This window comes from Ctenopharyngodon idella, chromosome 21 (assembly GCF_019924925.1).
Source record: "Ctenopharyngodon idella isolate HZGC_01 chromosome 21, HZGC01, whole genome shotgun sequence".
In the NCBI taxonomy this organism is placed as follows: Eukaryota; Metazoa; Chordata; class Actinopteri; order Cypriniformes; family Xenocyprididae; genus Ctenopharyngodon; species Ctenopharyngodon idella.
Genome location: NC_067240.1, coordinates 10294834 through 10583191, shown reverse-complemented (window position 1 = coordinate 10583191; position 288358 = coordinate 10294834). Strand labels below are relative to the sequence as shown.

General features: G+C 38.2%; 1 protein-coding gene across 1 annotated transcript; it reads left to right on the top strand.

Moving 5' to 3' along the window:
- Positions 1 to 52564: 52564 nt before the first annotated feature.
- unc5da (unc-5 netrin receptor Da) lies at positions 52565 to 283478 on the top strand. Its single transcript, XM_051878075.1, has 17 exons — positions 52565 to 53068; positions 208245 to 208445; positions 228611 to 228754; positions 229896 to 229999; positions 238003 to 238183; positions 242356 to 242523; positions 243933 to 244097; positions 246738 to 246773; positions 248998 to 249186; positions 256083 to 256487; positions 257853 to 257937; positions 267815 to 267986; positions 270447 to 270674; positions 274691 to 274840; positions 277362 to 277526; positions 277740 to 277918; positions 282033 to 283478. Exons 1-17 carry the CDS (start codon positions 52978 to 52980, stop codon positions 282271 to 282273), a joined length of 2904 nt encoding a protein of 967 aa, XP_051734035.1. The 5' UTR covers positions 52565 to 52977; the 3' UTR covers positions 282274 to 283478.
- The last annotated feature ends 4880 nt before the right edge of the window (positions 283479 to 288358 follow it).

Below are 288358 nucleotides of genomic sequence, written 5' to 3'. Positions count from 1 at the left end.
TTTGTTGGGGAATTGGACTACCCTGTTTGCGCTGTATGTTTTTGATTCACTTCGTTTGTTTAGGAATTGGACAACATATCATAGATTGAGGTGCGCTTGCTGATGAATAGTGTTTCAGAAAACAGTTTCAGATTACCATCAGAAGAATCATGTGTGAGAACCATTAAATGAACCAAACACAATTTGGTTCTGCTGTTTTTTATCGTTTTTTCCCCCTGGTTTTTTTTTTGTTTTGTTTTTTTTTTGTTCCCAACTGTGCCAGGGCTGGGCTGTGGTGCAATTTTCAGTAGATCAGAGGTCTGCAGGGCACAATAATCCAAGTTAAAGTCATTCTCCAATTTAAAGTTGATGAGCTAGGGGTTGAGAGCATGATCTAAAGTACACCGTTGACCCACAGCAGTTTTCATTAATCAGAATGAGACCTTTCCAGCCAGGGGGATTTTTAAAGTCTTTTTGCTAAAAGACTTTAATAGGTCTTATTTTATAACTGCCCAAGGCCATTTAAGTCTGTATTATCTAAATTAATTATCCTGATATAGTCAGATAGCTTAAACTGTAGCTGAAAAGCAGTTCCATTAAATCTCATTGTGCACTGCGAGCCCATATTGTACCTCCTTCAGTGGGATGGGGCTTACAGTGCTGACAGAACGCGCTGCTGATGATCCATCACTGTTGTCTGAGAGGAAGATACTGAGATGACGGATGGCAGCAGTTAGAAGCAGCAGGCCTGAGCTGTGATTGATTGACTGCGTGACTGCTAGTTGAGTTGGTAGTACCTGTTTGCACATCCAGAGCTACTGTATGCTAACACTTTGGTAAGATTTTAAATGAATACAAGGCATACTCCAATTTCAGAGCATATGCCTGCAATAAAATTGGTTTACACAATTTTTTTAAGGTAGAAGTCATGGTAGCCCTATGAAGTGGTTGAAGCTCTCTGTGAATGAGTTCCCAGGGTATAACATTGTTTGTTTGTTTGTTTTTTAATTTTAACAAACACAATTCTGATTAAAACCTAATCTTTGGAAATGCTTCAGTCTGAATGTTCAAATTGCATATGAAAAATGGATATTTTGAATGAGAACAAGCAAATCATAGCCTTCTGATATTCAGACTTGCATCAGGATGTCATTAGAGTGTGATATTACTTTAATTTTAACTTTGTTCAATAAACAATTTCTTTGATATTAACTTTTTGTTTAATAAACAAAAAGATTTACATTTTGGACACAATAGTTTGTTCTTTGATTTCACTTGAAGTACTGTATATATGGGGCCTTTAAAGGGTACCTATTATGCCCCTTTTCACAAGATGTAATATAAGTCTCTGGTGTCCCCAAAATGTGTCTTTGAAGTTTCAGCTCAAAATACCCCACAGATCATTTATTATACCTTGTCAAATTTGCCCCTATTTAGGTGTGAGCAAAAACATGCCGTTTTTGTGTGTGCAAATGAGCTGCTTCTCCCTGCCTGCTTTCCAAAAGAGGGCGGAGCTTTATAAGCTCACACAACAACAAAGCTGGGGAATCTCACGCAGCCAAAATGATGATTATCAGTAACGGTGTTCAGCCTTGTCAACAGCCATTGTTCAAACCAGAGTCGGACGCTGATGGAGAGACTCAGGAAGAAGTTACAACATATAAAATGCAACTGGATGTTTCTGAATGGATAGTGGATAAATTTATGTAGTTGCTGTGGAGTTGATACAACTCATTGACCAGCATGTGCCGTCATGTTAATCCTTTGTGCAAAACCCGTATGGACGCCCACTATAAATAGCGTACCTGTTTGCCAAACAGAGCCATACACCCCAGGCTAACATTTATGACTGCTATCAAATGCTGTGAATGGTCTAATATTTTTTCCAAAATATTGCTTGGACAGAAACGCTTCTTTTTTAGCAATCGGGCATGCCAGGCTTATCTTGCAGGCTATCCAAGCTAACGAGACTCTAATAGTGTACTCATCTGCACATCAAACAACAGAACAGGTAGCATGCTTTGCTCGAACTTTTGCCATGGCCTTAGAAGTGGTACACTGTTTTCGCTTGCAAAAAAATTTAAAATAAATAAATAAGTTCTCGACTCGATTATAGCACTTAAACACGGAAAAAGTCAGATTTTCATGATATGTCCCCTTTAACCATTCTGGCTCTGAGGAACACAGTTTCATTCTAAATGAATGAGCATTTTTGAAAGAATCGGTTGAATGATTCAATGACTCATTTATAAAGATAGCCACTATTTTTTTTTCTCCTGAATAAATCAGCGTGTTTAACAAGTCAGTTGAGCGATTGATTCATTCATTCGTTTCACATGAATCGTTTCAATGAATGATTCAATGACTCATAAAGACAATAATTTGGCACCACCTACTGGTATAATAATATAACCTGCAGAAAGTCACTGAAAAATCCCCACCACTACAGATATTTGTGCAGTTATACAAAATCATTCAGTTTTCATATACCTTTTCAGAATAATTTGAATAACATTTGCAGAAAATCAATAATGGTCATAATGCTAAGCCTAGATATGACAGATGCATGAAATTGTAGCTATTATGGAGCTCATGAATGGCACACTGTGACTATACTAAACTGGGTTTAAACCTCCAGTCAGCACATATTCTCATCTGTAAGTCAGTGTGGCATATCTTTGTAGCTGTGAGGATCCATCAGCTCAGTGCTGGCAGCATTTAAGCAGGGGAATCATCACTATTGTCTTAGACAGTGATGGATGCAGCCATGATGAATTGGAGTATTGGAGTAATAAGCTGATTTAGGAATGATCTGAGAATGACAGAGCATTTTTCTAAAGCTGTAGCCACAAATCTCCAGTGCAATAAATGGCGCTCTGAATTTGATTAATCAGCAAAGTCTTTCTCGTAGTCTTGATTAATACCATACTGATAGCTTTTAAAATACATATATCTCTTTAGAGGTATATGAGGCTCTATTCTCTAACCGAGATGCATTAGTTGAATAGCTCTAATTGGTCAGTTAATTCATTTTATCAAGTTGTTATAATGAGCCTAATTAACACAGCTTATTATACAGACATCCATTATCTGCTGCAAAGGCTGCTTCATAACGATGCGCATCACATTTTCCTGGAACTGGTTATTTCTAGTCATGAATGTTAATGTCACTTTTTCACATTCACGCTTCTGAATCGCCCTTGCTGGTGCACATCGCCTGTGTGAAACCACCCAGAGTCTACAGGCACAGAGAGTTTGTGTATTGTTGGCATCTATGAATTAGTCAATGCTTAATGGCAGGGCTACAGTGTAAGAGAACATCCATCAATCTACGTCAAACATATATCTCCCTCGGTAGGTTCTCTGTCATGGCCAATTTGTTGTAAAACTGTTATAAATGGGGAAATATAATCCTTGTTCTTGCTCAGTTGCAGAGGATGTGCGTTGTTGCTAAACACAGCTCATCCTTTCAGTCAACAAAGAGAGACTTAATATTAAGCTTGTTAGCTTTCCAGTGTTGTTTCGTTTTGTTTGTTAAAGATTTTACCTTAACAAATTCACAATGGATTTTAGTTTAATGTAGAGTTAAGGGATTTTAAAAGCTGTCTTAGAATTTTGTTAACTGTCACTTAAAAACTATGTTAATTTTTTAGTTTTTAGACATGGCAATATGCAAACATTATTATTATTATTATTATTATTATTATTATTATCATTGTGAATTACCTTAGAGTACAATGTAAATTACCTATTTTGAGTCAAATTACACAAATATAATACCATTTAGATAACATGTTGTCACAAAAAGTCAAGATATATTATTATTCAATATATATATATATATATATATATATATATTTTTTTTTTTTCCCATGGCCAAGACTTCAAGGTATGTGTCTATACAGAATTAATTTTCAAAAATAAACTTATACCTTTAGAAATTAATGTGACAGTATGTATATAGCTTGACCTCCCCCATTTCCTCCATCATGCTAATCAAGTAAGCTAGTCATGCTTCTTTCCCTTCCTTATGTTTTTTTTTTTTTAAATTATATTTACCCATCAGACATCTGTGCATGGTGACTTAGCCCTGTTGCATTACATTTGTCAGCTGGCACACTTCAATTAGGACTGTTTAGTGTCTCTCTAGTGCACTACTGAATGGTGTTTCGCTGGATGTTTGACATTGATTGCCATTTGAAGCTGTTATATCAGCAGAGCTCTGATTAGATTTCAAACTGAAAAGTGTTTCAGTCCACGTTGAGTCCATGACAATGTAGGTCATGTAGCCTTGTGGTTAGCGATCTGAAGAGGTTACTAAAAGGTTATAGGTTCAAATCCCACAAAGGCGTTCATTGAATAAAAGGGCAGTGTAATGATCACCACTGCGTCATTGAGCAAGCCACTTAACCCCAGGTTGCTCCAAAGGGACTGTTCATCTAAGAAGTGTACTTTTAGTGGCTTTGGATAAAAGCATTAACTTGTAAAAAGCATAAGTCGTCCTCTAATGAAAACAAGCTTTTCCAAGGAAATGGAAGTGGATTCTGGCCAGAACCCTGGGGCCAGTTGCATGTACTGTACGTATGTTATGACTTAGCCTTGTTGCTGTGCCAGTGGGCACAAGATACAACTTGAGCTTTACTGGATATTTGTGTGTTCGAGGATTATGGATGGAATAAAATGGCAGATTGACAGAGCACAACATTAAACAAAGATAAATAATATTAGAACTTAAGCCGAGTGCACACTGTGCGATTTATAATAGTCCTTTATGATCGTTGCTTGTCTGACTGTACGAACATGATCCTCATGTCACACTGTGGGATCTCAGCTGTCATTTATGTCAGACTGTAGGACAGTCAAGACGCGTTAAAAACAGACGCGCGCTTGAAAACTTGTCCAGAGTTTTATATCATCAACCCACACACATTTGGTGACAGTGAGCTGCATTACAGGTGGGGCTAACAAAGAATCTCTAGCATTAATTTTGATCACGGAGACAATTTGACGTTTGCCGTAGGATAAGTCACACTGCAGGACTGTGTGCCAGATCTTCTGACATGCCAGAATTTCGTCGAAGGTAAAATTTGATCGCAAAAGTCATTAATCGGCTGTCGGTGAACATGTCAAACTAGCAATCAAAGACTACAGATTTTTGCCTAGGATTATAGGAATCTTTTAGGATTCTCAAAATTTGTCTCAGATGACCAAATCGTGGACAAAATGGCACGGTGTGCACCCGCCTTTACATGTTTAAAGGGTTCATGAACTGCGTTGTTTTATTGTTTTATAATGTTTCCAGGGGTGTACTTATATTGTAGTATTATATTGTTAGTATGCTTTTTACATCAAAATTTGTCATAATTTAGAAATAAAAGGCATTTTTGCTACCCTGATTTTAGCCATCTTATTTGAACGCTCTGTTTTAAGGGACATGCTGTGATTGGCTAACATCTTTCCATTTGAAATAGACAACTTATTACTCTCTCTTATAGCATGTTTTTACTATTACAGCTCTCAAGGTTAACTAATCGTGAAAAGTGATGAATTACATTTAGGTCTATGGCATTATATTTAGATCGTGGCATGAAAGGTTGCAGTGAAGAACAGCTGATCACAGACATGTTGTGAGCGCATGAAAGCAGCGATCTCGTCATTGCAACTCAATTTCTGCACACTAACAAACGCTTTCATCGTCACTAACAGTGCAAACGCTGTATAACTAAGAGATCCGTTGAATAAAACAGGAGTTTTGGTGCGTGTCCAGAACTCAGTCACTGATAAACTCGTACTGTTTGATTGACAGCTCCAGCGATTGCAAAGGGAGCGTTCTTTGATCGCTTTCTTTATATAATCACAGTTTAAATAACAGATTATTTTCATCCTACTAAGAGAAACAACGTGAAGTTGAACGTTTAGTCACTGGTTTGATTTACTGACACATAGACAAAGAACATCTGACTGCATGAATCATTACATATCAGATCAGGCATTAGAACAGTAGGAGTAACTCAGTTACTTACATGTTGTTGCATTACTGTCATAAAAGTCTGTTTGCAAAGCCTGCGCCGAAATGCGATTGATTTACCAAAGAATCCACAGTAAAATACTGAATAGAAATAAATAAAGCTCAACTGAGACAATGTAAAAATGTAAAAATTACAACCTATTCAATCCCACTAAAAAACAAAGTGACACATAAGTGTACACACCCTTTTATAATTGGGTATGTGGCTGTGTTGAGAATGAACTAACCACCAAGCTCTTGTAAAATAGTACAGCACAAACTCTCTCTCACACACACACGGGACCACACTGTCTATGATTTAATTGAGTTAATGTAAGATATTTTTTGAATGTAGCTGCTAATAATAATGCATACTAACAAGCTAAACATTGCTTGTTGGGTGTTGCATCATGGTTGCATCCATGGCATTTTATTTGGATATTTTATTAAAACAACTTAGATTCTTGGTAGCAGGCCTTCAACTTAAGCACATGCTCTACACTTCACCACAATGGTAAAAACACCAACATAACAGAAACTCTTTTACCAAGATAATAGATCATTAAACAGTAACTCCCCATTTTATCATCTTGTTTAAACAAATGCATAAAATAACTTTATTTCATCATTTACTCTCCCTATCCAGCAATAGCATGATAAGGAAGTGGAAATCCTGTTCCTAGTTTCTATAATGCAACTTCGACAACTAATATCAACTTGAATGGCTTGAGTAAAGTGGTCAAACTTGATGTAATTAAGTTGTGATAACACATTTGAAAGAATTGTTGGATTAACTTATTTTGGGAACACTTTATTTCGATGTTCCTCTATAGATATTTTACTAACTATAAGTTACTTTGCAAATACATGTCAACTAGCAGTCATTAGAGTATTAGACTGCCTTCTTAATAGTTACTTAACTTTGCAACTACATGTCAACTTATTCTACTTGGTTATTCAACCCAAACCCTAACAGCTAAACCTAACCTAACAGTCTACTAACAGTCTAGTCTACTACTACTCTATTGAGAGTTAGTTGACATGTTTGCAAAGTTACTTAGTTAGTAGAATGTCTAAAATGGTTAAAAATAAAGTGTAGTCATTTTATTTAAGTAAACTGAACAAGCGGCAAAATTCATTTTCGACCTACTTGATTGAAACATGTTCTTTCAAAATGAAAACAGTAAACAACAAAGTAACCGCTTCAAGTCGGTTAAACATGGTTCAATCATGTTTGAATGAGAAACCTAATACAATGGTGATGGTGTTAAATGAATTGTTTAAATAAAGTGAACAGTATCAAAAAATCATTTTTTGAGTGTAGTTCTCACACTGACTTTTTGTTCCATGTTTTCAGTGCCTACAAAATGACCTCAAAATCAACACATTGTCATTGCATCTCATGGATCAGAATAATTGCATTATGTACTACTGCAGTTTGTGTTGCTACTGTATTTGTTGCTATTTTATTTCAGAGAGAAAAAAAATCAATCGAGTATTTTACCCTGGGGTGCTAAATAGCCCTGTTGTACCCCTGCTGAGTCTACTGGCAAATTTGATTCGAAAGGAACTGATATCAGCTCTGTCCCATTAAGAACATTTGCATTAGAAGGTTTACTTCAAAAAGAGCATGACATCAAATAAACTTCTTTAAAGCATTACACTTGTCAAGGAAAAGTCTATTATCTAAGCCAAGGAATATTTTTTCAGAACATTATAAAAATGTGCATTTGGTTTCTCTGCAGTTTTCAAGATAATTTCCAATTCTGATTCTTTTTCATAAAAGCTGAAATGTATAAAAAAAAAAAAAAAAAATAGGCGGAAGACTGCGTAACTTTCCATATTTGCCAATGGCAACAAAAAGTTATTATTTTATTCAGAGATGAAATAACATGTCATCAAAATGCCATCCGAGTTCTGCCGTGCAGTATGTGTAAATAGAATTATGTTATATTATCATCTATATGAAAAAAAGAAATGCTATCGGTTCAGTATGGATATTTTTACCTCTTTCTCTGCATTAAATGAATCTGGTAGTGGAGAACTGACAGTCGCTGAATTGCCAATCAAACCTGTGCTGTTTCATGTCACCAATCTTTTATGAAGTCATATTATGCATGCATGAGAGAGTGAGTCAGGGAAAAAGAAAGAGAGAGAGAGGGGGCAAGATATTCCAGGGAAATGATACCTCTGTCAGTGTTGATTATACTCTCCTGACAGAGTGCAGAGTCCTTCTCTGCGTCCTTCCATCCCTTGCGCTGTCACAGGGACATTATTGGTTTTAACGGTTAGTTAATTCAACAGTAGCCATCAGTTAAAGTTATGTAAAGTTGTGTATGTGTGAGTGTTCATGCTACAGCTCTCGGTTTGAGCTTCATTAGAGATGGTAACTGATAGACTCACTGACAGACTCACCTCTGTCAGTGGATGCCTAAATGAACAAGCTTTTACATCAGTTAAATATGTGCGTGGGCAAGTGTAAGTGTGGATGTTTTTCACATGCATTAAACTGAAATTATAAAAATTATGTTTCTTGCATAAACTGATGTAGGTTACTCTTTTTTTAATATACTGTTCATTTTGTGCAACTCCTTAATTATGAAATAAAATTTCATGCCTAGCCTTGGCATTACGAAAGTTTCACCATCATATTTTCCAACAGATGTTATTTAAATCATTCTAAAAATGTGTGTGAAAACAAACAAGCTTTTACATATAAAAATGTGAGTGGGCAAGTGTGTGTTTCACTTTTTATGATCAAGTCATCACTACATTTTATTCTAATTGAAAAAAGTTTAACTTCGTAGTATTTATTAAAAATGTAATTACTTACAGAGTTGTGCACTATTAAGAACAGAATTAAGAAAGACTTTTAAATGTTCAGTTCCTTAATTTGATTTTGTGAATGTAGAATCTGAATTTAAATTAGAACGTATAAGGAAGTTGAATCAAAATGTATTGAAATTCAAAGAAATGTATATAAATGTCAAAAATATTAAAAAAACAAAAAAAAAACAAAAAACAAAAAAAAAGGTTATAAGCCTTTCAGCCCGAGAGATAGAATGGATGAATGGATGAACAGATGAAGAGATAGATAGATAGATAGATAGATAGATAGATAGATAGATAGATAGATAGATAGATAGATAGATAGAAGTGTGTTGAATTTACTTGATTTAATAGTGTACATCGGTCCCACATAAATTAATTAAGTTACACAAATATAATTTGTTAATGTAGCTTCAACATGATGAAATTAAGTAATTTTGAAGTAACACAATTAAGTAGTCTCAAAGAGAAAATTCAAAATGAAAATTTGGCAGGTTCACTGACATCATCCATCCATCCATCCATCCATCCATCCATCCAGTTCTTTTTCAATTCAACTTCATTTATTCGTTATGTAACTGAATCATTAGACTGTAGGTAGTCAACATTAGCTAACAATAGTGCACACACTAGCATGTTAAATATTAACTTTCAGCACAAAGCAGAAATTAAATGTGGAGTATCAGTACACAGCCAAAGCAAATGCTCCACTCTTCTAACACAATAACCCAGTGAAATTTAAAACATTCTAATGATTCCAATATAAGTGAACACTAAACACTATTAAACACTATCAAGCGTCCCCTGTTTTCATTTTACTGCAAAATACATAAAATGACATCTAATTTTTTAAACATTTTCTCTCTTGATCCAGCCATATGCAATACATGCTGGGAACTAACAAGCACTGCCCAGTTTCAGTTAATGCAACAAAATTCATTCATGTAATCCCAACACAAACGGATTAAATAAACTTCAATATTAGATATATTTAAGTGGATTGAACAAAAATTTTCAGTGTAAAACAAGGGATAGATAGATAGATAGATAGATAGATAGATAGATAGATAGATAGATAGATGGATAGATGGATAGATGGATGGATGGATGGATGGATATTTTAACATCCATGTCATGCTTATTGTTTTACTTTTCCTTTGGTTTTTCAGTTGTTGTTTTTTTCTCAAGTATTAGTTAGCCCCGACGCCCCCACCCTCACTCCCGGTTCTGACCAGCTGCTAATTGCTGTGGCTTCTGGCTAACATTGAACTGCAGATGAAGTCTAAAAGGCTAAGCAGATAATTAGCCAAGTTTAATTGGCACAAAAGACAGACCAGTGCTTACTCATACACAAGGTCAGTGGGTGATTATTTGCGGATGGATGACACACATTAGCAAAGGCAGCTTTTACCATTAGCCATCAGATTGCGTGTGCTACCTTATGGTATATCAGACATTTCCATTTTAGCTGTAAAGGTGAACTTGGTTGGTTTTCTTTGAGGAAAACATGTTGAGAAATATATTAATCATTGCACTCATTGAACCGCTCTTTGCCATCTGCACACCTGTGAACTTAGATAAGATATTTCCTTTCCCTGACATTTACCATACCAAACCACATGGCATGAGATTTCCATAAATGTTGGAATAAATGTTACGATCAACCTTATAGACAAGAGGATTGCAGTTCTTAAGGTCTTACTAAAATAGAAATGTAAAGTTCACATTTGGAACATAGTAAGCAGTTGTTTTTGTAGCTACTTAATTTGAATGCACTTAATTTGGCTATTAAAGGGTCACCCAAAAATGAAATTTCTGTCATTAAGTACTCACCCTCATGTCGTCCCAAACCCTTAAGACCTTTGTTCATCTTCGAAACACAAATTAAGATATTTTTGATGAAATCTGAGGGTTTCTGAAGCACACAAAGGCAGCAACGTCATTGCACCTTTTGAGGTCCAGAAAGGTATTAAAGACATTGTTAAAATAGTCCATGTGACTACAGTGGTTCAACCTTAATGTTGTGAAGCGACAAGAATACTTTTTGTGTGCAAAAACAAAACAAAAATAACTACTTTATTTAACAAAATTGAGGTGTTGTCATATGCAGTTGACGTAGTGAACTCAGTTCAGTGCTTCCGTGTTTACGTCCGAACGCCGGCTCTTAAATCTTGCTGTTAAATCATTTTGTTTTGACTTTGTTAGGGAGATTCAATTAAAAATTAAATCAAAAAGAAGTACACATTGGACTTGAATGACACATCACCATGTGTCCACTTTCTTCTGCAGTTTTCATAGCTGTAAAGTTCTTTCTTTGTTCTCATTTTGCAGGAACGGAAATGAAATTGAACCCTGCCACAGAGCTGCGGTCAGTCTGTTCCAGTTAGCCTGACCAGTGCCCAGAGCCCAAGGTCCATCTGCAGTGCATGACAGGCTCTTAATTAAAGTGTCATTTGAAAGCAGAGGAACAATGGGCAGGCAGTGATCAGGTCATTCTGAGCGTTAATAGGAATTAAGACCAGAGAAAGGCTCAAGGACACATGATGAGGAGAAATGGACATTACCAGTCATGTATGCGCAAAAAAAAGAGAGAGTGAAAGAGAGGGCAGGGAAGGACAGGAGATTGGAATGGAAAGGGGAGGAGAGATGGGACAAGAGATGAGATGGGGAGAGAGAGGGTATTGAGAAAGGTGAACTGTTAGAGATTCATGCACATAGAATCCTTTTGTGTGGAGGAAGTCTGTTTTGAAATGTTGTAATGAGAAATTTGACCTGAGAAAACGTGGATGAATATGAAAAGATGAGGAAAAAGCACAAACATTTCTTTCTTTCTTTCTTTCTTTCTTTCTTTCTTTCTTTCTTTCTTTCTGGTGGGTTCTTCTCCTTTAATAATAAGCGACTGAAATGTACATGACCTTTCCGATCAAAGCGTAACACTGTATCTCTCTGTCCTGCCCTTTATCTTTTACTCTCTAACTGATTCCCCACCCGCTGTCTCTCATGCACACACACACACATCAGCAACATTAATCAAGCCTTTGCCCTTAGCTAGTCTGCTCTGCAGGTGCGTTAGAAGAATGTTTCACCAATAGCTATTTGACATTAATAGTCTTGTATGTTTCCTGCAGGATGAGAGCGATGGATGGAAGGATGAAGGGAGAGGGGGGAGAAGAACGAGAGAGGAAAAATATAGAATATGTGAAATGGTGGAAAATGCCTGGCTGATTAGATGCACATGGATGTCTCCAGGGCAGCAGGCTCTGTGATGTGCCTAAGGTGGAAGCTCTCATAGCCGGCCTGACACTCTTCAGCCAGTAGACAGGACCCTCAGGCCGTGAACAGCAGGGCACTTCAGATCTTCAGAAGAGGTGGATGGAGATTGCTGGAATGTGGCTGAAAGGAGAGAGTTAGTGGGAGAAAGAGATACATGGCTTCATTTAAAGAGGACAGAGCACAGTGAACATTATTCATGGGATTGACAGTCTATAATTGTGCTCTAGCAGCTGACGTTAATATTGTGGAGTCCAAAAGTAGTAATTTTATTAGGTTTTGTAGTTTTTAATTTCAGTCAGAATTTTAAATTACAGATTATGCACTTTAAAAATGAATTAATTACCCTTACTTAATTTAAGTGAAGAAAAGAAGGTAGGGTACACTGTAAAAAAAAAATATTTTCATGATTTGTTATCACAACATTTTTTCTTTTGTCAAATCAACTCACTAATTAATGTGGATCAGATAACATAATATTTTCAGTTTCTGTTGATTAAATCAATCGCCATTGTATTAACTTTTTAATTTCAATGAACTCAAAATTTTAAGGCAACCAGTTAACTTTTTTTAAGTCAAACCAACATTTTTTTTTTTTTTTACAGTGTAGGCATATTGTTTTATAAACACTTTTTGTTATACTGGTTGAAACTCTCTTCACATCCTGATAGAAATCAATAATAGAAGTGGTCTAAATATTAAAACGTAGATACAGTATATCTTCTGTGGATGTCTCAGGACCAGAAAAAATGTTCGTTCAATCATTGCATTTGGTCCGAATGGACACTGAGCCCTACAAACAAACAGCAGCCACTTTTTACAGTTCCTCCTGAAACAAAACAACAAGCTTATGCTGCTTTCACGCCATGTCGTAACCGTAATTACAAGATGGCAACCCGTAACATTGTACCCAGATTTTTGCTTTTCTATGTCAACACTATCAACGGCGAAATGAATCTGCAGCAGTCAGTAAGAGCTCTGTAAGTTGTCTACATTCATTATTATTGTAATGTTATGTGCTAGCCTTTGAGACATTAGGTAATTTTTAGGCCATCTCTCGTGTCGTTTTGCAGAATTTGCTGTACGCATTCATGTGTTTTAAAGGAGGTGTGTCTTTGGGGAGCAAACTGAAGGGAGGGTGTGATCTCATGCTTTCAAAGCTCTTTGAAATTGCCTACCCTACCTTTAATTTATTTCATTCAAATTAAATCAGTTTAGTTAGATCAACACAATTTAGTTTGATTAAGTCAAATTAATTTACAGTTGAATGTTTAACTTAACTTTATCAATTTTACTGGTCTTTTTTATGTTGGTCCAACTTTTTTTTTTTTTTATTATAATTATTATTAATTTTCTGTCCTAAAGCAGGCCAATATTTTTCCATACAATGAAAGCGGATGGGGACTGGGACTGTCAAGCTCCAGAAAATACATAACACTGTAGCACATAAAACATCATAAAAGTAATCCATCAACTCATACACTATTTTAAAAGTCTTCTGAAGCCATACAAGTAACAGACTGAAAGTTAAGTTGTTTTTCACTGAAAAACTTGCTTTACATCCTTGGTCACCATTCACATTTATTGCAGGGAAAATAGCAGCTTGGACATCCTACCATTAATGACTCCTTTTGTGTTCCACAAAAGAAAGGCAATCATACAGACAATTTTGAACCACCATTTAAATTTACATGTGAATATTATCTCTCTCATTAGTAGTATTAGTACTATAGAATAATGCATTCATAATATTTATAAACCCAGATGACCACCAGATGCCTCTTATAGTGACATTTATTTCACAGTTGGCTGGTTGATGGCAAATGTTATCAGTGTTCAGCTTCTGAAATGCATGTGTGATGGACTCTGATGTGGTTTGGATGTTTGTGTTTGTGTGTGTTTTGAGGTTTACTCTATCTGCTCAGTGCCAGGTGTACCACACACACACACACACACACACACACACACACACACACACACCAGGGCTCTGCAGTCGTCTAGCGGGAGGAGGCACATTTTTTTTGTGGATGTATGTGTGTGTTCATTTTTTTGTGTTGCTTATGCTGCCTTTTCCCCTAAACCCATAAAAAAACATCACTTGATATTCACTATCTGAATCCAACAAGGGTCTTTACAGTCATTCTTCTGCATAGACCTTGAAACACACTCACATACCCACATACATTTCTTAGAAAACCTGGCAAACAACACAGTATATTGATGATCACCTGTTTGACTATTCTTTTTGAAATATATGTACTGTAGTGTTGTTGAATATCTTACAAGAACCTGTGTGAGTGTGTATATATCAAAAAGAATATATATATGTGTGTGTATTTTTGTAGTGTTAGCCACATACTACAGCTATAGCCATTATGACTTATAATTTATGTACCCAATTCACAGTTGGCTCTTATTTTTAAACTCTTTTCTTGTCCCTTCAAATTTAGTAGACATTCCCTGCTGAACATGTGGATATGCTTTTATTAATTGAGTTTCACGGCTCAAGAATGTGCTCAACCAAGCAGAAGGACCAGCTACTATAATGTAATGTCTGTCCCTGAAACTGTTGTAATTTCAGCTCAAGGGAGTGTGTGTTGGCGCTCACACAAGGTGTCTGGGGGTTACTAGTGTTTGGAAAAGCACAGAAGGCGTAGATTCTAGTAGTTCATATTAAGACGATCACATCTTCCATTTCATGCCGACTTTAATGATTTAATGATGAAAATTAAAAGAGAAAGATGATTGAAGAATAGCAGAAAAAAAAAAAATGAATGCACCACCAAAAATTACATTTCTGTCATTAATTACTCACCCTTATGTTGTTCCAAACCCATAAAACCTTCATTCATCTTTAGAACACAAATTAAAATATTTTAAAAGCAATCCAAGAGGTTTCTGCGCAAAGCAACACAAAAATAATGACTTTATCATTTTATAACATTAGGGTTGAACCACTGTAGTCACATGGACTATTTTAGCGATGTCTTTACTACTTTTCTGGGCCTTGAAAGGTACAATGACATTGCTGCCTATGTGTGGTTCAGAAACCTCTTGGATTTTATCAAAAATATCTTAATTTTTGTTCCGAAGAAGAACGAAGGTCTTACAGGTTTGGAACGACATGATGGTGAGTAATTAAAAGGTTAGTTCAGCCAAAAACGAAAATTCTGTCATTAATTACTCACCCTCATGTCGTTCCACACCCGTAAGACCTTCGTTCATCTTCGGAACACAAATTAAGATGTTTTTGATAAAATCCAACGAGAAGCAATGAGAATACTTTTTGTGCTCAAAAAAACAAAACAAAATAATGATTTTATTCAACAATATCTAGTGATGGGTGATTTCAAAACATTGCTTCATGAAGCTTCGGAGCTTTACGAATCTTTTGTTTCGAATCAGTGGTTTGGAGCATGTATCAAACTGCCAAAGTCACATGATTTTAGTAAACGAGGCTTCGTTACATCATAAGTGTTTCGAAATTTCAATGGTTCACCACTGGGGGGCATGACTTTGGCAGTTTGATACATGCTCCGAACCACTGATTCAAAACAAAAGATTCGTAAGCTTCATGAAGCAGTGTGTTGAAATCGCCCATCACTAGATATCGTTGAATAAAGTCGTTATTTTGTTTTTTTTGGCACACAAAAAGTATACTCGTTGCTTCATAACATTAAGGTTGAACTACTGTACTCACATGAACTGTTTTAAATATGTCTTTAGTACCTTTCTGGGCATCTGAAGTTTAATCTTGCTGTCAATCGCGGCCTCACTGAGCCATTGGATTTTATCAAAAATATCTTAATTTGTGTTCTGAAGATGAACGAATATCTTACAGGTGTGGAACGACATGAGGGTGAGTAATTAATGACAGAAATTTCATTTTTGGGTGAACTAACCCCTTAATTACAGAATTTTTATTTTTGAGTGAACTAATCCTTTAAAGTCGGCATGAAATGGAAGTATTTTCTTCCCTATTATGACTTGATTTGTATTTCAGGAATTGATTGGATAAGAAGTTGGGCTTTGTTAACTATATGGACACAGATCTGAATAGAGTGGTGCAGGGATGATATATATATATATATATATAGTAGTCAACATTTGAAGTTAATCAAAAAAAGTTCATTAAAGTTGTTTTAGGACAACTTTGATGAAAGGTTTCAAATGTTGACTACTGTACATATACACAGTATAAAACCGATCAATTTACTGGAAAATTCAACATATCTGACACAAAATGGCAACTGCAAATCCATATTTCACTGCCTGAAAGACTGAATGAAGAAAATCATGTGACAGTTGTCTTTATTTTCGTAATTTGCTTTGATTTGCAATTATCTATATGTGGTGCTGCACTCGCTGGGGCTCAGCAAATATGACAATGGTTTCCATTCATTTCATTTGACATTTGATTTCTTCTGCACCGTAAATGAAAAGCGACAATTCAGAGTCTTGCACAGCATGAGCCCAGTGATCCGGGTTGGTGGACATGTTTGTTGTCTTGTACCGGGCCTGTGGTTAAGATAGAGGTTTGATTTTCACAAGTTTATTTTGTGTGTGTTGAAGACATGTCCCTGTCAATGTACAGTTTTGAGTTTGAAAGAAGAGAGAGAGAGTTTCGGGATACTTTAGAAGGCAAATGAATAAAACATGCACCAGCGCTGTATGCAGCACAGCATTTGATTGCTTCGAGCCACAATGTCTATGTTAAAGTGTGTGTGAGTGCGCAAATGTATGCAGATTTCAGCCTCCCCACCCCACCACCCTTCCATTCTCCCTTGTAATCATGTTATCAGGGCAGAAGAAAGGATTGCAGGAGAGTAATAAAGAGAATCAGTGAGTTATCTGGACCGCTGGCTGCAAACCTAAATGTGTGTGATTTATTCTCAGTGAGGAGTATGGAGCTCTGCTTACCTTTATCTGCAGTCCCAGTTATTTATTTATTTGTTTTAGAAGCGATTTACTTTTATTTCTTGTACTTAAAGTGTTAGTTTACTTAAAAGGAATATTTTGCAATATTTATTTACTCATCCTCATGTTGTTCCAGTCCTATATGGATTTCTGAGGGAGGGGGCTTGTTCTTAAGGGGGCATCTTCCCCCATGTTAACCTAATAGTTGATTTTTGGATATTTAATTGTGCTCATGCTCACTTCCAGTATTTTTACATTTGGATTACCTTTGCCGTCATCTAATGCTCACTCAAAGTTATTCTCTGAAAACACTAATAATGTAATGGCTCCATTAAACATCATTTTAGCACATTTTAATTGATTTTAGCAAATCAAAATGAATATTCATTTTCCATACTGAATATTATAATGTTGCGATATCTAAATTCACTTATAGTAGCATTTTCCTTTTTCCTTTTACAACTTTTCCTTTTTTTTTCCTAATGGAAAGAGTGGTCCTATTCTGCAAAATATCCCTTTATGTTCATTGGAAAAACAAAGAATGGAATGATGGAATGGGTTTGGAATGTCATGAACAGGAAGCTGGCTTCTGCCACATTTGATTAAAAATGATTAATATTTAGTTGTAATAATGAGATATTAAGTCATTCTTAAGAATTTATGAGAAAACTTCTCATAAAAATGACTCAACAGTGGGATCACCATCATAGTGAGTGGGATCACCATCATATCAAGGGTAAAAATAGCCATACACGATGATGGCAATTAAAGCAGTCGTGTGTGTAGATACAAAAATCTTATATATATGGTATATAATAGTATCACTAAACAGTGATCAATTTAGCCATCAGCATCCAATCAATAAGAAATCAGTCACTCGCCACACCTCGCACTGACATATATGACAGTTTTATAGTGTTTTATTGCATGTCAGGGGGGTGCTTTCCTGTTAGGGAAATGTTTTTTATGATAGGTTAAAGACGAGAAGGGTTTAATGGGAGTAATTAGCGAAGCTATAATTGGCTTTACCTTCTGGTTGACAGTTAAAGCCCCTTTCTGCCTCCCCCGTGTGAAGTATAATCCTTCATGTGTTCAAGGTAGCAGTCAGACCCTCGCTACATAGTGCTTATTGATTTCAAATAGTGTCATGAAAGTGCCTGTCAAGAGTGTCGATATGGGAAAAACTCCCAATTCGTCCTTCAGTGTGACCTGTGTGTTTGTTTGTGTGCGTTTGAGCCTAGTCTTTCATCTCAATTTCGCGAACAGACAGTAATTTCAAAAACTGTTCTCGGTGACCAGACAGCGTGTTCAAATCACTCTACCAATACAAAGAGGGTGAGTGAGATCGGGACGGTTAATAAATGAGACAGAAAGAGGGAGAGAGAGAACGAGAAAGAGAGTTTGATGGATCAAGTGTCCTCTGTTAAAATGTAGCGACCCCACCTGCCAACTCTACCGTTCGGAGTGATCCATCACCACACACATCAGCGAAACCCTCCTCTTATCGGCAATACTCTGTCTCTTTTTCTCTTTCTTTCATCACCCACTTACAAACCTTCACTCCATCCCTTAAGCTTAGAGATAGGAGAGGGAGACACTATTACTAACTGTCGGCAGGTACTTGTTTCCCAGGAGACGGGAAAGTGAACACGGAAATGGTCGTAGTGTGGATGTTAGGCCAGAGGGTCATTGGCTGCAATGTTATTCTCGTTTATCTGGATAAAGTGTCCTTCTTTTCATTTCTTCTTTTATTTCACTCTCGCTTTGTCTTCTTTTCCATGGGGATGCCAGATTGGACAAGTCTAGTATCAAGGAAAATGTGGTGTATTTGTCCATCAGTCCTCTGTCCACAAGAAATGGAAGGATACTGTAGAGATTTGGTTAAAAGTCGACATGAAATTGAAAAGGATCCTGTTTATTTTCTTAATGCATGTTCTTTGTCTTATTTCTATCAGTTTGAACAGTCTAATCAATTTCATACAATGTTAAAAATGTTTGTAATTTTAACTGAAAACTGAAAATGCTACAATAAAAGCTTGATAATCTGTAAGATAACTAACCATATAAATTAAATTTTACTGTATAATACTATGAAAATTATAAAATAACTTTATAATTACAATAGCATCACAATTTTTAACGTAATTATTTTCTCCTTATTTGTGTTACTATTGATCTACATTGTTGTTTGTTATTTGATATATATATATATAATTTTTGTAAACACTGTTCACTGTCTACAAATGTTAATTTACCTGTGCAAGTTTTTCTTGTGCAAGATTTTTTTTATTTATTTATTTTTTAATCCTTGTTCTACATTTCATTTTCTCTCAATACCCTGTCTGACTTGGAAATGCACCATATTGTGCAAGTAAAATGCAGACGCTGTTTCATGTTAACTTTAAACCAAATAGAAGACAGTGGCGAATATTCCCATCTGGACATAAAAAAGCAAGAGCTATTCTCAACCTGTTTATCTGTTGAAGCTGTATTTCTTCTCTATACCCTCTGCTTGTATGGGTCTGTGTAGAAAAGGATGACACACAATCTCATGTAATTTGGAAAGAGCAGAATGCAACAGATTTCCCAAGATTCGGTGTAATTCTTTCCCTGGGTAGTTTATCTGTCAAAGAAATACTGGAATGTTTCCTTTAGACCATGACTTTAATTTTTTTTTTTTTTTTTTTTTTTAGTTAACGTGGTGAGACTATGCAATGTGGTTGAATTTATCTAATCTAGTGCATAAAAGTCTCTTTCTCAGTACAATACACTTTTTCTCTTCAGTCTCAAACCATTCCAAGTGAGGGAAAGGGGTAGAAAGGTACAGAGGCCTCCCATGAGAGCTAACCAACTACTAAACAGAGGTCACATATAGTATGTCTTGTCTCAGATATGTGTGTATGAGGCATTACAGCTTCCTAGCAAATAATGATCTACCCTTTAGTATTACAATTCACTCCATCAGATTTTCTGAGAAAATCCCCGACTCTAAGCATCCTGGATCAAGACAGCATAACCAACTCCTCTGAGATACTGAATAAAAATGTAATGCAAGTGCTTTCCCTCACTTCTTTTTCAGTGTCCATGCTGATCATACATTGCATTGTACATTGTATATACAGTGGGTACTGAAAGTATTCAGACCCCCTTAAATTTTTCACTCTTTGTTATATTGCAGCCATTTGCTAAAATCATTTAAGTTCATTTTTTTTTCCTCATTAATGTACACACAGCACCCCATATTGACAGAAAAACACAGAATTGTTGACATTTTTGAAGATTTATTAAAAAAGAATAACTGAAATATCACATGGTCCTAAGTATTCAGACCCTTTGCTGTGACACTTATATATTTAACTCAGGTGCTGTCCATTTCTTCTGATCATCCTTGAGATGGTTCTACACCTTCATTTGAGTCCAGCTGTGTTTGATTATACTGATTGGACTTGACTAGGAAAGCCACACACCTGTCTATATAAGACCTTTCAGCTCACAGTGCATGTCAGAGCAAATGAGAATCATGAGGTCAAAGGAACTGCCTGAAGAGCTCAGAGACAGAATTGTGGCAAGGCACAGATCTGGCCAAGGTTACAAAAAAATTTCTGCTGCACTTAAGGTTCCTAAGAGCACAGTGGCCTCCATAATCCTTAAATGGAAGACGTTTAGGACGACCAGAACCCTTCCTAGAGCTGGCCGTCCGGCCAAACTGAGCTATCGGGGGAGAAGAGCCTTGGTGAGAGAAGTAAAGAAGAACCCAAAGATCACTGTGGCTGAGCTCCAGAGATGCAGTCGGGAGATGGGAGAAAGTTGTAGAAAGTCAACCATCACTGCAGTCCTCCACCAGTCGGGGCTTTATGGCAGAGTGGCCCGACGGAAGCCTTTCCTCAGTGCAAGACACATGAAAAAACACCTGAAGGACTACAAGATGGTGAGAAATAAGATTCTCTGGTCTGATGAGACCAAGATAGAACTTTTTGGCCTTAATTCTAAGCGGTATGTGTGGAGAAAACCAGGCACTGCTCATCACCTGTCCAATACAGTCCCAACAGTGAAGCATGGTGGTGGCAGCATCATGCTGTGGGGGTGTTTTTCAGCTGCAGGGACAGGACGACTGGTTGCAATCGAGGAAAAGAGGAATGCGGCCAAGTACAGGGATATCCTGGACGAAAACCTTCTCCAGAGTGCTCAGGACCTCAGACTGGGCCGAAGGTTTACCTTCCAACAAGACAATGACCCTAAGCACACAGCTAAAATAACGAAGGAGTGGCTTCACAACAACTCCGTGACTGTTCTTGAATGGCCCAGCCAGAGCCCTGACTTAAACCCAATTGAGCATCTCTGGAGAGACCTAAAAATGGCTGTCCACCAACGTTTACCATCCAACCTGACAGAACTGGAGAGGATCTGCAAGGAGGAATGGCAGAGGATCCCCAAATCCAGGTGTGAAAAACTTGTTGCATCTTTCCCAAAAAGACTCATGGCTGTATTAGATCAAAAGGGTGCTTCTACTAAATACTGAGCAGAGGGTCTGAATACTTAGGACCATGTGATATTTCAGTTTTTCTTTTTTAATAAATCTGCAAAAATGTCAACAATTCTGTGTTTTTCTGTCAATATGGGGTGCTGTGTGTACATTAATGAGGAAAAAAAATGAACTTAAATGATTTTAGCAAATGGCTGCAATATAACAAAGAGTGAATAATTTAAGGGGGTCTGAATACTTTCCGTACCCACTGTATATATATATATATATATATATATATATATACAGTTCTTTCTGGTTCTCAAATCTGATTGGGTGAGAGCCGTGTGATATTTCAGTGATAACAGCATAACAGCACTCTTATCTTTTCACCGTTTGTATCACTCTGCTTGAAGCGACCGTGACTGTCATGGCAGCCGAGCGAACCCACCATGTTTTTTACAAATACTACACTTCTTGTACCACAAACTGTAGTTTTAAGAGTTTTTAGACGAGAATGTAGTTGTTTAGACCTGAAATATGTGACTCACTTTTAATCATAGTGCCTATTTTACAGTTTGTTTAGATGTTTTCAGAGATGCGAGCTCCAGGCTGTCAGCGGCCGCTCAGTGCTCGTGTACCCACTGAGAACAGCTTCATCTCGGCCAGTGCTTCGGGGATTTGCCGCTGTCTCTTATAGTGGTTAAACATGAGATATAATTCATTTTGGGTACTTAAAATGGGCAATCTTTGGTCTTATTAATCTATTACTTGTTCCTGAGCAAATCGAATTGGGCAATGTTAAATTTAATAATGTAATATTAAGGATATATTTAACTCACATCCTGTAGAGCACTGCTTTTGTACGTTTGACTGAATTGTACACATTTATTTCATATTGTCCTATTGTTGTTAATTTAAATGTTGTTCAATATATATTTTATAGAAATAATATGTTGTATTTGCTATTGAGAAAGGATCCATAAGTGCGTAATATGGATTGAGTGAAAGTTACATTAATACGCACAAAGTTACAAAACTTTACGAATGAATGAGTCAGTGAGCGCACAAGACTTTTAAATTGAAAGAGATTTTTTGGAAACAAAGGACGTTGTTTTAGCGCTGTTATGGAAAATTAAATAAAATTACATTTTAGAAGCGGAGGCTTGGTCAAATTGTCAACTTCAGATTTGAATCTGTCACACTTGTAGTCATGTGATATGGCAGTATATCAGCACACTATGATTACCTATGATCTTGTGTCTATTGCTGAATCACAGCCGTGCTGATACACAGCCATATTGCATGGCTACGAGTGTGATATGGCTCATATATATCCCCGAAAGGGATTAAACTCAATCTAGCCTTAAGTCAAATGGAGGGAATTTAACCAAAGAACTTACCAGGCTGCCCCGGTCTCCATTACTGACTCTCTCATTGTTTAACAGTGTTATTAAGGCTGGCAGGAGGGGGGCGATAATGAGTTTCCATAAGGCAGGAAAGCTTTAAAATAGGTATTTGGAAGTCAAATGTATGGACGACTCATACAGAGTGAAGATTGGATCACTCCCCAAGTAGATCTGACTCCATTTCCATTGTCATATTTGGTTTCGTTGTCTCAGCGGCGGTTCTTCATCTCTGCCTGCTGGCTCTATGAAAATGAGCCAAGCCTATTACTGAGATAGACTGAAATTATTGGAAATGTCTCAGTATTGTATTTTAAGTGATTAGTTGACAAAGGTCAAATAAGGACTTGAAAAGTCCATAATGACAGGAAGTTGGGATGAATGTTGTACTTTTGGCACATTGTCATGGCATAAGTTTCTCAATATGGTTGAGACTGAAGATATTCTCTTTTCAGTCGTATTTAAAAACAAATTTACTCTGTCTTGAGATTTATATCTTAACTACAATGACCTTAAACAAATGTCTGGTTTGTTTCTTTTTGCAATATCATTTTGGTGCCGCTATTGCCACAAAAATTACACACTTTACCTTTAAAAAAATAATACAGGTCAATTTAAAACTACATTCAGGCTCTAGTTATGATTAAAAACATACCTTTTCCATTTTGGCTTAATTTGAATTTTAAATTGACCCTTGGAATGAGGGTGACAAAATGACCCTTAATACAATGCAGAGGAAAATTGTAAGATGCTTGCATTTTTTAAATGATGTAGGAATGAAGAGAACATTAAACCCAATTAGTCAATGACTTGTCCTCTGATTGCGCCATTATTGTAATGAAGGCAAAAATCGTAATATGGCTGTAATTCACCTTTTTACTGCCCACTGAGAAAGCTAGTATCAAGAGTCTTTAGGGTGAAATGTTAAAGTGATCGTAATACCTTAATCACACCTCTTTGTTTTCTCTCCTCCAGGTTTTACTGCCACTTGTTCTTTATAATAATAATAATAATAATAATAATAATAGAGTTTCACTGAGGACTTTTGGACTCAGAAACGACTGAGATTCAATGATATTTTCAGACTTTGTGGGTGTGATAATAATGATGATGATGATGATATAATAATAATGCATTTTATTTATAATATTTTTTCTTACACCCACATGCTGCTAGATAAGGGTTAGACTAAGAAAATAAAGTTAAAAGGTATGAGCAAAATATAGTGACAAACTTTTGTATCTGAAGAACTTCAAACTTTCAAAACACCATAGCAATTGGTGGCATAGTAAACTTTTTAGCATAGAGGACTACTTTTTTTAATAGTTGGATTATGTCTTGCTGTTTTTAAAATGGCACATACAGTTAAAAATACATTTTAAATTGACGAGACCTTTGCACCGTTAATCTGCACTGTTTTTGAAAGCATAAACACTTTATGTGTGTCTTCTAATCCTCTCTATACTGCCCTGAACTGAAAGTCACCATTGCTGACGCAAATCTAACCTCAAGCTACCACTGATAATTTACACTACTTTCAGCTCCGGTTTAACCCTAAGAGGTTATATCTAGTTTTTATTGAATGTCCCGTTGATATGGGATATGGTTAATCATAGTTTAGAGTTTAGGGGTGGCACCTGGGGCAGACAATCAAATTTTAGGGTGGCTAGGGATGTTTTCCTATAATACAGATAATCCAGCCGTCTCGTTCTCTCCATTTATTTTTTCACACTCCCTGAATCTCAGTGGAAACCCAACAGAAAGATTTGTGCAAAATCCCTTGAGTACACCAGTACACGCGTATGCACACTCATAGCAGCAGTTGATGGAGGTCAGGGGTTACTGTAGATGCAGTTCTATTGGTTTTTGAGTATGGGTGTGCGCAAGTACATGAGGACAGAGACCAATCGACAGTGAAAAATGGTCCCTATGAGCTATTCTCTGGAGTCTTATTACCTTTGTGTGTGCTGTGACTAAGAGAGGTTAGAGTGAGGTATGGTGAACAGTTATGGAGCTCTTTGCCTCACGCCAACCTTTTTAAGTTTGCCCCAGTGTGGCGAAAAAGAATCTGAACATAACGGCATTAAAACAGTTCAGTGAAGATAAATCTATTGAGAAGTTACAGGGTGGCAGCTTGGCAGCCTATATTGGTTAAACCCATTTAGCCAAGCCACAAAACACAGACTGGGGGAAAAAAGATAAAATCTTGTAGCAAAAAGAGTTGATACAAGGAAGAAAAATTGCCAATTTTTAGCTGGATTTACACTGTAATTATGCAATATTATAAAACGGTTAGTTCCTGTCCTTGATTCTGATTGGTCAATAGCTGTGTTTTATTCAAGATAAAACATGGCTATGACCGCTTTACCCAACGGTCCTGTGTATCACTACACAACACCCTTAGCAACCACTCTTAGCAACGTAAACTGTTTGTTCTCAGTTGATATTGTTCATTGAAGCTTACTGTAATATTTAGAAGAATATTGTGAGAAAAAGATCGAGTGAGCGAGCTTATTACCTGCATTCAGATTTAGCATTTTCCTTCAGGTCAGTCCTATGTTCATAATAAAAAATCTGTTTAAATGTCCGATGTATTATCATGTCCTTTTAACAGTTAAGGGGTTCTGACAGCGCTAGTCAAAGCATTTGTCAGTTGCGTCTTGTTCCATGTTCAGTCTTTTCAATGAAAAACGTCTTCGCTACTGACTGACACACTCATAAAGACAGTCTTTGCCGCCATCTAGTGGTGTAATAATGTAACTTCTGTTGCTGTTCACGGTCAAGGACTATTTTTTTCTGGCGGAAGGAAGGCTTTAGTGAAAGTTTACTTCATGAAAGTTGCATTGATACATATTTTTGGCTTTAATATTTGTATTGTGTGGAAACCGTTTTATAAAAGTAATAAAGTACTCAAGGCTAGTATCGTATCGTGAATAAGTCATGGGTGACTCCGCTTTGCGTCATGCCTAACAACGCCCTTCAGCCGTGACTTATTCACGATACAGCACAGCCTCTCGTACCTTATTGCTTACATATTTTCCAGTTTATGGGACCTTTTTAGTAAGACAAGCAAATTACTTGAAACTACATAAAAACCCATGTTAGACCAACTGAATTCCTCCAAATGTTGTCCCAAGTAGTCAAACGTATTTGTCTGAGTAAAGAACTTCAAATTGAACAATATTTCTGAAATTTTAATGGTTTGTGAGTTCCCAGCATGCATTGTTGCATACATAAATTATGCAGTGTTTGCTGATTTTTTTTTTTGTTGTTATCGTATATTTGTTGTTATGTTAAAAGCTCATCTTTTTACTTTTGTTGATTGTCACTGTTCTTGAGGCCTGTGTGTCCAGTGTTGAGGTATATTTCTAAAATTATATTTCAGATGTTTGTGTAATAAAGTGATTGCACCTTCAGAAACAGATAGCATAGTTCATCTCTCATATTAAGTGTCCTAAAAGGCTATATATATATATATATATATATATATATATATATAGTTATAATAGCTGGGAGTTGGGAGAATCAGAAAATCTAAATGCATCAGGTTTCATTGAGTTTTCTAAATTTTTACTTGGTATAGTAGAATGCTGAATTTGCATATGTGTATTTTATTGGCTGAAATGACTGTCTTAGAAGTTCCTCTTGGAGTCAGTTGTCAAGTGAAGTTGCATGTGTGCATTCATGAATAACAATGTGCATCTCTGACCTGCACAACTTCGCGCAGGTATGAATAAAGAGAACAGCTCTCCCTCTCTACCACATTTCCTTGAGGTGGTATTTATTCATAAATCTCTTTCTAGCAGTTATATTGCAGTATTATTGCTTAAGAGCATGAGGATCAAATCCTTGAGGAGGGAAAAAAGCTTTAAGTTGTTATCCAACCATATTGCTTATTATTGTTTTGTTTGAATACTGTCCTTTTATTGGCTGACACGTCTTCTGCTTCAGCACCCTTCCTATTTCTTTTGTTTGCTAATGCTGTGCTTTGTATCCTGAACGAGCTTGTGAGATACATAAAAATGTATTTTTTTTTAAATGAAAACATAAAATTACAGATTTAGTATAACAATTGCATGTGGCTCATCCAGTGAGAATTTATGCATTTTATAAAAGATCTGTTATTAGAAACATAGGCTTATATGTTTATCTAGCATGATGTAACATGGCATATCAGTAGTGCTTATGCTGAAAAAACACAGCCTAATCAAGCCTAATGCCCGGAACACACCAAGCCGACGCAGACGAACTGGGTCCAAAGTTGCCCTAACACACCAAACTGACGCTCGACACCCGACGGCCAAATAGCACGTCCGTTCTGCACCTGCGTAAGAAGAAATGCCTTTCTGTACCAGAAGGTGGCAGTAGCTGAACAGCCAATCAGAATGATCAGATGGCCTGACTGACTGACGGGCTCAACATGTCGAATCGGCCGAAAAAAAAAAAGCCGACGAGGACCAACTTCAGTCGATGGTGTGGAACACACTGAGAAAACTTAGTCGGCCGACAAACAAAAATTGCCAGACGACCGACCGTCGGCTAGGTGTGTTCCGGGCTTAAGGTGGTTAGCTGGTCTCCCTGCTGAACACCAACTTGGTCAGTCTGGGAAACCAGCTACCAGCAGAAACATGGCATGTCCACCTGAATAGACTATTTGGAATAACAAATACATCGTCAAAGGGTGATGCATGGGGAACCAGAGCTCCAAAAGTGTAGTTTGTTTACTAATTGGAAAAATACAGGTTTTGAAAACAGTCATTCTTTCCCATGACATATTTTACATGGTGCACAAACCTTTAATCTTTAAAAGTAATTCACAGAACGTCACAAATCACCTTTTCTGAAGGCACTAGCCATCATACAAATCTCTAACAATCATATCGCTGTTATATGTTGACATAAGTGCATGTGCGCTGTCACCACATTGACACCCATGTCACAGAGGTTTCTATGTTGCTGTGATAAGGCTTGACATATCCCCATAGCGGTATGACAGCGACACAGCCGCATATGTTGGGGAGGCTGTGAGACACTTTGACAGTCTGTGATTCTGAGAGGCAGTGGTTTGTTTGCAGCATATGGCTGAACCTCAGCTCAGTGCCACACCCTCTCAGACCAGTTCTGCTCCTGCCTCATTTTTTTGACATGTGCTGTGGGTCAAATCTGATTCTCCAGATGGGCAGCATGTCTTTGGGTTTGTTTCTGACCTTCATGCATGTGTTGAGGTTGCCTTACATGGTGTTTTCTTATTGCATATTCTGAGAAACAAATCTAATTAGTTCTATCATGACAACTCTATGGTAATAGAGATTAGCATGGTAATGGATATGGCAATGTTAATGTACTTGGTCTTGGCGGAATAGATCTGCTGTGCTGCGGCTGCAGAGCAAGTACCGAGACTTGCTACTGCTAATACATTCACAGACATTGCTGTGAGCATGTAAGACATGCCCCATAGCAAACCCCCATAAACCCCATTGCAAATCTATACAGGTGGAGTTGGGGAAGGTGGAGGGTTTCTAAAAGCACGCTGCAGACTGCTAACAGCAACACTACCAGTATTTGTTTGAATGTTGAGCCGCAGCTCATTGGCCACTGATGCAACTGCAACCAATCAGCTGTGCTGTAATGTGTAGTGATCGATACCAAATAAGTTATCAACCTGTGCCATATAGAGTTTCATGGCAGAACTAGGTAATTATTTTTTAATTTAATTTAAAATTAATTTTTTATTGAAATAAACGTACCAAAAAACATTTAAATAAAAATTTCATTAAACACCAGTAAAGCAGTTAGAGTATAGTTAACTTGTAAATTAAAGCTTTTTTTTTTTTTTTTTACAATTTGATAAGGAACAATCTTAAAGGACAGAAAAAAACATACAGTATCTTCCCTGGCTTACTGTCTTCACTGCACTATAGTCTAATCAAGTTAAAGAGAGGCAGTGACAGAAAGGAAAGCAAAAGGCTAAGCGATTGAATCACAAGAGATAGATGGAAATATATAAAGGAAGGGATGGAGGAGAGGAGAGAGGCAGGGTGAGAGAAGAACACAACTCATTTTACTTTGAGGGAATGTAATCTATCTGTCCCTTGTTTACCTGTGTGATTTCAGTCTCTCAGGCCCCCTTATTTCGTTCAGGCTCGTATTGTCTTTTATTAATCTATTGCGTTGGCACAGCAAGATATTGGTTTGAGATGATGATGTTATTATATCGTGGTGTTTGTGTGTGCGTGTTTAAGTTAGTGAGAGAACGTGTGCGCTACGTCTTCATATGTAAGATACGCAATGGACCACATGATTTACTTCAATTGCATTTGCATTATGCATGCATCAAACACTGTTACCAGGAAATATGTATGCATGCACTCTGAGGGCTTTCATGAATGTCAAAGGCCTTGTTCTTCAAGCAAGCATACATATTGCCTTGTGAGACGCATCACTGCAGTCAAAAGATTTTGCATTTACTTTGACTGATTACAGTACTTAAGTTATCCACTGGTGACTACTGACTCAAAAGGCCAATTTTTACTGCTGAGTGTTGACTTGAATATCAGAGTACAATGTGGTATTAACACTATGGGCCACATAAGGGTGAGGGTGGCACAGGCTTACCCACAGTAATGGCGGGTCTACCCAATGATAATGAGAAAAATGAACCAAAATAAATAGCATTTTGTTGCACACAAACTAAGCTCACACAGTAAAATCCCCAGAGTTAAATCAACTCTGCTCAGAGTACATATGGTCCCTCTCTAAATAGTGTTAAAGTAACACTGAAGCAGAGTTAAAGTTAATCAGATAATTAAGCAATTACTTAAGTGATGATTGAACATTAATGATGAACACCTGCTCTTAACAAGCAGAATCACTGAAGAAAAGAGAAACACAAGAACTACAACTGACTTCAGTCACAGACATAGATGAAATCAACTGAAGATAAAAGACATTAAATCTCTCAAGATCTGATTAAAAGATCTGATTCACTTATTACTAACCAGATTGACTTTATTTCTGTCAGACGTCTAAAGAAGTTCTTATTGAGAATTAACAGCGGTTTAGATGTTGGTGTTTTATTGGTCAAAAAATTATGCCACCATCATGGTGGTCAGGGTTTGTTTTAGTTGGGCTCTTATTACTTTTATATCCATAAAATAGTTTGTGTTTGAGCAATTGCAATAGTGTTACACAACAAACACTTATACATTGCTGAAAAAAAAGACTGGAGACGCAGATCTGTTTGATTTTCCTGCTTGAAAGCTCTTTCAAATGAACATCACAAAGAAGGCTTTTTATCTTTGGCTTCTTGATTGAGATTTGGCTATTGCAACAAAAAAATTTAATTAAACGTTAAAATCAATGTTAAAAATGAGCAACTCTTATCGCTCAGGCTTTTACATGAAAACATAGCATACAATCCTCAACAGTGGTGACAATAATTATTCATACTGCAGTGCATGATAGGAGTTTTGTCCTATGGCGATACCCAGCATGCATTGCAGCGTGAAGCATTTTTTTTTATCACCATTGTTGAGAATCATATGCTGATTCTTGATGTCTGTGTGTGTCTAGGTGATGCAGTATTTCAAAATTTTTTATGCATTACATGGTTTTAAAACTATTCAATGTATCTGTTTGTTGAAACATTTTCTTATCATGCTGTAGTTTCACAGGGTTGGCAATGTCAAACCAGAATGTATAAATGACAAAACATCATATAACAACAGCTAATATCTCGTCACTGTAAAAAACTGACCTCACTGCTTTTCAACAACATATGCACCATTGCAGATAAACATCTAAAACAGAAAGTCAAGGGTCAAGAGCCCAACTTAAGCAAATGCTAATCTCCCTGATGGTGGCTTTGTTTCTTTTCTTTTCTTTTTCTTGACCAATAAAACAATTCTGTAGATGTGTGAAAATAAAGTCAATCTGGTTAGTAATAAGTGAAGCTGGTAATGCTGTTTGTGGAGTCGTTTAATCTTCAGAGATCGTGAAATCTTCAGAGATTTCACGATTTTTATCTTCAGTTGATTTCATCTAAGGCTGTGACTGAAGTCAGTTGTAGTTCTTGTTTCTCTTCGATTCTTGTTAACAGCAGGTGTTCATCACTAATGTACAATCATCACTTAAGTAATTGCTTAATTATCTGATTAACTGTAACTCTGCTTCAGTGTTATTTTAGCACTATTTAGAGAGGGACCAAATGTACTCTGAACAGAGTTGATTTAACTCTGGGGATTTTGCTGTGCAAGTACTGTACATGTATTGACTATGATTTATGTTTACTTGTAGCTAGTTTTAGTTAGAGAGTAAAAAATAATAATAATAATGTTAAAAAGGAGAACTCTGATATGATTGAACATCATATTATGATTTGAAATGGTCTTTCCATAAATTTTGTGGCTTTTTAAAACGTTTTTGAAAGAGGTCTCATGCTTAGCAAGGCTGAAATAAGAATAATATTGTGAGATATTATTAAAATATATTATTAAATAACTGTTTTCTTTAATATATTTTACTGTGTAATTTATTATTGTTTTCAGTGTCACGTGATCCTTTACAAATCATTCTTTAATGCTGATTTGGTGCTCAACATCATTTCTTATTATCACATGCTGCTCAGGATTGTTTAGTGAATAGAAAGTTCGAAAGAACAATTTGTTTGAAATATTATTTATTTATTTTTTTTGGTAATTATGTTGTTACTGTCAATTTTGATCAATTTAATGCATCCTTGCTAAATGTCTTTCCTAAAAATAAAATCATACTGATCCTGAATGGTGTATATAATATAATATAATATAATATAATATAATATAATATAATATAATATAATATAATATAATATAATATAATATAATATAATAGTCATGGTTCTGTTTAGTTAGTTTTATTTTCATGGACTTTTAGTTTGTTATTTTCAGTCTCCTGTGTTCCTTTGTTCAGCTTGCTGCCACTCTTTAGTTGTCATGGAGATTTATTTAATCAACACAGGTGTTAATCATCATTACCCTCATTTACTTTGTATTTAAGTTGCTGTCTTTTCAGTTCCCAGTTAGATGGTGTATTTTGTTTGCCTGTCTGCTTGGATTACCTTTTTGTAGATTATTAAAGACTTTTGAAACTTTATCATCATCCTCTTGTTCTTCCTTCAACATTGTGTGACAGATGATCGACCTAAACAGTAAGAAAATGGATTGTGCAGCAGCATTTTCTGCCCTCGCCCATGAAGGGCTTTCTTTTGTTGAATATTCTTTTTGATTCACCCATCTAGCTGTACAGACTGCTTTTGATAATGAGACGTTGAGTCTCTATATTGGATCGGGGCTAACTACCATTGCCCAGTAGACCTCCCAGACATCAGAGGATACACATGGAGGGAGGCAACCCTTAGGTTTCTGGAGAGTGTCTACCCCCAGAGAGCTTCAGTGGTCTCACAGCAAGACCCAGAGCCCAGCCCACCATCACCCTTGATCGCAGAGAATTTACAAGAGCCCCCCACAGACGGAGAGCGACCGCCCGCCGTAATGAGTGAGCCAGAAGAGGAAAAGACAGCGCCGACCATCGCCCCGGAGCCCCAGAGTGAGTCTGACCAGGGGTGTGAGCCCACAACAGCAGCAGCAGAGGGAATACTGGTGGTTTTGGACACCGAGGACTGGCTGATTGATCTGGACATGGAGGTACTGCCTCCCACCCTGAATTGATTGTTTCTCCGTCATTACCGCTGGTTGAAGCCAGCATTGTAGCTGTTTCATCAACCTGTATGGACTATGCGCCCTTCGATCCATCGGCCTTGTCTCCGCCGGTCGTCCCCCTAAATTTTGTCAGCCAAATCACCACCTGGCCATTCCTGTCTGTGCGTTCTCTTATTAAATTTTTTTTGACAATCAGCTATATAACTGTCAGGTGTGGCTGTAGTAAGTGCACAATGCAGGAAATTCAGAGAAATTGTCTTTAATCATAAATCCAGAAACTCAGGAGGACACAACAATGTTAAAACATTTATCTGTGTTTATCTGTGGGCTCCCCCTGCCCTGACAGCAACATAGTGTCGGCCCAGATCCAGCCCACATCTGGTCCAGGTGTAATCCACATATTCCAGATGTGGGCCGGATCTGGGCCACACTATGTTGCTGTCTGGGTGGGCTTTACTCTTTTAGACTGTGATTATCCAGTACATGCAGCACATTATTGCTTAAATGAAGCAATAATGAAGCATCTCTCATCAAGATGATGATGAGATTTATTTATTTATTTATTTTTGCAAACATGAGGAAAAACAGGTGTTACTACAATTCTGGCCATATCTCTAAGTAAGGCAAAGCTAACGCAGTACTTTCATCCCAAGTTTCAATTAAAAGCAAGGTTTAGACACTGCAATGTTTTAACTGTGTGTGTGTGTGTGTGTGTGTGTGTGTGTAAGTTGTTAACACCAGTACCATATGTGGAAACTAACCAAATATTTTAAAACATAAGTAAAACCAATGTTCTTGATATGAGACACTCCTGAAGTGAGATTCACTGATTGGATACTAAATAAAACACATACCGTATCTGAAACAAAATTAATATTTTAACACTTTTCTTTAGTTTCCTTTGAGATGTTTTGGTTTGGAGTAAAAACTATGAGCTTAATATTAAAACTTCCATCCAACTGGCTTAAATGTTACATTTCTAGACTGACCTGGTTGCATTCATTCCAATCAGCATCATTATGCCAGAGGGAATGTTTTCCATAAAGAGGAACAGTTCTTCTAAGGAGCAACATGTATAGTGCTAATACAAATGTAAATCAAAAGAAGTCTGCAAAAATTTCAGTCTGTCCTTATAAATGGACAGAAATAATGAAACATCTGACTGTCAAACAAAAGTGCATTTTTGTTACGCTTGATATAGGTTGTCAGAGTGGATGTAAATGTAATAATCACACAGTGTCAAGAGGAATCTTGAGTTTTACAAGGAAAAAAAATACCTTTGATAAAATATAGTAGGCAAACCTTTTAAAGAGACTAAATCAAATGCTTTAAGATCTCTTAAATCCCTGGTTTTTCAAATGTATTCCCATGAGGTTTTTAAAATGGGTCGAATTTTAAAATATTACCATCCACAAGAGAATTCTGTAACATATTTGGGACTTTTATCATGGTCTTGTTTGAATTTTTTGTATTTTGTTTTGAAATGGTCTTATTCATTGTTCTTGTTCCATGCTTTGCCTTCAGCATCTACATGTACCTGTGGTTATGTGGTGAGTCTTGCTTATGGTATTGTAGTCTGTTGTTTGGCGAAATAAGTCTTTGGGTTTTCACTCTTTTTATATGAACTTTAAAGTAAAAAGCTAGCCCCAACCACTGATGACATTAATGGTGAGTGGATCACAAAAAATCTTGGAGCAGCAATATATTCATTATTTGCAAGATAAGCTGCCCTTTGCACAGAAAAAAAAAAAAACAGCCTTTTCAGACATGCATGTCACTGATGAGGCCCCGTTTACACTAGTGCGTTTTTGTTTTAAAACGCATACGTTTTGTTATGGTTACGCCTGTCCTTTACGCTACGCCGCCATTTTCGACCCTCGGAAATGGAGACTTTTGAAAATGCTGCAGACCCCGTTTTAGTTTGAAAATGCCAGGGTTGTGTTTCAGTATAAACGGACCAAAACTGAGACTTTTGAAAACAATAGCATGGCTTTTTGTTGGTTTGTGCAATTTCAATTTCAGTTTCACTAGTTTTTGCAGCATTCAGTTGAAGGCAACACCCAAGCTGAGGAATTAGTCACATGACATTTATGCTTCAGGTGTTTGCCTCAGAAAACCCTTGTTGTGCCACTTCAGCTGAACAAGTGGCATTGAGATGAATGGGGAACCTCTATCTCCAGGTATAGACCTCCTTGGCAACACCTCTAAAGGCAAGTATTCAAAATCAATCAACGGATAGTGTAATTTTGCTGGCGATGTTTCTCAGCTGCTGGTGTATGTTTTACAGTAAACAAATGAGGTGTTGTACAGTATATGCCATTGTTTGAGGCTAGGTGTTAAGAGCTTTTCTTGTGCTCCTTAACTTGAGAGCCACATACTTCATGTGTCAGACAGAGACAGAAATGAGCGCTGGTAGTAGCTCTGCTGTTGAATGAGAATGCTGGTTATTTGCTTTCAGGTTCCAAGAGAAATGCAAAAAAAGGTGGATCTTGGAAACCACAACAGCTGGAAGTGAATCATCACAGCCTGACTTCAAAGCAAGATCTTCTGTTTAAAAAAAGCTGTCTTATACCCCATAGGCAGAACAAAAAGGCTTCAAGAATGACTACAAGGACCACATATTCATCCTGTAAGACGATGGAAAGTGTGTGTGTGCATGTGAATGCATAAACTCCATTATTTGTCAAAACCATCAGCTTTTTGAAAGTACTGATGACAGTGATTTGTTTATATAATGTTGTTCCTTATGAGCTTCCTGAACTTTGCAAAGTTCAGCAATTGAATGCGTCCTACTTCTGTTACACTGTCATATTTGCAAGATTTCTAAGATTTTGACAATGTATTGTATTGCCAGTCCTCTTAGATTTTGTGTCACGAAACAAAAATGAGGCTCACCATGGGGTGGACCCTCTTTCCAGCACAAATAATCTGAGCTTTGCATTGTACTGCTATCCTTTTTACAAACCCACATGCAAGAAAAACAAAACAACCAAGGCAATTCATTGATCAATTCATCAAAAAAAAAAATGAGAAACAACATGTGTATGTCAATCAAAGGGAAGACACGGGGAGGAGTTGAAAGCTTCACAATGCTCTAGGGTGTGTAATGCATTTTAAACCTCACCTTTGAAAATATCAAACATAGATTTGACAAGCAAGGCTTATAGTTCAAGTGCAGAAACACACAGAAAAGCTGTCAAAATGATCTGTTGATGTGTCAAAAGTGTTTCACATGAGTACTTTTGTAAACATTAAACCACATGCAAAACTGACATGGGTTACCTATATATATATATATATATATATATACCCCCCCCCCCCCATCTGTGTTCTAAAACCATGTTATTGATCTTATTGTGAATGAATCATCCATGTGTTTTACTAAAAAATATCTTAATACCTTGAATTTTTAATTAAAATGTCATAATTAAAGTATATTACAATGAATTTATCTAAATTAAAAAGGTTTAGGCAGTCAAAAATATGGAACTGTTGCTTTAAATGCCAGGGTGTGAGCATGTATAGCTTTTAGCAAACAAACACGGTGTGCTGATGTAAATACTTGTACATGTAGACACTTCAATGCTAAGTAGACATAAACTTTCAGCACATTTTCCTCTCACTTTCTCCTATTGCTCCTCTTGGATAACCTTTCAGTTAAAGGTCTATAAGTGTCCAGTTATCTGTAATGTTTCTTACTCATTATTGGATTTAGGCTGTCATAACATTCCCTATCTCTGAGCTGTTCCCTCTTCCTCAGAGTAGGAGAGAGTGAGGATTGAACCATTGCTTAAATGTTTCTATTGTGTCTTCAGCATAATTGCTTTGTGTTTACAAGGACACAACGGTCAGAGATAACCCACCATGGCCTGTATGTGTGTGCGCGCAAGTGCGTCGCTGCCTCAATATAATGGATTTGGCCTTTCCCTCTGTCTTACCTTGTACTTTCATGTATACAACTTCACACGTATTAGAGGACAACACAGAGAGAGGATTTTATCAGCACAGCTCCAGAAACCTCTCTAATCTCAACCTGTGTCCATATCTTTATTTCCATTCCTGGCTTTACGATTGTGTATCCTCTCTATTCCAGTGTGTCTTCAACATCTGCAGTGCCACGTTCGCGCTATCTGCCTCTGCTTTGGATAACTCATTGATTCCTTTTGCTTTATTTATAAAGGATTAATTTCAGGGGTGGTGTACATTTTATTGCGATCATTACTAAGGACATTGGCGGCGGCTCAGCGGTCTGGTTAGTGCTTTTTAATGAAGTCAAAAGAGCCGGCGCAGAAACACAAATGAATAGCGGTTATAGACTCAATGTCAACTCTAGACATATAATGCTAGCTCAAACCGCACGGCCAAAAATAGAATCAATATGAAGCTCTATCTATAAATGAATCATACATCCTGCCTTACTGTATTAAATGAGTGCAGGTTTATAAAGAGGAGCAAGCTTTACAGTATCTTATTTTAACTGAGATGGCATACTATTTTTACTGTTATATGCTGTTGAGATTGACTTTACTGTAAAGTCTTGGCACGTGAAAATTCATTGCGTTTACTCATGTTTAATGCCTTGGGTCTCCATGTTATGTTTTAGAGGGAGGAATTTTAAAGCATTTTGGCATCAAAGTCACCTCGGTTCACTTGGTGGCCATCTTGGTAAATCACTCAGGGCAGCTATTTTCTGTGTAGGTCATTTAAGTACAGCTCCTGTCTGCTTGAATGGGGAAAGACAAAGTCAGTAACATATGTCAGGACAGCAATAAAATCAGACAACAGTGGAATCATAAATTTGACTTATTGTAGCGCAATAATGCTAAAAACACTATTTTATGACCCACTTTTGGGTCACAACCCACCAGTTGAGGAACACTGTTTTAGATTAAAGGGTTAGTTCACCCAAAAATGAAAATAATGTCATTTATTACTCACCCCCATGTCGTTCTACACCCTTAAGACCTTAGTTCATCTTCGGAACACAAATTAAGATATTTGATGAAATCCGATGGCTCAGTGAGGCCTCTATTGCCAGCAATGTCACCGAACCTCTCAAGATCCAGAAAGGTACTAAAGACATATTTAAAACAGTTCATGTGAGTACAGTCACACATGTACCAGATGTGGGCCGGATCTGTGCTGGCACTATGTTGTTGTCAGGGGTGGTTCTACCTTAATATTATAAAGCGACAAGAATACTTTTTGTGCCCCAAAATTACAAAATAACGACTTTTCAATAATATCTAGTGATGGGCAATTTCAAAACACTGCTTCATGAAGCTTTGAAGCTTTACAAATCTTTTGTTTCAAATCATTGGTTTGGAGCACCAAAGTCACGTGATATCAGTAATCAAGGCTTCGTTTACGCAATCCAAACCACGGATTCGAAACAAAAGATTCTTACGGGTGTAGAACGACATGAGGGTGAGTAATAAATTACATAATTTTCAGTGTTGGGTAAACTAACCCAAAAACGGCAGGACTTCCTTTTGATGGCAGGACTTCCATATCTCCTGCCGCTATCTACAGTATATGAACATTACGACTTTTTTTTGTTTTAATTTTTTAATATAAGACTCGTCTTCTGGTATCAAAATGAAATTTTGTTATTGGTAAGTTTTCATAAATCAGATACAGTACTTTGCACATATTGTAGGCTACTTGATGTTAATTTACACAGTTTAGGGGTGCATTGTAGATTTCTAAACTATACTTCTATGTAAAATTCCCATATTTATGTTAAATTAAATTTGAGCACAAAAAAATTGTTGCAGACAGAAACAAAATGTTACTCCCTGGTCTCTTCTATAAATATTCTTAATTTTCTCAGGTGATTTTAAACTGCTTATGTTATGTTTCCTCTTTTTTGTGTGTTTCTTTAATGACCTACTGTAAGTCTAAATTCAGTGTACTAGCTTGGTTTAACAGGGCATAATTAGACACGGGTGGGAGTAGCGGGATTGGTCAAATTTAGTTTGAAACAGGTGATAATGCTATGCAAGTCAACTGGCTATGCAGACATGAAATCTGCAACTCACAATGGAAGAAAACAACCAGAATAGGAAAGTCTATAAAGAGAGACAGTATTTAATAAATTACTAGCATACTGTTTCTTGTATCTTTATTGTCTTTGTCTGTCTTTCAATCTCTCTCTCTCTCTTTCACTCCCTCTTTTAAATCATGAGGCACTCAGATGATTGATGTGGATGAGGGGAGTTGTGATTGTTTGTGTTGAGATGTCACAGCGTGGTGACACTGATGTCTTTTTCTGTAGCCGTGGGCCAGCGTTAACGAGACATGTCTCAGAATTCAATTCAACAGACATTTCTCTGGCCATCATTGCTCACCCTCTGGTGTTTATATTTGGCTTTATCATATGATTTATAGCAATCAAAATATCATAATAATACAAATGTCAATAATGGTGGTTGTTTTATGTGCTAAAAGTAATTATGTGGCGAGAAAGGGAATGATTTCTTGAGGGAATTTTGAGAGTTGAAATGCTGTGAATTGGACAATTTAAGTAACAAGCAGTGATTATAATTTGTGGGTGAATATGCAAGGTTTCACAAAGGTTTCTATTCATAGTTGTCACTTGATATCACACACTTATAGGAACGTCCACCAGGAGGGCAAATCAAGGCTTTTCTCCATTGCCCGCCAGTGATTTTTACCAAGTTTGTACAAAGTACTTGTGAAGTAAGACAGTAATATTAAAAGACCAAATTCAATATACACCTTATTGATGATGCATACTATGTACAGGCAAGCAGATGAACCCAGAATATAAAGGAACATACAGTTTCTATTTAAGAGTTTTCCCATAGAAAACCATTATAAAGGAAACACTTAACCATTGAGCGTGTTGCGTTCATATTCTGGGCTCATGCTCAGCTGTATGCAGTCGGCATCATCAATCTCACTGTTTTTAGTGACTAAAATACTGCAGAAGATGCTGGATATGGATCATGGGTGCCTAAAAATTGCATTTTATTCACATTTTGTTTTTTGTCTTTTGAGACGGGAAAATTGACAGGCCTGTAATGCAGTTCTGTGGATGTTTTGCCAGCTCTGTGCCAGTCGGAAACTTTTTTTTTTTTTTTTTATGATTGTAAGTGCAGTTCAAGGGGTCAAGGTTTGACTAGTAAATCAACACTGATAAATTGTATGAATAAATTTGTCCAACTTCTTTGTCCAACTTCTTAATATTTAAAACAAGTTAATTAAAGTCCCTGTAAAGTCATTTTAAAGTATGTGTTCTGAGTTTGTCACACCGCAGAAAAATGTGTTATTAACCACCCAGCCAAATTTAAATGATTAAAAAAATCAGCAAGTAAATGAAATAAGTTATCAAAATCTCGGAAAAATTAGCAGTATTCTCTGCTCTCAAACGCTGGGGGCGTGTCCGCTGTCGGTCTCCAGTGCGTCATCAAACCCTCGTTTTAGCTCCGCCCAAAAAATCCTGAACAGAGAATTGGTGAAAAACTGTTTAACATTCTAACTTCAAAATTCAGCACTACACAATTCACAGTCTTTGTAATGTGTTTCAGCAATACATTTGTAACCTTTATAACGTGTTTAGAAACAATTCTCAGAATTGACTTTACAGGGACTTTAAACATCTTAAAGGGTTAGTTCACCAAAAAATGAAAATAATGTCATTTATTACTCAAACATAAAAATATTATTAACCCAAAAATAACAAAATAGTGACTTTATTCAACAATATCTAGTAAAGGGCGATTTCAAAACACTGCTTCTTGAAGCTTCGAAGCTTAACGAATCATTTGTTTTGAATCAGTGGTTCAGAGCACGTATCAAACTGCCAGAGTCACGTGAACTATTGAAGTTTTAAAACTCTTATGACGTAACGAAGCCTCGTTTACTAAAATCATGGGATGATTTTACTAAAGTCATTATTTCATTATTTTTGGCACGCAAAAAGTATTCTCGTCTCTTAATAATATTAAGGTTGAACCACTCTAGTCACGTGAACTGTTTTAAATACATCCTTAGTAGCTTTATGGGCATTGAAAAAGAGATTGTTATTTCTGGTGATGCAGGCCTGAGCCATCGGAACTGTTATTATTATTATTATTATTATTATTATTATTAAAATTAGACAACAGGAACAAAATTGTAGTTTTGAAGAACTGGATTCTTAAGAATGTTTTATTAGTGTTATTTTACTAACATAACCTTTTACAGTGCCTAATTTCTTTTTGGATTTTGTAAAAGTCTAAAATGGAACTGCTGCTTCAGCCAAGTAATTGCCTTTGAAATGAAAGGGAATGTTAACGGATGGCTTTCTTCAGGTACTGTAGACCTTTTTACTAGCAATGTTAAAATAAGAGCTTCACCACAGTCCTTATTGTAAATACATACAGCTTTATGTAAAGCACTTTGAATTAGCATTGTGTATGAAATGCGCTATACAAATAAAATTGCCTTGCCTTGCCTTATTGGTAGTTAATGTTTTTCTCGACTTCACTGTGTTAAAGTGCATTTTGTGTTCTTTTTCTTTGTTTTTGTAGTGTGTGACTGATGAAAGAAAAACCACAGTGCTCACAGCACTGCAGAAGCAGGTGATTGAGTCCACCTCAGTTTGGTGCAGACATATCCATCCCTCTAATAGGTCTTATTCAGTGTTCGGTCCTGCGGGAGACAAACAGGGAAACAAGCCTCGTCCGAGACCTCCAGTCATCTTCACAGGTCCTGTATCCTCTTTCTCCCTCAGCTCTCTGTGGACCTCACTTAGTCCTGGTGGAGGAGTTTATATGAGCTGCCAATTTAATTCTAAAATGTTTTTCCCTTGGTCAAGAAGGAACGGAGCAAATGAAGAGTATGAAGAAAGAAAACAAGACAAACAAGAGTAAGGAAATGAAAGAAGAGGTAAAGGGTTTGCTTTTGGCCTCTCTGTGATTGCGAAAGCAACAGATTGCTGTTTTCAGCAAATGTGAAGAGAAATCACATAATCAGATTTTTAAGAGTGCCGACAGCTGAGATAATTGCAGATTTAATGTGGGCTGAGATGAAAGTCTGGGCCGAAGCCCCTCTAAATAGGGTCTAGCAACATTTCTATGAAGGCATATTTAATTTGACGTATATGAAAATGAAGCTGTGCGAGATAGGCATAGTTTATTGTATCAATGTCAATTTCATTTTTGTTCGGTCTGGATATTCATTTTGATTTTGTTGTGAATAGACCCTTCATCAGCAATTCATTTTGATGTTTTTTCAGTGTGCTTCCTTAAACTACATTTTGGCCAAAATCTAAGGCACTATGTCATGTTTCCTCCACAGATAAAGCAATCCCAAATTGCACTGTGAACACTTTCATCCAAGATGTTCAATTAAGTCAAAGGAATTAGTAAAAAACATGTCTATTTAATTAGAAATGTGCTCTTTTACCCAATGTTTTGGGGGGCTAGTTATTTTTGGGCTTATTAACATATCATTAGTTTAGCAATATAATGTCAGACTCTACTGCATTAATCACATTTTATTTTGTGTACCGGCCCAGTGCAGTATTGTGGTCCTGTGAGGCCGCTGAGTAGAGTACGTGGCAAACCTATAGGTATAAAGTGTTAAGGATGATTTTAAGGAATTTGGAAACAATATTTGGTAAGCTGACACAATCTTCATTCAAACATTTTTCCTGCTATAATTTTTGCTATAAGTCTTGTCAGCTCGGGCCATATGCTCTTCCGCCCACGTAAGTCGTTTTGTGTGTGGAGCGTGGTGTTCAGATTCTGGCTCTTCGGTCTAGTTTGGTTTCAGTTCTGTGTCGGGGTTCAGACATTCATCCTCAATGTATTTGTCTTCTGTTGTGAGCACATGGGATGAGCATTCACTCATTCTCCGTGCATTCTTGCCTCGTTGTGTGAGTGTGCAATTTCGAGTTTGCTTGGGCTGTACACTCTTCTGTCTGCGTGTGTTGTGTTCTGTGTAGCACACGGTTTGTGTTTATAATCAGGCATGTGCTTGCTTGTCTTGTTCTGTGTAGCATGCGGTGTGTGTTTTTCATTGCTTTGTTTGGGTACATATGGTCAGTGTTGGGGAAAGTTACTTTTAAAAATAATGCATTACAATACTGTGTTACTCCCTAAAAAAGTAACTAATTGTGTTACTTAGTTACTTTTTATGAAAAGTAATGCTTTACATTACTTTTGCGTTACTTTTTTCTCACCTGGGCTGGGCTTGTTTGTTTGTTTGTTTTTAATAACAACAACAACAACAACAACAAAGTTCTATTTTTGGCAAATGTCAAGGCCCTTTCACACCAAAAGTGAAATGAATAAGCCTCAGGCTGAAGGAAAAGCATATTTACGCCCATACAGTAGAGGGCGCAGCTCAAACAAACCTTACAGCTGTGCTGCCATTCTGGATTAAAGAAGAATAGGATACAGGAGAAGGAAGTTCAACACTCTTATTTCTAAATCTAATCTAAAGAAATTTTTGCTTATTGGTATAGTTGAATTAGGTCAGCAACAAATACATTGGTTAATAAAGTGAGTTTAAATACATAAAGTATATTTGTGTAATTTAATATAGTTAATTATTACAGGTTTGCGTAAAATTCTGAGATTGCATTTCACTGTTTGAGGAATACTGAATGTTTCCTTGCAAGTGAGATGAGTAAATGCATGTTCACATTTAGTCTAGAACTACTAACTATAACTATCATGTTTACACAGCGCACACAACACCTCTACACTTTATTTCTCTCAACATGGAGACAGAAGAGCTGTCAGTCAATAAATGTGAAAAAGGAACTTGCATTACATATTTAAAAAAGTAACTTAGATATTTTGTTGTAAATTGAAAAAGTAATGCGTTAATTTACTAGTTACTTGAAAAAAGTAATCTGATTACGTAACTCAAGTTACTTGTAATGCGTTACCCCAACACTGCATATGTCTTGTGATTGTGTTCACTGGCCATGTGCTGTTGTTATGTCATGATTTGTGTGAGCACATGGCTTGTCATGTTTGTTTCTATGTGCCATGTGCTATCCTGTCTATTGTCTTACCTGTATATTGGTTTATTTACCTCACCCTCCTTATTTCCTCTCCTATTTGTGTTTTCGATCCTGTGGCAGTTCGACATATACCCTCTCATACCTCTCGTGTCCTGCACTGGCTGGTCCTGTCTAGTCCAGTTGCCGGCCCTGTTTTCCCTCATGGGGTAGTTTTTGTTTTGTTTGCCTTGCCTCATCTCTTCACAAGACCATGATACCAGGAAACTGGCCACAGTGGTCTATAATAAAGCCCTTTTTTGTGACATTACTTTTTACCTCTAAAACATTATTGTTGCATAAAACAATATTACAAAACTTAGATTTGTTATTTTGAAAGACTGCATACTTCAGGACCCCCTTCCTCAACTCTAACTAACCTTGCTCCCTGTCTCTCAGCCTTTGAGGAGAACAAGAACAAGCTCTCCTTCAGTGCTTAATTAGAATAGGGTGGACATTGTGTGCTCACAAGAAAGAAAAAAAAAAAAAATGAAGGACAGCTAGTTTGTTTAAGTGTGTCACTCTGAGTACTTTTAGATATTTTCTCTCAATGAAATGATTAAAAGAGCAGAAGGACAAGAGTTTTCTGCGCTCTCAAATAACTGAACAGAAGGCTTGAGGGAATACAAAGGTCTGGGTCTTTCTCTTGTTCGTGGTGTCCTCTAAATCTGTGGCTCTCAACTGGTTTTGCTTCAGGACCCATATTTGAACATCAAGGTACCAAAGTAGTTTACTGTATAAAATTGATTTTCTTATGCTTTCAGTAGCCAATAATTCACCACATATTCATCCTCATTGCAAGTTAATCCATATTTGCTGTAGTATGGGTTGTATTTTATTTTACCTTAAGATTTTTTTTCACAGTATGTCCATGTTATTTGGCTATAGTTCAGCTAGCTTCTACCAAGTCAGGGGTGTCCAATCCTGATTTTGGAGAGCCAATGTCCTGTAGAGTTTAACTCCAATTCTAATTAAACACACCTGAACCAGCTAGGTCTTCAGAATTACTAGAAACCCTGAGGCAAGTGTGTTTTTGACAGGTTGGAGCCAAAATCAGCATGATATTGGCCCTCAGGAGCAGGAATGGACACCGCTGCACTAAGTGTCAGGTGAATTTGCACCAAAAAATCACTCAGGTTTAATTGGAAGCACATCAATATCATAAGATATATGAAGCGTTTTCTTCTTCCTTTCAAATGCCATTTGCTAACCTTCAGTTAGTTTTAAACTATTTAAAGCATTTTAAAAACGATTTTAAATAAATATTTCACCCAAAAATAGCCATTCTGCCATTTACTCTACCTTAAAATTGTATGATTTTGTTTGCAATACATTCAATATCTTCTTTGTGTTCCACGTAAAGAAGAAAATAATACATCTCGAATGAGAGTGAATAAATTACAAACAATTTAATTTTTATATGAACTGTCCTTTTAAGATTATAAATAGTTTAAAGTTTTAAAATTATCAGTTCAACTAATTAGGTTTTACAGTGTCTTTGACAAGAGTAATGTAATAGTATTCAGTCATTTGACACAAGTCTTTGAATAGGTGTATCAGATAAAGATGAATCAATTTGCTCGCTTTCATCAGCTCAGGGTTTATCAGAAAAGTGCTTTAATATAAATATAAATATTTGAGGCTCTTTTATAAATATTTGAGGCTCATTTATACAGTTTATGCCCTCTGTTTCAATTGATGGCATGTGTTCACATGAATTACGGTAGGTTTTATACATTGTTTTTGAAGATTACTTTGCATCTTCCTTTGACGAGTTTGAATTTAGTTTTGTGACACACAGCATGAATATTCATATCAATCTGAATACCTGAGGATGTAATTAAAGCCTTCTTTCTATAGCAACAGAATCAGTTCAGTGTAAATTTGAAGTTTCAATACAAACCCTCTAGTTAATGCAACAGGGTGTTAATTTTAACACCGACCTACTGTAAATTATAAGTTTAAAATGAAAAGGAGTGATGCACAGAGATTTGAGTGTAAGAGAAGGCAAACAAAGTATTGAAAACTGCAGACAAGTGAAACTTTCTTTTGTTCTCAACACTTAATTTTAAGCTCACCTTATAGATGCAAACCTTCCACATCCTCATATTTAGACTACTTTAGTGGCTTCTTGAGTCTATTATACATCGATCCTTGGAAATTCTACAGTATGCGACCTCCCAAATGCACACAAAAGGCAAGTGAATGCAAATTTCGTTTTTCTTTAATTAGAGTACAAGGCCTGAGGCGCAGGGCCTATCACAAGGCACAGAGTGAATTATCAAAGCTTTACATTACCTGGGGACAGGGCCTTAATTGTGGTACGTCCAAACACCTTGGTTAGAACATATCCTAGAGAAAGACGGGAAAAAAAAGGAATGGAACACCATTCAAAGGAATAGCCTTTGACCAAATCTTTCAGACTAACTCAGAGGCCAAGCTTTGAGTCTGAAAATAGAGGAGGAAAAACAAGAAACACACCCTGACCCATACTGACACATTCAGAGTGGTGAAAAATCAAAGAATCTGTTTCAAATTGCTCATTAGACTGCCGTCGCTGTTAAACGTCACCCTCTCCAAGACCAGTCAACTGAATCTTTTAAAATGAATTCAGCTGTAATAAAGAATACATGAAGTACATCAAAACAGAGGCCCTGCTTTCTGCTGTGTCCCTCCAAGAAACAAAAAAAGCATGATTGTTCTCTGAACTTTTTTTTTTTTCCTGGGCACAAGCTGATGATGGCATATGATGATGTATGATGCTAAACTGTGGCTGGTTTCAAAGTCACAATGTTTTAAAACTTCAGGCATTTTTCACCTGTCACTGTACAGAAAAAAAGAAAGATTGCAGCTCTTATGCTGTAGAACTTTTTCTTCAGTGTTTACTATCTGACATAATTAAGTTTATTTATTTTATCAGGGCTATGCAAATATGTATAAAGTTATAACAGTTTTGGTCATTGTTACATTTTACATCTTTATGCGTTTCATCAAGGCAATTTATAATATATAGTTTTATTTTATATACGGTAACACTTCATTTTAGTGTCCTTGTTACATGTTACATGTAATTACTATAAATTGTGCATAATTCCATGCAACTAAACCACATCCTAATCCAAAACCTTAAGTAAGTACATGTAATTAATTACTATTACTCGGTACGTAAAGGGTTAGTTCACCCAAAAAATGAAAATTCTGTCATCATTTACTCACCCTCATGTTGTTCCAAACCCGTAAGACTTTCGTTCATCTTCGAAAAAGAAGATATTTTAAATGAAATCGGAGAGATTTCTGTCTCTCCACTGACAGCTACGCAACTACCACTTTGACTCTTCAAAACATTCAATTTTAGTCCAAATTCAAAACAATTTGGACTAAAATCACTCAATTCATATTGATTAGTTTTTATCTCATGATCTCTTTATGAACTTTATGAAGCATCAAAGTGGTAGTTGCATGAACTGTCAATGGAGGGACAGAAATCTCTCAGATTTCATTTAAAATACCTTCCTTTATGTTTTGAAGATGAACTAAAGTTTTACGGGTTTGGAACGACATTAGGGTCAGTAATTTTTGGGTGAACTAACCCTTTAAATATACAATTACACAGACACTTTAAAATGAAGTGTAATCTACTATTATAAATCAATTTTGTCTTTTTTTTTCTTTCTTTTTTTTCTGTACCATTTCCTTTAGGATAAGCAGCAGGCTGTACTCTCACAAAAAAAGTGCCTTTTTAGGTTGATTTCTCCACTAATGGTAATTTAATGGGTATCATACAGTATGAGTCATGCAGCCATCATATCATGTGCCATAAAGATGATATGTTCATGTTAGTTGTAGAGTTGATCACCTCCTGGTTTTTCTTCTTCTTGTTTTTTTTTTCTTTTCTTTTTTTTTTTTCTTTCTAAATGATAGACCTCAGCAGCTCTCACTCTTGCGCCTTCACTCTCCTCAGGCCCTTTACAGATTTTCCCCACGTCTGTGGGCAGAAATAGGCGTTTATCTCAACGGGGTGCATGCATTAAGGAGAGCTAAACAGCTTTGACATGCCTGTGTCACTGACTTTCAAACTGCTTTCTGGGGTCGCACTGCATGTGTAAAGTGATTTTTCTTTTTCTTACAAGACCAAATGTATTGTTTGCAATTGTATGTGCATATTTTATAAATGCCGACAGAAGACATTAACAAATGTGTTCCCCCATGCCGATTACTGTAACAGCATGCAGCGCACCACAGTGAGCTTGTGGTGAAAATGAGTGAAAGAATAGGACAAGAATCAAAGAGTTGAAGAGTTAAAACAAAAGATAGATTACAGTAGCAGCATGAGTGGGTTCAAAATAACATTTAATAGACCAAAAAAATAAATAAATAAAATAAAATTTGCTACTGCAAATCATATCAGAAACAGGTGAATTTGGTTCTGTTTTGTACTGGGCAGTGTGAGAGAGTGTCTCTAATGAGAGGTTTTTTTCTCATAATTTAAATAATTGGCTTTTATATAGTCATTATACTATAAGAAAATTAATAAAATATTATCTGTAAAATATTCTGTTTTGTAAAAAAAAAAAAAAAAAATATATATATATATATTTCATAAACACTATTAGAAAACAAATTTGTTTTACTTCTTACTGTTAAAAACAGTAAGACAACCAGTCTAGAAAGCAGCATGAAACAGTAATATCAAAATATGTAAATAAAGTAATATTTATTTATTGCGCATATTTCCTCTTCCAGGGTTTGACTAGAGGAAAGTGTAATGATGTGAAATGAAATGTGTGTATATACACTGTAGAAAAATTGCCAGGAATTTACAGGATTAAAGAGTATTTTTTATTTATTTATTTATTTATTTTTTTTTTTTGCTGGGTCATTTTCTTATGGATTACTGTTAATCAACAGCAAAATGTTGCTGACATCACAGTAAGTTACTGCTCTTGTTTTACTGGGAATTATAAAGTTGTCTTTAACCATGCCACTGTAAGAAATTATATTGTTTAGTACTGTAATAGTTTTGAAGTCATCGTTATGGTGATTAGTGTTCCATTTGATTGGGATCTTGGACCTTGAATAATCATATTCAAATTTCTGTTCTAACCAATTCAGAAGTTTGACAAATGAAACATTTGTTAAAACAATGACAAGCTAGAATTTAAAATAAGCTAATTGGCTGATTTTAAGTTAGTCAAACTATACTATGATTAGCATTATTTCAGCATAAAGATTTACCAATAATTATTTCAAATTAATAATTGTTTGTGGATGGATATTTCACAGTAGTAAAACAGCTGCTGAGATTTATCTTTGAAAGGTGTGACATCATCATGCAACACAAGATTTTTTTATACTCAACATACAAAACACAACAATGGTGACTCAACAAATAATAATAATAAAAAAGATCAATTCTGAACATTACGAAATAAACAACTCAAACTGCTAAAAGTGAACAAAAAATATTTTCAGCAGGACAGATAAAACCATCAAGAATCAAGAAACTCAGCATCTATTCATGCCGCACTGCATGCTGGGTGCCTTCATAGTACATACTATGCACTGTAGAAATACAGCATGATATTGTTTGTTTACAGTAATTTTTTGAGAGTGCAGTTAGATACAAAAGAAGTCCTACTATGGAATAACTGTGAAAGTCATAACCAGGAATGTACTGTAATTTCAAACTAAAAATTTTAACAGTGTATATACAGTATATTATTATTATTATTATCTATTTACTTATTTTTATATATCTTTATATATTTTTTTTGTATGTAAGGTACCAGAATGCCATTCCAATCCAATTTAACCCCTGGAAATTAAACCTGAAAGCACAGTAACACTAGACAGCCCATAATAGAGTGCCTGCTCTTGATTTTTGCTTTTCACTATCTCATTTTTAGAGGACAGCTAATGGACCATACAAATATTCAGTCTCATTCCCCCTGATGGAGTCCTCTGTAGACACTGCCTATTAAAAGGACAACTGTGACTTTTGTCTCTTGTCCTGAGGGAAAGGGGCCATGGTGTTGCTTTTATAGAGCTTTGAGATATTTAAAGCATCATCATGTCTGTTGCGCAAAGCCTGTTAAACATTTAACCCCATCAGACAAGGTCAAACACACAAGCACACACACATGCGCACAGAGTAATCAGGCCACAGTGGGACAAATTACATATTAACAAGGGCTTTAGGTCTATTGTGTTTATGTTTTTTTTCTCAGTGGGTGCTATTAGAGGAGCTAGAAGTATGTGTGAGATGTGAGAGCGTGTGACGGGTGGGAACAGCCATTCACCGTAAAATGCAGCACTGAGGTGGTGTTTCTGTCTTTTTCTTTAAGTTGTCTCTCCCAATGTACTGTAATCTCAACTTGGGGTCCCATCGTGGCCCTCTAGTCTACATCACTATGAATATCATGCTCTTAATTTGTTGCTGTATAAGTCATGTTTAATCAGCATCATTACTGGATTCTAACCATCTATTCCAGTCTTGTAACAAGAAAGCGGATACTTATTGAACAGAGAATGGTATTATGCCATTGAAATACTGTGTTAATCTTCTGAATTGGCTCACAAAATGACACTACGGGTGTTCAAATATGTCCTGTGGTGGTTAAATCGAGCTGTAAAAGATTTTAGATTTTTTTGACAGCCATCACAGTCCAGTCTCTAAGTGAGTGCAGGAATTCCATTGGGAAAAGTCTTCCAGCCAGTTTAGAAGAGAGGATCAGCTGCACTCTTATAATTAGATGTCAACTTTATATTTGGGGTCTAAATAATTATGGATGAAAGTGTGACAAGATCAAAATAAAATCTGAGCACACTAAATTATCACTGGAAAGAAAATCCTCCGAGATTAGGGTTTATGGTCGGGACATTTGCAATTGTGTGTGTAAAATTGCATGTTGGAGATATTTGTGTATGCTTTTTTTCTCTACATGTAAATTGTACAGTGCTATCGCACATGGGTCACACATTTCAGTGACCATGTTACACATATTATATGGTGGGGGGGTGGGGGGATATAGTCAGGGCTGTAAACCAACATAGACAATGAGGAGAAACAATTAGAAGGTCATTTAATGGGTTTTTCAGTTATTTATTTGGTCCCTCCAGTCGTGAATTTTCATTTACAGCCCATAGTAATAAAAATAGCCTAACAATGTGTGATTACAAGCAGCTTATAATTCCTTTTATTTATATTAATATAATTAAAGTGATTGTGGTTAATTATATTCACAGTAACATGATCAGTGTAATATAAAGTGACCTCAAACTGTAATAGCCTTTCAGTAATCAACGGCCATATTATCAAGTCATGCATTATTTATTTATTTATTTATTTGTACAACAGAAAACTCAAATTTAAGATCATATGTTTATCTTTCTCAATGATCACTTGAAATTGGTTTCTCTCAGTCTGCGGGAAACATAAAATGAAAATATAAATAAAAATAATTCCGATATGTGCATGGAAAATGACGTACGCATATTTCAATGCCCATTTTGTGCGTACTCAACATTTATACATCAGGCCCCTGGAGTCTACTGATTACAGAACGCTTTGAGCAGGAACAGGATATCGCTGAGTCTGCTCCACCTAAACATGTAATCCACACCTGTTTTTGTTCTGTATGACACATAGCTTGACAATTTGGCTCAGCCTATTCAGTGCTGATCCTTCCTATACGCAAGGTGCGTAGAAAAAAAACAAAACATATTTTTTTAGTGCTCTCAAATTGATTAATTGTGAGCATGTCACATAAAAGTTTGTAAATATATAATATGTATATGTGTGTATGTGTACACAGACACACACACACACACACACACACACACACACACACACTCACTTACACACACACATCTATCTATCTATCTATCTATCTATCTATCTATCTATCTATCTATCTATCTATATATGCACCAATATATCGGCCAATAAAAGCAAATTTTCACACTATCAGCTATTGGCCAATAATTTAAAAACAGTCAGTAGTCAGGGCCGATATATGCTGTCAATCAGAAGAGCGCAGGAAAATTCACTGAATTTGTGCTTTGTGCAAAGAAAATGCTAAGAAGTAGTAGTGTTATTTAATATTAATATATTTAATATTAATTTGAGTAATGTGTTTGTTTATAACTGATACCAGTTACTCTGAAACAAGTTGATGAAATGCAGAGAATAAAGTTTTTATTTGCATCCTTTCAAAATATAATAATTAAAAATATAATGATTAATTATTAGTTATAATGAAATTATAATTAATTTAAATGAAGTTATAAAAGGCAGAACCCCCAAACTATCGCTATCGGTTTCGGTATCGGCAGATATCACTCTGAATAATTGGTTATCGTATCGGTGGAGAAATTTAGTATCGGTGCATCTCTTATATATATATATATATATATATATATATATTTGACTGCATGTGCAAATATAAATGCAGATTATACTTTAGCAGAGTGATTTTTTTATAATGCTCAATGATTTATATCATCATGCAGTGCGGCAGATAATGACATGCATCTTGACATATGGCTGTATGGCTTCCAAAATAAGCTGTCTGTGCGGAGGAGAAAAAAAGAAAATGCACCAAGAGCGAAAAAGGTATGTATTTTTTAAACAATTTAATTTTTTATTTACTCTTGACAAACCAATAAATTAATTTCGACAAGGGCCCCTTCACAAAGTTTTGCTTAAGGCCCCCAGAAGTGTAGGACCGGCACTGAGGCTATCTGAAACATTTTTCATTGGTGGAGACAAAATATATAACCTGGGTAATTATTGTCTGACATGTAAATGACTATAGATATCAATTACTTGTTTATAGACTTGAGTACGACAACACTCTCGCTCACGTGTCTAGTCATGCTTAATTAAACATCCATTCTTCTTCCACACAGATTACGCACGAGAGACGCGCCGCCACTGCTCCAGTGTGCAGCGTTGCTCTCATCTCAGTGGCCCCCAGGAGCCCGACACGATCTGTGATGAAATCAGTGTAACACAACCAGCTGTTCATATGTCATCTCGAATTTACCCGACATCTGACATGTATGCTCATGTATCATCTCTTACTCAGGCACATCTGGTCACTTCGCAGCGCATCCGAGCAGCAGGGTGAAGGACAGCCGCTGCGCTCCCTCCGCCCTCAATCACCCTCCGCTATTGGCCAGCGCGCACCGGCTTCATTATTCCAGTCTCACGGATGCGCGAGACACTCACTCAGCGCGCGGATGAGAGAGACTCACGCAGAACTTCGGGTTTATCGCTACGGGAGGGACCTGTTACTGAAGCCACGGGAACGCACGTCACATGCATGAGAGCGGCACATGCGAGCGGCTCCCCGGTTTAGTTGGGGACGCAGGAGAGAAGCGCAGTGATGATGGGACGCTTTGGGAAGAAGGGACGATACTCTTGCTTTGGCTTCCTCGCGGTCCTGGTTCTCCTGCTGCCCTATGCGATGGCTAGAGGTAAGAGAACTCAACTGTTTACGAAAGCCTAACGATATACTTTTATAGCCCCGCATTTAGCTGTCCTGGAGAGTTCGTGGACTCTGAAGCATCGTTGTATGAATACATCTGCACTGTGTGATAATGACTGTATATTAGGGTTTTTTAATGCAAGGCACGACTGTTCCAGTTTCAAATAGGCTTTAGAATGAATAATGTGTAATAGATGCTAATTTACGTAAAACTACCTACACGCATGTAAAAGTAATGCGCTTCAGTCTCATCACTGTGCCAAACGCTTGAATAGGCATAAGCGACTGTAAAATCAAGTGCCGAAGCAGAGGGAAATTTGCGCGCGATGCATTTTGTAAATGTATGTAAAAATATTAAATGATATCAGCAGTCTGGAAACCTTCTCATAATTTCGGTTTGAATGAAGCTTGTTTATTGGAGTGCGAATACCAAGCGTGCGTGCCATTAGATGCGCAGCGCAACAGGCATGAAAGGTGCCTTTCCATCTGATTCTGCGCGCTTGTTCTTCACCAGTCCTGTTCTTGATTGAAAAGCGCTTAACACTTTAATTAACAGCTTACATATTATTGCTTAAATTACAAGCTGCTTAAGTGCGTACTTAAGTACGCTGCAGTTTAAATAGTTTTACTGTAAAATATTATAGAACTAAAAAGGCGTTTTGTTACGTTTTATGTTGTTTAGGTCATAGTTATTGCATTATTTTAGTGTCATATGATGTGTTACTTTGATGCTGTTTTATGTGAGTAACACTGTGCGCTGTCTATGTGTTTATTAGATATGTTTCATGAAAAGTATAATTTTACTCATGTGATATTTTAGCTCTATATGGACTGTAAAATATACCATAAGAGCACCAAAATGCCTATAACGTTGTCACTGTATTTTTTAAATGTACCATTTACATTTTAGTCTGAATGAAAATCACATTGGTGTCCTAGCTATAGATTTCCTTTTTAAATGATAAATACTGTTTGGTACTTTTATCGAAGATTAATGTTGCATGTTTTTTGAAGTGAAAGCAGAAGCAAGGCAGCAATTATCTTATGTTAAGAGTCATTGATGCTTAGTGAAGAGGTGGACAGGGCACTGAGACACAGTACAATAACTATCATTAAGATGTTCAACCAGGATTGATTAATTGGATGTTTATAAACAAGTGTCCAATTAGCATTTCATTAATTGCCAGTGTTTTTTTTTTTTTTTTTTTTTTTTTTTTTACCCTTCCGAATAAAGAGATCCTACACGTGGCATCTGAAATTTCAAGTGATACACTTAAAAGAAAGCTGGTGCTATGGATTGGACAATTTGAGGTTGATGGTCTTATCAGTCAGGAGTGCTGTTATTACCTGAGGCACCCCTAAGGGCCACTTCTGAGATCCGTTTTGTGTATCTGTTCATATAGGCTGGCTGAGAAATTGTCTTAGCTGTTTTCTCTCAGGGTTTATTCCTATGAAACTGCAATTATGTAGTTCATACATCATCCATTTATATCCTGGTTTGTTTGATATGCGATAAGATGTGGTGCATTTAAAGTATTAAATCCTAAAGATAAGGCTTTTCAAGTGTTGCAATTTGATCAATGCAGAATGTTCTTTCTCACTGTGTATCTTAAAGTCGTCTGATGTTTGCTATCTGACCTCCTGATTTTATCGTCCCTTATGATAAACTATTTGCAAGTCTATTAGCAAATTAGCCCTCAGGATTTGATCCTCCTTCTTTCCTTAAACTATGGAAATCAGCTTGAACTGGTCTAACATTCATAATTAATGAGTTCTCCTCACCAGCATTGCATAAGATATATCCGTTCCTCTCGGAGATATCGCTTTGTTGGTTCATTGAGGGAATTCATTAATATGCAAATGAAATCGTGTCATTAAAATATCCAATCATCTGTCATGTTCACTTACACGGCCTCAAGCGCTCACATCATCTATTGTTTCACATCCGCGCTCAGAAATGCGTAGTACCTGTCAGAAAGAAGCTGTTATTGAAAACCATAAACAAACCCAAACTATTACAGCGTTTGCCACATTGCCTGTGGTCAGAGCGTTAAATGTCATTTTCCTTTAATGTATTGTGGTTGTTTTTTTTTTTTTAATAAAGTTGATGTGAGACACAGAACGGAAATGTAGCCCTGGGCGGCAATAGATGGAGATGTAACTGTGCCCGATTCAGTGATAGAGGCGCATATGGTAATGAGTTCGAGTAGCTTTTGAAGTCTCCAGAGAGGTTCTCTGATGGCATGAGTTATGAATAAAGGCAGCGTGTACATAAGCAATGTTTAATTTATTGTCCCGTATCATTAGGCAGACTCTCAAAATATGCTTTTTGACATCTGTGCACATATGAAGGTGAACCGTGATTCGAATCTGCAACGTTGATTCTTTTGTTTGCTTTTTGTGTGTCGGTGAGAGTTTGCACATCAACCACATGATTGACTACGAGCAATAGAACATTACCCGGGATATCTGTTAACGTTGATGCATTGCCGTGTCCACAAGTATCTTGTACTGTAACAGCAAGGCATACATTTCCCAGAATGCATCATTGATGTCCCCGGAGAAATGTTCTGAGCCTGTCATGTTGTGAGAGCTTGTCATGAACCTGGTTGGTGGAGAGTATTTATGAGAGCGAGCGAGTGGAAAGGGCCAGGTCTGCTCATCCTCAGGGACTTGGAATGGAGCTGGATCAGAAGATGCTTGTTAGGATGATGGAATCCTCTTGTCGTTTGTCATAGGTGTAAGATGGAACGCCAACCCTTTCCCGGTAGCTTGGGATTTTCAATACAAGGATAAGAAGCTTGTGCCGTGTTTATGCATATGTGTGAACAGGTGTTTGTGTAATTTCCCTCAGAGGTTTGCGATTTGCTGTATAGTCCGTATATGCAGCATTTGCCGGTAAACCCCAACAAAGGTCATGTTTAATCTTTCAAACACTCATAAATTTGTCAAAAGGAGGGAGGATCTTCGTAACCACATACATTTTCAATAACAAGAGGGCAGCGGGGGTAGATCCTGGGGGAGGCTGAGTTTGGAGATTTTGTGTTCGCTTGCATCATTTCCTTGTGAGTGCTTGGGGGTGGCATTAGATGTTTTATTTTTGGTGATGTTTATCCTACACTCTATACTGTCAGACAATGCAGGTGTATTTGAATGTGGGTCCTTAAACAAGTCGTTGTCAGCACAATGGGAGTTTCATCATTTTAGATACAAAGTCCAAAATAAACCCTCACAAAGTGACAAATATGAGTAAAGATTGGCCGTTAAATTTAACCACAACATGGTTTGTCAAATTGTAAAAAAGGTAGTTTGGCTGGCATTGACGTAAGTGATGTGAACACTTAAAATCGAACACATTGAAACTATATAGAAAGCATCTTGTGTTTCTTCTAACAGCTTTTACTTCAGCTGAACATTTTCCATCTGATGTTTATATCGGATGCCTAAAGGTTTTTTTCTTCAGGACTCCATGTGGTGACACATATGTGGAATATTCCTCACATTAATCCACCAAAACGGAAATATGAGGAACAAAGTAATGATGTACTGATAATGATCTTCATGCTTTTAGATCCATTGCAGTTTCAAAGAGAGACAGAGACTTGCTCATCTTAGGTGACACAATGTCCTGCACTGCTTGCAGGGCCGGCGGAAGCGCTGGGCAAACTGGGCAATTGCCCAGGGCGCCAGACCACTAGAGAGCGCCACACCATGACAAGCACGATCAACAATGTCTTCACCGGGAGTTTGATTGACAGGTGATCTAACCAATCATAATGCAGAATCCGCCGTTATGTCAGACAAAGCAGTCAGGGGAGATATACTGCCTTCACGTGAAATATCGGAAATTTGATAATTCCCACTTCTGAAGTCGTGATTACATGCTCATCACATTCAAGTTTCGAAATGAGAGGCCGTTCATGTGCAATTTTTACCTAGGAAACTCGTATTTACAATAATTCCAAGAGCATGTGAAGGCAGCATTAGTAGATTAATGTTGATGGACTTAAACTTGAAAAATGGTGTGTACTGACGTCTTTCTACGGTTGAAACAACATTCCTTCTGATGTTCATTCATGTTTATTTGATGCTATAAATTAACTAGTAGGAAGAGATGATCGGTTCTTGAACTGAGGCACTACAGCAATCTCTCAGTGTCACTGAGAGATTTAAAAATTAAAAAATTTGAAATTTGAGACTTTGTTTCTTATCAAAAAAAAACCCTGCACTGTCTGTCGATGCATTGTCAGTGTCCTCTTTGCTCCACAATATATTTTTCATTCTGTGAGAACATGATGTGTGGCGTGAGAGTGGCATGACTTGTTGGACATAGCAACAGCAACTAAAGGGCGCGGGTCTTTGTGAACGGTCAAATTGAGCACCAAATTGGATTACTCCGAAATAACTGAAGAGTTCGCAGCAGCCAAAGCAAGAAACGTCCTCTTTTAAATGGTGAATCAACTGTAGTAATTCATTACACCTGTCTTAAGTCAACAATAGGGGTCAATATGATAAATTGGCATTTTTTTCTCTTAAAAATTTGAATGTCGGGGGCGGCATATTCCTATTTTGGCCAGAGCGCTGGATTGTCTTCCCCCGGCCCTGACTGTTTGTCACTAATACTGAAGGAAAAACGGCCAAATAATGGCATTATTTAACAACAACAACAACAACAACAAAACATTATGGCTAAATGGTAATTTTGGACCCTGGATACTTACCAATAACACCATTACCCTCTTGGGTTGTGGGAGGCTGATGGGCCAAAATAGCAAATGTCCTGTGAAAGCATAAAACGTGGCCATCTCAAAAACATTACTTTGCCTTGCTGTTTCATTTAGCCATATGGATATTTGTAGAGGTCTGAAAGTATTGCTACTCAGTTTTCCTGGCACCATAGTTCCTTTTCCCAAGTGTCCTTGTTTGCTGTTTCTCCATCTTCATTTGTGTCTCCTCAGAGTGCTTTTGAGAGAGTGCTGAATGAAGAGACTTTGAGATTGCCGTCCTTCCTCCACTGACCCTGGGTTTCACCTCAAACGCATAACTCACACCATTAACCGTGAACTCTTGAGAATGAGTGCTTTCCTTTCTCTTCCTCTGCCCTAACTCTATATACCTTTTCAGCATGCGCACAGACCTCTCCAAGTACTGTAAATGTTCCGGACTATCCTCCGCATAATATTTTCTCCTGAGTGCTCCCTACTTCCTGTTCCTGTAGTGGCCTTTCTATTTTTTATTTTTTCTCCAAATGAAGAAGAACCTTGAACTGTCTGTCAGGAAGGATTAAGTGCAGAACCAATAGACAGTTGGTTAGAGTGTAAAATGACGTTGCAGAAGGAACAAGAAGAGGAAATATGATTTAAAATATCACCCGGTACTTTAAAAACATCTTTTGTGTTCTGCTGCATTCTGACCCAACTAAAATCTTGCTGATTCATGTTTTTACAGTTGGCAATGCAATAATGACAAATTAACAGGCGCTCACACAAACACACGCGCACTGTAATGACTGTTTGATGGATAACATCAACCTCTATGCAGTAATCACACAAATGTAAACTAGTTTAATGTATTCTCCCCTCATTACCCCACTGTGACAGATGTCTGCTATTGGTCATTGTTTTTGAAAAATGATCCGACAAGTCTCTTTGATGTAAATCGATACCGCTCCCAAATATGAATATTTCATGTTTTAATAATCAATTGCAACATTGACAGAGATGTAAGAGGTTGTCTGTAATAAAATATAATGCAATTTAATCTCAGAGGTTGCATTGGCTGCGCTGAGTTCTGATTGGCCCGTGGGTAGGATTGATCACAGTGAGACACGCACTGACATGAGCAAGCAAAACTAGTTGAACGAGATTGTCCCTTTTTTCATTTGTGCATGAATCTTATGTATTGTCTTTGAAATGTGAAACTATATATATATATATATATATATATATGGCATTTTTACTGAAGCTTACAGTGGGTGAACATGGGGTATATCCATTACTTTAATGCTTTAAAAATGCCCTTCCTGACTGACAAGAGCAGTTTAGAGTAGAATGGATTTCCATGCTAGTGCTGGTTAAATGCAGGTTTATATTGGTTAGCTGCTGGTTTTTGCTATTAGATGCTGCTTTTTGCTGGTTAAATGCTGCTTTGCATTTGTAAGGAGCTGGTTGAATGTTGGTTAATTTTGGTTAAATGTTTGTTTATCTGAGGGACCTTGGCAGTCAGAAGCACCGGTAAGAATATTTTTCTCAAACATTTCACACTCTCATGTCAAACATGAATACACCCATAAATACGATTCTACTCATAAGAGTCTGCAAGATGTGGTTATTGTGCACAAGTCCTTGGTATATATGTGCAGTGAATCTGCCCACTGTTCTTGACAGAAAGCCTCCAGGTACTTTAAGTTCTTTGGTTTTCCCAGTGTGCTCTGCATATTTAAGCTCTCATCCACACTAGCTCAGTGATATTGAGGTCCAGCTTTGCCACTCAGGACAAATAAGGCTCATACACAATGTCACATCACAAAAAGAGGCAACAAATTATTAAAAATGTAAAATTTTTAACAGGATAATTGTTCTATTGACTTGTTGAACATGTTTAATATCAGTTACAGTATGTAGATTCTTCAGCACAGTGCAAAACAAACAAACAAACAAAAAAACAATGCTAAATAATGCACAATATTTTGCAGCACAACTACTTATGAACACAACTGTACCATCATGATCTAATATTCGCATATAATCTTGAATTTCATTAAAACTATAGCCGTCTTTTAAGTAATGAATGTGTCACTATATAATATGATTCTATCTTCTTTCTCATTTCATACACATGTTCCTGAGGCCACTCATAGGATGTGTTCTGTGTACCATGACCAATGGAGGAGCACCACGTTCTTATGTGCATGTATTTTTCACTCTCTCTCTCTCTCTCTCTCTCTCTCTCTCTCTCTCTCACTCACACATACACACATACACACACATACACACACACGCACACAGGCCATGTACAGTGAAGGGCTCGCTGCGTCTGCATGTTGATGTATGGTCAGCAGTGTCGGTGTAAAAATCTGCTGGTGCTTCACGCCTCTGTGACTCACTGCCTGTAAAAGAGCCGGAGAGCCGCACAAACCAGGTGTTTTGTGAAAAACACTCACACTCACAGCACAGAGCAAGCCAGAAACAGGCATTTTCTCTCTCACACACTGTTTTTCCTCTCAATGAAAAGTAGTTAATTTTCTTTACAGCCCTTTTAACTTCTGTGTGGGTTTAAAATATCGTCCGCATTAGATTTCGGGTTGCCTCCCACTGTGGAATGGCAAATGTTCCTCGGAAGCGTATTGTCTTCTCTAACTCATTTGAGAATAGTAGGGAAAAAATGCTTTTCTCTCCTTCTTTTTTGGAAATTTGCTCGGACTTCGGCAGCCCATTAAGAAATATCCTCTTATGTTACACTTTTCAGTATAATTGAATGAGCTGTTTGCTGGGCAGGAAATAGACTAGCTGGGAAGTACAATATATTGGTTGTTTTTATTTATTTATTTTAATTTATTACTGCCAGATGATATATTGACATTGGTGACTGGATTTTTAATTCTGCATTCCCCTGTTTTTAGATAGAGGATTACCTTTGCCATCATCTAATGATTTTAAAGTTAATCTTTTAATGTTAAACATTGTTAAATGTAATCTTTAGGGAATCTCACAATAAATATATAAATTTTCATATTGTACATTATAATGTTATGATCAATTTTAGTTTTTGGTGTTGTATTTTATTTAAACAAATTAGTGTACAATTTTATATCGACCATTAGGGCTGGGACAATATATCGATGCATCGCGATTCGTGAATCGATTCTGATATTTTCCAAATGCATCGCAAATCGAAATTCAAATTCTGAGCTTAGTTTTTAACAGCAGATGGCGCTCTAGGCTATTTTTTAACCACATGCTCAGATGCTCATGAAGAAGAGTGCTTGTGCATTCGGCTGAGTCTGAGAATGTATTTGCACCTCAGTATGCTTTTATAACGCGAGATTAATGTAAACAGCCCTCTGCAAACACCCTTGTAATTCGCTTTAACCTTTTCAAATTTTATGAATGATTATTTTATAGAAGGTTCAAGTGGTGTGTGTAAGGAATTGGAAGGAAGCAGAGTACGGCTGTTGCTAAAGTACGCAGTGCCATCTGCTATTGAAAACTAAGCTCAATTAGAGAGAAAATCGCGATACATACGGAAAATATCAGAATCGATCCAGAATCATTTCTCGATTTGCGATTCATCGATGTATTGTCTCAGCCCTATTGACCACTTATTTAAATTAAACATTTAAAAAAAAAAAAATAATGCTTGATTTTTACATTTAATAAAGAACTAAATGTATTGATTTTTAAAAACTAAATTAGAAAATTGACATGACTTTTGTATGTAGATATATATTTTACTAAACTAATTTCTTACTACTGTCTCACTGGCTGCTCGCATTAGATTTTAGCTTTTTTCTGTATAAAACATTACCATAGTTGTCGTTTTGTTCTGTCAAGTGTTTCTGTGCTACATCTAAAAACTGTGCGGTGATCCAATGCTGCATTAAAGTCTGTCCTGTTTTCTGTCAGTTTTGATTTCTGTGTCACTTTTTGTCAAACAACCCTTTATAGGTGTATAGTAAATGTTGTTGTGTTCCCCCAAACACAGTAGTGAAACTGTCAATGAGCCTCAGTAGTTCTGAGACTCCTGAGCTTTAGCACCTTTAGCAGTTAGCGATTAGCACAGCTTCCTACGGTGCAGAGAGTCCCCTGAATGCTGCACACCTAGTGTGTGATTCAACAGGGCTAAGTGGTTGACATCAAATATACTTGTTCCTGCACCTTACTTTCGCTCTATTCCTCTCTGATACTATACGTACACACACTCTTTCTCTCTCTCTCTCTCTCGAGGTCTCACTTTCTTTCCTCCCATCCATCTCTCTACACACATATTATACTTTAATATTCCACTTTCTAAGACTTTCTGTCTTCACATTTCTGTCTTGCCCTTTCTTCACAAATCTCGACTGTTTCTCACACACTTGTGACCTGTGGGAGAGACAATCCTGGCGAATAAAAAAGAAATACTTCATGGTTACACATCGAGACACCGGATGGCTGCAGTATGATAATCTGGCTTTAACAAATGAAAATGACGATGCTGAGACAGTGTGGCTCACTGTGGCCGATGCGCCCGAGGTCAGCGCAGTCTTTTATTTTCCAATTAGCGAAAGAGAGGTGAGACGAAGCCTGCCAGGGTCTCTCTCGTCGAGAAAATGTGCGGGTCCCCGCTATAGCTGTTCCTTCCGCTCTCTCATATAATTCCATTCCGTTCTGCGATTTACATGCAAATGAGAGCAAATTACTATTCATTCAGAAGTGAAATTGGGAATGTGCATGCTAATGCTAAGAGACCACCATCATAATCTTTGTTCCCCGTGTTACCTGACTGCACACGCGTCAACGGGATATGAGTGTTTTCCTGCAATGCCAAGAAATTGAAAACTTTTAAAATGCCACTTTAACTAAAAAAAATGACAATAACATACAATGACAGAAATTATAGGTACAGGATGACATTGGAAGAAAAAAATCCACTCTCTCCACTAATCGTTACCCACAATTCCTCGTATCTCTCTCTCTCTCTCTCCCATTCTGCAACACATTGGGTAATTCAGCTCAAGAATGACACAAGTGATTGCAATCTCACCATCCATGAAACAACATGAATGCTGCCTAATCATGCTTCATGTGTATAGCAAGTGTGTTATGTGTGTGGTTCAGATTTATTGTATCCATTCATATAAGTACTCTAAGGAATTTGGTGATGATCACTGTGTTGAGTGCACTTCTATAGCATCGTTTGGACAGTGCAGGTCAAAGGTCATTACACAAACCAATGTTTATGCAGTGAGCTTTGGAGCCTCACTGTGGGTCTATGCTTGGATGTATATTATTAAGGCAGCCAGGGGAAGGAAAAATGCAACAAAACACAATAAAGGCTGTCATTTTGTCTCATGTTTGGAGGCGGATACCTGGTTTTTGGGAACGCGATTGTGTGAGACAGTTCTGGGAGGTAATCATTCCCAACTATTTTGATGACAGGCTCAGGCATTTCACAATAACCAAACCAACATTTGAGATGCTGTGCAAAAATTGGTCTGTTGGTTAGTCCAGTTATCCAATAACATCCTCTGTTGAGGCAAAGTCGTGTGAGTTTTTTGTTGAGCATCATGAAATTTATTCGGTAAAATTGCAGCGTAGTTGATGGATTGTTCTTATTGGATATTGGATAAAAAAGTTATCTACCTCAATTGAGCGAGAGAAAGAAAAAATAATAAAAAATATATAAAATGAAACAATATATTTTTAATAAAATATATTTCATAAGGTATAAATATAAAAATTATTATTTTGCACTATTTCTGTCACCAATTTTGTCACAGTATTTGTCACCAAAAAAAAAGATGAATGCAAAATAGAAACATTTTTTGTTCTGTATACATATGACTGTTGTCTCACGTCTTGTTTTTCAGCATCTTACGCCATGAGCGTTGGGTTTTTAGGATGTTGTGTTAAGTAAGTAAAAGTGGTTTATTTTTATGTTTTTATTTTTTTAAATATATAGTATAAAATCCCCCTCTTTATGCCAGCAGTCTGCTCTTTGAGTGGTGTGCCCAGGCTACCTGGCTGTATCACCGCAATGCTCAACATGCATATTTTATAAGAGTTTTTACTACTGAGTGATGAGGTTGCCTTCCATGTCAAATAGCCATCGGTAGTAGCTCACTCTGTTCTGCACAGCTGTCAGATTGGTAAGAGGTCTAAGTCAGTGTGAGCACAATAGGGAGAGAGGGTTTCATCAGTAGCATGCTTCAAAGGAAGCCGAATGCAGGAAGAGACCTTCGTGTTTAGCTTACTCTTTAAATTTCTAAACAGCACACCTGCATCACTCGAGGCCATTTTGACCTTGGATGATCTGTTAAAGTTTGAAATGTGTTTGAAACTTGTCATGCTCACAGTCTGTCTGTATGCGGACAGAGATTGCATTTGTTTTAACCTTTCATGATCACCGTTGTTTCCATGCATGTATATGAAGTTTTATTTATTTAAATAGATTAATGATTCTAGAGTATTCTTCACAATTCTTAAAGGGGTCGTGAACTGATAATCACATTTTCCTTGAGCTTTTAACATATAAGAGGTCATCATACTATAAGAATATCCTGTAAGTTTCAGAACTGAAAACTTCCTTGTTAGTTCAAAACAGCTTTTATTGTAACCAAGCCCAGGTTCGTTGTGAAATGTGCCTCTTTATTATGTAATAGTGCAAAGATGTTGGCCAATCACAGCAGTGGGTGTTTACACTGAAGTCTTACAGCAGACACGTCCCTTAAAACAGAGCGTTCAAATCAGAGGACTAAAATCAGGGTAAGAAAAATGCCTTTTATTTCTAAATTATGACATATTTTGATGTACAAATCCTACTGACATTATAAGTGCACCCCAGGAAACATTATAAAACAATAAAACAATACAGTTCATGACCCTTTTAAGAAAAAAGGGTGGTGATCTTGCAATAAACAGTGCAATATGGAATATAGTTTACACCAGACATTAGCAAAAGATATTGATATTTCTATTAAAATGTTTGTATTTTAAATTAGTGCTCTTTCAGTCATGAATGTCATGAATGTTAATGAAAAATACCTTTATACTTTTTACTTTTATTCTAAGGATTTTTCAAGGTTAAACACAGAACAAATGCTTGGACTACACACACACACACACACAAAGAAATAATAATAATAAATACTTAGTCCAGTATACAAGAGTGCAATAGTAGTGCAAATAATAGAGCAATAGTAAAAAGTTGCATGACAGTCAAGGTCCTCAGAAGGGATGTGCAGCTTTAACCTCAAAAAAGTCAGTAGGGGCTGGCTGAGCAGCTAACTTGTCCAAATATCCAAGAAATGAACCCCAGACCGCGGAAAAGTGAAATAATCTTTTGAGGGATTCAGTGGCTCAGTCATATTACTCATATGTGATACACTCATTGGCCAATGCATACTGGTGTGTTGATAAAACCTACATAGTCACCAAATAAATTAATGAATGGACCTGAATGAATCATTTTGGTGAATGAAATAATAATAATAATAAAAAAAGAAAGAAACAATCACTGGATCAAAACTCCCACTGGCTGTTGATACACCTCCAGATTTGTAGTGGTTTTGTAATCTTAGTAATAAACCATCTTAGTCCCTTTTTGTCCTCCAACCCTCTTCCGGATCTTAATTCCCAGAGTCAGAATCGAAGACCAGTTATTTTCTGGGATGAACTTCTCAATCTTATTCGTAAATTGAAGTTGTCAACATCTTCGAACAGTACCGCACTTGTTATGCAGAATGATGTTTCGAGAATCTTCACAAAACATGCAATTGAATCTGTAAGTTCTTGCAGTGCATCTGCTGTTCTCTGTGTCATCCCTTTGTCTCGCTCTTCTCGCTTTTTCTCTCAGACACTTCATCCAAAACAACCACACTGATTGTGATCTTTATAAAAGAAAGCAAAGGACATAAAAATGAAGAGAAAGAGAAAAAGGGATAGAGCAAGTGAGAGTGAGTTGAAAGTAATAGACTGGAAGAATCGATTGCGGGGAGCTACAGCAGAAGACATTAGAGGAGAATCATGCTCACCAGTACTCTTCCCCCTGGCTTCTTTTTGTTGTTTTCTTCTAGTTTGGAGACCTCTCTCTTTTCTGTCTCCCTTTCTTTTCCCTTGTCTCTTTCACACATCCTTCCTTTTCTTCATTTCCTAAAGTCGGCTTGCATCAGGGACCAATTAAATGCAGCCGTACGTCTCTCAGCTCTGAGCCTTTGCTGCACACTTCCTGTCCAAACTGAATCTATAATCGGGCTATAATTTGACTGTGTGGACTCCAGTCTAATCTAGTCCCCCAATAAGCATCTTCACCAGCACCCATTAATTCAGAACAACCTAATGATGCTCCTCGCAGTCATACGATTTACTGAACACAATGAGCTCTACTGATTTTGTTTATTCCACCAGCACACCATGTCTCCCCTTGTCATGACAAAAAGCAATCAATTGCATCTATTAAAAGGTTTATTTATAGAGATGTTTAGGGAGATGTTCCAAGGAATGTGTGAACAGGATGTGGGTAGAGATTTGACTAGAGATAGAAAACCTAGATGCTACATTAGCAACTTTTGCTAATTATCATGATATATCAGCAGATCTGCCATATTGGAAAGATCAAGACCTGCTTATAAACACATGCTAGAGAATTGACATTTTTATTTGAGGCTTCTGTTATTTGTTTTAAATCAGTGTATTGACTGAAATATATTTAAATGTATATTTGATAAATTTGCACACAAAAACGTATACATGCAAGCATGTGTATCTCTCTCTCTCTCTCTCTCTCTCTCTATATATATATATAATTAAAAATGAATGTATCATAATGTCTGTTTTTTAAACATATTTATTTTAAACTTATTTAAAAATAAATTTTAAAGGTGCACTATGTAACTTTTTTGTTCAGCATAAACAAAATGTATATAATGGGGCAAGTACATCATGAATTCATCTACTAAACCATGTTTTTGTCTTATCCCGAATCACTAGCGGGATGACAACTGCTGCGGAGTAGACCAGTATCATTCACATTCCAGCTACAGTGTTCTTCCACAAGATGCATACAGTTTTGTTTATTAATCACTAGAGTGCCAAAAGTTACATAGTGTACCTAATTAAATAATTAATAATTTATTTTTTCATTGTTTTCTATGTAGGCAATAGAAGTCAGTAGGGATGACGTAAATTTGTAGGCCAACCCGGAAGTTAGCATCACACCGGTTCCCTCGACAAGAACCCAGTAGGATTTTTTCCATAGGCTTTTTGGATTATATTTTGGATAAAAAAAAGCTCTGTGATCAACAAAAGTTTATGATACTTACAAATTGTGTAATGAATTTTGATGCCTACATACAATCGCCAGAATTAAAAAGCTAACGCTGCATTCACACAGGGCGTCAGCGTTAACGCTTGACTGAGGGCGTGTCTGAAGCTTGTGTTGACGCGACCGTTATAGTGATAACAACCAATCACATTACTTTCCGGTGTTGCATGAACACAATTGGCTAACGACTGCTCTAGGGTGTTTGCGATCTGATTGGCTGACGCCTGCTTTGGCGCTTGAAAAGTTGAGAAATCTTCAACTTCTGCCGCAAGCAATGCGAATGAAGCGACGTGACGGATGCGACGTATAACGTCACCCATTAAAAGTAAATGAGAAGCGTTAACTCTGACACCCCGTGTGAATGTAGCATAACGGTATGCTATAAACTACACCACGTTCTCACAACCTCAATGTCACCACCACTAACCTTACAACAACTCTTTCAGTTTTTATCTAAAAAAACATTTTAACTGAAAGTTTGAGTTAGAAGAGTTAGTCATAGTATATAACGTGAAAGTGTCTTGATCTTGTGATCACTGTAGTCCTTGTTTCAGGCATTTAACCAAAAACCCATTCATATGTTTCTGTCTTGACAACTCTCAGAGAGACTGGTATGGTAATAGAGATTAGCATGGCAATGTTAATGTATTTGGTCTTGGTGGAAGAGATATGCTACGCTGCTGCTGCTGCAGAGCAAGTACAGAGATTTGCTACTGCCAGTACATTCACAGACATTGCTGTGAGCATGTAAGACATGCTGCTGCTGCTGCACATGTAACATATATGAATTAACCCCAGTAGCAGATCTATTCAGGTAGGGCTGGGGAAGGTGGAGGGTTTCTAAAAGCGTGGTATTTGTTTGAATGTTTAGCCGCAGCTCACTGGCAGAACAATAGATAGTAACAATAGTAGCAGATAATGATGTGATTGCTAACAAATGAGTTAAGAACCTATCAGCCTGCGCCATTTAGAGTTTCATGCCAGAACTAGGTATATATATATATATATATATATATATTATGGTTTGATCTGTAGCAGTGAGCCATGAATTAAGCTGAAATGAGAGTAGAATTCCTTTTACTGTTGTGCTTTTCAACAAGGTCTTCAACCCTAGATTGCTGTAGTGGAATTTTCCTTGCAATTAGTGTACAGTAAGTCAGTTTAGATAAAGCGTGTTTAAATGACAAGTACCTGTGTTGTGAACGAGTGTTCATTATGTAACAGAGCCCCATATTTCACTGCATCTTCTGGAATATCGGTTGCAGGAGGTGTAGAAATGCTTTTGGTAAGTAATGTTTTGGAAATTGTCTTGACACATATGATCCAAGTCTGCGTAGACGAGTTTTGACAACGCTAGAGCACCCTGACTTTGAACCTTCTCATAAAACTCATAACTTTACCTGTTTGTGCACCTCTTTATCTATTTCCCAAGGGTTCTTCTGTGTTTCACTCCATCATATGGCATTTTCAAAGAGAGATGCGCTTGTAAGAGTGTCTGTGTGAAAACATGCACACACATATACACTGATATGAATACACAAATACACCCACACACGTGCCTTCTCCATCTCTCTGCTCATTTGATCGCTGCAGATTTTAAATTGGTGTCACTCTGCTCTCGCGCTCTCAGCTCCATTTAAGGAGAGAATGATGGGTATGCGAGTAGAGTGTGTGTGTCTGTATGTATGTGCGTGCCCTATCCGTCCTGCTCTTCTTCGCCTCTCTTAATTCCACATTACGTTAATGGCGTCTTTTTCTTGCTCAGTAGCGCAGGGCAATCCTGGGAAGAGAGGAGGCCAGCTAATGAAAAGGTAATGACATGCCGTCCACTGTCATAATGGCCAATTATCTCCCTCTCAGATTCCGGCAACACATAGAGTGCTGAGTTCCCACTGTCTGTCTCACCCTGTAGATACTTTAATGAGCACTTAACGTCCCTCTTTTTCTCATTTTGCTCATCATTCAAGTGTTTTCGTCCAGTATTGTCATAGCTAGATCTTTGGAGCGTTGTGTGTATGAGTGTGCGTTTACCTGTTTGCTTGTGTACCTGCGTGCTTGTGAACCCGCTTTAGGATGAGTTACGAGTGGTGGATGAGGTACACAGATTGCACTTGAGCTAAAGTACCAATGTGTCATTTGAACATAAGATGGATTTGAGCTCAGTCTGACATTATTATGAGTCGTCAGTAAGCCAGTGACTGTCAATCAGGGATATTTAAGAGGACATTAAAATTAGCTTATTACACGGTTCTCTGGAATACTTGATTCTGATTGGTTAAAGGGATAGTATTATATTATATTGAAAATTACCTCAGAGGACTTAAGTATAAGTATAAAAAGACTTATATATCTTTATAAATGTACTTATAAACAGTTAAAATACTTTGTTATTGTCTCCCATTGGGAGCTACACAAACCCTAGTAATAGCTTATCCTGCAGATATACACACAAGTAAATATTAGCATTTTCCCAAACACACCACACTTAGAATGCCTCCAGGTTTGTGCATAGTTGCTCATAAATTTAGATTCTGAGAAGTGAAAAACAGAGAGCAGATAAAGATTGCTGCTCTCAATCACACTGCATGTGTCTCCTTGAATGTATATGTATATGTGTGTGTGTGAGTTAAGGAGAATGAATGTTTACACATGGCCCTGCTGGTAAACTGCTGTTTTTATGGCGTTTTGCTCTCGGTGCAGGCGCAGTCAAACCTAGCCCTCCGGCTGCTGCTCTGTTATTACACTGCGGCGGCTGCCGTCGCATCTTCATAGACCTCAGCGCACAGCCGAGAATTCAGCTTAACCACATCAGGCTATTAAAACACACCTATAACTGACTAATAGTGGCCATTACAAGTATCCTTTGGACGTGTAAAATAATAGCATCTATAAATCAGCTCTTACTGTGACATTCCATGCTTGTGGCGGGCAATCTGGGGAAAGAAGCTAAGAGAAAGAGAAAAGAAGAATAATCGCTGGCCTCTGTATAAGCACTTGCAATTTTGCCCATGTTTGATTACTTTACACAATGCAATACTTCTAGGCATAATAATCCTTAATCAGGTTCATTACAGAGCGATGACCGTAGTGTCTGTGATCCCCTTGTGTGATGGGAACAGCACATATGAATCTGTCCATGCGGTCTGTGAGATTTTAAATGAAGCTTCCTCAGCTGCAGAGAAGTCGATACTGCCCATAGCTTGTCTTATTCCGCATCACCCCGATGCAATTTACAAAGTCAATTTAAATGTCAGAGGCACACAGCATGGCCAAAACCGCTCTGGTAATGTCATTAGGATCGAGTGAGTTACCGCAGTGCATCTCTGTAGTATGAAAGGTGAGGGACATGACCCCGCTCCAGGTGTCTGCTAAGGCTGCATTGCATCGTTTCCCTTCGGCTGGCAGGTTTTTTTTAGCTTGGGAGGAGAGATTGGGAAGTTGTCTGAGAGAAGATTGCCCAGGCTCAAGTTAGATTGGGTTTGATGGCCTCTGACATAATGTGGAACATTGTAAAGTGGACATGTTCCTGTAATTGCTTGAGAAGTGCCAGAAATTCAAGACCGACTGCTATAATGCCAAACCAAGATAGTTTGGTTGTATCATTAATGGCAGTAGAATTAAAGGATTAGTTCACTTTAAAAGGAAAATTACCCCAAGCTTTACTCACCCTCAAGCCATCCAAGGTATGACTTTCTTCTTTCTGATGAACACAATCGGAGTTATGTTAATAAATATCCTGACGCATCCAAGCTTTATAATGGCAGTGAACGGGAAACAACGAGTATGAAGCTCAAGAAAGTGCATCCATCCATCATAAACGTACTCCACGTGGCTCCGGGGGGTTAATAAAGGCCTTCTGAAGCGAAACGATGCGTTTGTGTAAGAAAAATATCCAAGTTTAACAAGTTATGATGTAAAATATCTAGCTTCCGCCAGACTTTCCAGCGTTTTTCGTAAGGTGAATGAGGAAGGTAGGACGTAGCGTAAGCGTTTTGAACTGCAAGAGTTTTACATTTTCTCCGTAAGTTGAATACGGAAGGCGGTCTGGTGGAAGCTAGATATTTTACTCCATAACTATTTAAATATGGATATTTTTCTTACACAAATGCATTGCTTTGCTACAGAAGGCCTTTATTAACCCCCCAGAGCTGTGTGGAGTACATTTTGCTCTGGATGGATGCACTTTCTTGAGCTTCATACTCATTGTTTCAAGCTTGGATGCGTCAGGATATTTATTAATATAACTTTGATTGTGTTCATCAGAAAGAAGAAAGTCATATTCACCTAGGATGGCTTGAGGGTGAGTAAAGCTTGGGGTAATTTTCATTTTAAAGTGAACTAGTCCTTTAAATTGGCCACAACACAGGAAGTTGAACTAGCATTTATCTGTCTGTTTATCTGTCTATTGCTGTGTTCAAAATCGCCCCCTATACCCTCATTCACTATTCTCTACATTACTCCACTAATATAGTCCACTTGAAGGAGTGAATGAAATGAGTGAGTGAATTCGGACACTGGGTGCACCGGAAGGGCTGCCGATTTCGCATAGTTTGTGCTGCTGTTTAATAATCTTTTGAAATGTAGCAAACTGGCAGCTCCAGTAGTAATGAATATTTATGTTGAACTAGCATGTTCAAACCTTTTAAACGATTTAATGATTAATTAAAAAGGAATTTATACCTGTATGATAATGCTGAACCAGCGCGGTTTGGAAAATGAATGGATGATTGATTCAGTTCATCTCATGGCGAGACGCGGGAATTCATTCAGCGTGCAACTCTTACACTGCATTATGGGTATTCTCTAGCCGTTGAGCGTGCATCGGTTGTATACTCGTTATTGTGGTGCATTGTGGGATTGAATGAGTGCACTCAACATCGTCCACTATGGTTTCGGACACCACTACAAATGGCTGTCCCCTCAAATAGTGCCCTATTTAAGGGTATAGGGGGCGATTTCGGACACAGCCTATCATTCTGTCTGTTGTTCTCTTGTTCTATCATTCTATCTATTGTTCTGTAGTTCTCTGTTGTTCCTCTGTCGGCCTGTTTGGCATATAAACTTCAAGACTTTTAAAACTTTTTACACTTTAAACGTTATGGTTTTGTTATATGATTTTCTTTGAATTTGGATTCTAATTGAATCTAATTGTACATTCAAATTATTAAGTAAAATTCTGAAATCTGTTTACTATTTCAAATTAAATTAAATTCAAATTCAGGAATTGATTTGGATTTTAAAAGGCATTCTCAATTTAATTCTTAATGGCCTATTTTCATCCCAGCCCCCATGAATTTAAGCAACGACTCTCATTACTAGAACATGAGAGAACTGAATCTGCAAAAAGTCTATAGATTGCGTACAGTAGAAGTTTTCTTGAAAAACTTTCGGGAGCATCTAAAACAAGCTTTGATTCGCCCCAACATACCTTGATTTACTCCACTACTTCTCACTCTCTCTTTTCATCTCTTCCCTCTGACGGTTTCTGTCTTTTTCTCTCCATGCTTACTCATCCTCTACTGGTAGCTCTGCATTAACCTCTCTATAGTGTTTCTGGAATGAGGGTTGGGAGCTGGGGAAGTGCCATAGCTCCCCAGGTTTCTGTGGTATTCTGCCCTGAATACTCAACTCCTATACTCAGAGACGAAGCCTTCGTATGTTGAAGAGACCTTTGATCTTCTAGGGTCTCTCCCCAGGTAGATTGCTTGCCGTGTCAGACCTCTTGAAGTTTTGGAGGGGGTTATTATGAGAAGAAAGCCAAATATAAGATGGGACCAGAATGCTTTACAGTTTAAGACTTTGCTCAAACTTGTTCAATCCCTGTCCTCTCAAAGTTCCTCCTTACATGTTGGGCTAAGGATCCAGGGACTAACTAGAGTGCTGTGGCTCAGTAGTTAAAGATTTGAAGAGATTGATTCCTCTTCCTGTCATTCCATTTCAAATTCCAATTCAATTTCCTCTGTGGCCGATTAATTTCAAATTCACACTTATGAATTGAAAGTGAGCCTCTTGCCTTCAGAATGACATTGAGCAATAACAATCTCCAGTGCTCTGTGACTACTCCTCTCCCTCCCGTAGATCATCCATTACTTAGGATTCGCTATCCCCCTGCCTTCATCCTTAATGAACCTCTTTTGTTCTGTAAGGGTTTTTTTGGATGGTTTGTTCAGCCCTAAAATTGTTTGGATTTTTAGTACCCAAAACAGACCTATTTAAATGTAATGGGAAAAGAGGCCGTTAGCTGTTCCTCACGATATACACTGATGAAACAGTAATTAGTTAGGGTCTGATTAAAGGCTGATTAGTGCCGAAGGGGTGGTGAGCAGCTCTTGTGTTGAGGGCTTTAAGGTCTTTGGGTGAGGCCTTTGGTAATTGATGCTGTCTTTGTAGTGTAATACTTTAATCTGTGTCAGCTTGTTTCTCGCTCTCATCAGGGTGTGTTTTAGCCTGTTAGCGCTCACAGATCTCACAGGCTGCCGCCTCGGAAATGGATCTCACAAGCTGTGCATCATTCATATTTCTTACATGTCAGAGTGGTTATATCCACAGCCCCTGGGTGAGGAACATGCCACAGCAACAGGACCATTAGGCTACTGGTTTGAAGCCTTTAGCTTGCTGGCTTTGGGTTATAAATATTTAAAGAGAAAAAGCGGCCGGGAATGAAATTAATGCAGTGTCAAAAATGTAGATACAGGTAGAAATTTAAAATCCCATTTGGCTTTTTTGTCCGTAGGCTATCCTTAACAGATTCAAGAAGGTGACTTGCTTGAAAATTGACTTTGTTGACTTTGACTTTGTTCACCTTTGATAAATCTGGACAAGACACGTGAGATTTGTTTCTACGTTGTATTTTCAAGACCTTTATCCAAAGGTTAGTTTAACACCATGTTGTACCTCAGGCAGTTCTCAAAAGCTTGCCTCAAGCATCTTTGGGAGAACTTGACGTTCTTAGGAGGATTTTAGCTTACATCTGGATACGTTCTATTTAGCACTTTTTCCATCTCCAAATGCACCTTTCCGCCCTTTCATTTATTATTGATTGGAATAACCTTCTCTGAGGTGATGTAGTGTATTTATGGAGTTTACTAGCACATGTGTTTCATAAAATTCAGCTTCTGTTAAAATATGCTTTGTAAGCTCAAGCTAAAAGACAGCCAAACTTCAGACAGATAAGAACCATACAATAACATAAGGGGAATGTTGTGTTTGTATGCATTAGTATGTCTATACTAGGGTCAACGTGATTTTGCCAAGTAAGACATGTTCCTGGATCAACATATTTTGTTGATCCTGGAACAACATTCCTACCCGAAAATTTAGTCCTAACCTTTTCCCAACCCCTAAACCTAACCCTACCCATAACTTATCCCTAAAATCATAGGGAAATGATAGTTGAATAACACTGTTGTGGAAGCACCTAACCCAGGTTGTAAGCCTAAACTTGACATAAATGGTAAACTTGTCCCTTAAATCTGATTAGTTGATTGGATAAATAAGATAAATAAAAATAAATAAATAAAAACTAAAACTTGAACTAAAAAAACAAAAAACAAAAACAAAGATGATCCTGATGATCCAGGAACATGTTGCACTTGGTGAAATCACCCTTTACTAGCAAGTGTGCTAACGTTGCACCACAACTCGGAACTTCAGGTAAGCTTGGTTGATTATGATGTCTTTTCCTCTAGACCAGTGTTACTCATTGCGCGGCTCGCCAAGCTTTAATATGTGGCTCGTGTGGCAAATAATACGGTGATATGACCTAACGTGAAAATGAGCGGGGCAGCCAGAAATCTGCCCCAATGGCTCTCTATTAGAACGCGCTGCAGTTCCATTTTTAGAGCTAGGGAGGGCTCCACACACCCTCCGAGAGACCGGCTTAGTATCGTGAATACATGCCTGCTGAATCCATGCGCTACATTTTAACATATCCTGCTCACTTTACAACTTAAAATAGTATAGAAAATCCGAAAAAATCTCAGCCATGAACACTATAAAGATGAAACAGAGAAAACAGGATTGCAAACAACAAGCTACAAATACAACATGAAGAAAGTCAAGGAAATGCATGCTTCCGCTCATCCAAGCATTAAGGTAATCCTGCTTTTTTGTCATTAAGGGAAATCATCTTGTCTCAATTACAAATTTGACTGGTAAATGATAAAGAATTATGTTTTTTCCACCTTTTGTATTTATTGCATTGCATATTATATGTTCAGGGATGACAGAGATTGATAAGCAGATATGCTATTTATAAACGTGACAAAATACTATAGTAATTTATAGTAAATGCTATAGTGTTTTTGAACCATACTATAGTAAAGTACTTGAATTAATTTTTTGTGGTAATTCTATAGTTGCTGTGGTAATATAACAACTATAGTATATAAACAAATTACTTTACCCAACACTGTATTAAGTTTTCTACAACTATAGGGTATATTACTCTACAATACACTACAGTTTACTGTAGTAAAAACTAAAGTATACAACAGTATTTATTACAATTTATTACAGTTTACTACAGTTAATACTACAGTATGCTATAGGATTCATTAACAAAGCGTTGTAAATACTATAATATACAGGATACTACAATTTACTATAGTATGGTTCAAAAACACTGTAGTATTTTTTCATGTACTGGATGTAACTTTTGATACTTTGCAGTAAAAGTGGCTCTCATATTGACTTTGTCCTATCAGTGTGGCTCTCATGAAAAAAATAGTGAAGACAACTGCTCTAGACCAATCCCGAATTTTGTTCCCTGATCTAATGTAGAGTCTTTATTTGCGTCAGTTCTCCTTGCTCACAGTTTGGTTTTAGGGAAGAAAGTGACGAACATGCTGTTTGACAGCTCAGTTTTGTAACCTTTAAGAACGGCCTAAGAATAAATGTCCTGATAAACACTTTGTGATGGCTCACTGCTTGTTTTACCTTGAAATCCAGGCAGCCCTGCAGCATAGAAAGGTCAGCATCCTTCCATGTGGTGCTAATTACCCAGCTTATTGGCAGACAGGGGTCTCTGTCTCTCTGAACTCTTCAAGACCAGGGGATCCGACCGTGATGCTATGTGTTGGGTCTACCATGCTATCTTTGTTCTTAACTTGTTTGAACACAGCAAGTGAATGTGCCCTAATGGGTAAAGGTGCTACTAAAGTTAACTTTTGCCAGGCTTGCACTGCTCCCTGTCTCCAAAATTCTGCCCTGCAAAAACTTGTCAGCAATCCCAGTGTAATTTTGTGTGTGTATCTATGTTTTATTTAAAACTATTCCCACACTTGACAGTGTGTGTGTTTCACTGCTGATAGATTATCATATGTGCTGCATCACTATTTCTCAGTCGAACACACTCTGTCGTTCTTGTGGTCAATCCCTGAACCACCATATTGATTTTCATCAGCTGTTTGGCCCTCCAGTGTCAGGTACGGGGCTGAGATGTTGTTATTTTTATGTGGAGATCGATGGTCTCTCATCATACACAAGCTTCTATTTATTTTGCTACTCTAATCTGTCTATTTTGCCTCATACAGACTCAGTCCTGGTTAAAGAATATAGAATGGATTATGTTTTTTTGTATTATTTTTCCTTGTATTCCCTTCTCTGCTCCCCCTCATTACAGGTCCACTCATATGTGCCAAGATTGGCATGAATTGTAATGAATCTGGCCTGATGTTTCACTGTCCATTAGTGCAAACATGGGAGAAGGGCTATCTTACTGTCTTCTGGTTTGAGTAAACTCTTACTTTCTTAATGCATGTTCTTGGTCTTATGATAAGAGCAATCTATAGTTTTACATTTATATAGTATATGTTGATTTTGCTTTGTTAAACCTTGTGCTAATCTCTTGTTTGTTAACTAATATAATAACCAATTTGTATTTTAATGGGTTGTATGTGATAATTTCTTGTGCATGAACTTATCTAAAGACAATTCCTATGCCAAGACTGGAGGAAGATGAGGAGGAGGGATAGGAAAACAACATCACATATGAGCGTTGGGTGGAGGTTATGAAGGTTAAAGCCGAAATGTCAGTGCGTGATCTACTCTTGGTGTTTATCGCTTATCTCTCCTGAGGACGTCCCACCACGTGCCTCACCAGACCTCCACCCTCAGCACACCCACCAGCTTTCTTCTCACACCATCTTTCCATTTTACTCTTCGTCTTTTCTTGTGGATAAGGAACAAGCATTGCCTGGAGGCCTGCGTCTCTTTCTGACTTTCACTTCCTTGGTTCGGTACCCTTCCATTCGTCTCTCTCTCTCTCTCTCGTGCACATGTGCTTTCTCTTTTGTTTCCCTGCAGGTTTCTCTTCCTCTCCTTCATTCTTCTCCGCCTGCACATGGGCCAGAGAGCAGCTTTGTTTATTTCTTTTACCCACGTCCACCACCCAGCAGCCAATTCGTTCTGTTTTGAAGTCACCGGGATCAGAGAAGGTGGGATGAAAAGAAGGAAGTAAGGAAAGAAGGTAGATATGAAAGAAAAAAGACAGGAGGGAAAAAATAATTATCGTTTTCTTGCAAATGTTGTTTACATATACTAATTAGTTTATCATATAATGATTTTTTTTTAACAGACTTACAGCCCTAGATCTCTTATATATATATATATATATATATATATATATATATAGGTATCCACCTTATTTTGTAATGTAAAAGTGTCTAATGAACCTTTAAGTCTTCACTGTAAACTCTAATTCTCAAAATACTTCATTTGAGTAGGACAAACTTAAATTAAACAAATTAGTTACATCAAATTAACTTTTATGAGTATTTAGCACTTTCTTTTTCTTTCAGGTTCACAGAACTTACATATTTTATGTAAACTGAACTGTTTCATTGTTTTGAGTTTTATGAACTCATTTCTTTTAATTTAGACAAACTTAAGTTTAACTGAAACTGGGCTGGGATTTCTATTTCCCAGCATGCTTTGCCCATGGCACTCAAAAGGGAGAATAAATGCTAAAATTAAGTGTTATATAATTGTGCAAGATAAATGTTAAGTGGGAGATTTAGTAGCGATTAATGTTTTGTTATTCTAAATTTGAATAGTTTCTGTTAAAGGGTTAGTTCACCCAAAAATGAAAATAATGTCATTTATTACTCACCCTCATGCCGTTCTACACCCGTAAGGCCTTCATTCATCTTCGGAACACAAATTAAGATATTTTTGTTGAAATCCGATGGCTCAGTGAGGCCTGCATTCACAGCAATGACATTTCCTCTCTCAAGATCCATAAAGGTACTAAAAACATATTTGTTTTTTTGATGCACAAAAAGTATCCTCGTCGCTTTATAATATTAAGGTAGAACCACTGAACTCGCATGAACTGTTTTAAATATGTTTTTAATACCTTTATGGATCTTGAGAGAGGAAATGTCATTGCTTTGAATGCAGGCTCACTGAGCCATCGGATTTAATCAAAAATATCTTAATTTGTGTTCCAAAGATGAATGAAGGCCTTACGGGTGTAGAACAACATGAGGGTGAGTAATAAATGACATTATTTTTATTTTTGGGTGAACTAACCCTTTAATGTGGGTTTTTGGAGAGTTAACATCATGGTGACAAGTGGTGTATGCGGCTTGGTTTGAAAGTTTCATATTGCTGTAATCATTCAGCAAGTGCTATACCATGCTATTGTTAACATCTTAGCAAATTAGCAAGTTAGCATTTTCTGAATTAGCTTGTTATAGCTAGCTAAGTTTATGCTAATAAAAATGTTTACGTTGAGATTACATGATTATTTTAAGTTGAATGTATGTATTAGTGTACTTAAATATTTCAAGTTAAACAATTAAAATGTATGAGTACAAAATAAAAATCTGCCAGTTCTGCTTACTTAAACTTTGAATTTCATGTAACTGATTTCCTTAGATTTTTTGAGTTTTGCCAACTTATTCAGGTTTACAGTGTTGCACATTCAAAGAAAATAGCTTACTTCCGTATTGCAAAATAAAGTGGATACTACCGAACAAATATGTTCTAATTGGCCATTTTTGCATCATTTGGGACAGCTGTTTCTCATTCAGTTTGGACAGACAAATGGAAAACGTGGTAACACTTTTTTTAGATTTCATGCATATTTTATTTGTTAATTAATGTTCAGCTGTTCTTTTAATAGTCAACTTATTTTCAGATCATCAGCCATCAAAGCTCGGTAAACACTGCAAGTGTCATGATGGTCACAGACATGGAGATGTAGCTTTAATTTCACCTAACTGAAAATCCTCAAAGATCATGTCATTTCAAATTTGAATGAGATGACACACAAGACAGTGGGTGATAGCAAGTTGGTGAGTTATTTACTTACTTTTTAATGAGTCTTCTTATTAACACAATTATGTAATCATATAAACCATTTTGCGGATGTGGAATGTGCACAAAAAAATGAGAGGCATGATTTATCACATGTTCACTGCAATAGTCAATCATAGCATGATCTCTCACCTGACATTTCGTCATTCATTCTCATTCTCAGTCTCTCAGTCCCAAGCATTCTATCTGACACCCAAAGGAAATTAAACGCTGAGACTCAACTGGCTCACAAGGCTTGATTCATATATAATTTTTTCTGCTTTCATTTTACCAAATCTATGAATATTCATTCAAATTCATGATCATTAAAATTCTGCATGTACGTATGCTCTCTTGACATCTTAAATGGTGTTGGTTGAAAAATTGATCAATTATGTTTTCCATCACAGACCCGAAGTGTCTGAACAGAAGAAAAAGAAAATGGAAAAAAGGGTGTTTATTTTTTTATTTCACTTTTATTTTAAATTCACTTTTATGGACAAATATTAGACAGCCATGGCAGCAGAGCTCCATACAGTAGATGCAGCATTTAACTTCTAAAGTACAGTGTAGAATTTACGCCTCATGAAACAGAATTGTAAAAATAATATTTCTGGTTTTCCTTCCATTTTTGGAATATTGGCAGCTCCATAGGGCCACAGTGTTTACAGTTTTTGGGACAGTCAGCCTACGAATGGCTTACTTGCAGCTGTCTCTGCACAGTAGGCCATAAAAAGTATTTTAACATTGAAAAAGTGACACACACATCACCTTAAAACATTCCCTGATCTTACTGAACCAAGTTTGTTAGGGCTCAGGAGATCATGAAAATCTGCTTCTGTCTTTGGGTCTTTTTTAGGCTTTTCTTAACATGAAAACTCTGCATTTTTTTGTTACATACTGTACATAACTCCACAGCTAAATTTTAGGCTGATGCTCAGCAACTTTACTCTGTACTTTATGTCTAGCTCAGATGTAACTGAAATTCCCTGTCTGCACAGTTTTTACTCAGCCAATCACTGTCTGCTGGAGGCATTTCAGCTTATAATGACAAGAAGCAAAGGAATCGAAAACAATTATTGAAAGAAGAACAGCAACAAGGGCTGCTGCCGGCGAGGACGCTATAACTGATGCCGCTATATGGCATCATCTGTCCCGTAACTGAGCTATCTAACTGCATTAGAGAAAGTGCAGATTACCACAATCAGGGTTGTGATAATAGCAGAATGGCCATGATGTTTATACTGTATGATGATTGTAATCGGGGTGCATGATGATGCGGTTTACCAAGGAATTGGACATAAATTTTATGCAATCAAACCACATCAAAGCAACAATTGCAAGAGATAAATACCCTCCCTCTGTGTGTCAGTGTTGCTCAGTGTGTGCCTCTAACATTGCAGCCTGTTCCTGCCATCTCAGATTGGATGTCATTATTGGATTGAATGAAGGGGTTTTCAAGGGGACATATATTACCATCTTTACCAATGCACCTAAATAACCTACACTTATCATTTACAATATAATGTAAATGGTAAGTGTAGCTTGTTAGGTGCGTTAGTAAAGATGGTAATTTAAGATTGGATTACTTTGGTGGAATGCAAATTCCTTATTATGGATTTTATATGTGGGTGAGGAGACTTGATTAATTGTGGTATTTTTTCCATGTTGTTTTTTATAATTAATTGCACTAAATTAATGTGTTTAATTTACATCCCTAATTAGAAAAATGCAAAATAAGAACATTTTCAGTAGTGTTCTCAGACTAGACCCCACTGTATTTTCAAAAGAAGCAGTACCCATTGCTCTGTGACACATTTATACCTTAAACTCACAATTTTCCTCACTTGCTCTTTTTCACACCTTCTTAAACATTCTTCCCTCTAACTCACTTTTTCTTTTGTACACATACATCCCCCACTCATGGATTTGGTTCTTTTTTGATGACACATTGGAGTTTCTTGTTTCTTTTCTTTGATTAATCACAGTTCTGCCTTTTTTCTCTCTGTCTGTTTGTTTGGCGTATATCTACAATTTGCTTTGTCATTCTGTCATTTATCCACAGTTTTCTTGGTTTGTCATTTCAGTGCATAGGATGCTAAGGATCTGTATGGCTCCTTAACTCACTGGTTGAGGACATTTTCGACAAACATGCAGATTTTTTTATTTTTTTTTACTCTCAGCCCTCCTCTGTCCTGTCTAAAAAATATTTTGTGTAACTGTCCCTTTAGCACAGACCTGCTCTGAGTCAAAGAGAAAGTGATAAATCATTTGTGAAGTAATGTTTGCGTGTTATAGGCTATTCTCTGAGGACACCATCAGGCAGAAAACATGGAGCGACATATGTGCGCCTGAGTCTTCACCAGCAGTGAGCATGTCCTTAAGTCCTTTGCTGAGTAAAGCATTAATGCATTTATTTATTTATTCATGCATTTATTCATTTACACACTCTGTTAGTCTATACGCATTTACTTTGACCATTGCAAATGAGAATAGTTTACAGAAAAGTGGAAATAAATATTCAGTTTCTGTATTCTATCCTGTTCTACCCTTTCCTATTCTATGATTTATTTTTATACATCAGTTGTTACTTCACGCCATGTTTGAATTACTGTAATTATGCATTTCTGACTTGTAAAAAGCGTTCACAAACTTGTAAAGTTCCGACTTGTACCACCTGTCGAAACACTTGTCTACAGCTTCAGTAAAATGTAGTTCATTTAATATTTCTGTTTAACAATTCCTGAAATTCTTGGAATTGTTAATATCTGAGATTAATCTGAAAATAACCCAAAAAAACCAATGTATCTAGCATAGATATATTACATGTCTAATGTCCTGATAAACAAGATAAATAAACTTTTAAGTTTATAAATTTGCAAAATGACCGTTCAAATGTGGTTATGGCAGTTGGTTGCTCAAATTACAGAGATTCATTTTGCCGTTAATAGTCTTGCCAAAGAAATGCGTAATTTGAGTCAGAGAGCTCTGAGAATGTCCGGTTTTTCATCTGTTAATTATTGTAATTATGTGATGCCTTGAACACATGTTTAGTTCCAGTCCTTAAATTTGATTGGCTGAGGATGTTGATCACTCTGCTTGACTGTGTTCAGACAAGAGTATGTGAGCAGTACAGAGTGGAAATTAAAGTCACAATGAAATCAAAATGGACAATTCCTATTTTTTTTTATGGAATATTGCAATATATTAGGATTTATCTTATTTATTTATTTATTTTTTTAATTCATGTGTCCTTGTAATCTTTTATCAAAATTAGGGTGGGAAAACCTGTCACTCAAATGAGATCACAACAATAGTCTTGCATAGCCAGGCCTTCAGACTGACGGCAAAGGTCTGGACTCAATAGTAGCTTTCATTGGACCATCCAAGGACCATCCAGAGGCCATCTGACTGACATGTAGAGCAACCAATCACGGTTTGTTTTGTTCCGCGTCATGTTTAGGGGTGTGAAAATTGAACGTCGATGTCCCTACAATAACAGACCGGTGTGTAAAACTCTTGGACGTATTTTAAAGAGTCTATTCTGTGAACTTTGCATACTTTTGAAATTCCAGCATTTAGTTGATCCTGATAAGCGCTCATTGTCACAGTTGTAAACATGACGGCATTATTCTTCCATGAGGGGGTTTGGTGTCACAGCATCTTTGTTTCCAGGTGGACCAAACTGTTTAGGTTATGAAAACTTATTAAAGGTGGACTCAGTAGAATTTCAAAAACACTGTTTGGAAGTTAGTCGGCCGACACCAACAACAAACGTCTAACCAATCAGCATTAGGTCGTATGACGGTCGAGGAGACAGAACAAGCAAGAGGAAGATTTGAAAATAAGAAAAAAAACTGCGGAACGAGAGATGGGACACAATACAAAAGCTCAAAAGAATATCACTGGAATGAAGGTTTATGACTGGGCAAGCGCTTTAGGACCCACGTTTATATTAGAAAAGCTTTCCAGCACTGGAGAGAGCTAAGTGGGAAGGCCTGAAAACAGATGTGGAGGCTGCTTTGATTCCTTTTCATGTAAGTAACACTGGGTTTTGATTGTCTGGAGCTGCTGTGCTGTTGGCGACTAACAACGACCACTTGTTTGTATTTACTTTTGTGTACTGTACATTCATTTTTTGTGCTTCCTTGTCGTTCGTTCATCAACTGCGCTTTATTTTTCGTGAAGCATTTTGTTGCGTGTCAGCTGTGATAAACAGACATCCACTCTCGCATTGCGTGTGCAATAGTGACCAGATAGTGAGAGGGGTGGGTTTGTTTGTCCAACAGAGTTTTTCAAAATCTACTTACCACACCTTTAATAAAGTAATATGAAGAAACACCCTTGGAATGGACCAAGAAATTACACAACTCACCTTATATCTTTCCGTTTTAGTAGTCTCAGTTAGACTCGTTTGTTATCTACGTTTGTTTCCTTCCACCCCACCTCAGTGATCTTTGTGATGAGGACAGTATTGAACCTTATTGATCCTGATGGATCAGCTTTGATGGATGGAGGCCATTCTAATAGCCATAGTGGTCTCTAACCACAGGTGGTGTAAGGCTTCAATAGATAAGGTTGTGATTGCTATTGTAGTCTTTACAAATGTGCATGCACTTGAGTGAAGTGACTGAATAGTTATGAATGAATGTTTGGTAGTTAAAATGTACATTCCTAGTATCTTGAATTCAGTGTTCATAATATTAACTTGGAGTTATCAATATTTTGATTACCCCTTCCTAGATTTACATAGAAGAGCTTAGGTTTGTAGTAGATTGGAGATTTGTTTCATAAGTTTTGATGAAAACAAAATTGTATTCATTGCATTGATGTTTAATTAAGTCACTGGCAGTAAGTAAGTGCTCAGAGATCTGGAGAATTAAACAATGAGCCGTGTTGCATCAGTATACAGTTTCCAGCTGGTGTTGATCCAGGTTTACCTGTAATCTTTATAAAAAGAGCCATGTTTGGAAACCTTCACCATGATTTAATGGCTTATTTTATAGTAAATAGGGCTCATATGCTCATCTAAGCTCTGCACTGCAGCCATTCCAATTTTCCAGATCTAAAGTAACTTAAGGCGATACATTTACTTGCGCAGATGAAAGATTTTTATCTATCGATCACCGCTTTTCATCTTTGTTTGTAAAGCAATGTCAATAATCCACTCTCCTTGGATCATTATTACATCATTATAGCTCTGGAGTTGATGTTTACCTCCAAAAAAATCATAAAATATCTTCAAGGCATTGCTTGCGTTTAATTGTATGTCAAGTCTTTTGAACTTCAAGGTGCCTTTGGGGGTCTCTCACATAAATCATATCACACGGAAAGTTGACTTAAGGTGGGTCTATGAATCACAGTTTCGAGAGGATAGCTTCTGGCCCTCAGGGAAACCAAACTTTTAAAAGTGCATTTAACTTTAGAGGACTTTCCAGAGGCTTGGTTCCATGTTTGCCATCTGTTAATGCATCAGAACAGGACAGTATTGTTTATTGATTGAGCCGTCTAATTGTTAGCAGTATCTAAATGAGGTGCGAGCGGGCATGTGCGCCTGTGCATGTCTCTCTCTCGCTGTCTCTCCTGGGTTTAGTCTGTCTTGAGTTGACACGTCTACATATGACAGCGCAAAACTCAAGAGACTTCGCTGTTCAATTATTGATGAATATTTTGTCCTTTTTCTTCCACTTCCACTTGTTCAGTCTTTCTGTTGTTTTTCTTGTCTCCTTAGCTACAGTATCAGGGAGGAAAAAATAATAAAAGGACTCTGAGCTATTGTGTCCTTTTCAAGAAAGACAGCCATGATTTTCTCCTTTTTTTTCTCATCTTTGTCTTTATGTCCTAATACATTTGGTTTTTCTCATTTTCATCTTCTCTTTGGAGAAACATGTCAACTACAGCAACCATCTTTGGTTCACCTCGCATTTAAGCTGATGTTGCATTTCTTTTCTGATACACTTGTCTTGTGCAAACACACACATTGTTTTTTTCCCCCTTTCTCTTGAGTATTGTGAAGTGGAACAGATGGGGTTTAAAACTAATTGTCATTTACATTTAATTCACAGTGCACATTGTTACATAAAAGGATCCAGTTACATCCTGTTATTCTGCCTGAAACTGCCAGTCATCATGTTTTTCCTGTTTACTCTCTTGTTTCCTAGCCTACCACAATCTAATATAGAAAAAAAAGAAAAAAAGAAAAAAAAAAAAAAAAAAAAAAAACATCGTGGCACTAGCAAAAGTCAGTTGCATTTTTCTGTGACGCTCATCTGCTATAGTGTTGTAGGTGGTTGTCAGGGATTGACATCCATCCATCCATAATAATGTTAAAACTTTTTTGCCCTTTCTTTTTTCTAAATACTGGGCAGAAATTGTGACAATCACTTATTTTATTCCATCCATCCATCCATCCATAATAATGTTAAAACTTATCAATTTTGCCGTTTCTTTTTTCTAAATACTGGGCAGAAATTGTGACATTAATCACTTATTTTATTCCATCCATCCATCCATCCATCCATAATGATGTTAAAACTTATCAATTTTGCCGTTTCTTTTTTCTAAATATTGGGCAGAAATTGTGACATTAATCACTTATTTTATTCCATCCATCCATCCATCCATCCATAATAATGTTAAAACTTATCAATTTTGCTGTTTCTTTTTTCTAAATACTGGGCAGAAATTGTTACATTAATCAGTTATTTTATTCTATTGACCTCCGTCCATCCATCCATCCATCCATCCATCCATCCATCCATCCATCATAATGTTAAAACTTAGCAATTTTGCCAATTCTTTTTCTAAATACTGGGAAGAAATTGTGACATTAATCAATTATTTTATTCCATCCATCCATCCATCCATCCATTCATCCATCCATCAAAACTTATCAATTTTGCCATTTCCTTTTTCTAAATACTGGGCAGAAATTGTGACATTAATCAATTATTTTATTCTATTGACTGCCATAGTTTTATATTTGTCTTCAGGTTTATACAACTAAAAACATAGTGTCGACTTAATACAAGACAAATATTTTAGATAATATTTTAGATTTAAAAATCATCATATTTGTGTATCCAAGTTTGAAAACCCTTAAACTATGTAATTTATCTGCCATTCTCTCTTCATTTCTCTCTCAAATTTAATTGAACACTGTTCTCAATATCCCATAATACTGAATCTGGGTTTTCACTTTCATCCATCTCACTCCCTCTTGTTCTCTCTCTCTCTATGAAATCAGGAGTCCCTGCAATGAGGATCATTAGTTTGCTCTAAAGAGGAAGTGTCATTGTTTCCCCAACATGGTTTATCAATTATTCACACGTGATTAATAGAGCCTGAAAAGTGTTGCACAAATATATCAATGTGACTCGCTTCAGGGATTAGCAACAAACAATGCGAATCGTTTTGAGGATTAGGAAAAAGAAAAATAATTGCTGCGTGTGTGACTTCGAAATAAGTTGTTAATCTTGTATCACCACCTTCATAGAGATGCTAGCACATTTTAAAAAGTGTGCTGCAAAAGATTTAAATAAACACTCCCCTCGCTGGGCTTTGAAGATGCCACATGAAAGGAGCCACGACCACGGAGGCTTATTCCAAGAGCAAAGACCACTGTGCTCACAAAACAACTCGGGCTGCATAAAATACTGAAAAATCGCAACTTGTCATTTTCTCTCTCTGCAGGCCCGGGCGATTGTGGCGGGTGCCTGCTCTGAATACAAGCAAAGAGGAAATTAAAGATGGTCTTAAGATAAGAGGGGCGACTGATAGTCTTAATGTTATTAGTATTGCTGGAAGCACTCACGGAAAAGCCTGCTGGGTATCGTGCGGTCGCACCGATGACACTGTGGGTTTCTAAGTAGTTGTAGGTGTGATGGTTTGAACAACTAGAATTTTTGCATTCACGATATAGCGTGATTTCTCATACCATACCTTATTTAAGGACTGGGAATAGGTTTATCAGTTTTTTGTTTTTTTTTTTCTTTTTTTCATTGTGTTGCTGTACTAAAGGCCTGATCTTCAAGTAGAAGGAACTGGATGAAATATTCTGAATGATATCAGTCAACAATTCTGACTTTTGATGAACTGAGCCAAAAAATGTCAAAAACAAATACAAGTGTAGAGAGTGTGACTCGGGTCCAAAGGCCTTAATAATAATAAAAAACTAAGATATGACATCCAAAGTATGTAAGATAAGTAAGTAAGTAAAACTAGATCTCTTTTATTGAATCCAAAAGGTTTTAATTATATTTTGCTACATATAAAGGTATTTTAAAGACTGTGAAGTGTCAAAAGGTTATTCGGTTTAACCGTCCAAAGGCCAATACAGCCATTTCATTTGTGATTAAAATATCTTAAAATGTAATAAATTTGTTATGATGATTTTGTGCATGATTTTATAACATCAAATATCATGCAAAATGGTATTAAAATTATGTGTAGAAGTCGTTGCTTTGTTATGAGAAAGAATGTCTGGAAAAATTAATTTAATTGATGTCATTTGGAGTAACCAATATAAAGGGACCATTTTGGATCAAATCATGCCATCAATATCATGTGACAGGATGTGACATCATTCAGACACCTGCAAAGGACCACATGGTCATGAAGCAAAGTAACTAACTCTCTCTTAACTATTTGAAAAATTCATGTTTTCACTTTTCTCATGCGCACGTCCCGAAACATTAGGTCATTTGGTACAACCGCTATAAAACAGGGAAAATGTTGTAATATTTTAAAAACTTGTACTAAATATAAAATGTTTGATTGTTCTTTTTGCTAGCTCAGCCTGTTAGCATTGTTTGAAAATATCATCATTCGGTATAACCAAAAGTGTCATGCGGTAAAATTGAAATTTCGGTTAAACAGAATGACTTTTTTGGTGACAAATTTTGTCCATCTTGTAAAAAAAAAAATGACAAAAGCAGTGTTAGTTGATTAACACTTCTCACTTCTCATTGTTAACACTTAATAAAACTTAAAAATTAATTATATCTCCATTATGTTTTTTTTTTATTTATTTTTTTACACTTTTAAAAACCTTATTCGTCAATGACCAAGTCAGACTTGGTGTGTCTCAGTCAATCACACGTGAGATGATATGTAAAACTATGCCTAATGAGACTTTAACATAAAGCATACAATTTTTTTTTCATCAGTGTGAATGTTAAAATATAGACTAAAAAAAAATCTTAAAAAATGAAATAAAAATCATTGCAGTTGGATGTGTCCTACATACATATGAAGTTAATATATTTTTATGTTTTTTTCCCATGCGTTTTTGTGGCAAAAACTCAAATTTGAAGAATTGCAAACAGTTGTACCATTTCTTTAGTAGTCAGATCGGTCACTTCAGCCCCAGAAACATCAGTTTCCTCTCAGTGCTGGAACTTCCATTCACTGCAGTAAATGCCACCAAGTCTATGGAGGAGTGCTGGTCTTTATGTCCCTCTCTTCCTGTCCCTGTGTGTAAATCAGAAGAGCTCCTCTGTCTGCTTAAAAGCAGCTGCGCTCTAGTTCAATTCATTAGTGCTGCTCTGTTGCCTTTTACACCTTCAGACTGCGCTGACACAGCCATAGATCAGGGCAAGGAGAGAGAGGGAGGCCGACTCAGAACAGGAGACGCCTTAGAATTGATCATACCTGTCTTCCAACTTCTGCAGGAGTGAGTGGCAAAATGTAAGGTGGGAAAGAGTAGAGAGGACAAGAGAGGAAATAAAGGGACAGTCTTGAAAAGTAAAAGGGAAGGGGCCAGTCAGAGAAAAGCAGTGAGGCTATGGGTGATTTATCCTTTCTCCCTGACAAAAGTGCTGTGAAGGTCGTAAACTGTTCTCTGGCACGCAGCCTTCAGCCCGCTGTGTGGCACAGTAGCTGTCTACAGTTTTCCTCAGTGCTTTAGTTCATATATTGCGTTTGTTTACCAGGCTATTCTTTTGTTTTCCATGTTTATCCGAAAAAATTAATTCAACAGCAGAATAATAACATTAATTTAACATAACAACAACAACAACAACAACAGTGTTTTTGTTATTTCCTACGTAAAGTCTTACTGAAGCAGAAATGCTGGGAAACGTCACTGTAGCAACTTTTATCCGTGCAAAATTGTGGTGACATTCTTAGTTTAGAGGATTCAGTCAAATTATCACATATTTGGGTCAATATAACTCTGTTTTATTGTATGTATTTCATAAATGTACACGAGTAATTATAATTTTATAACAGATTTTACAGTATTTTTATTATTTTTGACCACAGAAGTTGGTAATGTGACAGGGATTTTTTTTTTTTTTTTTTTTTTTAAATGTGTTGCAACAGATTTGTTACAAAGCTGGTTGTTGTCTCTACTTTTCAGCCCTATTTTTCCTCCATTTCCCGTTTTCACACAATACAATATAATGGCTGTATTTTTTTTATTTTTTACTATTGTGCTTTCCAAATTCTGCTATCCTGTCCACTGCCGTAGTTTTGACCTGTGATCTGAAAGCACAAGTCGCTATTCACTGTGTCGTTTTCTTCTCTTTTGATGTTATTTCTGGTTTCATCCCTCTCCCAGGGGCTCATGTCACATGAGAAAGGGACTAGAGGAGGAGAAAGAGAGAAAGAGCGATTTACAAGGGTGTAAGAGATGGAGTATTTGAGTTTTTGTTTGCTATTTTGGGAGAAGCCACCAAACAGGGTTTTTACTATGGCAACTGACAAGGGACAAACTCGGCTTTTTAAAAAGGCTCATGCTTTATTCAGACTGGTGTTTTTGTTGTTCCACTGTCAGTCATTCATAGGCACAAAGCATGTGTGTGTTTTTGGATAGAATCATCTGCATATCTTGACACAAGCGATGCCACCCGGGGCAAAAGGAAATAAATAATAATAATAATAAAAAAACAGCCCATATCTGTGCATTTGCAGTGGCAAAACCGTGGCTTCAGTGAAAGGTGTGCGCAAAATGTGAGGTAAAGCTTTCAATGGATGTTCCAAGATTTCACAATCATGTTTGATTTTAATTGTGTGCTATCAATAGATTTGATTGGCTGTTTTTTGTATGCACTTCCCACTGCTCCCCACACTTTTTTTGTTTTTACATCTCGCCTCGTATTTCTCAACAGAACGAGAGTAATTTGGAGAATTTAGAAGTCACAAGCAGCTTGTAGCATGATACTTGCTTACTCACCTATTTTTCCTCTTCTATTTTTGTATTCAGCCACCTGTATTATTGAAAGCAGGTGCATTTTACCTGCTCTAAATACATACTGTTATTCTTAGTGTTGTGCTCAAAGTACAAAACAAATTCCTTAAAGAATCGCAGTTACTCTATGTCCTTAAGTTTTGCTGGAGAGTGATGATTCATTGTTAATGAATGCATAAATATACATAAATATAATGTATATATATATATGTGTGTGTGTGTGTGTGTGTGTGTGCATATATATATATATATATATATATATATATATATATTAGTTGACATTTGATACCCACCATATACTATTTTTTACTGTTATTCAATATTCAGAGGAAAATAATTCTTGTAATATTTATTGTAATATTTTTGTTACTGTTTTAGAAGGAAAAAGGTTTCCTCTATGTAGAAACATTTCAGATATAATCAAAAGCTTGTTTTGGTATTGTGGCTTTGGGGTCAAGCAGATCAAATCACAATCATTTCAGTACAGTATGTTATGTGTCCCCTTTTTGAGTTTCATCCTTGAGATTAGATCTTGGTTTTAACATTTTGCCATGCTGAATTGCTGGATGAAATTTAATTCTGAATTTCATCAAGGCTCCGCTCTTCTGTTTTGCAAAACATCCCACCCAGCCTTTATGGAATTTACTGTCAGAACTGATTAAAAAACGCTGAACTCATTCTTAGACTTTAGTGAAACATGCTTTTCATCTCCTGTTTGTACGTTTTCTAATATCCGCACTGATGTTAGTGGTCCTCATTTCTTCTCACTTGTGAGGACACAAGTGGTTTCACGTTCTGTCTCAAAGGAACATGCTTTGAATCTTGAGTTCCTTATGTAGATCTACAGAGAGAAAGGCTAATCCTGGGAGAGACTAAATGAAAACAATTCTCTAGTGAAATCTTTCCATTAGGATTAAACTTAGAGGTGATGTGTGTTAAAATTAAGGCTACCAATTGAACAATTCAATGTTAATGTGATACATTATTTACAACAATGATGAATTAATCTTGTTCCTTGACTCGTAAATTCCATAATAAGAAGGAAACAAGCAACTTTCTATACCATTCAAAAGTTTGGGGTTGGTAAGATTGTTTTGGTTTTTGAGATGCTCACCAAGGCCGCTTTTTTGTTCAGAAATACAGTAAAAACATTACATTTGCAAAATAATTGGAGGAGGGGGGGTTGCTATTTCAATGCTATATCATACACCGATCAGGCATAACATTATGATCACCTTCCTAATATTGTGTTGGTCCCCTTTTGCTCCCAAAACAGCCCTGACCAGTCGAGGCATGGACTCCACTGTGTATTCTGACACCTTTCTATCAGAACTAACTTGAGCAATTTGAGCTACAGCTCATCTGTTGGATCGGACCACATGGGCCAGCCTTCGCTCTCCACGTGCATCAACGAGCCTTGGCCGCCCATGACCCTGTCGCCGGTTCACCACTGTTCCTTCCTTGGACCACTTTTGATAGATGCTGACCACTGCAGACCAGGAACACCCCACAAGAGCTGCAGTTTTGGAGATGCTCTAACCCAGTCATCTAGCCATCACAATTTGGCACTTGTCAAACTCGCTCAAATCCTTACACTTGCCCATTTTTCCTGCTTCTAACACATCAACTTTGAGGACAAAATGTTCACTTGCTGTCTAACAATTGCAGAAAAAAATAACATTATGATGTCAAGACATCAATTTCAATAGTACATTGAGTTTAATTTATCGACACAGAGCTCATGTTTAATGTGATAGTTTCATACTTACATCTACTATAATACAATACATTTTTAGTCCTGAGATTTTTCATGTAAGTAAATAAATACATAGATCTGCAATTAATGCTTGTGTGTCCTAAGGACACACAAGGTTCTGGATTTGAATTTGCCCTCGTACAGATTTTTTTCCCTTATTAAAACCAAAGATGTTAATCAGTTATTGCATGTCAAGAGCGGGGACTCATTTAAGCGCATTTTGTTTTGTGATTTCACCAGAATGAATAGAGAGTCTCCACAACGTGATAGATTAGCACGTCTGTGTGAAGCCACAAGAGAACACCTTTCGCCACTGATAACAGCGACAACGAAAGCTCAACATGATTTCAAAAACAACACATTGTGGTGCCAGAACGGTTCTTATTTAACAAACAAACAAAATGAATACTCTGCTAGTCAACTGGAGATGTTTCATTTGTATTAGGTACATCTGTGCCACAAGATCTTCCAAAAAATGGTGGGGACAATATCGACCCTGGCTTTCTAATATGCTGATTTGGTGCTCAAGAAACATTTTTTATCGGTGTTGGTGTATAGTTCATAATAAAAGTAAATATATAATTAACCACAAAACACAAAAAGTGACACATCATCCTCTCTTTTGCACCTCAGTAACTGTTTTTTGTCTTTAGGTTGTGTAGCAGAGTGACAGTCATTTAACATTTTACAGCTTTACCCCATGAAGACATTTTAAGGCTTTGTTTATAGAAATATAAAATTCCCACCAGAATAAAGTTTTCCTGTGAAGCTGCCAAATTGCATATTACATGTGCCTTTCAAACCTTTAATAGACATTTAAAATTGGCACTATTTTGACAGTAGGTGATGTTTACCACACCTTTTTTTCAGCATCCTGTCAGCAGTTGTCTTTGTTTCTTCAGTCTTTTACTCCTTTGCGTTCCAGCCAAGCTCAAACTAATAATTGCTTCTTCATTAGATAAACTCTCTTTTTTCCTCGCTCTCACTGTACTTTAAGTTTGTCAGTAGTTACTGCAGTACTGGGAGTAGCCTTATGCAATAAAATGCAATTATGTTTATATTTAGCCGCGTCTTGTCTCTGCTGGCTTTTCACAGTTTATTGGCTTGATGACTATTTTATAAGCATGACCCCTGTAGGCAGGTTATGCTCCTGGTTGTCATGGACACCGACAGCGATCTGGTGATAGTGAAGAAGGAATAGTAATAACTCCAGAAGGCGCTGAGGTTAAAGACAAGAACATACGCCCACCAGATTTTCTATGACACTGTAGAGAGCAAGTCACAACAAACTTTCGTTTTTAAACTTTCTGACTCTGCGTTTTGCCCTCCGGCAGCATATGGGAGAAATATTCTGCTTGTTATGTATGAGACACAAGGCCATGTGTTTTAATGGTTTAAAGCAATTTATTTGCTTTTCTGTGTGAGTGGTTTGGATTATACTGAATAAAAACAATGTTTTTTTGTGAAATGTTGCAGCCCACTTCACATTATTACAGACAAGAACTGCAATTAAGACAGTGGGACGTATTCATGAAACACAAGCAGAACAGATTTCTGTAAATTGTACATAAAACCGTCCTAACGGAAATGGTTGCATTCAATTCATTGGGAGAATTTACATAAGAATAGATTCATAAACGTTTTACATAAATTCATTCATGTTTCATGAATAAATCCCAATGAGTTAGTTGGTAGGATGCTTATTGAAAGGAACAATTATGGTAGTGAAACACTATTGTAATCTATTGTAAGATTTTGATGGATTAATTGGGCTTGAATGACAATATTTTTTTCTCATTTGATTCATCAGTCCTAAATGGACAAAAAGATTGTGAACTAGGTTCATTATGTGGTGAATGGCATCAGTTATCAGCAATGATGGGAACTATTGAGAATTTGTCTTTTAACTTTTCTTGCTCATTTTTGTACAAATTAAGAAAAAAAAACACATGAAAGAATTTGATCACAAAAAGTTGGTGGATTAGATTTTTGGTACAAAGTGGGGTATGGATTATATCTGAGGTGGTAACCATAGCAACAATAAACCTCAATAGTACATTAACAAAACTGTTATTATGTATGACTTTATTACAGCTGTAAATACATTATAGTTTAAAAGTTATTAAGATTGTTTTTTTAATGCTTTTATTAAGCAAGGACATATTAAAAAGGGGAGACATATCAAGGACATATCAAAAGTGCCAGTAAAAACCTTGTTATTGTTACGAACTGCTCTGAGACTTGGGTTGAAGATCCAAACGCAGCTTTATTGAGGGTAATCCACAATCGTAATCCATATAACATGCATAGGGTCAAAACCACAGGGCAAACAATCCAGCTAATAACAGAGTCCAAGAAACAGGCAAACCGGGACATCCAGGGAGACAAGCACAAGATCAAAACCATGCCACAGAAAACCAGAAATAATGCTCAGAAATGCAGTGTAACACATACAAGACTTCGCAATGAGTGAGTGAAAACACAGAGCTTATAAAGGCAAACACAAACGAGTTAATAACACTTCAGATAGCGGGTGTAACAGTAATGTTACAAAAAAATTATATTCAAAATAAACACAGTTTATGTATAATAAGAAATGTTTCTTCAGCAGCAAATCATCACGTGACACTGAATACTGGAGTAATGGCTGCTAAAAATGTATTTTGCTATAATATATATGTATATATATATATATATATATATATATATAACAGGAATAAATTATATTTTAAAATATATTCAAATAGAAATAGAGTTATTTTGAATTGTAATAATATTTTGCAATATTACTTTTTTTATTGAATTTTTGTTAGAAGAAATGCAGCACTGGTGAGCAGACACTTCTTTTAACATTAAAAATTCTTACCGACCCCAAACTTTTGAACATTAGTTCAAATGGCTAATTTAATCAATTTTGGTTGTGCCAAACAGAATGAGCCCAGACAATTACCTGCATATAAAAATAAATAAATAAATAAAGTAGAGTAGAAATCTCGTTCCAGGACCAGGGCCCTTAGGGAAGACCCTTATAGGCCCACCTGGCCTCTGGCCCCCCTCTACACAGTCCCCCTTCTCAATCTATGTATTTTGTGTGAAGGGGGCCCAGAGGCCAGGAGGGCCTATAAGGGTCTTCCCTAAGGGCCCCAGTCCTGGAACGAGATTTCTACCCCCCCTCCACCCTACTCACCCAACCCACCCACAACCCACCGCTGACTCGTCACCCCGGAATAATGCAATGACCAGTACAGGGAACCCAGTTTACCTTGAGACACCATTCATTGTACTGTGGATAATCCTTTTATATATATATATATATATATATATATATATATATATATATATCCCCTAATAGGGCAATGTATCCTGGGAGATACAACTCATAAAATCCAAACTACATCAAATATTTCAAAAATTCCTTTGGATATGTTTTACTTAAGTCCAGATGATATAAAAAGTGACAATTTTTTTTTTAATGAATTGTGCTTTTAGCACTATGACAAACAATATGACACTTGAGTCCCCAGTGAAAAATCCCAGTTCGTCTTATCTGTGAATGTTCTTAAACAGTTAAAATTGCTCAAATAGTGTTTGGAAACTGAAGTCTCAAGGCTCAAAATCAATTAACTTGTGTTCTGATTACAGAATACTCAAGTAAATTAAATTAGACTCATTAAGGAGATCAACCTCTGATTCTGGATAAATACAACAATCAGATTCTGAGTACTTCAGAATTAACTGCCTTTATTTTTGGATAATTACAACAATAAGCACAAGTTTTAATTGTTGCTCATTATATGTATCATAATTGCTTTTGTATTTTCTCCCAGAATTTCATATTCTCCTTACATTTCAGCTACCAGCTCAGGAAAAACTTTGAGTGTATTTTTGTGCTGTCAGGTTTTCTTTATATTTCGATACGAACCAAACCTGTAAACATTTTGTCAAAACATGAACTGGCTTCCCATTCCTTTAAAATTATCTTTTATTCTTGGCACTAGGCTTGTGTTTTCGAATAACTAGGTGTAGAGAAGCACATCCTCCAGTGTGCTGAGCTAGATATATGCTACTGCACTTTATTAGCATTGAAAGTGTTTTCCTACCGAAATGTGTCCAAACTCTCATTCCCGGTGCTCCTAGTACCCAATTTCTTCAGGAGTGTGGTATACGTGTACATGAGGGCTGGAGATGGTTGTACGATGGAGGTGTGAGAGAGTGAAGAGAAGAAAATGTCTCTCTTCCCTAATAGGGGAATTTATTAGTGTGAATCTCCGGGTCTCCTTTAAAGGCCCTCTGAAATTGAAGTGTCAGCTCTGAAGTCGAGCACATCAAATGCCCCTCGCAGCAAAATGTCTGTGTGTGATACGTGAATGTGTGTGTGTGTATTTGTGAAATTGTCAGCTCTGAAGTCAAGTTCATCAAACGTTCAAACTTGCTGAGTGACTTCACGTCTGTCTGAGCAGAGCAGACACAGAGCTCCAAAGGGTAATTACATTTCACCTTTACTACACGTGTGTGTGTGTGTGTGTGTGTGTGTGTGTGTGTGTGTGTGTGTCTTTGGGCCCTGTGCTTCCTCGTATTACGAGGTGCCCACACTGAAAATGAAGATTAAAAAAAAAAAAAAATTCAAAAATCAATCAATCAATCAATCTATTAATAAATCTTTGTATGTATGCATCTGTGTGCTTGTGCACACAACTGTGATGTTGGCGATGACACACATGATTTTGACAAAATTAGATTCCTCCAAACAACTGCATATCGATTATTTATAAATGCTTTATTTTATTCAAGCAATTTCAGCTTTGAAAAAACATTGAGTTAAAAGCCATTCAGTGAAGACAACCTCATCTGTGTGAGTCAAATTATCACATCAGCCAAAGATCTGACATAAGGGATCAGTTATAGTTCAGTTACACGCTGCTAAGATGCCGACATGGTGACTGATATATCTGTTTACCCAGCTTTACACTGGAGGATCCCTTTGTTTTCCTGTCAAGGTCAAGGGTAATTCTCTTAAGGATCGCTCTGTGCCGTGGCCTTTGCATGTAATGGAGAACTAGATCATAATTTGTGTCCAGAAGGAGAGAGAGCGAGAGCGATCGAGGACGAAGAAGTGACCTTCAGTCCAGGCCTCTGTGGTCTGTCTGAAAGTGTGCCAGCAATAATCAGAGACTATTTTTGACTCTCTATCATGTAGATAAAATGGGTCACTGTGAGCTGGCCAGGCCTAGGAAGAACACACACACACACACACACACACACACACGTGCGCTAATCTCCTAAATCAAACTCGCCCTATGTGGGTTCTTCACTGATGTACGATGCACCAGGGATGGTGCAACCATATGCTCTTAATATTTCGCTGACATCAAGTTACAGAAGTAGGATGGATGGATGGATAAATTGATAGGTGGATGAATAGGCCAAGGGAAGGCTATTTCTTCAAGCAGCTCAGATAATCTTGATGGACCTCGATCTCATCCCCATGGGAGCTATGTTCTCCGCTCATCTTTAGTGCCTAGCTGTCCTTGTCTCAGTCCTGTCCCTCCATTGGGCCTGTAAATCGCATGTTCCTGTGGTTGTGCTTTGAGGAGATTGTGCTTTAATAATAAATGAAATAAAAGCTGTTTCTTAATGTTTTATGAATGATGTCCTCCCTAGGCACTGCTTAATGAGATGTATTCCAAAACAAGAGCATTCTCGTTCCGAAAACCATACATTTTTTCACTTTGTGACAAAAAAAAATATATCTTCGTTTTAACTTTGGCTTGACCGATTTACTGCACCACTTAATGTAGTTCCAAACGTTGGTTCGGGAGGAGCCTAAACATTCAGTCTTGTAAATCATCATTATGGATGTATATAAGCAGCAGTCACTGCATCATCCCAGCGACAATTCTTCCAGCATCCCTCCTCCTCCCCATCTCCTCCTCTATTTCTCTTATTCTCCCTCTGCACAGTTATAGGGGGCGATTTCAAAACACTGCTTCATGAAGCTTCGAAGCTACGAACCATTGACATTTCTAAACACTTATGACGTAACGAAGCCTCGTTTACTGAAATCATGTGACTTTGGCAGTTTGAGTTTGTTTGGTACAAGCTCTGAACCACTGATTCGAAACAAAAGATTCATAAAGCTTCAAAGCTTCATGAGGCAGTGTTTTGAAATCGGCCATAATGTCTCAGGTTATGACTATGGGAACGCCCCCTTCGGGACGCAGTGCGAGTTCCCTCGAAAGGGAACGTCTCAGGTTATGACTATAACCATAGTTCCCTGAGAGAGGGAACTCGCACTGCGTCCCGAAGGGTGTGTTCCCATAGCGCCCCCTTCGGGATGCAGTGCGAGTTCCCTCGAAAGGGTAATAGATATTGATGAATAAAGTCATTATTTTGGCACACAGAAAGTATTCTCGTCACTTCATAATATTAAGGTTGAACCACTGTAGTCACATGAACTGTTTTAAATATATCTTTAATACCTTTCTGGGCGTTTGAAAGTCTAAATTAACTTGCTCTCAATGCAGGCCTCACGAGTCATTAGATTTTATCAAAAACATCTTAATTTGTGTTCCGAAGATGAACGAAGGTCTTACGGGTGTGGAACGACATGAGGGTGAGTAATTAATGACAGAATTTTCATTTTTGGGTGAACTGACACTTTAAGACTGAATAGGCAGGTGAACTCGTGAGTTGGCATTCAATCACCAGTTTAGGAAATCAAGTATGGTAAAGCTCTTCTCTTCTCTTCTCTTCTCTTCTCTTCTCTTCTCTTCTCTTCTCTTCTCTTCTCTTCTCTTCTCTTCTCTTCTCTTCTCTTCTCTTCTCTTCTCTTCTCTTCTCTTCTCTTCTCTTCTCTTCTCTTCTCCTGTTTATGAGTTAATTTAGCATGCCATATTCATGAGCAGAGTGGCACAAAACCGTGAATGGCTGGTGCCACGTCTGGTTTGTGCAGATAAACACTGCGTCGCTGGGTGCACACTATAGTCCCGTATTTATTCAGCTTTCCTGCTCCCTTTTCGATTCACAAAATCGGGGTGTGAAATACGTGGGTCCGGGCCAGGATGTGTTGCCTGCTCCACGGACCTTAGAAAACCTCCCGTGTGGACCATTCTCAGAGAGAATGATATTATTCTGCCGGCCAAAGCATCCACAGAATATTGCTTTTCTTATAAAATGGCCACGGTGGCTTTGCATGAGGTTGATCTTGAGCACAACACAGGGAATACTGCTTAGAGCCAGTGGCCTAAATATTCCGCCTCAGAGATTTAGACTCATCATATAGACTATGTATATGTATATATGTATAAATAGCATATATATGTATACATATATATGCTATGTATACATGTATATATAGCACCAAATCAGCATAATATAATTATTTCTGATGATATTTCACTAAATTTACTGTATTTTGATCAAATAAATGCAGCCTTGGTGAGCATAAAAGACTTCTTTCACTTTCTGTGAATCGTTTCTTTATCAAATGGATTGTGTTTAGAATAAATCATATTGCAGCCTATGTCTGGCATGAGACCGACATCATCCTGGTCTTATTAAAAAAAGAGCCTTTTTGTAGAACCCCCTTTCTCTTTTCCACCAGATGGGTGGCAACCTGTCTATTTGCTCCTCTTTATTGCCTTCTCTCTCTTTTCTCTCCTCCACGCTCTTTGTGAGGAAACGGGAACGTTTATGAGGTCCCGCTATTGAGTGTGTACTCATAAAACCCAGGGTTATGTTTTAGCCGGCCTGCCCTCTAGGCCTTGATTTTGCAAAGCAGAAGCTGTTCTGATGTGAACTCACTCTGGAGAAGTGGCTATTGTTCTGCTGCTTGGCACTGCGCAGAGGAGCATTTTTATTCCTCTGAAGCTGCCTTTTAATAGCTTAAGAGACTAAATTGCTTTTTCAGGTATGTTTTATTTAAGTATCTGTCTGTATTATCTCAGATATACCTTAGCAGAAATAAAAATGGACACAAATGAGACAATTGTAGAGATCCTGTATGAGTGTAGAGCTATAATGTTAATGTGGGTGCCATAACTTAGGTAATTTGGCTTTTAAAGACCATAACCACTTATGCAGAAATAGGGGTAGTTAAATTTTGTACTTGAAGAATCGATCATTGAAAAACATACCCACACCCCACCCACCACCCCCCATCCCCATCCCCATCTCCATCCCCATCCCCATCCCCCTCCCTATCTTACAGACATTAATAATTATTCATATTAGTTCATATAAGATTCAGTTAGTTGACTATTTGACCGTTTGCTTTTTCAACTGTCTTTAAGTGAACTTTTGGTCACGGCTCTTTTTTCCCTAAAGATGCAGCTGTTGGTTTTGGAAACTCTACCTGTCAGTAAAAGACATTCTGTAACTGACCTTAGGTCTAAGTGATCTGATTGGCTCCCTTGTGGTTGTGAGGGGGATAAACTTGCACCATTTTTCACACCATTTCACTTAGCTTTGCAAAGTTTGTGAACACTGAACAAGCAATAGTTTTATGTGTGCTACTTTTTTTTTTTTTTTTTTTTTTTGTGGTATTCATAAGCAGATGTTTTTTGGTCCTTGGCTGTGTTTCTCTCCCTCTTTCTTTGTCTCTCATTCTGCCTTTTCTTTTGAAATGTTCCATTATCCGTACCCCCTACCTGCCCTTCCTGACTTCTGCACTTTCTGTCTTAAGGCAAAATCCCAAGACAATAACAGACACATAAATAAATTAGACTTATCTCCAGCAGTGCTCCTGCACCATCTTCATCACACAGCTTTGAAATGTGTGTGTGTGATCATCAGTCTAAGACCCATATTGCAGTGGTTTGAGAAGGAGGAGAAAGATTCTCTCTTTCCTTCTTATTTTTTGTCTTTCTTACTCCAGCCAGTTCAGTCCTGCTCATTGGGATCTTTCCTGTCCACCTTTTTCCTACATCCCATTTAAAAAAAAAAAAAAAGAAGAAAAAAGAAAAAAGGGTACAATGCAGTGACATAACATCTACTCACGCTTCAACCATCAAACATTAAATGGAAACTTAAAAGTGTAAAAGCATTAACAAATTACAACAGTTCATGAATAACCCTGAAAGCTTGATTCTTTCTGCAGCAATATTACGGCCGGGTTAAATATCATCTATATTATGTAGCATACGTTGTCTTTACATCATTTTGACAGATAACAAATATTGTATTTACCTGCTTTAGAAAGGTTCCAGTACACACTGCTAACAGGGATTATAAGTGAAAGGGGGCGACAATTCCATTTTAAAGCATCCGTGTGAAAACAAACCTGGAAAGAGACAAGAGGATTTGGGAAAAAAACTAGAGATTCTTGGTGCATTCCAGTGAATCATTCATGGGATATATCGTAAAGTAACGCTGCCTTCACATGCTGTCGGAAATTTGATAATTCCCACTTTTGAAGTCGTGATTACGAGCTTATCGCATTCAAGATTCAAAAAGGGGAGGGCGTTCGTGTGCAATTTTTACCTAGGAAACTCGTATTTACGATAATTCCGAGAGCATGTGAAGGCAGCATTAATCGTGAGAGCAGACCACAAATGTGCAGTACATGTTGTCTTTTTTCATACTGTTACAGTGGAATACAAAGAAAGAAAAAAATAATCAGGAGAACACAGCAGACTAAAAAGAGCTCTTGCCACAGATATTCGTGTCATACCATTTCACATTAAAACACCAAGCATTACGTTATTCTTCTGACGTCTGAAAATAAAACATGAAGGAAAACTGACAGCTCGTTCAGTCAAACTGACAGATAAGGATTAGGCCTATTTGTAGAGCAACCTTATTATTTGAGATGATTTGTTTAAATCCTTTCCCCCCAGTTTCACAGACAAGGCTTAAGCTAGTCCCAGACTAAAAAGCATGTTTGAGCTGTTTTAACTGAAAGCAACTTGCACTGTCATATCTTAAAATATGTCAGAGCCTTTGTTTTGTCTCAAGATGCACACCAGTAATGTTTTTTTGTTTATAAAAGCTACTTAAATACTCTAATTGAAATAAGGCCTAATCCTTGCTTAGCCTAATGGTGCGTTCAAGTCCTCCTTGGAAGTTCGTATTTAAGAGGAGGGAAGTTGTGTTTACAATGGCAGGTGCGTTTAAGCCACTTTCATCAGAATAAGATGGCAATGTACCAAGAACAAAGAATGAGCATCAGGTGTGTTTTTAGTTAATTTATGAAGCCACTTTATTGTTACATATTATATTGTTATATTATAATGCTACCATATTTTGTGCAGGCAATTAGCTTACTTCATTGTAAATATAAAAGCCAGACAATGTCACTGCTAAACACCTATAATATTGTGGTATTCCGCCATGATTCTCATTCACACACCCCCAACTCGTACAGATTGAGATTTAAAGAAAATCCCGAACTTCTCATTCGACATTGTGGTGGCGTTCATGTGCATTCAGCTCGTAAATACGATCTTTCCGACAAGACTGTGAAAACGGGCCTTTGAGTGGAAGTTCCCAATCCGGAAGTGCCTCCCATAATTCAAAACGCAGTAAGGGTACGTTTACGTGACAACAGAAAAGTTTTTTCTTCGTATAAATACAACGCTATCAAAATGATCCCCGTTCACACAGATCCGCAAAAACGACTAAAAATGCTGTATTACACATGCCAGATCAGTGGCGATGCAACTTTGTAAAGAAAGATTATGCACCTGTGCACATATGCATTCTTTTACAGAGCACTCATGCCAAAACGCGTATTGCACGGTATCATTTTCAAAAACTTTAAAACCCGTTTTCAAATGTTTTGCATTTGCAAACGCTGTTGGTGTGTAAATGAACAGCCAAATGCATAAAAATTGTTCTGTTTTTAGTTTATAAACGGCCCCTGAAAACGTTATCATCTCTGTGTAAACTGCAAAAATGCAAATCTGTGAAAACGGTAATGGCATGCACATGTGTATTACGTGTTTAGTCTATCCACCTTATTTTGCGTCGCAGAAGTAAAGTGTTTTCTTTGAATGTGCAAGACTTCTGATTTATTAGCTGCTAGTTCGAGAAGAACATCAAAGTGCAGTAAACTGTAAAACAGGGGTCGGATATTAAGTTTGGCATCGGGCCAAAAAAAAATTTCGCCAGAACATAGTCAAAGGATAATTTAAGAAATTAGGCTAATTGATGAAAACTGCAACTAGAATTGCCTGTGACAGACTGTTACAGTGTCTTTTGTAACTGGTAGTGTGCTGTTACTCTGTGTTAAATCCATTAGGACAGTCATTAACAAAAAGCCACATTTGTGTGGCGGTGTCCGGGTTTTACACTGGATAAAATAATAAAGCAGAGTAGTGACACGTAACCTGGCAAGTATCTTCATTCACCAACTTGCAAAACAGACCGCCTTGCTAAAACACACATATGTGGGTGATGCGGAATGGATCAAAATAACTCAAAAAAAAAAAAAAGGACTTGAATAAGCCCATTAATGGCATGTTTGAGTCATGTTCATAACGAACTATGTTTTATTTCCATATTGTGAATAATAAATGAGTATCATTTTAATTTGCTTGTTACACAACGGAGCCTAACTTATTGTAATAATTATTCGACGTAGCCTACTTTTACACTCAGAATTATCCCTTGGCATCCTCACGTACTAACTCCATTTTTTTTAATTGTTTGCGTGCTGGAGGTACGCTATTATGCAGAGTGATGTTAACATTTAAGCTAGCTGGTGAGAGAAAATGGCAGTATCAAAGAGTCCAAAGAGGAAAGTTGACAGCGAAAATAGGGCATATATACAAAGAAGAATGGAAAGACAACTATGCGTTCATCCTACCTGGTTTTGTGGATGCAAAGCCGGTGTGTCTTATCTGCAACGAAGTTGTCGCTGTTTGCAAAGAATATAATATTATAGGCCGTTAACATGTCGCGCCTAAAAACGCGTGGAAAGCACGGCCGCGCCTCTTTTTTCCCAAAGCGCTTCCGCTCCCGTGCCATCTGTCGTTGCTATGCAACCATGAACTGATCACTGCAGTAAAAAAATAAGGTGGATAGGCATGCGCGTTTGGTGCGAGACGAGTGCTCTGTAAAAGAATGCGTATGTGCGCAGGCGCGTAGTCTTTCTTTACAAAGTGACACCGCCAACTACTTGTCTAGCATGCAGCGTTTTTAGTCATTTTCGCGGATCCGTATGAACAGTCAGGGATAGTTTTGATAACGTTGTCATCTGTACAAAAGTACATCGTTGTCATGTAAATGTACCCTGAGATCTTCAGGAAAAAGTTGGGAAAAATTCCAAATCCGCTCCATCACACCTGACTTTAATTTCTAATGCACTCAAAGAGCTTGATTAGCCGGTTCAGGTGTATTTGATTAGACTTGGAGCTAATCTCTGCAGGAAATAGAACTGAGCTCCCCTGCTCTAATGCTGCCTTCAAGGGACATCAGAATGATCGTATTTACGAGATGAGCACACATGAATGTCACAGCACTGTTGTAATTACCAGTTGGAAACTTTGGATTTACTTCGATTTTCGGGCTTTAGCATATCATGGAACTGACCTCGCAAGGGAGTCTCAAAAGAAGTTTATCCTGGTACATTTTTTCTTGATATGAAAAATTGGGTAGATTTAGCAATATAGCGGGTGTATGATGTATATTACAATGTTATGATGAACTATATGCCTTTCTCCACTGACGTTCTGAGTTGTTCAAAGCGTTACTGATTCTTAGAAGGCAGCTGTCTGACTTGTGAATGTGAACATAGTTTGTGTAACATTGGCAATACATTATTAGCTGTTTGATAACGTAGTCAAGCAAAACGCTAATTATATTAATTTTCGTTATGTGTCCAACGTTGTAAAAAGCAATACCATTGTGCAGCGTTTATCTCAGTAAGTTGACCGAGTGGATCTCGTCTGAGCTTGTGCGATTGAGTGGAGGCGGAGGACTTGAATGTGTAGTTACATTCAAGCTATTTTAAGGCATTAAATGTTTAAATATGCAATTTTGGCGATCAAAGATGAGTTTTAAGGGATAAAATTATTGACTACAGGGGGACTTTAAAGAAATACTCTGTACAATTTAATTTGTTTGCATTTTGTGTAGATAATAGCTGTAAAGCTTGCCAGAAAAATATTACACATTGGTCCCATTGAAGTTGCAACATAAACAGGCTAAATATTGTGGCAAAACATGAATGATAAAGTGCATAAATTGTCTTTTCAGTCAAAAAAAGAAAATTCATAAATCATAAATGGCCCTGTGAACATCACATCTTTCTCCATTTGTCCAAATTAAACAACGCTCACCCACTGGTACAATGGAAAAAGAGCATTTGCTGTTATTTGTTTACCTGAAGACAGCAGTAGATAACTTGTAAATTACGCACCTTATGTGCATCCATCATTTCAATTTGTTGTACATGTGCTAAAAGCTTCCCATCTTTGTCACTTGGTTATAAAAGCTCGTAATTTAAACATGCAAGTAGGAACCGCACAGGAGACAGCAGAAGACTGAATCCCAAATTGCACACAATCCATCCTAAATTGTATGCAAGATTAGGATTAGTGTGTCCCAAACCATATAGTGCATGGAAAATAGTATGTCAAAGGTGCTCAGATGGTATATTACTTCCTGTGGATTTTCAAAATAGGCATCTGTGCATGTGTTTTTGGTTTGATATTACCTACGATTCTTTTCAGCCCTTATTTAAGAAGATTGGTTTGCAATGCTTCTCTGATGCAATATCAAGACACAGTTTTCATCATATATTTCAGTACTGTTATACAAGTTTGTATTTGTATAGAATATACTTGTGAATTGCATGTTTACCTCATAACACTCTCATATGTGAAGCTAAAAGCACTTTTTATAAGTTACTATGCATAATAGTGTCTGCAAAATGCCTTAAATGTTGATGTACTTCATTTTTAAAATATATACTTTACTTTTCATGCTCACGCTTGCGGATTTTACACAAAGAAAAACACTCATGTCAAAACCTTATGTATAGTCAGGATACATTATGTAATCTGATGCGCTTTAGTAATGCTGCATGAAAGATTCATTTTTCTTTAGAGAACTGCATTATGAAAGACTCTCAAGATATTTGCTGTCACACATATATTGATGTGGTTTTTGTGTAAACATAAAACGTTCAGTGGTTGAAAATATAGAAGAGATGTCAGGTTTGCTAACTTCTTGCTGTTTGGTGATTGTATAAAGAGTTGCACAAGCTCTATTCCCTCAGAAAGTCTTATAGTATATGTCGGATATATGTATATGATTTCTGTCTTGACTTTAGCCTCCATAACCACTGAATCTTGAAGCTATCTCTAGTACACAATTGTAAAGACACAATGTCTAGTTCTCGGATCTATGAAGCGTACTATATTTTAGGATCCATTTGTTTTGTAGACGTGAGCACAGTAATTGAATGTGAAGGTGATCATTGTATTTCAATAAGCAATTTAGGTAATGTTTAAAAAAATCCCAAAATAGGTCACTCAATTTTGGTTTTCTATCTTAAGGTAGGCCAAACCCTGTTTCCTGTCTCTCTGGGGCAAATTGACAAAAACCGTTATACTGCTTTTGCATGTGGTAGTTCAGAACTGTCTTATTCACTAACCACCCACAATCCAATTTAACTGTAGTGATTGGTATTCACGTCACCGATGACGTTGTGATTTTTGGATCACTTAAGGTGTCGTTATGATTACATCAGATGACCACTTCCCCCCTCTCTTAGTTCCGGGCACCAGGCAAGGTCGTTACCTTGGCAGTATGAGAACACAACAGGGGGTTGTTCAATCATTTAGAATTGATGTAAACTGGAGGGAGTTGGTCAGCTGATTTATCTAAAAGATTGGTTATATCATTAACTTGTAGAGCCTCTTACTGTATTATCAGCACGAAGAAGACACAAGAGTAATAAAATACATTTTATTAACAAAACATAAACAAGAATAACTAACACAACTACTAAATGAAAACCATAAATGATAAAGGAATAAACTGCATAAGATGGAAGGCAATTAAGTTTGCTGTGGCTATGGCAGAGTTATATTATCTTATGGAAAGATAAATTGTTGTAACTTAATAAGGTTAAGAACCTTTTTATGCTTCAAACAAATAAATAAAATATTAGTTGTTAATAGCTAGCATATATTAGCTCTAATGTAACTTAGATAATCGTATACTGATAATATACTGTTTGTTCACCCCAAAATGAAAATTCTGCCATTATTTACTCACCCTCATGTCGTTCCACACCCGTAAGACCTTTCGGAGTGCGTATCAAACTGCCAAAGTCACATGACGCATTGACATTTCGAAACACTTATGACGTAACGAAGCCTCGTTTACTGAAATCACATGACTTTGGCAATTTGATACATGCTCCAAACCACTGATTCAAAACAAAAGATTCGTAAAGCTTCAAAGCTTCATGTAGCAGATTTTGAAATCGCCCATCACTAGATATTGTTGAATAAAGTCGTTATTTTGTTTTTTTTTCGCGCATAAAAAGTATTCTCGTCACTTCATAACATTAAGGTTGAACCACTGTAGTCACATGAACTGTTTTAAATATGTCTTTAGTAGCTTTCTGAGCATTTGAAAGTGTTAATTATCTTGCTGTCAATGGAGACCTTACTGAGCCATCGGATATTATCAAAAATATCTTAATTTGCATTCCGCAGATGAACGAAGGTCTTACGGGTGTGGAACGACATGAGGTTGAGTAATTAATGACAGAATTTTCATTTTTGGGTGAACTAACCCTTTAAGTGATATTTACATTCCACATAGTCGAGTGAGCAGTCTACACTGTCTTTACACTGGTGGAGGTCCTGAGGAATTTTTATGGCAGTCGCAGGCCAAAACCGTAGTAACTAGTTTCTAGATGGGTAGAAAACTGCATGTAGACCAATGAGAAGTCCTGTTTTTCCCAACATCTGTTTGGTACAAGAGGTCGTCGTCTTGCCCTCTAAGAGGTGTCTGGCTGTTGTCCTAGCATCTTTATCTGATGGTGTTGGACAGTTTGTTTGTGTTAGTCTACCAAGACCCAATCAAAATATAGCAAACTTCCACTGTTACGGACAGAAAGGGGGCCGACCACACTGTAAAAAAATCCCCGTAAAATTTACGGTAATAAACCGGCAGCTGTGGTTGCCAGACCTTTACTATAAAAAATACGGTAGCAGCAATTTAGGTTTTACAGGACAGCACTTAGTTTACTGTCTATTTTTCTGTTCAAAACTGTATAATTTAAAGGTTTATATTGTGATAATTAAGGTTCATAACTGTTTATTTTACACACTGTAAAAAAAAAAATCTGTTAAATTTAAGGTAAAAAAAACGTATTTCATTAACTGATATAATGTTAATTTACCAACCTACTGAAGTACTAATATCTGTTTTGTACCAATATAGAGAAGGTGCACAGAGTGTCATTCACACAAACACTAAACCCCATCATGGTAACCCACATGAAATTTTAAAAATGCAATAAACATTAATTTAACAACATTAGATGTAACATAAAACCCTAATGTACGTAACTGATTAGAAAAAAACTAAGAAGAAACAGTTATTTCAACAAAAATACATAAAATGTGAAGTGTCACGCAGGGAATTGTGGGAATGTCAATTTACGGTTTATCACTGTAAATTATACAATGATTTACTATTTTTCACTTCCAAAAACTGTAAATTTAACAGTATTTTACTGTAAAATTACATTAAATGTACCATTAGACCTGTTTTTCACCGTAGCATTTTTTTTTACAGTCTTTTACCATAAAAATCACGGCCATTTTTTACAGTGCATAAACTGGGCCCTGGAATGTGCTGTTCACTACATAACCAAACTTTATTATGCTGAAATATGGTTACTAAAATAATCTTCACCGGTCCAGTGAAATCATGGTATGATAATCCCCATGACTATAATTATTGCAGGCTTATTTTGGTCAAATTGAGTGCATTGTGGGATATAGTTGTTACTTGCAGTGTGCGGTTTTGTACTGCACATTTTGGCAAATGTAGTAGGTCATCTGAGTTTTCTTTGCACAGAAATAGTAAGAGTCAAATGCTAGTATGCTATTCCAAACATAGCTATTCTGGTAGATGTTGCTTTTTCTAGCTGACAATGTGTTTCAGCTGATCTGACCGCATAAGAGGTCAATATCAAGGGCATGCATGTATATACTGTATGAAAATACTGTGGCAGTCACAACAGCAGAACAACATACCCACCATGTGACCATTTTGGTCTTTTTTTTTTTTTTGTCAGTGAGTTATATAAATAAAATGTCAGACACTGATATAACAGACTTTTTTTTGACAATTATAAACAATTGTTTATGTTTAAGATTTTACTTGGAAAATTATTTTTAATGTGAAGTAGTTAAATTACACAAACAAATAGCTATGCTACAAGCTAACTACATTGAAGCTACTACAAGCTAATTACATTATACTACAAGCTATATATATATGGACAATATATATATATATATACAGTGTAATGTTGCATGTGCAATAAAATCTGACATTAAAAAAAGTTTGTAGTGGTTTCTGCATCTTTTCCAGTAACAAAAAGTAGCTTGATACTAGAAAAGATGGAAAAAGTAAATTAGTACCACTGCTGGTGTGTGTATGTGGTCTAGAATTTGTCCCCATGTGTTGCAGGCGGGTCTTTGTGGCACCAGGAGATGTAAATTTGGCCTGTAGCCGGGTGCAGGGCTGGCAGGAGGAGATGAAAATGAAAGGGTGGATGGAAAGATGCGAGAGAGAGAGGGAGTTTTGTGCCTGCGGGCATGATGAAACATGGATGGTCTGAGGCACAGTGAGGGATTTAAGGGTCGTCAGGCAGGGCTGTCTGGGCCAGAAAAGATAGTCCGGGTCCAGTTGAAGAGCAGTGCTCTGGAGGGAGATTGATGGAAAGGCCTTCTGTCGTCTATTTCATCCCTTGTTTTTTTTCTCATCTTCTCATCAAACAGCCCCAAAGGGCATCATCGTTGAGCTTCAGCTGTGTGAAGGTCAGGCATATACCAAGGGTCCAGCACATCTGTGCTGGAGATGCGTGCTTGCTCATACGTGTGCCCACACACAGACACACACACACAACCATATGGAGGTGCGCATTCGCTCGGCCCGCAGCCTAAAGCGGGGCAGCTCAAATCCGCCTGTCAAAACAAAGCTGTCCAGCATCATCCTCTCTAAGGTCATTCTTCTATGCGTGTGCGTTTCCTCTGAGATATCACTCGGGGGTTTGGGGGGCGGGGGAATCTAAAGCCAGATACCCTGACGCCAAGGTTCATATCATTGACGCATCATTAATAATTTATCCATCTAACTGTAGGCTTGTCGCTCACACTTCCTGTCGGCATCATCTGCTATGTAGCAATATGTACCAAAATATATGTGACAGGATTTAATATATCAAAAGTGAAATGATTTTTGTGTTCTTTTGCATCTATCTTTCTTGTTCCCTCCCTCCCTCCCTCTCTCTTACACCCAGTGGATTAATTTAACGAGCTGTCGAATGCTGGTTCTTTGAGGTCCTCGTTAAGGCTGTCATGTAGAATCTCTTCTTGACTGTTGGCTGCCATGACTAATTGACTTATTCCGCAGGCCTAAGCGATACTGAAAGCGCTCATATTTCATCTTGTCCATTCTGTATTCGTTTTTGGGAGGTGGGTGAAGTGTCAGTTGGTGATATGAGCTGATAAGAGCAAGCGATCGCCCTCGGGGTCCCTGCGGCCGGTAGGTAAGGGCATCGAGATGTCTGTGACATCACGTCCTGTGAGCATGGATGCCGTTGCTCTGAATATCTGCGTCCCGTCTCACATTGCAGCATTCTATCTCTGTGATCTTCCTTCCTCTCTGTGTACCCCACACATTCACTCGCAGCATCCTCCTACAGATTGAGAGCACTCGTTTTCTCTTTATCTTTGGGCTGAGTTCATTATCTTTTATCAAGATTAAAGGCCTCCGCTCTTTATCTTTCCATCGCTCCCCCCACACACTCCCGTTTGCATCGAAAAGAGGACTCTGTTCTCTCCTGTAATGACTGCATCAATCTGAGTTTGCAGACAATGTCAATAATGCACGGGGATTAGCACTATGCGCATTTGAGGTTTGTCTATCATTTCTATATGGGTATGTACACACCGCAGCAAAATATGGTCTAAATATATTTACTGTCACACAGATTTTTCAGGACTGAATTTTGAGAGTGAGCTGTTTTGGTTGTGATGCCAAAAATGCCTGAAATATTTTTTACCCAAGTATGTGAGCACTTGATTAACAAGTGCTTTTTTGCACTCACTTTGATCTAGGTTAATGTTAAAGGGTTAGTTTACCCAAAAATGAAAATTCTGTCATTAATTACTCACCCTTATGTCGTTCCACACCCGTAAGACCTTCGTTCATCTTCGGAACACACATTAAGATATTTTTGATGAAATCCGAGAGCTGTCTGACTCCTCCATAGACAGCAATTTAACCACCCCTTTCAAGGTCCAGAAAGGTACTAAAGACATCGTTAAAACAGTCGACGCGACTGCAGTGGTTCAACCTTAATTTTATGAAGTGACGTGAATACTTTTTGTGCACAAAAATAACTTTATTCAACAATCTTCTCTTGTGTGTCATTTTCCTACGCTGTTAACGTTCAGCGCTTCCAGGTTCTACGTCAGAACGCCGACTCATTATTGGCCGGCTCCTGCATCAGCGTCAGCCAATACCGAGCCGGCATTCTGACGTAGAACCACTGCAGTCAAGTGGACTATTTTAACCATGTCTTTAGTACCTTTCTGAACCTTGAATGTGGTGGTTATATTGCTGTCTATGAAGTAATCATAGAGCTCTCGGATTTCATCAAAAACATCTTAATTTGTGTTCCGAAGATGAACGAAGGTCTTACAGGTATAAAACGGCATGAGGGTAAGTAATTAATAACAGAATTTAAATTTTTGGGTGAACTAACCCTTTAATTCATAAATATAATTAACAATTAATACAGTTAAGCAATAAGCCACTCAAGATCATGTTACAATAGGGGCTTTCACACCGAATAGTTCTAAGAACTCAGTTCTAGGAACTAGCCACTTAGGATAGTTCCCCGGGAACTAATTTCTTCCCCGGGAAATGTTCCTGGTTGCATAGGAACTATGAAGCAGCCGACAGCGGTGTCTTTAAGCGTGGCATTTACAAACGCTAAAAACCAGTGGATGGAAGATGCCGTGATCGGAGCTGTGTTTGTTGTGTGTCGTAGGTTTCATAAGTGCATAATTACGCGACTGAAAGAGCAAAAAGTGGGGCTATGAGACGAAATCTCTTATGACAACTTTCAGTATTACATATCATCAAGGCGGAGAAAAGAACACAACCCTGCAGACAACAGGTATATGCTGTTATCGCTATTTTCCATGTTCGTGAAGTAAATATGTTTACACGGCTTTTTAAAAATGCCGGGTGCCGGAGTTTGACATGCGTTTGACCAATCAACATACTCTTACATACTCTGATAGTTCCAGTAGTGCTGGTTTAGACCCTACTCTGAAGTGGAAACTAATTTAGTTCCCCCAAAAGGAGTTCCTAGAACTAAAATCATTCCTAGTTCCTGCAGTGCGAACACGCCAAAATCCGGGTACTTAAGCCAATAGTTCTAGGAACTATAAAAAGATTCCTCCGGTGAGAAAGGCCCTAATAATTGTACCATAGTAAAGGGGTGATTTACCACATTAGCAAAAATCACTCCTTTACTAGGCTAATATTAAATATTTAATGTAACATATAAAAAGATTTAATGTTTATTTTTTATAACTTATAATAACAGCATAATTATATAAAGAATATCTATTATTATTATATAATGAGTCAGCTGTGAAAGCTTATGCCGTCACCATCTTGATTCCCAAGGAACACACGCTGACTCTTATGATATTTGGAATGCACTGTAAGTTGCATTGGGTAGAAGCATCTGCAAAGTGCATAAATGTAATTTTAGAGTCACACATGGCCTGTATGAATCTGTCTTCTCATTCTGTTTTGTCTTTTTCGACTCTCATCTCAACTCTATCTGCTTCTCACACCCTGTCATTGGTTATGCTTTAATCAGCGTTATTGACTGCTGCGTTCTTTGATTTAGTTCAGTGCTCTGGGCTTGAGCTGCCGAGTTCTCATCTCGTCCTTCTTGCCTCGTAGCAAGTGAACAAAAAGATCCTCTCAGCAAGGCCCAATCAGCATCAAACTCAATTTTCCTGGGCAAGCTGAGACAGGGCTGACCCTGCCAAGACCGAAGAGAAAGACTGAAAGAGAGAGAGAGAGTCCACTCTTTCTCAGCCACCCCCAAGGGCTGCTTTCTACCTGCTGAAAAAGCGAAGAATGGGAAGTCTAATGTGCCACACGTATATACACACACACACACACACACACACACACACATCACTTTTCTTGTGCACGACAGAGCGCTAGTCCTTAGTCGTTGTGCTATTAGACCACTGTTGGGGTCTCGAACATAAAATCTGACAATAAGAGAGAAATATGATGGTCGGGATTGTGGGAAAATCAATAAGCGAGACTTCTATGAGCTCTGTTTTCTGAGCTCCGGGCAGAGATCATTTTCTCTCATATCCTCGCTAATATATATGTATAAAGAGATCATTTCGGTGAGTTAGAAAACCAACAATCTCCTCGTGTTTTAGATCACTGTAGTGCTTTAGAAGAAACCCATCCGTCTTCCACTATTGTTCCGTCTCTGGCTCCTTTGGCACCTAGGACAAAAATAGCAGTGTAATACCTTCTCAGACATATCAGAGTTTATGGACTTTTAACAAGTGAAATATGCAGTGATTATCCTAACACTTTTGAGATAACAATTGACGCCTTGTTTGATCAGCTCAGATCTCCTGTTTTTTTTTTTTGTTTGTTTTGTTTTGTTTTCCAGCTCCCCTCTTGGCTTTTTACTAACTGTAAGTGTCTTTTATTATTATATTAGACAGTGTTGGACCTGGTCTTGGTGATACCTTTTATATACTGTATATAATATATGAGGAGTTTGGTTCCAAAATGCGATAAACGCCATTTTAAAAAGAAATTGAGTTCTTGCCAAAATCAGTATTGTAGCTGGTCAGTATTGAAAAGTCAATTTTTAATTTTAATCAAAATGCAATATCCGCCGTGTTATTCTGTCATGTTTTCTCCCTTTCTTTCCAAACCACGACAAACGCCAGTCTCCCTTCTCTGCAGAATGCGATATATCTGCTCAGCCAATCACAGCGCACCATTCCACGCACTGTAAACAGTAATGGCGGCGCTCTGAATACACCCGGCATCCTAGTTCTCACAAGACAGCATCACATTTCTGTCACGGTCCCCAAAACTGAATCATGAACAGTTTTTAAAAGCCGTTTGACCAAGAATGATTAATTCTCGAAACTGGCATTGCTAGTTTTGATTCTAAACATGTGATTAAAAAAAAAAAAACATAACATGATTGCTATTTGAAGGTTTGCAGTATAGCGACGCCCCTGGGTAGTTGCAGTCAATTCCAATGTACTCGGCAAATGTGTTGTTTTTATTTTAACCGTGCGGTGGCGCCAGATACTCTTTAATCGGTAATGACAAAAGGAGACATAATTAATTTATAGCATAAACAAGATGCCCCGTTGATTTCATTTTGGGAGCGATGACTGAATGTATTTTTAGTCCAATGTATATAAGATTAGTATTGACCAAGTTCAGAGGCTGTCATATATGTGGATCAACTTACTTTGTTGTGTATTTTCAACAGTTTCAATATGAAAAATAACTTTTATATTGATTCAATGGATTAAATGCATTTTAATTGCATTTTGGGGAAAAAATAATAATTTTTTATAATAAATGTTTGAAAATCAAAATCTGGATTTGAATTTTTAATGTTATTATAACCTAAAGGTGCTATGTGAAAGTTTGAAACAGAAATACTGGTTTTCATCTTGCCACTTTCTTTGAGAAAACACATTTTTACTCATAATGGATTATGGATTTATAGCGTTTTGGAACTAAACTTCATATTATATTATATTATATTATATTATATTATATTATATTATATTATATTAGGGGTGTAACAATATATCATTTCACAATATATCACAATACAAAAATGCAACAATATGTATCATAGATAGTGACAATATGTATTTTGTGTAGTTCACCCAAAATTACAATTACTGTAAGAGGAAAAAAAATCAAGTTTACAGAGTTTGTAGTGTCATTACTACTACATTAAACTACTATATATTATGTAGAATGTAATGTATAATAATGCAGTGGGGGAATATTTGTGGTTCCTGATAATGCCAAATGTCTTATGTTACCAGTAAAAAGTGGCCTACATTATTTTAAATATATCTAGTCAGTAACAGAGTGCTGTTACATATTACTACATATTCATCTAAAATAATTCTGTATTTTCAGCTTCAGAATCATGAATATTTTTATTCTGGCGTCACCACGGGTTACCAGCACGAGGTCCAAGCCTATTAATTTCTACCCCCAATGTAATGCCATTTAGCATTTAGCATAATAGCATTTTTGTTAACCTTTTAACTATATATATATATATATATATATATTTGCCTGTGAGCTTGTATCAGAGATTTCTAAGATGGGTACAGAGAAAGAAGGTCAGAGAAAGAAAGGTGGAGAGAATTCTGATTGGAGAGTTGCAGGAAAAATGAACTTCCTTCCTCTCCCCAGCTCATTAATCCGTGGTATCTGCCCACTAGACTCCATCCATCGTTTTCATCCTTTGGGCTAAGCCGTCTCTCCCTGGATTACCAGAGTGTTGGGATCAGTGTGGAGGGAGAGATGGAACATCCATTCTGACTCTATGTGAACTACTAAATTTGAGGGAATTTGATGGAAAAACTGTGGTCTACCAGCTCTAATCAGTTTGACCAAGCTTGTGTACCTGGTCTAAACCAGGTCCAGCTGATCAACCAATCTAGACCATCTAAGCTATGGTTACTAGGGTGTTTTGGTAGTTATTACGGGGTTGTTATGTGGCTGCTAGGATGTTCTGAGTGGTAACTAGGGCGTTGCTATGTGGCTGCTACGGTATCTGAGTGGTTACTAGGTTGTGATTGCTAGAGTGTCTGGATGGTAATAGGGCGTAGCTGTGAGGTTGCTAGAGTGTTCTAAATGGTAACTAGGCATTGCTAAGCAGTTGTTAGGTTGTCTGGATGTTTACAAGGACATTGCTATGTGGCTGCTAGGTGTGTGGATATGGAACTAAGGTTTACCTATGCAGATAATAGGGTGATCTAAGTGGTTACTAGGACATTGCTATGTAGTTGCTAGAATGTCTGGGTGATTAGGGTGTTAGTGTTCTCTGTGGTTACTAGGATGTTTTAGGTTGCTTACTGAGCCAAGACAAAAAAGCCCACATCCAAGTCTCAGTGATACTTTGGTCTCTAAATATGGCTCTGGTCCATCCTTCAAGTCTGTGGGATTTTTTTTTTTTTTTTTTTTTTTTGCACAATTTATCGCCCACCAGGCAAAATTTGGAAGTCTGATTGCTTCAGAAAGTAATAGCACACCTCTCCTCAACAAGCCATGCAATTTAAGGTATCATTTATGCCCGCAGCACATAAGGGATTTAGAGCAAACCCCCAAATCTAAGTATGACAAATAATAATAGTGATGCTACAAGCCCATCCTAAACTGGTTTTAGCTGGATTTTCCAACAGGGAATATTTATATAATGCATGCATTTCATTTTTAGACTTCAGCATGTTTTGGCATTTAAAACAAATTAAGATATTTCATATATATAAAGAGAATTTTCTTTGCTCATTTGACAGCAGAGGTGTGAAATCAGAATATTTGATAAATGTGAAAGTTAGCATATCACAGTTGCACAGATTTCAGACACGCTGCCTGCATTCAAATCGAGCACATGTATTCAAATTTTTGTGCGGTTGCATTGGCTGGCTGCAGCTCTGGGATCTCTTTTGAGTCTTTTGAGCGAGAGAGACACACAGACACAAAGATGGAGAGAAATTTTTGTATCCCTTTAGCCGAATGTAAAAAGCTATCTCTGGATAAATGTAGCGTGTATTGGATGATGTAGGGAGGGTTGGCGTCATTGTTACGATGCCTCTACTTAGACCACAAAGAGAGCGATGTGCGAGTCTGTGTGTGGGCTGACGGACTGATGCAGTATTCCCGTGCCTTGTAAAGGATTGCTCTCTCTCGCATGTTGACAGTAAACCTGGCAGTTCATTAATCCTGCCAAATCCCCCTCAAACTTACTGAAGTGTGGATTCTATTTCCACATTTCCCATTAGCCTCTCTTTGTGGATTAAACAGAGCCCTTTCAGAGAGAGCAGCCCAGACCCGGCCCAAAACTGGCTCATATAATTGGGTTGTAATGGATTTCCTAGCACTGTAGCATCCTCAATTTGGTCAGATCCATGGAACAAAAATATCTCCTCGTAGACCTCTGGTTGGTTTCACACTGTTTGCGTCTTACCATAAAAAAAAACAAAAAACAAGATTTATTCAGTGAGAAGGGGTACAAGTCTTAAAGGGATAGTTCACCTAAAATGAAAATGTTGTCAGTGTTTATTTACGTTCATGTTGCTCCAACCCAGCTTGACTTTTTCTTTCTCTAAAGTGTTTTATACAACTTTTGTCTTTATTTATTTCTATAACAAGCTGAAATTTATGTCATTATTAACTGAAAATATTCTTTGAGGTTCCACCAATGAGAAGTAGCCATGTTTGATTTGTAAACAAATAGTTCTTTTGAATTGGATCTTTTTGAATTGGTTCGTTTGAATTGGACACGTGACATTATATTCAGAGCTGTTGACATCCTCGGACTGGGAATTATGCGTTTCTATGGCACCACTATCAACGCCTAAATTAATCTACAGCGGTCAGGTGGTACAGCGGCCACGTGGTACACATGGGAGCTTTTAGAAAATTACAAACTGTAATTACGAGCTCTACGAGGACGTGTTCCTATTCATTTTAATTGAATGGAAAAATGACCTGTTTGCTATTCAAAAATTCTAGGCATAAAGGTTTGGAATGGCATAACAGTTTTCATCAGACAATTCCTGCATAATTTGCACCCTGCCAGTAATATTCTTACAGAATTTTTTTTTTTTTCCGGTTTCTTCTCTTCCCTTCATATTTTTCTCTTTTCTTCTGGTCTCTCTCAAGCACACAGACCACAAAATCCTGCTGTTCTCTCCCTCTCACCCGGTGTGATTTTTATTCTCCAGCTGTAAGTTGGTACAAGAGGAAGGTGACAGGGCGCTAGATGAAACATGTCAGGTGTCTCGCAGCCTTTAGGCATGGCTGTGTGTGCGTGTGCGCATGTGTCGTGGGCGTGACTGTGCGCTTCATTGGGATTCCGGACCTGTCTGCAGGCTAAACTCTCTTTCGGAGCATATGCTGGAACACATGTATTCACAGGAAATGTTCGCACAACATGCTGCTAACATTGGTGCAAAAACGTCACTTCTGTCAGGGATTAGTTTTTCGAGTTTCTGCCACCAAATCTCTTTCTTTTTCTCTCTCTGATAGATGTAGCTGTTGTTGTCTGCTGATAAATGATGGACTTTTAGGCCTGCATCACCTCCAACCATTTCATGTCTCTAGGTGTAATGTTAGCGTAACCTCATGACAGCGGAGCTATCCAGGTTACGGTTTCATTTTAGAGTTGTGAGAGGTTCTCCAGGGTGTTCACTAGGTGTGCTGAGTCTGGTTAACCATTGAACTTAAGCTCTTGAGTGAAGCTAGGCTTTTTACAGAGACATATTTTGTGACTCAAACAGGATTACAATAAAAATGTGTGTATTGTACATACATAAATACTATAATATATATATATGAACATTTTGTCCTCATTGTTGATGTGTTAGAAGCAGGAAGAATGGGCAAGCGTAAGGATTTGAGCGAGTTTGACAAGGGCCAAATTGTGATGGCTAGACAACTTGGTCAGAGTATCTCCAAAACTGCAGCTCTTGTGGGGTGTTCCTGGTCTTCAGTGGTCAGTATCTATCAAAAGTGGTCCAAGGAAGGAACAGTGGTGAACCGGCGACAGGGTCATGTGTGGCCAAGGCTCATTGATGCATGTGGGGAGCGAAGGCTGGCCCGTGTGGTCTGATCCAACAGACGAGCTACTGTAGCTCAAATTACTCAAGAATTTAATGATAGAAAGGTGTCAGAATACACAGTGCATCACAGACCATTCAGGGTGCCCATGCTGACCCCTGTCCACCGCCGAAAGTGCCAACAGTGGGCATGTGAACATCAGAACTGGACCACAGAGCAATGGAAGAAGGTGGCCTGGTCTGATGAATCACATTTTCTTTTACATCACATGGATGGCCGGGTGCATGTGTGTCGCTATGGGAAGAAGGCAAGCCGGCAGAGACAGTGTGATGCTTTGGGCAATGTTCTGCCGGGGAACCTTGGGTCCTGCCATCCATGTGGATGTTACTTTGACATGTACCACCTACCTAAGTATTGTTGCAGACCATATCCATCCTTTCATGTAAATGGTATTCCCTTGTGGCTAAGGTCTCAGCAGGATAATGCTCCCTGCCACAAAGCAAAAATAGTTCAGGAATGGTTTGAGGAGCTCAACAACGAGTTTGAGGTGTTGACTTGGCTTCCAAATTCCCCAGATCTCAATCCAATCGAGCATCTGTGGGATGTGCTGAACAAACAAGTCCGTTTCATGGAGGCCCCACCTCGCAACTTACAGGACTTAAAGGATCTGCTGCTAATATCTTGGTGCCAGATACCACAGCACACCTTCAGGGGTCTAGTGGAGCCCATGCCTCGGCGGGTTATGGCTGTTTTGGCAGCAAAAGGGGGACCAACACAATATTAGGAAGGTGGTCATAATGTTATGCTTGATCGGTGTGTATATATATATATATATATATATATATATATATATATATATATATATATTTAAAAAATTTAATGTTGGGCATTGTTCGACGTATTCACACTGGTTGGGACAGAAATGTACCATTTAATTTTTGTGCTGTTTTATGCTCTTACCTTATCTTTAATATAATGTATTCTACATTCATATGACATTGTCTTTTAAAATCACTTCTTGTGTTGCTGTTCCCTGTAGTGCCACTAACATTGTGTGTCACTCTTGCGAGCAATATCCATAACATCATCTCCTGATATCTCCCTGGGCTCTGATAGGTTCCTGGCCTAACGAGTCTGCCAAATACCACCTCGTTAACACTCCTGAGGGTGATGGGCCATGTCTAATAAGCTCGTAAAGTAACGAGCTGCTAAATTGTGTATGCTTGTTTGTGTTCATTTCGGAGTCTGCATTAAAGAGGCCCACGTGCATATACTGAGCGACAGAGGTGAAATTGCATTATTGGAGACCACAGGCTTGTATGTGTGATGGGGTGTAAGATGTCAGTGTGGAGGTGTTTGCAAGGAAAAAAAAAATGTTGTCCTGATAAGAGCAGCATCATTGCCAAATGTCTTTTGCTTATTGAGCCTCTGAAGGGATGCATGTCAATGTCTGCCTTCGCAGAACATTTACGGATACTTGGGTATTTATGTGTGTGTGTTAACGTCTGGACTTGCCGCATGACAGACTGTAAGTTGATCTCTTATTTGCGGTCATTACCTGCCTGAATGCTGCTCAGTCACGCTTGACTGCATGTATTGTGTCTCTGTTTGTGCATAAGTGTGTTCCTGTTGGTGTATGTGGTTGGCTCTGTTCCTCAGAGGTCAGTGTGTTTATTAGTGTGGCTCTTTTCCTTCAGCTCAATGACCTGCCTCAGACCCCATTCGGATGGGATTTAAATGTGTCCACGTTTTCTGAATCTATCCTAATTTCCTCTTTTCATGACCTCACAAAAGGATTGCCGCAGTTCTATTCCGCTCTACTGCGCTTAGAGACCATGCTACTACTTCTGGTCAAGAGTATCCTCAAGCAAAGCACATGTCTTACCAACAGACTGTTTTTACTTCTCCCCCCGTTTGATACCAAGGCCTAGTATTGTTTATATCAATTTCAATTCTGGTACCTCTAATAAATGTCTATTAAAAGTTTTTTTGTGTGTGTGATTTCTGGGAAAAATGAGTAATAGATATATTGCTGACAATTTAACAAGATATGTTCCCAATTTAGTAGTTTAGTTGTGATGCCTCCAAAATCTGGTATCTTTTATTTCAAGATCAGTCCACTTATCCCTACTTTCATCTTGTTCCCTCTTACATATCTTCCGGAAAATGGCCCTGATATTCTCTCTCAGAAAGCCTCTTTATATGATACGCAGAGAATGGGTCTCTCTCCATGCAAAGTCATTAATTTTGCCTTTCTGGTTTAGGATTAGATCAATTTAGATCCAATTTGGCTGTCCCTCGGTCCCAGAGAGCAGGGGGGCCCAGAGCTGGTGCTAATTCACTCTTGCTGTACTCAGAGGCCTGTGCAAATGAAGTGGGAACATTATGATGAATGATCCCTCTGATGGCAGCTACATTAAAGCAGCATTAACTAGCATTCCGCCCAAACCCCCTGCACACACCAGAAGCTAACTGCCTGCCTTCATCACTTATTTGTTTTGCACCATTTTTTGAAACCCTGTTTTTATTAAATGGAAATGTTAGGATACGTCGAAGGTCTCTTTCTCCATATCTGTATTCATTCTCTCCCACCCCTTGCCCTTTTCCCCCCTCACCCTTCTCTCCCTGTGAGATTAAGAAAAGGAGAGAGAGCTTTGAAGGATAGAAATGAACTGCTCTTCTCTGTTGGGCTCCCTGATTGCGAGCTGGTCATTACCATATGATTATTAGTGATGGACTATTGGCCTCCCAGATATTCCATTATGAATCAGCTCTCTGGGAGCTCATTAGAGTCCTGCGTTTGGGCACCGTCGGTCAGGCCTGTTCCTACTAGGAGCTGTCTCAATCAGACCCGAGCATGCAGATTTTAATAAGAGTCCTGAACCACACGTAGGGACCCAAAGTCACAGGATGGATAAATAAAATGAAGTAGAAAGGTTATAGAAGTATCATATCATCTCATTAAGGTGGAATTTCTCACCAACAGGATTCAGGCCTTGCACCTTTGGATTATAATGATTTGTTTAGTTTTCATGATTGTGGCAAAGAAAACAAGAAAATGTTTGAGCTTTGACAGAAAATATAGTGTAAGTGCATAAAATTACAGATAATATTAAAGGGTTAGTTCACCCAAAAATGAAAATTCTGTCATTAATTACTTACCCTCATGTCGTTCCACACCCGTAAGACCTTCGTTCATCTTCGGAACACAAATTAGGATATTTTTGATAAAATCCGATGGCTCAAGTGAGGCCTCCATTGATAGCAAGTTAATTTCCACTTTCAGTGCCCAGAAAGCTACTAAAAACATATTTAAATCAGTTCATGTGACTACAGTGGTTTAACCTTAATGTTATAAAGCGACGAGAATACTTTTTGTGCGCCAAAAAAACAAAATAACGACCTAATTCAACAATATCTAATGATGGGCAATTTCAAAACACTGCGTTATGAAGCTTCGAAGCTTTACGAATCGCCCCCCAGTGTGAACCATTGAAATTTCGAAACGTTTCTAAACACTTACGACATAACAAAGCCTCATTTTACTGAAATTACTGACTTTGGCAGTTTAAAACACGTTCCAAACCACTGATTTGAAACAAAAGATTTGTAAAGCTTCGAAGCTTCATGAAGCAGTGTTTTGAAATCGCATATCACTAGAAATTGATGAATAAAGTCATTATTTTGTTTTTGAATATATACATACACACTACCATTCAAAAGTTTGGGGTCAGTGGGCCTCATTTATCAATCTAACGTAGAAACGAGCGCAGAAATCCTCTTATGACAGGGTTCACGTGTAATTCATGAAACATTCGCATGCTGCCAATCCCATCATACGAACGATTGTACATTGATAAATGTGGCAGCTCAAAACAATCTTCATTTAAAGGGGTAGTTTACCCAAAGATGAAAATTCTGTCATCATTTACTCACCCTCAAGTTGTTCCAAACCTGTATTAATTTCTCTCTTCTGCTGAACACAAAAGAAGATATTTTGAAGAATGTCAGAAACCAAACAGTTGATGGACCCCATTGACTTCCATAGTATTTTTTTCCATAGTCAATGGGGTTCATCAACTGTTTGGTTAACCATATTCCTCGAAATATCTTCTTTTGTGTTCAGCAGAAGACAGAAATTAATAAAAGTTTGGAACAACTTGAGGGTGAGTAAATGATGACAGAATTTTCATTTTGGGGTGAACTATCCCTTTAAATATCAAGGTTTATTTCAGGAATGCGTGGCCTCTCGGCCCATAGTTCCACAGGATTACAACAGCATGGCAGATGCTCTTTTCTTCATTCCATGGTGTATATACAGTTCCAAACTCCATGCATACACAGAATCACAAAAATACAGTATAGTACTGCACAGTAAAGTTGTTTATTTACAGTATAGTATAGTAAAATTTGTATATATTCATATTTATTAATAGTAATTACAAATACATTTGAATGCTTTTATGTTTACATTCATTACACATCTTGTCCCATATCTGAAGAATCTGTGCCTGTGTTATTAGCATTACCATCACTCCATTTTCTTTGCGCTTTTGTTGTTTTGCCGCTCTCTCCCTGGCCTGCTGTTGTTGGTGTTTGTTATTCAAAGGCAGGTGCATCCATCATCAAAATGCAATTTAATTTTTCTTGTGCACTGATACTCCCTCCCTCTCTCCTGTTCTCTGTGGTGTTGATAAAGTTGCTGACTTCTGCCTATCCTCTAGATGAGATCGATACCTGTTTGTTTACGGTTATAATAACACTGCTGGCCTCTACCCGCAATGCCTGTTTTAGTCAAGGATTTCCATGCGCAACATTTTAGTGGTTAAGAAATGTTTGCGAGGGCGTGTGGGGCTTTTTGAGGACGGAACTTTCTGTTCTATATAAGTTTAGTGCTACTGGTGCAACTGCAAATATAACTGTTATTCTTTGTATTGCATTGTGTTTCCTGCCATCACAAGTCTTGCATTTGTTCAGCTTGAAGCCGTGAGTGGAATCAGCTCCGACGGGTGACCTTGTAATCGCATGACCTCAGAGAAACAGAATTTGTCAATGCTGTCGGCCAATCGTGATAAAGCCTGGCAACTTCACACGTGCCTCATAGTGGCTGCCATGTGTTATGTCAGATTCAATAGGCTGCATGATCAATTGGAAGTGTCTTAAGGTGTCAGAGGCATGTGACTGTCCAAACGGCCATTCTGGAGGAATTTGTCAATACAAAAAAAGGTGAGGTAGAGGACTGAAAAGGAAATAAAGGCAAGGAAGGAAAAGAGGAGAGAGGGAGAAATAAATAAACCACGACGTTGATGTCTCACACAGATTTCCCAACCTTTAAAACCAGTCATCCATGTTTAAGAGGTGTAGGTGCGTGTGTCACAGGACTGCCCTTCATTCGATCCTTCCTGGTTATATAGTTTGTTCTCTATGTTGGGCCCCTGCATCGATTTCCCCCTCAGCTGACGTGTTTATTGTTTCAGGGCAGGAGTACTGTCAATAAACCATATAAGATAGAAAAAAGAGGGCGCGATGGAAGACATAAGGGACGTAGTAAAATAAAAACATCGAGATTGAGTGGCAAAATGGCCTGTACCGACCGAGACCCTCGCCATTGTTTGTTTTTCACAAGGCAAAGCAGAGGATATTAGCGCTTGAGGAATGGGGCCAGACTTCATCACCTCTTCGCAGGAAGGCGGGCACTACATCAAGCTCCTATCGTATACTCGTCCAGTCCGGCCGGCCCGGTAAAATCATGTTTACCTAGCAGAAAATAACACTTGCGTCGGTAAACAGCCTTTTTGTCACCAGCATGTCGCTGTAGCAGGCGAGCGGGCGGCGTTTGCCATACATTCCTCGTAATTGTTCTCAAAATGATGGCTGTTGGCCATTCCACTGTTCTGGTGACAGGGAACAATTCAGAAAAGAGGTAGGGCGAGGGGAAAATTTCCTTCTGCTTTCTTTATTTCGTGCCTGTCTTTTGATTATAGCCATCCCTTATTAAAGTGCCAGGCTGCGAGTTGTAGAAATATATCAACCCTATTGAAATTAGCTGCAGGTCTAAGCTGATTTTTTTTTTTTTTCTCTCCTGCCTGCCACCCTCCAACCCGGCTGATGGTGGAGCAGATGAATCAGCAGCATGGGCTCTTAAGAGACGCCAGGCTCAGACTAGAGCAGGGGAGATGGGTGACAGAGGAATCTGCTACACCATTAATTACAGTAATGGTGATGCAGCAGGCGGGAAAAACGGCTCGCTGTATAATGAGGTCCGTGAATAAAACTCACTCTCTGTGGTGTGTGCCCAATAAACAATGAGTTTTAAGGGTCCAAGAGAAATCTGGGGATCAAATTCCTGCTATAAGGCGGTTGTAAACTGGATGTAGGTGAGTCAATGACTGCGTTTACATGTGCACCAATATTATTCTTTTAGAATTATGGTTATTTTTACTGCCGTTAGTCAAATACCCCAATGCATAGCACAAATGTTGAACTCGCATACAGTAGTTTGCTGGTTCTTTGGCATCTGGCTGATGTGCTAAAAATGTCTCCATTTCAATGTTTGACCATCATTAAACTGCATTATATTCATGTCGCACAATGTTTCTTCAGCAACCCAAAAATACACATGCACACTTTGGTGAGAGTGGAATAGATAAGATTAAAGTGTTTACATGTTTGTTTATTGCGAAAATTGGCATATGCTACATGTTTTACTATGAATATGGTTGCTACGATTAGGGTTGCACGATTTATCGCAATTAAGCCGCACGCGATTTGGCAAAGGCTGTGATTATTTTATGCGTGGCTTGTCAGAGCTGTACGGCTCTGTGATCAGTAGTAAACAATTCTCCATCTGAAAGCCAGAGGGCACTCTTGCGCAGAAACTCCAAATATGCCCTGCCGCAGAAGAAGACAACACGCGTCATATCGCTGTAGCTGAATAAACAGAAGCTTGAAACGCTTTAATTGATTAAACATGATTAATAAACACACGACTGCCTTATTCTGTGTAAAAAGCCACATCATCTCACAGAAGGATGCTCAACTGTCATTATGAAGTGAATTTGGAGTAAAAACATGTCATTAAATGTTGTCTTTTGTTGTTAATAGATGTTAATAAATGCTTCTCATGTCTGGAAAGATGTTTGACGCATGTTGCTTTTTCAAATGGACATTATAAGTGACTCAAACTCGCAGTGCTTTCAGATGGATTAGCATTTGGAGCCATACTTCATTGACAAGCTGCGCATAAAAAAAATATTCGCAGCCTTCGCGTTTAAGCGATAATCACTTTTAAGTTCAATGTTATTTTTCGTATTGTGTGATAAATCGTGCAGCCCTAGCTACGATTATGACCTTAATTGCATCAATTTGATCAAAGTATTGTGTTTACATGAGGTAAAGTTTAATCGCAATATTGCAAAAATCTCATTAGAATTCGATTTGCAATAAATATTCGATTCGATTTGCAATAAACATTGTCATTGACATGAGGCTTATTTTTTGTCCAATCTGCAATTTCTAAATGGAATGACTTGAATACATCTCTTCTATGATGAGCTTGTTTTTAGTTATTTAAATAGTAGGGCTGGGTAAACAATATCGATTTCTTGATTTTAATCGATTCTCATTTTTACGAACCGATATCAATTCTTAAATCCCAAGAATCGATTAGTCTAGTCTGTTTTCAGTAGATGAATGAACAGAAGATGTAGCGCGCCTCCCATCCAATAAATCGCAATAATCTTTGTGCTTTGTTACTTTTGATATGAAGCAAAGTCTCAGATTTCAAATAACGTCCATCTTATTATGAGATTCAAAAAATAAATACCGTTTTGGCGCTGTTTAATGTAGCGTGACAGACCGCTGCAGCGCCTCAGTTAAAGAGAAGCGGCAGCACGGAGCGCATGTGAACATCCTCTCCTCCGCTTTAATACCAGTTACAGCGCGAAATAAACATGACTAAACATCTGAAGGTATGTTAAAATATACAGTACAACTTACCGAAATCCGTATCATGTCTCATGTAATAGCTCAATCAGTGTTTCAACCTCAGAAAGACGTCAATAAAACAGCTTGTAAACAATGTCACATAACGTCACATTTACCTCAGAAAAACATATTCAGTGACCATAAACTCGTTAGTCAGCTAGAAAAATTAACTCTTGAGAGCAGCATTCTGATAAATATAGCTATGCACCGTTACATATTCATTATAATCTGCTTTAATATTTAATGCATGTTTGAATAAATAATTTATGCCAGCCACGATTTAAATGTTTATATTAAAAAAAAAAAAAAAAAAAAAAAAAAAAAAAAACGAATTGGAGTAGAAATATGATTATGTAATTCTAAACTTTATTTATTATAAAAAAAACATAATTGAGTGTAATTTGTGTTTGTATATAAATAACTTAATTTTAACCTTTAATATTATAGTAAAGTAGTACCAGCTGACTCCCATGTGTAGTTTACAGCATTAGTTGAGAGATTTTTTTCCTCTAGAAAATTTGCCATGTACTGTAACTGATATACTACATCCAAAATAATCGACATCGAATCGAATCGAAATCGTAATCGAATCAAATCGAATCGAAAGCATGTGAATAGAAATCGAATTGAATCGTGAAAATTGTGTCAATACCCAGCCCTATTAAATAGCATTATAAATAGCATTAATTTATTTATTTTTCTAAAGCATATAAAACCAACATGGACCCAAAAAAAAAGCATATGTGCTTTATCATTATTATTATTTTATTTATTTTTTTATCTAGATTTTTTTCTTTACAAACATATGTCATTGACTCACACATAGGTAGACAGATGTGTACGGAAGACCCAGCACCGCAGTCAGCTGTCCCTCCAGTGTAAGGCTAGTATGTTTAAGTAAAAAAAAAAAAAAAAACACTCAACTCTCTTCTCATTCAGTAGTATCATCCACCCTCTGTAATTGCACCAGCAGATCTTACAACCAGCTCTGTGAAATATAAATGATTTCGATGAAAGTTTAATTAACATTATGTAAGCCTTTCCTCCACTTGAGACCTTGGTTAATATTCTAAGATCGCAAATGTGTGACCTTGCAGTGTATGTGTTTTACCGAACTAATTTCATCAAAGGTGACTGGATACTACTTTCAGTGCTTGGAATAATCAATAGCTCTGATTGGCTTTAAACATCCTGCTGGCTACATCGCTGCGTTTCATTGGAAGAAGATTTTGTTGGAATATGATGTCACAGATCATTGACCCTGAACATTGGCTTGATGCTGGCTTGAATATTAATGTCCCATCATGCATTGCTTCTCAAATCAGTAGTATAGCCGATCCGTAAATGCATCTTGATGGTTTTCTGCTGTTTTGACTGAGATACTAATGAGGAGTGAAAGAAAAAAATGTTATTGATGTACTGTGCTGTAAGTACAGCATGAGCAAGAGCAAAATTTAATCCTGCTCACTTTAGAGAGTACGATGGAGCAAATGTGATGAACTTAGAGTTCGCATATAAATATAACAAGACATTAATTCTATTTCTTTTACTTCAGAGCATAAGCTGTAGGATGTTTAACAACTTGACCTACTCTTGATTTGCAGTGTGCATAAAAATTGAAACATGAAAACGAGCTTAGCACTTTAAATCTTGAAATGAATTTAGCACAGTGTACATAGCTAATTAAGCCATTAGATAGGTTGACTTTTGCAATCAGTCTTTAACCTTTGTAATAAATTTAGAAACATGGGGAGAAAAAAGGAGAACAAGGAATTAATTCGCTCTAAGATGTGAGACTATCCTAGGAAGGGTATAATGTCATTATGATATTGCTTGAAAAGCATAATTAAAGCCTTCTTATGTTTAGACTTCTTAAGATGCATCAAGTCAGACTGAGATATAATCTGCATTAAAGGGGTCCTCGATTATGATTTCACTTTTTTAACTTTAGTTAATGTGTAATGTTGCTGTTTGAGCATAAACAACATCTGCAAAGTTACAGTGCTCAAAGTTTAATGCAAAGGGATATATTTTCTTTTCTTTCAATATCACTTTTTAAGGACTACAACAAACGGCTGGTAGGGACTACAACAAGCTTCTTACTGGGTGGGTGACATCACAAACCACAAATTTTACATAAATCCTGTCCCCGGGAACACACAACAAAGGGGGTGAGGCCATGTTGGGCTGCTTTAGAGAAGAGGAAGTGTTGTTGTAGTAGAGTGTTGTAACCATGCTGTCATTTTACTGTTTAACAAACGAGGGTCAGTTCAACGCTGGATTTGCACAAAAGATTAACATGACAACACATGCTAGTGGATGAGTTGAATCAACTCCACAGCAACTACATAAATTTATCCACTAACCATTCAGAAATGACGAGTCGCATTCTAAAAGTTGTAACTTCTTCCTGAGTCTCTCCATCAGTGTCCGACTCAGGCTGAACACCGCTACTGACAATCGTCATTTTGGCTGCGTGAGATTCTCCAGCTTTGTTGTTGTTGAGCAACCAAAGCGTGAGCTGTTAAAGCTCCGCACTCTTCTGGAAAGGGGGCCGGGAGCAACAGCTCAATTGCATTTAAAGGGACACACAAAAAAATGGCATGTTTTTGCTAACACCCAAATAGGGGCAAATTTGACAAGCTATAATTAATGATCTGTGGGGTACAGTATTTTGAGCTGAAACTTCACAGACACATTCTGGGGACACCAGAGACTTATATTTCATGTTTAAAAGGGGCATTATAGGTTCCCTTTAAGATTCACATTGAAGTTAGTCAGCTGTTTTCTATGGCTGGCTTTTTTACTTTTAACTTGATAAAGTATTTATCATGACCTTTCGAATAAGTTGACCTGAACCTCAGCGGCTTGATCCTTCAATTAGCGTTCTGGGTTCAAGTTAAGTTTTATTGACAGCAACTCTCATGTGGTGCACAGTAATGTACTTGCAATGGATGTTTGTGGGAAAGTTCAACATTCATATTCGTTTTCTTGCCTCTTCATCAATGAAGTGGCAAAAAGGCCAAAAAAAAAAAAGTGTTATGGAGCTGTAGAGTTGTGTAAATCATACTTTTAGCAGTAGGACTACTGTTCTAGGTGGTGAATTCATTATCTGGTTATGCGTTTGCATTACCAACGTAATTAATTAACATTTTTAACTGCATTACTGTAAACGTAATTTTTGTTTTTGTGGTTTATCAATCTGAAGGAAATCAGTGGTTTAATCTGTTGATAGAGCTTCAAGGTATAATTCACCCTAAAAATGAAAATTCTGCCATCATTTCCTCACCCTCATGTAGTTTCAAATGAGTTGTATGCGTTTTTCTGTCACACTTTAGATTAGGGTCCAATTCTCACTATTAACTAACTATTAATTACAACTTTTGCGTCAATAAACTCCTAATTACTGCTTATTAATAGTTGGAAAGATAGTTGTTAAGTTTAGGTATTGGGTAGGATTACGGATGCAGAATAAGGCATTAATATGTGCTTTATAAGTACTAATAAACAGCTAATAGCCTAGTAATATGTTTGCTAATAAGCAACTAGTTAATAGTAAGAATTGGACCCTAAAGTGTTACCAGTTTTTCTTCTTTGGAACCCAAAAAGAGATGTTTTTGCAACTGTTTTTGTCCCCATAATGAAAGTTAATGGGGTCCAAAACCACTCCATTGACTTACATTGTATGGAACTTGTATTTAACTCAGAACATTTTTTTTAACAAGCTTTGTATCGGTTTCAGGTGTTATTTTTTGCCTGCACTGACTGCGTGTAAAAGTTTGGCCCATGAGGTGTTTGAAAACTCAAGCGTTGCACATCAATCATAACTGCTTAACCACAAACCTTCCTGTCAGTCACAGCAGAGGCATTGTGATGGCTTCTTTACCACCGTAAAAATGCAGGGAAAACATTTCTCACTGAAGGCGACGCAATCCTGTGGCTGTCACTATCCAGCACTGAATGTTCTATAGAACCGATCTATTTTGGATGTGAACTGTGGCCATTGGCAGCATTCACCAGTGTAAATAATGCCGATCTAAATAGCAATGAATCAATTCCCACGCCATTCCTGTTTCTCCACTCACTGGCAAAAGCTTCACTCCACACTGAGCCAGAGGATTGGTTCTTTCTCAACATGAATGGCACCATGGCAACGACTCGTCAGTTAAACATTCAATTGTATTCTCAAAGCTTCAGTGAATAACAATTATCCCAGAGTTTTTGATGACTGTTGCCCTTTTTTTTTTTTCTTTTTTTGAAATTGCTTTTTAACGACCAGAAAATTGAATTTGCGAGTAACCCGTATCCCAGAGTGCAGTCCAATTTCCCATCAAGCTATGAAATACTGAATATTTTGATACACAGCGTCTCTACCAAGTATTTCATGGTTATCAACTGCACTTTCTGTGAAAATTACCAATGACTTCCCGGCGATTAGCGCAGTCCATGTATACTTCAGAAGTTCAAAAGTAATTTCACTACTTACAGTGCCACTGTAACTAATAGCCTGCCGCCTCAATTAATGGCGACCTCTGATTGCATTTGAAAGTTTGTGACACAGCACTCTTTTCCTCACTCCCACACACTGCTGGATGTCTTCTGGAGCTCACGCTTGTGTTAAACTTACTGCTGCTTCAATTACTCCTACGACAGTTGAGAATCCACACTTAAGTCCACAAACGCGACTTGTTTAATTCTGGGTGTGGGTGTGTTTTTGATGTGCATTTCTCAATTTTGTTTTGTAGAAAAATCTTAGTTTTCTTCATCATCATCATCATCATCATCATCATCATCTTTGTTGTTGATGATGATAATGATATTGGTGCTGATTGTCATTATCATCCTTGTTCAAAATGTCTTAAACATTCTGCTTTTCATCTTTATCATCACCACAATCATCGTTAAAGAATCATAATCATCATCATCATCATCATCATCGTTGTTAAAGTATCTTCATCATCATTGTTAAAGGATTAGTTCACTTTCAAATGAAAATTACCCCAAGTTTTACTCCCCCTCAAGCCATCCTAGATGTATATGACTTTCTTCTTTCTGATGAACACAATCTGAGATATATTAATAAATATCCTGATGCATCCGAGCTTTAGAATGGCAGTGAGCGGGATCAACGAGTATGAGCTGAAGAAAGTGCATCCATCTACATCCATTCATCATAAACGTATTCCACGCTGCTCCAGGAGGTTAATAAAGGCCTTCTGAAGTGAAGCGAAAAATATCCATATTTACCAAGTTATGAAGTAAAATATCCAGCTTCCGCCAGACCACCTTCTGTATTCAACTTACGTAGAAAGTGTAAAACTGATGCAGTTCAAAACGCTTACGCTACATCCTACGCCTTCCCTATTCAACTTACGGAAAAAGCTTAACTGACGCAACGCCAGTTCTGTTTTGTTTTTGTTTTTCCCATAATTTGAATATGGAAGGCGGTCTGGTCATCATCATCACAACTATCTTCATCATCATAGTTTATAGCATTTCACTCTACATGTCGTTAAAATATCTTCATTCTGATCTTCATCATTATGATTCCTGTCACTCTCTCTCAGATCCGCAGTAGAAGTTGTCTATTTCTGTCCTCTGTGGACTGGGGCCTTTGGACCCTGAACCCCTTCAGCTCTTACTGCTCTGTGTCTAATAATCCACTGTTGTGCTGTGGCTCGCTCTTCTCAGCCATGACTGCCTCTCTCCCTGGGGCGAACCGACCATGAGGGATCAGGCTGACCAGCACAATCCTGTCTCAAGCACTGACAGTAGCTATTCCATCCGACCCTATCCCATCCGCCTGTTACTTCCAGCAGGTCTGTCTGGAGATCAAAGGGTTTTTTCTTCAGAGAACCTGGATTCTGGATTCACTCTTGATCGCTGTTTTTGAGTATGCAAATATGGCGACACTAGAGATTTGAAATCATGGCTGGGTAATGTCTGAAGGTTGCTTGTTTTGTTAAAACAGTGTGATGCTCTGTCCCATAAATTTGTGGGATTCAAAGATAACTGCTAGGATTTGAAACATATGAAAGTCGAAGCTCATAGCAATAATATATCAGCAGGGCCTGTTACGTAACTGACAAGTAGGTCATAACAGACCCCGCTGATATACTATCATGCTTAACGTGAAAAGACAGAAAGTGCTCCATTACGGCAGTACTGGGAGCCATCCATAAATCAGAACTGTTTTGACTGCATCCTCAGCTGTTGTAAGAGAGCATCAGCATCAGTTTACAGTGTGTGCTCATTAACGTCTCCATTTGGCTCTTTTTCATCTTGCTGTGAGGTGGTGCACTGTTGTTATAGAGGTTTAGGCACTCGTTTCTGTCATTCTCAAAGGAATATTTCAGGCAAAAATGAAAAGTCTGTCCTTAGTTGCTTATCCTCATCCCAAACTTTATTTATATCGAGGAGCACAAGGTGAAAATTTTAAGAATATGCTAGCATTATTCACTAGGGATGATTAAAATGATTAAAAATTCTGTCTATAACAAAAATATAAGTGATAATTTGCTTTTCATGTTATGGTTGGTATATAATAAATGGCCAATAATAAAAATTAACCTTTTTTAAAATGAAAAATGCTTAATTAAAATTTAAATTCAGTCATTTTAAATGCTATATTCCCATTTAGGAATTTTTAAAGTGAATTTAGACATCACAGCATTAACACATGCTCAGAGTGAAAGGTTGAGAATCCAAATGCAGTAATTTATTGAAAGGGCAATCCACAATCATAGTCAAGAACAGGCAAAAGGGTCAAAAGCACAGGGTAAACAGTCCAAACAATGACAGAGTCCAAGGCACAAGCAAAACAGAGAAATCCAGGGTAACAGGCAAAAGATGAAAACCAAGACATGGTTAAACCAGAATACAAGACTCAGAAACGCAGTACAGACACATACAAGACTTTGCGGAGAGTGACTGAGTAAACCAGGCTAATATAGGGTGAGCTAACAAGGCAAATGAGAGACAGCTGAAGACAATCATGGATGAGATCGGGGAGTGAGTTATGGGAAATGTAGTTTGTGAGGAAATGACAATAGTTTGGGGAGGAGTACCCAGCTGGTGATTGTGACACACTAAACAGTATTGTTAAATTATTAGTGTTTTTAAAGATTAACTTTAAGAAGGTGTTATACAACAATAGAGGTAATATAATTTAAAATTTTGGCCTAAATATGTGCAATATCTACCAAGTAACCAACCCACCAACCATCCAACCCACCCACCAACTAACCAACCAACCAACCAACCCACCAACAAACCAACCAAACCACCCACCCACCAACCAAACAACCAACCCACCCACCCATCCACCACCAACCAACCAACCAACCCACCCACACACCAACCAACCCACCCACAAACCCACCAACCAACCAACCAACCCACCAACCAACCCACCCACCAACCAAGCCACCAACCAACCAATCAACCAACCAACCAACCAAAATTAATAATAATAAAATCTCTTTTTTGTCAGCCAATAACCTAGAGTATATAAATATTAGTATATATAAATCCAAAGTCAAAAAAAAAAAAAAAAAAATCATATTTCATGATACTTTTATGTTGCTTTTGTGTCTGTTTTGAAGCTTGACAGCCCCAGTCCTCATTCACTTTCATTATATTGAAAAGAAAGTCCAGGAAATGAGGGTGAGTAAATAATGAGCAGATATTCCTCTTTGCATAGACTGTTCCTTTAAGCTGGCAGCTCTGTGACCGCAGTGATATTGTCCCAAACGCTTGATGGAAATATCCAGGTTAAGACTGTGACACTCAACATGGCGTCCAGCAGCGCAGAACAAATGTTTGCTATTTATTTATTTGAGTTCTCATTTATTTACTTTCTCTTGTATAAAATGATCTAATGGAACGCACAGCTGGCTGTGTAAGTGATGATTAGGCTTTACGGCTAGGCTCCCTCAGCGGCTTTTTTTGCGGGGGTTTCAGGCAGGTGCCCTGTAATCTTTTTTCAAACGACAGTCATTAGAGAGTTTGCAGTATCGGCATTTCTGACTAGCTGAGATTTATGCCCGTCTTTGGTAAAGAGAGGAAACTCTCCGTCATCAGTGCTTATTCACTGCAGTGTGGGATGGGGGACAGTTAATTAGTTTGTTTGTTTTTGGGCGCTTGTGATGCCGGTAATAGAGAGGCACTTGAGATGAACATTAAAAGGAAACAGCTAAGAGAGAAATGGGACAGAAGCACCTCAGACAAAAGGCTAGGAAACATTCTGAAGGAAGCAAAAATGAATAAAGGACTTGGAGAAAAAATAACAGACTGCAAAGGAGAAAGGAACCAGAGGCAACAGTGGGAGAGAGAGAACGAATGTTGCAGGCTTTGATGAATAGCAAATCAGACTTTGTAAAAACCTCCCTTCCATGGTCAATCAGAGCCGCAATTTATATTTGACACAAAGCTGGGGTCCCCGGCAAAGACCCCAGAGGACACTGAGACACAGAGTGAGGTGATTGGTCAGTCTGAGCCAGTCATGCTGAACAGACACCCTTTCTCCACTGGAGCGTAGAGGGGAGCTGGTGCACAAATATAAGCATTCGAGGCCACAGGCGTGATGCTCCCTCCATTTTCCTGAACCATTGTGTTCCCTTCTCTTAGGTTATTTCTTCAAAAACAGCTAGTCACCCTCATTTTGTTCCAACCCTGTATGACTTACTTTCTTTGAAGAGTGTTCAGGAGCTGTTAAATTCCAACACTTAAAAAGTAGTCTACACAACTCCTGCCAATATTTCAATAGTCATTCAATAGCTTTGTGTGAAGAACAAACTGGAATTCATCATCATTCTCTTAAAATGTCATTTGTGAGGCTGCATATTCAAACATGACTTGTTTGGTCCTTGTGTGTTCTTGAGATATGCATAGTTTGAATATGAACAATGAGAATAAGAACAAATGAGATACAGGACAAAGGAAAAGCAACTACATTTTGGTCATTCTTGAAAAAAAAAATCTTTTTGTGTTTTACAAAAGGAAAAAAAAAATCATTCAGGTTTGGAACGAAATGGGGCTGTTCACACACAGTGCTTTTTTGCACTTCACTTTGATGATTTGCTTAAGTCTAGCATGTTTTTTTCATGGTTTTGCTCATGACATAGCATTAAAAAAATGCACAGCTTAAGGTAAGTTACATTTTTAAAAAACAGCTTTCCCCCCCATTCTACCACTCTTGTTTTCAACACGAGGCTTGAGCAATAGAACTCAGGCAAAAAAAATAAATAAAAAATAAAAACGTCTGGAGACTATGGATGCCCGTTTCTGCCACTAAATAAAACAATAAAAACAGTAATTGCGACTTTTTATCTCAGAATTTTTTATTTTTTTTTCACAATTGCGAGTTATAAAGTCAGAATTGCGAGATATAAACTCGCAATTACGAGATATAAAGTCAGAGTTCTGACTTTTTTTCTCACAATTCTGACTTTATAACTTGCAATTGTGACTTTTTTTCTCACAATTGTGAGATATAAACTCACAATTCTGACTTTTTTTCTCACAATTGTGAGATATAGACTCACAATTGTGACTTTTTTTCTCGCAATTGTGAGATATAAACTCACAATTGTGACTTTTTTTCTCGCAATTGCGAGTTTATATCTCAGAATTGTGACTTTATAACTCGCAATTGTGAGAAAAAAAGTCAGAATTGTGAGCTATAAACTCGCAATTGCGAGATTAAAAAGTCGCAATTACTGTTTTTATTTTTTTTATTTAGTGGCGAAAACGGGCTTCCATAGGAGACACATTCTTTTATTATTGCTATTGTTTTATTTTACTTATTAAAAGTCTAAGATCTCCTAAAATGTCTTGAAACATGTTTGTGTGAATATCTCCTATATAATGACAAAATTGTCATTTTTAGGTGAATTAATCCTTTTATTTTACATGTCTGCTAGTGAGGTATCTCATTAAGGCATGACCCCCCTCTAACTTGGCCAGGGTTATTGGTAGGATGATAAAGGTCACTTCCTGCTGGGACAGCAAGTAAACTCTTGCTTCGATGGAGAGTGGTGAAGCTGAGAGTTGTAATAACTGACAGTGTTGTGTGTCCTACACACACACATCCTCGGCAGTCTCCTTAGAGGAAGTCACAGGAACAAAAAAAAAAAAAAAAAAAAAAAACCTCATTCTGTCAGAAGCTCAACTCTTCTCTCCTCCATCGAATCCTCCGCTCCTGGATATGCTGTCACACGCTCAGTATGAGAGAATAGAGTTCTGAGTTTGTTTAAATTAGATGCTCCTTTGTTGTTGTTTTTTTCTCTTAATGTTTTTCTTTTTACCTTTTTTTAATGTTAGCTAATCGAGTTTTTGACTCCTTAACTATGTTAGGAATTATGTGTGAACATTAATGTCTAAAACATAGTTATTCATTGCCATTTTTCACTCTGAACAAACACTTTTATTTGTAGATAAATGCTTTCTATACTACTATAACACTTTATTTTACAGTGTCATTGTTACATCTAGTTACTATAGTATTAACTAGAAATTGTGCATAATTACATGCAACTAACCCTATGCCAAACCAAAGCAAACCCTAACCCTATAGTAAGTACATGAAGTTACTTTATATTACTCAGTACTTAAATGTATAATTACAATGTAACAAATACACCTTAAAATAAATTGTAACCCTGTTGTTTAAATTCTTTTTGGTCACACTTTAGATTAGGGTCCAGTTATCACTATGAATTAACTATTACCTACACCTTTTGCCTCAATAAACTACTAATTACTGCTTAATAATAGTTAGTAAAGTAGTAGTTTTGTTTAGGTATTGGATAAGATTAAGGGATTTTGAATATGGTCATGCAGAATAAGGCATTAATATCTGCTTTACAAGTAATAAACAGCCAATATCCTAGTAATATGCATGCTAATAAGCAACTAGTTAATAGTAAGAAATGGACCCTAAAGTGTTACCATCAATCAATCAATCAATCAATCAATTTCCAGTAAGTACAGAGCCCCTAAATGTGAGAAAAATAATGGCAATAAAACTTTTGTCAATGCTTATGCGTTTTCTCACATACAGTGGGTACGGAAAGTATTCAGACCCCCTTAAATTTTTCACTCTTTGTTATATTGCAGCCATTTGCTAAAATCATTTAAGTTCATTTTTTTCCTCATTAATGTACACACAGCACCCCATATTGACAGAAAAACACAGAATTGTTGACATTTTTGCAGATTTATTAAAAAAGAAAAACTGAAATATCACATGGTCCTAAGTATTCAGACCCTTTGCTCAGTATTTAGTAGAAGCACCCTTTTGATTTAATACAGCCATGAGTCTTTTTGGGAAAGATGCAACAAGTTTTTCACACCTGGATTTGGGGATCCTCTGCCATTCCTCCTTGCAGATCCTCTCCACTTCTGTCAGGTTGGATGGTAAACGTTGGTGGACAACCATTTGTAGGTCTCTCCAGAGATGCTCAATTGGGTTTAAGTCAGGGCTCTGGCTGGACCATTCAAGAACAGTCACGGAGTTGTTGTGAAGCCACTCCTTCGTTATTTTAGCTGTGTGCTTAGGGTCATTGTCTTGTTGGAAGGTAAACCTTTGGCCCAGTCTGAGGTCCTGAGCGCTCTGGAGAAGGTTTTCGTCCAGGATATCCCTGTACTTGGCCGCATTCATCTTTCCCTCGATTGCAACCAGTCGTCCTGTCCCTGCAGCTGAAAAACACCCCCACAGCATGATGCTGCCACCACCATGCTTCACTGTTGGGACTGTATTGGACAGGTGATGAGCAGTGCCTGGTTTTCTCCACACATACCGCTTAGAATTAAGGCCAAAAGGTTCTATCTTGGTCTCATCAGACCAGAGAATCTTATTTCTCACCATCTTGGAGTCCTTCAGGTGTTTTTTCATGTGTCTTGCACTGAGGAGAGGCTTCCGTCGGGCCACTCTGCCATAAAGCCCCGACTGGTGGAGGGCTGCAGTGATGGTTGACTTTCTACAACTTTCTCCCATCTCCCGACTGCATCTCTGGAGCTCAGCCACAGTGATCTTTGGGTTCTTCTTTACCTCTCTCACCAAGGCTCTTCTCCCCCGATAGCTCAGTTTGGCCGGACGGCCAGCTCTAGGAAGGGTTCTGGTCGTCCCAAACGTCTTCCATTTAAGGATTATGGAGGCCACTGTGCTCTTAGGAACCTTAAGTGCAGCAGAAATTTTTTTGTAACCTTGGCCAGATCTGTGCCTTGCCACAATTCTGTCTCTGAGCTCTTCAGGCAGTTCCTTTGACCTCATGATTCTCATTTGCTCTGACATGCACTGTGAGCTGTAAGGTCTTATATAGACAGGTGTGTGGCTTTCCTAATCAAGTCCAATCAGTATAATCAAACACAGCTGGACTCAAATGAAGGTGTAGAACCATCTCAAGGATGATCAGAAGAAATGGACAGCACCTGAGTTACATACATGAGTGTCACAGCAAAGGGTCTGAATACTTAGGACCATGTGATATTTCAGTTTTTCTTTTTTAATAAATCTGCAAAAATGTCAACAATTCTGTGTTTTTCTGTCAATATGGGGTGCTGTGTGTACATTAATGAGGAAAAAAAAATGAACTTAAATGATTTTGGCAAATGGCTGCAATATAACAAAGAGTGAAAAATTTAAGGGGGTCTGAATACTTTCCGTACCCACTGTATGTTTTGCGTTCCCCTAAGAACTCGAAAAGTTTGGCAAAGAACACAAAAGCTTTGAGAGCAAACACAAATTTTCTCTGAGGAACGCAAATGTTTATTATTTATTTAGCTTGAATTACTAGACAATTTTTGCACTTATTTTTAATAGTGACATTTATTTTCAGACATGGAAGTGTTATCAAACTGTCCTGTCTGTTTTCTTCTACACATTTTGAAATGTTTTGACTTTTTTTGTTTGTAATGCCTCTACTAAAGCTGATCAATGACATTGGCACTAAAAGAGCTTTGTTTAGCCTTTTTAAAAGCCTATTTGGACTGTAACCATTGCGATTTTTCATATCTTTCTTAGTTGCACCATACACTAATCACACACCAGCGAAACAGAGAGAGGACATTGCTGTATTTAACATAGCGAATTAGGGAACTGGTGGGATGTGTTATTTGTCAACTGGCAGAAAATGCGTAATGGAAAATCACCCATTTAAAGGGAATCGACTGTAAGAAAAACATTTGCACGCATCTAATTGAGCCCACTCTAATAGGACGCTTGATCATAGCTGCTTGAGCACTTATGATATTAATTTAGCAAAGGCCTAATTTCCACTCCTGAAAACACGGCACTTACATAAAAGAAAGGAAGCAAGAAAGTCTTAATTAGATCTATGAATAGACAATGAAGGAAAGCACAGCAGGCTAAATGGAACTGTTTATTGGCTTTGTTCCCGATTCCACCACACACACACACATGCAAATGAACTTTAATGCTTTTTAATGTGTACTGTATGTGATGACCATCTCTAAACTCCATTGGGGTAATTAAAAAGGACAGCTCAGGGGTGGCAACCAGATGGAGACACATGCTAGCATCAATCCGTGGTGGACATATACCTGAAAAAAAAAAAAAAAAGGATCTGCTGCTATTCACTTTCCTCGCATCCTACACCAATCCTAACCATCTGCAGAGTACATACTGCTGTCCCAATGCTAATGTACGCCCTCGTAGAGACCTGCTGAGTGCATACTTCTGTTCCTGCACTTCTGTCATACTCTACTTCATCCAGAGCCACCTGCTGAGTGCGTACTTTACAAAAATGTTCCCCTAATAGCAACCAGCCCAAGTGTCACATTCGCTTTCTCAAAGTGATTCGGCCCTCCTGTTTTAGTTCAAAATAACTTCTCGAGTGCTCAGTTTCACCTCAGTACTGACGTATTATTCCACTCCATCCACGTTCAAGTTGACCTCCATCAAAGAGCATGTCCGAATGTCATAGAAACAAGGGACTGGGTGCTTTTGATTTGGGCCAGTAAACCGCCCTGAAAACCTTGACATCAAGATGTCGAGCACCATGTATCCTCTTGTCTATTTCCCACATATTCACTGTATTTCCCCCCCATAATAAATGTATTAGCAGTTCTGCCCTGTCAAATCATTCAGCACTTTTGCAGTGACTAATGTCAGTAGAGTGTGGGACACGGTTGGCATCTGTCAGTTCATACCAGCACCCTCGTTTTCCAAATCTAACAATTCTTTAATTGGCCATGCACAAGCGACATATGTTCATATGTGAAACTGTAATTAATTCTGAAATGTTTGTTTCGGCAAATTTAGAAAGGCCATTTTTACAGACGTTGTTCTGGTGGCATTTGTTAATTAACATTGTTTTAATGCGGCTGTCAGCCTACGGTGGCAGTCTCTTCCTGGCATCCTGTGAGTAGTCAGTGGTCAGGAGTGAAGCAGAGAAATAAAAGAGAGGAGAAAGAGAAAGAGAGAAGGCTAAATACAGAAACGGAAGATGGTAAGAGGGGGAAACGGGGCCCTGCAGTGCCTAATGGAACTGCCTGGAAGCAAAATAGGAGGAATAGGAGATTTTGAAAATGGAAAGAAAATAAAAGGGAGGTGTCGAATGGAGATGTACTGTGGTGAGTGAGGGAACAGTGATTAAAAGAAAACAGAGGAAAGAAAAAATAAGAGGGGATGAAAATCTATTTACAGCGCACTCCATTATTATTAGCCAAAATACAGCGATCTGTTATATTTTGGTTAATGGCATTTTCCATGAGTGTTTTTTGTTGTGAGAACTATTAGATACAAGATAGTCAAGTCTAGGGCTGGGACAAATATCGAAAATCTCGATTCACGATACAAAGAATCTGGAGTGATTCTGCTAATTTCCGATGTATCGCGATTCTCTCACGAATCGATTCTGAGCTTAGTTTTTAACAGCAGATGGCGCTATACGTGCTTTAGAAACACTCATACTCTGCTTGCTTCCAGTTCCTTTACACACACCACTTAAACCTAAAATAATCATTCATAAAGTTCGAAAAATTTGAAGCACGATCGCTGTCCAGCAGTGTTCTTTGTGAGGATTTGAGTGTGCAGTTAAAAACTAGCCTAGAGCGCCATCTGCTGTTAAAACTAAGCTCAGAATCGATTCAAGAGAGAAAATGTCAGGATCGATCCAGTTTCATTGTATCGATCGAGAATCGATGTATTGTCTCAGCCCTAGTCAAGTCCTTTTATACAACAAAAATTGTTTCAAAGCAGCTTTGCCAATAATGAACAGGAAAGTAACAGAATTATGATGCAAACTTTATCATATAAGAATTATGTATGCAAGGTAATACTGTCATTATTCAGCTGAATTCAGTTCAGTGTTGATTCAGTTCAGTTCAATAATTGTGTAAAGTTCATTCATTATTAAACAAGTTCCAATTTATGGAGCCCAAAAAGGGACATGTTGGTGGAAAAAAAAATATATATATATGAAGAAACTTTGTGTTCACTCACAATACCTTTACGTTCCCTCGTAAAAAAAACGAGGTTACAGTATTATTGACAACTAATTTCTAATCTTTTTTTTTTTTCTCTTTGTTTTTCCCCGCATTGCAATTCACCCGTTAATGGCTTGGATATTCCTGTATAGGTAAGCTTAAATTTCTTTAAAAAATATTGTTTGTGTGTGTGTGTGTGTGTGTGCATCCGAGAGTTTGTAAGATTGAGCACATGCATGTGGAATTTGAACTCCTCTGTACTGACTTTTCTAAACTCTTTGATGTTGCATTGACAGCATACAGTGAGTGAAGGAAGTGCTACGGCTGAATCAATAAAAACAACACGCAAGGTTATGAGCAAACTTTCATCTCATCCAGTGGTCAATATTTGATTCAGTAGTTTGGTTTTTGTTGATATTTCACTCTGTATTCCGAGGTTCTGGAACTGTTTTCTGAGCTTTTCCTACACATTTGAAACTCTTACGTTTCAGAAAGAAGTGAGACAAGGTTTGCAATGAACAGTAGGTTCAAGGCTTGTCTGATGCGATTTACAAAATTGTGTGCTTTATTGCGTGAGTGTGTGTGCCAGTTGTAGGACTTATATTGTTCTATCACCCCAAACTTTTTAAGAATTCAGTTCTCAAGGAAGTGAAAAAAAAAAACACTAAACTGTAACTTCTACACACACATTCAGATACATATCCACCAAGAGACAGATACCCTCTGCTGAAGTTAATCCAGGCCGCTACATATCAAATCATTCTGACACTCAGTTCCTGTTCAGTGGTGACTAATGTAGCTCATCCTGAAAACAGAGACGCCACACTCAGATAGAGAGAGAGGAAGTGTCTGGCTGTTCTGTACCTATTGTCTTACATGTATTGCAGACCAAACCTGAAATTTAGATTTAGACTAAAGAATAACGTGTTAGTTATATAAGTTTTTCTTCTCTTCCTTATAGTCTCTGTTTGTTCAGTATGATAAAGTTTGAACTAAGGGTCTGGTGTTATCGTATAAATTCATTTGTATTATTCAAGTCAGATTAATTTTGCACAGTGTGTCCTCATCAATGTTTTTATCCCTTTGATAAAGACTTCATCGTGAATTATTAAGTAGGCTTTGTAACTCTGAGAGGAGGGCTTGAAAAATTAAAAAGATAAAAGCTCAAGATGAGAAGAGTATTAAAATTCCAGATGATTTTGGGCTGCAAAAACTGGAGAAGCTGAAGCAAGGAGTGTGTCTCTTAAGCAAATAAAACAAAAATACAAGGAGAAAGAGTTGAGTCGAGAATACGAAAGAGCCTCTGGTGAAGATTGTCATGTTTTAGCCCAGCTCACTCAGACTCGAAAAACTGCCTAAATTCAGCACACGCAGACCCAGAGTTACCAGCGATAATTAGTCTTGTTGTCAGGGTTGTGCATCCTTCAGAATTGAATTGAGTATGCCTTGTAGTTTGAATGCAAGGAAACAGAATTAAATGAACTGGAATTCAAAGAAGTATGTTTTCAAATGTATAAATTATATATGTAATGGACGCCAGCTAGTAGTTGCTGTGCAAGTGAACCTCACTCTTCTGATCTCAAGAGACGCTCTAGCGACTGATGCTAGGGGTTGCAGCCTTTAGCCTCCTTGTAAGAGCGTCCGACTCCCACGCCGGAAAACCAGGTTCGAGGCCCGTGTGGGGTGAGTAAGACCTGGGTAGAAGGGTGACATTGGTGCCATGACCCGGATGGGAATGAGGTTTAGGGGGGTGAGTGTAACGGAGGCCAGCTAGTAGTTGCTGTGCAAGTAAACCTCACTCCTCTGATCTCAAGAGACGCTCTAGCGACTGATGCTAGGGGTTGCAGCCTTTAGCCTCCTTGTTAGAGCGTCCGACTCCCACGCCAGAGACCCAGGTTCAAGGCCCATGCAGAGCGGGGCCGGTAGGACCTGGGTAGAGGGGTTACATATACATCCCACCTCTCTTTGAGAAATGAGGTGATGTGCAATGTATATTATGAGAAAATTAAAGTGTTTCTTGACATTTGATGCATGTACAACCCGAATTCCAGAAAAGTTGGGACGTTTTTTAAATTTGAAGAAAATGAAAACTAAAAGACTTTCAAATCACATGAGCCAATATTTTATTCACAATAGAACATAGATAACATAACAAATGTTTAAACTGAGAAATTTTTAAAATTTTATGCACAAAATGAGCTCATTTCAAATTTGATGCCGGCTACAGGTCTCAAAAAAGTTGGCACGGGGGCAACAAATGGCTGAAAAAGCAATAAATTTTAAAAGGATTTAGCTGGGAGAACATCTAGCAACTAATTAAGTTAATTGATATCATGTCTTTAACATGATTAGCTATAAAAGGGATGTCTTAGAGAGGCAGAATCTCTCAGAAGTAAAGATGGGCAGAGGCTCTCCAGTCTATGAAAGAGTGTGTAAAAAGATTGTGGAATACTTTAAAAACAATGTTCCTCAACGTCAAATTGCAAAGGCGTTGCAAATCTCATCATCTACAGTGCAAAACATCATCAAAAGATTCAGAGAAACTGTGCATAAGGGACAAGGCCGAAGACCTTTATTGGATGCCTGACCATGGTCTTTGGGCCCTCAGACAAAACTGCATCATTCATTGGCATGATTGTGTCAATGACATTACTAAGTGGGCCCAGGAATACTGCCAGAAACCACTGTCGGTAAACACAATCTGCCGTGACATCTGCAGATGCCAACTAAAGCTCTATCATGCAAAAAGGAAGCCATATGTGAACATGGTCCAGAAGCGCTGTCGTGTCCTGTGGGCCAAGGCTCATTTAAAATGGACTGTTTCAAAGTGGAAAAGTGTTCTATGGTCAGAGGAGTTCAAATTTGACATTCTTGTTGGAAATCACGGACGCCGTGTCCTCCAGGCTAAAGAGGAGGGAGACCTTCCAGAGTGTTATCAGCATTTAGTTCAAAAGCCAGCGTCTCTGATGGTATGGGGGTGCATAAGTGCATACGGTATGGGCAGCTTGCATGTTTTGGAAGGCACTATGAATGCTGAAAGGTGTATAAAGGTTTTAGAGCAACATTAAATGAAAAATATGTCAAAGACAACCACAAACTCTTCAGCAGCTGGAAACCTATATCAGGCAAGAATGGGACCAAATTTCAACACCAAAACTCCAGAAACTCATAACCTCAATGCCCAGATGTCTTCAAACTGTTTTGAAAAGAAGAGGAGATGTTACACCATGGTAAATATGCCCCTGTCCCAACTTTTTTGAGACCTGTAGCAGGCATCAAATTTGAAATGAGCTCATTTTGTGCATAAAATTGTAAAATTTCTCAGTTTAAACATTTGTTATGTTTTTATGTTCTATTGTGAATAAAATATTTGCTCATGTGATTTGAAAGTCTTTTAGTTTTCATTTTATTCAAATTTAAAAAACATCCCAACTTTTCTGGAATTTGGGTTGTAAATCTACTGCAGGAGACCTTCAAAACAAAATTAGGAACCTTTAAAATAGCATAATATGTAAAGTTTAATAAATTAACTTTATATTTAACTTCAATTTGTTTTCCTGTCATTCCAGTTTAGCTTCCTGTGAGGTGTGGCCAATTCAGATCAAAGAGAGACAATTCTTCAATATCACTAGCAATGATGAGTCATTTCATAGCTCAGCACACTCTGAGTCAACAGAGAAGAATCACACTTTATCCCAGCGCACCAACATCAGAGTCGCGAGCAATGAGTCATGGCCTAACTCATTCGGCTGTTGAGAGAACAAAACCTTTATTTCAGAAGTTTAACACAAACTCCACCTTCCACTGATAGTTTCTGAACTATTTCATGTGTAGTCTCTCTCTCTCTCCAGTGATTTTGAATGTCTCGGCTGATTGCGCACACGACATTATGACTGAATGGCAGTGCTTTTGATGAAAGTGTGAACACTGTGAAGTTTGAGAAATAATCATTACTATGAATTATGGCAAAATAGAGAATCTCAGCAGTGGGTCGCTCTGATGATCCCGTCTAATGGGCCCTCCATTACGGCATGTGTTTGTGTGCATTAGATTCTCAGTTGGGCCGTAGTCTTTACAAGTTGATCAACAGGGAGGCTCTTTTATGATAGTTTCAAAGTTGTCCTATAGAACAAAGTGATTTAAGGAAAAGTAAGGGGAAAAAACTGAGAAAGTGTGTGGAAAACACTCCTTTCTCTTTGTGGTAATGTCTTCCTTCATGTCAAAAGACACTGCAATACCACTGTTGTAATTATGTCACAACTTTAGTGAAAAGAGTCTAAGACAGGAACCCAATTGTCTCAGAAAAAGACAATGACACTATAATTGCCTTTTATGTTCATGCTGGATGACAAGGAAGAATCAGAAATGACAGCCAATGAGCTTTTATTGTAAAGTACAGAGGCTATTGAATTCCCTGCTGGAATAACCCTCCATCTAACGTTGAGAGAGTCGACAGGTTAATAATTACAAGCCCGATTCCCCGTAATTGAGTTTATACATAGTTTTATGAGCAAGACCGATATCTATTTCCATTCACCCTTTCAGTATAATCAATTGTTATTGTCAATTAAAATGCTGTAAAGATGATCTAAGATGGTTTACAAAGTAAACAGATCTCTTGTACATTCAGGCTTGCCATAGGCTTAGAGATCTACGGTATTATGTGCCCCTTGTTCGTATAGCCTGATACAGAAAGGTGTTAACATAAAAGGTGTTTTCAGCAGCCCGTTGATTGTCACTTCTGGTGCGAAATTATGGAAAAGTGTCGTGTGCATCTAGGCTCATTGTGATCAAGGTTTTGATCGCTGGCCAGTGTTTGATCCCCATTACACATTTGGCATGCTGCGTGTTCATGGGGTTTAATTAAATAATTCTGGATGATAACTCTTCTCATTCTACTCTGTTGGAGTGCTTTGAATGGACGCTCTCCAGCGTGATTCTTCACTGCGGTGGAGAGCAGCTCCACAAGCTTTCGTATTTCACTCAAACTCCAGGGAGAATGAGCCAGAGTGGATCTATGCCCAATTGTCCGTAGGCACAGATTTTGGTGTGTGTGTGTGTGTGTGTGTGTGTGTGTGTGTGTGTGTGTGTGTAGTCCTGGTAAACCCTACAGTACGTTACAGGGACAAAATGTCCCCACAAATATGGCAATATCTGAAATCCTTGTCATTGTGGGGACATTTTTTGGTCCCCATGAGGAAAAAAAAAAAATTATAAATCATACAGAATGTTTTTTGTTTGTTTGTTTTTGAAAATGTAAAAAGGCAGAAAGTTTTTTTTTGTGTGTGTGTGTGTTATAGGTAGGTTTGGGGTAGGGTTAGGGGACAGAGTATATAGTTTGTACAGGATAAAAATCATTATGTCTATGGAAAGTCCCCATTAATCATGTGTTATTTTTTATTTTTCACTTTTTATTCTTCATTTATTTTATTGCAAATTGAAAGATTAGTATAATGAAAATAGTTTGACAAACCTCTGGGGATGATATACAATTTACTGTTCGCAAAGACCCGCCCCTCTAGTTACTGTTGCTACGTCCAACAAGCCATGCCGCTCACGCCACGCATTCTCACGCAGTGAAAATACAATGCGTCGACAGACGAGACAGAGCAGGTTACTTTTGATATGAAAAAAAGTCTCAAATTTTGTAATTTTTAAGTAAATTTAAACAATAAATACCGTTTTGTGGCTCTTTAATGTGTTGTGTCAGATCGCTCTAGTGCCTCGGTTCAAGCAGCTTGTGAACCAATCATCTCTTCTTTCTAGTTAATATATATATATATATATATATATATATATCAAATAAACATGAATGAACATCAGAAGGAATGTGGAATGTTGTTTCAAATGCGAAAAGACGTCAGTACACACCATTTTTCAAGTTCAAGTCTACTAACTCCCCTGACTGCTTTGTTGGACAAAACGGCAGATTCGGCGTTATGACTGGTTAGATCGCCTGTCAGTCAAACACCCGTCAATTTCCAGTTTGGGATGTGTCTCTCTAGTTATTGGTTTTTCAGTTAGTCTTGCCCATAAAGCCTATAGAAGAGGACTTTGTGGTGGTTCTGTTTTGACTTTTCCAAGTGATAAAAAAATAGCAAAAAATGAGGTAGTGATTTCAGCTACAGTAATTCTTAATATTACGTGTAAAAGTGACTAATATATGAATGAGTTGAACAATGTCAGATTGCATTTTTTTAGGATGTTGGTTTTAGTTCAGTGAATATTTGATGTATTTGGTATGAGCCAAATACATTTTTTTAGTGAAAGTGAAAGCGACATTTGAAGGCCATGTATGGTAACCCATACTCGGAATTTGTCCTCTGCATTTAACCCATTAACACATGAACACTGCAAACTGTGGACACAAACACCTGGAGCAGTGGGCAGCCATTTTGCTGCTTGATCAAGGGCACCTGTCGGTATTGAGAATCGAACCTGCAACCTTCAGGTTACCAGTCTGACCCTCTAACCATTAGGAAACGACTGCCCCAAAATTTTAAATGTGCCCATGAATTTAAAATTGATGAATCTTGTAGTTTTATGGAATATTGCAGTATTTATTATAAATGATTTATCCTTGCATATCATTATTTATCTATTTATTTAATTCATGTGCCCTCATAATCTTTATTCAAAATAACTTCTCTTCTCGATGCATTTACTGGCGTGAGGGCGGGACAACCTGTCACTCACATAAGATTGTAGCAAACCACAACCATCCAATGATCCAATCAATTCCCAATAAACAAAATCAAGTCCCGCAGTAAATTATTTTTTTTTTATTGTTTGGGAAGCTGTTTCACTCAGATATAGTTAGAGAAGAAATGACTACTGCAACTTCCGTTTAATGTCATCTTTAAATGCTAATTTGGAAATTAAATGTGGATAGTTTTGTACTTTTCACTCAAGTAAATGTATTGTTAGAGTCATTAACTTGTAATTTAGTAAATACTGACACAGTACTCATACTTTAGTATAATTCTCTGCACTTTTCCCCCTTCTCTGGAGATCAGAGAACTAAACTGCAGGAAGGCAAATCTCCAGGAGCGAGACTGAGCCCCCCTGGTGTATGTGTATGCTCCACGATTACCACTGTGTTTGTTGCTTTCTCTGATTAAAATGTGACATAAAGGTATATAGAGAACGTTAGTGGCTTTTAAAGAGCTTTCATCATTGAATAGTGCTTCAGGGGGAACTGTAAGTCACTTTGGATAAGTGTCTGCTAAATGATTATTTATACAACAGTAGATCACATACCATAAATAAAGCAGAAATTTAAGCTTTCTGTTGTCTAATCCAAAATTCTACAAAAACAGGGCTGTGAGTTTAAAGCGAATTGCCTTAAGATGCATTAAAACCCGTCATAGCGTTTACTGTGCTTGACTTCACTTGTTGATTTACTGTCATTAGATTAATTTTCTACACACATATTCTATACATTCTTTCCTTATTTGATGCAGAATTCACCGTTCTTATAATGAGAAAATACACTTGAGATAAATTCCTTGTCACGTTGGGAGAACATTTTTATTTATTTATTTCTCATGCCGGGGGCTTAAATTAATCATTAATGTTTTGATGTATAGGTGTATTAATTTGCTCGTGTTTGTGTTGTAAGGACGCCAGACGTGTATGCATATTCTGTGTGCAATTAATTCTTTGTGCAGTTTCAGGGAAAGGTTTTGCCACATTATGTTGAATGGATGAAGCCGTAATTATCTCTTAATTCATGCTATTAGTGTTCCACTAAACAAAGATTCATTCCTCATCCCCCTCTTTCCGCCATTGATTGGAAATGCATGTAATTGACTGTGAGAACGGACCATTAAAGCAAAACGGATCAAGTTCCCAGGTTGCATTGTCTTACATATAGTGGTCCCTGTAGGGGAATCTAGGGCTTTTTGTGTAGGATTTCTTATGATGGAATTTGATTCCTTATTTAGAACCATGTTATGCTCTTTTCCTGCTCTCCTTCTCCATTATCCTTATCGGATCCCCTATTGTTTGAATTGCTTGCAAATGATTGATGAGTTATTATAATATGGATACACTGGTCATAACATTCAGAGTCTGCTTTCCTTATTTAAATAAAACGACGTCTACAGTTTAAATTTTTGCTGTCAGTTTAACAACATAATTTAGTTCAATTAATTATGAAAATGATGGCAAAATAGACGTCTGTAGATTGTAGGCCAGTATAAATATGTTCAGTGAATAAAAAATAAAGGCTTTTGTAATGTCCTAATAATGTAATGTCTTTAAATTATCTTTATTTAAGAGCTTTTCTCAGTAAATCTTGATATATCTCCATTAATTAATTGCCATATCATGTTCTTAACTCAATTACATTTAAACCTAATTATGCACTAAATTACACTGTGAATCATTTTAAAATCTCATCATTCAGGAACTAAGCTTAATCTGTATTCAATAACTTGAAACATTCCTCTTTTAGCTACTGCTTTCTTTTGAATCTTTTTCTCTATCCTTCTTTATTATATACTTTGTTTGCGTTCAGTGTGTCTAGCTGTTTTCTAACACCCTGGCTTTTGTGATATTTTGTTCGGCCTTCCTCTGAAATGTTTATCTTTTCATATTTTTTCTGTGTCTGTGATTTTCCTTGTTCAATCCCCAGAATTTTGAGATTTTGTAAGAGCTTCATGGTTTTTGTGATTCTTTGTCTATGCTTTTATTCTTCTTTCTCACTCTTTTTCATTCTCAGCTCGTAATGCATTTAAAGGGGAAGTGTATAAAGTCTACACAATTTAGGGTACCAAGCAGAGCAAAAAGGGCTGTTTTAAACTCATTGGCTTATAAAAAATTTAAATATCAATTCATTACAAACTAAGTGAGACAGAAGCAATACTCACACTCCTATAAATGGCTCATCAACTGTTCCTGCAAATGGCAGTAAGATAGAATAAAAAAATCTTTTAACATCGAGGAATGAGCTTCTTCTTTACCATTGCTCTGATTAAAGTGATTTAGGCCCTGTTTACACCTGGTATTAAGATGTGTTTTGGTCAATCGGTCACAAGCAGACGAGGGAGACGCATACACATTTACACCTGGTGTTTTAATCCGTCTCTTTTGTCCACTTTCGGCTGCTTCTGTCTTGATTTCTTTGAGGAGAGGGTCTATGGGTGAGTAAATGTATGGGTTTTTCATGTCTTTTGATTTACAAATGAATGTGAAAGGTGATGACGAAAAAAGGAGCACAGAAGCTTTCATTTCTGCTCCGATAGCCTCAGGACCACGCCAAAGTGTGTGTTAGAAATCAGGAATGGTGAGAGAATATTGTCAAGTCAAGTCAAGTCTTTATTTATATAGCGCTTTTTACAATGTAGATTGTGTCAAAGCAGCTTTACATTGATAACTGGTACATTGTTTGGCTGCACAGCAGCTCTTAAAGAATAGTGTCAATGCAGGCAGACCAAAGCACTGTTGAATATCAAATGTCAAGTCAAGTGTCCCCAACTAAGCAAGCCAGCGTTTTCACCAACACGTGTTTGGTATGTTTTTATCTTCAAACCAAACTTCCGCCGACAAAGTTTAAATCTCTTCTGGCTAGTGCGTCTCCATAATGTTTACGCATTAGGTCTGTCGGCAGAGAGTAGGCGGTCTTTTGTGGCTGTTCGAACACATTCGACCACATGAGCATTTACACTACAAAAGCAATTCGGACGAATGTGTTTTCGACTACCTCTGGACAAGCTCAAAATGTTTTAGACCCTATTTTTACACCTGTATTTAGCATCCTCCACTTGTGATCAGATTGGTGAAAACGCTTCAAAAAAACAGGTGTAAACAGGGCCTTGGAGACTGTGGAGGTGTGTGTGTATGGGTCAGTATGACTGTATCTGCACCCAGCCAGCTATCAGAGTAATTGGCTCAAGCACCTGACTCATCAGGTGGGTCCCACAGACTAACAAAGGGTAGTTAACTCCTGTGCTTTGTTTATGTCTGCTAATTTTTCCTAGATAGTTAGAGAGACGTGTTGCTATATCCACATCCAAACCTCATTCTAAGTTCTAAAAAAAATATATATATATAAAAAAATAAATAAAAAAATCTCAGCTGCAGATGAAAGTCTGAACTAATCTAAATAGCTCTGGTGTGAATGATTAACAACCCAGGTGGCCTGCTGGAGAGGGTCTGACTTAATTCTGCACTGGTGTTTATGCAGTGAGACTTGTGTGTCAGAGCCAACTGTGAAGTGTCCCTTTTCCCTAAGCCTGGCTCCCTTCTATAATTATGACACCCTCCAGATGTCACCTCTCCATCCTGTGAGCCCTCCTGCATTGCCTGCCAACCACACCATCTTTTTTCCTGTTTTCTGTCATCACCTCTTTCACTCCCTAAGACTTGTAATCTTCACTCCTGCATTTGTTAAATGCATTTGTATAATCACTAATTGTTAAATCACTATATATATATATATATGCTTTTCAGAGTCAGTAGAAAGGTCTCTTTAATGTCTCTTTAAAGTTATTGAAACAGTGACCTTAATTTACCCTTCGCCAGGAGTTTGATGGACAATCGTTAACAAGTGAGTTAATAGATTAACGTCGGTTGACTTTAACTTGAAAAATGGTGTATTGATGTCTTTCCGTGGTTGAAACAACGCACCTTCTGATTCTGATGTCCATTCATGTTTATTTCGGCAATAACTAGGAAGAGATGATCGTTTTATGTGTCGCTTGAACTGAGGCGCTACGGCGATCTGTCACGTCACATTAAAGAGGCATTGTTTGAAATTGTTTGAATTTCTTTAAAAAATAAAATGACAAATTTTGAAAGCTAACACTTTGTTTCATACCAAAAGTAACCTTGTCAATTTTGTCTGTTGGCATGTTGTCAGTGTCTTCTTTGCTCCATGATGTATTTTTCACTGCGTGAAAACATAAAGTGTGGCGTGAGAGCGCCATGGCTTGTTGGACGTAACGACAGTAACTAAGGGGGGCGGGTCTTGCGAAGGGTCAATTGTCTTCCACCTGTAAACTGTTAGTGTCTTATGGACTGTTCCACAGGTGCATGTGCAATAATTGTTTAATTGAACAAGCATGATAAACATTGTTTAAACTGTTTCCAATAAAGATATGTAAAGCTTATGTGGATTTTACATAATTATCTTTAAAATACAGTATACTGAAAAAGGAGCGTTTCTTTCTTTGTTTTTTTGTTGTTGTTTTTGCAATAAGCATTTTCTCTAGTGCTCTTTCTTGACCTCACTGTATATCCACATATTTTATTCAGTCTAAACAATATTAAATATTCAGATGAAAATGAGTAGAAAAAAGTGGCAGTAGCGATGCACCTCACTAATTGTGTAATCACACTGAATGTGATTGTAATTGCGGCCTGGCAACCCTGCTGGAAAATTCTATTTTCTCAAGAACGGAAATGAGCTAAGATTCCAAGATGGTTTAGTTTGGCATTTACACACAATCAAACTGTCGCTTGTTAGACTGTGCAAATGATAATGATGGATGTATCAGTGTTATTTAAGTATTTACTTTTAGTATAGTGATAAAGCGTGCATAAATTTGCATAAATGTTTGTGGAAAGAGCGAAATGTTCTGTGAATACCTTCCCTCTGGTGATTGATGGCCTAGTTTCTCACACTGTAGATGGAAGAGATATTCAGGGAGAGAGATGGACAGATTGAGCTGATATGCACAGAGAGAGAAAAAGAATAAGGAAACTTCTGCCCCGAGTTTGAGTTATCTATTGCTGAGGCGATGCCTCATTATTTCTGCCTCATATACATGGCCCTGAATGTTTCCCTAATATAAGCAGTTTTGAGGAAGACACTTTGAAACTTTAGCTTCCCAAGCTATTTCATGTAGTTAAACTATAGTCAAGCTATGCTTTTGAAGTAGGTAGTTAGTTAGTCGATGCTAGAAGATCACATCCCACCACAGATAATCCCCTGCTGTTATCTATCACTTATAAATAATGCAAATTTATCTGCTTTATTATGTAGTTGATATATGCTCAACCTCAAGTTTAATCATTTTCACTGTATTTTAATGTCTTCAATGTAGGGTTCCCACATTTTGATCACTGAATTTCCATATGTTTTCCATTGTTTATTTATTTATATATATTTATTTTTTTATTATTGAATTATATTTTTTAAAAATGATTCAAATCCAGACCCATTTGTTAATGAATCACTCCAATTTGTTTATCACTTCAACTGAGAAGAACATAATTAATTGAAAGGAACGGGCTCACAAATGTGATTGAGGCTTTTTTATAGCAGAGCATAACTATAAAACTGCATATTTACTACAGAAATGTCCAGTAGCGTTGATTAATTTCCATGACTTTTTCAAGGCCTTGAACTCTATTTTCAGTTGTTTTGTAACCATGGAAATCCTGTAAATAGCACCAAATACAGTGACTTTTAAAACCTGTTCATTTAAAAATGAACCATCCAAACAAACCAATTCGCTAAAATTAATCAAACTTCCAAAAAAAAATATATGAGAGAATTATAGGAGGGTGTGTTTAATTATTGCTTCAACTGGCTCTTGCTTAGTGTTTTGACAGCATGTTACTTTGGGTAGAAAGTTTTTTTGTGCTATGAAATCTTCTGACCTCCTTTTTGCCTCCGAACCCATGATACTCTGTATGAGTATGTCCACGTGTATCTTCACATGTATCCCTCTCTTTAAATTTCAAGGTTACAAGTAAATGTGTGCATGTTCCCCCTTTAAAGCTGATGAAAGGTTGCTGACACAGCTCATGATTACATCCCAGAAGACCTATTCCACTTGCGGGAGCAGCTCTCAGAAATCAGCACTGGTCCGGTTCGCCAATTAGCCCCACGAGGGCTGTAATGGCTTCTGTGATCAAAGCCCGAACGTTGTGCTGCGCTGGGCCTGTTTCTTTAAGTCCTCTTGAGGAGCACACTACAACTATGGGCTAAAAGCTGCCAACCAGCCGGTCACTGGTGCAATGAAAGGTGTCAAGATCATATGTATCTCTAGAGAGCTTTACATATTCATGCACAGCGTAACTCAAGCACACATATACAAGCACTTCGGAGACCTCCAGCACATCAAAAGAGGTATTCTTAGCTACTCTTTTATAATACACAAGCGTCTAAGTGTGGCGCGTGCTATCTGAGCAAAAGGCATTTCCACATTCTCTGGAGAAAGATGAAACAGTTAAAACACCTACGTAATGTGTTTTTGTTTTTTTTCTATAGCACTATATGACAAATCTACTGTATAGGGCTGATTTGTATGTAAATATGCAAATTACACCCTTAGATTCATCTGATTGGCCCGTGTTTTAAAACCGAAACTGGCTGCGTCTGAAATCACATACTCTCTGATTAGGTACTTCTTTTGAATATATAATTAATTATTTAATGGCCATTGAAAAAAAAAAGTTCTATATATAGGATGAATGTGTGTAGAATGAATATAATCTGCTACATCGGTCACGTTGTTATTGTCATGTGACCTACCAGCGTTAGTTGCATAACGTCAGTGTCCATCAGATGCGCATGCCAGAAGTAGTAAGTCTTCAGAATACTTTCGCCTATACTGTTTTTTGAATATCATTAACTTGGACATCCTCTTTTTATACTTTTTTCACCTACTATATAGTGAGGAAGTATGCAATTTTAGATGCAGCCTTTGTTTAGTAGTGCTGCATGTGAAAATTTAAATTAATAAAAAAGGTTGGAGGTTATCAGTGCCACCTGCTGGTCTGGAGAATATTACTGACAGGCCTGTGCTTCTATGGACATATGTTAGGACGGCCTATTTCAAAACACTGCTTCGAAGCTTTACGAATCTTTTGTTTCGAATCAGTGGTTCGGAGCGCCAAAATCACGTGATTTCAGTAAATGAGGCTTCGTTTACGCGATCTGAACCACTGATTCGAAACAAAAGATTCGTAAAGCTTCGAAGCAGTGTTTTGAAATCGCCCATCACTAGATATTGTTGAAAAGTCGTTATTTTGTTTTTTTGGCGCACAAAAAGTATTCTCAGCGCTTTATAATATTAAGGTAGAACGACTGTAGTCACATGAATTGTTTTAAATATGTCTTTATTACCTTTCTGGATCTTGAGAGGTTCAGTGACATTGCTGGCAATAGAGGCCTCACTGAGCCATCGGATTTCATAAAAAATATCTTAATTTGTGTTCCGAAGATGAATGAAGGTCTTACGGGTGTGGAACGACATGAGGGTGAGTAATAAATGGCATTATTTTCATTTTTGGGTGGACTAGAAAGCAAAATTGACCAAGACTCCTTTAACGGTTTATTTTAGCACTGTTTCATGTTTCTGCCTTAATGTTGAGAAGACCTAGCAGGCTAACACTTCCAGGCTGTTGATTCTGTCAGGGGAAGAAGGGTTAACAACATTTTTTGACAGCTAGAAAGAAGTAGGGAATTGAGAAGGCACTAAACAAAGCCATCAGTAAACTTCAGTCAGTTTATTGGTTGGGAAAAATGTGTTGGCAATCACACCACATAGAAGAGAAAAGGCTGAACCACAGTTAAGGTCAGTGCTAACGCACTGGTGCGGCACGAGGATGAGGCTGGAGGAGTGATGAAAGGTCTTCATTGCTTAAGTCTCGTAAATGACAGGGAGCCTGTGTGTGGAATAGGACAAAGGTGCCTTAATAGGGGTCACACCATGGAAACAAAATCCTTTCGAAACAAACGGGTTAATGTAGATAGACTTTATAATTGACAGTGAACAAGCATGTAGAAGTCTTAAAGGTACAGTAGCAAAACAGCTTGTTTTTTTTTTGTTTTTTTAATAAATGTCAAATAAAGTGTGGAAAATAATCAGGTTGAAATTAATTATAATGATTTTGTTGCAGTCTAAATCCTGACTAATGTTATAAGTGGACTTGTGTGTAGACCTACTGGAAACTTAGGATTCTTTCAGCACTGCACACAAATTTTCCGATCTTTAGGACTTTAGGACTGGTCCGCATTGCCGTTTCACAAGTGATAAAATCTAATCCGTTTAGACAGTGTAGTCAATATCCGGTTGTTTCTACATTGGTTGCTGTATTGATGATGTAGCTAAACACCAGGATGATGCCAGAGTAGCTGACAGTGTGGAAGGAGATGACGGAAAATGGAAAGTTTGCCTCTGCTCATGTCCATCATGACATCTTGTGCATGAGAGAACAGTAGCGACAGAGACATTTTTGGCATTCATGTATGAACTGTGACCAAAACTGCAAACTCATTCACTATGTAGATTTGTATTGGGTTTGTAACATTGGATTTTTTTTCTTCACTTCAGTTCAGACTATAAAAAAAAGGATTCTAGTCTGAAAAGCCAAAAAAAATAAATAAATAAAAACGGATTAGGATGGACAAAAGCAGAGAGATTACCTACTAATATGACAAGGGCAAGATCATCATCATTGCCCAGGATATGGCCCATGGAAACAGCTTACATGTGTGCTCTGTCTGACTGAGTTTTAAATCATTGGAACTAGTTTGTGAGGCTTTAATACATGAGCGTTTGTGCGTTTCTGCAGGAAAAGTCCATAAGTAATGGGTGGTGTCTCGTTTAAAGCAAATGAGGAGCACACCTCCACCAGTCCAATTGGAATCGTGGGTAACGTAGTATATCGTCAGTAGGGTCAGGCAGTATATTTCACTCATTTCTCCATCTCATCCCCCTAGTTTTTATCTTGTTCATCTTTCCCGCTGGCCGCCCATGCCGGTGATGATTGCAGCAGTTCTTCTCAAACATGTCAGCACATCTCTCACGTGACGCATGACCAACATTTCTCCTGTAACATCGTCGAGTTAATGATCCCTTTTCTGTATTTTGTATATTTCGCCTAATAGAATAGTTCATCATTTATGCCATTTCAAACCAGTATTAGTTTGAATGAATTTAAATGACGATGAATGAAGAATGAAGCTTTTCAAGCTTGTGTCAAAAGGACACGTAAAGCACTATATTCCAAGTCTTAAGCCACACAATAGTGTAAGAAAAAAGTCATACAGATTTTAGCTGTGAGTAAATTACACCATTTTCATTATTGGATGAACTATCCAGGTTGGCACTTGAAAAATGTGTGTCTCTGTGTGTGTTTGTGGTAATTGAGAGAATATTAATCGAGAGCACTGCCTTTTTTTCCATGTCCAAGTGTCCTTTTTTATTGTAGTCATAACACTGTGTGTCTGTTTGCAGATGCGGCACTGTTTGAACAGATGGCACTATAAAGGTTATTGCTGTTTATTAAATGCAGGGAATGTGAAGTTTTTATATACATTTCTCTGTCCCTGAATGTTAATATTTTGCTGAATCAGTCGTCTCTAGTTCAGCAGACTGTAAGCAGATTCTTTGAAGGTGTCAGAAATGTTTCTGATCAAACGGAGGCTGACAGTCAAGCTTAGCAGAGCCCGTATCCAGATTCACATAATTAAATTCAAACCTCTGGAGAACTTTCATTTTCATTAGTTCAAATAAACTGCTTTCATCATTTCAGTCATTAAAATGCGTCACATACTGCATATTTGCAGGCTTCTTACATGTGACCATATGTTACATATTTACTGTGGCCTTGTTGCGGTTTTTCCACTTCATCCACTAGGTGCAATCTGAAAAGTAGCACATACAGTTGTGACAAAACCACAGCAAATTAGAATATATTTGATGTTTAAAATCCAGCTTTTGATGTTTAGTGAAATCTCACAGTGATGTGACTTCCCAGTGTGTGTCGAAAAAAAAATGTGTCATAAATAGAAGGCGACTGTAAACGACTATAATATATGTTTATTGTTGAGATTGGGTAGAACAAACAGTCAGATTAACTTGTCAAATGTTATTTGTGACAGACCTAGGAACAACTAAAGATGCTAACCAGCCAAATCTTGGCCTTTTGATTGTGGCATGGTGTTCATAAACATTGCGTGAAATGTTTTTTCAATTATTATTTTAAGAATTAAGTCTTTTATGTTTTTTTTTTATGTTCACCAAGTCTTCATGTATTAGATCAAAAATATGATAAAAATCGCAATTTAACCTGTTAACTGTCACTGGCCCACCGGTGGGCCCACAGCCATTACATATTTAAAACAGTAATATTCTATACTAAACCTAAACTAATCTTGACAAACTATATATCATTTGAATATGTATCAAATGATATATAGTTCTATATATCATAATCTATATATCAAAATAAATTACAGAGGAGCAGTAATTTATACATTTGCAACAAGCATATTTTCATACTCATAAGGCATGTTTAGACCTTTATTTTGAAATAGCGATGAACATGAAAAATCATTAAAGATTGGTTGAAACATGTTTGTTTTCATGCCAAGAGTTCAAAAGATAACATCCATTCAATTTTTTGAGAAAAAAAGGTCTGAAAATATTTTTAATAAAAAAAAAAAAATACATTTATGATTGTGGGGGCGATCTATAACCCACATACATGTTGTTTTTATGTTTATTAGAGGCTGAATTCATATCAAATTCTGCCAAACTTCCCATACTACTTCTATATAGGATGTCTACTTCATAAATTGTATGAAAATAATGGAAATATATGGTTCAGATCACTCAAACTAAATATGGAAATGGAGGCGCCTTTATACGGTCAGTAATGGAGCTTGGTTGTCATCTAGTGAAAAAGTGTGGTACTGCGCCCAAACAAAATCTTACTGAAAGCTCATTTTTTGAGATATCAACCTGAAATTTGGAACACAACTTGTTCAGATGTTTGGCTTTGATTTCCTTGCAGTTTTAGAGTAAAACTTGTTTTGTAAAATAAATATTTTATATAAAATATATTTTTACATTTTACATTTTCATAAACTTAAAGTTCTATAACTTTTTTTCTGTTTCACTTACATAAGTTATTTCACTTCTACAATAATCTGCCAAATTTCATCTTTAAAACAAGACCAGCCTTATGTCTATACTTCAAAGTATTGAATTACAACCATTTAAGTTTGGATAGTGCATTTTCTTGTCTAAAAAAAAAAAAAAAAAAAAAAAAAGTGGGGGTGACAGTTCACAGGTTAAAACAAGTTTTCCATTAAAATATTTTTTTAAATTTTTTTTTATTGTTGCTGTGATGACAGCTGAATTTTCAGCATCATTACTCCAGTATTCAGTGTCACATGATCCTTCAGAAATCATGATTTGCTACTCGAGTAACACTTCTAATTATCAATGTTGAAAACGGTTGTGCTGTTTAATATGTTTTTGAAACTGATACACAATTGCTTTACACAAATGGCATTATGATGTGTGACTGTAATTATTGAGGTTTTGTGGGTTCTGAGTCACATCATATCCACTCCATATAATTTTGCCCTCTTCTAGATTCTTCACAGTATCTATTGATAGGCAGTTGACCGTCTTATGGCGAAGCATAATCACTTGTCCAAGAGTGCAAAGTGGTGGGTGGAATGGTAGATCTGGTGAGAGACTCCACCTGAACCAGTTAATGACACGAAAGGAGGAGAGATTGAGCAAGAGATTGCTTGAGTGGTAAATGGAAGGTGAAGAAGGGGTTATCTTGAAGATGAGTGATCTTCAGAGGTGTATATGTGGTCTGATATGTTGAGAGGCTGTGAAGTGTGTCCCAGTGATGACCTATAGAAAGCATTTGACTATCAGGATGGATTCTTAGCTGTAGTGAACAAGTGCTTAATTAATTACAGACAAAACAACACTATTTTTATCTTAATGAAATAAAGATTAACTAGACTGTGAATTTACAGCAATAAACCAGCTATTGTCATTTGGTCAAAAATAGTCTTCTGCAAGTTTCTCAGAGAAAACTTTGTTTTGTAGCGTCTGGATAGATCCGGCAGAGTCAATCAAGTTTGGACATTTCAGAATGCTTTTAGCCTCCTGAACTGTGCATGTAAATCACGAATCGGCTCCGGCAAGTCCGGGACCAATTGCCCCATTGGCACCTTTGTTACCCCAGTAAAGAAAAACAGAACATATTCTCACCAGCTCCAGAGACTTCAAAGAGTCACCCTGGTGGGACTAAAGGTGATATGGTCACAGACACTGGCCACAACCCCAATACACACACACATACAGACACTCACAAACACGCATGGAGATTGTGAATGTACATTTATCCTCCAAATATGACTGTGCCAATATGTACCCGTCGCTGTATTTAAAGGTGCATGTATTTATCCCTAGTATATAAGCTTAGCTATGACTGTAGTTGTATTAGTTTTCTTCTAAACGATAAAACTCAAGTATAAACTGTATCTCACCTTTTATGTCTTTGCCATCTGACAAGTTTGGTCTCATTGTAAAGCTTTCGTTATGCTCTAATTGAAAATGTATGTCACATGACTGTAAAATGCATTCTTCTATTTTTAATGGTACTTTGAAGAAAATGTACTCAGATCGGACACTTCGCAAACCATGCAAATTAGGTCATAAATGGAGACAAAGAAAGAGTTTGCCCGCCAAAATCGCACCCTCATCATTGGCTGATGTATCCCAGGAGGCGTTCTGGCCTGTTGTCCTTAAAACACAACGACACGCATCTCTCATTGTCTCTCGATTGTCTCTCGCCATTTAACACACGTCTCTCCCGGACGTCTCGGCGACCGCGCTTCCATCACGCGCCCCCTCTCTTCGGGACGACCATCTTTTGGCAACAAGTTTCTTTGTCAAACCCTCTTCATCCGTCGCCCTAAGTCTTCACTCTTCATCGCCTAGGAGACGGACTCTTTTTCTTTCCTTTCCGGTTATCTTACTCTTAAGTTAAACCCTTGTTTGAAAATCCCTCCGAAGAACACCTTCTCGGAAAAGGACCAATCGCTTCAGCCGCACGCACCGAAACTCCTGCAGAAACACGAAACGACCACAGCACCTGAACCTATGCAAGTATAGAACCATTCTTTCCAAAGCGTTTTAAGCTCGATGTGTAAGCTGAGTTTCCTTGCTGGCTCTCAAAGGTTTTAACTGTTAGTAAGTTGCCATTCCTTTGATCACCTCTGTTTTCTTGACTTTACTTTCGTTTTCCATATATGTGTATTGTTTGTGTATGTCTAGTAGTATAGTCTCTGTATCCGTAGTTTCATATATTAAATACATTATATTCATGCTCGATTGTTTTTTTGCTCATGCAACAAACCCAGGTCACTTTAACGTTTCGATCCAGTATCCTTGCTTTACGCATTGATGCTAGAATAGGAAGTCTTTCTCGTGGCCAGAGAAAAACCTTCCTTTTATAATCGGCTATGAGGAGCTAACGGTTTGCTGGACAAACTAATAGTTTCTCTAAATTATTATCAAACCAGAACTAATCATATATGTGATTGATTATAATTCGTTGTAATTAATTCACAATATATGTATAATTCCCTCTCGGGTCGGTATATGTATTATAATTAATCATAAAGCTTTATGATTTATTATATTCATATATTTCACCCATAAATTAATTAAATACCTGTACTGATTCGCTACAGATTATTTGGTGGAGAACGCGGGCAACGTTTTAAACTTGGTTTTGTGTATGAGCAACCTAGAATAATTTTGTGTGATTTAATGTGTATATGCGCGCCTTATTGAGTGAGCCGACAACGCGTCCCTCATTCTGAAAAAACGTTAACAAGCTATTTGTGCCTAAAAACACTGTAGTCAATTGTTGACCGTAAAGTAAACTGCAGTCCAATTAATATTTCAAACTCGTATCTGCAAAAGGCGACAATCTTTTTGCAATATACAGTTAATATTAATTTCCGCTTGAATAAACGAATTGAATCGTATTCAGCGTAGTTTTTTTGAAAAGGAGCTGTGACGAGTTTCTCACAGACTCTTTCTGAAGGCCTCATAATTGTAGCGCTATTAAATTTGAATTACTGTGTCGTCCAATAATTCAAAATAGCGTCTCGCTCCCTGGGTAACGTCATTGGCATAGCTAACCAATCACGTTACCTCTTGCAAATCTAATCTGAAAACAGTTTATCTGAAATCCGATTGATGTGTAAAAATTGGGAGCCAGCCACGACCTGATCCAGCGTGACTCGTAACAGCAGCGAAGAAATCCTGCAAAGTTACATATTCGTGTGCACTAAGTTTGCACAAACAGGGGTCCACTAATCCCCAAAATTGTGTACCCGTATTAAAGGGGCATATTAGTGTCCAGTAACCTGGCACCAAAGAATCCGCCGAGATTCCAAAGTTGTGTACCCGTGGTTAAAAGTTGTATATTAGTGTCCAGTAACCTGGCACCAAAGAATCCGCCGAGATTCTAAAGTTTGTAACCGTGATAGTGCAGTTAAATCAGCCGTAAGGGAATCAGAACCCCACAGACGCGCTAATTTAAAATATCACGAATTAAAGTAGGTGGATGCAGTACCTCTGACCAGACGCCAGAAGGCAATCTGTTCAGGTGTGCGGCACCCCTCCCTACTTCATTGTTGTGTGGACTCACTAACGCCATCGTGTGGACGTTCTGGGTTAACTCGGCTCTCCATACGTTGAGCTGAAGTGTTTCCAAATTCCTTTTGGCTACTTTAATCTAGCTTGCCGCTATAAATGTTTGTTGATGGTTATGCTTTTCAATCGTGTTTGGAATGTGGTTTACCGATTTAAATTTGATTTAAATACGTTTAAATTTTTAATTTAAATTAAGTTTCCCTTCCAACAAGAGAATTCACTTTCTGAAAGTGCTCCCCCTGGTGGACACTCCCAGATAAGTTAGTTCCCGTCTCTGAGTATTTGTCCCCTTTCCTGCTTTTCCTGTGTTCACAGATTTTCTCTGCTCTGTTATTTTATTATTCTACTTGATTTTCTTTCATTATACTCTCTTTCTCTCTTGAGTTTTCACTTTGGAAATTCCTTTCTTGTTATTACTTACTTTTTATTTTTATCCACTCTTAGGTCTGTGTCCTGTTTGTGATTTGCTGGTAACAGCATTCTCACATCCAAGTTTCCCTTATTTTATACACTTATTTTTAAATTTAATTAAACAACATTTAATTGAGATTTAAAATTAAGTAGTGTCAATCAGTTGGCATTTTGCTCAAGAAGCAATTCCCTTTAGGGAATTCTCCAATAGGGAAGACCTTCTCCTTTCTTTTTCCCATTCTGTTATTCTACGCACTTATTTAAATTCAATTGAACAGAGTTTAATTCAAATTTGAATCAAGTGCCTCTGAATTGTTGTGTTTTACTTTGCCTTACCTTATTTTTCTTTTCTGCTTTTAGCTAATTCATTCTGACTGTCATTTTAGACCCCTATTCTTTCGTCCTACACACTTGATTATTTAAATTCAGTTTAAACAAGATTTAAATTAAGATTTAAATTTACAAGTAAGCTGTGTTTGCGTGACCACTTGTGTATTTGCAAATAGGGCCCTCTAGCGACCGGTGGTGAGTTGACGGTTGTTCCAGTGAGTTCCAGTGAGCGGAGTAAACTAGCCTGGCGGATCTCTCACTGGCTGTGGGTGAACCTCAGTCACTTCTGACCTCGTACCACGGGCAACACGCAGGGACATCAGCAGGTTGGGTGTGTCAGGTGCAAGGAGGCAACGAGTCCAGGTTGGCAACAAAGGCAATTTTGTTTAATTTTCCTGTTCTGCACGACAGAACCGCCCTTTGAGTAACTGCCTGCGGGGTCAGACTCTGGGGTTGGGAAAAATACAATTTTGGCCGCCAATCTGGCCGTTGGCGCAAACACCTTGCCCAAACACGCAATTGTGCTGAAAGTCCCTGTTTGAGAGGTTGCATCGCAGTGCAAGGTACAGGGTGCCGAGGAACACGGCAGCCAAGTGTTGGAACGTCTAGGAGAGGTTGCCCCCGCCACTGAGTTCTTGTCTGAGCAATCACAAATCACCCCAGGCCGAGATTAAGGACATACAGTCCATTCGCTCAGTGAAAGCCACAGAATATTTGATATTCTCCAATCAGAAGTGTTGGCAAAACCCCTTTTGCTCTTAAGCCATACCATCCTTCTAGGTTTTATGACGCGACAGCGCCCTCCTCAGGCCCCGTCATAAACCCTTACTGTGGTAATAAGCTGAAGTTTCACTTCTCCCCTCTAGCCCTTCTTGTGGTATTTTATTGCTATTCTATTTTCATTCCTTCCTATTTGTTTACTGTTCTATTTCTCATAAATTGCAGCCATCCTGTTCTGTTCTGTTTTTCTACTGTTTGTCTCTTTTATTTCACGTAAAGGCAGAGCCTGTGAGAGCCATCACGGAAGCTGAATAATAGATAGACGGCCGAGCAGCCAAAGTCATTAGTAGACTCATAGAGCCTCCGCCTGTCAAGATCTTTATTTAAATCCAGCACTCGCCGACACAAATTAACCCACGTGGTCGTTCCTGGCCATCGACAATAAGTGTCTGGCCTATATTCCACTAACTGTCTGCACCAGTTAACTGGAATCACACACAAAGTTTAGCTAATTACGTATTACGTAACGCGCCAGTCCTGCGCGAGCTTGCATTGGTTCTTTTGTGCTGTCTTTCTCTCGTCAACAGTAAAGCCACTATGTCGCGAGCATCCAGCCCTGACACCCACTGGGATCATCTCGAGACCTGGTTGGGCGTCATGACCAATGCATTCCTGCCCAACGCCGCCGGTGACCTCCAGCACCTGAGCCGTGAGCAGTTGGACGGGGACCTAAATAGACTAATGGCCCACGATCCGACGCAGAGCTACAACCACAAAGAATGGGCCAAGCTCATTGGCGGCCTTGCCCACAACCTCATTGCCCAGGTGAGGCTTAGCGAAAGGAGCAACGCTCTCCTGGAGCAGGAAGCAGCGGCGCTCAAGCTTCAGGCCGGGGAGGCCAGAAGAAATCAGGCCCAGACTCAACATCACCTCGATCAGCTACTCCTCGAGACCCAGGACCAGCGTGGGACAGCGGATGAATCCAACCCCGAGCTGCAAGAGGAGGTAGAGAGACTCCAAAAAGCCCTTGCAGAGCTCCACTTGGAGGCGGAGCGTAAAGAGCAGTTGGAAAAGGAATCCAGAGAGGAACTAACTGGAAAACTCCAACAAGAGGAAACTCTCCTAGCAAGAGCAGAGATCGAACTGAAAGAAAGGGACGCTAAGGCCCGGGCCTGCGAAAATCATCTTAAACAGGCCCGAAGTGAGATCCTTGCTTTGAAACAGCAAAGAGATTATTTAAGAGATGAATTGGACACTGTTCACAGAGAACTGAAACATTCTTATAAACTGCAAGGTGACTTGGGAGGGGAAGCACACTTCACAGAGTTTCTCCTGGCCAGTAGGCCCAGTCAAGAATCCCTAGTTCAAAAGGGTGTTGAAAGTCCACTGCCCAAGATGCCACTCACGAGCGGCCAAGAACCTTCTTCAACAGCAAAAGGTTGGGAGCCTCTCCAGAAAACCCGTGCCACTAGCCACGGCATGGCTCCCAAAGATCTGGACAAGCTAGCAAAGAATATCCCCACTTTCACCCCAGACCCAGCAGGGGGCGTTGACGTGCACGCGTATTTACAGGACATTGACTTTCTGCTGCAAAATGTGGCCAACGTGAATGCCTGGGACAGGTTGTACCTACTCCGAATCACGTCTAGCCGTGATGTGCGCAGTTTTCTAGATCGGCAGCCAGAAGCTGTCAAATCAGACTACCAGCAGCTGCGACAGGCTCTGATCAGAGAGTTTTCTGACCCTGAATCGGACCAAGGGCTCCTCGCAGCCATGGACCTTAAACAGGGCCGACTGGAAACCCCACAAGCGTACTACAACAGAATACGAAGGGCCTACTTCGGAGCCCGAAACGAGCCAGGAATGGAGGAAGATTTCAACTTTAAGACTTTGTTTCTCCGAAATCTGCATCCTGCGGTGAGTCATCATCTGGGAGTCTTGGCCTGCCCACGGAGTATGTCTACTCAACAGCTGCGAGATTTAGCCCACAAGGCTTATTCTAAGCAAAAGGCTGCATCTGAAAAGACTGTTAAAAATCCAACCATTTACCCGGTCTCTGATCACTGTCCAGAACTGGCCCTAGAGGGTGCACACACGCACCACAGTGACAGACCGTTTCACAGAGAGTCAAGACAGTTCCCGGCCAACAGAGGGCAGCCTCACTACGAGGGTGTCCGTCCCAAGCACCAGACTGGGCGTTCTGAAAGAGTCTGGGACAAGTCCCGGTTACCCAGCAACCCAAAAGGCAGTGCCACATGGGAGGCCAGCCGGCGACCCAGAAATGGCAGATCTTCATCGGCCAGAACTTCAAGCCCCGACCGCCAAAGACAGAATGCCCCTCGACGTGCACCGAACAAGCCCAAGTCCGAGCGTTCACAGGAGCAGAACAGTGCAGCTATGTCTGAGTCTGCAGAGATCCTGAAGGCCCTAAAAGAGCTGATTCAGGAAAAGCACCGTAAGGAAGACCAGAAAGACAAGCCAAACTCCTTATGACTAGGACGGAAACCTACCCCCAACGTCTGCCCTGACAAACCTCCGACAGAACCTCACACCCAAATCACTGCTGACCAGCCACTAACCACAGAATCAGTTAACGCATCACTAAGTGACCGCGCCACCCAGCCACCTCAGCTGACAACTGCACATCCAGAGCCAACCAACTCACATCATCACACCGATGACCAAGACTCCAAGTTACCAGAAAGTGCTGTTCTGGTTGTCTGCCTCCCTAACGAACCACATGACACCAGCCCCACTTGCTTACCGGTCAGCACCCAAGCCCCGGTACCAAGACTCCTGGGGAACCTTATCGAAAAGGGGGTGGCCCGAAAGCTGTACATAGCCATCACTGTGGAAAATGATGTGAGAATTGAAGTGCTCGTAGACACCGGAGCAGATCTCACTTTGATGTCAACTAACCTCTTTGAAATACTCAGAGATAAAGCCAAGAGACAAAATCGAACTCTCAAACCACAAAGATGTGAGCTAAATGTGCAGTCGTACAGCCAAAATGAGGTCCAACTTGAACAAATAGCTCCCATTCATCTAACCATCGGGCCAATGAGCTTGGTACACCCCGTATACATTTCACCAACGGACACGTTTCCCTTGCTCATTGGCAAAGACTTGCTAGATCGCTTTGAGCCCTTATTGGACTTCAGACAGCTGAAAATTTGGGCTCAAGTACGAGAACCGTTGCCCTTCCAGTCACCCAGGTCACCTGAGCCAGACTGTCAGGTCACAGAGGTCACGGGAAATCTTGCAGCTAGCCGCGGGAACCCCGTCTCAGGGCAAAGTTCAAGTTCGCTATCTTGCACACTCAAACTCACCATAGACTTTAACTCCTTCTGTTCCAAGGTCACCACAGACTCACAGCTGAATGATGTGACTACAACAGACATTATTCGCACACTGTGGGCAGACAACTCAGCCTTCAGCCACACGCTGTTAAGTGCTCTTATTGAGGGAACACCGAACCTCCCATGTGTCAACAAGCACACACACTTCCCATTGGACTTTCGTCTGCCAACCATGACGACTGCCAAAAACATCTGCGTTTTGAACTTGAAATGGAATGACCTGCGTCTAACCCATCACTTCCTGGTCTTTCCGGACTCCCTGATGCACCCTAAGGCTCATATGGACAGTGCTAATGAGTTGGTGTGGGCCCCAATGACTGTACAGCCCCCTGGTGTTCCTGTCGACACTGCCAATTTCCTGTCAGGCCAGACCATCCCAGAGGTCTGCATCCTGCTCAACATACAGGAAGCTGTAGTACCAGCTTACACCAAAGGGGGTGCTGTTCGGCTCAACATGAGACGTGGTCAAACCCTAAACAACACACCAGCTTTGACATTTGAGGTAGAAGTACCCCAACAACAACAACCGACCTGTCACAAGTACTTCGAAGAGAATGCGTGCCAAGGTATGCCCATGGCCTACGTCGATGGACATTCCTACAACCTTGAGGGCATCCTACAGGCAGGTGCAGGGGTGCGATGGTTAAACAACCAACCCTGCCAACCACAGAACTTCAGGTGGGGTCCCCAGTCACGTCAGTATGTTGAAGTAGCAGCTACTCTCATAACCCTTCAAGTTGCCTCAGCCCATAACATCAAAGAACTCCTCATTTGCACAGACTCATGCAATGCCAGACCTAGTTTCACATGCCATCTTCCAGGTTGGAAACAAACTAATTTCAGGACTGAATACAACATGTCGGTGAAACATCAACACCTGTTCCAAACACGTGATGACATCACCCAAACACATGACATGATCGTTTACTGGGAAAAGGTGAACAGACATTCAAAACAACCAGGGCGTGGCAAAGGTGCAAACGACCAAACTACTGCCCGTGCCAAGACTGGCACGCTGCATAACAATCTACGGTCACCCCCACCCCAGTCACCCACCCTTAGTGTGGCAGCAGCAACCTGCAGCCAGCGTTCTGTTCCTGCAACATTTCCCGCCTTACGGCCACTGCCACTGACAACCAAAATTACCAACACTTCCTTACGAACTATTTTAAACCACCACTCAAACCCCTCCAACCTCCCGATCACGGCATCTGGTCCCACGGCGACCCCTAGCCACAAACGGCTGCATGGGATCAACCACATGCTGCGTGTGGGACTAAACATCCTAAAACACGTCCTTGACGACCTCACGGCGCCAAGGCTTGTAATGCCACAAGGCCAAAAGGGGGGTGAACTGATATACGCCCACGACACACCATATGCCAGACACCATGGCACCAGAACCACTGATGAGACATTAAAACAAGTGGCGTACTGGCCCAGCATGCAGCAAGATGTGGCAGTGGATGTCAGAGGATGTGAGGTTTGCTGTCAAGTCCAAACTGCAAACACAAATCCCAGAACCCCACTGCAACGCAGAGGAGTCACATTCTCATGGTCAGTCAACCAGAAAGACTGGAATGTAAAACTTCCTCTGGGGTTCATAGCCACCATGGACACCACACTGGAGTCAACTCGGGTGTCCCCCACTGAACTAATGACGGCGCGGCAGGTGATGCTGCCGGTGCACCTGTACCAACCAGGAGACCCCAGCATCATCACAGCCTACTCCACTCACCAGCACCTCGACGAGCTCTGCCCACAGCTGAGAAAACAACTTGCAAAGCAGCGTCAAACCCTGCAAACCATCAGCAAATCCTGGGAAGGTATTGTGGTGGTTCTCGGTACTCACAGTTCCCTGCTGACCCAAACGGTGAACTCAATGAAGCAACTGTTTACAGTCTTCCAAAATGACTTTGCCCAAAGTCAGCTGGGTATAGCTCTGATAACATACCTGCTGCGAGAAGTTAGCTTCTCTATGGAGAGCGTGGCTGTAAATAGGATTCCTCAGTACCCTGTACAAACTATGCTGGACTTTGCTACTGGCAGACCCACCAAGACTGTTCCAGCCCACATCGCTGACTCTCTGGGTGCTGCCATCCTACTGCGCGCCAACCCAGAGCAGAATGAGGTGGGCGTCCTTCTCAATCCACCCATCGGTGAACCAGATAACATCTACAGACCCAAAGACAAGGTCAATGTCAGGTGGTGGCAAGGTAACATCCATCCCAAGATACATACCTCAGATGTGGTAGTCTACCACTACAGCGACCCACAGCTGTATCTGGCTCCCCATTTGAGCAGGTGCATTTTGACCACAGACATTCACTGCTTCGGCTCTAACAAGCCTTCCCTCAGAGAACACACTGAAGGAATCTGCCGGTTGCAGCCCGTGATCAGCGACACACGCTGCCCCGCCGAGGCCAAGCCTCACACCCCAGTCATCAGAACACAAGCCAAGATTGTGGGCGCTCGACTGCTCGTCCACACCCCCACTCGCATCGACACCCTAACCTACAATCAGCACGACACGGCCACTCGTGTCAGCCTGCCCAATCAAAGTATGTGGATCCAGGTACCCCTGGGTTCCATCCTTCACCTCAACAATCTGGCAGTGTACCGTCTCTCAAGCAAAGAGGACCCGTCAGAACTGGAAATCTCATCCTCCTCCGGAAATCACAACCACACCTTAGATCCAGAACTGGAACTGATGATTGAGAAAAGGGGGTCCCAGCTAATTGACATTACTCTCGTTGATACAGCCCTCCAAGCACTCTCCCGACTGCCCGTCCTGACCAGCTCACCTATAGCCCAGGCTTGGACAGCTGCTGACACAGCCCTCTGCCTCTCCATAGCAATCAAGTACGCACTCACCCTGGGCCTGGCCTCCATCCTATCCGAAGGGACCAAAGGGATGCAAGAGTCCATGGACAAGTGCCTATCTGCCCTTCCACAAGGTTTCAAAAGGATACAGAGGAGAGGAAGTTCCAAGTCAAAGAAAATGATCAGCCTCATCGAGATGGACAGAGAACCAGTAGGAAACACCTGCTGCTTGACCATCCGGATCCATGTACCATCGAACCTTGTTACCGTCCAACGAAGTCCGCACAGGAACTTCGTTGGCCGAAAGGGGGATTGTAGCGTCTGGATAGATCCGGCAGAGTCAATCAAGTTTGGACATTTCAGAATGCTTTTAGCCTCCTGAACTGTGCATGTAAATCACGAATCGGCTCCGGCAAGTCCGGGACCAATTGCCCCATTGGCACCTTTGTTACCCCAGTAAAGAAAAACAGAACATATTCTCACCAGCTCCAGAGACTTCAAAGAGTCACCCTGGTGGGACTAAAGGTGATATGGTCACAGACACTGGCCACAACCCCAATACACACACACATACAGACACTCACAAACACGCATGGAGATTGTGAATGTACATTTATCCTCCAAATATGACTGTGCCAATATGTACCCGTCGCTGTATTTAAAGGTGCATGTATTTATCCCTAGTATATAAGCTTAGCTATGACTGTAGTTGTATTAGTTTTCTTCTAAACGATAAAACTCAAGTATAAACTGTATCTCACCTTTTATGTCTTTGCCATCTGACAAGTTTGGTCTCATTGTAAAGCTTTCGTTATGCTCTAATTGAAAATGTATGTCACATGACTGTAAAATGCATTCTTCTATTTTTAATGGTACTTTGAAGAAAATGTACTCAGATCGGACACTTCGCAAACCATGCAAATTAGGTCATAAATGGAGACAAAGAAAGAGTTTGCCCGCCAAAATCGCACCCTCATCATTGGCTGATGTATCCCAGGAGGCGTTCTGGCCTGTTGTCCTTAAAACACAACGACACGCATCTCTCATTGTCTCTCGATTGTCTCTCGCCATTTAACACACGTCTCTCCCGGACGTCTCGGCGACCGCGCTTCCATCACGCGCCCCCTCTCTTCGGGACGACCATCTTTTGGCAACAAGTTTCTTTGTCAAACCCTCTTCATCCGTCGCCCTAAGTCTTCACTCTTCATCGCCTAGGAGACGGACTCTTTTTCTTTCCTTTCCGGTTATCTTACTCTTAAGTTAAACCCTTGTTTGAAAATCCCTCCGAAGAACACCTTCTCGGAAAAGGACCAATCGCTTCAGCCGCACGCACCGAAACTCCTGCAGAAACACGAAACGACCACAGCACCTGAACCTATGCAAGTATAGAACCATTCTTTCCAAAGCGTTTTAAGCTCGATGTGTAAGCTGAGTTTCCTTGCTGGCTCTCAAAGGTTTTAACTGTTAGTAAGTTGCCATTCCTTTGATCACCTCTGTTTTCTTGACTTTACTTTCGTTTTCCATATATGTGTATTGTTTGTGTATGTCTAGTAGTATAGTCTCTGTATCCGTAGTTTCATATATTAAATACATTATATTCATGCTCGATTGTTTTTTTGCTCATGCAACAAACCCAGGTCACTTTAACGTTTCGATCCAGTATCCTTGCTTTACGCATTGATGCTAGAATAGGAAGTCTTTCTCGTGGCCAGAGAAAAACCTTCCTTTTATAATCGGCTATGAGGAGCTAACGGTTTGCTGGACAAACTAATAGTTTCTCTAAATTATTATCAAACCAGAACTAATCATATATGTGATTGATTATAATTCGTTGTAATTAATTCACAATATATGTATAATTCCCTCTCGGGTCGGTATATGTATTATAATTAATCATAAAGCTTTATGATTTATTATATTCATATATTTCACCCATAAATTAATTAAATACCTGTACTGATTCGCTACAGTTTCTTAACTCACTGAGAGAATAACAACTGTGGAAAAGGGCTAAGGTCAGTATCTCCCCTCACACCCACCTGTAGTCTACCAGATGGGTCTATTTAATCAGGCGCACAGGGGCACCTCAGTGCAAGAAGTGTGGAGACTCAGCACTGTTTATGTGGAGCTTTTTGTTAGAATGAGGAAGATTTTTTTTTCCCCTACATGGCTTAATTTGTGTACCTTTGTTGTCTTTAGAAAGTGCTTTCTTAAAAAAATTCACAATAGCCTGTTACAAGGTTTCCTAACGGGTTTAAGCCCAAAGTATAGTTCACTTTTTACGTGTACAGCGTACAGTGTGTGTAGCGCGATTTTCAAACTGTACCGGATTTTTGTAATCACACGTACTTGTACGAGCAGGTCGCACATGCAGTAATTAGTTTATCCACAAGGTGGCAACCGTGCCCTGGGGGCATCAATTCACAAGGTAGTCGAAGAAGACCTGCATAAACAGAACACAGAGATCGTATTATTATAGGGAGATAAGAGGGTCTGTATCTCTTACCACTGGAGAAAGCGTAATGGCTAATGTAATCACGTGTGACACCTCTCAGCCTATCGTGTCGCCATTCAAAACTCCTCCCTGCGTACCGCCCGTACCGCCAGTTAGCATTAGCCGTTACGCTTTTTTGGCAAAAGGTTGCAGGCTTGCCTTCCAGTGGCTTTGCAGAACAGACCAGAACGCATGCAAGCTACAGTGACAATGGAGGCCCATTTAGACGAGAGATTGTGCAAAGAGGTTAGAAAGTACACTCATTTGCATCACTCTAGCATAAAAAAATACAAAGATGTTTACATGGATTGTAACTTGTGGCGAGAGATTGCACAAAACTGCGCATATGTCGAACGCCTGTGTATGCATACGAGTCAAATAAAGTGTACTTTCCAAGGCTGTGCATTCGACATGCGTACACTAGCGTCTGTGGGCTTTAGTGAGAGAGCTTTGAGGAGAATACACTGAAGAAAAAAAGAAAGAAAAAAAAAACTTGTAGGATTTACTTGATAAAATCCTCATAACAACGTGCACTAACACATTTTAAGTAAATTTTTCTGCTACTGCTCTGTACAACTTAAATGTTATTATCAAGAAAAAATAGTACTTAATTATAGGGATGCACCGATACCAGAATCGGTATCGGCCCGATACCAAGCTCGTGCACTTGTACTCGTACTCGTAAAAATACCCCCGATACCAAAGACCGATACCTTGCGTGACGTAACTGACAGAATTTTCCTTGAACAGATACACCGGCAGCAGCAGCAGAATCAATGTCAGCCTCAGGGGTGTGGAAATACTTCAAAATTAATGATGACAACACACACATTGCGAACTGCATGCTTTCAATCACAATTCGTTATCGATTAGTGAAGGCGGGATAGGCGGAATCGCGCTGAATGACACAGACCAGAAGCGCTCTCTCTCGTGTTCGCGCTCTTTCTTTCTTGCGCGCGATCCCAGTTCTCTCGGACAGCACGCGATCAGTTCTCCTCGCGCCTGAATGGTCAAATGCACACATAGTTGTCAAAATGTCCATCGTGTGGAGTATCTAAGTCAACGTAAACATTTGGGTGAAAAGAGGGTATGTGTCAGTATCCATGGATTCGGTCTTAAAGGGACCGTAGCCTATATTTGTTATTAATGTTAATAAGAAAACAAAAGATGTTAAATAAATGTATACATAGTAAATAAACCTACTGCATCTGAAAAACAAGTTTATTTAATTTGTATCTCTATAATATTTGTTGTATTGTTTGTAATTTGTTTGTAAATTTCTTTTTATTTAACAACAATTATATATATTGGTAATTATGCCCTTTGAAGGTTATTGGACATAGTGAAATTTTTGTTCTTTAAGTTTGTGACAAGCACATAAAAATTATTACTTTTTTCATTAAAGTAATAATAGTCATTTGCTTGGAAAACTGCAACATCACCAAAAAAAAAAAAAAAAAAGAAAGAGAGAGCAGGAGAGAAATTAATAAATGTATAGGCATCGGTATCGGTATCGGCGAGTACCAGAAAAACAAGTATCGGTACTCGTACTCGGTCCTTAAAAAATGATATCGGTGCATCCCTACTTAATTATATTTAATTTATGTAATTTAACATATAGAATTAAGTAAAATCTACTTAACTAAGTTAAGTGAATTCAACAAAATTAGCTTTTTATTTGAAATATTTTCTGTTTATTACAGTTATTTATTAAAGGTGCAATGTGTAATTTAGGAGGATCTATTGACAGATTTGCAATATAATATACATAACTATGTTTTCAGTAGTGTATAAAGACTTTACATAATGAACCATTATGTTTTTATTACCTTAGAATGAGCCATTTCTATCTACATACACTGCGGGTCCCTTTACATGTTAAGTCGCCATTTTTGCACCGGCATGTTTCTACAGTAGCCCTAAACGGACAAACTGCTCTATAGAGAGTGTGTTTGCTTGACTAGCTACTCTCTGATGTCTCAGATGATGACATATTTGTGTTGGCCACCGTAGCTTCTCTATATTGCAATTCACAACCACACTGCTAGATGCCTCCAAAATTTATACACTGCACCTTTAAGATATATTTAATATAGATTCTAAGATATTCTAGTTTCATTTACAATGACTTGTACCTTATCGTATGTATGATATATAAATATATATATATGAAGAGTTTGGTTCCAAAACGCTATAACTCCATTTTGATTAATTTGAGTAAAAAGGTGTTTTTCATATTGAAAATACACAACAAAGTAAGTTGATTCACATATATGACAGCCTCTGAACTTTGCCAATACTAATCTTATATACAGGCATTTTACTAAAAATACATTAAGTCATCGCTCCCAAAATTATTTCAACGAGTCATTTTGTTAATGTTATAAATTAATTATGTCTCCGCTTGTCATAACTGATTAAAGAGTATCTGGCGCCACCGCACGGTTAAAATAAACACATTTACAAAGTACATTGGTATTAAAAACAGCTTTTAAAAACTGTCCATGATTCAGTTTTGGGGACCGTCGTGGAACAAGCAACAGCCGGCATTTTTCCTCCTCCCGACTCGAGTGCCTCATCTTCTTAATCTCCTCACGTAAATGATTACATTTCGATGGCTTGCGTTTCTTCCCCACCGCTGAAACCACCACAGGTTCATCAATGCTGTCAAAATTATTAATTTTTCTGTTTTTGTTGATCACAAAGTACAAAGTAGATAAAGAAAACTAGGATGCCTGGTGTATTCAGAGCACCGCCATTACTGTTTACAGTGCGTGGAATGGTGCACTGTGATTGGTTGAGCGGATATATCGCATTCTGCAGAGAAGAGAGACTGGCGTTTGTCGCGTTTTGGAAAGAAAGGGAGAAAACATGACAGAATAACACGACGGATATCGCATTTTGCGCAAAATTAGTAAATGACTTTTCAATACCGACCAGATACAATACTGATTTTGGAAACTCAATTTTTTTTTAAAATGCCGTTTATCGCGTTTTGGAACCAAACTCTTCATATTTTACTACAGCTAGAAATACAGTATAGCATATAACACAGTTTAAATGCTTATTGTATATCTGTATGTAGGAATTGGTTTTACATTTACATTTAATCCTTTAGCAGAAGCTTTTGTCCAAAGCGACTTACAAATGAGGAGAAAAATAGAAGCAGTTGAACCAAGAACAACAATATGTAAGTGCAATGACAAGTCCCAGTTAGTCTTTTCCCCCCTTTTTTTCCTCTTAGTTGTACAGTACATTTACAGTGCATTTAACAATATGCACAACCAGAGTAACCTACTGCAGCTGTGCACTAATGAAGCAAGGTGTCAGGATTGCAAAAGACCCTGAAAAGGGTTAGTTAGCCACTGTGAATGGCTCCGCTCAATAGCACTAATTGCAGAACTGCCCAGCAGAGAGGGGATGTGTCCCTCTGACCGTGAGGCAACCTCCACTGGGCCTTCCTCCGACCTCCCTCTAATGATCATGTTTAAAGGGGAGGTCTTCATTTGCTCCGCTTTGTCTTAGTAAAGGATTAAATGTGTTCTTTTTTTCTGTAGTGTTAATTTTTTTCTGTAGTGTTAAATTTAATGGCAGTATGTGGTACATTTATAGTGTAATGATATGCTGTATTCATAGGGTTCATTATTCTCTTGATTGCTGTGATGAGGTCAGAAGATTTTACCTACTTGTGCAGCACAAAGAGTGTTTGCTTAGGGGTTAGAGCAGGGGTGGGCAAACTCGGTCCTGGAGGGCCACTGTCCTGCAGAGTTTAGCTCCAACCCTGATAAAACTCACCTGTCTCTAGCCTTCTAGTAATCCTGAATGAACTGATTAGCTGGTTCAGGTGTGTTTGATTAGGGTTGGAGCTAAACTTTGAGGGACAGAGTCTGCCCACCCCTGGGTTAGAGGGTAGAAGCTAACGGAAAAGAGGAGACATGCTAAGTAAGCTAATGCTAATGCCATCAGATATAATGAATTCACCTGGCATGTCTCCTCAACTGTTTTTTTAGTTTTTTTTTTTTTCTAATCACATCTCACTTTTAGATATAAAAACATACCTGTCAGGAAACTCTGGAGCAAATTTGCTAAAAAGTTGTGCAACTTTTTTACTCTGCATTCGAGCGCCAACTGTCTTATTTAACTAGTTTCTCTAAGATAGCACTGTGCCTTATTTAAATGAAATCTTATTTTAAATGAAATCTTAGACTTTGAGAGTCATTCTCCTTTTTGTGTAAATTAGACTTTTTGTGGACTATTGTATGCCAGATCACAATCTGCTACCTAGGGCTCAGAAGCGACCAACAAGATTGGGAATTGCTCCATGCAAATTGCATTCAACATATTCTGTGGGAGCATTTGCGCCGTTACACAATTTGCATAATTTCTTTAGTGAATTGGGTACTAAAACAACGTAGACAGCACGTGCAATTAAACGCCACTTTCAGTGGCCTCAGTTCGTTCTTAGTGAGTCCTCTATGAGCTGACTGATATGATTAGAGACAAATTGTATGTGTCTGTTTAATATTCCTCCTGAATTCTGCAGTGGTTGGACATGATTAGCTGCAGAAACCCTCTCTAATATTCAACAGAGAGTTTCACAGCTACCGTCGAATGACCTGCAAACTCAAAGCCATGTTTTAATGTGTTCACCGAGGTGATTAAAGTCAGCTCGTCAAATTCCTGGCTGACAGTAAAAGTCCCTCGGGTGGCTTTTAGAAGGAACAGGTACAGAGTTGTGGTGACGGGGGGCATTCTGTTCCATTTGTCCTAGCTTTGTGGAACTGGAATCAATTTTCTCTGCTCTCAATGAACAAAGTCGTGGCACACTGGATCGAAGATGCTTCCTGCTGACATGCAGCCAGGGTCACGCTTAAAGATTTATCTTCTGTTGTTGTTTAATGTATTAAGGACTTCAGTTTAATCTCATTATTGATGAATTCACGAGATTTACACTTCAAAATATATCTATATATAAGAACATAATGAGTAAAGTTTGGTCTATTCCTCACACAAAGCTATTGTTTAACTTGGATGTAGTGCACTAGCTGGATGGACTAGTTTTATGGTGTTAAAAGCCACCAGTCACGTTTTCTGAGGAAGGAAACGGTGATGACTAGAAAGAATTACTTAGACTTTTGTGTGCTAATGCACATCAGGCTAAAGTCAAGAAAGTATAGAAAGTCATTGATCTGATTGCTGCCTCTTCTTTCCAGACAGAAAGTAGGAATAAGGGGATGAGGATGAATGGAGAGAGGTAGCAATAGGAAGGTACTGTCAAAGAGAGATAAAGAGGAGGAAAGAGGAATGAAAAGAGAGGGTGTGAATAATAGTAACGATTGGCACAGGAAATGGTGTGGAAGAAAATGCTTGGTCAGGCAGCTGACCAGCCGAGTCCAGATTTAATCTCCCAGCGGCTCCTGATTTGATTACTTTAGTCTGGGATTGAAAACACAGAGTATGTGCACTCAGGTGAATGTCTTACGTGATGCGCCAGTAACAAAGCGAGACCGGCTGTGGAGCTAGCTGCAAAAAATGCTCTTCCATAATGAACATGTGGCCATTGTTTGTACTAATGGGTCAGTTTTTGTCTTGATAGCATGACACTGTTAACGCTAACTACACCATTTGATTCTAAAAAAACAACAAACAAACAAACAAACAAAAAAACTGTTTTTGTATTGACAACAGTTCAAATGAATCCATGAGGGTCATGTACCATTGCTATGAATGCTGACAGCTTAGGGCTACAGGTGTGTACAGGGTAGGACTGCATGATTAATTGAAATAAAAGCAAAATCACAATATGGCTTAGTGTGATTATCGAATTACAAAGGCTGTGATGTAAAGCATTGCATGTTTCAGGGTGAAGCGCGGCAATGTGTTCTTTTACACCCAAGCAGCTCATGATCCAGTGTTTTCAGTGTCTCAAAGTGGTTCGATACACAGTAAATGCTGTTCCACACAAACTCGCCTGCATCTGCTCTGAGTTTGTGTCGCTTATAACGTGCATTCGGAAACGCAACATGCGACAACCATCTTCCCATACTTCTAATGAAAAGTGCTTGTAAACTAACTGTTGTCAACAAAAGAGAAGCTTTAAGGACTCTTTGTAGTTTTCCACCAAAATAAAAGCCTTATGTTTAACATTTGAAAATAAAAAAAAATAAGACAGCCATAAATATTAGTATTGGAATTGTACAGTTGTTCTTTGAAATTAGTATTAGCCTGTATTATGATTTGTACTCTTTATTTTTTACAGTGAATTATAATAGTATTTTTTTATTATTATTTTGTTTAATATTTTAATTTGGTAAAGTTAATTAATAAAAAATATATATATATATATATATATAATCACATAATTTTGGGCCAAATTGTGCAGCCCTACAAACAAGCACAGCAAACTAGGACTTTTTTTTTTTTTAATCAGGAAAATCGCAATTTGATTATTTTTCCTCAGATTGTCCAGCCTTATTATAGGTAAAGGGATAGTTCACCCAAAAATGAAAATTATCCCATGATTTACTCACTCTCAAGCCATCCTAGGTGTATATGGCTATCTTCTTTCAGACGAACACAATCAGAGATATATTTAAACATATCCTTAGTCCTCCAAGGTTTATAATGGTTGTGAATTGCGAACGCAGAGATGCAGAGGATAGAGCAAAACAAATCTTGTTGCACAGCCCTATTTGTTTGAACCGCGAAAGGCGTCTTAGCTTACAATATTCCTACATCCTGCGTCATACATCGCATCAGGGGTTACTCATTTGGCGCAAGTCGACGAAGCTAGTTATTTGAATTTATAAAGTTTTAAATATGGATATTTTTCTTACAAAAACACATCGCTTTGCTTCAGAAGGCCTTTATTAACCCACTGGAGTCGTATGGATTACTTTTTTTTTATGGATGGATGCATTATTTTTGACTTCAAAACACGGCACCCCATTCACAACCATTTATAAACCTTGGAGGACTGAAGATATTTTTAAATATATCTCAGATTGTGTTCGTCTGAAAGAAGATAGTCATATACACCTAGGATGGCTTGAGGGTGAGTAAATCATGGGATAATTTTCATTTTTGGGTGAACTATCCCTTTAAATGCAGCGTGTTTACAGCAAAGTCAACAGTTTTAGTAGGAATGTTCACTTTCACTTATAATGAATGTGTAAACCAAAGCAGCTAAGCTCTCCTGGTCATTAATTGTGTGGAGCGTTAGCGTTTGATTAGGGCCGATTTGCTTTTGTGCGATTATGCTTGATTGATTATGGTAAATCCACAGGATTAAAAGGCTAGGTAGATGCTAATGTTTATGCATGGATGGGAAAAAGAGCATCCCTTTAAGGAAAAGCAAATGAGAAAAGATCGGCCACAAGTTTGAACTGAAGACGATCAATTAAAGGGAAGTTTTCTGACTGTCAGTGGGCTCTGTTACATTCTAAAGCGCATCAGTGTATGGGGATTAGCAGTAAGCCTGGGTATTTGGTGAATGTTAGCGTTAATCGACATTCGCCACGTACGCAGACACACTTGCTCTCTCTATTCCATCCCAAAAGCCATCCGCCAATAATAAACTTGCACATTCACGCACACTCATACTTTTCTCTGGGTTTTTTTCCTCATCCTCTCTTGCCTCATACGGGATGAATAAACATGAAGCTAATTATGGGTCACTACAGACCAGTCTCATGTTTTTCATATGAGCTTGTGACCTCACCTTGACCAGCAATGACTTTCCTCATTTTCGTATATCGCCTAGTTTAATCTCTCCTATCAGAATTTGAAACTCTTTTGACATATTACTGCAGCACTGTCTCTGCTGAATATACATTTGAATTTTATCGCCTATACGTTTATGATAGTTTTATTTTAGCATAATTGGATCTGATTCATATCACAGAGCTTCTTGTCACCTATGCAAATGTAAATCACCATTAAAACCATTTTTAGACTCCGTACTGATATATTACATGAAATTTTTGCTTAATGAATACTTTTAAACTCTCCACTTAAAGCCCGTAGCAATAATTTATCACTTTTTATGCTAAGCACGTACAGCCTCATTAGAATGATTGAATATAGGCTGCTTATGTGTCATATCCTTTAAGGAACCATTCTGTACGAGACCTAATTGAGTACAAGTGAAAAGAAAGGTTTATTTTTTTTTGGATGGTTTTATTGGCTTTCTGCATTATGACTCTTAATAAACATCTGAAAGTATATTCATGTTATTTCCAGCCTCGTATTTGATGCGTTCCAAGAGAAACAGGCGTTTGTAGAGAGTGATGTATTCAGAGGAGGGCGAACCGTGTTAATATGCACTTTATTGGACCTGATGTTGAGTGGAACTGAGAGGTGAGACAGGTTATAACCTCTGATTAGTGAGCATTACAAGCTAATGAAGAGAGATGAGGGTTACACCTCTGGGAGAGAGACAGCACATGTGACTGGGGAAACAATGGAGGGATGTTGTCAGGGAAGAACAGGCAGCGTGTGTGCTTTTGTACATATATGTTTTGAACTATAGCACAAACACTTGAGATGATACTAGCGGCTCCATTACATGGGTACAATGGGTGAAACCAAGCCTGAAACACTCCAAATGGCTGTCATTTCAGTGGAAATCAGGTAGAAATAATAGTCAGAAGACCTTGAAGAGGAGGTCAAAAGGGAGCACTGTGATTGGCTAATGGAGCGTAATTGATCTACAGTGCAGCACAGATGGCAAAACAGTTAAAAAAAAAAAAGGGGGGGGGAAATAGTCAGGATTTTCCAGAAATTTGAATGTGGAAAAGCTTAGACAAACATGCTTGTACAGTCTGGTTTGATGCTGGTCTAGCTGATGGATCAGCATTGCCATGATGTTCACCAGCAAAACAGATCTTTGTGCTGAAGGGGGTGACCAAAATAGTAATGCTTGTTAGCTAGTTAGGGTTTTTATTTTTTTTTTTTTTTTTTTTTTTTTTGCAAAGGCATGCTGCTAGAAACCATCATTCCAAACAACAGTGCCCATCTACTTTTTCAGTGGCCTTGATTGCATAACTATTTTTCCCATAGGGATTTTTTTCACACCCATTGAGTGTACGCATGCACTACGTGACGTAGTCTAGTAGGTTAGATTAGTGCGCGTGCATATTTAGATTGCACGCTTTCACTACGTGATTTAGTCTATTAAAATGCCTTTAGAATGCCCCAGAATTCAAGATAAGGGGCAAAAATGCCCCTGTATATATTTCATATTTATATAATTTAATATAGTTAACCAATATTACACAAAGAGCGCCGTTTTTCTCCAAATATTAGCATGATTACAAATGTGATATTGATTTTATTCAGCGTACAGTTTAATGAACAAGAACTTAATATCAAGTGACTTACATTTATTCACCAAATCGTCTGTTTCGCATTGTTTTGCGTCTCTGAACAACACTTCCTGAATGAATCAGCCATTTGAATGAATAGGTTGAATCTCAATGATTCGCTAATTAACAGTGATTCGCTGCCACCTACTGGCGGGTTTAATTTCACATTTAAAGTGTCTTTATTTTTTTAATAATTTCAAATAACAGTATTTAACATTTTATATTTTCAACATTAAAAACATTATTTATGCACCTGTAACTTCTCTTGACTGATTAACTTTAATAAAGTTTAATTTATAGTTATTTATGTAACGGAGGCCATCTAGTAGTCGCTGTGTGAGTAAACCTCACTCTTCTGATCTCAAGAGACGCTCTAACAACTGACGCTAGGGGTTGCAGCCTTTAGCCTCCTTGTTAGAGCTTCCGACTCCCACGCCGGAGACCCAGGCTCGAGGCCGGCACAGAGCAGGGCGAGTAGGACCTATATATATATATATAGGCTGTCAAAATTAACAAGTTAACGCATGCGATTCATTTTTTAAGTTTAACGTGTTCAAAATTTTTAACGCAATTAACGCAGCATCCATTTTTTTCCCATCATCCTTTAGCTAGTATTACATTATATGATCACACTTTTATTCAAGTGCTATTAAACCATTCAAGCACAATAAGATGCAAATAAAAATAACTTAAATCTGTATTGTACTGGTATAGATCAGTGACTGGCGCACCGTCTCTGAATCTCCTGTCTGTGTGGCACACACATGGCCTATGCACACAGAAAGCCACTTCAGACAGCGCACCGGCTGCACTGACTTCTGTTTCACGTTTGAATGGACAAAAACACACAAAAGTATGCCAAAATGCCCACTTTTTCTTAAATTAGTTAAATAAAGTCTTAAATGACCATAAAGAGTTCAGATATGTGTCAGATCTGCGTCTTGTGTGTCAGATCTTAAAGTGCCAGCAGCCTAATAAGCCTGCTGCTGTGATGTCTGTCATTAATGTTAATCAAATCAGAAAAATATGTGATTAATTAGTTACTGTATATAGTTACTTAGTTAATTAGTACTGTATATATCTATATATATTGGCTCTTTTCCACTGTGTGGCATGACTCGGCTTGGTTCGGCATGGCTTGGCTCGCTTTACTTTCGGTTTTCTTTTCCACTGCAGTTTAGTACTGCTTCAAAGTGGGTGGGAATATAGATTGATATAGTTGTGCCGCCTTTACTGCTGTGGATCCACTCCTCGGCTACTAACGAGTCTGCACCTCGTCTACTGACCACAATACAGCCATTTCTTTTTTTAAGTTGCGTGCGACAGTCGTTTAAAGCAAGTCGCTTAAAAAAAAGTCACGTGAACAAATTATACTGTGGTGGCTGTTACTGACTGTTTAAATCTAGCGGGTTTGGTGTCTCATGTTTCAAATCCAATGACGCTGGTAGTGACGATTCTCCCTGACCAATCAGTGATCTGCAGTGTTTACACGTCACATTTAGTATCGGTACGGCATGCTTGGAACCTCAACTGAGGTGGTACTATTTAAGCAAGCCGTACCTTTCCATACCAAGCCGTCCCATGCAGTGGAAAAGCGCCAAAAATTGAGCCGTACCGAGCCGTACCATGCAGTGGAAAAGCTTTTTAGCACCTAGTGGTGTTCTTATTCAGAATGGGAAAAGAAAAACAAAACTCAAAAACATTCATACACACATATTAGGACCTCAAATGTCTTTTGTTGATGTTATGTTTTTGTGACAATGAGCAATGGTTTGTTGCTACCCAGCACATATTCATTGTTTGTGAGAGCATGTATCCCTCTGTGTTTCAGGGTTCAGAAGTTCAGTGAATATGAATTCTGCTCTGCTGAAAATACCGCAGGCTATCACTCATTCATGTGTTTAATACAGACTGTTTCGTTCTCGAAATTACTTTCAGCAGAAGGGGTTTTCAACTCAGTTGTCATGAGCCGCTCCCTTAGCTTCACTCTGCCTTTCACTAAAGTGTTTTTATTCATAGATTTTAATGTCTTTGCATCATAAGAATGCCTATTTATTAGCTCAATTTTTTTCTGTTAGCATCAGGTTTTGTGAAAAGCAGTAAGCTGCAATGCTAGTGGATGCTAGCCATGCTAATGGCTATAGCATGTGAGTTCAATACAATATACAGTGTCTATAGAAAATCATCATACCCCTTTGAAATAGTTTTTTTATTTGTCATACAGCCTGAAATAAAAACCCATTCCAAAAACAATCTTATCCAGCTTTATTTACAAATTTTGCCTGCCTTACAACAACAACAATCCTTGTAAGTCCTTCAAAGTTGCATTTGGTCTCTTGGTAGCTTCTCTGATCAATGTCCTTCTGGCTTGGTCATTCAGTTTGGACGGACGGTCTGATCTAGGCAATGTGTTGTTGGTGCCATGCGCTTTCCACTTCTTAATGATGCTCTGAACAGTACTCAGAGGGATAGCTAAAGGCTTCAAAATGTTTTGTAGTCTTCTCCTAACTTATGCCTTTCTACAACTTTATCCCGGAGGCCTTTTGAAAGCACTTTCCCAACCATGGTGAATTCTTTGCAGTACCATGCACTACTAACAGTGGAATCTTCAAGAAACAGCTGGTTTTATTCTGAAGTAAATAAAACCATACAATTGATGTCAGGTGGGGCAATTAGCCTGGTGTTTGATTTGGAAGTTGCACCTGAGCAAGTGTATAATGGTATACTTGGCTGATCACTTTACCAAACCAGGTATTTCACCAATAGACTTTTAATAATATGTTTAATGTTTTAATATAATTAAATGCAGTAATATAATATTATAATGTTTTAAAATGTTATTTTATGTTATGTTATGTTTTGCTTTGTTTTTATTATTTTATTTTATTTTGGGTGTAATGTGACAAAAGGTAAAGATTTTCACAGGGTATGATGACTGTCTATAGGTACTGTAGATGATTTCCTTTTGTGGGAAGGAAAATCTGGGCTGAAGTAGTTAGCAGGTGACATTTCTACCACATAAACACTGGTTGTCGTTCATATATAGAGTTTTATGATGGAAGTTTGCAAAAAATGTCAAGTTAAAACCTCCAACCCTCACAGGAAGCCATTAAACTGAGCTATGGCTTTAAACCGCTTTAATCCGTGTCTCTGAGTCTGACATTTAAACTTCAGAGGTGGGGCGGCAGTGACCAGAGCCAGCGTTAGAGACAGATGAAATATCTCTGTGTGTGTAAACACAATTACATGTAATAGTTCAACTACTGTGACCTTTTAATTTTAACAGACAAGATTATTTTTATGGAAACAGGTCATTTTAGACTGTTCAGAAAAAGACATTTGGAAAGCTTTTAACGTACACAAGTTTGCTTATTTTTTCCAGCGACTTACCAACTAGCTAATGAAATTTTGGTCGACTAAGCCTCTTCTAGTTGACTAACGATTAGTCGACTATTAGGGGGCAGCCCTAAAAACGATATGATGTTTATGATATCTTTCTTATAAAAATCCTGATTGGTCAATAGCTGTGTTTTATTCACGATAAAGCACGGCTATGATCGCTTCACCCAACGGTTCTATGTATCACTACACAACACCCTTAGCAACCACTCTTGGCAACGTAAACTGAATTGAAGCTTACTGTATTATGTAGAACTAGAAGAGTATTGTGAGAAAGAGGTCGACTGAGCGAGTTTATTACCTGCATTCAGATTTAGCATTTTCTTTCAGCTCAGTCCTATGTTCATAATAAAAAACCTGTTTAAATGTCCGATGTATTATCTTGTCCTTTTAACAGTTAAGGGGTTTTCCCGTGACTGACAGCGCTAGTCAAAGTATTTGTCAGTTGCGTCTTGTTCTGTGTTCACAACAATTCAGTCTTTTCAATGTAAAAGTCTTCGCTACTGACTGACACACTCATAAAGACAGTCTTTGCCGCCATTTAATGGCGTAATAATGTAACTTCTGTTGCTGTTCACGGTCTGGGACTATTTTTTTCCGGCGGAAGGAAGGCTTTTAGTGAAAGTTTACTTCATGAAAGTTGCATTGATACATATTTTTGGCTTTAATATTTGTATTGTGTGGTAACCATTTTATAAAAGCAATAAGGTACCCGAGGCTAGTGCTGTATTGTGAATAAGTAACGGCTGAAGGGGTCGTGCCTAACAACGCCCTTCAGTCGTGACTTATTCACGATACAGCACAGCCTCTCGTACCTTATTGCTTACTTATAATACAGATCCATTTTACATAGGTTATTGATAATTTTGGATTATTGAATCATTTTAATCAAATTATTTTTAGATAGGAGGACAAATTGACAAATTAATTATTATAAACAGGTTTGCATTTACTAACTTTACTCTTGTGCAGAATTACATGTCCAGTCCAGGTGATTTTTATACAAGACATTTGTAGCTAATATAAAATAAATTAATAAATTTCAAATGAATTCCTGTCTAAAGAGACATTTGTTATGCTCTTTCCCTGGTTAAAATTATGTCAGGACAGATTGTTTGATTGATGTTCCTGTATCACGGGACACTCATCACATAAAGTGTGTGTCAGTCTTTCACCTTTTTGCCAGTTTGCACATGTCATGTTGTAACTTCATCAACTGTACTCAGAAGACACCAAACTTCCATTATAGAGGACAGTGGGGTGTCAGCTAATGATTTCTCTGTTTTGTAAGAGTCGTTAAAAGATCTGTCTCACCTTGCTGTAATGATTATCCTAGGTTGTGATGGATTCTGGGCAAAAAAAAAAAAAAGAAAAAAAAAAAAAGAAGAAGGTAAGAGGTGCAAGTTTTATGAGTGACATTTTTCCATATGCCACATATGCGCACTGACAGGAGAATAATGATATTAATAAATTCACCAGAACGATCCGCTTTCGTTCTTTTTGAGGGATATTAACTTTTTTATGGAACTCAGTTCCTCTCTGCTGCCAGATTTTTAATGAAATGACAAAATGACAACATTTAAGGTATATTTTATCTGTTCTGCTCCTAAAGCTGTCTGAGCAATGGGAAGAGAGATTGTAATATATTCTGAGGTTCATTTAATAATACTATGCAATCGAAAGAGAAGGAGAGGTGAGAAACTCTATGTTGGCTCCATTTGCTTCAACCAGACTAGAAAGAGAGAGAGTGAGCAGAGGGAAATGGAGAGAAAGAGAGAGACAGAACTGATTCCTACTCACTTAAAGGCTGTAATTACAAGCCTTTCTGCCTGATGGATGATAAGGAGTTTTTGTAATGAATGAATAGAGATATTGAAAGGGGAGAGTGAATGGAATTGGCTTGCATATTGCTCTCAAAATAACAGTCATTATGGATCTGTTATTGCAGAAAACATACCTGCAGATTATATAGAGAGAATATGCAGTATGTTTTCTTGAGTTACACATTGATCAACTTAGATTTAAGGGTTTTAAAATGTATCAGCATTCCCTTTCATAGAAAGGTCCAATAATGTTTCCAAATGTATGGAATCTATCATTAGGGCTGCCAAAAATGACTGCACCGACTGATATTATTTAAAATGTTTAACAGCGTTAATTTTCTCAGTGCTGTACTTTTCCATTTTTGTGGTATAGAACTCCCACAATTCACCTTTTCCCTGGCTGCTTTTCTTTCTTTTCTGAGAGAGCGAGTGAGAGAGGGAGATAGGGATTTGGCTAAGGATCTAAGACATCCAGAAGACAGACATGGAATGAATGCAGCGTCTTCATGATTCAGACAGATGTTTGCCACAGGATGCATTCAGAGGGACTTCCCTTGAGAGCAAGAGAGAGAATCTGAAATCCGACCTTCATTTAGCAAAAACAGCCTTTCAGTTCCCAGTTATCTAGCTACCTGAGGAGATTACTCAACAACAGCGTTTTGGCCATGATTCTCCTGTGATTCGTTGATATAGTATTGCATATTTGAACAGATGGTGTACAGAAATCTGTACGAGCTCCGTACATTCACACTCTCCTAACAAGCCATAATGCCCCCTGCTGCGGCTCACGGCAGGGCTTCAGATCAATCTCTCTCTCTTTGCTCTCTTTCTTTTTCTCTCACCCTCTTTTGCTTCCTTCACATCATCCGCCTCCTCTCCTACTGAGTTTCTTTCACCTGTCTCCATGTTCGGCTCTGATCAGCGTCTGAATGAGAGAGGAGAGGCTATTTACGCTGACTGACAGAATGAGACTCCCGCCAAACTCGATAGAACTAGCGTGTCAGGGTGAGTTTTGTGTAAAGAAAATGAACAGCTGGAGGGTCGATCGTTTTTAGGAAGGCGGGAACTAGGCGGAGGACATCCTGAGACAGGCAAACTTGAATCTAAACAGTTAAGGTTATCACAGGACTCGTGCGGTTTAGATTCTTGCCGCTTGCTTCTTGATGCCTGGGAAAGAGACATTCATGAAGCATTTTCGAAATGAGGAATCTGCCATCTATTTATAACTTATGAAGCTCATGAATTTTTACTGATGCTGTGGAGATGTATGATGTTATTTCGGGGGGTTTATGGTAAAGGTGCTTTCTTGAAATCTCTTTCCAAGCGCTTGATTTCATCTGAACACTCATGATGTTGTCTGAACTCTCTATACTCCTTAAAAGCAGTTCTGCAAGGAAAAGCTTCTGGAGCTGTAGGTTTGGAGACAGTGTGTGGGAAGCCGCCGTGTCTCTCTCTTCTCCTTCTCCTCCCTCCATTTCTCCAGTGTCTCACGGCTCAGTGTGATTCATGATTAATGTGCCTGTCATGCTCATCAAGAGCTCAGAAAAGCCTTTTGGTTGTTCATAGTCCCTTCGTTCCTTTAAGTTTGTTTCTTTAAGCTCTTCTCTTCTCTTCTCTTCTCTTCTCTTCTCTTCTCTTCTCTTCTCTTCTCTTCTCTTCTCTTCTCGTTTTGTCACTTCTTGTCTTGTCTGTTTTTTTCTTCTCCTTTTGTCACATCTCATCATTTCTGTTCGCCTCTCACTTCTTCTTGCCTCTTCTCTAATCTGTTCTGATCGCTTTTCTTCTGATTTCTCGTCAGTTCTCTTCGTTTCGTTTTTTCTTTTCTCTACCATTCTTAAGTCTCTTCACTTATCTACATGTCTCTTCTCATCTATTCTCCTGTTTTCTCTTCAAGTCTTATCTTTTTTCTTGTTTCTTCTTTTCTTTTCTTATCTCATCTCCTCTCACTTCATTTTCCACAACTCATCTCTTCTCTATTCGTTTTTTAGGTTTGCTTAATTTCTCTTCTCCTAGCTTCTCCAATCTCCTCCACTCATCTCAAAGTCTCGTCTTTCCTCTTCTCTCACCTTTCATCTCCATCCACATTTCTTTTTAGTTTCACTTAATTTATGCTCTATTTGTGCTTTGTTCAACACAGGCTCGTACCTGTGTCAACATTTTTACAAAAGACGAGTTCAAAAACAAACTAAAATACCATGGTTACGATTGCGTTTTTATGTCACATTTGCTTTCGTTAACACTATCGGGTAGGTTTAGGGTTTAGTGTAGGAATATTTTATGTAAACTGAACTGTTTCATTGTTTTGAGTTTTATAAACTTATTTCTTTTAATTTAGATGAACTTAAGGTTAACTGAAATTTCTATTTCCCAGCATGCTTTGCCCATGGCACCTGAAGGAGAGAGTAAATGCTAAAATTAAGTCTTATATAATGTTTTTTGTGCAAGATTAATGTTAAGTGTTAGATTTAGTAGTTATTAATGTTTTGTTATGCTAATTTAGAAGAGTTTCTGTTAATGTGGGTTTTTGGAGAGTTACCATCATGGTGACAAGTGGTACATGTGGCTTGGTTTGAGAGCAGTATGTTAAGTTCTTTATATGTACTCATTCAACAAGTGTTATATTACGTTATTGTTAACATGTTAGCAAATTAGCAAGTTAGCATTTTTTTTTTAAAATTAGCTTGTTATAGCTAGCTAAATTTACACTAATGAAAATATTTACATTGGTTACATGATAATTTTAAGTTAAATTTAAGGAATTTGCCTCCTTATTTTAAAACACCACCTCTGATGTAAGCATATGTGTATGTTCACAATATATATTGTGTAGAACAATATTTGAACAAAAAGAACAGAAGAGTCAGGAGGTCACATTGAAGAGCTTGAAGGTAGGCTGGATCCAGGAGACTTTTGATGAGAGACCTACAGAGAAAATCACAGGATATGGGAGATGATGTTGTGGTCTGCAGGGTGTCCACATCCTGTATGAATCCATAAATCTACACTATATTTTTGTCTGTTATTATCAGATTATAAATTCTTGTTGTGTCGTGGACAAAAGACATGTTAGACTACACGTTGCTTTCCAACCAATCATCACTTGCCGTATTTAATGATGTGCGTGATGTCATCAAGAAGGCAGAACTACAATCTGACTTCGGGAAACAAGAGCATAAATAAACAATGGCTACCAAAGTGGCGTGTTAGCTTAATGCCAATTCAAATACTCACTTGATTGCTGAAGTGCAACAATCATTCGCCAGCATTTATGTTTTTCCCCCTCTGTCGCGGTAGTCCCTCGAGGAAACATCATAAAGGCAGGAGTATTTTCGCCATAGCTCCACAAATCTTTCCTCCATTGCATAATTCCACCTAGCAGCACCAATACCATCGTCTCTCTGTCGTTTCACCATGTTTGAAAGATGTATACAGAAGAGCTTCTGTGCTCCTATCGGTCAACTTCACAGATGTGATGGGACCTGTCGTGGAGGACCAAAAAAAATAAAACATGTTAGTCTTTCTGTCAGGACGTCGTGAAGAGTCGCAGACGTGGCGTCGGTTGTTGTTCCACTATAAAATAAAGATAAAATTATCAATTCTTGCTCATTGTCATTTACGAATCAGTTACGCTGGATTCAGTAATCCAGTCCAGCCCTCAGTTAAAGAATCATTTCTTCTTATTATTATCAGTGTTGAAAACAGTTGTGCTGCTTAATATTTTCATGGAAACTATCTTTGATGAATAGAAAGTTTAAAAGAAAATAATTTATTCGAATACAAATCTTTTGAATAAAATTAATAATTTCTTAAAAAAAAAAAAAAAAAAAAAAAAACACTTTTGAATGGCTAGTTTATCATTGGTTGGTTGAATGAATGTTGCAGTGTTACATATGCTGGGGTGTCACCCATGTCACAGATTGGATTCCCAGGGAACACACATACTGAAAAAATGTATACCTCGAATTCACTATTAGTTGCTTTGGATACATTTGTCTGCCCAATGCATTAATGTAATGTAATGCAGCAGAGAAAGTATTTTGACAAAAATGCAGTGCCATGCGCGACGCAAGTGTTTTTGCAACCCAGTCTCATGGAAAGACGTAACTGTGGGAACGTTTTCGCTATACGTTTTACTAATACGTACATATCACTGCAGTTTCCAACAGAAATGAACACTAGATGCAATTAAACAGCAAGCGCTTTTAATCGTTTTCATACACCGTTACGATTACATGGTCAGATTATGGATTAATAAAGACTTGTTTTTACGTCTCCTTGCACAATATTATGTTATGACTTTAAAACGCTTTTTACCTAAGTGCATGATTTGTAAACAAATATATTTTGGACTTTGCATCGGTTAACCAGCTCCATATGTTTCGCTTTTCTAACACAATAAGCTTGCTCGGTAGCTCAGCTGGTACGGAGGTGGACTTAGGACGAGGAAGCCTTGGGTACGAATCCGGGGAAAAACGAGTCACGGTAAAAGCGCTCAAAGATGAGAGATCAAAACGAACTAAAACGGCACGATTATGGATGCTTTTTATGTCACATTTGCTTTTGTTAACACTATCGGGTTTAGGTGTAGTGTTGGTAGGACGTTATTTTAAAAAATAATGGAGCATTACACTTTTAGCGCCACTCTCTGGACAAAACACACCCATCACTCATTAAAGGGTTAGTTCACCCAAAAATGAAAATTCTGTCATTTATTAATCACCCTCATGCCGTTTTACACCCGTAAGACCTTTGTTAATCATCGGAACGCAAATTGAGATATTTTTGTTTAAATCCGATGGCTCCGTGAGGCCTACGTAGGGAGCAATGACATTTCCTCTCTCAAGATCCATAAAGGTACTAAAAACATATTTAAATCAGTTCATGTGAGTACAGTGGTTCAATATTAATATTATAAAGCGACGAGAATATTTTTGGTGCACCAAAAAAACAAAATAACGACTTATTTAGTGATGGCCGATTTCAAAACACTGCTTCAGGAAGATTCGGAGCGTAATAAATCAGCGTGTCGAATCATGATTCGGATCGCATGTCAAACCGCCAAACTGCTGAAATCACGTGACTTTGGTGCTCCGAACTGCGGATTCGACACGCTGTTTCATTATGCTCCGAAGCTTCCTGAAGCAGTGTTTTGAAATCGGCCATCACTAAATAAGTCGTTATTTTGTTTTTTTTGGCGCACCAAAAATATTCTCGTCGCTTTATAATATTAATATTGAACCACTGTACTCACATGAACTGATTTAAATGTTTAAATGTTTTTAGTACCTTTATGGATCTTTAGAGAGAAGAAATGTCATTGCTCCCTATGTATGCCTCACGGAGCCATCGGATTTAAACAAAAATATCTCAATTTGCGTTCCGAAGATTAACCAAGGTCTTACGGGTGTGGAACGGCATGAGGGTGAGTAATAAATGACAGAATTTTCATTTTTGGGTGAACTAACCCTTTAAGAGAATGGGACAACCCTTTTAGACCACGTGCCGGGCTCGCCAACCATTTTTCCCGTCATTAAACTAGCAAAAGTGGATTCAGACGTGCCCTATGTGCACTATGTGCCGTGCGCTGTAGACCATGCGTTTAATCATTAAAATAGGGCCCTTTAACTTTAAATGAATTGGATGCTCTTAATCATGTCTCCAGAAATTTTCCACAGTGCTTTTGTCTGGTGCTTAAAAGCTTGGTTTTAGATTTTGGATGCTTTTTTGGCTTTTACCATATATTTAGAAGATTACAGTGAACTGACCACTTTTGCATTGAATTGAATGCCGCGGTTTACATAAGAATCTTTTTATGAACGGTTTACACAGAAACAGCCAGCAAAACATTGAAAAAGAAGTCAGTCACCAAGCTACACAACAGTTTGACATATTGAACAGATTGTACTTAAATTGTCAATTTTCGTTTTGCATTAAAATCAAATACAGCATCTAGTGGAACTAAAGTATAGTGATTAATCCCTAGTGTGAGTATTTGTATCATATACTTGTTTGGTGATGGCTGCTGTTCTTTTCTGATGCTTTGTGCATGCCTGGAACAAGTATTACAACTAATGCAATGATTCGCTCTCTTTTTGCAAAGGAAAAGGAGATATATGAACAGAGCTCTGGGGCTTCTTGTGAACTTTGATCCCGTGGGACTGCGATTAGAAAAAGAAGCGACTCTTAGTAATATCACTTAGTGTAAAGCTCTTTGGAGACGGAAGAAAAAAAAAAAGAGAGTCTTCGATCTCGAGCACTCCGGAAGGACCCTCGCTGTCTGTTCGCTAAATCTCTTCCACACATCCAAGAATCCTTTCAAAGGAATTTCATACCATCTGAAGTGCTCTGAAAATGATAGGAGGTATCTTCTGTGTACTTCTTGAGTTCCTTGAACCATCATCCCAGCAAACTTTTATGCGCTCGACAGTCCAGAAGTTTTTGTGGATTCGTTCCAGCATTTGATGTAACCGTCAAACACATTTGTAATCAAATTACAGCACATTAATAATTACTCTTCCTTGACTGTCCATTAAAAGTCTGTGAGAGTATTTAAACTGCATCACAGGGGACGACATCAGAAGCGAACGAAATTCGACAAAACTTTACCCTGTCGTGTTAATTCTACCATCTGAGACGGCCCTTACAGGACTCTCTCTAATTAAATTCAGCCCAATGCAAGTACATACACAGAAGCGACACTTCCTAACCTTTTCTAAAATGTCAGTGTTAAGGATGTTTTGTTTGTACTAATTAGCTAACGACTGTGGCCCTGCATTTGAATTTTGAGTAGTGCTGTAATTACAGTTCTGCTGTAAATTTATGTACTAGCAGCTGTTTTATTCTAAGTCATGATATTTATGATCAGCTTTAGAGACTGCAGTATCTCTTTCTCTGTCTAACTGTTCTGTTTCTATAGTGAAGTCTATGGCAGCATGTTAACTAAAATGGAACTCAACTCATTCATTTTAATAGACACATGCATTCAGAGCAATTCTATGATATTCTAATGTAATATACTGCACTACAGTTCAAAAGTTGGGGGTCAGTAAGATTTTTTTGACAGAAATTAATACTTTTATTCAGCAAGGATGCATTAAATTGATCAAGTCACAGTGAAAACATATGCAGTGTTACAAAATATTTTAATTCCAAATAAATGTTGAACTTTCTATTTATCAAATAATCCTGTAAAAAGTATCACAGTTTCTGCAAACGTATTAAGAAGCACAACTTTCAACACTGACAATAAGAAATGTTTCTTGAGTACCAAATCAGCACATTAGAAAGATTTCTGAAGGCTCATGTGACATTGAAGAATGGAGTAATGACTGCTGAAAATTCAGCTTTGCCATCACAGGAATACATTACATTTTAAAATATATTCCAATAGAAAAGAGATATTTAAAATGGTAATATTTCACAATATTTTACTGTACTGATTAAACACATGCAGAAAAAACATAAAAAATCTAACTGAACCCAAACTTTTGAATAGTAGTGTATATTGCACACACAATTTTGGGGGTAAAATGATATGTTTTTAATCATTTAAAACTATTTCCCATGTTTTTTAAGTGTTAAAGGATTAGTTCACTTTCAAATAAAATTTTCCTGATAATTTACTCACCCCCATGTCATCCAAGATGTCCATGTCCTTCTTTCTTCAGTCGAAAAGAAAATAAGGTTTTTGATGAAAGCATTCCAGGATTATTCTCCTTATAGTGGACTTCAATGGACTCCAAACGGTTGAAGGTCAAAATTAGTTTTAGTGCAGCTTCAAAGGGCTTTAAACGATACTAGACGATGAATAAGGGTCTTATCTAGCGCCTTCCGCCTTCCATATTCTTCAAAAAGCTTAAGCTGTATGTCCTACGCCTTCCCTATTCTACTTACGGAAAAAACGGAACTGGCGCCGTGTTCCTTCCGTAAGTTAAATAGGGAAAGGCGTAGGACATACAGCGTAAGCTTTTTGAAGAATACGGAAGGTGGAATGGCGAAGCACTTGCAAGGCGATCATTTGTGTTCATAAAGCATATACATTTGTATTTTTTTAAAGAAAATGACCGATCTTTTCACTAGATAAGACCCATATTCCTCGTCTGGTATCGATTAAAGCCCTTTGAAGCTGCACCAAAACTAACCACTATAAGGAGAATAACCCTGGAATGTTTTCATCAAAAACCTTAATTTCTTTTCGACTGAAGAAAGAAGGACATGGACATCTTGGATGACATGGGGGTGAGTAAATTATCAGGAAATTTTTATTTGAAAGTGGACTAATCCTTTAAATGATGATTTATAAGTATATTTATACATTGCTTTATCTACTAAGCCTTAAAATTTGATGAAACAAGGAATCATAATTAAGTGTCCTACTTTTTAGTGTAACATTCATGTTAAAAGTGCAATTTAAAATGCTGTCTACATAGGTAGCTCATTGGTCACTGTGTTTTTTCCAAATAAGACATGTTTCTGTATCAACATATTTGGAACAACATTCCTGTCCAAAAATTTAGTCCTAAACCTAACCCATAAGTTATCCCTAAAATCTGAGGGAAATAATGGGTGAATAACACTGATGTAGAAGCACCTAACCATGGTTGTAAGGCTAAACTTGACATAAACTGTAAACTTGTCCTTCAAATCTGATTGGTAGATTGGAATGTTGTTCCAGGATCAACAAAGATGTTGATCCAGGAACATGTTGTACTTGGTAAAATCATGTTCACCGTAGCGCATTAGGTAATGGAATAGTCCCTGTTTTCTGTCCCTTATGTGTTTGCTGCTTTGAGAATTAGTAAACATTTGATTATTGGACTCTGACGAGTTGCCATTGTAATGAAGCATTATGGGACATCTTTATTTTCGCATCAGCAGTAATCCAGAGCCCAATCACATTAGCTTTAAGTTTTTACATCAATCTATTGTTTTGTTTCCACACTCTGTTTTCTTAAACCTCCATCTCCCCCTTCCTTCACCCCTCTCTCATCTTTTTCTTGTCTCTCTCTCTCTCTCTCTCTCTCTCTCTCTCTGTTATCCAATCACGTGTTAGATACTTTAATCTTGTAATAGGCAGTATGGAGGAATTACAGAAATCCCAGAAGGGGATGGTTCATTTAAAGGGATGGTTCAGCCAAAAATCATTGCATCACCTTCATGTCATTCCAAACCTGAACAACTTTATTTATTTTGTGATAAGCAGACGCTGTTTCCATAAAATGGTATACTTTTGGTTTAATGGTTTAATATAAAAATAGTGTGAAGTGATTTTCATTAATATCTGCATTTTCACGTAAGGGCTGAAGTGTGTTGTAGGGGCGTGTGTGTGTGTGTGTGTCTGTGTCTGTGTGTGTGTGTATGTGTGTGTGCGCGTGTAAGTCTGATCTACATGTGGTGTTATTGTTCAGGCCGTGGGTGAGCTGTATGTTACACTGGTTCATCACCCTGCTGAGAACTGCCATTATCGTGATCTTGGTACCAGCAGTCTGTCAAAACTCCCCAAGGTGCACTTCTCTCTCTTTCTCTGTCTGAAATGCACACTTTGCACCATTTTCCACAGGATTTGCAGAACAGAGGAAAATACAGCTTACTTTTGTGAAGAAGCTCATATTTTCACTGTATCTGCCGTGAAGTCCAAAAATCTGAGACCACTAGTAAAAAAGGTTCTCAATTTATTGCCAATTCATATATTCAGCATCACAATTAAGTGAAAAAATTACATGAATTTTAGGATTTCTCTTAGTATTTGCTTTGTTTTTGCTTTAATGGCAGCAGCACTCCATTTGTGTAAAATCTGAAGACCATGTTCTCCAGCATATGATTCAAAGAGCATCTTGTGTTTCAATGAATGTAAGAACATCTGCCCGTCTGTACAAAATAGTTCACATTTTTGGTTATTTTTTATTTTATTAGTGACCATAAACCGTTCATCTTAAATATTTCACAAAATGTTTCTAAATCATCTTATTTCTGAATTTTCAGTGTGGTTTAAACCTCACTATCTAAATGAAAACTTAAAGGTTTTTGATTTACTCACCCTCAAGCCAACCAAGGTGTAAATGACTATCTTCTTTCAGACAAACACAATCGGAGATATATTTAAAAATATCCTTGGTCCTCCAAGCGTTGAAGCAAAAAAAATGCATCCATCCATAATCAAGTAATCCATACGGCTCCAGTGGGTTAATAACAGCATTCTGAAGCAAAGCGATGCGTTTTTGTAAGAAAAATATTCATATTTAAAACTTTATAAATTCAAATAACTAGCTTCTGGTGGATGATCGTACGCAGAATGCGCAAGTCGACTTGCGCCAAATGAGTAATCCTCTGACGCGATGCATGAGGCAGGATGTAGGAGTAGCTATTGTAAGCTTAGACGCCTCTCACGGTTCAAAAAAATAGGGCTGTGCAACAAACTCAAGCTCCTCTTCTCTTGTATCAAAATCCTCCGGCATTTCTTAAAGGGCATTTTAATAAAGGCCTTTATTAACCCACTGGAGCCGTATGGATTACTTTTATTATGGATGGATGCATTTTATTTGTGCTTCAAAATGTCCCTTTCACAACCATTCTAAATCTCGGAAGGAGCAGTTTTTAATATTTCTCCGATTGTGTTCGTCTGAAAGAAGATGGTCATATACACCTAGGATGGCTTGAGGGTGAGTAAATGATGGGATAATTTTCATTTTTGGGTGGACTTTAACCAATTGGAATTGAATTGGAGGCATTTATGCCACAAAGTCTAAATAGAAAGCATATAGTCTGGTATGGTTCTTCCTTTCTGTGTCTGCACCAGTATTGTGGATTCGGAAGCTTCATGTTAAGAAGTCGTTTTTCACAGAATATCTTGTCCTCTAAAATTTTTATTTGTGTTGGTGCATATTCAGACAAATTGTGACAAAAGAACCAATGGCGTTTGACATCATTGGCTGCCACAAATAAGTAGCCTATTGTAGGTGAGCAAATATGATGATTGCTTACCTGATTAATACAGCTCTAGTGTACTAAATAAATAATTTTAAAGAAACTGTCTTATTAAATAACTTAAAAGTGGTTATCTACCTTCTTTTGACAGTAACTTGGCACTAGAGACCTGCGCGGGACAGGCAACATAAACACCTGATTGTGTTGCATCTCCATTGCATCTCAGAAATCAACAGATATGTCTGTGATTGGCTACATTGCTCAACACCGCAAACACGAGTTAGAATCTCGCATATACTTGCAACTGATCTTGATTGAACTGATTTTTTGCAATATATAAATAACAATTTATTAGTTTTTAGATATTTTATGTTTAGATATTCTATTTCTATATCATTTGATTCTTCCACAACATGCACAAGAGTAGTGTCTCACCGCACGCGCCCGCGCCCATCAGATCTTGTCCCGCGCCGCACTCTGTTACGTTGGGTCCCGCGGGAGTGCAGGTCTCTACTTGGCACACTACAATTTAAAAAAAAAAAACGCTTCCTCAACACTGGTACGTACTAGTCACATCTGCACTCAAAAGATGTCTGTGCTTTGACATAAACACTAGATCTAGCAATCTAACTATCAGAGCTTGATTCCTTTATCACTTCTAAGTCAGAATGGTTAGCATGTTTTTATTTGTGTGTGTGCGCGTGTGTGTGTGTGCGCGTGTGCGCGTGTGCGTTTTGCGTCGTAGACCTCTCGGCGTGACAGACAGGTGTGTGTGTGATAAACTTATTGCTCAGAGCTGATGGCAGTGACATCTTGTTTTGCTCCCGTAGCGTGAGATGTATCTAGCGTCCGCCGTTATTGCCGGGGTGGCCCGCCGCTCGTATATCATTGCTGTGGCAACCTGCTCGGCCCTGACAGCGGAGGAGGGATTGAGAGGACGCGGCCATTTTGGCGTTTCTACCATGTCACACTGTGGATTAAGAGAACAGATTGGTGCTTTATCAACGAATGCAAATGGGAAACATTAAATAGCTGTCAAAACACTTGATACAGGGAGGTTTGGAAAACACGCATACGCTCAATCACTGAAATCATCCTCTCTCGCGCTCTCACTCACTCTCTGTTTCTCTCTCTCCTTACGCATGCACACACACACACACACAGCTCAAAAGCCCCTCAGAGAGGCAGTCAGGACTGTGTTATTGTGTCTGAGCCGTGATTGCATTAGGATGTCATGGTCACTTTCGTTCTTTTCAGTTCTATCAAGAACTAACGCTATGTAACAAAAGCACCACCACAGAGAGAAACAAACACAAAAACCCAGGTCTCCTTGGATCGCGCGCCAGCAGTTTCTTAAAAATAAAAGCTTCAAACCAAATTGGTTTTTACAGTCTGATGCCAGAAGAGAGCCATTTTGACTTGCATCATGTTTGCTTAAAGAACTTAGTAAAACTTGTTTTTTTATCGTTTGAGAGAACGATAAAGTCAGAATCAAAAATTAACATTCTGCAAGTGTTAAATATAATTTAATATTTGATTCGATACTAAATATAGTTCATCAGTTGGCCAGCAATTTTATTATGCACAACATTATTACTTTGTAAAAAGATCTAATTTTAAGAATGATATTCTGACTCTTGCTGATTTACGTTATTTTAAAGCTGCAGTCCATAAATTTTGCCTCTTTGTCACCATCTCTGTTTGAAACCTGCAATTGCAGTTATTTGCGGAATTATCATTTTTACGTGGGTTGTGCCTCGGCACGACTCAGCGCGGAAGTCTGTACAACATTTGCCTTCATATTTCAGGCATATTTTCTGCAAACATATTTAACAAATTGTTTTACATTTACACCATGTTGATCACTTCATGTGTGGTACACTTGGAATGGAACTTTTTTTTAACCAGATTGTTAATAAAGAGAATGTTAATTAAATTATATTGTAGTTAAGTTTTTAAGTTGACTAGTTAAACAGTAAAAAAAATAAAATAAAAAAAAATCGAAATCGTGAATCGGTCAATCGTTCTGAAAAAATCGAGATTTTATTTTTTTGCCATATCGCCCAGCCCTACTTTGGAAGTATGACCAAAATAAGAATTTTCATCGGAAAATGTCATCTGAACAAGTAACATGTCTGCCACTTTTGTTCTGACGAACTGAGGAAAAAAAAGCATTACAATAAATCGCACTACCAATGGTGATTAAATCTAATGATCTATTAGCTAGGATCACGTCAAACTGTGTAAATTATTATTATTGTTATACTTTTGTTCTCAAATTGTCAGCATTGAGTGACTACGTCTATTTAGTGTATATTAGCGTTACCTGTAGATTTCATTTTCTGTAGCCACTCCGCAGTCCAAAGTCTTTTGCTTTTGACTACGGGTGAATCTCCAGATGTCACTGATGATTGTCATGTGGGCCTTTCTGGATTACAATCCGCCAACAAAATGATAAGTTTAATTATTCCAGCTGCTGTGAGAAAAGGCTATAAATGATCCGCCTCACATGCTATATAGCCTACTAGCTGGGACTCCTTCTTCAGGTAAACAGACGTGACGTAATGATGCAAAGACCAACGGCGGCATGCTCGAATTTCCCGTGGAAACCTACCAGTACCACTCAAATTAGAAAACATTATTACAAGCTTACAATTGTGAATCAAGCTAAGGTAAGGAGATAGTTTTGAACACTGGCTGGTTATGTACTTGCTCAAAAATTTATTTTGGGTCATTTTTAACCAAAAAAAGTTACAGACTGCAGCTTTAATGATTCAAATCAAACTAAAGCAAACAGTTGAGTGAATGTTATTGTTGCTGTTGTCGTTATTATTATTATTATTAGTGGTGAAAATGTAATTGTTCAATTTTGGGTTCATCGTTATTATGATTTGTGGCGAAAATTCAATTGATCAATTTTTTTAATTATCATCATTATTATTATTATTTTGTGACATATTTATAAAGGACTCTTTAATGATGGGCTTTTTTTTCCCCTCTTATGTCTCTAACACCTTTTATTAGTCTTAAAATTTGACAAAACAAACTTTTTAGCATACATATTTAAAGCTGCAGTCCATAACTTTTGGCGCTCTAGCGGTTAATAAACGGAACTGCATGCGTCTTGTGGAAGAACATTGTACCGGAGCTACTTCTCTCTGTTTATGTCTATGACGAGTCACGCAGATACTGAACTACTCCGCAGCAGTGCCGACCCGAACCAGTCTAAAATAGTCAGAATATAAACACTTATTATAGGTGTACCTTAGTGATTCAGGATAAGACAAAAACACGGTTTGGAAAATGGATTCATGATGTACTTGCTCTTTATATAATTTTTGTAAATTTTGAACACAAAATAAGTTACAGACAGCAGCTTTAAAATGTATAATTTTCTTTTCTGCATAAATAGACCAAAACAAAGTCTTTAACAAGCCTTTATTTTCATTCCAAGGGTAGTGTAAGATATTGGTATATCTTACAGATAAGGTATTGTTTTGCTTGGTTGTTCTGAAGTGTGTTTCTTGCTTGTGTGTGAGTGTGTTAAAACTCACACAGATATAGATTATTTTCCATCAGGAACAAACATATGGTCCTCCCCTCAACAACAGTTATCGTTCTATATAAATCAGTCTGCATACCGATGTGACAACGTCCACGAGTCTAAAGAAGCTCTTTTCCACCCGTTCCCATTTGCTCTTTCTCACTCCTTTTCCCTCCCCCCAACTCTTTCTCTCTTTCCTTTCATCTGCGGCTCAGTCGGATGACTATTTTTCCCTTTCATCAGACTGCCATCATGTCAAGCACTCCTGAACATCTGTGATGGTGGCTGGATAAAAGCGTGTGGAGTACGAGTCCAAATGTGTGCGCTTGAATGTGAGCGTGTCACAATTGTGTATTTGCTTGTAAATGTGAATACATTTGTTTGTGGGCGTGCAAAAAATAGCATTAGCACACATTACAGTATGGAACTGCATGGTCCAAAATGTTTGTGCATGTTTGTGAATATGGATGTGTTCACACTCCTACCTGGTGCTCTGTGTGTGGGAGGATTCATTCTAAAAAGAAGCATGAGCACAAAGCATTGGGATGATACAAACAAGACACTGTGCCATTAATTCTTTTATAGAAAATAATGTGCGTTCTGTTTACATGTCTGGAACGAAGAGGAATGGAGGTGGAAGATGGAAAGAGCGCTTTCAGAATCCTTTTAGTATCTCAGTTGTTTCTCCTAGACAGCACTAAAATGAAATTGAGGGCAAATGGAGACTTTTCTCCTATATATTCTTTTACAAATTATTTAATAATTTCAAAAGAGATCTCAGTAATATCCAAAATGGTGCTTTAGATTTACCAAGATGCCAAATAGATTCAAAAAGTTGTCTGATTTTTCCAAAACCAAGTTTTCTATACATCATTTGGTAATTTTCAGCATCATTACTCCAGTTTAGTGTCACATGATCCTTCAGAAATCATTCTAATAGGCTGATTTGGTGCTCAAGTAACATTTCTAATTATTATGAATGTTGAAATCAGTTATGCTGCATAATAGATCTATATACATAATAGTGTATATAGATCTATTATGACATGATTTTAGAAAGGGTTAAATAGTTATTTGTCATTATGTTCCCTATCCCGGTGTCCTAGGTGATGTCAGCCTAAAAGGAATGTTATGTTAGTGGTGGAACATTTTGCTGACAGATTACAAAGGCACAATTTTTAAGGAAAATAACATGCGCTGATGAAGTGTTCACAGTAAGACCAGGAATGTATATTAGAAAAGTACATGTTGACTTTAAGCCTACCGAGCTATGAAAGAAACACTTGAGTGATAAAATTGTCCTCTGGTGTGAGAGAGACAGTGAGAGAAGGAGGGGCGGGTGCGAGGGCTGTGATTTTCTCAGTGTGAGCAGCACACGCAGGCATTTCTCTATTCATTCTAATCAGGATGAATCAGGTATGTTTGCCAGAGGATTACGCACCTGTGCACACACACACACACACACACACACATAAAGTTTCCCAGGGAAGGATTACAAGTCAACAGAAATCTCTATTATGCTTAAGATTTCAGTCAGGGAAAATCGTTTCCAAAATATCCCATCCAATTACGTCTGTGACAGTTTTATTAGTGAGGGAGAGTCTTTGTGTGTGTGTGTGTGTGTGTGTGTGTGTGTGTGTGCGCGCAGTGACAGAAAGAGAAATGGAGAGTGAGCACGAGAGAAACATGAAGAGCGAGGGAGAGGAGTGCTTTAAATCATTGTGTGCTTTGAATCACTGTGGATATTTCAGCTCCTGTCACTCTTGTGTGGCTCTTTTATCCACGAGACACTTTTAGACCCTAAATCTTTCTCCAAATATCCCTGTGTGAAATGGAATTTCACACCCGTACGTGGTCGATTTCATGGGGCATGTCAGAACAGTTTTCCAGTTTTTAATAGCCAGTTTATTATAGATTTACAGTACTTTTATTTGATTTTTGGGCTTTTGACTCTTTATTTGACAGATACAGTGGAGGGTTACAGGTAATTTTGGGGGAGAAAGAGAAGAGAAAGATGAGGAAAGCACAGTATATGTCTCCAGCACAATTTTTTTATTGTTCTTTCTCATCATAATTATATCAATATAATAAAAAAAATAATAATTTCATTCTTTAATGTCATCCATTTTATATTTCTTTGTCATGTAGATTTGTAGTATTTCCATTTTGCACTGTTTCAATTGTATGCAGCAATGCTGTAATTGCGTTGGCAATACAAATGTAAAAATATTTGTCTTGCCAATAAAGCACCTTAAAACTAAAAATGAAGAGAAAGATCTTCATGACTACCGCAGCTCAAGAGTATATGTGCTAACCGGTGTTGGGGGTAATGCATTACAAGTAACGTGAGTTATGTAATCAGATTACTTTTTCAAGTAACTAGTAATCTATTCATTTTAAATTTACAATAAAGTTACATTTTCAATTAAGTAATGCAAGTTACTTTTTCCCATTTGACTGACACCTCCCCTGTCCCCATGTTGAGAGAAATTGTGAGTAAGTGCAGAGTTGTTGTGTGCGCTGTGTAAACATGATGGTTAATGTAGATCCAGACTAAATGTGAGCATGCATTTAGGCTACATCCACACGAAGCCAGAGCTTTCCCTATCCGATCTTTTTTCCCCCTTGTCTCAAGAAATATCTGCTTACACACTGAAACCGACTCAAAACAATGTAGTATACATGCCAGATCAGTATGTGGTGCTGTAATTCTGCCACAGAGATACACTAAAAACGGAGAATAAGACTTGGAGCATGCGCATGAACCTTGCACGCTGCATACAACTTTTGGAAAACTTAGAAATGAAGCTTTATTTTAGTAAAGATAATGGGCTTGGTAGCTTCTACGGAACGAACACAAGCATGTAGTCCGCTATTGTTGTTGTTGCTGTTACGTGACGTAGCGGTGTCTGACTAGGGTCGAGACGTGGGGTGATGACATCATCACTACACATGTACACATGAAAACGCAAGGGTGTTGTTTTCAGATTTATCCATTCTGGGACCCGGTTTCAAAAAATAGCGGTTTCAGGCTCCCAAAATGCCAGGTCCGTCTGGACGAAATGCCAATATGATACAAAATTTTTGCGTATACACCTAAACGCATCTCCTTGTGGATGGGCTCTTACTCATCTCACTTGCGCAAAAACAGTATTCCTTAAAATGAATAAAAAGAAATAAGACTTTCTTTTCCTGCATTTTGGTGTAAAAGGACCTCTACATTTGCCAAATATATATATATATATATATATATATATATATATATATTATTTTTTTTTATCAAAAAACAAGCAAACTCAGCCAAGGTGAGAAAAAGTAACACAGAAGTAAGGTGTAACGCATTACTTTCCATTAAAAAAATTACTAAGTAACGCAATTATTTACTTTTTTAGGGAGTAACGCAATATTGTATATCCCCAACACTGGTGCTAACCATAGCACAGATTTATTTTTTTTATTTTTTATTATTATTATTATTATTATTATTATTATTATTTATGATATTTTATGGTTTTCTTGTATAGAATGGAACAATTTTGGTTTTGAGTACAATCATAAGTGGGTTTAAAAATTAGGTTCAAAAAGATTTTATGAAACAAAAAGCACAGAAATATTGAATGTCTTTTTTCCTTTTACATATCAGATTGATATGAAGTGAGAGCTTTACCCAGAATTCCACAAGATCAGCCTAGTCCAGCTCTTTGTGACAGCAAATGTTCACAGAAACTGACTAAACTGTCACATATATTTCCCATGTTATAGCCAAATAGAATATATAATCACCTACAATTGTCATCCCAGAATTTGCTAAAAACATGAGACCCAGGTCAGTGGAATGGAAAAAAAAACGCAACATCTAGAGATGCATTTTTTTCAAGCTGAACTTCTTTTAACCTAAGAACCTCATATTTAGAAAGCCGTGTCATGTGCGAGATGCTGCAAAAGATGTGAGACGCAAACACAACGGGTCAAACACATCTGTCTAGCGCATGTTGACATAGAAAAGAATGGAAAAATAGCACAGTGAAATGCAAAAACTTGTGTGTACAGCCCCTTAATATTGAAATATTACTTTATTTATAATCAACATTTTTGCCATCTCATCCACCATTTTAAATTTAAGTTTCCGCTTAGATCATTACAGTGAATGTGGGATTCCTGGAAACATGGTGCTGCCTTAGGACAGTCAAAAATGAGGTATTTTAGCAGGCAGCGTAATTAAGTTACCCACCCTTTGCATTGGCAAGCGTGTATGTGGTGCCTGAAAATGTTGCCTCCATTAGCAGCTCACTAGGTTTTGGAACAGAGCAAATATCTGAATATAATGTGAAGCTACAGAGCCCAGAGGAGCTCTCTGTGGTCCTGAAAATTCGTATGCTATTGAGTGTCTACTGGATACTGTCCATGGTGCTGAAATACTCTCCAGGCACCTTCAGCTGCTTTAGGGCAGTTTTCACTTTATCTCTCAGTATCACCGGCTCATATGGTGCTCGTTTGAAAACGTCATCCAACCTGAGAGTGCTTTTGAAAGTGATTGACAGGCCGATTAAGGAAGTGAGTAAGCTTGCTGTCAGGGAGCCCTGGCTGATGTGTCTGATTATAGGAACTCGCAGATAGGTAGCTGTCATCCCAGTGGATTTGCTTGGTTAGACGTTCTTGCTTCACATTGAATAAAACAGGGACTTTTCTCCTAGCGCTGATGCCTAATTCCTGAATGTTTGTTGCAGGGTCACGTGATGGTCTCTCAGCGATGTCTGGAACTCTGCCTCACTTTCTGCAGGAGCCCGATGATGCATACATCGTCAAGAGCAACCCCATCAAACTACATTGCCGTGCCCGGCCCGCCCTCCAGATATTCTTTAAATGCAATGGGGAGTGGGTCCATCAGAACCAGCACACTTCCTTGGAGCACACCGAACTAGGAACCGGTAAATACACACACTCTGTCCTTCTCTTTAATGCACATTCTATCTGTCTTTCAAATACAAACTCCCAGCAGTGCCTGATGGGAGAATGGTGTCCAGAATGTCAAATCCTACAGCAGCAGACATTCAGCTCAACTTCTCCCAGCGTTTCATCTTTCAGTTCGCTCCCCATCAAATAAAGTGTGCTATCTGTAAGAGCTTGAAAGAGACTGATTGTTGCATTTAGTGTTTGCTGGTGCAGATTTTGACAGCTGAAAGGAATGATCCACTGATGCAACACAGTGAAATTTTACTTTTATCTCCCCTGTCGGATCAGTACTTGACCCAGGCGTGAATTGCTGCTTTATATTCAAAAACATTTGAAAGGCAGCCTGGCTTATTTCATGCATGTTTTACCTTTTGTACTTATTTCTTTCATCTTTATCTGTTATTGATAAAAGAGACAACTGTTAGCTGCTGAGACGATTGACAGATTTCAAATGCTACCTGTATTTAAAGCTTTAAAATAGACTGCTAGTGAGGACAAAATCCTCCAGCTAGATCCACAGTAGACCAGGAGTCATTCACTTCCGATGGAGAGTTCAAAGTGCCAGTGTGAATATATTGCATAGTATGCAATCATTGCTTCAATCAACGTGCGTACAGTGAAAAATATCAATACATTTAATCATTTAGCAGATGCTTTTATCCAAAGCGACTTAGAAATTAGGAGAACAACAGAAGCAATCAAATCAACAATAGGGCAACAATTTGCACGTAAGTTAAAAAAGAGAGAGAGAGAATAGTCAGTGTTATTATTAACAGGTCAATTGTTGATGAAAAAGAGCCGTTTCTTGAAAGCGGCTAAAGACTCAGCTGCTCGGGTTGATTTAGGCTATTTCACCAGCAGGGAATAGTCCAGGTAAAGGTCTGTGAAAGTGATATTGTGCCTCTTTAGAGATGACACCACAAGGCGCCGTTCACTTGCAGAATGCAAGCTTCTGGAGGGCACATAAGTCTGAAGTAGTGAGTTTAGGTATGGTGGTGTAGTGGTTGTTCTGTAGGCAAACATAAGTGCCTTGAATTTGATTTGAGCGGCTATTGGCAACCAGTGCAAACTGATGAAGAGAGGTGTGATGTGTGCCCTCTTCTGCTTGTTAAAGACCACTCTCCCTGCTGAAATCTGGATCAGTTGCAGAAATTTGACAGTACATGCTTGGAGGACCTGCCAAGTGAGCATTACAATAGTCCAGTCTGTATAGAACAAGAGCTTGGACAAGGAGTTGTGTAGCATGCTCCGATAGGAAGGGCCTGATCGTCCTAATGTTGTATAAGGCAAATCCGCAGGACCGGGCCATTCTGGAAATGTAAACTGATGTTTAACTGATCGTCAATCACAACTCTGAGGTTCCTGGCTGTCTTGGAAAGAGTTATGGATGACTAACCTAGCTGAATGGATGAAGTGATAGGAGGGCCGAGATTACAAGCAGTTCTGTCTTTGCAAGGTTGAGTTGAAGGTGGTGGTTCTTCATCCAGTTCGAAATGTCTGTCAGGCAGGCTAAGATGCAAGCAGATACCGTCAGATCATCTGGCTGGAATGAGAGGTAGAGTTGTCTGTCATCAGCATAGCAGTGATAGAAAAAGCCATGTTGTAAAACTTGAACCACTGGAGTGTGGTTCCTGAGATGCCCATTGTTGTGAGAGTTGACAGGAGGATCTGGTAGTTAACCGTGTCAAATACAGCAGACCTATCCAGCAAGATGAGTACTAATGATTTGGAAGCTGCTCTTGCCAGTCTCAGAGCTTCAATAATCGATAATATATTAAAATAGAAAAACAGATATTTTATATTGTAATTTATTCTTATGAAGTTAAGACATTGCTCCAGGCTTCAGTGTCACATGATCTTACCCCAAACTGCTCAACAGTAACATAATTCTGACTTCATACATAACCATCTATTTTATATATATATATATAATATATATAACAATCTACTGGACAACAACCAGTCTGGCATCAAAAACGGCCACTCAACCGAGACTGGCTTGCTCTATTTTAATATATTATATGTAGGGTTGCAAAGGGTAAATTTCCTGTAAATTTCCAGAAACTTTCCACGGGAACTTAATCTGGGGAATTTTGGAAATATTCCAATTTGGAAACTTAACAGGAATTTACGGGAATTAATTGGAAATTTTGGGAAATTTATATAAATTTATAATATTTATATAAAATGTATCGTATACAAACATAAATATAAACATTTTGTTTGGCCATAGCATAAAATAAGTTATTTTTCGCATTCATTTCATTCTGATTTAGTAAATACGTAAAATAAATATATTTTTATTGCAGCAATTGTTATGTGTTATTTATTTCAGTGTCACATGATCCTTCAGAAATCATTCTAATATGCTGATTTGATACTCATTGTCAATGTTGGAAACAGTTGTGCTGCTTAATATTTTTTTGGAACCTGTAATACTTTTTTCATGATTCATTGATGAATAAAAAGTTAAAAAAGAACAGCATTTATTCAAAATAGAAATCTTTTTCTAACAATATCACTTTAATATCACTTTTTTTTATCAATTTCACACATCCTTGCTGAATAAAAGTATTAACTTCTTTCAAAAAAGAAAGAAAAAGAAAATTACTGACCCCAAAATTTTGATCGGTAGTGTATATTGTTACAAAAGATTTCTATTTTAAATAAATGCTGTTCTTTACATTTTTATTCATCAAAGAATCCTAAAAAAAAAGTATCACAGGTTATAAAAAAATATTAAGCAGCACAACTGTTTCCAACGATGATAATTGAGTATCAAATTAGCATATTAGAATGACTTCTGAAGGATCATGTGACACTGAAGACTGGAGTAATGATGCTGAAAATTCAGCTTTGCATTACAGGAATAAATTATATTTTAACGTATATTAAAAATACATTAAGAAAACCATTATTTTAAATTGTGGTTATATTTCACAATATTACAGTTTTTTCTGTATTTTTGATCAAATGTGCATGTTATGGACTGGGGGAATGCACAGTGCATGCAGGGGGTGTGGCCTCAATAGCCCTGCAGTAAGTAGTGTGGTGTGTGAATGTGAGTGAGGAATGAGCAGGGTAAAAATTTAACTGAAATTGCATTAAATCTGGTTGTTGTAATCAAAATAATGCTGCAAGATGTTTTTTTTTCAACTACATTTAAGTACCCTGTTATAGGCTAACCTGTAATTTTGCAAATTCCCTGTTTATTCCCATTAATTCTCGTTAATTCCCATATATTCCCATTAATTCCCATATATACCCGTTGATTCCCATGGAAAGTTTCCAGCTTTGAAAATTCCGGAATTTTGCAACCCTAATTATATGTAATTTACTCTTGATCACCAAATCAGCATATTAGAATGATTTCTGAAGGATCATATGGCACTGAAGAATGGAGAAATGGCTTGCCTTAACAGGAATAAATTAAATTTTGTAATATATTAAAATAGAAAAACAGATATGTTAAATTGTAATAATATTTCAGAGTATTAATGCTTATACTGTTTCACCCAAACTTTTGAATGGTAATGTATGTGGTTAGCTATACATTCATCCCACCGTAGTCAATAAGTAGAGGGTTAATATTCTCACTGTTCAATCCATAATAAGATGCAAATAATAACAATACTAATTTGTTTGCAATCAAACTGAATTTCTTTTTTATTACTGCCACTAGGGGGTGTATTGCACATTGTCCATTTATTGCTGTTAAATTAGATTTCATAACAATCAAGTCTCCAAATTCTACATTATGTAATTTAATTTAAAAGAAAATACGTAATCTAGAAATCACTTTATTTTCTATATGATCCTATTGTTGTAATTATGTTACATTTTTGTTAACACGCTACAGTGTGAAACAGGTCTTATGGTGCACATAACAAGGACAACCCCCTGCAGTTACATGGGGTTAAGTGCCTTGCCACAGTCACAATTGTGCTTGGATTGGCCCTTGTGGGGTTTAAACCTACAGCCTTTTGGTTGTCATTCCACATCTTTAACCACTAGGCCACACCACCCTATTGCAAAGTAGAAGGAACTTACTACTTATAAATATAACATCAGCTCACATGCTGAAACCCCCCAGGCTGATCTCGGATCATCTGCTAAAATAAACATCCACCTCAAATGTGATGTTGCATGCACCCAGCTTGCTATCTCAGCTTCCTCTTAGCACACTTACAGAGATCTTCTATCCGTGCCCGGCATTGACCATTGAGTCTCAGCGGGTTGTTGGACTGCCTAATCATCTCTGTACATCTGTGAGGCTCCGTTGATTAAGACCAGGCTCCCTCGGTCCAGCACAGATACGCTCCGATCGCATCTCTCCGGCGGCAAAGCCGATAAATCAAACTCGGAGAGCAGGAGCAGCGGTGTCCTTGGACTGCCTGCGTGCCTGCTTGGATTATTTGTCCTGCTAGGCTGAATGGAATCGCTCACGGATGGATGGTTGGTAAATCTGTCAGTACTTTTGAAGTGATGCACTTTTGTGAAGACTGGTAAAGACTGTAAAATCACAGTACGGGATAGGACGAGGTTGATGCGGTCAAAATGTGTCTTGGAGACAAACATATGGAGATAAATAAACCCATTTTACCTGCCCAGTGTTAATAAAAAAGGGTTTATGTGGATCAGTTGCACTAGTGCTGGACCAAAAATATCACCCAGGGTTTGTTTGTTTGTTCGTGTAATTTCAAGCATTTGTGTTTGGCTCTGATTCCAGAACAAAGAATCACAGGCATTAATAGAGACGTAAAAGGAAAGCTCCGGCTTTACCGCCTCATGTTTGATGAACACTGTCAGGAAGAGCGGCCAGCTTGCAGGTCTGTTTCAGAATTAGCCAGCTCTATTTCCTTCCTGTGGCCAAACACACAGTCACAGCAGAGCTGGCTAACAGGGCCGGACACCACTGAGATTCTCTGGCATATGAACAGTATCATGCAGAACCAGGACAGAGTAATCACCCTACCAACATCATTCAAAGCTCTGTTTGCTACTAATGCAACACTGATGACTGATCATAAACACAAGCTTTAAAACCTGGTACTACAATTGTAATTATTAGTTCAGAATTAGTTCACCCAAAAATAAAAATTGTTATCATTTACTCACCCTCATGTTGTTTCAAACCAGTATGACTCAAATTGTTTCTGTGGAACACAAAAGGAGGAGGTTTGGGATGAGTAAATGATGACAATGTTATTTTATGGCTTCAAAATTGGCATGATAGCTGTGATAGTCTTTTCTCTCTTGTTGTGACGTATATCCGAATATCCGGTTTCTCAAACAAGAAAAAATGATACATGATTTTGTCCAATGGGAATTTTTTGGATTGTTGGATGGTTGTGGTTTGTTATTGCTGTGATCTCACGCCAGTGAAACATATCAACAAAGAAGAGATGTTGTTGCAAGTTGGAGGGGAAGTTAATTTTAATAAAGACTACAAGGGCAAAAAATGTGCACAGGTAAATCATTTGTAATAAGCACTACAATATTTGATACAAAATAATAAAAAAAAAAGGACTGTCCATTTTGATTTCTTGGTGACTTTAAAGGTGCTTTATGTAGGAATGACAGCTAGTGGTTGAAATGGGTACTGCAGTCCAAATTCAAAATATTGTTTGCCCCGCCCCCTCCTCCTCAGACTCGACGCTCTCGCGGCTTGCCAATTTGACGATACGCAACAGAAGCAAGCTCAATTGACATTGGAAGGCGAGGAGACTTACACGCTGTAAGATAATTAGTTGATTTATTGATTTATGATGAGTTGATATCGCGTTTTAATATGCTCCCGTTCATAGAGATTTTTAGATGGATGCTGAGGCTTTTTACGTCGGTTAGAATCTGCGATCTCTGACCCAGTTTGTTCGCTGGCTTCCATGGCTGCAGTTCGCTGCATGTGTTTTCCGCCAACTGGCAACCTGGGGTGGTGAAATACTATTAGGTAAATTGGCAACGTGCAGTCTTGCACAGACCAAAACAAAAACAGACATTCCGACACGGAACGCACTTTTCAAAGTAAAATAGCTGGCTGTAACAATGGTTTTCAGAGAAACGAGTATGTGAACTCAGCATGTTTAATAAATATCTGCAAACATATTATGGTATTTTTATGCTTTAGTACAGTCAAAAACTTACATAGAGCACCTTTAAATTGAAAACGTTACATAGTATGAAGCTCGGTTCTGCCTCAAGTTAAAGGTGGACAAAAAAGGTAATTTTGAAAGAAGATAAAGTTTGAAAGAAGAAATAAAGTCACAATTGAGATATAAAATCACTAGATATAAAGTTCAGTTACTTTATTAATTAATTAATTAATTAATTAATTATTTTTAACTCTGAGATGGAAAAGGTCTTCCATAATGTGTTAAAAAAAATAAATAACTTTGCAAACCTTAAGTTTAACCTTAAATTTCTTTACCGTGTACAAATTTCAGTGTACAAAGTCAAATGTTGCTTTCTACACTTAGTTTCCTCAAAAAAAAAAAAAAAAAAAAATGCATTTGACAGTAAGTAATATTTGAAAGTAAAACTTTATTAAATAACGTTGTGTAATTTTTTTACATTTTCATGTAAGCTGCCATCTATGAACAGGACCATTTGAGAGTCACATCTATTCAGACTACAGTTGTCATGATGTCTTAATTTAATTGTTCCACTCTTTTCTGCACATCTATAAAAACAGAATAGGTGAATATATATATATATATATATATATATATATATATGCTTCTGGTTTTCATTGTGCGTGAGCTAAGAGCACAAAGAATGACAATGAGTGTTTTTTAAGGGTGATTACAGAAGATGGTCTGTGGGCCGATCAGAGCTCAGGTGTGCGACCTTGCAGACACACCTCAGGTGTTGGGGGTTCAATGTGCGGTCAACGATTCATAATTCAGTCATGATGAGTTCACTGAGAGTGTACATCTAACACATTATCACACATTTGTGCATCTGTGCCTGATTAAATGTGCTGGTTTGTTTAATAATTATGAGGACTGCGGTTGCTTTTATGCTGGCACGTCTTGAAAATGTATTTGATAGGTCTTCGTGAGCTGCAGTGCCCGTGAGGTGTCGGTTGCTTGTGTTGCTGGGGTGATAATCATATCATAACTGTAGTCGATAGCAAATGACTGTAGTGTTAAAGGAATTGTTCACCCAAAAATGAAAATTCTGCCATTATTTATTAGTTGTATTCCAGGTCTTAGAAGTTATTTTGAAATCACATCTTTATTCACTGATATCATCTCCTCCATTGAGTTGTTAGCGCAAGAGCAGACAGGTCATCCCTTTGAATCATTTCTTTCCAATGAACCAGTTAATTTGGTTCACAATTTGTACATTTATCAGATGATTCATTGATCTAGTTATAGTGGTTTTTGAGTTCAAATTAAAATGATTTACCACACAACTGCTATTAATAGCATATATTATGCTATTATATTAACTTTTTTTTCATGATTCATTCTCAAATTAGACTAATTTATTCTAGAATTGGAAGTTGAATTGTTCAACTTACTGATTCATTGATCCAGTTACACTGGTTCTTAAGTTAAATTTAAAATTATACAGTTATTTACAACACAACTTTTCTCCTGTAAGTGAGTGAACTTAGGAACTGGATCAATGAATAAATCATTCTTCTGAGTGGGTCCGTTTCTATAAATCAGTTGATGTAGTTCACAAATCAGACTGAATAATTTGTTAATGAATCAGACTGATCAATTCATTCTAGAATTGGAAGTTGGATTGTTCAGTTTACTGATTCATTGATCCAGTTACTGAGGTTCTTGAGTTCAAAATACAAATGTGATTGTCACCCAACTGCTGATTTTTGCTGTGTGAGTGAGTGAGTTGAACTTAAGAACTGAATTTTTTTTTTTTTTTTTAATGAACCACTTAATCCACAAATCAGACCGAATGACTCAATTTTCTGGGTGAACTGTTCCTTTAATGTAGCCCAGAGCTGAAATCATGTGTGTGTGTGTAGATATCCAAAAAACTGAGTGCAATGTTTTCTTTTGGCTGCCACAGGAAGTTCCTTACCAGCCAACGCTCAGCCTGTTGTCATGGCGATGGAAAAGGGGCTGAAAGAGAGCATGAGGGCAGGGCAGAGCAGAGCAACAGTCAGCCAGAGCAGCATAACCCCACTGCTCACTGATCAATACAGATCACACGGCTAAAGCTTCTGATCCTACTACCACTGAGAAAGAAAGACAGACAGACTGGGAGGAAAAAAGAAAAGAGAGAAGAGGAGAGATTTATTAGCAGTGCGATAACGATAGAGATCTGCCAAAAAAGAGATTTAAGGAGTAGAACGGAGCGATGGGCGGAGAAAGATGGAGGGTGAGGGAGAAATGAAAGGGAAAAAGGGTGACATTACGGAGATTTAAGGGGAAGAGGATGAGAGGATGCAAGAAGTGGATGAAAAGACTAGGAGGAAGAGTTAAAGGGGTAGTTTGCTCAAAAATGAGACTTCATTTTACTCACCCTCATGTGGCATCCAATCCTGTATGACTTGCTTCCTTCAGTGGAACACAAAAGAAGAAATTTTGAAGAATGTTCACAGCTTATTGTGATCAAGGTCATAAAAAGCACCATAAAATAGTGTATATAACCTGTGCGCTATATGTAAAGACATCTTCCAAAGTGTTTTTTTAGAGCTCGAAAGTATCAAAAAAGAGCAGCATAAACTAGGGATGTCATGGTGAGGAAATTTACACAGCTGTGTTGTCTCGAATTCTTTGACCCACAGAATTATGTGACCCTAGTAGGGGCTGTATTGAGCTAATCCTAATCCCAATACTAATCCGTCACTACATTGCGTGTACGATCACACAATTCGGTGGATCATAGAATTTGGTAAATAAACTTGCGACAACACCAATATTACCGATAACACCAGGGGTGGGGGACGTATATAATTTGCGGGCATCAGGGAGCCGCTATCAGGATGCAGATTATTGAAATTCCTTTTGAATGCACGCTCGCTTTACACTTTCGCTCAAATTTGTGTTCATGCGCACTCTGTGTATATGGAGTGGTGGTACTGACAGTACATTTTACAATGTCAATGATGCTCAGGATCTGTTGCGCACCAAATCCTCCGCCATTGTCTTGTCAGTCATCTCTCCTTACTCTCATCTCATAAGTGAAATCTGACTCCTACTGCACTGTGCTGCGGCTCTGCAGCTTGTGCTGTATATGCAGCAGAGCAAACACTTTCAGTTTAGAACTGTAGCTAGGACTGGGCGATATGGCAAATAAATAAAATCTCGATTTTTTTCAGAATGATTGACCGATTCACGATTTCGATTTTTTTTTTTTTTTTTTTTTTTTTTTTTTTACTGTTTAACTAGTCGACTTAAAAACTTAACTACAATATGATTTAAGTAACATTCTCTTTATTAACAATCTGGTTAAAAAAGTTCCATTCCAAGCGCACCACACATTAAGTGATCAACATGGTGTAAATGTAAAACAATTTGTTAAATATCTTTGCAGAAATATGCCTGAAATATGAAGACAAATGTTGTACAAACTTATCTTAAACACATTCTATATACTCAAAAATAATATAAAATAAGAAAATGCTAAATATTTCTTAGCCAAAAAGTAATAGCAATAAATAACACCAGTAATAGGCTATTATTAACAGCAAATGCTTTGTAAAAACAGAAAACAACAGCAGCTTTCAGCCTGTCACCATCATGCAAACATGAAATATCAAACAGGTTTACAGGTTTTTGCATTCCATTGTGCTATTTGTCCTATTGTTTTTATGTTTGGCGGACATGTTTAGGTGTTGCACTTGTGTCTCCCCCATGAAACAGCATTCTAAAAACACGGCGGTCAAGTTTAAAAAAAAGCTCAACTCGCATTTAATAACTTTGCCTTTTTTTCTCATTCCACTGCCTGCGTCTCATTTTTATAACGCATTTTCGAATGAACAGCCGTTTAAGAATAGTGATGTGTTCTACGTTCATAAAGGCGTCACGTGAGAGCGGTTAATCAGACGCGCCGGCGCCATCATGTGGTCGGATCATTTTCTTCTCCTAATACGGTTATCATTGCTGTATTGTCAACATGTCTAATTGTAACGCTTGCTAACATTTTTATTCAAAATCGCGATTTCTCGATTTAAAAAATAATAAAATCGAGGCAAAACATTAAATTCGAATTAATCTGAAAAATCGCCCAGCCCTAACTGTAGCATCTGTTGTCCATCTTTACTAAATGGTTTTTATTTGTATTAAAAAAGCAAAACGACAGTGGAGGCAGTAATGTAATCAGTGTATGTCTGAACACTGCGTAACACCGGTAACACCGACTACCACAGCAAGCCTAGCCTAAACAGTCTAAGAAAGATCTGCTTATGTGTTCTACCTAAAAAAAAAAAAAAAAGAAAGTCAAACAGGTTTGTATCGACATCAGGGTGAGTAAATGATGTCAAAATTTTCATTTTGTGGATGAACTGTCTCTTTAAAAGGTCACTGTATGGTGAACATCCAGTGGGCTGATGGGTAAACAGGAAATAGATAAGAGAAGACACTTGGAAGGCAACTACAGAGGGAGGGAAAGAAGGGCACAGCAAGAGATGGAGGGTGAGATGGTCCTCACCTGCTGTTTGGCGACTGCAAGAGGGATTGACGTCCAGCATTCTGCATTAAGATCACAGCTAGCCCACTGCGCTATATCATCTACCGCCAACAGAGAAAGACAGACACAAGACAAGATGCATCGAGATCCGAGAAGGACAAAGACGATGCAGAAAAAACAGAAGAGAAGGAGTTTGAAAGAGAAAGTTTGAGGAAGGGAAAAGAAAAAAATGTATACCCTTACGATTCCTTAGGGCTGAATGCTCTATACATGAGCGAGTGAACAACAGCAAAATGAGCTGTAGCTGCAATCCAGGATTATAAACCGTAAATGTTTAGACTCCTCACAGACATGTTAACAAAGAGCTTTGATTCAGGATTAGCAGTTGCACTGTCAGTCAAGACGTTACTGAGCACGCTCAGACTGTCTAAAAGGGTTTTTGATCACTTTTTCAGTGTCACTTTGCACAAATACAACCGTTATGCAGTTTGAAGCGCTTCCCGCATGTGGCACTGACCAGCATCACTCGTCCACGCGGTCGTCTGCGGTTGTTAATCCTTGAAGTGGCCCTATATACTCAGACTCGCATACACACTGTGTGTCTACAGGATCAGAAGGCTCACAGGGATGGCACAGATCTCCGACTGCTTGAGATAGAGCTCAAAGCCAACAGCCGGACAATATCCACACACACACACACACAGCTGCAGCCCGACGGCTGCCAGCAGTAGGAGAGGGATCAGATCTGTTGCTCTCTGCCAAGGCCTAGGAGAGAGAGGACACTTTGGATGAGGCATCTCTGGACGTGCCGATCCAGACGCTGAAACATTGTTACTGTTGTGAGAAGCAGATTCGGTTCTCCAAATCTCTCCCAGAACTCTCCACTGCCACTCAGCAACAAGCCACATGCCAGATCTCGGCACTGACACACAAACTGCTCTATCTCCAAATGCTGGAACAGGAAAAGAAAGGAAAGGGGGGATGAGGACCATGGGCGAGCAAAGACTGACAAAGCTGCCACTGACTCTCTCAGAGGCTCCAACTCTGAATCTGGCGTGAAAAGTACAGCAGGGATGAAGACGAGAGCCTGCTTGGAAAGCAGAGAAGGAATACGTGAATGCGCTGGGACCAAGAATTAGAGGATGAAGAAAAGGGAAAAAAAGGGAAGTGGAAAATTTTTCTCTCTCTCAGATGGAATAAGCTTAAGTGTTTTCAAGGTCAAACGCAGTACAATAGTACTGTAATTTTGGCATATGAATCATTATTTTAAATCGGTCTTTTTAATGTTTGAACTGAATAGATTTGCAAAGCATTTGTAAAGCACTTGACTGAGAAAGACATTTGAGTGTAATTCGGTAACTGGAATGAGGTGACATGAAAATAAGTAGGGTGTATGTACAGTGCTCAGTGTAAATGAGTCTTCTTCCCTTTGAAAAGTAACATTTTAAACAATATCTCAATGAACACAAAAACAATTTCCAAAATGTGGACAAGAGTAAGTTTAATATAACATCTGTTTAACTTATAACATGAAAGTAAGGATAATAATATAACTTAGATTACACAATTTTCAGTTTTACTCAAATTAGTATGCAAAAATGAGTACACCCCACAACAAAAACTACTACATCTAGTACTTTGTATGGACTCCATGATTTTTAATGACAGCACCAAGTCTTCTAGGCATGGAATGAACAAGTTGGCGACGTTTTGCAACATCTATCTTTTTCCATTCTTCAAGAATGCCTCTTTTAGAGACTGGATGCTGGATGGAGAGTGATGCTCAACTTGTCTCTTCAGAATTCCCCATAGGGGTTCGACTGGGTTCAGATCAGGAGACACTGAATCACTTTCACCCTGTTCTTCTTCAGAAATCCATAAGTGGCCTTAGATGTGTGTTTACGATCATTGTCATGTTGGAAAAGTGCATGATGACCAAGGGCACGGAGTGATGGTACCATCTTCTCTTTCAGTATAGAGCAGTACAGCTGTGAATTCATGATGCCATCAATGAAATGCAGCTCCCTGACACCAGCAGCACTCATGCAGCCCCACATAAGGACACTGCGACCACCATGTTTCACTGTAGGCACCATGTATTTTTCTTTGTATTCCTCACCTTTGCGACGCCATACAGTTTTGAAGCCATCAGTTTGAAAAACTTTTATCTTGGTTTCATCACTCCAGAGTGTAGAGTCCCAGCAGTCTTCATCTTTGCCAGCATAGGCCCTGGCAAACTCTAGGCGGGCTTTTTTGTGCCTGGGCTTTAGGAAAGTCTTCTTTCTACTTCTTTAGATAACTGCAGTGAACTTGCATGCCAATTTTCTTCAACCCTTTTCATCAGAAGATGCTCCTGTCGAGGTGTTAACTTCCGTGGACGACCTGGACGTCTCTGTGAGATGGTTGCAGTTCCATCTTTTTAAAATTTTTGTACCACTTTTGCTGCAGTATTCTGACTGATAAGTAAAGCTTTGCTGATCTTCTTGTAGCCTTCCCCTTTCTGGTGTAAAGAAATTATTTTCTTTCTCAGGTCTTGTGACATTTCTCTTCCCTGTGGTGCCATTGCTGACAGCATGAAATGGGAAGGGGTTTTAACACCCTTTTATAGTCAACTGTCTGCTGGACACCTGTGTAATGAATAATTAGATTCACCTGTGGTTGAATTCTTGTTAAATTAGACATTTGTAGTCTAAAATTTAGCTTTGCTCCAGAGACTTTCAGTGGGGTGTACTCATTTTTGCATCACCCTAATTTGAGTAAAACTGAAAATTTTGTTCTCTAAGTTATATTACTAACCTTACTTTCATGTTATAAGTTAAACAGATGTTATATAAAACTTAATCTTGTCAACATTTTGGAAATTGTTTTTGTGTTCATTGAGATATTGTTTAAAATGTTACTTTTCAAAGGGGGTGTACTCATTTACACGGAGCACTGTATATATGCACTTATTTAGGAAAATTATTTATAACTAGTTTTGAAATGAAAATGAAAGTTTTACATTTTGCACACTAGTTTACATATGAATTAATAGTGTGCTGTATTTAGTGCATTTAACTGAATTGTATTTAACTTAGCAAGCCAAAAAAAAAAAAAAAATCCCTTACCATCATCATTTCCAGAAAACTTTGAACATTGACACAGCACTGGAGCATTGACATTGCATAAGCCTGACTGCTTGTCAAACATAATGTTTTTAATATTGCACGAACAAATCAAATAAGACGTTCCCAGCGATGCATGTAATCACAAGAAGCAGAATTCCGCTTAGAACCAGCACAGGATGCGAAAGAGCTCCGTTCCTGATGGATGCTCAGACATTTCAGCAGTTCATAGTTGGCACAGAGCTTGGCGCAATTTCAGGAATACAAGATGTCTGTGTGTTTACATGTACAATACAAATAAATAAATAAATTAATAAAATAACCAACTCTCTGAAGAAGCCAAGTGTGTATTAGAGCCACTCTAGAGAGGAATACAACAGGGTTTTGGAAACACTATAGATGTGTATCTGGGCTCCGTAGTTAATCCATGGCCTCAAGGTCTTTGGCAGCCATGACGGGATGACACATTTGGTTGGTTTGTTGGAGATTTTCTTCTTTTTACTCTAATGGATGCATCAGAAACAATGGGTTTGCTATCACATATGCCAGGGCCTATGTGCTGCCTGTAAGGCCACACACAACACTGGCATCAACTCCAGTGCTCTCTCCATATGCCACACATTCATAATCGTTAGTCATGCTTTACTGTTTTCTACTTTCCTTTGTCTGTATACACACACTCTGTCTCTGTCCGGGGCCTGAAATGATGATTTATATGGTTTATTTAAAGTCAACGGTGCCTCCAGTGAAACTGTTTCCTCGGTGGCAGCACTTTGTCCGAGCAGTCAAACTCAAGCTTCTTGTCGTTTAGTTCCAAACTTGGCTTGGGCATCTCGATTCCTCAGAGTATTTGTGGACGAACGCTGGAAGGTTCCAGTTTCTTGGCTGCATCCCCAGGGGCAGAATTGGATGCGACAGAATCTGTATCTGAGGCGATGTGTACATATCTTCTTGCCAATAGCAATGAATTGAGAAAATGTTTCAGCCATAAATATTTCTTACAGGCTATGAATCTGTATTTTGCTTGTATGTATATACATACATACACACATATATATATATATATATATATATATATATATATATATATATATATATATATATATATATAATATACACACACAACCTTATTTATTCTTTCAAACTTCATACTATGTAATGTTTTCAGTTTAAAGTCAGCAAGAAATATATATATATATATATATATATATTAGGGCTGTCAATAGATTGTTTTTATTTTAATTTTTTTTTGTAATCGCGATTAATCGCACACCCTTAATTGTGATTAATCTCGATTAATCTCACACTTATCGAGAAATTAAGCATACACCATTTATCTCGTTTAACACGTCCATTTTGCCATCATTGCCTATACCCAGCAAAGTAAACCATCAAATTAAACTGTGATTTTCACAAAACTGTATTTTAAGCTTTTTTTCAAGGTAAATTTAGATGTGAATGCTGAAATGTGTCTGTGCATAAATACAATGTGCGATCAGTACGTCGAGAGCGCTCATACATGATTTGTTTGCCCATCAATATAACGGACTCACGTGTGCCTAATGTACGACTCCTGTACGTCACCTGCAATCGTCTTTACTTTGATTGCAGTCCTCATCCATCAAAACTTTCATAGCAAGAATCTGGTTTGCTTTATCCAGCCGAGAAACATAGTTTTCATATCATCTGGCCATACAGCGGTGGGATGTTTCGACGTTCTGTTCAGACAGGAACAGCGCGATGTGGGAGGGCTTGCGCTCTTCAGATACAATGACAGAATATGACAGAGAGTTTGTGTTTTAAAGCGAAACAGACACTGGAATGAATCATTCTTTCTGCCATCTCTGATATAATCAGCATGGACTTTTAAGATCATCTAACTGCGTGGCGTAAATTAAGTTATGACATGCTTCCGTAATTTTTTGTGTTAAATGCGTTAAATTATTTTAACGCGTTAAGGATTTTGAATTAATAGCATGCGTTAACACGTTAACGTTGACAGCCCTAATACATATAGATATATATAAGGGCTGCACGATTTATCGCGATTAAACCACAGGCTGCAATTATTTTATTCGCAGCTTGTCAAAGATGTACGGCTCTGTGATAAATGCTTCTCCATCTGAAGGCCAGAGGGCGCTCATGCGCAGAAACTCTAAATATGCCTTGCCGCAGATTAAGATTACACAAGTCATATCACTGTAGCTGAATAAACAGAAGATTGAAACGCTTTGATTGATTAAACATGACTAATAAACACATGACTGCTATATAATCTCACAGAAGGACGCTCAACTGTCATTATGAAGTGAGTTTGGAGTAAAAACATGTTATTAAATGTTGTCTTTTGTTGGACAAGATGTTAATAAATGCTTCTCATGTCTGGAAAGTTGTTTGACGCATGTTGCTTTTTCAAATGCACATTATAAGTGACTCAAACTCGCAGTGCTTTCAGATGGATTAACATTTGGAGCCATACTTCATTGACTAGCTCCCCATAAAAAAATAATCGCAGCATTTGCGATTTCATAATCGCACTAAGAATTTCGTTTAAGTGATAATCGCGTTTAAGTTCGATGTTATTTTTCTTTTTTTTTATATATATATATATATATATATATATATTAGGGCTGTCAAATGATTAATCGTGATTAATCGCATCCAAAATAAAAGTTTGTGCTTACAAAATAATTTGCGATTAATCGCATCCAAAATTATATATATATAATTTTCTTGCATGTTTACGAAGGTCTTTATTTAAGGCATTATCTCTTGTAAATTCAACACAGTCAGTTTGGTGTCTTACTGTAATGCAAGTGACAGATCAAACAATTTGCCTGCATAAAAAGATCAGAAGAGAACTGTGCGTGTTTGTAAACACAAACACTTCTGTCATTATTAGACTGTCACTTAAGTATTAAATCAACATCTTTGATTTAATTCGCTCAAATCTCTACAGATAAAAACGCAGATAAACGCAGATAAAATGCAGATTCAGATTGTTCTTGCAATTTAAATCAGCATTTCCTATTAAAGTAATTAATTTTCATTTTCACTTTTTTTACTTGGAAAATTTAGGATTATAGTAACTTCACCATCTGGGCGATGAAATTGTAAATTTTTTACTAGTGCCTGATTTGTTTTGAATATGTTGTTATATTTTGTATTATATCTGTTGATCATTTATTTGGTCAAAAATACAGTAAAAACAGTAATATTGTGGAATGTTATCACAATTTAAAATACTTGTTTTCTTTATTTTAAAAATGTAATTTATTTCTCAAATGGCAAAGCTGAATTTTCAGCAGTTATTACTATTTATTATTAGATCTTATTATTGTTATCAATGTTGAAAACCTTTGTGCTGCTTAATAGTTTTGTGGAAACCTTGATACATTTTTTGGACTCCTTAATGTATGTTTAATGAAATTTATTTGAAATCATTTGTAACATGTTGTTACTGTCACTTTTGATCAGTTTAATGCATCCTTTCTTTTTTATATATATTTGATTGTCTTTCAATTCAAACCCATTTAATACAATTATACAAATGAACATTTCCTTAAAAGACATAATGCATCCTTTCTTAATAAAACTATTCACATGACATGTACAGTACAGCTCAAATGATTGACTCAAAACAACCCGGGAGCAGAACTGAGAGACCATTAGCAAAGATGGCTGAGCATTGCCGAGCTACTGCCATTGAGATGAATGCTGACGGACATCTTTCTCCTGGGGTTATAGACCTTTTTGATCTTAACAGGTTATTTAGAGGTCTCATTACCCTCAGTATTTACAGCCTGTATAACCCAGAATGCAACTGTACAAGTGTTTTAATTCCGTATTATCCACAGGAGCCTTCACTAGGCATTGCACTCTATGTATTCAGTAACATCACATTATCCTGTGAATATAAAGCTCTCCATCGCAACAGTCAGCAGGGGAATTGTGTTGGGTGTGTTGGGCAAGTATCTGGAGCAGGTGTGCTTTACTGAGGGTGTCTGCCACCGCCGCCGCCGATGCTACCGCAGTCTTTTTTCCATCTTTTGGCACAGGAAGCTCAGTTTCTGTTCTGTCAGTTCTGTTCTGTTCCCTACAGGCCTATTTGAAAGATAATCATTCAGATTTAAAGGATTATAGATGCTTAGAGTCCTGACCTGACTCAGTCTCCCTTTATTTAGCAATACCCTTTTCGTTTCAAATCCTCTCTGTCTCTCTCTCTCCCTCATATCTCACAGCCAAGCACGGTTCTGGGACTGAGCAATTTCGAATTGATTTTCCATTGCTTACCTTAATATCATTAAAGATGAGTCTCATTTTCTCTCAGCAGAGCAAATACACCCACAGAGACCCACACTGAGGCTCGCATTAACGCCGCCGTCTGCGACAGAGTTTCATAGTCGTAATTCTCCCTCCGCTCATCCTTAATATAATTGTGTCTCTAATTCACAGTACGGTTTCATTTAAAAATGTTTTCACTTTTGTAACCATTAACTCGCTCTCACATTTCTGGTCTCTCTTTTGTGGTGTGTGTCTTGACTCGACGCTCATCGTTAGGGGAAACATTGCACTGGCTCATATATTTTGGTTGCATTTTGCAAAGATTTTTGGGCTTTGGCTGTGAGAAGAGTGTAATCCACCACCTCAAACGCCGCCTGCATAATTTAATATTTGGTCGGCACGACAACAGTACTAAAATTAGGCTTACGACAGGAAGAATGCATTATAGAGCAGTTTGGGAAGAAAGCAGCCAGGTTGGAGAGGAGCCTGGGGAATGCTTTTAAGAACTCCTTCAAATTCTCTATAGGAAGATGTGCATTATTCTTTAATAATTCCCGTAATCCTGCTTTCTGACTCATACCACCTAAGGTCTTTAATCTATTCCTACCTGGTCGTGGTTCTTGCAAGAACCACAAGGGCTTTGGACGTTCATTAAGGTTTTGTGATAAATATCCTACAGAATTCTACTCAAACGAAGCCTTTTTGCTCTTATGCAATATTGGAATTGGAAGAAAATGAGTGTTAAAGGATTACGGTAAATGTGCTGTAAAAGCAGGGCTGTTTATTTGGAGCACCAACCCTCTGTGGGAATATGGCTTAACTGGCTTTTAATTTTAGTGTCTGCTATTTGTTTAACTCCATTTAAAGCTACTTTGAAACTTTTGTGGTAATCTTCTCATAGCTTAAAGTTCTATTACAATTACCTTTAAGAGGTCATGTTTTTTTTTTTTGTTTTTTTTTTTGTTTTTTTTAAATATATTACCATCTGATGATATAATTTATTTACTTCAATCAGAGCAGTATGTATTGTATATGGGACCAAAAAACATTGGGGATAGTTCACCCAAAAATGAAAATTGTTCCATGTTGTTCCATGTTGTTGCTGAATGCAAAAGAAGATATTTTGAAGATTGTCGCTAATCAAACAGGCCCAACTGACTTCCATAGTATGAAAAAATAAATAAATAAAAAAATACTATGGAAGTCAATGGGGTCCCATCAACTGTTTGATTACCGACTGTAATGATGGGTCGACAGCATGGAGATCCATTTGCAGCTTTTATTAAGAATAGTGTATACACAGGTAAGGGCAGAGGCAGAGACGTAAACGGGGACAGGCAACGGTCGAGGCAGGCGGCAGACAAACGGTATCAGGAAGCAGGCAGAGATCAGGGCAGGCGGCAAACAAACACAGTCCAGTAAACAGGCAAGGATCAAGGCAGGCAGCAGAGAATCACAAGAGATAAACAGTCCAATCGGCAACAGTATAACAATCCACAGAAAACGCTTAGAAATGATCACCGGGGCAAATCAAGACTTCGCAGTGTGTGTGTGTGTGCGTGCTGCTTAAATAGTGTGAGTGTGATGTGGTGCAGGTGTGTGTGCAATCAGTCCCAGGAATGAGGGCCTATGGGAAATGTAGTCTGAATGATGGTATCAATATTCCGGTGAAGGCTCCCTCCGGTGGTGCGGGGAAGGAAGTGCGGGAGCCTCACTTGTGACACCGACATTCTTCAAAATACATCAAATTCCATCATTGAGTCAAAAATGGGGATGGACAACAGTGTTTAACTATATATTTTGTTACACAAAAAGATGTAAAATGCCTTACTGGGACTTGTTCACAGAGCCTTGAATCAGTGAATCATATGAGAGAGAAGCGTTTAGGAGAACTTTTTGATTATTCAGTTTTCCATGCGAACAATGTTATATAAAACATTTTAACAGGTTACACTGCTGCTCTTTTGGGAAAAGTAGCTCATTACTGGAAATGCTGTATTGTTTTGGAAACAGCGGAGTTACTGCAAAATGTGGTTAAATTTGTAGCAAAACTACCTTCAGTTAGTACTGATTCACATAGCTTACACACAAAATTTTGATCAAGTCTATTTGTCGTTCTCAATCCTTCCTTTTTCCTTTCCATGCAGGGCTGAAGATCCGTGAAGTGATGATAAATGTGTCCAGACAGCAGGTGGAGGACTTTCATGGACCAGAGGACTACTGGTGTCTTTGTGTGGCCTGGAGTCATCTGGGCACCTCCAAGAGTCGCAAAGCCACCGTCCGCATTGCATGTCAGTCTAATCATAGTCTGTTTTTATTTATTTATTTATTTATTTTTGCTTAAATCACTTTCCACTTTGAATTCTCACATTTTTCTATACCCTCGTTTCCATCGAAATTACCTGGAACAATAGGGAACAATAACCTTTCACAGTTCCTAGAACTATTGGCTGAAGTACCCGGATTTTGCCGTGTTCGCACAGCAGGAACTAGGAATGATTTTAGTTGTAGGAACTCCTTTTGGGAGAACTAAATTAGCTCCTACTTCAGAGCAGGGTCTAAACCAGCACTATAGGAACTATCAGTGATGTAAGTTTACGTTGATTGGTAAAACGCATGTCAAACACAGACACCTGGCATTTAGCCCCAATTTTTGCTCTTTCAGTCACATAAATTATGCATTTACATTCCATCTCCATTATCACAAAACCCACGACACACAACAAACACAGCTCCGATCACAGCGTCTTCCGTCCACTGGTTTTTAGCGTTTGTAAATGCCACGCTTAAAGGATTAGTCCACTTTCAAATAAAAATTTCCTGATAATTTACTCACCCCCATGTCATCCAAGATGTCCATGTCCTTCTTTCTTCAGTCGAAAAGAAATTAAGGTTTTTGATGAAAACATTCCAGGATTATTCTCCTTATAGTGGACTTCAATGGACTGTTGAAGGTCAAAATTAGTTTTAGTGCAGCTTCAAAGGGCTTTAAACGATACCAGACGAGGAATAAGGGTCTTATCTAGTGAAACAATCAGTCATTTTCTTAAAAAAAATACAAATGTGTGCTTTATAAACACAAATGATTGCCTTTTAAGTGCTTCGCCATTCCACCTTCCGTATTCTTCGAAAAGCTTAAGCTGTATGTCCTACGCCTTCCCTATTCAACTTACGGAACGAACGCGGCGCCAGTTCCGTTCTTTCTGTAAGTAGTGTGTGTGTGTGTGTGTGTGTGTGTATGTGGGTGAAAAAAAAAACGATTATTTTCAACCTTTATTGGTTCATCCTCTGTTAAGTGACTGAACACAAGTGGGCGGGGCCTATGGTTCAATGATGTATAACTATTCATTGATATCTTGCTCTGGAGGCAGTCATATGCAAATATGTTTTTTTTTTTCATGCCACCGATGTTCTTTATGTTTCCATATATAGACCTGAGGAAGAATTTCGAACAGGAGCCACAGGGGTTGGAGGTGCCGATCAATGGCATGATCGTTCTACACTGCCGCCCACCCGAGGGAGTGCCTGCAGCTGAGGTGAGTGGGTCACAGCGCCCCCTACCTGTCTGGATGTGTAATTTTAAAAAGACAAATCAAACAGTCGATGATGATAATTCAGTGCTCTGTTTGTGTTTTCATGCCTTATAGGCATTTGATGAGTATGCTTTCCCATGTATTAGGGATGAGTGGAGTTGTATTTATGAGAGAGTACCGATGTGTGCATTATCATTATCGTAGTCAGGGTTCTTGATATTCAAAAGTGCATTTGCATGCTCAGCACAGGCTCTACTATGCATTTGCATGTGTTTGTTGATCTTTCAGGGGTTTTTTTTTTCTTTTTCTTTTCCTTTTTTTTTTTTTTAACCCCAAACACCTTCTCATTGCATTAACTTTAAGAACTTTCTCCTTTCATTCTCTGTTTTTTTCTTATATATGTCTTGAATAATGTGTGCTTTTCAGAGCAAAAACTGCCCCAATGCTGTTCAGTTCCAGTAAGAGATAAAAGATTTACCTGAAATGGACAATTTGTGTTACTGTAGGCCCCTCGTCTTTCACTTTCTGGGTCACTCACGAGGCCTTTTCTTTTATGCATGAATGCAAGTACGGAGAAGAACACAGAGTTTGAATAATCTATCTATCATCTATCTATCTATCTATCTATCTATGTATCTATCTATCTAATCTCCTGGCATTCATTTAACTATCTATCTATCTATCTATCTGTCTGTCTGTCTGTCTGTCTGTCTGTCTTTCTTTCTTTGAAATTCATTTCTTTCAAAATCAATATTAATTCTGCATCCAGTTTACTTCCTCAATTCAAATTGAATTCAAAAGGCATTTTCAGTTTCATTCTGAATGCTACACAACCCTGGTGTGAACAATAATCTCTGTTCTTGTCATAATTTTGGAATCTGCATTCTAGTTTGCAGAATAAAGTGATACAGAACTCTGTGAGCTTCAAAAAAAATGTTCTGAGAAACCACTCTCAGGTTCATCTCAGTGACTCCAAGTGTATAATATCGAACCTCCTACAGAGTTTTGTGACAAGCTTAGGAGGATATCCATGTGCTTAGTGGAAATCAAACTGGCAATTGCTTCTCATAAATCTAGTGTCATATTATTATCATCCCCCACATTCTTGTGAGATGTTAAGTGATACCGCTGTGTCTGCGTCTCTGAGGCGGCTGACAGATTCCTTGTTTTTTTGTTTTTGTTTTTTTGTTTTATGGTGCTCAGTATTCTTTGTAGTAGTTTCAGCAGAAGCAATACTTAAACTAGGCCACCATGGGCGCATTTCAACATCAGCTTTAAAAAAAAAAGAAAAGCAAAAACACATCAACTCGTGCCATCTGTCATGTTGGAAACCTATCCAAAATGGCTGCTGTCTGTGATCTGGAGGGAAGCAGCCGTGCACCATCACTACAGCTAATCAATAGTTACTAGAGCCAACATGGCGCTGCTGCTGAAAAGGATAGTCAGGCTTAGGCAATGTTTGAGATGGAGCCAAGATCCGGGTCCAGAGGTCTCTATGCCAGAAGGGTATGTCGCTGGAGATTACAGGTTGGCAGCCGAACGCTCCCGTTGTAATCATTGCTGCTCAAAGTCTAAAGGTCAAGCCGAAGAACTCTACCACTGGTAGACATATGAGCCAAGATGGCTCCCCTGTTGGTTGGCTGATACCATCTTTGGACGGGACACAAGTCTGGCTGAGACTGGAAATTGATCAAGGGCTCGGAGAGCGTTGGCAGGTCGTGGCTGACACGCCACCTCTGCGCTTCTCACGGGTTAATTATATTGCTCTTGATTCTGGCAGTAAAATGTGAAAACTTGATTAAATCGCTTGCATTTGATTTTTTTTTTTTTTTTTCCTTTTTTCTAAAGACATTTGCGAAAGGTCACAGGCTTGTAACAATTTTGTCATTGTTTATTCTGGCATATGTCATCCTTGTCCTTTGTTTGTTTCCCGCTTGAATGGAAACCTGTTTAGAAATTATCATTTCCCTAGAGCTATAAGATCATCCCTGTTGAATAATGAACGTAACATAATTAAAACAATTACACCAACAAGGAAATGAAAGTGCGATATTAACTGTCAAAGTAAAGTTCATACAGATTACTCACAGCTAAGATGGGAGAAAAAAGGCTCTCAATAACTTTGAGACCAGACCGATCATTAAGCTCATATTAACTTCACAATCCTCATCCAGCGACGCAATTAATCATTCAGTCTGATGAAGCAAAGTCATTTAAAGTGCTTAAAATGTAATTATTCAGCAATAAACGTGGCACGGCCTGCGCTGTCAAGAGCAGGATGAGGAAGAAGGACACGTCCGGCCCGCACATCCGAAATGGCGCGGTTGGATTTGGAAAGTTCATTTCTTTAATGTGATTCGGTGAAAGTCACCGTAGTGTTCATAAGGGGCTGCAGACTTGATTGAAGCAAAGTGATGCAAAGGGACATTAATGAAACTGGAACTTAATTGAGTAGGATGGAACAAACCCGGACGAGACCTCCTTTTGTAATTGCCTTCTTGTCACTTTCACTTTCCGTCTAAATGAATGTAAATCTAGAGGGTGATTTTTGCCCAGAATGACGATGGTATGAGGTGTTGTACCCGTTTCAGGGCTAATTGGATTGACCTGTAAGGGACGTGCCATATTCAGTGTTGAGAATGAGCCTGTTTTTTCGATGCAGCCATCTGAAATGTTTGTTCAAGTTGTTGGCCTCTAGAATGTGTCAACAACATGATCAACTGCAGTATGAAAATTCTTAATGCCGGCAGTTATCACCAGTGTTTATTTTTAGACTTTTTTTTTTTTTTTTTGGTCTTGTCTTGTTGTCAAATCACCATGTTCATTAATTTTAGTCGAGGTGAGGTAATTTTACTTGGACAAAAATGACATTATTTTAGCCAACAAATATAACATTTTAGTTGTTATGTCCAAAATGTATTAATTTAAACATGTATCAAACATGTAAATGATTGTGTATGAATTTATTGATTGATTTATTGCAATTAATTGTTTTGTTTTTTTACAGACTCTTGTGAGTTGCATATACACCATTCTGATTGGATAACTTTGTTCAAGTTTAGCCATGTGCTTTCACATTATTGTCTGTGTAAAAGTTGTTATATTATGTTTTTGTTGTGGAAATTGCTGATTAATCTCATATATGGGTATTTATCCATTTTGGGGCATTTTTATGTTGCAGGAGTATATTTTTTAATAAAACTAAAACATGTAATTCATTTTAGGTCAAATTAACCTTTCACTGTGCCTTCTTCATTTATTTGATACTTTTCAAATTATGAAATAAAAGAGTGAAATAATCATAAACCATTTTAATATTTATAGATTTCAAATTATTTTTAAAAATAGTTTTAAATTAATTAAATATATATATATATATATATATATATTTTTTTTTTTTTTTTTTTAATGTAATTTCCTTCACTTTTTTTTTTTTTTCTCTTTTTTTTCCCCCCACAACAGAATGCTATTGATGTGCTGGAACTGACACAATGTTCATGACTTTCAGAAAAAAAATCCTATTTTCTGTAATGCTTGCATGTCACTGTTTGCCATTGTTAGACAAATTAAACTAATAAGAGACTGTGGAAAAATGTGCTTTAAGAGAAATTATTTTCTGAAAGTACACAGGGTCAAAAGTGCCCATATGATGAAGCACCACATAGGATATATTTGAGTGAACTAATTAAACCGCTAACATAGCGTTTCAGTTGAACACACTTCAGCTCAAGCAGATTTGTTTTCTGCTTCTTTTGAGTTTCTTTGAAGTTCTCAAACTGTTAACCTCCATCTTTAGAATGAGGTCTCAGATTATATTTTTCAGAATCCCTGACAATCCCAATGCCCTATGGACTCTCAAAGCTGCCGTGTCCTTGGAAACTCCCGCAAGTCTGTAACCAATGTAACGGTGGTCTTTTCCTCCAAAGGATGATTAGAAAGAGGTTCACTTAGCGTGACATCAGAGGCTATCTGTGTTGTCCTTTGAGGGTCTTAGTTGGTGGGTGTGACTCTGTAGCCGTCCATGTTCACAGGGCTTTAATTGGAACAAATGTGCTAATTAACCAAATTCATTTCCCTGTTTCCTGGCCGGAGGCTTATCACACCCATTTGAATCTGTCCCTCAATGTTCATTTGCTCTCTCATCTTTCCATCTCCAATCCAACGCTTCCCCCCCAGAGGCCCAAAGCAGACCCAGAAACAGCCTGTGATTTGAATACAAAACACACACACTCGTACAGAATGAGAGGGAATTTCCCCCCAACAGACTCTTATAAAGGAGATGGAGGCATTGATAGAGGAAAAGCTTTAGATTAGGTCTCAGATAGGGAAATAATTAGAAACAAAATGAAAGAGTTTAGATAACAAGTACAGGATCGTCATGAGAAGGGGTTTGAAAGTAAAATACAGGCTCTTTGTGGTGTATTTGATCTGGTAAAAGAGGGTTAAATGCACATCATTATAGTCTGTGAGGGTGTTTCATGGGAAGACATATGTAAATTAATATTGATACTCAATAAACCAATAAATGATTGTGGTAGGGTTTGTTATCATATTTTATTTTGCTGATAATTTTGCTCCTGTACACGGATGATCTCTCTCTCTGATATCTTAAAGTAGTCTTGATAATTAACCCCACAGTATAATCCTTCCATTCACTAACTTAACACTTAGTAAACAAAAGAACAAATCATGCTGTGCCTTCTACAGACTATGAACAATAAAACACTTTTATAAATTAACAAAAAGCCCCTGTTCCACCTTCTCACCTCGATTTATATATGGCCTTGATGTCTTTCAGTTTTTCACTTGTTTTGAGGTCCTTCCAAAACCCTTTAGCTTAATTAGAAAGCCACACTTTTCACCCGTTGCATTTCAACCACAAGCAATTTTTCCCTCCATTTTGCAGGCACATTAATGTTGAAAACAAAGACATCATTCTTATTGGTCAGTTAACTTATTAAAGGAGTATGAAAACCCTTAATGAACAGCAGTTTTTATTTTACACTTTTTATTTTTGTCTTTTATACGTTTCACTTTTTCCACCATAGATTTAGTTTAGTATTAAAAACATTCTATTAATTTTATAAAGTGTGAAATGACGTAAATGTAATAGATCAACTTTAAACTTTAAACAAATTAATCAAACACTTTAAAAGCTGTATAAAAAAATGTATCCATTTAAACATTTATCAAACATATAATACTATACAATTGAAGGTAATGAAGGATTAGCTATTTTTACTAAGTTTTTGCTTTAGAGATTGTTATTAAAGTTTCTTGTTTTTGAGGATAGTTCTCTGGCATCCATGCACTGTGTGAATATACAGTATTTGTATATTATACTACGGGGCAGTTAAATGCTCGAATCTGATTGGTTATCGAACGTTCTAAGGTGTGCAATTATTTTGCACACCTTAGACAGGCAGGTCTTGACCGCATTACAGTTCCATATCACTTCGCCAAATGATTTCAGTTATTTCAAAAGATCCTTACAGCCTACAACAGCAAAAGAAACAAAACCCACAACAACTCCGACCAAGCATATAAAAAAAACAACAAATTATTGTCATGGTTTTTGTCGCAAAATATGTTTTAATAAGTGCATACTCTCTCGCGCGCTCTCTCTCTCACTCAAACGTGCACGCACAGTACGGACACACACTCGCACAAAAACATCCGCGCTGCTCTGACGAATTAATCAGTAAAATAGTTTAGCATTTAAAGCTACATGACATTTCTCACCAGCGAGGTAATAACTGTGCAGTTCTTGAGGTAGATAAACGTAGTTTCGCTGTTAGCAACACTGCTGCCGTGAGAGAGAGACAGACATTAGCCAGGTAGGCTAATTCACATATAGCCTACTTATTCTCTAGTTAACTACTTATTCTCTCTCTCTCTCTCTCTCTCTCTGTCTAACTGCATTAATAACTATATCAACTGTACTAGTCTGCTATCAATGGCTCAAGCCTCCATTACTAGTTCTGAAATGACGTTTTGACAAGAGTGTTTTAAGGCCGCATTACCGCCATTTTCGCTTCGCGTCGTGGCCGCATTACCACCTCGGGTGTGCATTATTTTCTAAGAATTCAACGGCCCGTCGTCAATTATTCCTTACTAATTCATATACGTTACAGAAAAATTCTATTTCTGATTTCCATTTATTAAAGAATCCTGAAAAAAAAAAAAAAGTATCACGGTTTTCACGAAATATTAAGCAGCACAACTGTTTACAACGTTGAAAATAGTGAGAAATGCTTCTTAAGCACCAAATCATTACATATTAAATATATATTGAAATAAAAAAACTGAATTTTAAATTGAATTACTGTACAATATTACTGTTTTTACTTTGCTTTTGATCAAATAAATGCAGCCTTTGTGAGCATAAGAGAATTCATTCAAAAAGTAACTTTTGAACAGTATATAAATTAAATAATTAAAACAACAGTTTATTTGATCCCTTTAGATGTTGAATTCTTTGGGCAGATCCGTTTCCTCGCTAGAGAATTGTTCAGTTTTTCCGCTTGCAATTTCCGCCGCCTAGCGAATCCGCCATGGCGCGAGCGCAACTGGCTTTTAAAGAGAATGGGATATGAGACTGGTTTATTGCACGTTACACCCAAAACACACCCATTACTCATTAAGAGAATAGGGACAACCCTCTTAGACCATGCGACGGGCGCGTCAACCATTTTTCCCGTTGTTAAACTAGCAAAAGTGGATTTGGACACGCCCTAAGTGCACTTGCGCCGTGCGCTTTAGACCATGTACTTAGATCGTTAAAATAGGGCCATTTGTCTTTGCCTTCCCTGATGTACTTTAGTTGCTGATAGGTAGGTCTGTGATGTTTTTTTTAACTAGAGTGAATAAGCATTATGGAGTCAAAGAAGCAACATGACTCGATTAGCTTTTGAGATCCAAACACAGAAAGGAGGAAAGGAAAGGAGGGAGAGAGAAAAAGAGGACAGATGCAGTCACCGCCATTCTGGGAGCTCTGGACTGGAACGGAGAAAAGAGTGAAATTAAAAGCATATGATGAAAGAGTTCTCTCCGGCCATCACGAAGATGAGAAAGAGAGAGAAATCTCTCACACATGACAATCTGATGGCTGATATATTGATTTTCCTCCCTTCATTATTCTTCCAGGCCTTAGAGAGAGAGTCAAGCAATTTTACTCGCCCCACGTGCGTGTTTGCTGCCGTGGTGTTTCAGCGCAGAGGGCGAGAACTTTACACACAAACAGAGATTCCCAAGGGGCGTGCTGTGTTTTTAATCTGCAAACGCACAGTGACATAAATCAACCCGCGTCCCCGTGCCCTGACGACTGCCTCCCCTCTGGACCGACTTAAAACTGGTGGCTGTTGGCAAACGATTGCAATTTACACGACCAGCCATGCGAGGAGGGCGCGTCGTCACGCCATTGCTGCGTTTGTAAATCCTAATGAATCAGACCGTCAAACATCAGAGCTGAATAAATAACACTAGGCTGGGCTTGACCTTGCAGTGACCTCGAACTGAAATCTTTGGATGAGCTGTGACCTGTGATCCAGTCAAAGTGACAGGTTTGAACGTGACTATGCAGAGCACCTGAGAGAATACACATCTTTTGCAGTGCATGCTTTTTTATTGCGCTGCCAGTCTGTGATGGGTCACTCAGAGGTCATTGTGAAATGCTTGCTGTTGCATTGATACAGCTTGTGTCTTATTTGACAATGTTTCTTCACTTTAATTGGCTGAGCTGATGTGGGGGCGATGTTTGCTTCAAATAGGCTGTCAGGAACGGCCTCATGCTGGTTTGTGAAGTTCAAGAAAAGGTTGGCAAAAAATGGTAACTCAACCTCTACAGCCTCTTCATGAAAATTGTAGATTTGTTCCAGGACAGGGGGATGCGCCTTGCTTGTGGTCTCACAGTTGCATTGCTTCTCTGCTAGTTGGATTGACAGTAAACTTTCATTAAAGTGTCTGGATTTTCTCACAAAGTCTGTCAAATTTGCCTCTTTTTGCAGGTTGAGTGGCTGAAGAACGAAGAGCTGGTGAGTTCTCTTGACGACGTCAATATCGACACTAGAGCTGACCACAACTTGATCATCAATGAAGCAAGGCTGTCCGACTCTGGAAATTACACCTGCCTGGCCAGCAACATTGTTGCTAGGAGGCGTAGTGCAACGGCAACAGTCATTGTGTTTGGTATGGAAACAAACCCAATAATTTAGAATATCCTTTTGTTTATTAGTTAATACATTTTACCCTATTTCTTTTTTCTTTTTTTCTATTCTGTGACTTATTCTGCAGCTTACGTAGACATTGAATCATTCACAACAGACTTGTTCAGAAACACTGATTCATTCAGGAACAAAACAAGTTGTTGTCTTTATGGATGAGTCACTGAATCATTCACAACCAATTCTTTCAGAAACACTCATAGTAAGGAAAAAACAAGTGGGTGAATCTCATTTTGAAGGCTGCAGAGCATGCATTTGTCAGTCGCATACGTCATTGAGGCTGTTTTGTTTCTGAAAAAGTAACTATTACATTTTAAAGTAAGAAAGAAATTATAATAATGTAAGTCTCACAAGGAATAAGTCAATTTTATAATGGTTACTTTTCTGAAATGAGAAATCCTCAATGAGATATGCAGCCGACAAATGCAATCTCTGGAGGGCGCAGCCTTCAAAATGAGACAAAGCTAGTAACTGTCTTTATGAACGAGTCTTCATTCACTGTCGATTCTCTCAGAAACCCTGATTCATTCAGGAACAAAACAAGTGACTGTCTTTATGGATGATTCACTGAATCATTCACAACCAGTTTTTTTTTTTCAGAAACACTCATAGTAAGGAGAAAACAAGTGGGCGAGTCTCATTTTGAAGGCTGCAGAGCTTGAATTTGTCAGCTGCATACGTCAGTGAGGCTGTTTCGTTTCTGAAAAGTAACAATTACATTTCAAAGTAAGAAAGAAATTATAATAATGTATAATAATGTAAGTCTCACAAGGAATAAGTCAATTTTATAATGGTTAGTCTTCTGAAATGAGACATCCTCAATGAAGTTTCGCAGCCTTCAAAATGAGATAAAGCTAGTAACTGTCTTTATGAACGAGTCATCATTCAAAGAAACCCTGATTCATTCAGGAACAAAACAAGTGACTGTCTTTATGAATGAGTCACTGAATCATTCACAGCTGGTTCGTTTTGAAACACTGATTCATTCAGGAACAAAACAAGTGACTGTCTTTATGAATGAGTCACTGAATCATTCACAGCTGGTTCGTTTCAAAACACTGATTCATTCAGGAACAAAACAAGTGACTAGCCGAGTCCAAAATTTCATAGTCTCTTTGTAGTGTAGGTATTTCTTTTGAAAAAGTAATTACTTCGATCTCTCAAAAAAAGTATGGTCTATATAGTATAATTGTGTGTAGTATGAATGTATTCACCATGTTTTCGATGTCACGTGACCTACCAGCATCAGTTGCGCCACATCACTGCCATTCACGAATCCTCTCCCGTGGCCACATGGGATAGTAAAGTGCGTGAATCAGATGCGCAAGTCAGAATCTTGCCGGAAGTAGTAGGTCGTCCCTGCATTTTTTGCCTACTTGTTTTATCAATACTGTGAATTCGGACATACTACTCACTACCAGTGTTGGGGAAAGTTACTTTTGAAAGTAATGGATTACAATATTGCGTTACTCCCTAAAAAAGTAACTAATGTAAGTAACACTTGACATTCGATATTCAACAATGTTTTGATCTGCCTGCATCGACACCCTTGTATGCAAACTGAACTGAGCTGGATGATGACATCACTGTTTACTCCAGTGCTGATATAGATAAATAACTAAATTAATAACTATTGATTCTTACAACGGAATGAATCAATACTGAATTTACTTAAGCTAGACAATGACACCAATTTCTTTAAGAGCTGCTGTGCAGCCAAAATTATATACCAGTTATCACTGTAAAGCTGCTTTGACACAATCTGCATTGTAAAAAGTGCTATATAAATAAAGGTGACTTGACTTGACTTTCAGCTGTGCTGCCATTCTGGATTAAAGAAGAATAGGATATAGGAGAAGAAAGTTCAAAACTCTTTCTAAATCTAATCTGAAGTAATTTTTGCTTTTTAGTGTGGTTGAATTAGATCATTGAAGGTCAGCTGCAAATACATTGGTTAATAAAGTGAGATTAAATACATAAAGTATATTTGTGTAATTTAATATAGTTAATTATTACAGGTTTGCATAAAATTCTGAGATTGCATTTCACTGTTTACACAGCGCACACAACATCTCTGCACTTTATTTCTCTCAACATGGGGACAGGAAAGGTGTCTTCAATAAATGTGAATAAGTAATTGCGTTACTTATTTGAAAAAGTAACTTAGATATCTTGCTGTAAAAAGTAATCTGTTACTTTACTAGTTACTTGAAAAGTAATCTGATTACATAACTTATGTTACTTGTAATGCGTTACCCCAACACTGTTCACATACTGTTTTTTTACCCACTATATTCTGTAGTAGGGAAGTATGCATATTCAAATCCAGCTACTGTTTTATAAACGAGTCCCTGAATCCCTGAAACAAGTGACTGTCTTTATGAATAAGTCATCAAATCATTCACTCAAATGATTCTTTTAAAAACATTTACTCATAAAAGCAGTCACTTGTATTGTTCCTGAATGAATCAGCATTTTTGAAGGAGTAAATCATTAACTCACTCTTAAACAGTGACACTTGTCGCCACCTACTGGCGTAACAATGTAACATGCAGAAAGAGTGAAAAAATCCCCACCACTGACAGTTTGTCTGAAACGTGCAAACAGAGACAAGCGGAGTGACACAAACAGTGAAAACTTCCAGTACACATGGAATATGAGAGCTTTAAAAGGAATCTGATAGATTTTAAGTGCAACTTCCAGAAGAGTTTCATTTCAACATCTGGATGTGTGAAATGAAATGTGTGAAAGTTTGACATGCTGCAGGATGGCACTGTCCATCTATTTAGTCACCTACACCGACCTTCACTCTAACAGTTTACAAAAAAATGATCACCTATAAATCACCATCCCGCCACGACCCATGACACAGCGCCGCCGTTTTTCAAATCCTCAATAATTCATCAAGCGAGACTTAATGTTGAAATACACCGTTTCATCATTTCTCCAGACCTGTGTCTGCATGAAGCCATCACTTAGACGCCCAGTATGGGTTCGATTATCTATTTTTGTCAACACATATAATGAGTTAATGATTCTAACGCTCCCTGTGTGGCCAGCATTGCCACGGTTCAGGCTCCATTAGCCTAATTGACATGGTCTCCTAGTGTTTTATCCTCAATATTTTGATGGTAAGGTAATATGGCGCACTCTCTCTCCCTCTGCGTGCCTTCTGAGAGTCAGTCACAGATGAGGGCTGAAGCTGGCAGTTTTTAGAGGCTTGATTAAACACACTGAAAAGCTTTGACATGAGCTGTCAGAAGCAGGCAGCACTGATTGAGCGCTAGCTGACTGATCCGCAATTAACGTGTAGCAGCTAGCATAGCATCTACAATTTAACATGACTCCCAGCAGTCCCTAAGGCTTAGCAGACACGAGAGAATTGCTTGTGTGATTTAAGGGAAAGCATTGTTTGTTGGTGTTGATAATATTCGTAGTGCAGTGTAAATGAGATGACAAACTGGTTAAGAGAAGGAAATTTAGCTAGCACACACTTCAAGTGTTATATTCGCCGCACATCAAATTTTTGTAGGGTGGTGAGTTGTACCCTCAATAGTGTAAAATTTATGGAATTAAAGAACAGAATATGGTATGTTTTAGCAGTAGTTCAAAACAACTGTTTATATTAAACCAGAACCATTGGTTATTTTCAAATATACAGTATCTATCCTTCATGTGTCCGCTTTATGTATTCATTCATGAGAATCTATCTTAGTCATTTGTATTTCTCATTAAGTCCTCAACGCGGCTGTTAGTGCGTGTCCAAGACATGTTTATGAAGTCTTGGGCATTACGGAATGGCATCTAATGTAATTTCTGTATAATCCAGTATAAATCTTTTCCATGTACCAATTAAATGATCAAGTCGCTTCTGAGTTTATTAGATGGAGTATTACGAAGAGCAGTGTGTGACGTTTTAGCCACGTAGCATGTGCAAAACTACCTCTTGCAGTAATACTTCATTTTGGTTCTAGAGTTTGTTTTATTTAGCTACAAGTTGTATGGAAAGCAAAACTCTCCAAGTGAACCATGCAGTGCTGATAAACAATGCCTTCCAATAGGCTTTCCAGTTCCTTTCAAATAATGCAGTAAACAATAAGGCTAATGCTAATTCAATCTATTTTCTCTCTTTGTCAGTGAATGGAGGGTGGTCATCCTGGACGGACTGGTCCGAGTGTAACGTCCGCTGTGGAAGAGGAGTTCAGAAGCGAACACGAACCTGCACTAACCCCGCTCCGCTTAATGGAGGGGCTTTCTGCGAGGGAATGTCTGTACAAAAGAGCACCTGCACCTCTCCCTGCCCAGGTTAGACACACAGAACAGGTAGTCAATGAGAATGTGATGAAAGAGGAAGACCTAGTTATCTCAAAAACAAATCTTTCCATTAAGTTGTCCTCAATGTATACAACACAACATATGTATCTGATTTGTGAACAAATCTTATTAGTGTTATGAGCCGGTACTTTTGTTACTGGTTTGAATCGGTCTGCCAATTCATGTGCTGAATTGTTACTGAACTCACTCATCGAAATATGAGCCCTTAATTTATAGTGTATAATTTTGAAGTCTGGCCCAAATTAAGATGTACTCATCAGTACTGTCATATTTTTTACAGTAGCTTTTCTGTAAATTTGCCTGCATTAAATGCACTCTTTACTTTCCAGCTCTTTGTTCTTAAAAAACCCAAAGTGCATTTTGCCAGCAGATTCAACAGTTCAAGGCTGGTCAGTCAGGCGACGTGAATATGTCTCACTGCTATGGCTTGTTAATTAAACATGCTTTCTGAACAAATTGATAGCTAATCCATCTGTCTGGGAGGCTGCATATAAAGTAGGAACTTGACAGTATGTGCTGCATTTAAATTGACCTCAGTGACAGAAGCCACTAGAGTTTTACATTTGAAATGTGTCTACGTTCTGTTAATGTGGTGCCGTCATTCTCACAGATTTCCTGTTTACTGTCTAAAGCGAGATACAGTGCTTCTCATAGCGAACAAGAGTGATGGAGCGAGACAGATAAATGGGGATGAAAGAAATTCAGAAAGACAGAAGTGAAAGAGAGCATGTGTGTGTGACAAAGATATGGAGCTAGGAGAAAATCGTGATTATGAAATTCCATAAGTCGAAGAAGTTTAGGGAATCAGGAAAGTCATATGAAAGGAGAAAGACAGGAGGACAGAAAGAGAAACCTGTTGGAGTGAAAGAAAGGCGCAGAAGAAGAGAGTTATCAGTCGCCTGGTCCTCGAGAGCTCCTACGCTGACTAAATTTATGGTTTCATTGGAAGCACCAATCACATCGGAAACACTAGTCATGTTGGGGGAAAAGTTATCTGTGGAGGGCACCAGTCGCTCTGCAATCTCGCTCTCCAGCCCAGCTCAATCCCAGTACCCCACTCAACAGACACACAAACACAGCATTTGCATTTAGATTAGCCGCAGAGGAAACACCAGCAGCCCATGGAGTCGTTAGGGTAAAGGGGAAAGCCTGATGGAACAAGACAAAAGTAGATTGTCTTTTGCGTTTGTCAGAGACAAACCTTGAGAGGGAAAATCCTGGAATTATAGGAACACCACCTGCAGAAAGAGGAACAAAATGAGTGACCATTCTGAGAGAAAGTTTGTTTCAGATACATAAGATTGTTCTGAGAGGAAGTTTGAATTCCAGTTTTTTAGTTGCAAACTCTGCATATTAAACTTTTTTTGTGTTTGTGACAGTGGACGGTGGCTGGGCCGAGTGGACTATGTGGTCTGTGTGTAGTTCTGAATGTGAGAGGCAACGCACTAGAGAGTGTACAGACCCGGAGCCAAAACATGGTGGCAGGCTATGTGATGGAGCTGCCCTAGACACGGACAACTGCACTGGAGACTTCTGCATTCAAGGTGGGTAATCTTCATTGTTGCTATCATCATCATCATTACTATCATCGCCATCATTTTCATCACTGCTATCATCACAAAGTTGTGCACCATGCAGAACTTAATTGAAAATGTTTTTTAAATCCTAAATTTAATTTGAAATTTTAATTGAAGTAGCAAACATATATATATACTGATCAGGCATGACATTATGACCACTGACAGGTGAAGTTAATAACACTGATTATCTCTTCATCACGGCACCTGTTAATATTAGTCAGCAAGTGAACATTTTGTCCTCAAAGTTAATGTGTTAGAAGCAGGAAAAATGGGCAAGTGTAAGGATTTGAGTGAGTTTGAAAACGGCCAAATTGTGATGGCTAGACGACTGGGTCAGAGCATCTCCAAAACTGCAACTCTTGTGGGGTGTTCCTGGTCTGCATTGGTCAGTATCTATCAAAAGTGGTCCAAGGAAGGAACAGTGGTGAACCGGTGACAGGGTCATGGGCGGCCAAGGCTCATTGATGCACGTGGGGAAAAAAGGCTGGCCCGTGTGGTCCGATCCAACAGACGAGCTACTGTAGCTCAAATTGCTCAAGAAGTTAATGCCAGTTCTGACAGAAAGGTGTCAGAATACACAGTGCATTGCAGTTTGTTGCATATGGGGTTGCATAGTCGCAGACCAGTCAGGGTACCCATGCTGACCCCTGTTCACCACCAAAAGTGCCAACAGTGGGTATGTGAGCATCAGAACTGGACCACGGAAGAAGGTGGCCTGGTCTGATGAATCACATTTTCTTTTACATCACATGGATGGCCGGGTGCGTGTGCGTCGCTTATCTGGGGAACACATGGCACCAGGATGTACTATGGGAAGAAGGCAAGCCGGCAGAGGCAGTGTGATGCTTTGGGCGATGTTCTGCTGGGAAACCTTGGGTCCTGCCATCCATGTGGATTTTACTTTGACACGTACCGCCTACCTAAGCATTGTTGCAGACCATGTACACCCTTTCATGGAAACGGTATTCCCTGGTGGCTGTGGCCCCTTTAGCAGGATAATGCGCCCTGCCACAAAGCAAAAATGGTTCAGGAATGGTTTGAGGGACACAACAACGAGTTTGAGGTGTTGACTTGGCCTCCAAATTCCCCAGATCTCAATCCAATCGAGCATCTGTGGGATGTGCTGAACAAACAAGTCTGATCCATGGAGGCCCCACCTCGCAACTTACAGGACTTGAAGGATCTGCTGCTGACATCTTGGTGCCAGATACCACAGCACACCTTCAGGGGTCTAGTGGAGTCCATGCCTCGACAGGTCAGGGCTGTTTTGGCAGCAAAAGGGGGAACAACACAATATTAGGAAGGTGGTCATAATGTTGCCTGCACACACACACACACACACACACACACACACACACACACACATATATATGTGTGTGTGTGTGTGTGTATATATATATATATATATTGCAAACAAATCTGTTCATCTTTTTTTAAACCTTCAAACCTCAGTATAGCATTATATATATAGTGTTATTTTAAATTTTACTTATGTTGATAAGATAGATAGATAGATAGATAGATTCCAATTCTTACTAATTCTTGCCCAACGTTGATCATCATCATCACCAGTCATCTCCATTTTCACCATCATTGTCATCGTCTTCACTGCAGTAATTTCTTTCACAATCATCACCACCGCCAGACCAAGCTAGAATTTAAATTTTTAAAACAGGTAAACAGGGGGGAAAAAAGACATTTGTTTTTTTTTCATTTTGACATGAACTATTAATGAAAAGATTGTGTAAACGACAGAAATGAAAAGGTGGTGTAATGCTTTGTACATTACATGACGCTGTGTGTGGTGGTAAAATGTATAAAGAGGCTCAATATGCTTCTGATATTCTGTTAAACAGCTCATCCAACTTCCTCAGTGCAACACAACATAGAGCAGTAAAAAATCATCTCACTTTTGTTTAGATCAGTGGAGACAAGTGCTCTGTGGAAGGCTGTCAGCGTCTGAATGAAACCAGTCAGTCAAACCCTCAGACGAGCAACACTTGACAGGCCGTTTTGTAATTCCTTGGGAGAGGCAGAAATCTTCTGTTTTAATCCTCCTCGCTCATCATCCTGACAGTTCTTTAATCAATCTTTCCTGCCTCCATCCCCTAAGGGAGGAGGGTGTACACCTCACCATCCTCTGCAGATGAGTCTAAAGCCCAACGGTGATAGACATCCCTATCAGAGACCAATTTCCTACATCTAATACGGACACACACAACCACGCACACTAATGCATCCGTAACCTTCTTTCTGTGTGAACGTGGTAATTTTGTGTAAAAGATTTGACAGTGATTCCAGATTACATGCCTGTCATTGACCATCATACATATGTAAATCTGTGTTTAGACATTTTGATTCAGTGTCGGCTGTTATTTACCTCCTACATAATTCTCGAAATTCATTTTTTGAAAGAACTAGAAGGATTACAGAGGTTTCTTCTGGCTTTCTGCAAGAGCGCAACTTTATCAGCTCATGTGTCGTCACACCAAATGGGCTATTTTATATCTCCAACGGATTCTTGCAATGTATAAACATGCCTGTGTATGCATAAACATCTGAAAATTGCATCTCATAGCATGTTATACATGTCTGTTTCTGCAGACAGGAAGCTGCTCCATGATGTGAAGGTTCCGCAAGGTGAGTTTCACCTTTCATCTGTTTCTTTTCTTTTTCTTTTTTTTTAAAGCTTCAGTTTCATAAATTCATTTATATTCATTGAATATGCTCATAGACATATGAAGCATGATGTAATAACGCCACATTGCATCACAGTCATCCATCTTAATATTGCCATTCTGTTCGTCGTGTCTGTATAATTAACCCATTTTACTGTTATCATCATTCTGAGTCATGCTTGACAAACAACCTTATTGCAACCTTTACATAAGCTCATTTCCACACTCGCATTGTTCAACATTGGGTTGATGCCCTGTCAATTAGGTTTCCAATGAATCATCCAGTACGCCGTTTGAAACCTGGAAAACCAGTTAAGTCGATGACATTTTAAAGACAGCTTTCAGGGTGTTGACTCAATGAAATGGTGCCACATTAACGACAATGACACACCACAAAGATTAAACGTCTTTGACAGGTTTTCGCCTGAGGAATGTCAGTGTCCCCATCATGATTATAACATAGCCAGACACAACTCAGTAAACTTAACCTGTTGTTTAACCTATACCATTTAAATGTTTGGTGTTGGTACAATTTTTTAAAGTCCCCCTGTAGTCAATAATTTTATCTCTTAACGCTCATCTTTGATCAGCAAAATTACATATTTAAACATTTTTTCCTATAAAAAAATTTCTTCATGCCTTAAAATAGCTGTATGTAACTCTACACCCCTGCCTCATTTAGTATACGAGGATCTATGAATATGCTAATTAGCCCCGCCTCCACTCATTCACACAAGCTCAGAGATCCACTCGGTCAACTTACTGAGGTAAACACTGCACAACTGTATTGTTTTTTACAACGTCAGACACATAACAGTAATTAATATTATTAGCCTTTTGCATGACTATGTTAGCAAACAGCTAATAATGTGTTGCTAATGTTACACAAACATGTTGCCGTTCGCAAGTCAGACAGCTGACTTCTAAAAATCAGTATCCTTAGAAATGCTTTGAACGCCGGGATGTTGACATGATTGGTTACAAGGTAGTTTGTGACGTCAGAAACACCAGCAATTTCAAACCGCGTTTTTGAAACTGTCTTTATATCACTGCAGTTTTAAAGAGAAAATACTCGACAGTGGTGTAAAAACACCACATAGACATATAAACAACATTAAAATCTTGATTTTCACCACAGGGGGACTTTAAAAGTTTTTGAAAGACGGCTATTATTGCAATTGACAGTAACTGTTTTCTATTTTAATATATTATGTGATGTAATTTATTCCTGTGATGGCAAAACTGAATTTTCAGCTGCCATTACTCTAGTCTTCAGTGTCACGTGATCCTTCAGAAATCATTCTAATATGCTGATTTGGTTAGTATGCCCCACCCACACTTCCTGTTTCAGTGCAGGAAAGAAAACTCTGCTCATCCAGTAGTTTTTTGGGGTTTTGAAGCCTTATCTGAACTCCAATCTGAAGTCAAAGAGAAGAGAACGAGGGGGTTACAGAGCAAAGGAGAGGGAAAACGAAAAGAAAAGGCAGCAAAAATGAGCAAATACACAAACACAAGTGCAAAAGAGATTCATTAGCCTGCCAAACTTTTCCAGAGCTCCCAATTAACCTGCTCTGTTTGCTGTTAGTGCAGCTCCACATGTTTCTGGCTAGTGTTTTCATAGCCGCAGGCTTTGTCTGATGTTCTCTACCCGTCTGGAGGCTTTTGAATGCTTAGGAACGACATGCTAGGTTTCCTTTGTTCTGTCTGTTGTTCATAGAGTCCTGGTTGAATTGTTTGCACGAAGAAGTCGACAGATAGGGCCTAATCACTACAGATGAGATCATATAATGAGCAGCGTTGTCACGAAATCCCCGTGGAAGGTTTGCGGTTTTTGCTTTGCCAGATTCGCTGCGTGTGTTCGTGTTGAGAGTCAGGTGTGCGGTTGAGGGCTGATTGTAATCGCCCATCACTAGAGAACTTTCATTAGTGCTGGAGGTGTCTGGGAAAGTGGGACCATTAGAGAGACTGAGAGAGAAAGAGAGACTTCTGTGATGAAAGTGTTTATGGTTATGTAATTTATTTCCTGTGTTTTGTGGCGGTGTCATATCTGTGTACATCAAAATGAGATCCCTGAGCTATTTGATGGAGCAAATAAACAAATACCTTTATATAATAATTTTCAAAGAACTACAGTCATTGTTTTGTCATTTTGTATTTCTCTTCAAAATCATTTTCTCTTCTTCTAGCTGAAATGGAGAGCAATAACGATGTGGCGCTCTACTCTGGTTTGGCTGCTGGCGTAGTTACCGTCGTTGTGCTGGTCATCGCTGTAACGCTGTACAGGCGGAATCAGAGCGAGTATGGTGTTGATGTCATTGACTCGTCTGCGCTGACCGGAGGATTTCAGTCCTTCAGCTTCAAAAGTGCCAGGCAAGGTGAGCGAAAACAACAACGTCAGATTGATCCAAGTTTATGTATGACTCATGACATAATTACAGTGTTTGCATGGTAGAACTATGAAAAAACTGATTACTTCTTTCTGTTTTCTCCACATTTTCCTACAGTTAATTCAGCTTGAACTGTTTAACCCGCAAACTCCATTCAAATGTTAAAGTTTTGATTTACATTTATTTTTCTTACCTTTCATTGGTGCTGGAGGTGTCTGGGAAAGTGGGAGCATTAGAGAGACTGAGAGAGAAAGAGAGACTTCTGTGATGAAAGTGTTCTATGGTTATGTAATTTACTTCCTACTTGACCCAATCTGAGTGGGATTCGAACCCCTGGCAGCGTCCCTGGCATGGGAGGCGGGCGCGCTAACAAGGACACTAAAGACCAAAGTCTCTAGCATGCCTTTTGAGGCCAGGGGCGTGAGGGTTATTCAAACAGCTCTTACTAGCTAGCCTCCATTACAATGACCTCCTGAAACCTCACTCCCATCTGGGTCACAGCACCAATGTAACCCCTCTGGATCTACTCACACCACTCCGAACAGGATTCAAACCAGAGTTTCCGGGCATGGGAGGTGGGTGCGCTAACAAGGACGCTAAAGACCGCATTCTCTAGCGTCAGTCACCAGTGCGCCTCTTGAGGCCAAGGGAGTACGTTTTATGAGCACAGCTCTTATTAGCTGGCCCTCGTTACACTCACCTCCCTAAACCTTACTCCCATCAGGTCACAGCACCAAATATAACCGGTCCTACTCGACCCTGCTCCAAGATGGATTTGAATCGGTGTCTCTGGCATGGGAGGTGGGTACGCTAACAAGGACACTAAAGACCACATCCTCTAGCGTCAGTCGCCAGTGCGCCTCTTGAGGCCAGGGGAGTACAGTTTACGAGCACAGCTCTTACTAGCTGGCATTCGTTACACTCACCCCCCTAAACCTCACTCACATCCGGGTCACGGCACCACCGGTCCTACTCGACCCATTCTGAGATGGATTCGAATCAGTGTCTCTGGCATGGGAGGCGGGTACGCTAACAAGGACACTAAAAACCACAGTCTCTAGCATGCCTTTTGAGGCCAGGGGGCGTGAGGTTTATTCAAACAGCTCTTACTTGCTGGCCTCCGTTACACTGACCTCCCGAAACCTCACTTCCATCTGCGTCACAGCACCAATGTAACACCTCCGGTTCTACTTGCACTGCTCCGAACAGGATTCGAATCAGAGTTTCCGGCATGGGGGTGGGCCCGCTAACAAGGACGCTAAAGACCACATCCTCTAGTGTCAGTCGCCAGCGCGCGAATTCCAAGCCGACTGCGCGTTCTCGCTCTCTACCTCTCCGATGGCAAAGTGACACACCCGCCTCCACTCACTTACTCGTCTCTTTCACTCCAGTTAAATAGTGCTTGTATTGCAAATAATTTTACTAATTCAAGTTTCACGCTCATACCAAAAGCATGCACACCACTGTTTATATTAGTGGAGCGCACATAAGCCACCTCTCAGTCTCAAGCAGCTTGTGAGTGGCTTAAACTGTCAAATACACACAAAATTATGTCAAAATGGCTGTCTTGGTGAGTATTCATTAAACACAGTCAGTTTTGGAACCTAGTTAGTTTAGAAAGATAACGCAAGTTGTGTAACCGTATATTCGATCCCTGCATAAACTCTTAAAGTAACAGCAGTGTCATGTTAATAAAAGAACAAAAGACTGAATAACTGAAAAACTTTGACTGAATAACTTTTGACTGAATAACTTTTGTAACTAATTGTAAGCATTAATCTGTTTTTAATTTTTACAATGAAGTCTATCCGGTGTTATTTTACATTTGATTACTTTAATTTCTATAGTAGCTCTTACCTGAATATACTGTATACCCAGATTACCCACCTGAAAAACTTAGAGTGTTTATTTCATATCTCTCTTTATTCTATTGCATTTATTTCTGCTTGTTTGAAGTTTGCTTATTAGTTCTTACTTGTTTTCAGAAATCAGAATCAGCCAAGAAAATTGCAATCGGTGCATCTCTAATTAAAACAAACAAGAGACACTAATTTTTTTTAACACAATTTTGCTTTGAATGTTTGTGTTCTTTTTTTTTTAATTATATATTTTCATTATCTTTTTTTGTGAATTAAATTATGTTCATAGTACTGTTTATTGCTGGAACATTATGAAATGACATAAATTACAGTTTAAACTGTCATCATTTATTCAACCTCAAGTTGTTCCAAACCTGTATGGATTTCTTTCTCTTTCTTACACAAATTGTGAAGACGAAAGAAATTCATACAGGTGAGTAAATGATGACAGAATTTTTTTTTTTTTTTTTTTTTTTTATGTTTTCCTTTTACCTTTAAGAAAAAAGATACCTTGCCAAAAAGATGATTTTTCCCCTCTACAAACTTCTTGTAGAACATTCTCTCACTTTACTCTGTTTCTTGTCTCCTTGCGTCTCTTCTCTAAACCAGAGCTAGAGGGTGTTAGTTGATTTACTCTCCATGTCTCTCTTCTCTGCTCCTTTGGCCCATCTGACGCCCCCAGAAAAAGAGATTGATGTTGATGGAGGGGTGCAGAGAGCAGAGCACTAGTTCTCTCTTGCTTGTCTGTTCAGTAATAGGGCCTGCTCGCAGTGCTATCACTCTCCTCGGCCCACTAAACACCACCATCACCACAGACACACAAACACGCACGCGTATCACCAGATGTCTCGACAGGAAGTTTCAAAGTGCTCGTTGAGGAGCTCAACACAGTGAGGTGATAGATGCCACAGTGTACCCGTCAAACGCTTAAAAACATCAAGGAAATGATGGATGGATAAATGGAAAAAAAAGGATAGATGGATGCAGGGTGAGTAGGAACGATCCAAAAAGTGGGGAAAGATACATTATAAACCATATCAGGCTGGCTCATGAATATTAATAAGGTGACATAACAGTAGTCAAATTTGATTTGTTGAAAAGCAATAATGATGGATGGATGGATGAATGGATAGTTGGATTTAATGAATTGAAATGTGCTAGTTCACTTTAAATACATCTAAAATATTTGCCCAGAGATCTTATCACTATGGAAATCTTGACTCATTTGCTGATGCATTTACGACTCCACCAAAACTGTGGATATATATCGTTGCAATAACCATGTTGCCTAGGCGACAGATATTTGACAGCGCTGCCAATACACGTACAGCACTGAACAACTTTGATAGACACTCATATCAAGCAAGACAACTGTTGTCATGGAGATCGGAACCTTTAGCCTTGCGTGACAACTCGCACACATTTAGATTTTGAATAGATCTGCCAAAGGAGAGGTTTCAAGTGCAAGCTGCAGTCTATCCTCCTGGGCCTCAGTCCAATCTGTGAAAGAGAAAATGAGTCCCTCTCACACCTCTTTTCGCCACCTCTCTTAGGAAAGTGCTTTCGTTCAGCCATTGCTTTTCGATGAATAAAACAGATTGAGGGGTGTCTGTGTGAGTGTGATGCGTTTTCCTGATCTGTCAAAGCTCTCAGCAGAGCTCATAATGAAACAAGTGGGATCACTTCACACTGATGTAACAGCTGGTTCTAATAATCGAAAGATTGTTGTTGCATTTTTCTTGATAGTTCAGTTTGAAAACTGGAGACATTCGGTTCCATCATAATTCATCATTTTAAGTAATGTTTTTGACTCAATTTTACGCTAAGAGTTTTAAAAGGGCTACACATCAAGGTTTGGCTGGTTACCATGATCCAGTGAGACCCTGCTGGTAGATGCCGCCCACCATCTGGAAAGCACTGAAAGCATCTGTCTCCTTATACACCATGTCTTGCAAAATATAGTTTGTGTGTGTGTGTATGTGTGTTTATATATGAGCAATATCACACTCGTAGCCGAGAAATATGGCTGTATATCAGCACAGCAGTGATTTGGCCATAGGTAACCACAGCGTGCTGATATACAGCCATATCACATGGCTACAAGTGTGATATTACATTTATACAACAGTTCGATGGCATGGGTGTGTAAATAAATAAGCGATAACAATGGAGTGTCTTTAAAACTCTCTTTTGTGTAGAACTACTTCCTTCCGCCACATATTCGAAATTCATGTTGACAGTTTGACCAAGGCTCTGTTACTAATTCTAAAACGTCACTTTAGAATTACAGTAGTAATGAAGGAATGTTGAGTCCCTCCATTGAAACTCATTGTATTTTGTACAGTATTATTGAGAGAGAGTGAGATCGCCTGAGCGAGCATTACGTGTGTCTAATATAACATTTATTCTTCATGTCGATGTCTATAATGTTATATCCATTATAAAAATCCGCTTGAATGTCCGCTGAGGAAAGCAATCTTTGTATTTGTACTTTTTACAGTTAATGGAATTTTCCATAACAGAGCTAAAACAACATCCTTTGTTTATAAAAGTCCCTTTCAATTTAAAAGTCTCTTGTGACTGACTGACTCATTCACTCGTAAAGTTTGTCACCATCTAATGACGTATTAATGTAACTTTCACTCAATCTATATTACGCACTAATGGACCCTTTCTCAATAGCAAATATAACATATTATTTAAATAAAAAATAAAAAATATTGAACAACAATATTTAAATTAACAATAATAGCCATTATAAATGTCAACAGGAAATAAACACAATTGTACAATTCAGTCAAACGTACAAAAGCAGTTCTCTACAGGATGTGAGTTAAATATAGCCTTAATATAAAGGATATAATAAAAAGGATTTGCTCAGGATTAAGTAATAGATTAATAAGACCAAAGACTGTTATGTACCCAAAATGAATTATATCTTATGTTTAAACACTATAAGATTATTAAAATAATATTATTTATTTATCCTTTATTTTACCAGGAATAATCCCATTGAGTTATAAATCTCTTCTACCAGGGAGTCCTGGCCAAAATCCCCAAAGCACTGGCCGAGACAAAGCTGTTCTCGGCGGGTACACGAGCACTGAATGCCCACTGACTGCCTGGAGTTCGCATTTCCGAAAACATCAATACAAATTTTAAAATAGGCACTATGATTAAATATTAGTCACATATCTCAGGTCTAAACAACTACATTTTTGCCTAAAAAACTCTGAAGACTACAGTTCGTGGTACAACAAAGTGTAGTATTTGTAAAAAATATGGTGGATTTGCTCGGCCACCATGACAGTCGCTTCAAGCGGTGTGATACAAACAGTGAAAAGGTAGGAGTGATCAGATTCGAGAACCAGAAAGAACTGTTGTGTATATATATACTAAGTATATTTTTAATATCTCTAATATATATATATATTTATTTTATTTTTTTTTAAATCTTGAGCCAATCATGGACACATTCATGTATTAGACTTGCAGCCAACAATGAGGAATTTATTCACAATAATGACATTTTTATGTTACTTCAAAGTCCATGGAATTCTGCAGAATGGTTTTAAATCTGTTAAAAGATGCTGAGAGTACTATGCCCATATTGGTAACTGAAATCATTATTAAATTATTTAAGGTTTAATAAATATTTAATATCTGCTAAATATTAAATGATTTATTTAACAAACATGCAAAGCCTAGGAATGTAGACAATTTTTTGAATGATGGATGTTTGAATTCCTTGGAAACATGTAGAGCTTTCAGTTGAATTCTGCAGGCTCAGATTCTGTGAAGGTCTACTCATCTACATAAACTGCAATTTTATGTGTATAGATCTGCTATACACTTTACAACTGGGTCTAGATCATCTAGGTATGATCTAAGGTCCAACATTTAAAAATGTAGCCAATAAAAGTACTGCAATTTGTCTTTGATGCACACAAATGAGTTTCAAGCTGTGTCTGTGTCAATCCAAGGATATCTAAGATGATGAAAAGGAGAAATCTTTTTTGTAATCTCGTTCTTTGTATTCTTGTTGGTTTTTATACATTTTTTGAACAACTTTTGTATTATGTTTTAACATACAGTGCATGCATAATTATGCAAGTTGATTTTCTGATTACAGATAAAATGAGCCAAGAGATTTAACAGACTGAAAAGTCAAAAAATTATTAAATGCCCATGAGGAGGATACAATACTAGTGCAATAATAGAAATTGCAATGTTAAAGCATGACCATTGGACAGTGAGATGCTCATTGGGTCAGCAGGGTCAGACAAAAACAGATGGAGAAGAAAAGACACATGTTAACTGCATAAGAATTAAGGTGAAAAATAAAGTGTGAAACCATCAGGAACCATTTAGTCTCCAGCGCCACCATTTTCCAAAACTGCAACCTACCTGGAGTCTCCAGAAGGGCAAGGTGTCAGGTTCTCAGAGACTTAGGTTAGGTAAAGAATCCTAAAAAATTACCCTCACTTAATAAGAATCACATACTGAAGTATAGTAAAATACATGAAAACTGATTTTTATAGGCTTTATAGACAGACAGATTGAGAGTGACTCTTGAAGAACCAGCACCACATCCTCTTGTACCACTGTTTGAAGAATTTATCTTCCAGAATCTGGCAGTAAGTTTTGGGAGTTCAAAACTCCTATCTTGAAAATTCTGTCTTGCAGAGATGGACTAAAAATGAACTCCCAAAACTTACTGCCAGATTCTGCAAGATACATTCTTCAAACAGTGGTGCAAGAGGATATGGTGCTGGTTCTTCAAATGGTTCTTCTCAGTGAAATTGTCAAACTCTTCACAACTTCTAAAAATTCTTTCATCGTGTGAACCATCACATGATGCATTTAGTTATTAAAATCTGTCAGACATGCATGTTAATCAGAAAATGTGTGCTCAAGTCATTCTATGTATGAATTGCATTTTAATTTATATTTGAATAGCTTAAAAAGATCCAGACAAAACAAATTATCATGTCATTTACTAGTCTACCATTCATTGTGTTCCAGGAAACCCTCTGTTAATGAACTCCTCCATGCAGCCAGACCTGACCGTGTCACGGACCTACACCAGCCCCATCTGTTTCCCTGATTCCATGGAGAAGGAGCTCATCCCTGAACCTGCACTCTTTGACCCCCTCCCTGACCTCAAGGTCAAAGTTCACAGCTCCTTCATGGTGTCCCTGGGTGTGTCCGAGAGGGCGGAATATCATGCAAAAGGTCCTTCCCAAACGTTTCCTCGCGGCGTGGTGCAGGAGATAGGAGGTGGAGGGGGCACGCTAGGTGGAAGGGGGAAGAATCAGCTGGCCCCTGTTCAGCCAACGCTGGCCTCTAGTATGACAACTGGCAAGCGGCCACTCAGAACAAGTGGGGTGTTCGGGCAGGGAGGAGGACGACTGGTGGTGCCCAACGCAGGTGTGTAAATGTGGTTGCACTTATGTTTAATGCATGCCTTAAAAGATTAAAGGGTTAGTTCACCCAAAAATGAAATTTCTGTCATTAATTACTCACCTTCATGTCGTTCCATACCCGTAAGACCTTCATTCATCTTCGGAGCACAAATTAAGATATTTTTGATGAAATTTTCAAGGTCCAGAAAGGTACTCATTTTTTGTGTGAACTAACCCTTTAAAAAAGAAGCAAGAGAGAATCAAGCACACATGAAGAAAAAAACGCAAACTGCAGTAAGAGGCTAGTTTCAGTCCATAGCAAACAGAAAATCTGACACTTATTTAGAATATTGGAAATTAGAGCTTTCAGATCATCAGATAGAATTTAAATTGAATTGTTCAATTGAAACTGTAAATTTGAATTATGAATTTAGATTTTTTTTTTTTTTTTTTTATCATGTTTATTTCCGTTGTTGAAAGTTTTGGGGTAAATTAGAGCATTCTAGAGTAATGTTTGCTTCCATCATGGTCCATAAATTGATAATGGCCCAAACATTTAAACGGTAATAAAAAATAATAACAATAAAACAATTCATTGTTGTCATATCCTGGCCGGTTTATGGCTAAAATGACTACTTCGTAAGTCTAGGAAGAGACGAGCTAATATGTACACGCACCAGTTTCTTCTTTATTCTCTCTCCAGCTTTCCTTTGTTGTCTTTCTCTCTCACACACAGTATATCCAGTGGCTGTGCTGTGTGTTAGAGAGGCTGTGCTCACAGCACCCAGCGGCTGAGAGAGGGGGCAACTGACAGAGAGGCAGACAGACCAGCAGGGCGGCATTGATTTAGGAGTCTCTAGGGTCCATCTCTCTCTCTCTCCCTCCTTTACACTCCCTTGCTCTTTTCCACCTCTGATCCTGTCACATGCAGTAAAGAGTCTTGACAGGCTAGCAGAAGTGTGTGAGAAAGGTTAGAGGCTAGTGCATCTGTTGAAGCATGCTGGAGTTCCCGTTCAGCCTCTTTAAGACCTTTACAGCCGAATAGTGACTCTAACAACTCTACGGGCGCCTTGTCACTTCACAAGGTGTGTGCTCATGTGTGTTGTACACAGTCCTTCATAAGAGAGGTTTTGAATTGATTTTTAAGAAGACATGTTGTCATGCACGAGTCCCACAAGAAAAATACTCTGCTGTTTCACGATTCTAGGCTTGCTTCGAACTATTCATCCCACTGAAAGGGCTTCTGGGAAATTAAGGGTGTTTCCAAAAGAGGAACTTTGTTTGTTCCAGTTTAGCATCCAAGACCCATTCCGTCATGCTGTCGGATCATATAAATTGTTTGGTTTTGTTTGTGTGTGTGTGTGTATTTCTAACTTTTATCTTTGGCTAGGTGTGAGTTTGCTGGTGCCTCATGGTGCGATTGAAGAGGACACAACCTGGGAACTATACATGAGCATTACCCAGCAGGACTCCAGGTAATATATCCAGGACACTGACGCACAAAATAGAGGCTCTATTCAACTCGCTCTTGTGCTCCGTTCCATAACCTAGGGAGCTGCCTACGGAAACAGAATTTTGAAGCATTATAGGCCCGATGTGGAGGCTTATCCAACTTAATTATGCTGTCTTGTAAGATAACTGTAAGATTTGCCAAATTCTAAGGCTTTTTGTGGAGATTTGCAACAAACTTAGTGAAATACACCCAAGATGGCAGCCAAATCCTTACTGAAAAGTATCAATAAAAATTACTTGAAATGTTATTTTACCTTAACCAATGACCATTAAGTTTCAATATAGTTCAAACAAAATCAAAGAACAAACTGTTGTGACATCATTTTGAACAGAATCAGGCCAAAACGAAGTTCGTTTGGAGTTTGTTTCAGGAGTTCGAAACAACTCTCCAGGAAAAGTTCGCTCTGGCTGGTAAACAACTCTGAACTACCATTGGTCCATATTAACATATTCATCTAAACACCACTGGGATACATTTGTACGGTATACTGTAAAGGTATTCAAACTTCTTTTTATCCCTGAGCGAAGATTAAAAAGGAACTTTTTCCTTTAGGGTGTCGCCTTAGAATACAGCAACGTAGGTAGTAGGCATCAAGGCAGCTCACTAGGTTGTGAAACTGAGCTTTTCTTTCACACACAAACTGATTTGTTGCTTATGTAGCTGGTGGACACTAGCAAAAAGTAGCTGGCTATCCAAAAACATATTATTTGGTTAGGCTGGTTGGACAAGGTGGTCATGGTGGGTAAGGTAGTCAATCAGTCAGGTCTAAAACACAATATGCTGGTGTTATCAGTAGGGAATTTTTCTTTTTATTCCCATTTTTGTACCTCAGTTTTCCTTTCTTACCCTCAATCTCGCTCCCCCTTGCTGGATCAAGCAGTCAGTCAGATTCGCTCTCTGCTGAAAGCCGGCATTATGTTTCAGGGACGGTGCTGTAGTTACAGCAACAGGCCTGTATATTGAAGGTGTATAAAAAGGAGTACTTTCATAGCGTTAGTATGCTGGGCCTGTGTGCAAGAGTGGTTAAACACATCCGAGTTCAGCAGGTTATCTGCCAGCTGTGCCATCCTGTTGCAACAAGGGAAAAAAAACATGGTGACTCTGAAACAATGGCACTGTACTTGACCTGAGACCAACACTGTAGACATCACACTATGGTGTAAGCATGCTAAATCGGTGGTTCTCAAAGTTTCGACTCCAAGGCCACCTATTGTCCACAACAATTTTTCTGAAGGCCCCACTAGTTATTTGTATCCTGTTTATTTTCAACATTGGGCATTATGATTTATTATTTTAGTGTGAGGAACTGAATGTTCTTCAGGGTACCTACCCAGCGTACTCTTTTCAGTTGTTCTTGATTTACAAAATAAAATTAAAGTCCCCATGAAATCAAAATGGAAGCTTTTAGTATGAATATGTTAGCCTTAATTTATCAATAAGTTAGTGTGCTCCGAAACAATGACAAAAGTAACATTTAGAAGATGTAAGCATTCAAAACTTCTATCACTTCCGTCCATTATGGATCAACGATTTTGATTACATCACCCTGCACTTCTCATCTGATTTTCTGTCCAATCAAATGCTCTCTAGAGTCTGAAGCATCCCATTCCCACCCGCCTATATGCTGAAGCTGCAGCTGAAATTGGTCACTTGTTCACACAATTACTATTTTCTATATGGTGAATAGCATATAATGCACTATATAGGGGATAGGGAATGATTTAGACAGTGTAATTATGCTTTCCATTGGGGTGAATGAAGTATGGTTTCACGTTAGTGTTACGCGAACCGCCACAGCGTGCACACAGTGTGCTCCAGTCCAGAGATACGATAGCACAGAGCGGATCGTATGCGCGAGTCAGCCGATACCACAAAATGTATTGGACCCATTTGAATTCTACACAGAATGTTACTTTAGAATTTAAAACGATATGGAGGAGATCTGGAGGAGAAAAGGTATATTATGTCTTCATATCTCAAATTTAAAATTTGTGCTTGCAGGCTGTTTCAATTGAAGACATTCTGTCAAGTGAAGTGAACTTCTACAGATATCCCCTGCTGAGTGTGTAGGGAGCAGCAAACACTGTGTAGGGATGCTTTAAAATGTAACATAGCTTGTGTTTCCAGAGTGGAAATCTCCCAGAATGCCTCTTGCTTTGTTCTGTTGAGCTGCTTAACTCTGGGATTAACCCTCCAAAAACTATGAGCAAACTTCAACGAGCAAGGATTTAAAACTAAAGTTGTACAACTCACTAATGTCACCTCGATTCAGACGGAAGACACTGTCTCTTTCGCTCCCAATCCTCAGTCGCTGTCTTAGGCTTGCTGGGATTGATAGAGATCAAAGGTCATGAGTGTTCAGAGACTCTTCAGTGCTCAAAGATGAAAACCTCAATCTCAGCAAGTCCGCAGATGAAGGTACCTGCTAGCGTCCGATAAGCTCAGAGCTGTTTGCTTCCCCATCTCCCGTCCGACGCGCCAACACCACCGCCGTGCAGCTATCCGTCAGTCAAATGCTAGCTGCTCAGCCCAACTGTCAGTCAAAGCCTATCTTTTGACAGTTGTGGTGAGTGGCAGGGAGAAATTCAATCCACAACACTGCAATCTGACCACAAAGCATCTACAGAATGTGAAGGGAGGGGGTTTAGAAGAAGAGAGGAGCAGAAATCAATCTGCAGAACCTCCTAAATTTAGCCGCACGATCCCCAGAGTCCTCATAACAGCGGCTATAGAGAGCAAAGTCATGAAAAAGGATCAATCAGAGACTCTTTTTATTTGTTCACAGTGATAGGATTGAGTTTGCTCAGACCTCTGAGCTATTTGCAGAGCTTAAAGCTCTCCTGTACACTTCCCTGTGGATTCACCTGGACATCACACAGAACATTTGTATTACTAGGAAATGATTCACACTGTGTTAATGAAAGCAGACTTGTTTTTCTGGTATCCTGGCGGATATTAAACTTGTAATCAATAGGTGATGTATCCTTGTTATTAGCGCTGCATCTCCGCCTCCTTACGTTTGATGAACCATGGGAAATGAATAATAGTTGGACCCATGCATGCTAGCTAGCAGTCACTTTTGACAGGGCTAGACTGCACTAATTAAGGGCCTGTTTAAACATGCTTTGGTTGTCTTTGCATTGACAAGAAGTTTCAAGTTCAAAAGACTGCCTGTGCTCATTAGATGAACTAAAGTTTTTAAGTTGACTTTAACTGGAGCGAATTAGTTGAGTTAACTTAAAAAGTTGAGTGCGATAGGCCTTATTTTTTCAAGTTGTCTCAGCTTGTTTTTGTTTTGTTTTTTAGTTGTCTTGACAACAAGTTTTAAGTTCAAAAGATTGCCTGGTACTTATTAGATGAACAAAAGTATTTAAGTGGAGCAAATTAGTTGAGTTAACTTAAAAAGTTGAATGTGATAAGTTGCCTTATTATTTTAAGTTAGGTCAACCTATTTTTTTTTTTTTTTTTTTTTTTTTTTACAGTGTATGTGCCTGCTGAAATTTCCACAAAAAACACATTCCTTCCTTGTCAGAATATAATGAGCAGCTATATTTTCAAAAGTTTACTGGTATAAATAACATTAGGGCATCCAGCTGTATGGATGTATGGAAGCTGACATGTAGTTGCAAAGATATTTATAGTCAATAGAATGTCTGTTGGAGGAGCATAAAAATAAAGTGTTAGCAGATATTAAGCAGACAGTCTAATACTCTAATGACTCCTAGTTGTCAGTAGTTGCAAAGTTGCTTAGTAAAATGTCTAAAGTGGACCATCGAAATAAAGTGTTACACCCTAATGCCTCCCATGTCAGTGGTGAACGGGGTTTTATAGTCAAATACTTTCCTTCTCTTAACAGTGTGATCTATGAGGTTTAATTGTTCATATTGATCAGGCCATAATGCTTGTGGCACAAAATGCAATGAAGACGCTTGTTGTGGTGGTTTCCTCAGGGAGAAGTTTAGGTTTTAATTTATGGAAGTCTATTGGTTTCTGGGCCTGTGTCTGTGCAAGGAGGACAATAGGCGACGGTGAGAGAAATAAAGAATCACAGTCAGGGGCATTATGCACCATTTGTGCACCAATGCTTTTTTAGCAAGTTACATGTTCAATTTATAAGTATAAAACATGCTAGTGTAGTGATGAACTAGACACAAGCAAAATATATCACTTTCTTTTTAGTAAACTAACCAAGTAATTTTAATAGAATTACAACTGAGCTTGCCAGATGCATTTTCATTATATGGAAAAGACTAACCTTTTTAAAAAATAACATATGATAGTTTATTTTAATGACTCTTTGTCTTCTACAGGGAAAAAGGTAATATGATTTTGGAGGGTGGATAGATGTTGACTGGAGTTTTATCTGCAAATGTGAATGGATTGACCAAATTTATAGACATGAATGTGTGATTTCTGATGAAGAGTGTTATTTTAGTATCACTGAGATATTATAGTTTTTATTAATATTTTGAAATAGTTTTTTTCTATATTTTTCATTTTGGCCATTTAGTAATTTATTAGTTTTCTTTTTTATTTCTATATAGATTTTTATTTTGGTTTTATTCCATCAAATTAAACTAAATTAAAATGAGAAATGTTGTCTTGGCAACTAGATGAAATAAAATAAGTTTAAGGTTTTTTTTTTTTTTTATATTCTTATTTCAGTTAATGTTTATTTAATTTCATATTTAAGTTCATTTTATGTGTAATAACCCTGCTGCGAAAGCAAACATTTTTAACATGGTTATCTAAGATACTTTTGTCTGCATTCAAAATCCACATCTGAAGAAGCGTGACACTTTTGATCACAATCAGGTCTTCACACCGTTTTAAATAATAATTCTGTTTGTTTGAAAAGCATGATTCAATCAATATTGATGCCCCTTCAACTGTTTTTCATTTGTTTACCGCTGTTCCTGGTATTTCAGCAAATATAAGACATTTTGTTCCATTTGATATGCGTTTTATGCATCTGAATGTGTTTCTAGTGTTTGCAAGAGTTTCATTAAGTGACTGTAAATGTCAGGTAACGCTCTTTCCTCTCCAGAATGGCAAAACAAGCTTAGCTGCTTCATCAGCGTTAATTGCCTTTATTTCAGACACAAAAGAGTTTGGATACAATGCCAATAAATGGAGGATGTTGGGAGGGAACAGGTAATTACTCAATATAAATAAATCAACATGTAAACAAACAGTGCAGATGGAACGAGAGAGCGATTAGGAGGTTGTTAAGTGACTGGCCTGTTGGTACGATACAGTGTCGAACACTGTAATTGGACGGCTGTCTCAGCCTGCCACCTGCTTAGAATGAAATACAGCTCCGGTTGTAAAATAAACACTTACGTTCCCGTATGTTCATCAGAAGCATCATTAATAGTGAGCTATTGTCAAAATCCATTACCTTAAAGAGATAGTTCACCCTAAATTAAAATTTATTCATCATTTACTCACCCTCATGTTGTTCCAAACCTTTCTTCTGTGGAACATATGTGTTTTTTGTTCATTCAGTGGAAGTCAATGGTTACCGAAACTATTTGGTTACCAATATTCTTCAAAATTTCTTCTTTTGGGCATTAAGGCCCTGTTTACACTAGTGCGTTTTCGTTTTAAAACTGGCGTTTCCACAGTGTTTCAAAAACGATCTCCGTCTACACTACACGGTCGAAAACGCATGTCATGTGACTGTTCATGCACACTGGGCATGTGCGTACAAGTGTAAACAGTTGTCTCTTGCACATGTAGGCAGCTGCAGTATTAAAAAAAAAATGCAGAGTTTAACTGCACAATGGTTACTAAAAATGACAACAAAGCCACGGTCGTGTAATTGTTTACACGGTCGTCAAGGATACGCAGAGTGAACGTGGGCAGCCACGGCGTTGTTTTCAAAAGTCTCCGTTTTGTATGTTTACACTGAAATGCAAACCCAGCATTTTTAAACTAAAACGGGGTCTGCAGCGTTTTCGAAGATAGAAAACGCAGAAGTAGTGTAAACAAACTAGTGTAAACGGGGCCTAAGTGTTGAACTTTGACCTGTTTGTGCTACAAACATGAATTATTATAACAACTGGTTACTGAGGAGAGCTAAGCTATTGCTTTTCTAAGCAATTAGGACATTGTCTAACAATAAAAGAGGTAAAAATGTCCTAACATGGAGATTTGGGCTATTTAACAACGTAGCAAACACACTAGCACGACTATTGAGAACACCTTAGCATCTCAGTTTCAGTTTCATGGACAAGCACCACTCACAAGTGTTAAAATTTAGTTTGAATCTCTCTGCAAAGAGTAATGAATAGTAAATCATCATGGTTCTGTTGACAGCAGGTGTCTGGTTCATGTAATCTGCTGTGTCAGTGTGTTCTCCATGGTGCCGCCCAGGCTAGTTTGAACTCCCCCTGCTGTAGATGACTAATCCTTGTTGAGGATCCACAGCAGTCATATCGATCGACGCTAACACGTCCAAACTGTCTCAATATGTCACCAGGCTCCTCAGAAGGCACTTCAAACAACACCATCGACCAGTGAACACACACACACACACTTACTGATCCACACCCGATCAAGTCCAGCTGCCCCCCGGAATCACTTCAACCAGCACAAAGCACAATATATCTGTATTAGCGCTGAGTCTGCAGGCTAATCTGTTGTGTTTGTGTTTGCAGGGGGAACTGTGCGGCTACTTGGCATGTTTCCATTAACAAATATGCTTGTGTTTATAGCTAATGTTTGTTCGTTGTGTTATCGCAGTAGCTTGCCCTTGTGTTTATTAACCAAACGAATTCCATTTATTTTAACGTTGGCATCTTCTGGTGAAATCAATACTGTTATTTTGACACTACAGCACATATTGAGCGAGGATTTCCCATGAGCATTTCACACAAGTTGTTCTCTTGATCTGGATTTTATTTTAATAGTGGACAGCAAGTTTTAATTTGTGGAAAACGTTTTAGAAAAATAAAAATTAATTCACCAATAGTTTCACCACTTTACCTCACACCATTAGTATGGAGTTAAATAAATTCTAAAAGTATGTCCACATAGTGAATGTGATTTCACCAAGTACATGTTCTTGAATCAACATTTTTGTTGACCCTGGAACAACATTCCAATCAACCAATCAGATCTGAGGAACACGTTTGCAGTTTATGTCAAGTTTAGGCTTACAATCAGGGTTAGATGCTTCTACATCACTGTATTTCATAATTTCCCTTTTATTTTAGGGATAAGTTATGGATAAATTTAGTTAAGACTAAATTTTCGGACAGGAATGTTGTTCCAGGGTCAACAAAATATGTTGATCCAGAAACATGTCTTACTTGGCAAAATCACAGGTGACCATGTTCACAACAAGAACAAATACTAGCAGTAATTATATTAGTGTACACATAAACATTCTGTTTATTATAAGCACACGCTGCAGTTATGTTGTCTGCCGCTTTAAATGCTCAAGCTGGATTCTGATTGGTTGTTAATGTTTATCATTCATCAGCTAAAAACAATTTCAACAATGTCATTCCTCATAATTGTTATAGTTGTGTTGTGGACTTATTATTAAAACTTAATCGGTATAGCTATCATAATTAACGTACATGAGTGTGAATTGCGCTTAACTGACCTTACGCTAAGTCCTGCCTTAAAGCATTACTGACCAATCCTGACTTAGCAACTGTTGCTGCCCTCCAGTTTCTTCTCTTTTCTATTGGATCTTTGCGTTTAAAAAGTTTTAAATAAAAATATGATATACAGTATCTCACAGAAGTGAGTACACCCCTCACATTTTTGTAAATATTTTATTATCTTTTCATGTGACAACACTGAAAAAATGACACTTTGCTACAATGTAAAGTAGTGAGTGTACAGCTTGTATAACAGTGTAAATTTGCTGTCCCCTCAAAATAACTCAGCACACAGCCGTTAATGTCTAAACTGCTGGCCACAAAAGTGAGTACACCCCTAAGTAAAAATGTCCAAATAGGGCCCAATTAGCCATTTTCTCTCCCCGGTGTCATGTGACTCGTTAGTGTTACAAGGTCTCAGGTGTGAATGGGGAGCAGGTGTGTTAAATTTGGTGTTATCGCTCTCACTCTTTCATACTGGTCACTGGAAGTTCAACATGGCACCTCATGGCAAAGAACTGAAAAAAAAGAATTGTTGCTCTACATAAAGATGGCGTAGGCTATAAGAAGATTGCCAAGACCCTGAAACTGAGCTGCAGCACGGTGGCCAAGACCATACAGCGGTTTAACAGGACAGGTTCCACTCAGAACAGGCCTCGCCATGGTCGACCAAAGAAGTTGAGTGCACGTGCTCAGCATCATATCCAGAGGTTGTGTTTGGGAAATAGACGTATGAGTGCTGCCAGCTTTGCTGCAGAAGTTGAAGGGGTGGGGGGTCAGCCTGTCAGTGCTCAGACCATACGCCGCACACTGCATCAAATTGGTCTGCATGGCTGTCGTCCCAGAAGGAAGCCTCTTCTAAAGATGATGCACAAGAAAGCCCGCAAACAGTTTGCTGAAGACAAGCAAACTAAGGACATGGATTACTGGAACCATGTCCTGTGGTCTGATGAGACCAAGATAAACTTATTTGGTTCAGATGGTGTCAAGCATGTGTGGCAGCAACCAGGTGAGGAGTACAAAGACAAGTGTGTCTTGCCTACAGTCAAGCATGGTGGTGGGAGTGTCATGGTCTGGGGCTGCATGAGTGCTGCCGGCACTGGGGAGCTACAGTTTATTGAGGGAACCATGAATGCCAACATGTACTGTGACATACTGAAGCAGAGCATGATCCCCTCCCTTCAGAGACTGGGCTGCAGGGCAGTATTCCAACATGATAATGAACCCAAACACACCTCCAAGACGACCACTGCCTTGCTAAAGAAGCTGATGGTGCCTAAACCCTATTGAGCATCTGTGGGGCATCCTCAAACGGAAGGTGGAGGAGCGCAAGGTCTCTAACATCCACCAGCTCTGTGATGTTGTCATGGAGGAGTGGAAGAGGACTCCAGTGGCAACCTGTGAAGCTCTGGTGAACTCCATGCCCAAGAGGGTTAAGGCAGTGCTGGAAAATAATGGTGGCCACACAAAATATTAACACTTTGGGCCCAATTTGGACATTTTCACTTAGGGGTGTACTCACTTTTGTGGCCAGCAGTTTAGGTATTAATGGCTGTGTGTTGAGTTATTTTGAGGGGACAGCAAATTTACACTGTTATACAAGCTGTACACTCACTACTTTACATTATATTAAGTGTCATTTCTTCAGTGTTGTCACGTGAAAAGATATAATAAAATATTTACAAAAATGTGAGGGGTGACCTCACTTCTGTAATATTGCCAGGTCACTTAAAAATACCCAGAGAGGACACAAACAGTTTTTTTTTTTTCCTTTTCCTTTTCCTTTTCCTTTTTCACGTCTTCAAATAAATGTCACAATTGATTCCAGCCCACGTAAGGATAGTATCAAATCAATTTTAAAACTTTATGAGCACATTTTATGCTGAATATCTAATTCCTATGGGATGTTTTGTAATGCTTGTCAGAGATAGTAACAGTCAAGGGGGGCGGAGCTTAGCAAAACTAAGCCTTTTAGTGTTTTTGTTTTTTTTCTGTATGTGTGTGTGTTTTTCCAACTGATCTCTAGTGCCAATTAAGTACAATTAGAAGCATTACCTTTTACATTTATTCATTTATCAGATGCTTTTATTCAAAGTACTTACAAATGAGGGGAAAGAACACAGCGGCAAACAGTATTAGCAGCGCCATAATGCTATTTTTTTTTTTTTTTTTTTTTTTTTTTACAATATTAGTTAATCTCTCTTTCTGTCTCTTTATCTGCAGTGCTTTGTCTGATGAAGGTCAGGAGATACTTTTGAGTCCTGAGGTAACGTACGGCCCTCCTGGCCTGACCCTTTCCTGCCCTGTTGCCTTGACGATAGCCCACTGTGCAGATGTGAGTTCAGAAGACTGGAATATCAAGCTTAAGAGACAAACCCAGAACAACAGCTGGGAGGTAAGACTGGCATAAGAATAGTATCTTTATTTAACCACTCAAGTTAGTCTTTTAACCAATGTGCTGCATAGGGAAGCCTTGAATGAGTGTGAATGATTCAAACTCTGAATCATGTAGTTTAAAGCAGTGTGATGGTAATTATAAAGAACTTAAGTGTCATTCTAAAGTAAGAATGCTGAAGGTCACCATGTGACAGAATCAGTAGACATGCCCTCTTCATAGTCCGATGTTCCTGTATCTAGTGTACTTTAAGGGAGGATCTCTCTGTGCTTCTCTTATTAATACTGTCCTCTTCTTTTGATATTTTGCTGTTCTTTATAAGAGAGGGATTTATACCACTCTTACATGTCGAAAGAACTTCATCAAAGTTGAGCTGGAGCTCACGGATGCAAACTGACCTTGGAGAAACCATCTCTGTTTGTATTAGTGTAGCTGCAAGCATGTGTGTGCGACCTGACATTTCAGCAGACTATAATCAAACGCAGACAATCTAATTCAAAGACACATCACTATACCAATCAACTTCTTTTCTTTCTGTGCAAGCGTGTCTTTTTGACGCCGTGTTAAGGCGCGGAGACCTCTGACAGTTGTTTGAAATAATGAGCTTTTTCTTGCTGGTATAATGCGAGAGCAAGTGATAGGCAGGCAGGGAGTAGTGTCCCCATTGAATTGAGAATAACACCTTTTTTGTGCATTTTTCTGTGTGTGTGTGAGAGAGACACTTTAATGTGCACCCACTGATTTGTGGGTAATATACAATGCTTTCTGTGCGATGGTGTGTTTAGATGTGAAATATCAAGCTTTCCGCCAGCGCAAATGGTTCGGGTCGCTTCGGGGGGCAAAGTTATGCTTAGCTTCAGCTATATTCAGCTGGTGAAATGGAGACCCTAGACTCTGAGTTCCTGCTGGCCGCTACACACCTACTGTTCCTGACATTCAAATACCAAATGCATATAATAATAATCAAGCTGTGCTTCCATCTGCAGAGCTATAAAGAAAAGGGAAGCATAATTTTAGCTAAAGATCTTCACCTATCTCTAACATGTGTATATACTTTTATGCTGACCGAGGATTTTATAAAGTGAAGCTGCCTAGCCTCAGGGTTGCCAAAAGTAAGTAGCTGTTAGTGCTTATGACAACGAGGCCTAGTTACTTTGCATTAAAAGCAATTGAACCATGTTCTAGAAAAGAAAAACAGTTGGTGTATACAGTTCTTGGATGTGGAACCAAGTTTCTCTTAATCGTACTTGTATTATTAACATTACAGCATATCTTATATCATGTCAGTGGTGTTGCAGTTAAGTGAAGGTGAATCGAAGCAATAACAGCAATCATGAATTTGACAGTTGAGTTTGTTTTCAATATGGGGGAAGGCAATTCAAAAACAATAATTCTAACACTAATTGTAATAAAATGTTCAGAAACATTTAATTAACAAATAAATACACACAACAGGTTAACACCATCTGGTGGTTTTCATTGATTTTCACAAAAAAAAAAAAAATAACTCACTTAAAAACCCTAAGGAAGTTTAATTGTAGTTCAATAATTTAGTGCAGATTTTATATTGCAGTATTTTTCCCGTAAATGATTTTTATAAATAATATATTACCATTTAAATGAATAAATTATAATTTAATAAAATAATTAAATATAAATTAAATAAAATACTAAAATAAATATAAAATAATAAAAATGTTTATTTGAATGTATAATTAATTAAAATGTTAATTATTTATCAAAGATAGTACATTTTACACTTTTTGCTACTTGTATTACTTTACTAAAACTAGAAAAAAAAAAATGTTTTAACTTAGCCGCAGTTACATGCATATTGTCATACTCTGTCAAAATTAAAGCAGTTATAAAGTTTAAGTCTTAATGTAATGGTCCGCTAACAGACATTCTACTAAGGCCCGGTTTCACAGACAGGGCTTAGCCTAAGCCAGGATTGGGCGATAGTTCAGTTAGGATATTTAAGTAGCTTTTATAAACGTACATTATAAAATAACATTATTGGTGTGCATCTTGAGACAAAACAATGGCAGTGACATATTTTAAGATATGTCAGTGCAAGTTGCTTTCAGTTAAAACATCTCAAACATGCATTTTAGTCTAGAGCTAGCATAAGCCTTGTCTGTGAAACCGGGGGTATAAGTATTAGTTCAATATTAGTTGACATGTACTTGCAAAGTTACTTATAGTCAGTAGATTGTCTGTTAGGGGAGCATCACATTACGTGTTAGCAGATATTAAGCAGACAGTCTACTAATACCCTAATGTGAGTGAGTTGACATGTAGGTGAAACGTTATAGTAAGCAGAATGTCTAAAGTGAACCATCAAAATATATTGTTACCGCAAAACCTAATTTAATCGCAGTCGATGTTGTGTAAGAATTTTACATATGACACATCAACAGTTGGATTTTGAGTGTGTTTGTGTTTGTGTGTTTCTGACAGGAGGTCATGACTGTGGATGAGGAGAGCACTTCTTGTTACTGCCTGTTGGACACTCAGTGCTGCCACCTGTTGGTGGAGAGGCCAGGGTGTTACGCTTTAGTAGGAGAGGCCCTCACACAGGTGGCAGGGAAGAGACTGAGACTGGCTGTGTTTGGAAACATGGAGCCCAACTTCCTCAACTACAACATTCGAGTGTACTGCGTAGATGATATGCCCCATGCCTTTCAGGTGTGTAAAGACTTTTAAGTTTGTTTGTTGATAACCACATATGTTGGGTTTCGGATGCTGACACATTAGTTAAGCCTGAAGTATACTTCGTTTTTTTGTTCACTCACAGTTGTACTCATAGCCTTTCATAGTATACTCCATTTGAAGTGTACGCACACAAGCTGTCAACGCATGCACATTACGACAACTTGCACTACCCCTCATGGGCAATCTCTAGCCACAAGTTAGAACCCATATACACATCTTTATAATCTTTTAGGCTGAAGTTGTACAAATGCAGATTAGGGATGTGATGGTGAGGAAATTTTCCCACCAGTTAATCGACGTGTAACAACACTAGCGGGGGCTTTTAAATTGCTAATTTGAAAGCGAAAGTAAAATGCGCACATCTTCACAGGCATTCATTCGGTGTGGAGCAGAGCGAGCATTTTCATTTAGTTCCAATGGAAGCTGAGCTTCCATAGAAACGCTTTGCTCGCTCCGCGCCAGTGGACACGCACCGTTATGAATGCCTGTGTGGACGTGCGCATTTTACTTTTGCTTTCAAATTAGCGCCAGTTCGGGGGTGGATTGCTTGAATGGTGGGTTGATTATTATTATTAATGAAAAACACAACAAAACAGTACAAGGACAAACTCGCTTAGGCGCTTTTAAGTTTTGCTTTGAAACCAAATCTTCCGCCGTTGTCTTGTCAGTCAGCTCCTGATAATGAAATGAAATGAAATCAGATAAATGAAATCTGACTCCTGCTGCTGATCTGTGCTGCGACTCTAATTCGACTCCTGCTGTATTAAGCAGACATGTTCAGTTTTTAATTGTAGTGTCTGTTATCTAAGTGAACTAAATGATTTTATTACTATAAAAAAATCCAAACGATGATGGGGCGGTGCCGCAGTGGGCAAGTGATGTAACCAGTGTTGCGGCTGAACACTGGTAACACCAGCAACACCGACTATCGCAGCAAGCTAATGTGGATACATTCTAACCTCCTCGCACAATCTTTCATCCACGTAGACATCCATTGTTGTTGTATCTTGCACACCTTTCTGTCTCTTCTCAGAGATGGTCTTATTATTGGGAGATTCGTGGGTCTGTGGCTCTGCTATTGGAGAAAGCGTAACGACTAACTTGGATGACGTGTGCCTTGATAACCAATCATATTACAGCCTTGCGTCATTGAGTTGTGCAGCTCTTTGCGGATACCATAGAAATAATAAGAAGTGCTGTAAACCGAATCATACCAGCCATGCAATTTGTTTTCTTATAAAGCAGCATTTTTTTTCCAGTGTAAACTCTAAAAATAGATCAATCCAAAATGGATGTTTAAGAGCAAACATGATGAAGATTAGCCAATGGGCTGTTGATTCAATAAATGATAAGCCGTTTTCCCCAAAGCAGTTTATTCAGTGTAGCGAAGCCTCTCCTCCATTGACAGCGTTAGCAGGCATGACGTGTTCTTTTGTTTTTTTTCCCCCTAACCTTGCAGGCTTGCCTTCAAGTGGCTTTGTCTCTTCTGTTTATTCAGTTTTTCCTTCGAGTACCTTGTGAATCAATGGCTCTGGGGCACTGTTGCCACCTTGTGGGCAAACTAATTAGTGAAAAAAAAATGAATACAAGTGCAACCTGTGTACAGAGTATGCACTATACAGTGACCCTAATGTACATGAACCCTAACATACATGCAGAACGCAAAGTATGCTTTGGTCTTAAAGAATCCACCAGTTCATTCAAACCAGCAAGGAAATTCATGCTGGTCAAAACTGGTATTTCCGCTGGGTGCGTTTATGGCATTCACAAATGTAGGCTTCTTAAATGTCATGATACATATCCCCTTCATACTGCATATGACATTAGATGGAAATCCACAGCTTATGGGATATTTGCATTCATGGGGCAGCATGTTATGGCTAGCCGTCATGCCCTGTGGGTACTCTGGTTTTACGCTCCACTGAAAGTCAGCTGGACCAATCTCTTTCTCTCTCTCATGCACACACACTTCTCCTACTAACTGATAGAATGGCTTCTTAAATTACAAAGACACGGTGAGCCACTCCCATGCTCCATGCACTCGCTACGTGACCGAATATTTTCTGAGCGCAAATTAAAAGTGATTTGCATTCTGTTTGGTGTAACGTCTAGCTGAGCGGACGGCTTCAGAGAAGTCTTTGTTCTGCACACACACAGATCTTACAATCTTTTCACTTTATGAAGAAAGCATAATATGTCATCTATATTTAATATTTCACATGGATCTTTTCTTAGTTACGGAGATGTGGAGATGTCTTTGTGTGGTATTGAAGCCTCAAGACATACACAAACTGGATTAGTGGCTCTATTTTCTCTCTCTCATACACACACACACACACACACACACACACACTGATGTTTGGAGTGTGTTTGTGCTCAAGGTAAATTAATAAACTTCAATATATGTTGGGATATTATTATGCCTTCAGAAAGGTACCGGGGTTGAAGATTTTACAATTTAGTTTGACATCACAAGCCGTATTGAAGGCTGTGAAACTACAGTATAAGGTGCTTTCTTTTACAGTTTTCAGTTATCAGTTGTGTACCATAATTGTTAGAATTACTGTAACATGACTGACATTTTAAGATAATTTTTACTGACAAATGTTTCTAAACATAAAGTGATCAAATAAAGAGACTTTTCAAAGGCTGCGCCCTCCGTAGATAAATTTGTCAGCTGCATACGTCATTGAGGATGTCTAATTTCAGAAGAAAAAAAAAAGCATTATAAAACTATTATTCCTCGTGAGGCATACATGATTGTAATTTCTTTCTTACTTTGGAATGTAATGGTTACTTTTCCAAAATGAGGCATAAATGTGACCTCCGGAGGGCACAGCCTTCGAAATGGGATTATTATTATTTGTTTCATGGATTTTTTAAAAATAAAAATATGATGGTAACACGGTTGACACCTGCGAACACATTTCTTTTAATAATACAATATCAACTAAAATCTAAAAATATAAATAGAGAATACATGCAGTATGCTACCATTTACCTGTGTGCAGTATATATTGGTTTTAATAATAATTTTGCGTTTGTAGGAAGATGTTGGGGGGAAAAAGGCCAGAGGACAAGCCCACTCTGTGAATTCTTCTTTCCAAACAGGACACACTCACGAGTGAATGGTCAAAGATTGTATTTCTCCACACCAAAGCACTCTTCCATTTTGTTTATCCAGCCGTTCACCCAGCGTTTTCTCTTCTTTTGTACTCTTTTGTTGTCAGTGTTGTTTGCATTTCACAAAACAGCAAATGAATTCCTCCCTGGAAACTGAACGAATTCAGGCCGGGATCGATCAGCAGCCATCACAGCGAGAGACTATTTTCTTGTCTTTTGTGGCAGCGAGAGAGAACGCGAGAGAGAGAGACCTAATGCTTTTAATGCTACTGTGCCATTGTCAACAATTCCCACAGAATAGATGCAAAGAGCACAAAATCACCAGTGCCTTTCATCAATGCCGAATTTATCCATCCAGTGTCTCTCGCTCCTGTTCTGCATGCCATTTTGTGTGCGTGTTGCGTTTGTGTGAACAGGAAAGGTAGGCGACGTTCATTGTATTCGACCGAGTTGGTAATCGAAGGCATTGTACTTTTAGATTTATTAGTTGTTGTGTTGCCAGATTTTGTTTTGTTTTTTATTTTTTATTTTAGACCCAGGGTGTTATTGTAATTCCATTCTTGTAGATGAAAAATGCAGTGCAGGCATTTCTTCGACCTGTTTGTTGGTCTAGGGGTTGGAAACGTCAGCCTTGCATTAGATGCAGGTTTTTAATCACTTTCCGCTTCATCTTCTCAGGTTATGAAGATTAAAGGTGCCGCTAGACCCAGGAAATAGCTGTTGTGTAACGTGGGGGGGCTGTTTTTTCAGCTGAATAATTTAAACATGAGCAGTCAAGTTGAGTTCTGTTCCTGGTGTAGGGTATTGTATGTGTCAAGGCGTGTTTATACATGAGCGTTTATATCTGTGTTTACTCTTCCTCTCAGGAGGTGGTATCCATGGAGCGGGGTCGAGGAGGACGCCTCCTGGAGGAACCCAAGACCCTGCTCTTCAGAGCGAACTCTTTCAGCCTACAGGTCTCCATCCAGGACATCCCCCAGTTCCTCTGGAGCATCAAACCTTTTACCACCTGCCAGGTGCTGTCCTCATAAATATGGATGCCAGCTCCATATGAATATGCATGAGTTTTGTTAATATGCATATGAGGCTGAATATTAATGAGATGTCAAATTCCGGTGTTCATTTGACTGGTCATATGAATATTAATACGGCTCTGTTTAAGGTAGTTTAGTCAGAGGCCGTGGTAGGAATCCGGTGTCTTTAACCTGGAGATAAGGATGTTTTTTTTTCACCCTGTCAGGTTTTAACAGGAAAGTGTCACTCAAATTTGTATTTTTTTTAAAAACTATTTAAATTGACAGAATGCACAACTGTGATATATTGCTATTTTTTAAAGCCCCTAATCCAAAGTATCATAACTTTGGTGCTTAAAGGATTACTTCACTCCCATGTCATCCAAGATGTTTATGTCTTTCTTTCTTCAGTCGCAAAGAAATTAAGGTTTTTGAGGAAAACATTCCAGGATTATTCTCCATATAGTGGACTTCACCAGGGTTCAATGGGTCGAAGGTCCAAATTGCAGTTTCAATGCAGCTTCAAAGGGCTTTACACGATCCCCGATGAGGAATAAGGGTCTTATCTAGTGAAACGATCAGTCATTTTCTAAAAAAAAAAAACTAAAATTTATATACTTTTTAACCACAAATCCTTGTCTTGCACTAGCACTGTGATGAGTCACGCATTACCTAATCACGTTGGAAAGGTTACACGTGACGTAGGCAAAAAAAACGCGGTAGGACTCCATCTCATTTTCTCCTCCAACTTCAAAATCTTCCGACATCGTTGTTTTACCTTTTTGTTTTTTGTAAAGGCCGTTTGACTTAGTCTTTGCACATTCACTTTGTAGACACTGGTTCAGTACTTTCACCTACGTCACTTGTGACCTTTTCAACGTGATTATGTAATGCGTGGCTCATCGCAGAGCAGTGCATGATGAGCATTTGTGGTTAAAAACATTTTTATTTTTTTTAGAAAATGGTGGATCTTCAGCTGGGATTGTGTAGAGCTCTTTAAAGCTGCACTGAAACTGCAATTTGGACCTTCAACATGTTCCTCCCTACTGAAGTCCACTATATGGAGAAAAATCCTCTAATGTTTTAATCAAAAACCTTAATTTCTTTTCGGCTGAAGTAAGAAAGACATGAACATCTTGGATGACATGGGGGTGAGTAAATTATCAGGAAATTTTAATTCTGAAGTGAACTAATCCTTTAATATGTTTACACTTTACTTCGATAGTCCACTTTAGACATTCTACTAACCATAAGTAACTTTGCAACTACATGTCACCTAACTTTTATTAGTATTAGTGTTAGTAGACTGTTAGGTTAGGGTTAGTAGAATATGTTGACATACAGCATAGTTGCAAAGATACTTATAGTCAGTAGAATGTCTGTTGGGGGAGTGTTAGCAGATATAAGCAGACAGTCTACTAATACTCTAATGACTGCTAGCAAACATGTAGTTGCAAAGTTACTTATAGTTAGTCGAATGTCTAAAGTAATACCTCAAATCATGCAGCTTGTTGAGGAGAGGTGTGCTCAGATGCTTTTCTAAGCAATTGTTGCTTACCAGACAACAAAACAATAAAAAAAAAATCGCTCTTATGTTGAAGAAGAGAACCAAACCATATCTAGAGCCCTTCATAGAGCTTATTTTCACTTGGGTCGTAGTAGGGCTGGGACAGTGCATCGAATCTCAATTCGCGATACAAAGAATCTGGAGCGATTCTGATATTTTCCGCGATTCTCTCTCGAATCGATTCTGAGCTTAGTTTTTTAACAGCAGATGGCACAATACATGCTTTAGAAACACTCATACTCTGCCTGCTTCTAGTTCCTTTACACACACCACTTAAACCTAAAATAATCATTCATAAAGTTCGAAAAGTTTGAAGCGAATTACAAATCTCGCATCATAAAAGCATTCTGAGATTTGAGTGTGTAGTTAAAAACTAGCCTAGAGCGCCATCTGCTGTTAAAACTAAGCTCAGAATCGATTTAAGAGAGAAACTGTCAGGATCGATCCAGTTTCATTGTATCAATCGAGAATCAATGTATTGTCCCAGCCCTAGGTCGTAGCAACACCCTAACATAGCTACCACTCAGAAAGCTTTGGCAACCACATAACATTAGTATCATGGTGTCAGGTTGAGCATGGACTCTATCTATTTTTATTTGCTACACCAGCAGAGCTATTTTTCAGTATTTGTATTATTTTGTCAAATTGTATCTGTTTTTGGATGACACATTCTCAAGAGTGTTTTTTTCTCAGTGCTGTTTACCCACCATTCCTTTCTTCGTAAAGCTTTATGACCGCAGGCACATTTTTATCCAAATCATACCCATAGCAAGCCCTGTTTTGTCATACTAGGCTGTGTTCTGGCAGGGCCGTCAGTGACATGACACTAAGTAAATTAGCTTCAGTAGCTCCAACAGCAGAATAACAATAAGGAGGAGAGGAGAGGAGGCACATATACTTCCTATTGATTCATACTGAAATATTCACTTTTTCCTCCTCCTCCTTTTTTTGGTGCAGGAATTCTCCTTCTCTCAGGTGTGGTGCAGTAGACAGTCTCCTCTGCAGTGTGCCTTTTCTCTGGAGCGCTACAGTCCAGCAGCCAATCAGCTCTCCTGTAAGATCAGTGTTCGGCAGGTCAAAGGTCATGAGCAGATCCTACAGGTCTACACCACCATTGCTGAGGTTTGGAGGACAAAAACTCATATATTAGAAACACATAGACTAAGATATCGTGTGTTTGGAATATTGATGCTTTTGTATAAAAATCTGGTGGTTCTGATGCCAAAAATATTTATAATTTGATACAAATATATAGAATCGAAATGTCCAGATTGTTCTAGCCCAATTGAACCCCTCTGTGAACTTTAATGTCACTGTGATACTTCTTTCCTCCAGAGTGAAAAAGATACAGTGCCATTCTTCACACAATCAGACTGTACCATCACCTCCCAGACGGGGTCCAGGGCCTTCAAAATCCCCCTGTCAATTCGCCAGCGAATCTGCGCGACCTTCGACACAGCGAATGCCAAGGGCAAAGACTGGCAGCTCTTAGCACAGAAACTGCATATAGACAGGTGAGAAATTAATGCAAAAATACACAGCAGACAAACATGGACATGCTTTGTCCATAAGCACACATACGGACGGTGACATACATGCTCAAATACAAACAAAACTGGGCCTCAGCATATGGAATCCCAAACGTCTAATTTGCTCCATATTCCTCCAGCACATGGAACCACATTAACCATCGGCAGAGCCACAGGCAGTAACCGTGCTATAATGAGATCGAACTCATGTATCCTGCAACCCCCAGTTCCAGGAAAACATACCTCACATCTACGATAACACAAATAGATATACAGATATACATACCTTTAAAGGGTTAGTTCAGCCAAAAATGAAATTTCTGTCATTAAGTACTCACCCTCATGTCGTTCCAAACCCGTACAACTTTCGTTCATCTTCGGAACACAAATAAAGATATTTTTGATGAAATCCAAGAGGTTTTTTTATCTCCCATAGAAAGCAACGAAATTACCACATTCAAGGTCCAGAGAAGTAGTAAAGACATCGTTAAAATAGTCAATGTGACTGCAGTGGTTCAACCTTAATGTTATGAAGTAACGAGAATACTTTTTGTGCGCAAAAACAAAAGAAAAATAATGACTATTCAACAATTTCTTCTCTACCCTACACCTTATTTAGAGAATACCGTTTTTTAAGACAGACTTTTAAACAAAAAAAAACACTATTTTAAATAAATTGCTGTTAATTTGAACCTTCTATTCATCAAAGAATCCTGATAATAATAAGAAATGTTTTTGAGCACCAAATCAGCTTATTAGAATTCAGTGTTCCATTGAAGAAAGAAATAACAATATGCTGTGGAAGTACATGTACATGAATTTTCATTTTTGAGTGAACAATCCCTTTGCATTCATGTGTAATGAATGTGTTTGAACATTCTTTCAAATCTTTTCCTTAAGTTATTTTTTCTGTTCTTTCTTTTTACTCTGTTGAAAAAAAACATCCTTGGGCTTCTGCCCAGCTAACAATTTTTAACAACAGTTTAATTCACTAGCTGCCTGTTTTTTCTCTCTCTTCCATTTCCCATGGTGATTTCAAAAACGGTTAAGAAAAACATTGTGCAAAACAGACTCTGCGATCAAAATTTCCAAAAGGTCTTGAGTTTAAAATCTGTTTATTCACTTCACTACAGCGATGTTGAATAAAACTTTCTTTCGTGATGTGGGTTTACTTTTGTAATATTTTCACCAGGGATAAAAGAGAGAGTTGTTTTTGAAATGAGGTTGGAAGAGTCGGACAGAAGGATTTGGGGGAATTTTCTAGCTGGTCAGAGCCCCAGGCAGTGTGTAATGAGAATGTCTCCTCCTTGTTAAGCGGATTTCTGCAATTACCTTCTGAGGATGTGCAAGCTCGTCTAAACAGCGCAGAGGGCAATTACCCAGAGAGCTACGGCACTGGAGCTAGTGTAGCGCAACACTGCCCCCTGTTGGAGTCCAAATACCCACAGAAAATCAAAGAATGACACTGTTTACATCACCCCATCAGCGCTGCAGCATATTGTTGATGGACTGGGTAATGGTGAGGTTAAATATCCTACTGAAAAGACCAGCATGGCATGTTTTGTGACCTCACCAGGCTGTTTAAATAGTGAGATGCTGGTCGCTCATGCTGGTCAGTCACCAGTTTTCTACAGCCAGACCATCAGCTTGGAAATGAGAAAGCTACGTCAGCCCACTGAATGATGTTTATTTTTTTACATTTTAGCTGTTTTAACTGTATTGACTGATGTGACTCATTCGGTGCATCCGAAATCACATACTGTCTGAGTAGGTACTGCATTTGAATTTACCAAACGTACTGCATCCGCCATGTTGTTTGAATGCGCACTCCAGAATCTAGTTGGTCATCCAGGTACTTTTCGCCTACTGTGTTTGTTTTTTTTGTTTTTTTTTTACACTATGTTTTCAGACATTCTGTTGTGGAGTACTGTTTTATCGCATACTATATAGTAGGGAAGTTTTCGATTTCAGACACAGTGATTGTTTTCTAAAATAGCATTAATGGAAGGTCAGCATGAGGTCAAAGGGAAGTTCTCTCATTTAATGCAACCCAGTTGCTATATGTGGAGGCAGAAGATGGATTATGTCTGCTTCTTTAAGACACACACCTGCAGAATTGTGATTTCCTCTTCTGTGATTCAATTATGTCTCAAAGATGGGTTGATTTTCTTCCAGCAAAACTTCTTTAATATCCTTCTCGCTTTTATAAACTAATTTACCCATTTTGATATGTTGTTGGGGCATACAGGCATTACAGGATAACATTATTAAATTGAAAGTTATGCAGACTGAGAATCCTTGCAATAGAGTGTAATAATTCAGTGTCTCAGCAGAATAATATGAATTTATATAACCAAACTTGTGGGTTAGCACAATAAGAATTTAAAATAAAAAATATACAGAAATATAAACACTATGCTTATTCATGTATTTAAAACTTTTTGATAACTCAACAGCTATTTTTTTTTTTTTTTAATTTTGGTTAACATTCATTTATAAATATACTGCTGTTCAAATGTTAAATGCTTATTCATAATACATTAACTATTATTACTTTATACAATTTAAAGGGGTCATGAACTGCGTTATTTTATTATTTTATAATGTTTCCTGGGGTGCACTTATAATGTTAGTATGATTCTTACATCAAAATATGTCATAATTTAGAAACAAAAGGCATTTTTCTTGCCCTGATTTTAGCCCTCTGATTTGAACGCTGTGTTTGAAGGGGCGTGTCTGCTGTAAGACTTCAGTGTAAACGCCCACTGCTTTGATTGGCTAACATCTTTGCATATGGAAATAGCTAAGTATTATATGTGGAATTATCTCGAAAACTTTTAGCACATTTTTCCTATTACAGTTCTCAAGGTTTACTAATCGTGAAAAGTGTTGATTATAGCATTATATTGAGATCGTGGCATGAAAGGTTGCAGTGATGAGCATGTAGCCGATTACAGACATGTTGAGTGCATGAATGCAAGGATCTCATCATTATAACTCGGTTTCTGCACACTAGCAAATGCTTTCATCATAACTAACAGTGCAAACACAACATAAATAAGACATTCGTTGATTCTAACAGGAGTTTTGGCGAGAATCCAGAACACTCGTGCTGTTTGATTGACAGTTCAAGCGATTGTAAAGGGAGCGTTCTGTGATTTCTTTCTATATATAATTTAATCACAGTTTAAATAACAGATTATCTTCATCCTACTAAGAGAAACAATTTGAAGTTGACCATTTAGTCACTGGTTTGATTTACTGACAATAAATGATTTTAAGACAAAAACATCTGACTGTAGGCCTACATGAATCATTACATATCAGAAATCACTGGTCACTGGTGATTTTGGTTAGACATGTACACATAATCCATACATATCAAACGATCTGTAACAAAGCAATAGTGACACAGTAACAACTTTTTTACTCACATAAGTGTGTTGCACCATTCCTGTCAGATCCAGTATATAAGGCACAGCATTGTTTTTTTAATTTCAGGCTCTCTGCAAATCCAATGCAGCAACTGTGGTTTTCCTCAACCTGGCACTGCACAACATTTTGCCCTCTTCAAAGTCAAGTTTATCGCTTAGTTGCTCAATCCAGTGTTAGCATCACATCTGTTATTTACCTACTACTACTTGTCGTGCTCGAATCAGTGGGCGGGGCTACTGAACTTTAGGTTTTGTGATGTCACCAACCCGGGAAGAAGCTCGTTGTAGTCCCTACCAGCCGTTTGTTGTAGTCCTTAAAAAGCGATTTCTGTAAAAGAAAATATCTCCCTTTACATTGATCTTTGAGCGTTGTATCTTTGCAGATATTGTTTATGCTCAAACAGCAACATTACACAATAACTAAAGTTAAAAAAGTGAAATCATAATCAAGGATCCCTTTAAAAATAAAAATGTATTAGCATATGTAGAATTAACATTAACCTAGGATTAATAAATGCTGTAAAAATATTGTTGGTTCTACCAGTATTTTCTGTTTTCTTATTTGAGACTCAGATTCAAACATGAATATGTAAAAGGTTGGAGTTTACTGTTCAGACTGTGCTGTTAATCCAAGTTTGTCCTGCATTTTTTCCCCCAACATACAGAAACCTGGGTTATTTTGCTCGCCAGACGAGCCCATCCGCTGTCATTCTGAGTTTGTGGGAAGCTCAGCATCAGGAACGGGGTGATCTGGACTCTTTGGCCAGCGCTTTGGAGGAAATTGGCAAAGTTCAGTCTAAACACTCCACCAGCGCGGACACTCTGGACCGTATCAGCAAAACCATCCCCTCCAGCGACTCTACCATGAACCGCAGCAGTGAGGAGCTAGACACGAACCACACCTAAGAACAGTTTCCTTGGAAATGAAGACTAAAACACTGTCCTTATCAGAGATAAGAGGGTTCAACAAAGGGAGAGAGGAGGCGGCACTTGAGGTTGCCCAGCCCAGCAAAAAGTTGCTCCTCCCTCTCCTTGACTGATAAAAACAGGGTGTTAAAGATGGGTTGTGACCAAATAGACAAGCTTCAGTGATTCACAGAAACTCAAACACACACATGCACACAGTATTCCTATCAAGTACCCTTAAATTCATCAGAACAAACTGACTTATACACTAAGACTGTCTGATGAAAATTTGCAGCTAAAGATTGTGGGTATGCTTTCGCGATCATTTGTTTCCATAAAGGCAAACTGAGGAAGTTCAACAGCCTAAATGTTGACTTGAGACCACAGACCAGGCTGCCTCGATGCTTCAGAGTGTTGAAGAATGTGTCGTCGTTTTTGTGGGACACTTTTATTTTGCGTCTTTCCACAACGGTTGTCTGCATTTCTGAGTAACTTTCTGATTGCAAATAGATTAAAAAAAAAATCTGTACTATTGAATACTATTAAAGCCTGTTGGATAGCAAAACCAGTGTAAACTGAGAGATGTACTCAAAGATAACCAAAACAAAATGTTGTTATACACCATTTACTTTTGCAGCCTAACAAAATATATAATTATTATTATTGTTATTTTTTGTCTGAAGGAAGAAATATAAAAAAAAGAAAGCAGAAAAGGACTAATGCTTAATGAGAAAGTGTGATTTGAGGTAAGGAATATGATTATAAATTTAAAGGGACAGTTCACCTAAAAAAAATCAAAATTCAAAGTCATAAAAGTAGTGTATGTAACCTGTGCACTGTATACTAAAGCCATATGATAGCTTCACATGAGAAACAGACTGAATTAAAAGGTTTAGGGTCCTTTCGAAGGCTTGAAATCTCCAGACCCGTTCACTTTTATGTTAAAAAAGAGCAACAAGTGCGTTATTTAATTTTTTTTTATTTATTTATTTATTTTATTTCTCACAAGAAAGAAACTGGAAGAACAATAGGGTGAGAAAAAGATGACAGAATTGTAATTTTTGGGTGAACTATCCCTTTAAATGTGACCAAGCTGACTGCTGATTGGTCAGAATCCTTCTCTATCAGCTGTCTCTCAAAATGACAAATGATGGACAGCTGTGTGTAAACTCATCAGATAACCCAGTAAAAATCCATCAAACATATTTTGACAGGAACCTCTGGTGGTTTGATCTGAATGCAGAGAATACGCACGCATATCAACCGAGATGAGAGATTTCCATTTATGTTTTTTTCCACGTTGTTTTATCTTTCCTTATACATCTAGTACTGGATTGTGACCTCATATTGGCCAGATGAGATCAATGATAAACAATGAAAAAGCATTTTAACACATCTCACCTGCTGGAAACCTACAATGTGCTGACAGGTGCACATGCATACATGAATAATAACGCATAGATGTATAATCAACCTCACATCGGAACATAAAGCATATCTGCCGCACTCTCATCTCATCCCAGGTATCACACATCACTTCATCTGAGCGAAAGATGAGCTGTGTGAAAGTGTGTTGCTAATGCTAGATTATCATAAAACTGTGAATATGTGATGAAATAGTCTGTTGCATCAGACTATAAAAAGAGGTATGTGTTTTTTGATATGTGAAATTATTAACAAAACCTTATATATGTGCTATTTCTGAGGTACATTACGGAGGGAATGAAAGGGAAGGGAGGAAATGAGAAAGAAAAAATAAGGAAGGGAGACGGGAAGGAAAGAGATTTGAAAGAGAAAAGGGAGAGGAATTTAAACAAAAAAGGAAAAGGAATTGGAGAGGAAAGAAAAGAAGACCAAGAGAGGAAAGTGAAGAGAGAGGAAATAGAAGTAATAGAAGAGAAAATGTGAAAAGAAAAAAGGAGCAAGAGGAAATGGGGAAAGGGAAGATGGGGATGAAGAAGAGGGGAAGGATAGAGAAGAGCAAACAGGACAGAAAGGAAGAGCAAATTGAGAAAGGAATGAGGAGAAAATGGGAAAGGAAAAAAGAGGAACAGGAGGAAATGGGAAAATGGAAAAAGAGGAACAATAAGAGGTAGAGAGAAGAGCATATGGGAAGGGAAAGAGGAGAAAATGAGAAAGGAAATGAGGAACAGTAGGAAATGGGAATAGGGAAGAGGGGAAATGGGAAAGTGAAGATTAAGAACAAGAGAAGAGAAGAGCAAATGGGAATGAAAAAAGAATGAGAGGAAATGGGAAAAGTGAAGAGAGGGGAAATGGGAATAGGGAAGAGGGGAAATGGGAAAGTGAAGATTAAGAACAAGAGAAGAGAAGAGCAAATGGGAATGAAAAAAGAATGAGAGGAAATGGGAAAAGTGAAGAGAGGGGAAATGGGATGGGGATCAAGAAGAGGGGAAGGCAAAAGAAGAGCAAACAGGACAGAAAGGAAGAGGAAATTGGAAGGGAAAGGAAAAAAGGAACGAGAGGAAATGGGAAAATGGAAGAAGAGGAACAGGAGGAAATGGAAATGGGGAAGAGAGGGGAAATGGGAAAGAAAAGAGACTAGCCAATGAGAAGGGAAAGAAGAGGAAATGGGAAAGAAAAGAGGAGAAAATGGGAAAGGAAAAAAGAGGAACAGGAGGAAATGGAAATGGGGAAGAGAGGGGAAATGGGAAAGGGAAGAAGATGAACAAGAAAATGGGAAGGAAAGAAGAGCAAACAGGACGGAAAGGAAGAGGAAATTGAAAGGGAAAGGAAAAAAGAGGAACAAGAAAAAATGGAAAAAGAGGGACAATAAGAGGTAAGGAGAAGTGCAAATAGGAAGGGAAAGAAGAGAAAATTGGAAAGGAAAGGAAAAAATTGAAGAAAAAAAAAGAACGGGGAATGGGAATAGGGAAGAGGGGAAATGGGAAAGGGAAAAAGATGAACAAGAAAATGGAAAGGAAAGAGAAGAGGAGCAAATGGAAAAGGAAAGAAGAGGAAAAGGGAAAGAAGAGAAAATGGGAATGGGAAAAGGAATGAGAGAAAATGGCTAAAGGGAAGAGAGGGTAAATGGGATGGGGATCAAGAAGAGGGAATGGAAGAAGAGCAAACAGGAAGGAAAAAAAGAGGAAATTGGAAGGGAAAGAAAAAAGGAATGAGAGGAAATGAGAAAATGGTAAAGAGGAACAATAAGAGGGAAAGAGAACAGGAGGAAATGGGATGGGAAAGAAGAGGAAATGGGGAAAAGGGAAGAGAGGGGAAAAGGGAAAATAGAAAATGGGAAGGGAGAAGAAATGGGAAAGGAAAAAAGAGGAGCAAGAAGAGGACATGGGAAAGGGGAGAAGAGGAACAGAAAAATGGAAATGAAAGAGAATAGAGAGAAAAGGAAAATAAAAGCAACAATGAAAGGAAATTGGAAGGTAGAGGAACAAGGAAAGGAAATGCCATGATGGCGGTTTTAATGACATACAGTAGGCCCAGCTCTAAATGTACATTAACAGTACAGTAACAGGAAAGACCCTGTTATAAATGTTGCTAGTGGAGCAGAGAGCCATCAGGCATATGGGATGTAGTGTGTGTGAGAGAGAGAGAGAGAGAGAGAGAGAGAGAGAGAGAGAGAGAGAGTGAGAAAGAGAAACAAAAACTTTCTGATAGATTTATTATTTTGGGTACAGTTCTGTTCATGATGCATAAATATTGCCTTTTGAAAGACCATCTGTCAGGAAAAAAAGGAAAAATTCTGTTCTTTCGAAAGAGAAAAAGTGCTAGTGCCAGTTTCATTTGAATAAATATTTATTTATTTATTGGCAGTGGGAAAAAATGTCTTCCTTACTCCTTTATGTATGCATTTGCACTGATCTGCATAGAAGCAGTACAGAATCACAAGAAAAAGAAATATTTTAAATGTTGGGATAAAATCAGTGTATGAATCATTCAACTGTGGACACTGAGTATCCGGATAGGCGTATGGTATCTAAAAAGAGACACGTCAAATATGTATGATGTAAGATTATGCAGTATTCATGAAACAATAGGCTTGCCATTAATACACACTTTACTATCCCATAATGCTATGGGAGCTGAACTGCTATCAGATTTAAACAATTAGTAGTAAGCCTAGTAGTAGTAGTAGTACTGTTGTTGTTGTTGTTGTTGTTATTATTATTATTTTACAAAAATGTGGATGATTAGTAGCACGTTAATTGTTCCTTGTGGTAAAATCCTAAGCTTTCCCTGAAATCGCTCCCTATTGCTTAACACAAAATCAGATTAAAAATGTTAAATGTATATTTTTATGAATAGCATGTGAAAAGGTCATATGACAAATATGAATTTCCACACTTTTAGTGTTACATAATGTGTTTGGTTTTCAAGTCATTTTAAATGATAGTGAACTGTATGGCAGTATCTATCTACCGCGCGGTGTGCAGTACGCTAATATTCCATTCATGGCCTGTGTGATGTGTGGCGATGCAGTAAGCGATTATCAACAGCAGAGGGCGGCAGATAACTTGATATGTCCTCCATTTCCATATGTCCTCTCCTACCTCATAAAATATTCTAGATTCTAGACAAAAATGTACATTCATATATGAGGAAGTGTGATGTTAAAAGTGTGATAACTTGACCTGGAAAGGTAATGTAAAATAATAAAATCTTATAACTTAATGGATATCCATGAAGTTATAAGGTTTTATTATTTTACATTACTTTTCCAGGTTAAGAAATCACACTTTTAAAATTATGCTTCATCACATATCCAGGTTTCCAAACTTGTTGGGACCCTGTTTTTTCAAAGAAAGCAAAACCGGTTTTGACGGAGTGACTGAAGTTCATTTAAACTGCATTCATTTTATACAGCATTTTTCACTTCACATGCACTCTCTTTAGATCAGTGTTTTGAAGCAGAGGCCAGTTTCATAAGTTTCATAAAGACTAGTCTTACAAGTTAGTCATCAAATTTTTATAACTTTTTAAGTCAGTTACATAAAAAACATAATTTGGCCTAATTTGATACTGAAAAGCAAAACTGACTACCCCTTGACTAACTGCTAGTGGCTTATACTAGATCTTAAGACACTGTCTTAACATAATGGCTATGTTTATGCAACTGGCCCCAGGTATTGCTTGACACAATGATGTTTACATTAAGGAAGGATGCCATTCCAGATGTCACAGGCCTCAGCCAGTGCCGACATCTCCAGCCTGGGGCTCTGACACTCACCAAACATACACACTTCCCTGGAGCTTCACACTCCCACTCAAAGGCTTAACCTAAACAATCCAGGTCTCCGGATAACACAAGGTTTGTGTGAGGCGATGACTACTTTACTCAAACATCTTAGTCACCAGTCCCATATAATTCCAACACCATCACCAATCCCCTAGAGTCTTCACACTTCAATTTCAAATGCATTATTGGTCAAACCGATGGCTCCTATGAAGTTTATGTCCTCCCAGTAGAGGGAACTGCATATGTCCTGATGAAAAACTTCCCTTTTCCTTTGTGCTTTGAGGGGCCCAAATCAGATATGGATCAAGTCACAAGACACGAGGGGGAATAATTTACTCAAGGCCTCAGGCACTTTCAAAAGGTTCTAGTTTGCTAAACCGCAAACATATCCACCGCATGGCACAAGTCAGTAATTACAAAACTAGCAGCTCAGTTTTAAAGAGCCGGATCTATCCCTTTAAGCCTGGCCTGAGGTTGCACATACTGTAGTATGTAGGCTTTTTAGAGCGTCCTCGTCGGTTTTTGTTCATTAAATGAAGGTTTTACTGTATTCACAGTGTTGTGTGAGTGGGCCGCTTTGTCCCTGCTGTTCACAGGGGCAAATGAGCCTGTGACTCGAATGAACACAGCATGTCCGCCAGATGTCAAACTCTACAGGGCAACCTCCACCCTGCTTTTTCTCACCGACTAACTGCTGGGACAACTGTTCTCACTCAAACGGATAAAAGATGACTGTCTCTTTTCCTTTTTTCTTTTCTCTTCTCTCTCTTACTCACTCTCTCAGGGCCGGATGAAAGGCCTCCCAAACACCCACTCCATTTGCATGCCATTCAGTCCAGAACACACAGGGAGCCTGTGTGCCGGAGAGAAGAA

Coding starts and splice junctions, on each gene's coding strand:
- unc5da (XM_051878075.1), top strand. CDS start 52,978: ATGATGGGACGCTTTGGGAAGAAGGGACGATACTCTTGCTTTGGCTTC. Junction 208,446..228,610: donor GCACACCGAACTAGGAACCG/GTAAATACACAC, acceptor CTTTCCATGCAG/GGCTGAAGATCCGTGAAGTG. Junction 256,488..257,852: donor ACTGGTGGTGCCCAACGCAG/GTGTGTAAATGT, acceptor ATCTTTGGCTAG/GTGTGAGTTTGCTGGTGCCT.